The sequence below is a fragment of the Oncorhynchus nerka genome, linkage group LG15 (assembly GCF_034236695.1).
Source record: "Oncorhynchus nerka isolate Pitt River linkage group LG15, Oner_Uvic_2.0, whole genome shotgun sequence".
Taxonomy (NCBI): domain Eukaryota; kingdom Metazoa; phylum Chordata; class Actinopteri; order Salmoniformes; family Salmonidae; genus Oncorhynchus; species Oncorhynchus nerka.
This window is the reverse complement of record NC_088410.1, coordinates 54,451,044-54,684,785: the sequence shown is the minus strand read 5'-3', so window position 1 is coordinate 54,684,785 and position 233,742 is coordinate 54,451,044. Positions and strand designations below refer to the sequence as shown.

Sequence of the window (233,742 nt, the reverse complement as noted above, 5' to 3'; positions counted from 1 at the left end):
CACATAAAGCTCCAAACATTTTTTAAACAACTGAATATACTCTGTTCTGCAGTTCAACAGCAACGTACAGTAAAATACACAATAACAAAAAATATATCAGCTGAAGAACGTTCAAGTCAAAATATAAAAAATAATCTGTGTTCCTTTTGTGGAGACACAAATTGTAAAAACTCCCTGAATCAATTAAGCTTGGTTAAGCATTGAAATGTAGTGGTATAACCTCAGTCCAGTGAAAGTATAGATAGATCCTCTCTGTAAATTTGTGTTTGTAAGTGGTGAGGCACTTGTTGTTTTGAACAGGATCAGTGTTACATCTGAGCCTGCCACGCTCTCTAGTGCTCATCCTGTGTCTCCCTAACCTGCCGCCACTCCCCCAGTGCTCTCTCCCTCTTTCTCTCTCTCTCTCTCTCTCTCTCTCTCTGTGTGTGTGCGTGTGTGTGTGTGTGCGTGTGTGTGTGTGTGTGTGTGTGTGTGTGTGTGTGTGTGTGTGTGTGTGTGTGTGTGTGTGGGCGGAGACAGGTGTGCTGGAGGCAGAGCAGATCCCCACCAGCTGCAACCTGTTCCATTATCAAGACCTCTACATATACTCAGCCTTGCCACTTTGAGATCGTAACCTCTGCTCAGCCCGTCTGCATTTTTAGCCGTTTGGTCCTGCATAGATCATGTTTAAGTGCTGTGCCTGGTTTCCCTTGCCTGATGCTGTTTTCTTCTCTGCTACAGTTCTGTTCGCTTTGACTCTGGTCCCTGTGTCCAGTCCCACATCTCGTCAGCTTCGCTACCCTGTCCTGGACCCCCCTACCCCCCACTCTACTGCTTCCTTGGATTCCTCTCCGGACCTGCTTACCCAGCCCAAACTCCCCCCGTTCCAGCCTCCGTCTCAGCACCTGGTTCTCTGCAACCTGCCCGAGCTTTTCCTGGCCTGCACCCCATCTTCCCTGTTTTTCAATAAATTACCTTATCCCAGTCTCCTTGTCTCAGTCTGCTCTTGGGTTCACCTGCTCCGCTCCGAATAACACAGATAATGACACCTCCCCTTTGTCCATTTCCAGGCAAACTTTGATTCTCTGGAGGTTCTAAGTTATACAGAATGTATGGAACATTAGAATGAATCCCTATAGTCGAAAATCCAGCATCTGGGCCTCCTGCCAACAGACTCTCTAGCCTCCCATACCATCCACATGTAATTTCCCCCCTCCTAGACCTCCCAGCAGTGAGTTCCTGAAATGAACCCCTCTGAACCCAGGATGTCGTCTCTGCTAAACCTTTCTGGGTTGTCTGGGAGACTCTGTAGTATGTCACCTTTACATCACATGCTGGTCAGATCTTCAGACAAAGACTTGAGTGTGCAGTGTTTGGGTCTAGAACCACATGTGTATTCCTTCATATTCTTTACACCTTGAACCCAAGGTTGCCTAAGTGTTCTGTTTGTGTCCTTGTCTAATAACCAATTTCAATGTTCATGCAAGTTACTGATTGAATGCTGGGAGAAATCTTCACTGTAGCATTGCAATTTGGCAGTATGCCCAGACCCTTGTTTTGAAAATGATACCTCAGTTTCAAAGTCTCAGCTTGGAGAGAAGAAGCCTTATGAGGTATAGGTCACACGACATTGGTCGTTCACATGAATGAAGCAAACGTTGATGATAAATTATGATTAAGCTAAATCATGCAAATATTACTTTCTGTGTAAGTATATGAGAACTAACGGGACTGCCCCAGGAGAGCTTTTGACAGACATTCAAAGTACATGAAGTTTGTTGTAAACCTCTCCAGCGCCCTGGCAATAAACAATGATTCATTTAAGATTGACTTTGAGTGTCCCTGTGTAAGAATTTTCACTAAAATCATCTTACTCTTTCCCCCATCTTCCTCCCTCAGAGCAGATAGCCTTCTCCTCCACTCTTAGGAAGTGGTGCAGTTTCTTAAATTCCTCTTTTATACGTCTCTCCATTTGCTTGGCCTGAACCTCGATGTAAGGTGCCCTTTTGTCCGAGGTGACTTTGGTCTAATCCATTTTCTACTGCAGGGCCTTCAGTGTGGTTCTGAGCTGCTCTATCCACTGGGTTGCTGCCTTTGCCACAGAGCAGAAAATGTGGTCTGTGTGATCAGACACACACTCCGCACAAACCACACACTGTTCCTTGAGGCAGAATAAACAGGGCCTCAGGGAGTGGAGGCTACACACAGCCTGCGGGCACTTGTCTTCTACTTGCATAGCACCCTCTGCTACCCCTTCCATAGCCTCCTATGTGGGCCCCTGAGTATTCTGGCGATCCCTCTCCCTCAGCAGGGCATTACAGTTACTTCTTAGGGCCAGAGTGACTTGGGGATGGTCTCTGGAGGACCTGCATCAGCAGATAGGACAGTCTTGGACACCTGCCTGCCTCCAGCTGGCCTCCAGGCAGGGCCTACAGGAGCTGTGGCTGCAGGAGAAGATGACAGGCTCCCTCAAGGTCTTGCAGCAGATGGGACATGATAGATCCTCCTCTACCGAGGAGAGATAGGCTGAGGCTGCCATCCTCACAGAACTGTAATGGGGAGAGTGAGAGAGGGAGTGTGTGTGTGTCTGTGTGTGAGGGAGAGCTCCTGTGAGGGCGAAAAGACGTCCACTGTCACATTGCCCAAACTCTTCCCAACAACCAGAAATGACAAGGTCAGCAAAGGGTCAAAGCACACCTACATGATCCCAAGACTTGCAAAGTATGTGAGCTTGCCTAAATCAATCAAGTCAGAAACCAAGTACAGACTTATGACTCCCTCCTAAATGTATGGATTATTGAAATGCAGGCTATCACATAGGCAAGAAATGTGGCGATACATGGTTCTTCAAGTAAATTTGCATGGTTTTGCACGTGTGCCGGGTGATATTACATTTACATTTAAGTCATTTAACAGACGCTCTTATCCAGAGCGACTTACAAATTGGTGCTTTCACCTTATGACATCCAGTGGAACAGCCACTTTACAATAGTGCATCTAGGTCTTTTAAGGGGGGAAGGGGAGAAGGATTACTTTATCCTATCCTAGGTATTCCTTAAAGAGGTGGGGTTTCAGGTGTCTCCGGAAGGTGGTGATTGACTCCGCTGTCCTGGCGTCGTGAGGGAGTTTGTTCCACCATTGGGGGGCCAGAGCAGCGAACAGTTTTGACTGGGCTGAGCGGGAACTGTACTTCCTCAGTGGTAGGGAGGCGAGCAGGCCAGAGGTGGATGAACGCAGTGCCCTTGTTTGGGTGTAGGGCCTGATCAGAGCCTGGAGGTAGTGAGGTGCCGTTCCCTCACAGCTCCGTAGGCAAGCACCATGGTCTTGTAGCGGATGCGAGCTTCAACTGGAAGCCAGTGGAGAGAGCGGAGGAGCGGGGTGACGTGAGAGAACTTGGGAAGGTTGAACACCAGACGGGCTGCGGCGTTCTGGATGAGTTGTAGGGGTTTAATGGCACAGGCAGGGAGCCCAGCCAACAGCGAGTTGCAGTAATCCAGACGGGAGATGACAAGTGCCTGGATTAGGACCTGCGCCGCTTCCTGTGTGAGGCAGGGTCGTACTCTGCGGATGTTGTAGAGCATGAACCTACAGGAACGGGCCACCGCCTTGATGTTATTTGAGAACGACAGGGTGTTGTCCAGGATCACGCCAAGGTTCTTAGCGCTCTGGGACGAGGACACAATGGAGTTGTCAACCGTGATGGCGAGATCATGGAACGGGCAGTCCTTCCCCGGGAGGAAGAGCAGCTCCGTCTTGCCGAGGTTCAGCTTGAGGTGATGATCCGTCATCCACACTGATATGTCTGCCAGACATGCAGAGATGCGATTCGCCACCTGGTCGTCAGAAGGGGAAAGGAGAAGATTAATTGTGTGTCGTCTGCATAGCAATGATAGGAGAGACCATGTGAGGTTATGACAGAGCCAAGTGACTTGGTGTATAGCGAGAATAGGAGAGGGCCTAGAACAGAGCCCTGGGGGACACCAGTGGTGAGAGCACGTGGTGAGGAGACGGATTCTCGCCACGCCACCTGGTAGGAGCGACCTGTCAGGTAGGACGCAATCCAAGCGTGGGCCGCGCCGGAGATGCCCAACTCGGAGAGGGTGGAGAGGAGGATCTGATGGTTCACAGTATCGAAGGCAGCCGATAGGTCTAGAAGGATGAGAGCAGAGGAGAGAGAGTTAGCTTTAGCAGTGCGGAGCGCCTCCGTGATACAGAGAAGAGCAGTCTCAGTTGAATGACTAGTTGAAATTGATATCAATTTCAACGGCAGTACCAGCGCTCTAAAAGGTGGGTAAACAATACTTTCCTGTGGATATTTTATCTCAAATTACGAGCGGCTGAAGGACCAACCAGATAGAGAGCTGGCAGAGTAAGTTCAAATGTAGTTTTATTCAACATTCTGGCTTGTAAGGTAAACCTCTACGTTTCAGACTGCATATCAGTATTGGTATAAAAGTCTGATTTATTAGGCAAGCTACCACACAGCATTATTCATACACAGAGATAGCTGAATTTACAAAGGGCAATTCCATGGTAATCGAGAGATACTGAGACTCAGATTTTTCACTTTAAAATATATGTCAAACAAAAAACCAATGATTGCAAAGTTAAACAAATAATACAACTCTACGTACAATGACTACTTTTAACCATTTCCACTAAAGATTTTACAAAAACACATTTACTTGAAGAACTGTGCAGATGCAAAGTTTGGTAACAGAATATCAGTTTGTGCCTTCATTCTTATCAGGACTGGAAAATGGTCCAATTTACACACTTCTCAAGAGAACATCCCTGGTCATCCCTACTACCTCTGATCTGGCGGACTCACTAAACACACATGCTTCATTTGTAAATGATGTCTGGGTGTTGGAGTGTGCCCCTGGCTATCAGTAAATTACAAAAAAATAACAAGAAATTTGTGACACCTGGCTTGCTTAACATAGAAATTTGAAATGATTTATACTTTTAGCAATTACATTTACTTTCTTTAAGTATATTTAAAACCAAATACTTTCAGACTTTCACTCAAGTAGTATTTACTGGGTGACTTTCACCTTTACTTGAGTCATTTTCTATTATGGTGTCTTTACTTTTACTCAAGTATGAAAATTGGGTACTTTTTCCACCACTGACAACAGGCACAACAACTAAGTCGTTTTTCTCAACGTTGCCAGAATTCCCGCGGGGATCCACTTTTATCAGTACATTTGTAAAAGCTTAAACATTATGAAACTTCTAATCGACATTCTCTCATAGACCTCCGTACAAAAAAATGCTTATCTCAAGCGGACAGATTGGGCGGGGCCATCATGACAGCATGCCTTCATTTCCCAGCATCCCCAAGAAAATACGGCAAATGTCATTTTACTTCACGAAACGCGTATTTCAAGTTATTGCTTTATTGTGTTGAGGTCTCTTGCTTGACCAATTGAGTATCCGCGGGCAGCTAATGCTTGCAAGTCTATTTTGAATCAAGGACGTAAATAGCGAACTGCAAACTTCTTTAACTTCATCTCTTTGCTGATACACGGTTGGGCGTGGACAATGTCGGCTCCAACAGTAAGTTTTATTTCTTTATTAACCTTACCATAGCCAGCCTTGCCATTTATCAGTGCAATTTCGTGCATTTTATCAGTCATTCTGATATTCATTTTCATCCAGCTACACAGCCCTAAAAGTGAGTAGTGATGGACAGGCGGTTCAGGACGGTTCAGGACAATTCACGACAGTTGAAAATAAAATATTTTTGATTATGGAAAATGTCCGCGGTTTGGATGGTATAATGATTCTCTAAACTTGCTTGTTTCTTCACATAAACTGAAATTAGGCGAATTATTGGAACGTTAGCAACCAGGAAATGGCGGAGCGATTTCTGCATAGTGCATATTTAAAATGCTTTTGGGAAACCGGGCCCTGCATATTTCTTCTGTCCTTCTCACAGTTAGCGGCAGAACATGACCAGCACACGCGGACAACCAGCCGTTCCAAGCCCGGCTTCGTGGAGCGTCTGAGTGAAACCGCAGGCGGAACAGTTACTGGTGTTGTACTGTTCGCCCTCTCCTTTTACGTCCTCTTCACCAATGAGGCGAGTAGTTTCAAACAGTGTGTGTAGCAGCACAGTTTAAGTGTCTATGTCAGTGGACATTTCTATAATATTGCATAATTGAAACGAAAGATGTCTGGAATATGACAATTACATGGGGTGGCACATTTCAAATAAACCATTTATTTGAGTTGTGTGCAGTGTGTGTATAATAGGCTATTTGGCAGGTATAGGCCTCCAGTAGTCCAACAGTTGGTTTCCCACACAGGGAAGGGCCCTGAGAACGGCTACCTCCCTGGATGAGGGTCTCTCTCAGGTAGTGTCCCTGCACCTGTACTCCAGCCCACTGGACCATAACAACAACCATCTGGTTCACCTGACAGGCCCACTGCGCACCTTACAGGTATAGGCCTACAATACTTACCACTATGCATTACTATTCCCCTTACCAGTCTCATCACCAGGCCCAAATTCTATAAAAGGTGCTGTTTCAACTGAGCGCTGCTGTTACTCTTGGGTAATAATAAACCAATATAGGCCTACTACTTACTATTCAGTTCTCCTACTTCTCAAATGCTTTACAGAAGTGTTCCCTTAAGCCTCTTTCTGATCTGTCATGTCTTTAACTGGGCCTACATCCACAAAGCATTCCAGAGTATGTGCTGCTGATCTAGGATCTGTCCATATATTCTTATTTATTATGATCTAAAAGATCAGCACTCCAACTCTGAGTCACTGTGGATATGATCCCTGATCTTAATCTGTTATCACGTCCTCCTCCCCTCTCTAGCCTCTCCATGACCCAAACTACAGAGTGGTGGTGCAGGCGGTGAAGCTGAAGAGACAGGTGGAGATGTACCAGTGGGTGGAGTACAGCGAGAGCAGGTGAGTCAGGGTCTTATGATCTGGTAGGTACAGTGCATCCAGAAATGATTCATACCCCATTGACTTATTCCACATTAGGTTGTGTTACAGCCTGAATTCAAAATGGATTAAATAAATAAAAACATGCACGCATCTACACATCATACCCCATTGTGTAGGCAGGTAGCCTAGTGGTTAGAGCCTTGGGCCAGTAACCAAAAGGTTGCTGGATCGAATCCTCGAGCTGACAAGGTAAAAATCTGTCGTTCTGCCCCAGAGCAAGGCAGTTAACCCACTGTTCCCCGGGCGCCAAAGATGTGGATGTTGATTATGGCAGCCCCCCGCACCTCTCTGATTGAGGGGGTTGGGTTAAATGCGGAAGACACATTTCAGTTGAAGGCATTCGGTTGTACAACTGACTAGACAACTTTCCCTAATGACAAAGTGAAAACATAATTTTAGAAATGTTGGCAAATGTATTAAAAATGTAATATCTCATTTACATCCCTGAATTAATACATGTTAGAATCACCTTTGGCAGTGATTGTAGCGGTGAGTCTTTGAGTAAGTCTATAATAAGAGTTTTGACAACTGGATTGTACAATATTTGCACATTATGCTTTAAAAAAATTCAAGCTCTGTCAAGTTAGCCATTTTCAAGTCTCGCTATAGCGTTTGAAGGCAATTTTATTTGTATTGCTATATTTTTTGGGCAACTTTAACTAAGACATTCAGTAACATTCCATGTCGACTTGGTAAGCAACTCCAGTGTATATTTGGCTTGGTGTTTTAGGTTATTGTCCTGCTGAAAGGCGAATTTGTCTCTCAGTGTCTGTTGGAAAGCAGACTGAACCAGGTTTTCCTTTAGGATTTTGCCTGTGCTTAGCTCTGTTCCATTTTATGTTTATCCTAAAAAAATCCCTTTCCTATTACAAGCAGACCCATAACATGATGCAGCTAGCACCATGCTTGAAAATATGAAGAGTGGAACTCAGTGATGTTGGATTTGCTCCAAACATAACCCTTTGTATTCAGGATTTCAAGTTCATTTCTTTGCCACATTCTTTGCAGTTTTACTTTAGTGTCTTATTGCAAACAGGATGCATGTTTTGTAATACTTTTATACTGTACAGGCTTACTTTTCACTCTGTCATTAAGGTTAGTATTGTGGAGTAACTACAATGTTATTGATCCATCCACAGTTTTCCCCTATCACAGCCATTCAACTCTAACTGTTTTAAAGTCACCATTGGAGTTATGGTGAAATCCCTGAGTGGTTTCCTTCCTCTCCGGCAACTGAGTTAGGAAGGACACCTGTATCTTTGTAGTGACTGTTGATGGTGAATCAAAACACCCAATGTAGTTAATAACCTCCCCATGCTCAAAGGGATATTCAATGTCTGCTTTTTCATTTTTACCCATCAACCAATAGGTGCCCTTCTTTGCGAGGCATTGGAAAACCTCCCTGGTCTTTGATTGAATTTGTTAGAAATTCACTGCACGACTGAAGGACTTTACAGTTCATTTTATGTGTGGAGTACAGCGGTGAGGTAGTCATTCAAATATCATGTTAAACACTATTATTGCACACAGTGAGTCCATGCAACTTATTATGTGAGTTGTTAAGCATATTTTTACTCAACTTATTTAGGCTTGCCATAACAAAGGGGTTGAACACTTATTTACTCAAGACATTTCAGTTTCTTTAATTTGTGAAAATGTATAAAAACATAATTCCACTTTGACATTATGGGTTATTTTGTGTAGGTCTGTGACACAATCTCAATTTCCACAAAGTGTGGAAAAAGTCAAGGGGAATACTTTCTGAAGGCACTATGTAGGGTTGGACTAACTGGTGGACAGGACTATGATAATGTAACCTTGTGCACACAATCATAAATTATTTATTTTATTAATTTATTTCACCTTTATTTAACCAGGCAGGCCAGTTGAGAACAAGTTCTCATTTACAACTGTGACCTGGCCAAGATAAAGCAAAGCAGTGCAACACAAAACAACGTAGAGTTACACATGGAATAAACCAACGTACAGTCAATAACACAATAGAAAAGACTATATACAGTGTATGCAAATGAAGTAAGATTAGGGAGGTAAGGCAATAAATAGGCTGAGTGGCAAAATAATTACAATTTAGCAATTAAATACTGGAGTGATAGATGTGCAAGTAGAGATACTGGGGTGCAAAGGCGCAAATATAAATAAATAACAATATGGGGATGAGGTAGTTGTGTGGGCAATTTACAGATGGGCTATGTATAGGTACAATGATCTGTACGCTACTCTGACAGCTGATGCTTAAAGTTCGTGAGGGAGATATGAGTCTCCAGCTTCAGTGATTTTTGCAATTTGTTCCAGTCATTGGCAGCAGAGAACTGGAAGGAAATGTGGCCAAAGGAGGAATTGGCTTTGGGGGTGACTAGTGAAATATACCTGCTGGAGCACGTACTACGGGTGGGTGCTGCTATGGTGAGCTGAGATAAGGCGGTGCTTTACCTAGCAAAGACTTATAGATGACCTGGAGCCAGTGGGTTTGGCGACAAATATGAAGCGAGGGCGAGATCATACAGGTCGCAGTGGTGGGTAGTATATCGGGCTTTCGTGACTAAACGAATGGCACTGTGATAGACTGCATCCAATTTGACGAGTAGAGTGTTGGAGGATATTTTGTAAATGACATCGCCAAAGTCAAGGATCGGCAGGATGGTCAGTTTTACGAGGCTATGTTTGGCAGCATGAGTGAAGCAGGCTTTGTTGCGAAATGGGAAGCGGATTTCTTTTAGATTTAATTTTGGATTTGCGATGCTTAATGTGAGTACAAAAGGAGAGTTTACAGTCTAACCAGACACCTAGAATATGTGGACAACTACAAAGTCAGAACCGTCCAGATTAGTGATGCTAGTCTGGTGGGCAGGTGCGGGCAGCAATCGGTTGAAGAGCATGCATTTAGTTTTACTTGCATTTTAAGAGCAGTTGGAGGCCACGGAAGGAGAGTTATGGCATTGAAGCTCATCTGGAGGTTTGTTAACAGTGTCCAAAGAAGGGCCAGAGGTATACAGAATGGTGTCGTCTGCATAGAGGTGGATCAGAGAATCACCAGCAGCAAGAGCGACATCATTGATGTATACAGAGAAAAGAGTAGACCGAGAATTGAACCCTGTGGCACCCCCATAGATTGCCAGAGGTCCGGACAACAGGCCCTCTGATTTGACACACTGAACTCTGTCTGGGAAGTAGTTGGTGGACCAGGTGAGGCAGTCATTTGAGAAACCAAGGCTGTCGAGTCTGCCAATAAGAATGTGGTGATTGACAGAGTCGAAAGCATTGGCCAGGTCGACAAATATGGCTGTGCAGTATTGTATTTTATCGATGGCGGTTATGATATCGTTTAGGACCTTGAGCGTGGCTGAGGTGCACCCGTGACCAGCTCGGAAACCAGATTGCTTAGCGGAGATGGTACGGTGGAATTCGAAATGGTCGGTGATCTGTTTAACTTGGCTTTCGAAGACCTTAGAAAGGCAGGGTAGGATAGATATAGGCCTCTATCAGTTTGGGTCTAGAGTGTCTCCCCCTTTGATGAGGGGGATGACTGCGGCAGCTTTCCAATCTTTAGGGATCAGTCAGTCATTCAGTCACTCCTCATCAGTTACCTGTTACTGACTGATCTCTTTTTACCAACCTTCACTGGGTATGTTTACATGCACACAATAATTTGATTATTGTCAATATTCAGATTAAAGGTAATAATTTGATTTAAAACCTTTACATGCTTTGCAAGGAACAATTTCCCTAATAATCCTGTTAACATGGACACAGTTGAAATCAAGCTACCTGCTGGGACTTTGATAAATGCCGAAAATCGGCAATCACACAGCGACCATTATTATTGTGAAGCCTGTTAGATTCTGAGTTCGGACATATAGAGTTTGTATGTGAACTATTTTTGAAGATGCATATGTGTTCAGACCACTTATTATGTTACAGCCTTATTCTAAAATTGATTAAATAAAAAATGTTTGATCTACATACAATACCCCATAATGACAAAGTGAAAACAGGTTTTTAGAATTTTTTGCAAATGTTTAAAAATAAACATACCTTATTTATATGTTTTCAGACCCTTTACTACTTGAAATTGAGCTCCAGTGCATCCTTGTTTCCATTGATCGTCCTTGAGATGTTTCTACAACTTGATTGGAGACAACCTGGGGTAAATTCAATTGATTGGACATGATTTTGGAAAGGCACACACCTGCTTATGTAGGTCCCACAGTTGACAGTAAATGTCAGCAAAAATCAAGCCATGAGGTCAAAGGAATTGTCCGTAGCGCTCCGAGACGACAGGATTGTGTCAAGGCACAGATCTGGGGAAGGGTACCAAAAAATGTCTGCAGCATTGAAGGTCCCCAAGAACAGAGTGGCCTCCATAATTCTTAGTAGGAAGAAGTTTGGAACCATCAACACAATTCCTGGAACTGGCTGCCCAGCCAAACTGATCAATCAGGGGAGAAGGGCCTTAGTCAGGGAGGTGACCAAGAACACAATAAATGTGATATTTCAGTTTGACATTTTTAATACATTTGCTAAAAATTATGAACCTGTTTTTGTTTTGTCATTATGGGGTATTGTGTGTATATTTGAGAAGGGGGGGAAACAATTTAATATCTTGAATACTTGAATACTTCCCAACTGCACTGTACTTTCAGATTTTCCGAAACTCACTTCACTTGCGCAAAAGAGCGGGAGGCTCGTTAGTCTGGTGCACATGCACAGGTCAAATATACTCTTGGGGTTCACATTTCCTAATCATTTAAAAGATTACTTAGAAATCCAGGTGCTTTAATCAGCATATGCTTACTTCAGTTATGACCTGACGCAGAGTAAGGTGTTTACATGACTGCCATACTCTGCCTATTGCCGTAATCAGTTTAATATTGAATTATTAGTATGCCTGTAAACACTCATTTTGTCTTTGCTGAACTGGTTTTCAGGCACATCTTATTTTTTTTGTTCTTTTGTTCGTTCACTCACTACTTAACAGACGATTTTAAAATAAATAAATGTTTATATATATTTTTTAAAGGAATCCATAGCTCGTACTCATTCAGAATTAATACCGGGGTTGGGTTTTGGCAGCTACATGTGTTAGATGTGTATATTTGAATTTGTAACCTGCTAGTTGACCATTCCTCAGAGACTATGACGAGGATGGAGAGTCCAAGACTGAGACTACGTACAACTACAGTAAGTACAGACCAGTGAAAGATGGCTCATAATAATGGCTGGAACGGCGTGCATGAAATGGCATCAAACACATGGAAACCAGCCATTACCCATGAGCCCGTCCTCCAATTAAGGTACCACCAACCTCCTGTGTGTACCACACAGTGAAGTACTATAATAAGGGAAGTACTATAAACACGACACATGTTTCAAATTTATCCTAACTCTTTCTTCAGATTCAGAGTGGAAGGCAGAGCTTATCAACAGCAGGAACTTTGATAAAGAGATTGGTCACATCAACCCGAGGTACTCCAATTATTTTGTCCTCTGTCTCATTCTTTCTGTCTCACTCAGTCACAACTACAGCCGGTATTATGTTGATGAACTGGTACAGAGGTATTTGGTCATCTCTACCTGACATGCTGGTGAATTTTTTTAAATTAAATTGTTTATTTTTTTAACAGTGCCATGGCAGTGGAGAGTGTAACAGTGGTGGCTTCTGATGTTCAGGTTGGACCTTTCTCGCTCTCCAAAGGTATCTACAGAACACAGGCTAGCAGCTCCATTGCTTGTCTAACAACCTTTTTGAATTGTATCCCAGTGATATTCTTAATGATTGGGTAATTGATTAATTTGTTTTATTGTCGCCTGAGGATTGGTGGATCAGATTGAGAACTTCCAGACATTGAGTCTGAAGGGTCTCCCTGCCCCTGATTCTGACTCCTTTCTCACGGTTGATGAGGACTACTTCTACCACACCCAACACCCCCGCAGACCAGAGGTGAGTGTCACTCTCAACACAATGGCTGCGTTTAAACAGGCAGCCCAATTCGGATATTTCCCCCCCCCCCCCCCCCCACACTCATGACAAAATGCCAAATCAGATCTTTTCAGAGCTTTTTACAATGACTTGCATACACAAATGCATAGCTTTTTACAGACTCACCAACACAAACCTACAGTTTTTCACACAATAACTCACCTTCATAAACTTATAACTTTTCACATAAAGGCTGGTATGCACAGGCTCATGACACTCATATCCATTCTATTCACTTGTATCCATTCTATTCAAAACTTTGGTGATTTTGTTTGCTTGTTTAGGTGGGAGATGTGCGTGTGAGCTTCTCCTATGCAGGACTCAGTGGGGAGGGGACCTACCCTGGGCCAGCCCAGACAGTGAGTACATAGAGCTCAGGCGCTTTATACTGATCTCAGGTTGGTCAGCTTGTAGATTGCTGTTGTCAACTTGTGAAATTTCCATCTCACAATAGAGAAGTTATTTTCAACTCTCTGTTATCAGTCATTATTTAGCATCAATCACTGTGTACTAAATGCTGCCCCCATGTACCCCTTATGTCACTGTGTACTAAATGCTGCCCCCATGTACCCCTTATGTCATTGTATATACTATATAAGTCCATAATCCTCTTCAAATGAGCTGTCAGTGGAACAACTCTTGTCATCAACTGATTGCTAACTGGAGTACTGTAACTGATCTGAGAGCCTGGTGTCCCACAGGTCAGTGTTGTGGCCATGCAGAGTTATGACACCCTGAAGCCCTTTAGGACCAAATCAGGAGACACATTGGAGATCATTTATCTGGAGGAGCTCACTGCTGAGGTGAGATGGTGGTTTTTTTTGTTGAAGGATGTGACTTTTCCTGATTACTTCTGACAATATCCTCTATTCATCCATCACTGAAATGTACCTACTCTGAACCATGTCTTGATTTTTCTATGGTGCCTTGAACACATCCCTGTTGGTTTTGTTTGTAGGAAGTGTTTGAGAGGGAGCATAATAACAATGCTATGCTGACCTGGGCTCTCAGGGCTGGAGGCTGGTTACTCATGTTCCTTGGCATTAGTTTGATGATCCGCATCATCCATACACTGGGTAACACACAGTATTGGTTAACTCCAATACCTCATTTTACTTTTCCTAAGCATAGACCATGTGGTTACGTTCCACTCAAATTAACTGCTCTGCATGCATGTCAGTGTCTCTTAACTCGTGTATTTTGTTATTCAGTGGATTGGATCCCTATTCTTCGAGAGCTGATCAGCGTGGGGCTGAAGCTCTTCGCCCTGTGTATTTCCTGCTCCCTCTCCCTGCTCACCATCGCCTCTGGCTGGATCTTCTACCGCCCCCTAGTGGCTGTGGGGCTAATCGTCATGGCTGTGATTCCAGTCGTCATCGCCCGCTCTCGCGCCCCGGCCAAGAAACACCAATGATGTTTAACGCTTTGAACTGAACGAGCCTCGTCATCAGCTCTCCAATCCTTGCAGAACAATCATTTGAGATCCATTGTCTTGTCACCTCACCAAATAGTCCCTTAGCTCTTTGACAGACCCCTCAGGAATTTAGATAATGTGGTCAATCTAAGAAAAGTGCAGAACAATATGTTACATAAGACAAATACATTTGCACATTATTGAACAAGTTTAGCAATAATACCAAAGACTTTAGAAGGGATATTTAAGCATGTAAGGCATTTGATTGTATACTGCTTATGAATGAGTGTTACATAATGTTAAATAAAATGTGCGTTAAATTGTCCACCCTCTGTGCTTAACTTAGTATGGGCAGATAATGTAAGCAGAACTCATTGTTCTTGCGACACAATGATACTGTGGTGACCTTAAACCAATACATAGCCACCTTTTTCAAGATGCTCAGACATCATGGTGTTGCCTTGAGTCGCTGGATCCAGGCTACATTGGTGTCAGAAATAGGATGGTGCCCATGTAAGGTCAGTCTCCTGAGGTTCGAGTCCACCCCCCCCCACCACCCCCCCTGAATTCGCTACAATACAGTGTCTCAATTTAGCTTCTTACAAACATACATTTATTTCCACTGTCAAGGTATTTATTACAGACATTTCTGTGTGCGCATATGAATAGATGCACATAGGGCTTTATATGAAGCACATTTATTTAAAAAATGTTATGCCTGTATGTGCATAACACCAAAATATCAAGCCTTTGGATCAGTGTATGGGTACCCCACCCTGATTGGCTATGAGACATTCCTCAGTTCAGTGGGCGGGGCTCAAGCACTTAATTGGCAGGTATGACAACAATAGGTTGCATGGCAGTACAAGTTCAAAGGAAGTGTTGATGTGGCAGATTCACTCATGTACAAAAAAAAAGCTTTTCCATAACCCCATCATTGAATACTGACAAAAACATGACTCACTTTAAGACAAATTAAAAGCATTACACCTTTAGTAGAAAATGGGGAGCACAGTCTTGTGGGGCAGAGGGGGAATAGATCTAATCTCTTCTGCCTTGCCCCCAGTAGGAGGCAGAGTCCCTCATGCCTCTCTTTACAGTAGGAGGCATTTATTTCTTGGCTTCCCCCGCCGGGCCTGTAGCGCCGCCCTGGTGGCCATCTCAAACACTTCCCTCACGCCATCCTTGGTCTTTGCAGAGCACTCCATGTAACCGAAGGCACTGATCCGGTTCGCCATGTCACGTCCCTCCTCTGGCTTCACAGGCTCCTGTTGTGGGTGGGGGAGAATTAGGCGTGTGTGTGTTGTTTTCCTACATTATCAGGACCCCAATGTCCCCCCAAAAAAGGTAGTAAAATAATAAATTTTCTAAAATGTCCTTAATTTGTTAATTCTGACTTAAGTCCTATTTTAAACTTAAAGCTACATGTATCCTTTTGGGCGACCTGACCATATTCATATAGAAATGTGAGTCTAAGAAGTGATAGATCTGTTCTGTGTGTGCTACTTCTATGCTTCCTGATCAGAAGTTTTTTTTGCTTCTTACTTTCGGTTTTGTACACCAGCTTCAAACAGTCTGCTTTTCAAATTCATCCAAAAGGTGTTCGATGGGGTTGAGGACAGGGCTCTGTATGGACCTTGCTTTGTGCACGGGGCATTGTCATGCAAAACAGGAAAGGGCCTTCCCCAAACTTGCCACAAAGCTGGAAGCACAGAATAGTCTAAAATGTAATCGTATGTTGTAGCGTTACAATTTCCCTTCACTGGAACTAAGGGGCCTAGCCTGAGCCATGAAAAACAGCCCCAGACTATTATTCCTCCTCCACAAAAACTTTTTGTTGGCACAATGCATTCTGGCAGGTAGCGTTCACCTGGCATCCGCCAAATCTAGATTCGTCCGTCGGACTGCCAGATGGTGAAGCGTGATTCGTCACTTCAGAGAATCAGTTTCCACTGCTCCAGAGTTTAATGGCAGCAAACTTTGCATCACTCCAGCAGACGCTTGGAGATCTTAGGCTTGAAAACCCATTTCATGAAGCTCACAACAGTTATTTTGCGGACGATGCTTCCAGAGGCAGTTTAACTCGGTAGTTAGTGTTGCAACCGAGGACAGCAGACTTTTACGTGCTTCAGCACACGGTTTTGCCGTTCTGTGAGCTTGTGTGGCCTACCACTTCAGTTGAGCCGTTGTTGCTCTTAGACAATTCCACTTAACAATAACAGCACTTGTTGAACGGGGCAGCTCTAGCAGGGCAGAAATTTGACAAACTGACTTGTTGGAAAGGTGGCATCCCATGACAGTGCCATGTTGAAAGTCACTGATCTCTTCAGTAAGGTCATTATACTGCCAATGTTTATCTATGGAGATTGCATGCCTGTGTGCTCGATTTTATACACCTGTCAGCAATGGGTGTGACTGAAATGATCGAATCCACTAATTTAAATGGGTGTCCACATACTTTTGAATATATAGTGTATATGTGATTGTATACAAATGCAAGCAAGGTTTGAAATTATTATGCTTTAGTCATATTTTTGTTCAGTTAAGCAACAAATTATTTGAAATTATGTTCCGGCCCCCTGACCATCCGCTCAAGAAAAGATAGGCTAGCAGCTGAATCTATTTGATGATCCCAGCCCTACACAACTAAGGTGAGTTTGTCTTCTTTTCGTAGAATTGTTCTCAACAGTCAATATAACCTACAGGTGAAATTTGCTGTTATGCACAATGGCAACATGGTCTGGGTAAAGGCGCAACTGTTTTCTAGAAGTCTGGCTGTTTTTCAGACTCGGGATAGGTCAGACTGGATTTGAATTTTCAAGCCTGATGACAACTTTAGTGTGTGTGTAACTGACTGTACCTGCTTCATCTTGGCTAGCTCTCTGCGGGTGTGCTCGTCGTTACGCAGGTCCTTTTTGTTGCCCACTAGGATGATGGGAACGTTAGGGCAGAAGTGTTTGACCTCTGGAGTCCATTTCTCTGGGATGTTTTCTACACGGGAGAGAAGGGCAGAAATCAAGAGAATACTAATCAAGGCTGTCCAGGTACAATTCCTCTTATTGTGTGTGCAAGTGTGCCTTACAAGTCTGTCAAAGCTCTGTCACCAAAACAAGGGCCCGTGTCACAAAACAGAATCTGCATGCATGTGTATATACAGTTGAAGTCCGAAGTTAACATACACTTAGGTTGGAGTCATTAAAACTTGTTTTTCAACCACTCCACACATTTCTTGTTAACAAACTATAGTTTTGGCAAGTCGGTTAGGACATCTACTTTGTGCATGATAAGTAATTTTTTCCAACAATTGTTTAGACAGTGAAATAATCTCACAATTCCAGTGGGTCAGAAGTTTACATACACTTAGTTGACTGCCTTTAAACAGCTTGGAAAATTCCAGAAAATTGTCATGGCTTTAGAAGCTACTGATAGGCTAATTTACATAATTTGAGTCATTTGGAGGTGTACCTGTGGATGTATTTCAAGGCCTACCTTCAAACTCAGTGCCTCTTTGCTTAACATCATGGAAAAATCCAAAGAAAGCAGCCAAGATCTCAAAAACATTGTGGACCTCCACAAGTCTGGTTCATCCTTGGGAGCAATTTCCAAATGCCTGAAGGTACCACAGTCATCTGTACAAACAATAGTACGCAAGTATACACACCATGGGACCACGCAGCCGTCATACCGCTCAGGAAGGGCTCTGTCTCCTAGAGATGAACGTACTTTTGGAGTGAAAAGTGCAAATCAATCCCAGAACAACAGCAAAGGACCTTGTGAGGATGCTGGAGGAAGCAGGTACAAAAGTATCTATATCCACAGTAAAACGAGTCCTATATTGACATAAGCTGAAAGGCCGCTCAGCAAGGAAGAAGCCATTGCTCCAAAACCGCCATAAAAAAGCCAGACTACAGTTTGCAACTGCACATGGGGACAGAGATTGTACTTTTGAGCTATGTTCTCTGGTCTGATGAAACAAAAATAGAACTGTTTGGCCATCGTTATGTTTGGAGGAAAAAGGGGGAGGCTTGCAAGCCGAAGAACACCATCCCAACCGTGAAGCACAGGGGTGGAAGCATCATGTTGTGGGGGTGCTTTGCTGCAGGAGGGTCTGGTGCTCTTCACAAAATAGATGGCATTATGAGGGATATCGTGTGGATATATTGAAGCAACATCTCAAGACATCAGTCAGGAAGTTAAAGCTTGGTCGCAAATGGGTCTTCCAAATGGACAATGACCCCAAACATACTTCCACAGTTGTGGCAAAATGGCTTAAGGACAACAAAGTCAAGGTATTGGAGTGGCCATCAAAGCCCTGACCTCAATCCTATTGAAAATGTGTGGGCAGAACTGAAAAAGCATGTGCGAGCAAGGAGGCCTAGAAACCAGATTCAGTTACACCAGCTCTGTCAGGAGGAATGGGCCAAAATTCACCCAACTTATTGTGGGAAGCTTGTGGAAGGCTACTCGAAACATTTGACCCAAATTAAACAATTTAAAGGCAATGTTACCAAATACTAATTGAGTGTATGTAAACTTCTGACCCACTGGGAATGTGATGAAAGAAATAAAAGCTGAAAGAAATAATTCTCTACTATTATTCTGACATTTCACATTCTTAAAATAAAGTGGGGATCTTAACTGACGTAAGACAGGGAATTTTTACTAGGACTAAATGTCAGGAATTGTGAAAAACTGAGTTTAAATGCATTTGGCTAAGGTGTATGTAAACTTTCGAGTTCAACTGGATCGGTGTGTTGCGGCATTAAATACTCACCCAAACTGTCAGGGCTATCGATGGAGAAGCACATGAGGATGACATCTGTATCTGGGTAAGATAGGGGGCGGAGCCTATCATAGTCCTCCTGGCCTGCTGTATCCCATAGTGCCAACTCAACCTGCCATAGGATTTCAAGAGACATCAGCCAACTGTGCCCAACTTACCAGTTACAGCTGATACAGTGTGCGTGACCTACTTGAAAAGGCATGATGCCGAATGGCCAACCTAACATTTCATTATTGATGGAGTCAGCAACATCACATCATTACACTGCATTGAGAAATCAAATGACTATCTGCCAACACTGTCTGCCACTATTGGCAATGTATGCAAGCCTTGAGGGAGGATGCAAATTGGGAGGAGGCAATGGCAGTGTTGGCAGATGTGAATTCTGTTGATTGTCCTACAGGTTGAAAAAACAAAAGGGAGGGGACTTTTCACCTGTTTGCTGTCGACCTCAATGTCAGCGACATAGTTCTCGAAGACAGTGGGCACGTAGACCTCGGGGAACTGGTCTTTACTGAAGACGATGAGCAGACACGTCTTCCCACATGCGCCATCTCCCACTATGACCAGCTTCTTTCGGATGGCTGCCATGACTGGACAAATGATAGAGAACATTGAGAGACGGGCATAAATACATTGCAGGTCAAAGAGTTGGAGCATGGATGGTACTGACAACAGATGTCAAGTCCTGCATGGGCCACAGATTACGTAGTTCAGGTGTCTCCAACCCTGTTCCTGGAGAGCTAACCTCCCGTAGGTTTTCACCCCAACCCCAATTGTAAACTAACCTGATTCAGCTTATCAACCTGCTAATTATTAGAATCAGGTGCGCTAGATGAGGGTTGGAATGAACACCTACAGGACAGTAGATCTCCAGGAACAGGATCTGAGAGTCATGCAGTTGATAATTAGGATTTGTTGTTAGATGTAGCAAATGGTGGAACTGTCCTTCGAAAATAAATCCTTGTTAAAAGCCTAGCTCTCTCACTTCAAAATAAGATACTTTTTTTTTTTTAAATCATTGATTAATTCATATGATTGGGAAAACTCTCCTGCAAGATTTGTGAATCCTGAAACCAAGCCATAGTTGTGTCTTGTCATGAAACCACTTAGTTAACATTTCAGTCATAGAATATTATTTAAATTTAGCCAGAACATAACGTTCGTAGCTAGCTATCTACCCCCTGACTAGTAAACAACTTTGAAGAAGTTAACGTTAGTTTGATTAGCCACAATATGATGATGAATTCAGCTAGACAACCAACAAATGGTGTTATTGACTTGTTTATTGTTTACTCCATGTGTAACTCTGTGTTGTCTGTTCACACTGCTATGCTTTATCTTGGCCAGGTCGCAGTTGTAAATGAGAACTTGTTCTCAACTATCCTACCTGGTTAAATAAAGGTGAATTTTTTTTTTTTTAACAAAAAAACATACCCAGCTAGCTAACTTGGCTAGGATAGTTAGTTAGCAACTTAAATTTTGTATTGTGCTAGTTTAGCTAACGTTAACTAGGTATAGCTAGCTGGTCAACAAATGTGTGATGAATAATTCCTGCGGACCATATCTGATAGTACAGGGCACGAATACCACGTAAACAACAGAACTAACTATTTGAATCAGGTAATCAAAAATAACTGATTTGCTAACGTTAACCTAGCAAGCCATTAGAGGCGGAAGTGATGGGGTGGCTAACTTGCTAGCTGGCAATATTGCAGCTAGAGGAAAATACATGTATATAGCGATACCGGATTAACTAGCTAGCTTTTAATGCGGTTATATTACTGCAATATTGGTTAATGAGTTATGTTGGTTAGATAATTAGCCATACCTGACCAATATGTAGCTAGATTGTTGTTTTCTGGATAATGTCTCGGCCTCAGGCTTGACTTGCTAGCTCTGTCCCAACCTTATTTGAGGGGGTGCACTGAAACAGACACCTATGTGAACTAGCCACAATAAGGATTATCCACAATAGTGGAATTTGCAGGTTGCATTTAAAATAAAAGTCCCTCATTGAAAGTGATACAAATGGATACAAATATTGGAATCATGCCATATTTGGACTAGATCATGCTAAACAAGTTTGGAATGTTATATAAATTCAACAAAAGACAATAGTTAATTTGACAACAACAAATTAGTTGAAATCATGTTGCATTGCTTTTTCAAGCAGAAATTTGCATCCTGTAGCTCTAACTCCAAAACGTTTTGGGACACTGTAAAGTCCATGGAGAACAAGAGCACAAAAAAATACAGTTTTATATCATTATGTTTGAAGCCTGAAATGTGGCAAAAGGTCGCAAAGTTCAAGGGGGCCGAATACTTTCGCAAGGCACTGTACATTTTACTATACAGCCTTACCTATTCACGAAATTGGGTATCAGCCCACTCAATGACACCAACAAAAAACACAACTGTGAAGAGTTTTTTTTTTTACAAATATTAGCGTTGTAGCACTTATTGTGGGACTTTAGCTGTGGGAATTCACCTCACTATTCAGCACATGTACGTATTGAACATTCATATTGCAATGTGGGAAATCACCTCCCCAGTCAGCCACACTACGCTTACTAGTCAACCTACTATGCATATTAGACTTTCATATTGCACTGTACTGTCACTGAGTAGATTGATACCACATTTCAGTGATCCACAATCTATAGGTAAGGCTGTACAGTGCAATATGAATGTCCAATACACATAGTAGGTTGACTGGTAAGATTAACGTGGCTCATTTCACAGTGGTTTCAGAGTCCCGCAATTATGAGCTTCGACACTAATATTGGTTTGAACTCTTCACAGTTGTGTTCTGTGGTTGTCACTGAGTAGACTGATACAACATTGGTAAGTCTACAGTGAAATGTAACTATATCCCCAATTCTGAAGCGGAATACATCCACAGTGCGATTTCAACTGATATGTGTTTTTTTTGTCAAATTAACTAATTTCTGTTTTTTTGTTGAATTTATATAACATAATTCCAACTTTCTTTTGCCTTATCTGGCCCAAAGATGGCATGATTCCACAATTTGTATCCATTTGTATTACTTTCAATTAGAGATTTTTATTTTGAAGGCGAACCGCATATTCCACTATTGTGGCTCAGCCTTATTGTGGCTAGCTTTACATAGGGGAAACAGACCAACAAGGAAGAGGGAGGAGGGCTGGTGGTAGAAAAAGCTTTGATGGGAAAGAGTCGGACAGAAATGATTGGGTACAGTCAGGGTTTCCTCTCTCTCCGTAGAAACGGACTGAAACCACACAGTTCAGAACCTACGCCAGGGGTGCCCGTGCCCCATTGTCTAGACTGCAATATGTGTGTTTTTTGTTGTCACAAAATAGACTTATGCCGGATTCATGTGCTAGTAGTCGGAACTATGAAACTCAAATTTCCGACTTGATAACTGGATGAACGCGGCACGTAAAGTTGACAAAATAGTCAGCCTGTCTCTAATGCTTCACAATGCTTTGTGTGTGTGTGTGCCCGTGCAGGTTACTGTTCATGTGCGTCTGTGTGTGTGTTTGTATGCGCTTCTGTTTGTACGTGTGAGTGAGTACACACCATCCTCTGTTGGTGTATTAATAACCATGGCTCTGGCTCTAATCCTGATAAGAGATGTTCTAAGCATAGCTTAAATCCACTTAATGGAAACCACCTCAGGCATAATGTGTCCGTGGAAATGCTCCCAGCAATGCGCTCAATACTAATCATTTTGCCATGTAAGTGTTTTATGAAACCTGTTGTGTTTCATTTTCATCAGCATCCTTCCATCTGTGAAAGATAATAGGGCGTACCGCAGCAAGGTGTTGGTTTTATTATTACACTATAATTCCTGGTAGAGTAATTACTCCCCTTTTCAGTTTACTGCTACCTTCTATAAGTCTGTTAATGATGGTTTAGAATAGATTATGGGTTAGACAAGATGAACAAGAGACATCTTTTATTACAATTGTTACTATAAAATATATTTATTTGCATTAATTGACAAATAATCCATATAATGTAATTCTTATAAAATCCTTGACAAAATATTAACGTAAACAGTATAAATGTTTATAGAAATTTCATTTTAGGAGTCTGGTTCATGTGTGTCTGTATGAGAAGCCCAAGGGCCAGTGAGATGTGTATAGTTCTACTCTTCCCAGACAACACTGCACTTTGCTTCCCATGGTGCCACTGTCCGGCTGAGCTGAGGCCATTTCTGACCCTATAAGCAAAAGGTAATAACCTCTGGCCCTCAATGGGAGGATGCTAGAGCTGCTGTGTGCCCTTCCTTGGGCAGGGATTGTTGCCAGATGACCATCATACGTCATACCTGGAAGGGGTAGTCCTGAAGGTAGCGCACTAGTGGGCATGGCAGGGGCAGCTGGTACGGACAGTCAGTGTGGTGGTTGATGGTGAGGCGGGTAAGGTGCTGGAGGGAGGGGAAGGCCTGGGGTAGGGGACGCAGCAGCTTGAGCAGTACTGCATTGCCCTTCACTGCGGGCTTGGGCGACCTGGGTTTGGCTTTAGGTTGAGAAGGGTCCTCCACGTAATGCTGTACAAGGCTGCAGACATCAGGGAAGGACAGCAAGTGAGGGGGGCCTGGAGAGCTGGAGTCCAGCCGGAACCGACCCCCGATGTACTCAATGCGTACATTGGTGGGGCCAAAGGCCGTCTTCACTGACAGGGTCAGCATGTAGAGGGGGTGGCTGCTATCGCGTACCAGGAAGGTTCCCGCTGACATCTTCAGGAGAGCGTCTCGGGCCTCACTGGCTGAAATAGACCCCCAGTACCAACCTGGGGCCAGAAACAGACCCATGTGTTACTACACATGACTACTGTGTTGTAAATCATCTTACAGCATCTACACAGACTTTAACACTGACACACACACACACACACAAAGTAATGTCATACTTTCCAGGTCCATACCCAAACAGTTCGAACTACTAATTTAAAAAAATTAATCTCTCCAGAAATAAGTCTCTCACTGTTGCCGCCTGCTACCGACCCCCCTCAGCTCCCAGCTGTGCCCTGGACACCATTTGTGAATTGATCGCCTCCCCATCTAGCTTCAGAGTTTGTTCTGTTAGGTGACCTAACCTGGGATATGCTTAACACCCCGGCAGTCCTACAATCTAAGCTAGATGCCCTCAATCTCACACAAATCATCAAGGAACCCACCAGGTACAACCCTAAATCTGTAAACAAGGGCACCCTCATAGACGTTATCCTGACCAACTGGCCCTCCAAATACACCTCTGCTGTCTTCAATCATGATCTCAGCGATCACTGCCTCATTGCCTGTATCCGCTACGGGTCCGCAGTCAAACGACCACCCCAAATCACTGTCAAACGCTCCCTAAAACACTTCTGCGAGCAGGCCTTTCTAATCGACCAGTTCCCCAAGACATCCAACCAGAACCAGAACAAATAGCAGGCCAAACTATCCCTCTCAGCACTGCCTGGACTGCGCAAAAATGCAAATGCTTTCCGTTTGAGTTATATTAGGTTTTATTTTCATCTTATCCTGGAAAGATATTGACCTCATCCCGTCAGTTGAGGATGCCTGGTCATTCTTTAAATGTAACTTCCTCACCATCTTAGATAAGCATGCTCTGTTCAAAAAAATGTATAACTAAGAACAAATATAGCCCCTGGTTCACTCCAGACCTGACTGCCCTCGACCAGCATAAAAACATTATGTGGCGGAATGCAATAGCATCGAAAAGTCCCCGCGACATACAACTGTTCAGGGAAGTCAGGAACCAATACACGCAGTCAGGTAATAACCTCTGGCCCTCAATGGGAGGACGCTAGAGCTGCTGTGTGCCCTTCCTTGGGCAGGGATGGTTGCCAGATGACCATCATACATCATACCTGGAAGGGGTATGTCCTGAAGGTAGCGCACTAGAGGGCATGGCAGGGGGTACTTTTTCAAGCAGAAATTTGCATCCTGTAGCTCTAACTCCAAAAAGTTCTGGGACACTGTAAAGTCCATGGCGAACAAGAGCACCTCCTCCCAGAAACCCACTGCACTGAGGCTAGGTAACACAATCAAGCATTTCTCAACGGCTGGCCATGCCTTCCTCCTGGCTACTCCAACCTCGGCCAACAGCTCCACCCCCCCCCATACCCCCCGCAGCTACTCGCCCAAGCATCCCCAGCTTCTGCTTTACCCAAATCCAGATAGCAGATGTTCTGAAAGAGCTGCAAAACCTGGACCCGTACAAATCAGCTGGGCTTGACAATCTGGACCCTCTATTTCTGAAACTATCCGCCGCCATTGTCGCAACCCCTAATACCAGCCTGTTCAACCTCTCTTTCATATCGTCTGAGATCCCCAAGAACTGGAAAGCTGCCGCGGTCATCCCCCTATTAAAAGGGGGAGACACCCTGGACCCAAACTGTTACAGACCTATATCCATCCTGCCCTGCCTATCTAAGGTCTTCAAAAGCCAAGTCAACAAACAGATCACTGACCATCTCGAATCCCACCGTACCTTCTCCGCTGTGCAATCTGGTTTCCGAGCCGGTCACTGGTGCACCTCAGCCACGCTAAAGGTACTAAACGATATCATAACTGCCATCGATAAAAGACAGTACTGTGCAGCCGTCTTCATCGACCTGGCCAAGGTTTTAGACTCTGTCAATCACCATATTCTTATCGGCAGACTCAGTAGCCTCGGTTTTTCTAATGACTGCCTTGCCTGGCTCTCCAACTACTTTGCAGACAGAGTTCAGTGTGTCAAATCGGAGGGCATGTTGTCCGGTCCTCTGGCAGTCTCTATGGGGGTGCCACAGGGTTCAATTCTCGGGCCGACTCTTTTCTCTGTATATATCAATGATATTGCTCTTGCTGCGGGAGATTCCCTGATCCAACTCTACGCAGACAACACCATTCTGTATACTTCTGTCCCTTCCTTGGACACTGTGCTATCTAACCTCCAAACGAGCTTCAATGCCATACAACACTCCTTCCGTGGCCTCCAACTGCTCTTAAAACCAAATGCATGCTTTTCAACCGTTCGCTGCCTGCACCCGCACGCCCGACTAGCATCACCACCCTGGATGGTTCCGACCTAGAATATGTGGACATCTATAAGTACCTAGGTGTCTGGCTAGACTGTAAACTCTCCTTCCAGACTCATATCAAACATCTCCAATCCAAAATCAAATCTAGAATCGGCTTTCTATTTCACAACAAAGCCTCCTTCACTCATGCCGCCAAACTTACCCTCGTAAAACTGACTATCCTACCGATCCTCGACTTCGGCGACGTCATCTACAAAATGGCTTCCAATACTCTACTCGGCAAACTGGATGCAGTTTATCACAGTGCCATCCGCTTTGTTACTAAAGCACCTTATACCACCCACCACTGCGACCTGTATGCTCTAGTCGGCTGGCCCTCGATACATATTCGTCGCCAGACCCACTGGCTCCAGGTCATCTACAAGTCTATCCTAGGTAAAGCTCCGCCTTATCTCAGTTCACTGGTCACGATGGCAACACCCACCCGTAGCACGCGCTCCAGCAGGTGTATCTCACTGATCATCCCTAAAGCCAACAACTCATTTGGCCACCTTTCCTTCCAGTTCTCTGCTGCCTGTGACTGGAACGAATTGCAAAAATTGTTGAAGTTGGAGACTTTTATCTCCCTCACCAACTTTAAACATCTGCTATCTGAGCAGCTAACCGATCGCTGCAGCTGTACATAGTCCATCGGTAAATAACCCACCCAATTTACCCGGTGTGTTAAGAGACTGAAAAACAGCTTCTATCTCAAGGCCATCAGACTGTTAAATAGCCATCACTAGCACATAGAGGCTGCTGCCTATATATATAGACTTGAAATCACTGGCCACTTTAAGAAACGGAACACTACTAACTTTAATAATGTTTACATATCTTGCATTACTCATCTCATATGAATATACTGTATTCTATACTATTCTACTGTATCTTAGTCTATGCCGCTCTGACATTGCTCGTCCATATATTTATATATTCTTAATTACATTATTCTACATAGATGTGTGTATTGGGAATATGTTGTAACATTTTTAGATATTACTTGTTAGATATTACTGCACTGTCGGAGCTAGAAACACAAGCATTTTGCTACACCCGCAATAACATCTGCTAAACACGTGTATGTGACCAATAAAATTGGATTTGATTTGATTTAGCAGGCGTACCTGAGTTCTGTAGGTACTGGAAGGTGTTGGTTATGCAGCAGAGGTCCTCTGTAGAGTCGTAGAGAGGGGCCGCTGGATTCTGACATGACCCTCCTCTCTCACCATGATCCTGCTGCATGCTGCTCATCGTCCTGACAATCATATCCAAAGGTGGCCCTGGCAACAGAGCCCTGAGGTGAGGAAAGGATTGTCCATTTAGTGCATGGATAGGATAGGCTATAACACAATAGTTACTAATGGAGACAGAAACATATGTCATAGGCATGGCAAAATGGTTGTGAATTCCACCCCACAATGTTGGCAAATAAGATATGTGGTGGGAGGGGGAGAGATTGCTCATGTAGCTTGCTTTGTGTTTGATGTTTCTGGAAATAAAAAGCATGAGCTGGCGGACACCCAGAGAAAATCATGACTGATGAAAATCAGTGAATATCAGACTACAAAAACAGTATTTCAAGACTTGGCAAATGGGGATATATGAACCACAGGATATTGGTGGCACCTTAATTGGGGAGGACGGGCTCATGGTAATGTCTTGAGTGGAATCAGTGGAATTGTATCAAATACATCAAACATATGGTTTCTATGTGTTTGATTCCCTGCCATTCGCTCCGTTCCAGCCATTATTATGAGGCGTCCTCCCTCAGCAGCCTCCACTGATATGAACCCATAGGAGGCACTTTGTTAAACGGTCAGACAGGGTGCACGAAGGCACTGATGCTGCCATTACATAAAATGTGGCAAATGTTATGTATGTAAATGTGTCAGGAATCTGTAGCCTAATGAAGATTCTTTCCTACTTTTAGTATCAACCATCATAGCCGGGGGAAGTACGGGTGGTGAGGGTGCTGCAACACCCCATGATATATCTAAATAAAAATATTAGTGGACAAAATTAGTACACTAGGCCTTTAGTACTCCTGTGTGAGTGGAGAAAAATACTAGTCAGCAGAGCAGAGAAAAATACTTGTCAGCTATCCCCTCCCCTGGAGGTCTGGCCCCCCAGATAGCACATGGACACCTCATATGAAAGATATGTTTAGAATGACAGGAAATTAGCTTTAACACTAAACCATTTTCTCTCAGCCTCATGGCAAAATGCATAGAATAGCGGGAAATTCGCTCAGAGATTCTTGAAAGTTGGGACAATCCTTGTCTGGCAGGGAAAACTTATTTCTATTCTTGAGAACAAAATATTTTGTTGCATTATTTGAGCTTAAAATGTATATTTATGGGGAATTTTCCAAATACTTTCCATATTATTTATGTTGCCTCTATACCTGGAAATGCTCTACTCCGGAGCAAAGAATCCCATTTTCAAACTATCCAAAAAGTGTTTTTGAATTGTAAAAACTGCCTATAATGGATATTAATAATTGAAAAACGATCTTATGTAGTTTTTTTCAATGGTCCTCTTTGACTTTAAAGAATATTTCTCCCAAAACTGGGATTCCTAAAAGATGTCCAGAGATTTGGTCAACTTTGTCAGATTTGTCTAAAATCCTAAATCATGAATGAGCAGGGTCAGCCATACCATAAGGATCCCTTAGGTATGTCCTCATTACATGTCGTGCAATACATTTCCATCAGATTTTTGTTGAAAGAGCTGATAGAAAGGTTTTAATTGGGGATTTTCAAATGAATCATTTTCCATATTTTACAAATGTTTGTAGTGAACTTTTACATTTACATATGCAAAAATATGTCTGTATCTGTCAACTCCATCAGTGGCTTGTTACTCTGTTACTGATGGAGTCAATATTTCTTTATATATATTCTGAAATAAATATTTGTATCACTTTTCTGCAACATATGCTTAAAGAATTGAAGTATTTGCTGTGCTAAACCTGTGGGGTAATGTTTGCTTTATGCATTTTGTTTTATGTTCTAAATCTAGAAAAACAAACATGCCAAAATACTAACAAAATTTGCCCTGGAGCATTAAATAGTGTTATAAAACAAAACAAAACATGTTTGGAGATTAGTATTACATATTTTAATTAATCTAATGTTAGAATTAAACAATCAAAAAATTACATTGTCCTGTCTTTTAAAGAATCCCTGAGCTCTAAAACGGCAATATCTTCTCTCAGCCTCATGGCAAAATGTGTTTACTAGCATGAGATATATAAGGCTATGTAGGTCACAAGGTCAAATCCGAATTCTTGACCTGCAATCGCTTCCATTCTGGATAAAAGGTCCATTATAACATTCAAAGTTTCAGCTAAAAATACAGCCATAATGTGCCGACATTTTTCGATTAAAGGCCTAATTTCATCTTCGAATATAAAATCATATATATAATAAACCCTTTAATAATTATTCTGGCTTTGTTACACTCCGTCTGATACAACGAATACGATCTCTGCTAATACTGAATTTTGATGTCAAAACTGAAGCTACATTTTCTCAGCATAAATCAGTGTGAAATGAAAATGAGCATATAGGGAGAACGCATTATTACCTAGCCTAATAATTGTTCCAACAATACATTTGACTTACCTTTGAACACACAATCATAATGAAATTCAATCCAGTTGAAAAAATGTGATAGGCTATATAATTATTTAACAGATCCAGTGATTCTTAATTTGTAGGAACAGTCGCTGAGTTCATGCTGTCATGGCGCCAATAATCCGACAAAAAAAATGTTTCTCATTACTCAGACTATTCTGATATTTTGCCAAAAATAAAAAATCTTAACTTCTTTTGGTGATAAGGAAATATGTCAGTGTCAACCTTGGCAGAGATAGATAGGCTAGGTCCAACGCAGTGATCCACTCGCCAGACACAACTGTTCTATGTTTTATTCTACAGAAAGACGGTGAGAAAACGCCTCTCCTGTAAATTCAGTTTTGCGGGCTGACGGAAGTTCTAGGAATCTAATTCTAAGAATAGCTTTGTATTTCAGCGGCGGCGGTGGCAGGGGCCAATTTTGCCCACTCGGTTTCTCGGAACTGCGCTTATGACCTGCGCTGCGTTTCGATTGGCTCCATACGTGCTCCGTTTACTTCTCTGCCGCGCGACAGGGCTATGGAAGCGGCCCAGCTGGCTTCACAAGTAATGCGCAGCTGATGACTTCCAAGTAGAGGACTTTCCAGAAAAGCTGACTCAAATTGACTGGGCCGCCCCTTTATAATGCCCCGCCCCCCTAATGTTCTATAGCAGGGATCATCAACTCAGTGCCAGCAAAGCCACTACACGACACTAAACAATACATTAAATTCACTATAATGGTGACAGACGGTGTCCACAAACTGTTAGGGCCTACATAAAGCTGTCCCAACAGCAGAGCTTTCTTTTCAGCACCATGGAGTGAATCCTTACCACTGCTACACCTGGCTATCAGCGAAGCCTTGTCTGGCAGCAAAACAGTTAATTCAGCCTCATTTACTGCCTTAAAAAAAACACACCTGATATGGTTAAACAAATGTGGTTTCCACTGACAACTGAGATGTACAAACTATGGCATAAAAGGATGACGAGCGGATGAGGCAATCCGTAATTTCAATTAAGACATTAATGAGCGAGCTAGGATGGAGGTAGTCAATAACACTTTGTTCAGCACCTTTGAAATGTACAGTGACAGAATTCAGAACATGAGCCGTTCTTACAGTATTCACTCTGTAGTCAGAACCAAAGGATAAATAAAGGGGGCATATACAGTGCATTCAAAATGTATTCAGACCTATAGATTTTTTCCACATTTTCTTACGTTACAGCCTTATTCTAAAATGGATTAAATCGTTTTTTCCCCTCATCAATCTATACATAATACCCCATAATGACAAAGAAAAAACAGGTTTTTATAAATGTTTGCAAATGCATTAAAAAAGAACAACTAAAATATCACATTTACATAAGTATTCAGAGCCTTTACTCAGTACTTTGTTGAAGCACCTTTGGCAGCGATCAAGCTCTGTCAGGTTGGATGGGCAGCATCACTGCACAGCTATGTTCAGGTCTCTCTAGAGATGTTCGATCGGGCTCTGGCTGGGCCACTCAAGGACATTCAGGGACTTGTCCCGAAGCCACTCCAGAGTTGTCTTGGCTGTGTGGTTAGGGTCGTTGTCCTGTTGGAAGGTGAACCTTTGCCCCAGTCTGAGGTCTTGAGCGCACTGTAGCAGGTTTTCATCAAGGACCTCTCTTTACTTTGAACCGTTCATCTTTCTCTCTATCCTGACTTGTCTGCCCGTGCCTGCCACTGAAAAACATCTCCACAGCATGATACTGCCACCACCATGCTTCGCTGTAGGTTTACTTCAGACGTGATGCTTGGCATTCAGGCCAAAGACTTCAATCTTGGTTTCATCAGACCAGAGAATCTTGTTTCTCATGTTCTGAGTCTTTATGTGCCTTTTGGCAAACTCCAAGCGGGCTGTGCTATACCTTTTACTGAGGAGTGGCTTCCTTCTGGCCAATCTACCATAAAAGCCTGATTGGTGGAGTGCTGCAGAGATGGTTGTCCTTCTGAAAGTTTCTCCTATCTCCACATAGGAACTTTGGACCTCTGTCAGAGTTATCATCGGGTTCTTTGTCACCTCCCTTCTCCCCCGATTTCTCAGTTTGACCGTGTGGCCAGCTCTAGGAAGAGTCTTGGTGGTTCCAAACTTCTTCCATTTAAGAATGATGGAGGCCACTGTGTTCTTGGGGACCTTCAATGCTGCAGAAATGTTTTAGTACCCTTCCTCAGATCTTTGCCTTGACACAATCCTGTCTCGGGAACTCTATGGACCTCATGGCTTGGTTTTTGCTCTGACATGCACAGTCAAATGTTGGAACTTATATAAACAGGTGTGTGCCTTTCCAAATCATGTACAATCAATTTAATTTACCACAGGCAGACTCCAATTAAGTTGTAGAAACATCTGAAGGATGATCAATAGAAACAGGATGCCCCTGAGCTCAATTTCGAGTCTCATAGCAAAGGGTCTGAGTACTTATGTAAATAACATATTTATGTTTACATTTTTAATACATTTGCAAACATTAAAAAAACAGTTCACTTTGTCATTATGGGGTATTGTGTGTAGATTGAAGAGGATTTTTATTTATTTCATCCATTTTAGAATAAGGCTGTAATGTAACAAAATGTGGATAAAATCAATGGGTCTGAATACTTTCTGAATGGAATGTACATATATATATATATATATATATATATTTTTTTTTGTATTTTTTGTTTTTGAATTTGACCCCTTTTTCTCCCCAATTTCGTGGTATCCAATTGTTTTATTAGCTACTATCTTGTCTCATCGCTACAACTCCCGTACGGGCTCGGGAGAGATGAAGGTTGAAAGTCATGCGTCCTCCGATACACAACCCAACAAAGCCGCACTGCTTCTTAACACAGCGCGCATTCAACCCGGAAGCCAGCCGCACCAATGTGTAGGAGGAAACACCGTGCACCTGGCAACCTTGGTTAGCGCGCACTGCGCCCGGCCCGCCACAGGAGTCGCTGGTGCGCGATGAGACAAGGACATCCCTACTGGCCAAGCCCTCCCTAACCCGGACGACGCTAGGCCAATTGTGCGTCGCCCCACGGACCTCCCGGTCGTGGCCGGTTACGACAGAGCCTGGACGCTAACCCAGTCTCTGATGGCACAGCTGGTACATATATATTTTTGAGCTAAACAGGTGGGGCTGAATGACAGGTCTTGACTGCATCAACTAGATTTCAGGCTGATTTTTTTTTTTCTTGAGCAATCACCAGCGGGCCGGGAACTTAATTACAAATAATTTGTAGACTGCAAACTGACCCCAAGAAGCCCAAACATATACACTGCTCAAAAAAATAAAGGGAACACTAAAATAACACATCCTAGATCTGAATGAATGAAATATTATTATTAAACACTTTTTTCTTTACATAGTTGAATGTGCTGACAACAAAATCACACAAAAATGATCAATGGAAATCAAATTTATCAACCCATGGAGGTCTGGATTTGGAGTGACACTCAAAATTAAAGTGGAAAACCACACTACAGGCTGATCCAACTTTGATGTAATGTCCTTAAAACAAGTCAAAATGAGGCTCAGTAGTGTGTGTGGCCTCCACGTGCCTGTATGACCTCCCTACAATGCCTGGGCATGCTCCTGATGAGGTGGCGGATGGTCTCCTGAGGGATCTCCTCCCAGACCTGGTCTAAAGCATCCACCAACTCCTGGACAGTCTGTGGTGCAACATGGCTTTGGTGGATGGCGCGAGACATAATGTCCCAGATGTGCTCAATTGGATTCAGGTCTGGGGAACGGGCGGGCCAGTCCATAGCATCAATGCCTTCCTCTTGCAGGAACTGCTGACACACTCCAGCCACATGAGGTCTAGCATTGTCTTGCATTAGGAGGAACCCAGGGCCAACCGCACCTGCATATGGTCTCACAAGGGGTCTGAGGATCTCATCTTGGTACCTAATGGCAGTCAGGCTACCTCTGGCGAGCACATGGAGGGCTGTGCGGCCTCCCAAAGAAATGCCACCCCACACCATGACTGACCCACCGCCAAACCGGTCATGCTGGAGGATGTTGCAGGCAGCAGAACGTTCTCCAGACTCTGTCACATCTGTCACGTGCTCAGTGTGAACCTGCTTTCATTTGTGAAGAGTACAGGGCGCCAGTGGCGAATTTGCCAATCTTGGTGTTCTCTGGCAAATGCCAAACGTCCTGCACCGTGTTGGGCTGTAAGCACAACCCCCACCTGCGGATGTCAAGCCCTCATACCACCCTCATGGAGTCTGTTTCTGACTGTTTGAGCAGACACATGCACATTTGTGGCCTGCTGGAGGTCATTTTGCAGGGCTCTGGCAGTGCTCCTCCTTGCACAAAGGCGGAGGTAGCGTTCCTGCTGCTGGGTTGTTGCCCTCCTACGGCCTCCTCCACATCTCCTGATGTACTGGCCTGTCCCCTGGTAGCGCCTCCATGCTCTGGACACTACGCTGACAGACACAGCAAACCTTCTTGCCACAGATTGCATTGATGTGCCATCCTGGATGAGCTGCACTACCTGAGCCACTTGTGTGGGTTGTAGACTCCGTCTCATGCTACCACTAGAGTGAAAGCACCGCCAGCATTCAAAAGTGACCAAAACATCAGCCAGGAAGCATAGGAACTGAGAAGTGGTCTGTGGTTACCACCTGCAGAACCACTCCTTTATTGGGGGTGTCTTGCTAATTGCCTATAATTTCCACCTGTTGTCTATTCCATTTGCACAACAGCATGTGAAATTTATTGTCAGTCAGTGTTGCTTCCTAAGTGGACAGTTTGATTTCACAGAAGTATGATTGACTTGGAGTTACATTGTGTTGTTTAAGTGTTCCCTTTATTTTTTTGAGCAGTGTATATTATATTTGACTAAAACATAATCATTTCAAACCTTTCTGACATTTCTATACAACCACGAACAGTACACTGAGTGCACAAAACATTAGGGACACTTGATCTTTCCATGACAGATTTCACCTGGTTAGTCTATGATCGCGTAGTGATGTCACTTGTTAAATCCACTTCAGTGTAGATGAAGGGGAGGAGACAGGTTAAAGAAGGGTTCTTAAGCCTTGAGACAATTGAGACATGGATTGTGTATGTGTGCCATTGAGAGAATGAGTGTGCAAGAGAAAAGTTTTAACTACGGGCCTTTGAACAGGGTATGGTAGTAGGTGCCAGGCGCACCATTTTGAGTGTGTCAAGAACTGCAATGCTGCTGGGTTTTTCACGCTCAACAGTTTCCCTGTGTGTATCAAGAATGATCCACCAACCAAAGTAGGACATCCAGCCAACTTAACACAACTGTGGGAAGCATTGGAGTCAACACAGGAGTCTGTGGAACGCTTGACATGCTTTGAAGGTGTTCCTAATGTTTTGTACACTCAGTGTATACTGTATCTCTCTATGTATGGGAATACTTTGGAACAAATTAAAATCACTTGGAGCTGACTTGCTGGTGTTCTTATAGTCTTTTATGTCCAGAAAATTTTAGGGGACAAATAAAGTCCCCCATGGGCCAAATTCGTTCTGCGGGCCGCCAGTTGGGAAACCCTGTTGCTTCTTTAACTTTGTGAATACTGTTTGTTAGCATATAAGAGGTTTAGAAACAAACACATCTCCAATTTAGCTTTTTTAAGATATAGACCACTATCTTTTTTTTTTTTACAAGACAAACAAGCTGAGATATGCAAGCCTATCGGGTAGACTAAGCTACTTGAGTTCTTTTCCAGGTAGAGGCCTTTCAAACAAATATTTCTCGGACATCATTTAACCTCATTCAGATGATCACTGTGGCATGTACAAACACACATGCCGCACGCACTGTTGTATGTCCCACTTGATCATCGATTGTTGGATCCCTTACTACCAAACATTTTAGTAAAAACAGAATACAAATTAAATACTAAATATATTTTATTGTAAGACAATGTAAACATAATGAGCATTCTAAAATACTACAACCTGTTTTAGATCAAACCTTCATCTGACTGGCCTTTTGGGGATAGGCAATAAGGTGTGTCTATTTTAGAATGGGGGACAGGTCACAGGTGGTGAAACAATTGAGTGAGTGGTAAAAGGGAACATACACAAGTTATGTTGCATGACATAAAAAAAATAGGTCTTGAGACATTGTTTATCTTCAAACAAGCACTATCCATTGCCACAGGAAGGTAAGGTGCTGAGCCTAATTAATCCAATTTAGACGCTAGGCCAATTTAGCGCACAATGCCTTTATCACTCACTTTAGCAAAATACTCATCAGCAAAGCGGGGAAAAATTTCAGCACCGCCCCACCCCAAAACATCTTCTCGCCGCCATGGCACTATCAGGTTCACAAGGGAAGAAAAGGTTGAGTAAAAAGAGGCTTGGTTATACATAGAGGTTTGTGTGTGTTTGTTCCTGTCACTCTCTAGCACTATTCTCCGTTCTCTCCAGAACCCTTGATGAGGCGCTTGTTGCCCCACACTGAAATACACACGCACGGAAGGAGAGAGAAAGCACGAAAAATGGAAGGAGAAAGAGAACACTGTTGAAAAACAAGATTAGTATACATGCACACTCACTTTTAACTGGGATATTGTAATGTAAGATGGAGAGCGTGTAATTGTTGAACATTTTTGGCGATTTCTAGACACTATTCTCTTTCCACCTCATCCAGTGGCTGGTTCTTAGGCTGGAGTACAACATCCACTCTTTAATGCTACAGCTGTACCCTGTCATGGAGTAAATGAACACTGAGAGAGACAGAAGGATGACGAGAGATCCTACAACCTTTCAGTTGTGTGATATTTGGTGTGTGTGATGCATGACATCGATCCTCCTGTTGCCGGTGTTTGAAGATGAGGAAGTCATATCTGGGAGTGTTCCTAGGGATCCTGTAGGGGAGCTCACGGGTCTCTGTGGGCTTAGTGTGGACCAGCTAGATCTCCTCTTTCTCTGTGTCCACATACAATCACAATACTGATCAGGCTGTGTGAGTCAGTTGAGGCTCCTCAGAGTGAATTTCAGAAAGTAAAAATGGTGAAACATTTGATCCTTTTTATATAGGGGCGGCAGGGTAGCCTAGTGGTTAGAGCATTGGACTAGTAACCGAAAGGTTGCAAGTTCAAATCCCCGAGCTGACAAGGTACAAATCTGTCGTTCTGCCCACGAGGCCGTCATTGAAAATAAGAATTTGTTCTTAACTGACTTGCCTAGTAAAACTATACTAAACATATTCATGTCACAAAATAAGTGATTAAAACATGCTGTTTCGGAATTAAATATCATCTTGTCCATCCAATCAAATGATCAGAGAATAAGAGCACCTCCTCTCAGCTGCCCACTGCACTGAGGCTAGGAAACATTGTCACCACCGATAAATCAATGATAATCGAGATTTTCAATAAGCATTTTTCTACGGCTGACCATCCTTGCCACCTGGCTACCTCAATCCCGGCCAACAGCTCCACCCCCCCGCAGCTACTTGCCCAAGCCTTCCCAGCTTCTCCTTCACCCAAATCCAGATAGCAGATGTTCTGAAAGAGTTGCAAAATCTGGACCCGTACAAATCAGCCGGGCTAGACAATCTGGACCCTCTCTTCCTAAAATTATCCACCGCCATTGTTGCAACCCCTATTACTAGTCTGTTCAAACTCTCTTTCATATCGTCCGAGAATCATAAAGATTGGAAAGCTGCCGCGGTCATCCCCCTCTTCAAAGGGGGTGACACTCTAGACCCAAACTGTTAAATACCTATATCCATCCTGCCCTGCCTTTCTAAAATCTTTGATAGCCAAGTTAACAAACAGATCACCGACCATTTCGAATCCCACCGTACCTTCTCTGCTGTGCAATCCAGTTTCCGAGCTGGTCACGGGTGCACCTCAGCAACGCTCACGGTCCTAAACGATATCATAACCGCCATAGATAAAAGACAGTACTGTGCAGCCGTCTTAATCGACCTGGCCAAGGCTTTCGACTGTCAATCACCGCATTCTTATCGGCAGACTCAACAGCCTTGGTTTCTTAAATGACTGCCTCGCCTGGTTCACCAACTACTTCTCAGACAGAGTTCAGTGTGTCAAATCGGTGGGTCTGTTGTCTGGACCTCTGCTAGTCTCTATGGGGGTACCACAGGGTTCAATTCTCGGGCCGACTCTTTTCTCTGTATATATCAACGATGTCGCTCTTGCTGCGGGTGATTCCCTGATCCAGCTCTACGCAGACGGCACCATTCTGTATACATCTGGCCCTTCTTTGGTCACTGTGTTGACAAACCTCCAAACGAGCTTCAATGCCATACAACACTCCTTCCGTGGCCTCCAACTGCTCTTAAACGCTAGTAAAACTAAATGCATGCTCTTCAACCGATCGCTGCCCGCACCTGCCCGCCCGACTAGCATCACTATTCTGGACGGTTCTGACGTAGAATATGTGGACAACTACAAATACCTAGGTGTCTGGCTAGATTGTAAACTCTCCTTCCAGACTCATATTAAGCATCTCCAATCCAAAATTAAATCTAGATTTGGCTTCCTATTTCGCAACAAAGCATCCTTCACTCATGCTGCCAAACATAGCCTCATAAAACTGACTATCCTACCGATCCTCGACTTCGGCGATGTCATTTACAAAATAGCCTCCAACACTCTACTCAGCAAACTGGATGCAGTCTATCACAGTGCCATCCGTTTTGTCACCAAAGCCCCATATACCACCCACCACTGCGACCTGTATGCACTCGTCGGCTGGCCCTCGCTACATAGTCGTCGCCAGACCCACTGGCTCCAGGTCATCTATAAGTCTTTGCTAGGTAAAGCTCCGCCTTATCTCAGCTCACTGGTCACCATAACAACACCCATCTGTAGCATGCGCTCCAGCAGGTATATTTCACTGGTCATCCCCAAAGTCAACAGGCTAGTAATAGGGGTTGCAACAATTTCAGCAGATCATTTTAGAAAGAGAGGGTCCAGATTGTCTAGCCCGGCTGATTTGTAGGGGTCCAGATTTTGCAGCTCTTTCAGAACATCAGCTATCTGGATTTGGGTGAAGGAGAAACAGGGGAGGCTTGGGCGAGTTTCTGTGGGGGGTGCAGGGCAGTTGACCGGGGTAGGGGTAGCCAGGTGGAAAGCATGGCCAGCTGTAGAAAAAAAATGAAATTCTCAATTATCGTGGATTTATCGGTGGTGCCAGTGTTTCCTAGCCTCAGTGCAGTGGGCAGCTGGGAGGAGGTGCTCTTATTCTCCATGGACTTTACAGTGTTAGTTTGTGCTACAGGTTGCACATTTCTGTTTGAAAAAGCTAGCCTTAGCTTTCCTAACTGCCTGTGTATATTGGTTCCTAACTTCCCTGAAAAGTTGCATATCACTGGGGGTATTTGATGCTAGTGCAGTACGCCACAGGATGGGCAAGAGCAGTCAGGTCTGGAGTGAACTAAGGGCTATATCTGTTCCTGGTTCTACATTTTTTGAATGGGGCATGCTTATTTAAGATGGCGAGAAAGGCACTTTTAAAGAATAACCAGGCATCCTCTACTGACGGGATGAGGCCAATATCCTTCCAGGATACCCAGGCCAAGTCAATCAGAAAGGCCTTCTCGCTGAAGTGCTTTAGGGAGCATGTGAAAGTGATGAGGGGTGGTCATTTGACCGCAGACCCATTACGGATGCAGGCAATGAGGCAGTAATCGCTGAGATCTTGGTTGAAGACAGCAGAGGTGTATTTGGAGGGCAAGTTGGTTAGGATGATATCTATGAGGGTGCCCGTGTTTACTGATTTGGGGTTGTATCTGGTAGGTTCATCGATGATTTGTGTGAGATTGAGGGCATCAAGCTTAGATTAGTTTAGATCAAGCTTCGGGTGTTAAGCATGTCCTAGTTTAGGTCACCTAGCAGCACAAGCTCTGAAGGGGGGCAATCAGTTGACATACGGTGTCCAGGGCACAGCTGGGGGCAGAGGATGGTCTATAGCAAGCGGCAACGGGGAAAGACTTGTTTCTGGAAAGGTGGATTTTTAGAAGTAGAAGCTCGAATTGTTTAGGCACAGACCTGGATAGTATGACAGAACTCTGCAGGCTATCAGGACTAGAGGCTCTACAGTGAAACAAGACAATAATCACTAACCAGAACAGCAATGGACAAGGCATATTGACATTAGGGAGAGGCATGCATAGCCGAGTGATCATAGGGGTCCAGTGAGTAGCTAAGCTGGCTGGAGACACAACGATTCAGACAGCTAGCGGGCCAGGGCTAGCAAGCTAGCCGTCTAGTCTCCTTGTGCGGGGACATCCTTGTGCGGGTATAGGTATAGTGGCCCAAGAAAGACACATTTTATATGGTTTTCACCTGCATCTCTTTTTTTTTTATTGATTTGTTGTGTAGAACCACTTTTTCTTGTGCTGTAACTTGTTATTTGTAGTTAATGTCTAATTAAATCCATTATTGATGTGTGCTATATGGTTATATGTTGCCCCCTACAGGTGACAATGGAGTTTGGTTTGGACAAAAGGCACCAGACTCTTACGGGCCTGGCATTCCCTTTACAGGAGGAGGCCAAACGCTCTCTGAAGCAACTCAAACAGAAACGTATCAACTCCGTACAGCTGGTGAGCTGGCCTCACATAATAAACATACAAAACAAATATTTTCCCTTCGCTTGTGGACTTCAGTGAACAACAGAACAGCTTTCTGTGACCAGACGCTAAAACTTCTCCAAGTGAAACCTTCATCAAATCAAAGTTTATTTGTCCCGTGCCCCAAATACAACATGTGTAGTAGACCTTACAGTGAAATGCTTACTTACAGGCTCTAACCAACAGTGCAAAAAAGGTATTAGGTGAACAATAGGTAAGTAAAGAAATAAAAACAACCGTAAAAATAACAGTAGCGAGGCTACATACAGTAGTGAGGCTACATACAGGTACCGGATAGTTGTGCTGATTAAGGTAGTATGTACATGTACAGTCGTGGCCAAAAGTTTTGAGAATGACACAAATATTAATTTTCACAGTCTGCTGCCTCAGTTTGTATGATGGCAATTTGCATATACACCAGAATGTTAGGAAGAGTGATCAGATGAATTGCAATTAATTGCAAAGTCCCTCTTTGCCATGCAAATGAACTGAGTCACAAAAAACAAAAATCCACTGCATTTCAGCCCTGCCACAAAAGGACCAGCTGACATCATGTCAGTGATTAACAAAGGTGTGAGTTGACGAGGACAAGGCTGGAGATCACTCTGTCATGCTGATTGAGTTTGAATAACAGACTGGAATCATTGTTCTTCTTCTGTCAACCATGGTTACCTGAAAGGAAACATGTGCCGTCATCATTGCTTTGCACAAAAAGGGCTTCACAAGCAAAGATATTGCTGCCAGTAAGATTGCACCTAAATCAACCATTTATCGGATCATCAAGAACTTCAAGGAGAGCAGTTCAATTGTTGTGAAGAAGGCTTCAGGGCGCCCAAGAAAGTCCAGCAAGCGCCAGGACCGTCTCCTAAAGTTGATTCAGCTGCGGAATCGGGGCACCACCAGTACAGAGCTTTCTCAGGAATGGCAGTAGGCAGGTGTGAGTGCATCTGCATGCACAGTGAGGTGAAGATTTTTGGAGTATGGCCTGGTGTCAAGAAGGGCAGCAAAGAAGCCACTTCTCTCCAGGAAAAACATCAGGGACAGACTGATATTCTGCAAAAGGTACAGGGATTGGACTGCTGAGGACTGGGGTAAAGTCATTTTCTCTGATGAATCCACTTTCCGATTGTTTGGGGCATCTGGAAAAAAAGCTTGTCAGAAGAAGACAAGGTGTGCGCTACCATCAGTCCTGTGTCATGCCAACAGTAAAGCATCCTGAGACCATTCATGTGTGGGGTTGCTTCTCAGCCAAGGGAGTGGGCTGACTCACAATTTTGCCTAAGAACACAGCCATGAATAAAGAATGGTACCAACACATCCTCCGAGAACAACTTCTCCCAACCATCCAGGAACAGTTTGGTGACGACCAATGCCTTTTCCAGCATGATGAAGCACCTTGCCATAAGGCAAAAGTGATAACTAAGTGGCTCGGGGAACAAAACATCAATATTTTGGGTCCAAGGCCAGGAAACTCCCTAGACCTTAATCCCATTGAGAACTTGTGGTCAATCCTTAAGAGGCGGGTGGACAAACAAAAACCCACAAATACTGACAAACTCCAAGCATTGATTATGCAAGAATGGGCTGCTATCAGTCAGGATGTGGCCCAGAAGTTAATTGACAGCATGCCAGGGTGGATTGCAGAGGTCTTGAAAAAGAAGGGTCAACACTGCAAATACTCTTTTCATCAACTTCATGTAATTGTCAATAAAAGCCTTTGACACTTATGAAATGCTTGTAATTATACTTCAGTATTCCATAGTAACATCAAAAGTATCTGAAGACACTGAGGCAGCAGGCTTCGTGAAAATGTATATTTGTGTCATTCTCAAAACTTTTGGCCACAACTGTAGATATGGTTAAAGTGACTATGCATATATGATGAATAGAGAGTAGTGGTAGTGTAAAAGGGGGGTTGGTGGGTGGAGGGACAGATAGCCCGGTTAGCCAATGTGCAGGGGCACTGGTTGGTCGGGCCAATTGAGGTACTATGTACATGAACGCATAGTTAAAGTGACTATGCATATATGGTAAACAGAGAGTAGCAGCGGCGTAAAAGAGGGGTTTGGGGGGGGCACACAATGCAAATAGTCCGGGTAGCCATTTGATTACCTGTTCAGGAGTCAATCATCTCCTTAGTCTTGGTTACGTTGAGGGATAGGTTGTTGTTTCCTCCACCACCTGGCCAGGTCTCTGACCTCCTCCCTATAGGCTGTCTCGTCATTGTCGGTGATCAGGCCTACCACTGTTGTGTCTTCTGCAAACTTAATGATGGTGTTGGAGTCGTGCCTGGCCATGCAGTCGTGGGTGAACAGGGAGTACAGGAGGGGACTGAGCACGCACCCCTGGGGAGCTCCAGTGTTGAGGATCAGCGTGGCAGATGTGTTGCTACCTACCCTCACCACCTGGGGGCGGCCCGTCAGGAAGTCCAGGATCCAGTTGCAGAGGGAGGTGTTTAGTCCCAGGATCCTTAGCTTAGTGATGAGCTTGAAGGTACTATGGTGTAGTCAATGAATAGCATTCTCACAGCCTACATCGTCACCATATTAAACATTATAGTCAACAAACGAGAACTCACATGTTAGTAAACCCACAGACCATTTTTTGGAAAGTTGGAGCTAATTTACTGCATTTCTATGTAATCAGAGACCTTTAAAATGCTATTTGGAGAACAAGCAGATATGAGCCCAGCCATTATCACCTTGGCTGCTGTAGGTTCATTCACCTCAGTTGATCGACAAACACATAGCCTATTAGCTATACAATTGTAATGTTATACCCCCGAAAGGGGGGAAATATGAGAAATGACTCACACTGTCACGTAGCATCAGCAACTGTTCAATCAGTTGTAATGATGAAATGGATCATCAACTCTTTACGTAGCTAGTTATTCTCTCAAATTACAGTGTTCACATTTGTATTCCTAGGCATTAATAATCAAGCTCCACACAAACAGACATCAATGGAGCACACAGATGATCGTATTATCACATGAATTATTACAATATTTCTTATGTTTCTGTATTGCTATCAGTGATGTAGTGGTAAAAAGGTGGGTAATGGGTAAGCTATCAAGATAATTGTTTTTCTTTTTTATTTAACCGTTATTTAACTTGGCAAGTCAGTAAAGAAAAAAATCTTATTTACAATGACGGCCTACCCCGGCCAAAACCGAACGACGCTGGGCCAATTGTGCGTCGCCCAATCACGGACGGATACAGCCTGGATTCAAACCAGGGACTGTAGTGACACCTCTTGAACTGAGATGCAGTGCTTTAGACCGGTGCGCCACTCGGGAGCCCAATATTAAGACAACCAACCACAGATATAAACAAAAACGTATTTCATTTTTGGAACTGTATTGACTGCATTTTTATGCAGGTCTATAAGGGAAGATAGGCCATGTGGAGATGTTCATATTGAAACATGTCTTCTTTTCTTTAAGTTCCTAACTTGTTTGATAAGATTAGTGCCAATTTTCCCCTGCCCCACATTTGAGAACCACTGTACTAACCCCTCTCTCTGCTTGATTCCACTCTCTCTCTCTCTCTCGGTCTCCTCTACTTCCTCCTGAATGCATTGCAGCCTGCCTCAGCCTCACCACTGAGTGCCACATCACTCTGTCTCAGTAGCCGACTCTCTGTAAAGCAAAGTAATTATGAGAACTTAGTAGCCTATGTTTTTCTCCGTTTAACATAAACTTCTAACTTCATCATTCTAGCTGGCTAATTAATACTAGCCAAAGTCCTTCAACGTTTTTTAAAAATATATATTTTTTAATTTCACCTCTATTTAACCAGGTAGCCTAGTTTTGAACAAGTTATAATTTACAACTGCGACCTGGCCAAGATAAAGCAAAGCAGTTCGAGACATACAATAACAGAGTTACACATGGAACAAACAAACATACAGTCAATAATACAGTAGAAAAAGTCTATATACAGTGTGTGCAAATGAGGTAAGATAAGGGAGGTAAGGCAATAAATAGGCCATGGTGGAGAAGTAATTACAATATAGCAATTATAGAATGATAGACTGCATCCAATTCCCTGAGTAGAGTGTTGGAGGCTATTTTGTAAATGACATCGGCGAAATCGAGGATCGGTAGGATGGTCAGTTTTACGAGGGTATGTTTGGCAGCATGAGTGAAGGATGCTTTGTTGCGAAATAGGAAGACGATTCTAGATTTAATTTTGGATTGGAGACGCGTGTGGGTCTGGAAGGAGAGTTTACAGTCAAACTAGACACCTAGGTATTTGTACACATGTTCTAAGTCAGAACCGTCCAGAGTAGTGATGCTAGACGGGCGGGAAGGTGCGGGCAGCGATCGGTTGAAGAGCATGCATTTAGTTTTACTTGCATTTAAGAGCAGTTGGAGGCCACGTTACTGCAATAGAAGTCTCTGCCGGCAGCTAGCCACCTGGCTGATGGTTTTAAAATTGCCTTTGGTCCGGCCTCTCACAAACACACTGTCAGCAGCCTCTGTAGTTGCCTACTTGAGCTGACTCCAAGCTGGGGTAGTTTGTTTCGCGTCTCTAAAAAGGCAAATTCAGGAGGCAAATCCGGGGGACACAAGCGAACATAATGAACCACTGTTCATGATTCCACTTGTTTGCAAATAGGCATGCGCAATTAGAACTGTCAGATCAAGAATATAAGCGTTCTGAGCTTTGATCACCCCTGGGAGCAATATTAAATGTTGACTCGTAATTGACCTTCTTTATTGTGTACAAAATATACACTTACCGTTCAAAAATTTGGGGTCACTTAGAAATGTCCTTGTTTTTGGTTTGGTTGTTTTGTACTAACGCGTGTGTTCTAGGGATTTCTAGCTTGTTGACTGTAACGTTAATATGGTGACCACGATGTAGGTTGTGTAGCGGTTAGTGGTTATGGTATGAAGGTTTCACTTGGAGAAGTTTTAGCGGCTGGTCACAGAAAGCTGTTTTGTTGTTCACTGAAGTCCGAGGGTCCACAAGCGAAGAGGAAATATTTGTTTTGTATGTTTGTTATGTGAGGCCAGCTCACCAGCTGTATGGAGTTGATACGTTTCTGCTTGAGTTGCTGCAGAGAGAGCTTGACCTCCTCCTGTAAAGGGAATGCCAGGCCCATAAGAAAAAAAAGAGATGCAGGTGAAAACCTTTGTATAAAATGTGTCTTGTGGCTTAAAGATGAGGAGCAAGTAATGTTCTGTCAAAGTTTTACAGCACTGAGCAGATTTCAGGTCTGCTGAGCGCAAACTTGAACGTTGTGTGAACACTGAGGCTGTACAGTTTTAACAGTGGCCAAATGTGGCTATTTGATCATAATGTAGGCCTACTGGGGAGGCCTACCATCAAAAACAATAGAGAAACTGCATCCCATAACATATTAACATGGAAATAGCTGTTCTGTCATTCAGCCTAAAGTAGCAGCCAACGTGTGGTGTACAATGTAGGCCTACATTCCATGAGACTTTTGAAAAAAGAAAAACATGCAGGAATAAACATTAACCTGTTTATCCACTTGTCCTTCAGACAAGGAGGTGACTGAAAATGGTGTTGTGTTGTTTGATGCAAGAAACCACTTTACAAAATAAAATGCATTATTATTCCCACATGATTATTACAGAGAATAAGACTAATTATGCTACCCTCTGCCTCTTGGCTACTTAGCTTATTCAAATCTGTCTCAAAATACAACACTGCCCCTTTAAGACATAAAAAATGTATTTACTTAACTAGCTTTTCAAAGATGTCTAGAAATGTATGCGTTTTGTGCTCTTGTAGGAAGCAATCCCTCCCTCCTCTATAACTGGGCTAATAAGTCACTAACTTGCAAAGGATATGAACAAAATGTGCACACGTGGCTACATGCAGCTCTTGCTTTGATCTCAAAACAAGCACATCTACTCATGACCACAGCTGTAAACACAGTCCAGTTCAAAGTAAACAGTACAGATCCATATATGGCAAGGGTCTATTTGCATATAGGCCTAATGCAGCTCTGATTGGTTATGTCGCACTGGTCTGTGTAGAGAATGGGTTGAGTCTTGAGTGTCAATGCAATAGAATCCCACTCCGATGCCTTCTGCCTATAAACAAAATCTCTTGCATAGTTCATTTTTTTCGGGATGTTGCATTGAAAGTGTCTAATATTGCGTTGATTCGATCACAATTCCCCCAATAAAGGGAAATTTGATTGTGTTAACTAACAGGGAAAACTCTAGAAAGTTGAGTGAAATTCAATCGTGCTTCTATCAATGGGCTGATCCAGTATTTCTTCTGCACGCCAGTCCCCGGGAGCTGCGAGGAAGTCCTGGGGCTACTGCGCGCCCGCACGCAGTTTAGAGGAAACATTGGGGAGCAAGCCTCTCTTCAAAAGTCTTCAGTACCGAATTATAGATGAGAGGGAGGGACAAACCTTTGCTCGTCCGCTGGGAGTGTTGCTTAGCCTTCTATGCTCATCCTGTGGGCATATCTCGCTCTCGTACCTCCCCCTTCTCTCTCACACACATCCGCACATTGCAAACATACTTGCACACGTACAGACACACACACATACACCTGAAACAGTTAGCATGCATACCCACACAGACGCACGCAAAGACACAAAATACACACGTGTGAAAAGACAGAGAAGAACCATAGCTTACCCATACAACCTTGTCCTGGATGGCATATTACAGAGGCAACCCCATATGGCTGACAACATGTACTACACATCATACAAAAGGTATAACAAATATTTTACAGTACTGGCCTACATCATATATGGGTAATACATAATATACTGGTGGATATTTAGCACACACACTCCTCTTTGCTTTACCTCTGTGATTTTTATTCGCTGCAGCTCCTGCTCCGCTACTGTGAGAGGTGCAGGGGTGAAGCAGCAGGACACGTGACACAGGTACCCGTGGAAACACAGGTCTTCCTGTGGACACAGGAAACAGGAGTACACTGCCCAAGGTTCTATACATTATTCAACAGAGCCCCCCCTATTCTACCACAGGTACACTGTACAGTATGTGCACGCACACATATTGTTTTCACCAATGAAAAACACCAGTTTAAGTACATTAGACGTAAAACACTTTAATACTTTCTGAATAAACAGTACAAAATAAAACAAATATTGAATTCCCAATAAAACGTGTCTCCGCAGTTAAAATGCATACTTGATTGGAGTTGTCACTGTATTAAAAAGTTAAAAGGTCATAATTGTCTGCTAATTAATACATTGTAGCACCTTGCTCAGAATCACAGTTGAAAAAAACGAAATGTATAAAAACAAGTGTTTGTCAGTAGTACACCACAGGTATTCTCTACTCATAAAAACTTTTCAACAAGCACCTATCACAGTGGACAATAACTACTGTCTCCCACAGCTCTAGTGATTCCCTCATGTAACCTTCCCCATTTGGCAAATAAATCAGTTTACAGAGTGACAGTTCTCCTCGTGGTTAATCGTCAGTGGAATCCCTTTCACCAATGCCTTAATGTGCCTACAATTTCATATTAGAGTAGTGTTCGGTCTCTGTATACTCAGCAACATGAAAGGAGAAAGGCATCCTGGGTAATGATGAGGACAGTTTGTCTCTGTGGTCCCACACCTTTATCAGTCTCCTACACAGGGAAGCCAGAACGCCTGCAAAGAGAGAAAGAGAGAGCGTGTGGTAGATTATGGCAGGGTAAAATTAGAGACAATGAATGAGTATCTAAGCATGGTTGTGTGGGTGTGTTTAGGCTGATGAAAGTGTGTCTGTGTATCTCACCATATTGGAGCAGGCGCTGGCAAACGTCATGTATTTAGGGTTAAACTGCAGTGTGTTGATTGGTCCTGAATGCTTCCCGTCCAGAACAGCTATTTTCATCCCACTCTCTGTACTCCACACATGGACCCTCCCATCCTCTGAACCTGGGGCATAAAGGACAACATGAGGGTTAGGTGGTTATGGATTGGGGGAGAACATTTTGACAAACATATGGACTGATAGGCAGAGTAATAATATCAGTTCATGGGGTCAAATGGGTAATTGGTGACTCTGGAATTGGCTTGAGTGCTTCAGACTTGAAATTGTGTTGAGTTGTTCTGACAGACTTTGGTGGATCAGGGAGGGCTGGGTAAGACAGTTTGCTAAGTCCTAATGTTGGGAATTGGAGGTGTCGGGCTTACCAATCATGACAAAGTCTGAGTCTGGGGTGAAGCAGGCCTCCAATGAAATGCCTTTACTGTTGTTGTAGCCCTACAGAACACACAGGGGAGACACGTTTGATTCAGCCAGTCCGAAAACAACTATGTATTTACTAGACACAGCTATGTGCATCACAGGATGCTGCTGAGCGGAGAACGGCTAATAATGATGGCGGGAACACATGGAAACCAGGTGTTTAACGTATTTGATACCATTCCACTAATTCCGCTCCAGACATTACCACGAGCCCGTTCTCCCCAATTAAGGTGCTAACAACCTCCTGTGACGTGCATACTCGTAGATGTGTGTGTGAAGAATATGCACTTCCGGGTCTATCAGTGCAGTGTGGTAACGGTTCTCTCACTGAGAAAGTGTGCAGCACGGCTCCATTAAAGGCATCTAGGATCCGAATAGCACCCCCGTTGGTAGAAATGAGAATCTGCTTCCCGTCCCTGCTGAACTTCAGTCCAGTCCACTCACAGACACGGCTAAACAGAGTCTCAAAGGAGGCGAATGGGCCCTGAACACAAGTAAACAACAAATTGACATCACCAGAGCAACTCACAACTGAGGGCGATCATCATACACATTTTGCAATGGTAAAACCACACACACACACTACCAGTCAAAAGTTTGGACATTCCTACTCATTCCAGGGTTTTACTTTATTTTACTATTTTCTACATCAAAACTATGAAATAACACATGGAATCGTGTAATAACCAAAACCAGTCAGGATGCTCTCGATGGTGCAGCTGAAGAACTTTTTAAGGATCTGAGAATCCATGCCAAATCTTTTCAGTCTCCTAAGGGGGAATAGGTTTTGTCGTGCCCTCTTCACGACTGTCTTGGTGTGCTTGGACCATGTTAGTTTGTTGGTGATGTGGACACCAAGGAACTTAAAGCTCTCAACCTGCTCCACTGCAGCCCCATTGATGAGAATGGGGGCGTGCTCGGTCCTCCTTTTCCTGTAGTCCACAATCATCTCCTTTGTCTTGATCACGTTGAGGGAGAGGTTGTTATTCTGGCACCACTTGGCCAGGTCTCTGACCTCCTCCCTATAGGCTGTCTCGTCGTTGTCGGTGATCAGGCCTACCACTGTTGTGTCGTCTGCAAAGTTAATGATGGTGTTGGAGTCGTGCCTGGCCATGCAGTCATGGATGAACAGGGAGTACAGGAGGGGACTGAGCACACACCCCCGAGGGGCCCCCATGTTGAGGATCAGCGTGGCAGATGTGCTGTTACCTACCCTTACCACCTGGGGGTGGCCCGTCAGGAAGTCCAGGATCCAGTTGCAGAGGGAGGTGTTTAGTCCCAAGGTCCTTGATAGGTGAGGATTGTCTGTTAATTGAATGATTAGAATATTCCGCCCTGAAACATATAATTGTATGGAATTGATTAGAATGTATGAAATCATAATCAATAAATGTGTAGTCCGTCAGAATTAGGGTAAAACAATATGCCTTTATGGTATTTTAAACAGACTGTCTGAGCTTGGTGCCAACCTTGACTAGAGATTTGGGAGAGAACGGAGAGTACGTCTCAAGGAGCCGACAGAGATGGCCGCCTCGCTTCGCGTTCCTAGGAAACTATGCAGTTTTTTGTTTTTTTACGTGTTATTTCTTACATTAGTACCCCAGGTCATCTTAGGTTTCATTACATACAGTCGAGAAGAACTACTGAATATAAGATCAGCGTCAACTCACCATCAGTACGACCAAGAATATGTTTTCCGCGACGCGGATCCTGTGTTCTGCCTTACAAACAGGACAACGGAATGGATCGCATGCAGCGACCCAAGAAAACGACTCCGAAAAAGAGGGAAACGTAGCGGTCTTCTGGTCAGACTCCGGACAAGGGCACATCGCGCACCACTCCCCAGCATTCTTCTTGCCAATGTCCAGTCTCTTGACAACAAGGTTGATGAAATCCGAGCAAGGGTAGCATTCCAGAGGGACATCAGAGACTGCAATGTTCTCTGCTTCACGGAAACATGGCTTACTGGGAAGACGCTATCCGATGCGGTGCAGCCAACGGGTTTCTCCACGCATCGCGCCGACAGAAACAAACATCTTTCTGGTAAGAAGAGCGGCGGGGGCGTATGCCTCATGACTAACAAGACATGGTGTGATGAAGGAAACATACAGGAACTCAAATCCTTCTGTTCACCTGATTTAGAATTCCTCACAATCAAATGTAGACCGCATTATCTTCCAAGAGAATTCTCTTCGATTATAATCACAGCCGTATATATCCCCCAAGCAGACACATCGATGGCTCTGAACGAACTTTATTTAACTCTTTGCAAACTGGAAACCATTTATCCGGAGGCTGCATTCATTGTAGCTGGGGATTTTAACAAAGCTAATCTGAAAACAAGACTCCCTAAATTTTATCAGCATATCGATTGCGCAACCAGGGGTGGTAAAACCTTGGATCATTGTTACTCTAACTTCCGCGACGCATATAAGGCCCTGCCCCGCCCCCTTTCGGAAAAGCTGACCACGACTCCATTTTGTTGATCCCTGCCTACAGGCAGAAACTTAAACAAGAGGCTCCCACGCTGAGGTCTGTCCAACGCTGGTCAGACCAAGCTGACTCCACATTCCAAGACTGCTTCCATCACGTGGACTGGGACATGTTTCGTATTGCGTCAGATGAAAATATTGACGAATACGCTGATTCGGTGTGCGAGTTCATTAGAACGTGCGTCGAAGATGTCGTTCCCATAGCAACGATAAAAACATTCCCAAACCAGAAACCGTGGATTGATGGCAGCATTCGCGTGAAACTGAAAGCGCGAACCACTGCTTTTAATCAGGGCAAGGTGTCTGGTAACATGTCCGAATATAAACAATGCAGCTATTCCCTCCGCAAGGCTATTAAACAAGCTAAGCGTCAGTACAGGGACAAAGTGGAATCTCAATTCAATGGCTCAGACACAAGAGGCATGTGGCAGGGTCTACAGTCAATCACGGACTACAAGAAGAAACCCAGCCCAGTCACGGACCAGGATGTCTTGCTCCCAGGCAGACTAAATTACTTTTGCCCGCTTTGAGGACAATACAGTGCCACTGACACGGCCTGCAACGAAAACATGCGGTCTCTCCTTCACTGCAGCCGAGGTGAGTAAGACATTTAAACGTGTTAACCCTCGCAAGGCTGCAGGCCCAGACGGCATCCCCAGCCGCGCCCTCAGAGCATGCGCAGACCAGCTGGCCGGTGTGTTTACGGACATATTCAATCAATCCCTATACCAGTCTGCTGTTCCCACATGCTTCAAGAGGGCCACCATTGTTCCTGTTCCCAAGAAAGCTAAGGTAACTGAGCTAAACGACTACCGCCCCGTAGCACTCACTTCCGTCATCATGAAGTGCTTTGAGAGACTAGTCAAGGACCATATCACCTCCACCCTACCTGACACCCTAGACCCACTCCAATTTGCTTACCGCCCAAATAGGTCCACAGACGATGCAATCTCAACCACACTGCACACTGCCCTAACCCACCTGGACAAGAGGAATACCTATGTGAGAATGCTGTTCATCGACTACAGCTCGGCATTCAACACCATAGTACCCTCCAAGCTCGTCATCAAGCTCGAGACCCTGGGTCTCGACCCCGCCCTGTGCAACTGGGTACTGGACTTCCTGACGGGCCGCACCCAGGTGGTGAGGGTAGGCAACAACATCTCCTCCCCGCTGATCCTCAACACGGGGCCCCACAAGGGTGCGTTCTGAGCCCTCTCCTGTACTCCCTGTTCACCCACGACTGCGTGGCCACGCACGCCTCCAACTCAATCATCAAGTTTGCGGACGACACAACAGTGGTAGGCTTGATTACCAACAACGACGAGACGGCCTACAGGGAGGAGGTGAGGGCCCTCGGAGTGTGGTGTCAGGAAAATAACCTCACACTCAACGTCAACAAAACTAAGGAGATGATTGTGGACTTCAGGAAACAGCAGAGGGAACACCCCCTATCCACATCGATGGAACAGTAGTGGAGAGGGTAGCAAGTTTTAAGTTCCTCGGCATACACATCACAGACAAACTGAATTGGTCCACTCACACTGACAGCGTCGTGAAGAAGGCGCAGCAGCGCCTCTTCAACCTCAGGAGGCTGAAGAAATTCGGCTTGTCACCAAAAGCACTCACGAACTTCTACAGATGCACAATCGAGAGCATCCTGGCGGGCTGTATCACCGCCTGGTACGGCAACTGCTCCGCCCTCAACCGTAAGGCTCTCCAGAGGGTAGTGAGGTCTGCACAACGCATCACCGGGGCAAACTACCTGCCCTCCAGGACACCTACACCACCCGATGTTACAGGAAGGCCATAAAGATCATCAAGGACATCAACCACCCGAACCACTGCCTGTTCACCCCGCTATCATCCAGAAGGCGAGGTCAGTACAGGTGCATCAAAGCTGGGACTGAGAGACTGAAAAACAGCTTCTATCTCAAGGCTATCAGACTGTTAAACAGCCACCATTGAGTGGCTGCTGCCAACACACTGTCATTGACACTGACCCAACTCCAGCCACTTTAATAATGGGAATTGATGGGAAATGATGTAAATATATCACTAGCCACTTTAAACAATGCTACCTTATATAATGTTACTTACCCTACATTATTCATCTCATATGCATACGTATATACTGTACTCTACATCATCGACTGCATCCTTATGTAATACATGTATCACTAGCCACTTTAACTATGCCACTTTGTTTACATACTCATCTCATATGTATATACTGTACTCGATACCATCTACTGTATGCTGCTCTGTACCATCACTCACTCATATATCCTTATGTACATATTCTTTATCCCCTTACACTGTGTATAAGACAGTAGTTTTAGAATTGTTAGTTAGATTACTTGTTGGTTATCACTGCATTGTCGGAACTAGAAGCACAAGCATTTCGCTACACTCGCATTAACATCTGCTAACCATGTGTATGTGACAAATAAAAATTTGATTTGATTTGATTTGAAGGACAAAGTCACTATCTCTGTCGGCTGGGAAGTGAGACAGACAGTGTTTGTGTATGTTTGTGTGCATGTGTGGGCGTGAGAAGTCAGTATAAAATGAATTGATTTGTATTCTTGACTTCAGAACGTTCCGTGAATAAACCTTTGACTATTTAGCTGGGCCTCCGTCTGTTTCATTCGACCAGGATCTTACAAATTCTGGTTTGCAGACTGAGAGTAATATAATTAAATTGGGTGATGTACCTGGAGAACATAATTATCTTTTCAGTCCTTAGCTTAGTGATGAGCTTTGAGGGCACTATGGTGTTGAACGCTGAGCTGTAGTCAATGAATAGCATTCTCACATAGGTGTTCCTTTTGTCCAGCTGTGAAAGGGCAGTGTGGAGTGCAATAGATCTGTTGGGGTGGTATGCAAATTGGAGTGCGTCTAGAGTTTCTGGGATAATGGTGTTGATGTGAGCCATGACCAGCCTTTCAAAGCACTTCATGGCTACAGACATGAGTGCTACTGGTCGGTAGTCATTTGGGAAGGTTACCTTAGTGTTCTTGGGCACAGTTACTATGGTGGTCTGCTTGAAACATGTTGGTATTACAGACTCAGACAGGGAGAGGTTGAAAAATGTCAGTGAAGACACTTGCTAGTTGGTCAGCGCATGCTCGGAGTACACGTCCTGGTAATTCTTCTGGCCCTGCGGCCTTGTGAATGTTGAGCTGTTTGAAGGGCTTACATTGGCTACAGAGCATGTGATCACACAGTTGTCCGGAACAGCTGATGCTCTCATGCATGTTTCAGTGTTACTTGCCTCGAAGCGAGTATAGAAGTAATTTAGCTTGTCTGGTAGGCTCGTATCACTGGGCAGCTTGCAGCTGTGCTTCCCTTTGTAGCATGTAATAGTTTGCAAGCCCTGCCACATAAGACGAGTGTTGGAGCCGATGTAGTAAGAATTAGTCCTGTATTGACGCTTTGCCTGTTTGATGGTTGATCGGAGGGCATTGCGGGATTTCTTATAAGCTTCCGGGTTAGAGTCCCGCTCCTTGAAATCGGAAGCTCTACCCTTTAGCTCACTGAGGATGTTGCCTATAATCCATAGCTTCTGGTTGGGGTATGTACGTACAGTCACTGTGGGGACGATGTCATCGATGCACTTATTGATGAAGCCAGTGACTGATGTAGTGTACTCCTCAATGCCATCTGAAGAATCCCAGAAAATATTCCAGTCTGTGCTAGCAAAACAGTCCTGTAGTTTTGCATCTGCTTCATGTGACCACTTTTTTATTGACCCAGTCACTTGGGCTTCCTGCTTAAGTTTTTGCTTGTAAGTAGGAATCAGGAGGATAGAATTATGGTCAAATTTGCCAAATGGAGGGCGAGCTTTGTACATGTCTCTGTGTGCGGAGTAAAGGTGGTCTAGAGTTTTTTCCCCTCTGATTGCACATTTAACATGCTGGTAGAAATGAGGTCAAACGGATTTTAGTTCCCCTGCGTTAAAGTCCCAGGCCACTAGGAGCGCCACCTCTGGATGAGCGGTTTACTGTTTTCTTATGGTCATATACAGCTCAGTGCAGTCTTTGTGCCAGCATCGGTTTGTGGTGGTAAATAGACAGCTATGAAGAATATAGATTAAAACTCTTGGTAGATAGTGTGGTCTACAGCTTATCATGATCTACACTAGCCCAGGCGAGCAAAACCTTGAGACTTCCTTAGATATCGTGCACCAGCTGTTGTTTACGAATACACATAGAACGCCACCCCTTGTCTTACCAGAGGCTGCTGTTCTATCCTGCCGATAGTGTATAACCCGCCAGCTGTATGTTATTCATGTCGTTGTTCAGCCACGACTCTGTGAAACATAAGATATTACAGTTTTTAATGTCCTGTTGGTAGGATATACGTGCTTGTAGTTCGTCCACTTTATTATCCAAAGATTGTACATTGGCCAATAGCACCGATGGAAAAGGCAGATTAGCCACTCGTCGCTGGATCCTCACAAGGCACCCCGATCTCCTTCTGCAATATCGCCGTCTCTTTCTCCTGCGAATGATGCGGATGAGGACCTTGTCTGGTGTCTAGAGTAAATCCCTCTCATCCGACTCATTAAAGAAAGATTATTTGTCCAGTTCAAGGTGAGTAATCGCTGTTCTGATGTCCAGAAGGTCTTTTCGGTCATAAGAGACAGTAGCAGCAACATTATGTACAAAATAAGTTACAAACAATGCGAAAAAAATAAAAATAATTGCACGGTTGGTTAAGAGCCCATAAAACGGCAGCCATCCACTCCGGCATCCATCTCATCTTTGCACACTCTCGGCATTCTCTCAACAGGTGTGCCTTGTTAAAAGTTAATTTGTAGAATTTCTTTCCTTCTTAATGTGTTTGTAGAATTTCTTTCCTTCTTAATGTGTTTGAGCCAATCAGTTGTTTTGTGACAAGGTAGAGGTGGAATACAGAAGATATCCCTATTTGGTTAAAGACAAGGTCCGTATTATGGCAAGAACAGCTCAAATAAGCAAAAGAAACGACAGTCCATCATTACTTTAAGACATGAAGGTCAGTGAATTCTGAAAATTTCAAGAACTTTGAAAGTTTCTTCAAGTGCAGTCGCAAAAACCATCAAGCACTATGATGAAACTGCCTCTCATGAGGACTGCCACAGGAAAGGAAGACCCAGAGTTACCACTGCTGCAGAGGATAAGTTCATTCGAGTTACCAGCCTCAGAAATTGCAGCCCAAATAAATGCTTCACAGAGTTCAAGTAACAGACACATCTCAATATCAACTGTTCAGAGAAGACTGCGTGAATCAGGCATTCATGGTTGAAATGCTGCAAAGAAACCACTACTAAAGGACACCAATAAGAAGAGACTTGCTTTTAGGCCAAGAAACACGAGCAATGGACATTAGACCGGTGGAAATCTGTCCTTTGGTCTGATGAGTCCTAATTTCACATTTTTGGTTCCAACCACCGTGTCTTTGTGAGACGCAGAGTAGGTGTACGGATGATCTCCGCATGTGTGGTTCCCACCATGAAGCATGGAGGAGGAGGTGTGATGGTGCTTTGCTGGTGACACTGTCAGTGATTTATTTAGAATTCAAGGTACACTTAACCAGCATGGCTACCACAGTATTCTGCAGCGATAAGCCATACCATCTGGTTTGTGCTTAGTGGGACTATCATATGTTTTGCAACTGGACAATGACCCAAAACACACCTTCAGCCTGTGTGAGGGCTATTTGACCAAGAAGGAGAGTGATGGAGTGCTGCATCAGATGACCTGGCCTCCACAATCACCCAACCTCAACCCAATTGAGATTGTTTGGGATGAGTTGGACTGCAGAGTGAAGGAAAAGCAGCCAACAAGTGCTCTGCATATGTGGGTACTTCTTCAAGACTGTTGGAAAAGCATTCCAGGTGAAGCTGATTGAGAGAATGCCAAGAGTGTACAAAGCTGTCATCAAGGCAAAGGGTGGCTACTTTGAAGAATCTAAAATCTAAAATATATTTTGATTTGTTTAATAGTTTTTCAGTTACTACATGATTCCATATGTGTTATTTCATAGTTTTGATGTCTTCACTATTATTCTACACTGTAGAACATGAATGAGTAGGTGTCCAAACATTTCACTGGCACTGTACATACATAATAAACAAATAGTACATTACAAACACTAATACATTTCACACACATTTTCAATGTTACCTTGTCAAAGGAGCGGAGGTCGTACAGTTTAATCGCCTCAGAATCGACCCCAGCAGCGAATATCAGGCCCTCGGGGTCATAGGAGCAAACAGGCTTCCCCAAAGGATTAGTAAGACCCTAAGAAAAAGAAACACACATTTCAAGGCCTGTTACATGATATAAAATACATTGATATGTCTTTTCCCAAGCTCATCTAAAGAGCACAGTGAAAGAATTGTGGCTTCTAAAGGCTGCTCTTATTCACCTGACAGTTTGGAGAGCGCAGGTCCCAGAGTCGTATGGTCATATCCAAGGAACCAGAGATAAATGTGTCATCCACCGGTGACATGGAGAGAGCAACAACCCTGGCAACATCCACACAGTGTGTAATCAATGTTAGTGCCCAAACAACCATTAACTGTATATGAATCCCTCAAAAGTGTTGTCTCACCTATCAGTGTGCCCAGGGAAGTAGCGGATGTACTTGTTGTCAGTGAGAGACAGGTATCGGATGGTATCTGGATGAGTCACAGAGAAGACATGAGTGAGGTCATACTTTTGTAAAACTGACACAGACACGTGTTTGATTTAATTTAATGGAAGCAGCCCATCATGTTTTTAGCATCTTTGCGCCCCACTTTATAAAATACAGGGAAAACACTGCACACACTAACATACCATGTTGGCTTGACCACTTTGTTTATTAGGCTGTGTTTACACAGGCAGGCCAATTCTAATATTTTTTTCACTCGTTGGTATTCTGTCCAATCCGATCAGCCCTGAAAATGATTTGCTGTAAAAATATGCGATTGGTCAAAAGACCAATTGGTGGAAAAAATATCATAATTGGGCTGCATGTGTAAACGCAGCATTAGAGCTGTTCCAACTTCCAGAAATTCCTACCATCTAGTTTGTTGGAGCTGTAGACCACTGTGTTGGCATCCCCATGTGTATACCGGATAAGGTCTACTCCGTACTTCTTACTGTACAGGGTCCGTATTGGTCTGAAGTGGGGTGTGGGCAGAAGGGGACATGATGACACAAGACAATTTGACAATACGTTACATTAAAGCTTCGTTTGATTCTCTCTCATTCACAGTAACTTATGTCAAAGTTATATATGTTGTGGTTATGTAATGCAATGTGTTTCCGTTTTCTTCTAATAAAATAATCTCCATTCTATGCCAACTATTTGTATTTAAACTGTACAGTATTATTAACCATGCCTTGATGGGTGTATAATTTTCCAGCCTTGGATTATAATTGTAATACAACATGAATTATTATATTTTCGGACACCTTTTTTTGCCCACTTGAACAATCGACCTCCATGTGGGACTTGAGCTCGGGGAAGTTCCCAAACAACAGGCCCCACACAGAAAATGTGTCTTCTAGCCAGTTTTGTGCACGTATAGGTTACGGTATGCAAACTGCAGCCGATGAAACAAGATTAATTGTGCTCACTTTCCCTCCTGACAGTCATATAAAACAATGGAGTCGTCGTCGCTACTAGATATTGCACTCTCGCCGTTCGAGCTGTAGTCCACACAGTTGACTTTCTGCGAATTCTCCCGGAATGTCCTAGCAACCCTAAAACTTCGCAACACGCTATCCGTAATCTTCATCTCGGCAGCCGCAGAATTTGGACATCAATCAATGTTATTTTATTTTTAATCAATCTTTAGGCGAGGACAGAATGGTGGACTGACATCTCAGCAAGATGTATTGACAAATCGGAATTTGCAGGCTGGCCCATTGAATGTCGGGCCATGTGTGGTGTGTCGTGAACAATATTAGCTTGTGCATCAATAGTGGAATCGGCGGGTTGACTTCAAAATAAAAGTCCCCCATTACATCTGCTGCATACTCAAAAAGAATTGAATCATGCCACACTTGAACTAGAATATTAAACCAAATTGGAATGTTATTTAAATTCAACAAACATCAATAATGAGTTAATTTCACACATTTAAAGTCCTTCAATAAGCGCTACAATGCTAATGTTTGTGTAAACTCTTCACAGTTGTGTTCAAGACTCATAGGTATGGCGCCAATATTGATGAAAACTCAGTACATACATGTATAAATATGCCCCAATGCAATTCTGATGTCTGACACATCCACTGTGCAATTTCAACTGATTTGTTATTTTTTCAAATGAACAAATTATTGTATTTTGTTGAATATATATATATACTGTATATATAACATGCCATTGCCACCCTTGTTAAGCATGATCTAGTCTGTGTCATGATTCCACTATTTGTATCAGTTTACATGTTGCAATGAGGGACTTTTAATTTTAAAGCAAACCACCGATTCCACTATTTTTGTTCACGATAATGTGGTTCATGACACACGTGTGCCCACTGACTGAATATAATGTTCCCAAAACGATTAGCCTCAACTCCAAAATAACTATGCATTGTGAAAGTATTTGCGTATCCTATTCGCACATTGCATAGCTCAAACTGGATATCCATTCAGCTGCAGAATTTTTAACGTTGTAGATTCATTCCCGTCTTTGTGCGAATCTGAAAAAAGGGAAGTCAATATACAGAATTTCCGGTGTGAAGAAATCAACCACCACTATGGCGCCATCCAGTGTTTTTAGCTTCAGACACAAGCCGACATGTAGGCTAGTTGTCATAAACAACTACAGGACGGGAACGCTGACTTGTAATAATGATGTTATAAGCACATGTCAAACGGTAATTCGCTCAGGGAGAACGAGCAATATTTGCCACATATCGAGGGGAGCACCAGCACCAGGGTCTGACTGACAAGAGACCGAATCTGAGAACCATCGACCTTCACGCAAAATTCGCCTGGAAAAACAGAAAGGAAAGGCAACTGGTGGTGGGTCAGAAGAGACTCCCTTATCCTCGGTGTCATATGCTAGTCGACTAGTATTTATTTTTTTTCAATTTAAAGTTTTATTAAGTTTTCTTGTTTTTCAATCAACCAACAAAACACATTCCACATTCACAGATGTGACAGGCATAAAATACTATTTTTTAATGCATTTTTAAAAATTGAACTAGGCAAGCCAGTTAAGAGCAAATTCTTATTTCCAAAGACGGCCAAACCCGGACGACGCTGGGACCATTGTGCGCCGCCCTATGGGGACTCCCAATCACGGCCGGATGTGATACAGCCTGGATTCGGTCTAGGTACTGTAGTGACGCCTCTTGCACGATGCAAGACCGCTGCGCCACTCGGGAGCCTGGTATGTGATTGCGGCAAGTGTCCCCACTGCCAAAAGAGGTTCATCGAGCTGCGACAGTTCACTCAGCAGCTGAGTAATATTCACCCCAACGTTCTAGCCAAGCACCTTCAAAGAGGTCTGATTCTCCCACACCCAGAGCTCGCTGTCATCAATAAGCCATATGGAGCTTCTGCTCAAGGTATTGGGTGTTGAGGCAATGTATTTACACGCCTATTACATTATGGTACATAAGGCTTATATGGCTTATACACACAGTCAATGATTATATCATGAAAGAGATTGTTCATTTGAATGTCACTTGTAAAAAAAATACACCCTAATACCCTGAAGTGTTTTAAAAAATCACTGATTTAAATCCAATAATCTTCCCCCTAAATGAGTCAAAGGAATATCATGGACGTCTTCCAGTCCTTGCCAAGGTGATGGCTGGCATGAGGGCTGAGTCCCACTCCCAGCTGGAAGTCCGCCTTGGATTGGACAAGGAGACAACAGAGACACTCTTGCTGGCAAGGACTGATGAAGCACCGGACTATGTACAAAACCTCCACAAAAAACACCAAGTGGAGAGGAAATATTGGTGTGTGTGGATGTCTGTGTTTAGAGATTTAGTTTAAGATAAGGATCCAGGCAGCACATCATATGGCATAGAGTTTTTGTAATGACCCTGCCGTTGACATCTAGCTCCCTAGTTTTCTTGGAGCTGCGGTGATGTGTCTGTCTGGCTCTGGACCCAAGGGTTTTTGGGCTCAATTCACACCTCAAATCTATTTTTTGGGTTGCATACACATAGCAGACGTTATTGCGGGTGTAGTGAAATGCTCGTGTTCCGACAGTGCAGTGGTATCTAACAAGCAGTGACGTAGTCTCTGAACCTCCTGCTACTTCCTGGTTTCCATACACTTTCAGTCATCTTCCTTTTCCCCTATTCCCCCATGCAGCATTGCTGCGGTGGCCTGTTCCCTCTGTGGGGATGATTTGACAACCCTCATAGAGAGAGAATTCCCCTGGGCTCAGGCTCACTTCAAGGTAATGAACTGCTTTCAAACAATAAATCATAAGCTTCTTACCAAATGCTGGCAATGGCTGTAGTCTTCTAGTGACACATTGACAGTAGAGTGCACAACTCCTGTTATGTTTATATCGGTGGCTTTCAGCAGATACTGCAATGTCCTTCGGGTTTTGAAGTTAGCATCTGTTATAGATTCTATATTTGTACGTAATGTATTGTGTAATTATATACACCTAACGGCCCTAATCCCTCTCAGATAGGCCTGAGTCCTGTGTACAGGGTGAGTGTCGGCGGCGAGGGAGTGACTAACGTGCAGGCCAATCGGCAGGCCCAGGGGGCAGTGACCCAGTACGCGTCCTGGTCAGCAGCAATGGCTGCAGCCTTGTGGAGCTCCAGCCCATCACAGGTAGCGACACTTCTGAAGAATTGAATCTGGTGTGGTTCCAAGTCATCTGTTTCTGCAGTCACCCTGCACATCCTAACTGATTGCTATATAACATGATTGCAAAAAAGATGACACGGAACCTGTCTTCATTTAGTGGGGGGAAATTCGGGTGTTTTTACAGACTAATATTTTCGACTCATTCAGGCAAAAGAACAAATCTTTCGACTAATTTTGTTCATTTGAGTCAGTAATGCTCAGAGAACACAGGACGCTTACCGGCGAATGATGAACTGAAAATTCAAAATAGTAATGATTCTACAAGCCCTCTCGTTCACCATAAGGGGCTTATTGGAGCTTTCATTTGTGATTGTTTAAAGCACCCTTTTACAAGTCTCAATGTACATTTGTTGATTGCTAGACATGCAAATGCCATTATGTCTCTGTACATTTGAAACGAGTCGTGGCCGCAACTCGACTAGATTGCGAGCGTGTCTTGGGGGAACGCATTTCTCGATGCCTTGAGGGTAATAAGCATAATATTATTTGCGAACTGCAGCATCCCAAATGATTCATTCTCAAGTTCGAGTTTGTTGAGCAAAGGCTGTGTATGTTTTGGTTCTACAAAGCTGTGTAGAATTTGAGAGAATATATGATATATGCTGTCCGGAGCACGTTAACGGAGGAGTGCGTATTAATCCTGCTGTAGAATTAATTGCGGCTAGCAGTTCAAACGACTTAAAACGAACGAGTCAAATCAGAAGAATTGTATCATAACTCTCGAGTCAGTAAAAAGTCCTTCAAAAATAACAGATCGTTCTTTAGTCTTCGTGTTGTTGAGGGGTCTGCTACACACTAATAGCTCACATTAACCTAGGTCATAGAAGACACGATGCTCCTTTTAACAGTAGCACCATTTTTGAACAACCTTGTGAACCAGCGTAGTAACCTGTTCACTGTGTCTCTTGCCTCATCCATCCATCTCCTGCTCATAGGGGTGAGGATCCACACCCCAGCATACACTCTGGGGTGTCATATCCTTGGGGACCACAAAAACTTCCACCTTAGGTAAACACCACTTCACAATATAGATGCATTACAACAAAGTGTTGCCTAAGCTTTAGACCTCTTTGGTACCAGTCAAGTTAACTGTACTGGCATGCAATGATGGACTTTGTTTCTTTTTACTTCAGAAATTGCTGGATGGTTTGTTACCGAGCCTGGGATTGAAACAAAGCAAGGCACGTCGCCTTCTTCCCTAACCCTGTACGCACGTCAGCTGCCAGTGATACTGTGTCCTGCCCGCTGCTGAAGTACTTCACCACCAGCACCCTGCTATGACTGCAGATCCCCATTCCAGATAAGAGGATGAATGGTGGAGCGGCATCACTTCAAGTGACCTTTGACCTAATGGTTGTCCCAAGTTCCAAGAGCTAAGGCCTGACTGAAATTCTTAAAAAGCCACACACACTCATTCACAGTACAAAGACACGTTTGGGGGGAAAAAACAGACTTTCTTATTTAGCCTCCAACACCACTAGAATATCAATACATACAGGAGATCATAAATGCCAATAAAAATACATGTAAAAAAAAAAAAAAGTGAGCAGAGTTCCCATTAAATGTCTGTTGGTGTGTAATCCACTCTGCTCTTGGCTCCTGTCCTGTCTGGAACCTGAGAGCTTAGAGGACAAGAGGCACAGGAGGGTCCCTGTGAGGGCTAACATGTTAAATGTGGTACATTTCCATATACACTCCCCTACGTATTTATTTGGACAGTGAAGCTAAAATATGTACATTTGGCCCTATACTCTAGCATCTTGGATGACATCAAATGTTATGAGGCGACAGTACAGAATGCCACCTTTTATTTGAAGGTATTTTCATACGTGATTACAAACTTGTGGATGCATTTGCAGTTTGGTTGTGTTTCGGATTATATTTTGCCCAATAGGAATGGTGAATAATGTATTGTGTCATTTTGGAGTCACCTTTTATTGTAAGTAAGAATAAAATGTTTGTTAACACTACATTATTGTGGATGCTACCATGATTATGGACAATCATTAATTAATCCTGAATAGTGAGTGAATGATGCTCCTCAACAACAACAAAAATGCTAACCTCTTATTGGTCATGTTGAGAGGTTCAAATGTCTTGGGGGTATGAGAGCCAAATTAATCATTTTTGGTTTTTAGCATCATTATCCAACTAAATACTTAGGGTAGTCTACAGTGCCTTCAGAAAGTATTCACACCCCTTGACTTCTTCCACATTGTAACAATCGGAATTTAAAATTATTACATTGAGATTTGTCACTGGCCTACACACACACACACAATGTCAAAGTGTAATTATGTTTTTATAAACTTTTACAAATTTAAAAAGCAGAAATATCATGAGTCAATAAGTATTCAACCCATTTGTTATGGCTTACCAAGAAGACAGTGAATGTTCCCGAATGTCCGAGTTACAGTTTGGACTTAAATCTACGGCAAGACCTGAAAATGGCTGTCCAGCAATTTGATAGAGCTGGAATGATTTTGAAAAGTACGATGGACAAATGTTGCACAATCCAGGTGTGGAAAGCTCTTAAAGACTTAAAGCCAAATTACACTTGATCAGAGTGTTTGTATGGAGGGTGTGATGCTAAGGCGGAGTCTCCTGAAGCGCGCAGAGGCCAAATCAAGCTCCGTACCGCATCGCTATACCGCATCGCTATGCGCCTCTCAAAATGTTTTAACAATGCGGAGGGCTCCGCATTGACATGACTGATTTGAAGGTAGGTGGGGGCGAGAGGTCCTGTATAAACACAAACTCACTTCCTTGACAACAGCTCAGCGAAGCGCAAAAAGTATGTTTGCTCTGACTTCTGCGGAGGCCGCATCGCAGTAAATGCTGTATGGCTTGACCACGCAGCGCCTTTTACCCAGAAAGACCCTCGGCTGTAATCACTGCCAAAGGTGCCTAGAAAAAGTATTGACTCGGGTGTGAATACTTATGTAAATTCTGTATTTCATTTTCAATAAATGTGCAAACATTTCTAAAAACGTGTTTCCACTTTGTCATTATGGGGTATTGTGTGTAGAAGGGTGAGATTAAAAATAAACGTTTTAATTCAGGCTGTAACAAAATGTGGACTAAGTCAAGGGGTACGAATACTTTCTGAAGTCACTATGTGTATAATATATTTATATGACTGAATATATATCCAATATTTCACCATCCATTTCTGACCATGTCATCTTTATTGGGGGCTGCAACAGCCTACAGGAGTACATGATGAGCTCTGATTTAGTGACTTTGTCAAAATCCATCTCACTCGTCTCGTCAGTCCAGGAAACAATTCTATGGTGAAGTGAGGTGGGGGGTTAGGTGAAGTGGTGGCTTACGTACACGTGTGACCATCCCCAAAAAGATAACAGCATTGAGGGTGACATAACTGCCATTGAACTGCCATTAGATGAATAAACGCAGGAGTCTATTCCTTAAAAAAAGGCCCATAAGTCCACTCTGTAAACACTATCGATCGCTCCCCCACTCCTATGGTTGGCAGGTGTGATGGGTTGAGACTGAGGCCACTGGAGGTCCTTAGAGTTAGTTACTGAGTGAAGGAGGTACCACAAAGAGGAACGCTTGAGAGAGAGGAAGGCTGATTTCGGGGGTTAGTGTGTCCATTTCAGTTCCTCCTCCCCTCCCCTGCTCAGTGCATGCTGGCCGACGACATGGCGATGGCCTCCTGGATCTCCCGCACCATGATGATGCGCGTGAGCATGTGCTCCACCTGCTCACTCGTGATTGGCTGAGTGGAGTACCATATGGGACTGTTGGGCGCCACGACGGGCTCTGGTGTCAGGTAGTACGCGTCGTTACGCCCCTTAGCACTCTGGGGACTGAGCGAGACGGGAGGGTTAGACGTTGATTGGGTCATTAGAAATGCATCAAAGAGCTCCTGTAGAAGTTGATGTACTGGTGTGTATTTAACACCATGGAAAACGTCACCCTGTGCAAGGGCATCCTCTTAGCGACTAGATATGTCGGAGGGGGGGTTCATTACTCACCATTTGAAGAGGTAAAAATCATACAGCTTAATTGGGCATCGCAGAGGGTTCTCAGGATCCTCAGCCTGCTCCTCATACATGTCATCGGTCACTGCAAAGTTCAAACATCACAGAGGTCAGAGGTGATCATCAGCAAGTAGTGATGGGGATTATGGACCTCATAATGTTGACAAACTTGGGTCGGTCAGAGAGGCGCAAAGAATTTGCCCCAAAGGGAAAGTTTTGAATGTATGGAACACATAGCTGACCAATACCAGTTAGTCGGTGACTGGGAAAATGGAAATCCAGTCTAACTAAAATATATAAAGCTTAATTTGTATTTATTATGAACTCTAAAGATGACTTCACCTTTCTGCCCTGCATGGTGTGTTCCTAAGGGCCCATGGCCCTTCAGATAGCGGATACTGGTGCTCTTATCCTTAGGGTTGGACGGGTTCTTCTTTGTGTGCCTCAGCACTTTAGAGAAGGCCACCTTCATGTGCTGCTCTACCGTTGTTAGACGGAAATACCTACAGGAAAGAGAATGGTTTAACACAAAAAGACACACGCAACAGACAAAACCCGGCATTCACACACATCAGCTACCCTGCATCCATCAAAACAGCAGCCAATAGGCCTGATGACATGAATGCTACAAAGGATTACAATCATATTGTGACTTAGCAAGTACAAGGGTTGTTCCATTTAATTTCAATCGCACCACCTTGGATTTGAACGAAACGTTCTATGTGTATTTGCCCATGGTAGAAGTGGTCAGAAAGTAACTTTTTTTCAAAACATTTCGGAGATGGAGGAACTCAAAGTCGAGCCATTTTGCATACCACACCATGACACATCCATGTCTTCGTCACTGGAAAAGATAAACGGTTGAGTTTAATATAATTTTAAAGTTTACAAACAATTTACTATTTTATAATTTCTTGCATAAAATGTTGAATAAATATTTTGAAAATGAATATTAAAGTTTAAAAAAATATATTATTTAAAAAAACAATGCATCTGTAATTAACAGACATACACAAATCATGACAGCCACCCTGTATTCAAGAGCATGCCGTGTTTCAACAGTAGTCGGGCACAACAAACACTTCAGATTATGTAAAAAACAATCTAAAATTACAACATATGCATATACATTTTATTTAAATTTCAGAAACAAGAAAATATTTTGACAACCGTGTGTCTGTAAGCTTTTAAATGATATCAAAGTTAAGCGTTTATCTTTTCCAGGGATGAAGACATGGATGTCTCGTGGCAAGGTGGGGTATGCAAAATGGGTCAACGTCGAGCATTAATGATTTGGCATTCAGGTCCAAAAAGTCACTTTCTGAGCACTTGGGACAAATATGCATGGAAGGTTTCGTTCAAATCAAAAGGGGTGCGGTCAAAAAGCGATTTAAATCCAATGGAATGACCCACAAGTCTATTGGGTGAACAGGAGACATTAGTACAATGAGTATGAAATAAGAATCATGTGTCCAGTATGACTCACTTAGTGTTGAAGAACATGAGTGTTGTGAGCAGCGTGGCTGGTGAGTGGGCACCCAGCTGTTTACACTCCCACAGCATCTCCTCTGTCACGTGACTGGGAATGATGTACCCTGGGAGGAGAGAGCAGAGTGGCCAATCACCATACATTCTCCTCTCAAGAGACAGCAAGCAGCCCAAAACACAGAAATGTACTCAGGTATGGAAGTCACCCTTAGGTCTTTAGCGGTTTCTTCCCCATACTCTCTCTTGAATTTACACCCGGAAACAGAAACCGATTGTATCTTACCTAGTGGATGGATGACAGGCCTCCACTCGTCCAGGGCTTTGTGTAACCACTGGGAGAAGCGTGTGTAGTACTGGTCAGAGAAGATATCATCCACCCGTCCGTTTTCAAAGAGGTACTGACAGCAGAAAATAGAGAACGGCATTAACAACCTCAGTCAACTGTAATACACTTCAGTCAGTATCTTGTATTGTGTGTGCGCGCAGTGGTGTAAAGTACTTGAGTAAAAATACCTTAAGGTACTACATAAGTTGTTTTTTGGTGTATCTGTACTTTACTATTTATATTTTTGAAAACTTTTACTTTACTATATTACTGAAGAAAATAATGATACTTTTTACTCCATACATTCTCCCGACACCCAAAAGTACTCGTTACATTTTGAATGCTAAGCAGGACAGGAAAATCGTCCAATTCACTCACTTCAAGAGAACAACCCTGGTCATCCCTACTGCCTCTGATCATGTGGATTCACTCAACACAAATGCTTTGCTTGTGAATGATGCTTGAGCGTTGGAGTGTGCCCCTGGCTATCAGTAAATATTTATTAAAAAAATAAAAATACATAAATATTTTTTTAAAGGGGCCATCTGGTTTGCTTAATATAAGGAATGTGAAATGATTTATCTTCTTATGGCTGGGGGCAGTATTGAGTAGCTTGGATGAATAAGGTGCCCAGAGTAAACTGCCTGCTACTCAGGCCCAGTTGCTAATATATGCTTATTATTAGTATATTTTGATAGAAAACACTCTGAAGTTTCTAAAATGGTTTGAATTATGTCTGTGAGTATAACATAACTCATATGGCAGGCAATAACCTGGGAAAGAAATCCAACCAGGAAGTGGGAAATCTGAGGTTTGTAGTTTTTCAAGTCATTGCCTATCGAATATACAAAATCATGCAATCAATCAAAATCAATGCAAAATCACTGGATGTTTTGGAAGCAAAACATTACTGAAAGTAACGCGCCAATTTAAACTGAGATTTTTGGATATAAATATGAACTTTGTCGAACAAAACATACATGTATTGTGTAACATAAAGTCCTATGAGTGTCATCTGATGAAGATCATCAAAGGTTAGTGATTAATTTTCTCTATTTCTGCTTTTTGGGACTCCTCTCTTTGGCTGGAAAAATGGCTGTGTTTTTCTGTGACTAGGTACTGACCTAACATAATCGTATGGTGTACTTTCCTCGTAAAGCCTTTTTGAAATTGGACATGGTGGTGGGAATGGTGTAAAATACTTGTATGTTTGAGGAATTTTAATTATGAGATTTCTGTTGTTTTGAATTTGGCGCCCTGCACTTTCACTGGCTGTTGTCATATCGATCCCGTTAGCGGGATCTAAGCCATAAGAAGATTATACATACTTTTGATACTTAAGTACATTTAAAACCAAATACTAATTTGCCATTAAGGTATATTTACTTTACTCAAATATGACAATTGGGTACTTTTGCCCACAACTGTCTGTGTGTGTGTGTGTATTGAGGATGTCAGTGAAAATGCATCCTTTCTGTACGGATATGTGAAATCCATTGAGAGAGTGTGTGTAGTAGTGGTACGTGTACCTTCTGTATACACAGGAAGATGTAGTAGAGGGCATCAGGCTCAAACTGTTCTCCTTCCAACCCCCGGGCCTCTTGGGTCATAAGGGCCAGAGCCACGTTGAGCTCAGCCACCGCACTCGACACCAGGTCCTCCTGGAAGCGCAGTGCCTGACGACCTGCACAGAGAGACACAGGGAGAGAAAAAGGTCAGATGAATATGGTCATTTAGAGAACTGTCAATATTCAGAGTGGAATTTATTCAATATTCGGGAATCAAACCAACAAGACAGACAGGAAGGAGAGGATAAAAGAGATCAGTAAACATACTTGGAGAGGGCGGTTTAATGAATGAGTGGGAGTCTGTGTTGTGTTGACTCACGTCCGATGGGCGCCAGCTTGTTCTGCTCGTCCTTGTCCAGCTCTGTGTTCTTGCGCTGGACCCAGAGGCGCCACACGTCCATGCCCTCCTCAGGCTTCAGGGAGACAGGCAGCAGCAGCTCCTGGGGGGCCTCCACCTGTGACTCTGACTCCACATGACCCTGCAGGGGGACACACAGGAAGTTAAAATGTTAACACGCACACCACCATGCGTCTTCGATTTGTGGTTTACCCTGTGAGTTGACTTCATTGTAGAAAAGAAATTCCACACACAAAATTACTGAATATTTCTACACAAACACTTAAAAAAATGTTTAACTAGGCAAGTCAGTTAAGAACAAATTATTATTTACAATGACGGCCTAACCCGGCCAAACCCGGGCCAATTGTGCGCCGCACTATGGGACTCCCAATCACGGCCGGATGTGACGCAGACTGGATTTGAACCAGTGACTGCAGTGATGCCTCTATCACTGAGATGCAGTGCCTTAGACCGCTGCGCCACTCGGGACATTAAACTAGTGACATGGAAATTTGCTTCCAAAACACCACAATAGGCTGAAGTGTTATACTAGTCAAGCCAATCATCCCCTTCTTAACTGGGTGAGACTACAGCCTAAATTTATGTCATTGTTGTGGAAAACCTTGGAATCGGAGTCAAAGACAAAGTCAAGGTCTAACCCAGGTAATGTAGGTCCTGTTCTGACCTGTAGGTGGAGATGTTGCTCTTGGTGTTCCTGCTGCTGCTGGGGGTCCCAGATGTGGAGCTGCTGCGTGGCGTTGTAAGCCCCTCCCACCGTCTGCACCACCACAGGGCCGTGGATGTTCCCGTTCATGAACTGCGCCGGGAAAAGCGTCTGCACCACTTCGTCGTTTGTCGTCGTCTCGGAGACTGACACCGTGGTGCCCGACTGGACGGACCCAGTCCCCGACGACGAGGAGTGGGCCACCCTATTGTCCTTGTTGTCGTGGTGACCAGAGGAGGACACCTGCATTGTGTTGTAAGCCTCCTGGGGGATGGCGATGTGATGCACGCCCCCCTGCTGCCCCCCGGAGTACACAGGGATGGTCCAGGTCTCCCCGGCAGGGCCTGTGATGGTACCTGTGGTGCTGTACAGGTGGGTGCTGTCCACAGTAAGCAGGTCGGGCCGGAGGGACAGGAACTGCTGTTGCTGCCCCTGCCCCTGGGGGAGGGCCAGGACCACCTGCTGGCCCTGCTGGCCCTGAGGGAGGGAGTACGACACCTGGATGGGGACGTCCACCTTGCGCTTCTTGGCAGGTTGGAGGACGCTGGTACCCGCCCTCCTCTCTGCCTCCCGGGGAGAGCCCTGCTGTTGCTGAGGAGACATGGCCTCTACTGTCTGGAACTGGATCTGCTGCCCACCCTGTAGTTGAATATGTTGACCACCTGGTAGCTGAATGTGCTGGATTTGTTGCCCGCCTTGTAGCTGGATTTGTTGCCCCCCTTGAAGTTGGATGTGTTGACCCCCTTGAAGTTGGATGTGTTGACCCCCTTGAAGTTGGATCTGCTGACCCCCTTGAAGTTGGATCTGCTGACCCCCTTGAAGTTGGATCTGCTGACCCCCTTGAAGTTGGATCTGCTGACCCCCCTGAAGTTGGATCTGCTGACCCCCCTGAAGTTGGATCTGCTGACCCCCTTGAAGTTGGATCTGTTGGCCACCCTGTAAGTCCCCTTGAAGCTGGATGTGTTGGCCTCCTTGGAGCTGAATTTGCTGACCCCCTTGTAGTTGAATATGCTGGATTTGTTGACCGCTTTGTAGTCTAATCTGTTGACCTCCTGACACTGCTGCCACCAACTGGGCCTGGATCTGAAAGCCACAGAACAAATACCTGAGCCTGGTGTATACAAAACCAACATATTTACCTGGTTAGTGAAGGACATGGCGGTGAGTGTGTGTACTCAATAATGCAGAGTGCTACGTGTGTACCTGCTGGTGCTGCTCCTCTGTGAGCTCTCCTTGCTGGACCAGCTGTGCTGCTGTGGGGATGCCCTGGAGGTCCACCGTCTGACCCTGCTGTCCCTGGATCTGCACCTGACCACAGATGTAAGGAGAAAACACAGTGCATCATACACTTCTGTCACATCCACCATGCGTTACATGCCACATGGCTGAGGGTGTGTTTCCGACTACTGCATGACTACTGCATTTTCAACTGATCCTTTTGGTTATAGGCCCTGGATGTCGATAAGAAGGCCATTCAGTCCAGTCTGGAAAATAATTGAGTGGGAATACAAGTACAGGCCTCACCTGTACTTGTATCTGCTGCTCAGACCCCTGGTGCACACCAGCAGCCATCTGGGGTGAGATCTGTGCAGAGTTCACCTGCACCTGTTCATCCACAGGAGAAAATCAATCAATCACAGAGCAAAAGTCACAATGATAGCAGCAATAAGATAGGTAGTACCAATGTTGAAGTATGAGTTGGGCTTTACTCTCAATTTAGTAAAGTGATCTGTTCTTCAAAGTATATAGACTAGATGAGGGTAATGGGCACAAATGCAGCCTGAGGTGTATTCAAAAGAACTGAACTACTGGAGAAACCACATAAGGTCTCTCCTCTTACCGGACAGGCCAGCTCCAGCAGCGAGCCAGCCACCTCAGTGCTGTCTGTGTAGACACAGTTGCCCCCCTGCTGGTACACCATGGTGGTGGTGTCACCGTCCTCCTGGCTGAACTCCTGCAGTGCCTCGGGGCCCTTGTTGGCCAGAGACTCCAGGAACTCCTTCATACGGTGCTGGGGCACACTGCGGGCCTTCTGACGCACATACTCGTCAAACGAGACTACACCGCTCTCTACGGGCTCGTTCATGACAAGTCACTATGCCCTCCACGGCACCTTCTGAGGAAGGAGGGGACATAAGATGCGTTCAAGACAACTGGGAACTAAGAAAAAAACTAGGTAAAATCATGAGGTCTGTGATCTTCAGGTTGGAAAGAGTTCCCGACTTGGAATTCCAAGTTGGATGACCCTTCAAAAGATTTTCCCAGTTGGAGCTTGTTTTTCTCTGAGTGCCCAGTTGTTTTGAATGCAGCAATTGTTCACACACCTATACAGCATCACAGCTCAGGACTGCATGTCATTTAACTCTGGTATCAATTAACACTACAGCCCCTGTCATCAGTACAGCCTAACATCTCAAAGTCTAGTATACATTTAATGGCCAAGCTACAACTCTGGTATCAATTAAGACTACAGCCCCTGTCATCAGTACAGCCTAACATCTCAAAGTATAGTATACATTTAATGGCCAAGCTACCTAACTGTTTGCATTAGAGGGGAAGGTGAAGCGAGATGGGGCCAAAGCGCACTAGCAAACCCCTTTCCTTGACGAACTTTGAACCAATTATTACGCGATCTGATCGCCTGGCACTATGTTCTGAACACTGTCCCAAAAAAGCAATATGCTGTTGTGGTCAATGACATGTACATCATTGGTTGTGGTATACAGTATCTGTCTATGAAACAAATATGATCGTTATTATTACTATGATGTAATGATTAGCTAGCTAGTTACATGTACTACTGGGGCAGTGTAAAGAGCCATCAGCCTCTATCATTTGCCATATATCACATGATTACTTTTGCTTATGTTTTTTGTCTATTTCTAGCTGCAAAGTTCAGCTAGCTACAATTATCCCACAATCTGAATAAAGTTAACATTTCAACAACGAATACATTGTCTTTGAGTGATAGATATACGTGCAACTTGTGGTATGTATTCTATAATAGCTAGCTAGCAAGTTGCTAACGTTAGCTGGCTAACTAGCTACCAGTGCATCTTCCCATGCTACCTTAAATAAAACCAAAACCCCTCCGTTCCGCCAAGACACGGCGTTCAAAAATAAATCGCGATAAACTCCAAGTAAATTGCGTTCCAAATGACATTTGTAAAGTCTTCATTTAATAGCGATGGAATAAATTTCAAGAATTATGAATTTAAACAGCTAGCTAGCCAACTAAACAATATCATAACGTTAGCTTGCTAGCTTGCTACGTCGTGTGAGTATTTAAGCGATATTTACCCTGCTTTCGATGAGAACAATATGGGGGTAATCCACACAAATTTGTCTCGCTCACAGTTTCTCCAGCAGAATTCTGAGCGTTTGGCGATAATATTTGTCTAACTATTCAGAGGAAAGTATTTCATCAATGCAGAGAGAATTATGGAAGTAGGCCCGATGGAACAACGTGAATCCCCGGACTTCTGTGACACTCAACCGCCGCATCAGACAGCGCGAGTAGGTCGCGACGCTCATTCGGCTACACCGCAAATTCTCCACTTGCAAAGGCTAGGTAACTACACATTTCATATTTACGGGAACGAGCATCGCGTGCCCCCGAGACAGTACATTGGTGACACAGCAGGCAACTATTTTCTTATTGCACGACATACATTATTTGATAGTAATTATGAATAGGGTGTAAAATTAGATAAATAAGATCATGTCAACATACACTTACATACACTTACAGAGGAAACTGTGTGTGTGTGTGTGTGGTAATGCATCCAGTGATACATAATTGACTGTAGTAGTGCCGCTGTACCCATGCTGTGTAATGTTAGCCGAGCAATAGCCAAGTACAATTACATAGGAAAAAAACCTACACGTCCCTTGTCCATCACGAATATTAAATACAATTATATTTGAATCGGTCTACTCCGCTGATTATTTGTGGGGTTGGTAAAATATCCACAGCCAACTTTAAAACTCGGGTCTCTGAAAAGTAGGATAAATAAAACAAAAAATGTCGACCCAGTGAAGGACCAACCACAAAGACAACCAGCAAAGTAAGTTCAAATGTAATTTGCTTCAGAATGTATAGCAATAATTGGTATCACAGTCTGATTTATTAGGCAACATTGAATACATCCCATTAATGTCCTTGTCTTCTCCCTTCTGTTCTTTCTATCATTCTGCTCTAAAGTCTCTTATCTCTATTATTTATTCCCTCTGTACAGTCAGAGTTGTGTTGAGACCTTGTGACAATGCACTTTAAATCAAGTTTGACATTACTTGTAACTATTGAAGCGAATTTATTTATCTGCACTTCTGTACGTTTGAACACATCATCAGCACCTGTATTGGAGTCCTGCTCGCCCCCGCGACATATAGATCGCGCGTATGTACGCGAACAGCTCTCGCAATGTTATAGTACAGAACCCAAACAAATATCCTCCTTATTGTAGTGGGTTTACCTGTTACAATGGCCAACCGAACATCTCCTTTAAATTAGGATGTGACTTGTAAATCCTCCCAGGCCCAGCCTTCTTTTATTTGACTAATAATTTGCACTTTTCTTTTAACATTTAATTTATCAATTTCCTACACATTTGTTGGAAGGTAGGCAACATTTTACATTCAGATTGAATGGGTATGCACATATTCTCATGATTACTCGCTAGGAAAGGGTCCCGAGTAGGGCATGGATGCAAGCAGATAAGATGTGCTGCAGTTTTGATGCTCAGTATGAGGATATGTAAGGCCTATTATATTCAAAGAATCAAGAAGTTGTAGAGGATCAATGAGTAGAAACATAGAGGCACAATATGCTGTCCTCATATTGAATCCCCTCCATCCTTATTTTTTTCAGTGAAAAATGAACTCTGAAGGTTTGCATACAACCCTGGTTCTTAAAGTAGAAGTCTATTCCCCCAAAATATATTTGAGTATTTTTTTAAAATCAGTCCACTGTTGTTACAGTCCCCAAACGTTTTCCATGTCAGCAGTCAAATTTTCAAGATATTGGACTTTCAAGAAGCAAATTGTCACTGGCCACATGATTGGCCACATGATGATGCAAAATGCAATATCTTGAAAACTTTACTGCTGACATGCAAAATATTTTGGTGCTGTATGAACAGTGGACTAATTTTAAAAAATGTGGCACAACAAATGTACATTGCAATAGCTAAATTAGTTGCACATGTAATACCGTGTTTGTCATTCAGAAAAAAATCCTCATGAAAATACGTAGGCTGTTTTGTAATAATTCCTCAATTGCGGAGGGGAAAAAATCCATTTGTTTAAAAAGCCTATGTTTTAATGTCGAAATGAGTGTTAAACTTACTGTTAAGGCAAAGAACTTCATTTGGATGCTTACACACTATTTTCTGCATAAAGGTTAATTTAGATTAGAGGTTAATATTCAAGGTTCATTTGGACGTATAACTTTTTGTGTGCATGTGCCTTTAAACAGGAATACAACTGCCCCAGTCTGCCTTAAAGAGCCAGGCATGTGCCAGTGAGGGCCTACCCCTGCTCTACCCACAACAGGCTGCCTCTCCGCTCTCTTAAGGTGGACCAGAAGAGATGTGCTGCATGTGTATAGTACCTTGCTGGGACAGTGGACAGGAAAGAGTTAATTCCCACGGTCTCTCCTCTAGCCTCTCTATGATCCCATGGAGGGCTGTCAAGTGGATATGTTCATGGCTCCATTCTCCAGAACACTTGTAATAGACCTCATCACACCTAATAATATGGTACACATACCACAGGAGGCTGCTGAGGGGAGGGCGGCTCATAATAATGGCCAGAACAGAGCGAATGGAATGGCATCAAACACATGGAAACTATGTGTTTGATGTATTTGATACCATTCCACCTATTCCGCTCCAGCTATTACCACAAGCCGACATGTCCTCCCCAATTAAGGTGCCACCAACCTCCTGTGACACACACATCGCACCACTCATACTCAAGTTAATTCACGAGGTGTGTATGATGAGAGGTGTGATGTTTCTTTTATCACAAGTTGTACACAATTACACAATGTCAACCTGTTTTGAACTGTTCACAGCATACAGAACAAAGGGCACTATGTTACGATTGTGGAATGAGAGGCCTTCTCATGGAATATTGCTGCTTAGTTTGTATAAGTTTGTAGTATATAATAATTTTAGTGTGTACAGTTTATTGAACGTGGGAGTGTAAAAGAGTGTGTCTTCTTTTCTGTAAGCTAGTCTGTGTTTGTTGGCTGACAGTGTCACCAGAGCTTCGAGTGAAGCTGGATCTACAGGGGTGTCTAGAGATAGTCATCTTCAGTTAGCTTCCCATTCTATCTCAGGCTTCATCCATACTACAACGGTGGATATTGCTTGTCAGCATGCCGCTTACTCTGGCAGGTTTGTAACTGCGTGTGCATGTCGCACGTGGCTAGTCGAACGCCAAACTCTTCTTTTTGACAATGCTGAAACTCAAACCTGGGCAAGTCACTGCCACATATTTTGGTCCAAGCAAGTCTCTTCTTCTTAGTGGTGTCCTTTAGTATTGTTTTTTTTCTTCCAGCAATTTGACCATGAAGGCCTGATTCACACAGTCTCCTCTGAACAGTTGATGTTGAGATGTGTCTGTTACTTGAACTCTGTGAAGCATTTATTTGAGCTGCAATCTGAGGTGCAGTGCAGTTAACTTTAATGAACTTATCCTTTGCAGCAGAGAAAATATATGATTTGGATCACTCCAATATATTGGTATCACTCCGCGGCGGAGGGATACATCCGATACATCCGAGCTGAGGATTTACAGATTTACTCCCATGTACACCTGTGTCACGGCTGGGGTCCGGCCCCTATATATAGACCGTCCGTACGGTTTGAGTTACAAACTTTCTGAAGTTCGCTTGGTAAGTCACTGGTAAGTGTAATATCTTGCGTGGAAGTATACTCACTGGCTGTTTGCAGTGTAGCAGCTGGCCACTTGGCCAGCCCCTCCTCTTGGGTGCTCCACTCGCTGCTCACGGTTGATCTGTATCTTCCGACCGTGGTTTGTCGTGCTTGTGTTTTGTTAGTGGTACACTACGACTCAATGTGCATCCTTTATATATTGGTGGCTCTTGCTGCCACAAACTGTATTTACCTTACACAACTTGCCGACTGGCTTGTTCTGTGTGTGTTGTGAATTGCTTAACATGCTGTGGCGCGGGTTCTCTGCTAATTACCCTACAAGTTTTGTTTCTTATTCTTTCCCCTGCAGAATGTAAGAGTATCGTGGTGGGCTCCACTACATTGAGACATTAACTTTGGGTTCCTTCACGGAGTTACTCCATCATATGGTGCAGTATTTACTGCTTGGATATTAAACCAGCAAGGTAATATTGCAAAAAAACACAATCAAATCCATTACCTGGTTGCTGTTTGTCTGCCTGTTTTTCCCACACGGGTCTTCCCTGTATTTGCAGAGGAACTGGGTAATTGATCCCTCACCGGGTTCCTATTCCTCCAAGCGGGTCATGACAAGCTCTCCCAGGGCGTCGGACCCTTGCTCCGTGGCCTTGCTGGCTTGGCTGAGTTTATGGCTTCCCTTTGTGACAGGTGTGATGGTGGCGTCCCCCCTGGAGATCCGCATACCTTGTGTATGCACTGCCTGGGTTTGAGCCATGCGGGGAGGGCAGTGGAGCGCCCTACTGGATGCCAGTTTTGTGTGGTGTTCTCAGAAAGCCTGCGCCTGGCGCGATTGGGGGCCATGCGCGAGTGGGTCGGCCAGGCTCGGGCTCAGGCTGGGGACGAACTCCCTCCCTCAGGTGTGGTGTGCCTGCGAGCTGTTAGTCCCTCTACTGGGCCCACTACCCCTCCCAGGAAGCATGCCGGAGCAGAGCCCATCTGCTGCCAGTCCTGGACGGGGCAGAAGTCGGACCGCTGGGACCACCTGACGCATGCCCTGCGTCAGGAGGTTGATAGCTTCGATGGTGATGACAGCTGTTCCCTCTTGGCCAGTGATAGGCTGTTTCTGGGGGACGATACTGGCACTGTTCACCACCGTGAGCAGGGCTACCAGGCAGACAGGCCATCAGAAGCCGGCGGTGGGGCTTCATCGCCCCCAGCAGCTTGAGGGGCTATGAGGGGCCTACTCACTCGGGTAGCCACTGCACTGGACATCTGGACAACTGGTGAACAGTGATGACTCTCCATCTGTCCCCATCTCTGCTGAGTTCCGCGAGGCCTTGCAGGAGAGCTGGGCCTCTGCCAGGAGGCGCTTCTGACTCACAGCAGGGACTGGACCATGGAGTTTTGTGGCGGGTGCAGAGTCACTTATCTTCCGGGAGTACCCGACCGTGGATACCATGATAGCTGCCATGGTCCTCCCGGACCGGGCGATTATAGGGCGGAACCCGCAACTGAAGCCGGGACCCCCCCAGAGTCTTTGATGCGGACTTGAAAGCCACATGTGGGTCCCTCTGCTCTCTTGGCCGCCTTACCTACCTGCAGACTCTGTTGCCTCAGAATCAGGGGGGCACAGAGGAGCTCCTCCAGGAAGCAATGGAGGTGTCTCGCCTGCTTTCCCTGCTCCAGAGGGATGTGGCCCACTCCAAAGGACGGGCCATGGCGCAGGTGGTTACCTCCCGGCGCCATCTCTGGCTGGCCCAATCCCGTCTGCCACTCTCGCCATCACCCCAGGGCTGACCTTTGGCATAGGGGTTAATGACATTCTGGAGCAGACCGATAAGGTTCGCAGGGACCGGGAGACCCTGAGACAGTCCACCCACCAGCATCCGAACGACGGTGGGGTCCCTCTCCTGCCCCATGCCTCATGCTGAGGAACGACAGCGATGGAACAGTGTGCGGTGGAACAACAACCTGTCAACCATCAACCGTCCCCAAAGGGACGTGCCTGGGGGACCCAGGGGGGACTCTGGGCGCCAGAGGAAAGGCGAGCCCCAGCAGGACCCCTGACATACCCTTCCCCGGCCTCGGCCGCTTCTCCTGGTCACAAAGGGCAAAGTGGGAGGAGTGTGTAGAGTCCCCATGGGTGTTGTCCACAATGCTCGAGGGGTACCAACTCCAATTCCGATGCCGGACCCGGTCCTTCAGGGTTCTTCGTGTCACCACGGTGGTCGACCCCCTGAAGAAAGCCCTCCGGCTGGAGATCTCCTCACTCATGGACAAGGGTACCATCCACAGGATCGAGAGTTCAGAACATCTAGGTGAGTTCTCCTCCACTTATTTTGTGGTGCCAAAAAGAGATGGAGGGTTTTGACCGATTCTGGACCTCCGCAACCTCAATGGGTACTTAAAGGTACTGAGGTTCCACATGCTGTCCCCAGCCCGCGTGTTGCAGGCCATGTCCAGGGACCAGTGATTTGTGATGCTGAGGGATGCGTATTTCCATGTTCCTGTTCACCCAGCTCATTGGCAGTACCTGCGATTCGCTTTCGAAGAGAGGGCTTACGAATTCATGATTCTTCCTTCGGCCTCTCCTTGGCATCCCGCACTTTCACAAAGTGGCACCTCTCACGTCCCGAGGGTTGTTGATCCTCAATTACCTGGACGATTGGCTGATTAGTGCCCCAACCAGGACCCAGGTCCTGTCAGACAGAGACATGCTCCTGACCCACGTCGGCGGGCTGGCATTACTGTAAACGACAAGAAGAGTCATCTGACGCCAACCCAGAGGGTGGCCTTCATTGGCATGGAACTGGACTAAGTTCTCATGAGAGCACGACTGCCCACCAGAAGGGTTCAGGCGATCTTATCTTGCCTCAACCTGCCAACACCTGTTGATTCCCCTGGGCCTGCTCCATCTCTGGCCTCTTCAACGGTGGTTCAACTTCCACACACTGCACCCAAAGCACCATCGTCTCCGCCAGCTGCGGGTGACTGCACAGTGCCTCCTGGCATTGTTGAGGTGGCGCTGACACTCCTTTCTCTCAGGTGGGGTGGAGACGCTGAGGATGTGCCAACGGGAGCTGGTCAGCACAGACGCCTCCCAGTTCGGCTGTGGTGGGGGGGGTGACCAAGGGCAGGTCGGTCAGCGGCTGTTGGCTACCCACTTGGAGCGGAAGGCACATCAATACATTAGAGCTCTGAGCTATACTGCTGGCCCTGCAGTCTTTCCTTCCACATCTGAAGGGAAGACATGTCCTGGTGAGAACGGACAACACCACAGTGGTGGCTTACATCAACCATCAGGGTGGACTGCGGTCGCACCACCTCCATGTTATGTTATTGGAGCTCCTTCTCTGGGCTCAGGGATGTCTAGTGTCTCTACGTGTAGCACACATACCTGGCATCCTGAATGTGGCAGCGGATATACTATCAAAGGAGGGCCCGCCACCTTCGGACTGGAGCCTACATCCCCAGGTGGTGCAGCACCTGTGGGACAAGTTTGGGAGGGCGCAGGTGGACCTGTTTGCCTCCCTGGACAATGTGCACTGCCTCCTGTGGTACTCCATGTCGGAGCCACCAGAGCCTCTGGGCTTGGATGCTCTGGTTCACGATTGGCCAGGGCTGGATCTTTACGCATTCCCCCCTTTTCCCCTGATCCAGGCCATGCTGGACAGGACCAGGTTGGCAGAGCATCGTCTGTTTCTGGTGGCCTCATACTGGCCCAGACAACCCTGGTTCAGCCTTCTCCTGTCGCTGTTGTCTGGGGCGCCTTGGCAACTTCCCCTGAGAACGGACCTGCTGTCTCAGGCCGGGGGAACTCTGTGGCATCCGAGGCCGCACCGCCTCAGTCTGTGGGCTTGGCCACTGAACGGCACCAATGGTCCATGTTAGGACTACAGGAGGGTGTAATGAACACCATGCAGAGCGCAAGGGCGCCGGCTACAACCGTGGTATAACAGTTGCGCTGGCGGTTGTTCTGCTCTTGGTGCACTGGTATTTGGTTGTGCCCGAGTCATGTGGGGTGCAATATGTCCTCTAATACCTGCAGTCTCGCTTGGAAGAGGACTTGACAGCCTCTACACTGAGAGAGTATTTGGCCACTATATCTGCCTGCCATGTGGGGTGGATGGACAGGCCAGTGGGGCGCCATCCCTTGGTCTCCAGGAAGGGGGTTCGTCGCCTAGTGACACCAATATATTGGAGTGATCCAAATAGCTCACATAACCATGGTTACATACGTAACCTCTTTCCTGTGGCTGTGCTCATGAGAGCCAGTTTCATCATAGCGCTTGATAGTTTTTGCGACCACTTAAAGAAACTTGAAAAGTTCTTGAAATTTTCCAGATTGACTGACCTTCATGTCTTAAAGTAATGATGGACTGTCGTTTTTCTTTACTTATTTATGGACTTGGTCTTTTACCAAATAGGGCTATCTTTTGTATACCACCCATTCCTTGTCACAACACAACTGATTGGCTCAAAAGCATTAAGAAGAAAATAAATTCCACAACTTAACTTTCAACAAGGCACATCTGTTAATTGAAATGCATTCCAGGTGACTACCTCATAATGCTGGTTGAGAGAATGCCAAGAGTGTGCAAAGCTGTCATCAAAGCAAAGGGTGGCTACTTTGAACAATCTCAAATATAAAATATATTTTGATTTAACACTTTTTTAGTTACTACATGATTCCATATGTGTTATTTCATAGTTTTGATGTCTTCACCATTATTCTACAATGTCTAAAATAGTACAAATAAAGAAAAACCCTGGAATGAGTAGGCATGTCCAAACTTTTGTCTGGTACTATACATACAAACATTCTCAAACACACCTAGACATTAGTGGAAAACTCTACACTCTTATAACCACCCTAACTCGGTATTACACTCTTATGAGTATTTTCTCATATTTACATATACTGTGAAGTAAACTGTGTATACATCCGTCTTCTGCTTACATTATCCCAAACCCTCCCACTACACTGAAATACAGTAAATAATACACAAATCTAACTAACCTTATTTCTCTATACATTTATGCACCTGTGTCTGTGTGTGTTTTGTTCTCTACTGTCCTCGTGCACTGCTGGTAGCTTTGTGTCAATCTAATGATCTTAATGTAATCCTTGACTAATGAGATTACAGAACACAGCTGTGATATTGTATAGGAGCAAGAGACTCTGAGCATCACTCTAACAAATCCAAACAGGACAACTACAAATGGCTACACTTGACCCATGAGACCAACAGGAGAAAAGGGAAAGCCAGTATGCTACCCAACAACACAACAAATGTGAAGCAGAGGTCTAAAGAATCACAGGTAGGCTTTAAAAGGATTGTCTTTTTTTTATTGCTTTTGAGGGAAATTCAATTGGCACATTAAAGCATCTGTTACTGTGCCTCAAAGTTACTGAGAGGCCTAGATGTTCTCAGAGAACAGAACAGGCATACCATGCATTGAGGTAGAGATGCTGCAAGTGCAGAGAGGAAAAGAGTGTGCGAAGTACCATTAATCGTTACAACTGTGTTGATCCACGAAATGTGCGCCATTTGTGCGTCCCTTTGATATTTTAAGTAAAAATTGTGCACCATTGCATTTTAATTCAATGAACTTCCCTTTAATATAGACCACATGGACAATTCAATACATCTTAAATATGACTAAAGACTTGCTAAAGTGCCAAAATTCAGCATTTTGTCATGGCCCTCCATGCCCTCTGACTTCTAGGAAGATTTGAACATACTTAACCTGAAAATGTATTGAAGTTTTCACCATCATTGTAAAGCCCTAGTTATTTTGTTACTTTCACAAAGTTATTTCTTAAGATAATTATTTATTTCATGTGATTAGTGATTAATTTACGCCTGTCCCTCATTTCAAGGTCAACCCTGTTACGTGACATGAACTCTCATTTTAATACGGTGAAACTATTCCTTTTTATTTTTTTCAAAATTAACGTTGAACATCTAGTAGTCAAGTCATAATGTAATAGCAGGTCAGGTGGTTCTTGTCTCTCTGGCCATTTTCTGGTGTTTTGTGGTGTGTAACACTGAGTGGGAGCAGCATAAGACATCAACCCTGCTACCCATAGATAGGCTAGAAATGTTGTAACTGTTATTTGTATTTTTGTGAAGCTTGCATTCAATTGCCCCTCCCTGTTGCACACAACAAGCTTCCATTCCCCCTGTCACGAGGGGATTTATGGCTTATTTAAGAATTTGTCAACCCTGTTACGGTCAACCCTAATACGGTGTACCCTGTTACGGTCAACCCTATTATGGTCTACCCTGTTACGGTCAACCCTGTTACTTCATTTGGCACTTAATAGGCACTTACTATACTACTTTATTTGATTTAACCTTTTGAAACGGGAAAAACATTTTTTTAATGAGGTTGAACATGCGCTCTTTATGACAGAACGTTAGAATTAGGTGAAATCAATGTGTTTTTTTTATAGCAAGTTACACTTCTCAAAACATTTGTGAAATGACCCAACTGTGTAAGTTTAGCTACATTTTGTCAACTCAAAGGGCACGTTTTTCAACTTGAATTTGATGACCGCTGAACTAATAGTAAATTATGTGACGATATGTAAGACAGGAGGATATTAGTATTGTGTGTGTCTGTTGAGAGATGCACAGTCTGCATATGCCTCATATAAATCCCAGTGAAATTAGGCATCATATTTTTATGATGGTGTCAGATTGCACTAAGGAAACACTAATATTGTGCACCAAACACTTCCTCCCTGTGCAATAACTTGGGGAGAAGGTTAAGCAAAAAACAAATAAGGATGTGACAAAAAGGACACACCTGCAAACCTTCAGCAGATCAGACTACTTGCAGCTGTAGGCACATGTAACAGTATAGCTTCCGTCCCTCTCCTCACCCCTACCTGGGCTCAAACCAGGGACCATCTGCACACATCAACAACTGCGTCCCACGAAGCATCGTTATTCATCGCGCCGCAAAAGCAGCGGCCCTTGTAGAGCAAGGGGAATAACTACTTCAAGGTCTCAGAGCGAGTGATGCCACCGATTGAAACGCTATTAGTGCGCACCACCGCTAACTAGCTAGCCATTTCACATCGGTTACACACACACACACACACACAGGCACAGGATTACCGAGGGGATTTATTGGTTCTTAATGGATTGGAAGTGCAGATTAATAATCAGGAGGGAAGCTGTTTTACACTTTACCCTTAGCTTACCTTTACAAGCTGCTACTTAACAACCCTGCTGCTCACCCTGACAAACGTCATGCTACTAACCCCTTTACCTGCAAATTTCCCTGGAAAACCGCATTACCTAAGCATGAACAACAACTCCCAGACTCATAGTCAGTGTGTCACAGATAGTGAATGTTATCCATTATAGTTACTTTGTCCAAATGGAGTGCTATGCCTGTCTGCCTGCTGCTATGTCCTATAGCTTCTAGCCACCTCACTTACGTTTTCCTTTCTGTTGTTCTGCAGGTCTTCTATAAGGTATGATTGCTGCTTCAAGGTTACATTGAGCAATGGTGTGGCTCTTATCTCTCTCCTTGGTGCTGGCCACACTGTTTCACTGTTCACCTGGAAACATTATCAGGGCCACCTCACCCTCATCCATCAACTCTGACCATGTCCCACTCCCTTTATTCTCTAACTCCCTCAGCACCACCTCCAACATGGGTACAACAACCCCCAAGCTTACCACAACACAACAGACAGGGACAGACATCCTTCTGCCTGCCAGCGGTATGCAGGTGCCAGGAAACAGGATGACAAGTATGGAGGACTTAGATGGGGCATTGGTTGGCACATCATATGGCAGTGATGAGTCTATGGATGATAGTGGACTTGGGGACACAGATATAATAGAAAGTCAACAAGAGACAACTGCCAGCACACTTGTTATCAATTCTGCGGCTGGAAATGAGGAGAAGAAAGCGAAGGAACTTGAAGTGCATTCCTCCATCCCTACTTCTCTCTACCCCCCTCCCACGCCCCAAAAACAGACCCAAGACAGCGTCAGCACAGCAGGACCAGCTGGCTTACAAACGTCAGAGGATGTGCGTTCACCGGCCAAGAGCCCACTGACCAAGCTTACACCTAGAGCTACGTCTAAATTATCTTTGCCACCCATAGGGGACGATGACAGTGGACTCAATCTGGAACCTGCGTATTCTATTGTAGAGATCTCAAAACAATCGGAGCAAACTGTCAACTCGACATCAGAAATAAACAATTCTCCAAACCCATTAACTCATCACAGCTCCCACCAATCCCCTAAAGACACAATTACAGAGGCCACTCTCGAAGAAGAAGAAGGGCTTGGAGCACTGGAGGAGAATGAGGAAGAAGATGTGGTTGTGTTAAAATACATTTTTGTGATTGACTCAGCGGTTCCCATAAGCAGAGACACTCGGGGAAAACTGTCCCACTCCTCCACCCTGTTATCAGCCAATCCCAAACAAGCACCCATTGTGACAGGACAGTTTCAAAGAGGTAAGAGTGGCACAAGAGTTGACTATTTTTTAATTATGTTTATATTTCTAATTACTCACAAAATATCCAAGTGTTTCCTCTGCTAGAAGTTCTACGTGTATGATTATTTTGTTTTTCAGAAAAGGAACAAACTCAATCCTTTCCTGACATACAATCAACTGAGTTGCCGGCACAATCATCACCTAACGTGAAACACATAATCCATCAACATGAAGAAAACAGTAAATGGCCCTTTTTGTTGTTGTTCTAAGTCGGGCAATTTCTCTTTCTCTTAATATGCTTTCTCTATTACTTGATGAGATTATAAACTATTCTATTTTTCTCACACACCTTCCTCACTTTCTCAGCTAAGGGTCAACTCTGGCCTGTGCCCTCTGTCCGCTACGGTGTGTTTGGTCCTGTAACACATCAGAACCTGAATGGAGGCCCCTGTGTGCTGGGTCTTGGCAGCTGCGTGTTCCCTACTGGCACCAACGGCACCCTCCTTCTTTGGGAGGACCTGAGCCGCACACTGGCCTTCGCCTGGGAGCTCCACGTCTATGGCTCTGCTGGACTCTTCCTGCTGCTGTCCTGTGTGGCTGTGTTGGGAATGGTTGGACGGTCTAATATGCTTCACCCCCTCTGTGATGTACTAACCCTGGCCAATAGGCTGTTGCTGCTGACCGGGGCTCTGCGTGCTGTCCTCCTCCTCACTGACCCGTATGGCACATGCCGGATCCTGTCTCGGCCGGTCCTCACTGCCCTCTATAATCTGCCTCTGCTGCTGCTGCTGTGGGCACAGGTTGCCCTGGCGATGATTCTGCTGTCCCCAACGATGCAGCGCCCTCGTGTGGTGGGAAGTCTGGCAGTCTTACACTGTACCCTGCTGATGGCAGCCGACCTGCTCTCCCCAACACTGTCCCATGCCTTTCCTTTGGTTCTACAGAGCCTCTCTCTCTGCTGGGGCCTGACTCTCTGCCTGGGCATTCTCACTCAGTCACTCTCCCACCTGCAGCCCTTCTCCAAGACTCCCATACACCAGTGGGGGGCCCCTCAGAGGATTGAGGAGCGGGCAAGACGCGTAACGGCAGTGTGTGCCCTCCTGGGGGTGCTGTGCTCCGGCCTGCAGATCTACAGCCTGCTCTGGCTCTATGGGCTGCTGGGGGACTGGAGGCGCTTTGGCTGGGGCTGGTGGCTGGGGCAGTTCTGGGCACGGGTGCTGGAGCTGTTCTGGGGCTTCTCTATGCTGGTGCTGGGCTCCTGGGTGTTCTGGACCCCTCGGAGGAGCCGTGCCAGGAGCGACCATGGCCAAGGGATGCCAGAGAGATCATCGTTTTGGAAAATCCTGCGGATAGGGCCTTTCAGGAGTTTTGAGAAAAACTGGGCAGAGCTCATACCAAAAAACTGGGCGGGGCAGCATCACTCGGGAGCAGACAGTGACTCCATACGTGTCTATGACAATCCCCCCACCACACACATCTTGAGGGACACCATGTCACCATCTCATCACAAGGGTGGAGAACCCACTACCAGCAGCAGCGGTGATACCCACCTACTGTGGCAGCGGGTGGGTGAGCGCGAGTGCATCCTCTCCCTCATAGAGTTTGACATGCTCCCCCAGTCGCCGATCAACCTCAGCCGCAGCATTGACAATGCGCTCCACCATGACAATGGACACCTGCTAGGGGTAGGCAGCCTCTTCACAGCCCCACCTTCTTCCACCTGGACCCACCAAGCTGGTGCTGACACTGACACCTCACTGGCGGACAGTGAGATCACGCCACCCTCTCTCACCTCTCCCACCTCTCCCACCTCTAATGTTGGCTGTAGGTGGGAGGTGGAGGCTGGCTCCAGGCCTGCAACTTCTGATCATTTCAGAGCCAACGGGCAGGCACTGCCTGAGGCAGAGCCTAAGTTAGAGCCACAGCTACAGCCGGACCCACAGCCGCAGCTACAGCCGGACCCCCAGCCACAGCTACAGCCGGACCCCCAGCCACAGCTACAGCCGGACCCCCAGCCACAGCTACAGCCGGACCCCCAGCCACAGCCGGACCCCCAGCCACAGCTACAGCCGGACCCCCAGCCACAGCCACTGGAGGCTTCTGATAACCAGATCCTTCAGCCATCTCCAAACCCTGAAACACCAGGAGGATGTTCCAGACAATGATATATACATGTCTATTGTTCCAAACAAGGTGAAGAAGCCAGGGGTCCCTCAGGAGGATGACTAGTCCAGTGTGGGCTGCAGTGATGTTACAGAGCTATGAGCTGACCGTGACGTCATCATCACCTCATCCAAATGCCCATGTCACTTCATATCAGTACAAAGGGACTTGAGTGGTTCCACAGTGAACACTTGGCCAGGGAACAGCACCACTCATCAGAAGTTTAATAAAGTCATATATAAGATATAAACATATTCAGTGTTGTTTATCAGCTCTCTATGTTAAATTCACTTACTGTACTTTAACTCGATGTTCTCTTAATAAATATTTCAGTTAAAGAAGTCTACTTATTACTCTTTTTTTGTATTATAAAGTTATAATGTTCATTGTGATGTTTTTACCATCTCATTATGAATTTCAGTAAAAGAGCACGATTAAGATCCCTGTATTGGTCAATTGCACACAAAGGCCAACCCGAAATTTGATTTCTGCTTTTAACCCAACCCCTACGAAGGAAACACATACTATACAGGTTTTGGAGAGGTGCGGGGTCTGCCACACTGGGCTCCCGGGGAGCTGTTTTTGTGGGGGGTTAAGTGCTTGCTCAAGGGCACAACAACATCAATTAGGAAAGCGGTTTAAAGGTGGGGCAACTTCTAGCAGAGCCCTCAGTCTGTTCATACAAACTAGCTTAATTACACCGAATTTTGTGTGCGCCAGCATGTGAAAAACGATAACAAGTGGGATGTCGTGGAGACAACCTTTATTGTACTCTATGGTGACAGCGACACTGAGCTCTGTTCTAAGCCGGACCCACAAGACGCAAGCATTCCCGTGCCAAAAGATGCCAAAATTGAATGTCCATTCCGGGAGGCTTACAGTTGGTAATAAAGTCCAACTGAGAAGTGTAGGCCTTGGTAGCACCAACGATGAATCGGCCGAATCTAACAGCATTAAGACTCGGATCGCTGACATTTGCATTTGAGGCTGGTTATCAGGCCACATTTTTTTTCACAAAAATAATTGTGTTCCAAATGAAGGGGCAATCTGGAATTGATACATGAGCTTAGACCCCATCAGAACCAAAAATATATGCTTGTTTTACTCGATTTGTTTGTAAATCATGAAGCCTAATACTAAAATGCTGTAAAGCTTCAACACCTGGTTAGAACTATCATTTTGATCTCATGGATGGTCAGTCATTAGATGGATGGTCAGCCATATTATTCTTGTCACTAAGTATTTTTTTACTTAGATGTTTTAAATGTGGGACACTTGAAAAAGAGATGATGCATCTCAAGAGTTTCTCCTGCTAAATTTCAAATAAAAAACATTAGAAAAATGTATTTTCGAAGTGTCACCCACAACTGGTTACATTTTTTTTTTTACTTTGTAGGAATTAACTTCCTGCAATTCTACATACAGTATTTTGCCATGGGCGGTTTTATAGCTAATCTCATGGTATTATACACATTTTGCTATGAAGCAGAGAGAAAATTGTGCAGTTTAAAGCAAATTTCCTCCAATTCTACACATTTTGCCAGGGCTTAAGACCCAACATCCAGGGGGCCCTCAACAGATGTATTCATATGCTATCTGGGGATCTCTCAGAGGTCGGGAACCCAGGCCCAGGAGGCCCCACGGCACGTGCCCTATGTGCCTGTTTGGTAATCCAGCCCTGGTCCCTTGCCATACCTCAGCTGTTTACCAAGAAAGTGGCAAGGTGCCACACTTTGTTGTTTGAATCACAGATTGCCCCTTTAAAGAAGGAAAATGTTTGAGTCTTGACAGATCCTGTTTATTAGTTTTCTTTCCCAGAATGGCACCAGTTGGATGCTAAACTCCAGGGCATGAGGCCATCAGTAACAGCAGCGAAGAAATGACCTTTAAGGTCAAAGGGGGAGAGCTCCACATTATGTCCCAAATGAGTTGGGGGTGAGTCTGAGGTATTTCTGTCTTGTGCAGGTGATGGGTCTCCTGTTCTTCCCCTGTTCCGGATGCCAACTCACTGTGGCTTCTCTGTGAATAGGTCACGCAGAGATGTGATGTTTGTTATACCATACCAAGGCTGCCTTGTCACACAACAGGTGACATTTCCTCCATGGAAGCTCACTAACTTTTACTTATTTAAAAAATGAGCCTCTATTCACATTGGCCATTATACCACATTCACAGGACTGGCATAATGCCACTCAAATGCTTTATTCTATGTCCTGCCACTGCTTCTGTAGCCACCGTATACATATTATTTGCGGCAAAGTTGCTTCCTGATTAGTCATGTCTTTGGTCCCGTTCGCTTGGGTCAAACGAAAACATTAGAATGATTAGTTGTGCCAAACAATGCCTCCCACAATGCAGACGATGGCCACTTGTTGCAGCTGGTGAGGAGCAGCAAGTCGACTTTTATTTTACCTTTACTTTACTAGGCAAGTCAGTTAAGAACAGATTCTTATTTTCAATGAAGGCCTAGGAACACTGGGTTAACTGCCTGTTCAGGGGCAGAACGACAGATTTTGTACCTTGTCAGCTGGGGATTCGAACTTGCAACCTTTCGGTTACTAGTCCAAACGCTCTAACCACTAGGCTACTCTGCCGCCCCTGCAGTCAAAACATCACATGATTGTTGTAAAGTTCACGTAGGTTCACGTAGGCGCAAGTCAGACAATTTTTATCCCCATAGTCCAACAAACTCCGAAAGATGTTGGTCACCGACTTGACAAAAGGGATCCGCTTGAACGCTCCCATTCTCGGGAGTAAGTGATGATCACCAGTTTAGTGGTGGAAAAAGTACCCAATTGGCATACTTGAGTAAAATTAAAGATACCTTAATAGAAAATGACTCAAGTAAAAATTTAAGTCACCCATTACAATACTACTTGAGTAAAAATCTATACGTATTTGGTGGTAAATATGTCAAAAGTAATTGTATTTGATAAAATACACATAAGTAAATGCTATATATAATTTAAAGTTCCTTATATTAAGAAAGCCAGACAGAGAGATTGTATTTATTTTATTTTATTTCTGGATAGCTGGGGACATTAACACTCAGAAATAATTTACAAATTAATAATTTGTTTTTAGGGGCTTCCGAATGGCGCAGTGGTCTAAGGCACTGCATTTCAGTGCTAAAGGTGTCACTACAAATCAAATCAAATGTATTGATATAGCCCTTCGTACATCAGCTGATATCTCAAAGTGCTGTACAGAAACCCAGCCTAAAACCCCAAACAGCAAGCAATGCAGGTGTAGAAGCACGGTGGCTAGGAAAAACTCCCTAGAAAGGCCAAAACCTAGGAAGAAACCTAGAGAGGAACCAGGCAATGTGGGGTGGCCAGTCCTCTTCTGGCTGTGCCAGGTGGAGATTATAACAGAACATGGCCAAGATGTTCAAATGTTCATAAATGACCAGCATGGTCGAATAATAATAAGGCAGAACAGTTGAAACTGGAGCAGCAGCACGGTCAGGTGGATTGGGGACAGCAAGGAGTCATCATGTCAGGTAGTCCTGGGGCATGGTCCTAGGGCTCAGGTCAGTTGAAACTGGAGCAGCAGCACGGCCAGGTGGACTGGGGACAGCAAGGAGTCATCATGTCAGGTAGTCCTGGGGCATGGTCCTAGGGCTCAGGTCCTCCGAGAGAGAGAAAGAAAGAGAGAAGGAGAGAATTAGAGAACGCACACTTAGATTCACACAGGACACCGAATAGGACAGGAGAAGTACTCCAGATATAACAAACTGACCATAGCCCCCGACACATAAACTACTGCAGCATAAATACTGGAGGCTGAGACAGGAGGGGTCAGGAGACACTGTGGCCCCATCCGAGGACACCCCCGGACAGGACCAAACAGGAAGGATATAACTCCACCCACTTTTCCAAAGCACAGCCCCCACACCACTAGAGGGATATCTTCAACCACAAACTTACCAACCTGAGACAAGGCTGAGTATAGCCCACAAAGATCTCCGCCATGGCACAACCCAAGGGGGGGGCGCCAACCCAGACAGGATTACCACATCAGTGAATCAACCCACTCAGGTGACGCACCCCTACAGACCTTAGTTCAATTCCAGCCTGTATCACAACTGGTGTTAATCTCTTTTTTTATTTTATTTGTTTTATTTCTGGATAGCCGGTTGTGATACAGGCTGTGCAATTGTCCCAGCGTCGTCCGGGTTTGGCCAGGGTAGGCCGTCATTGTAAATAAGAATTTGTTCTTAACTGACTTGCCTAGTTAAATAAAGCGCCCGCCACAGTGCATTCTCTTGGTGAATTTGACTATTTTTTCCTAAGCATTCGAAATGTAACGAGTGCACATTTTCTTTAGGAATGTTGTAGAGTAAAAATATTAATATGAATAGGTTTAATACTCATCACTGCATCCTGTATCAGAATGTCGGCTACTAAAGTACCGTAGATCACTTCCTTATTCCCCTTTTGTTTACAAAGCTCCAAACAAAGCTCCCTCACTTCACTTTTAAAATGTACAAATATGAGACACCAAACCCGTTCACAGGGATGGTTAACTCTCCAGGTTCCACTGGTCCGTAGCCTAACGATCTAGGTAGATCGGCTTTCAGTGTTGATGCAAGCCATTCTTGGAATTGTCTGCAGAACTCCTTGCAACTTGATTACCTGTTGCCGCCAAGGTCGGCGATTACAGTTTTTTCCAACTGCTTACACACAAAATCTTTTCATGTCACATGATTTTTGAGACCTCTCACTCAAAGTGCAAAACTACACACCAAATATCCAAAACCATAAGCTATTTCTCAGCCTTTGACTCAGTTGTCAATTGCATAAAACACTTTTTTCAAAACACTACACACAATTCTCTACCTAAAACACAAAAATCTAACAGGAAGTGACTTTTCCAAACACAACCAATCAAAATGCTACACTTATTCACCAGGTCACACACACACACTCCTCACATGTGCAAACACTAATAGCTTAACTGATCACTAACTGATAGAGGAAATTATGGTTGAAATGACTAATTATGTATACATTCCAATCAGAACTGACTAGTCCAAATGCTGTAATGTACTGTACATGTGAATTTTCTCTCTTGCTCCCATTCCCAATTGTATATAATGTAGTCAGGAGTTTAGTAACAATGAAGGTCTGTTCCTTAGTTCATTCAGTTGTACAAATCTCCAGGTGGTGGGAACGGCCCATCTCCAGATTGTCTAGAATGTTGATTTATACTGACTGGCCTTGACTTCGTGCTGATAACGCGAAGGCTCAAGAGCTAGAGGGCCCCTCTACTTGTAAATAGAACGTTTGGAAGACGCTGACGTCATTTTCAGTTTATAACCTGTGGAAATGTGTGTATGCGTTTAGTACTCTCTTGAAATAAACGCTGTTACCTTTGGCTTTTAAGACTGGTCTCAATCTACTTCATGCATAATTAATGAACTTACAACTCATTAATGAATTAGAAATGAGTGAGAATTTGGTTTTGGCTATAAAACATACAGGAATTTAGAATTCCTCTATCACTAACCAATCACTGCTTTACTGTAGTATAGGCCTACACATATGTCAAAGGTCAGATGACCTGTTTTGAACAATGGATGCCAACAATGGACAGAGAGCAATTGGAGTAGGAGGGAGAGGAAGAAGAGGACGAGGGTAAAGAAGAGAAGGAAGGAGAGCCATCTCTGATGAGATTAGGGCAACACTTGTTGATCATGTGATCAACTACGGTTTGACCATGAGAGAGGCTGGACTGAGAGTCCAGCCCAACTTGAGTTGATTTACAGTGGCTTCCATAATTCGAACCTTCAGAAATGAGAACAGGTATGCAACTATCTAATTACTATTTTAGCATTTAACATTTAAGTCATTTAGCAGACGCTCTTATCCAGAGCGACTTACAAATTGGTGCGTTCACCTTAAGACATCCAGTGGAACAGCCACTTTACAATAGTGCATCTAAATCTTTTAAGGGGGGAGAAGGATTACTTTATCCCATCCTAGGTATTCCTGAAAGAGGTGGGGTTTCAGGTGTCTCCGGAAGGTGGTGATTGACTCCGCTGTCCTGGCGTCGTGAGGGAGTTTGTTCCACCATTGGGGGGCCAGAGCAGCGAACAGTTTTGACTGGGCTGCGCGGGAACTGTACTTCCTCAGTGGTAGGGAGGCGAGCAGGCCAGAGGTGGATGAACGCAGTGCCCTTGTTTGGGTGTAGGGCCTGATCAGAGCCTGGAGGTACTGAGGTGCCGATCCCCTCACAGCTCCGTAGGCAAGCACCATGGTCTTGTAGCGGATGCGAGCTTCAACTGGAAGCCAGTGGAGAGAGCGGAGGAGCGGGGTGACGTGAGAGAACTTGGGAAGGTTGAACACCAGACGGGCTGCGGCGTTCTGGATGAGTTGTAGGGGTTTAATGGCACAGGCAGGGAGCCCAGCCAACAGCGAGTTGCAGTAATCCAGACGGGAGATGACAAGTGCCTGGATTAGGACCTGCGCTGCTTCCTGTGTGAGGCAGGGTCGTACTCTGCGGATGTTGTAGAGCATGAACCTACAAGAACGGGCCACCGCCTTACATTAATTACAGTAATGTACTGTAAAATACATATGACTGCATAGTATTGCAAAAATATTTGCAACTCTAAGCCATCCATTTACTGCACTGCATTGAATGAATGAGGTTGGTTATCATGCTGTACTAAATTTTTTTGTACATTGTTTACAGTTCCTATGCTGAACACATACTGTGTTTGAATTCTGTACAGAGTGGAAAGGCAAAGACATCATGGAGGACGAGGACGCTTGTTTACAGATGTACAAGAGACTGCAATTATAAATATGGTTTTGGCCAACAATGAAATTAGGATTTGAGAGATAAGAGAGCATATCTTGAATAATGACACCATATTTAAAAACATCAATGCTGTAAGCCTGTCGACCATACAACGCATCCTCCAACGGCACCGAGTGACGATGAAACAACTTTACAAGGTGCCATTTGAGAGAAACTCTGACTGAGTCAAGAATATTACTTTGTAGAGGTATGTATGCAACACTACTTCCAGTACTTCAGACATACCATATTTACTCATCTGTATATCCTTTTGTCTGTTACAGAGAGTATTGGAGCTGGATGCCCATGTAATTCACCATGAATTTACTTATGTGGATGAGGTTGGCGTCAACCTCACCAAACCCAGGCACCGTGGAAGAAATGCAATAGGACAGAGGGCAATTACCAATATCCCTGGACAGCATGGGGGTAACATAACTATGTGTGCTGCCATCACTCAAAACGGGGTCCTCCATCACAATGCCACACTGGGTCCGTACAACACCGGCCATATGCTCACTTTTCTGGATGCAATTTACACAATGCTTGTCCCTGATCCAGATCAGGAACCTGCTAGATTTGTGGTTTTATGGGACAATGTTAGTTTTCACTGGGCTGTTCTGGTCCAAAACTGGTTTGCCACCCATCCACAATTTGTAGTTTTGTACCTACCCCCATATTCGCCTTTTCTAAATCCCACAGAGGAATTCTCAGCCTGGCGCTGGAAAGTGTATGATCTCCAACCCTATGCCCGCATGCCGCTTCTCCAGGCAATGGAGGACGCATGTGGGAACATAGAGGTTGCCTCTGTCCAAGGTTGTTTTGCAAGAGAAAACATATCTTGTGATGTGGACGAAGTATCGTGGCCAGACCCAGGCCGGAGAAGAGATGAAGCGTAGCTTAGCACTGGTGATTCTCCCCCCCACCACCAATTCCTGGACTGCCCCCCCGGGACCCCACACACACACAATTGTGTTCTTTACTGTATTCTAAAAATATACATTTGGTTTACATATGTTTATGGTTTTGTTGTATGCTACTGTATACAACAGTAATGTTTGGCCTAATAAATATTTTCTGTTTCTACATTGCATTGGTGTTTACAGTGTACTTGTTACCCCTCTCAGCAGATTACTTTAACTGTAGAACATTGTATTGAAATGTAGATATAAGCCTATGAAAGACCAATGAGCTTTAGAACAACAGTTTTTATATGGTATATCCAAAAATGTACTATTATGAAAGCAGTGTTTGCCATTTGATGCAAATGCTTAATTCTGACATGTGTTTATGGCATTTTGAATGCAGTGTTACATTTTGAAGGAGATGTGAGGCATTTTGCATTTTGTGTGTGCAGTTTTGGGAATTGTGTGTAGAGTTTTGAAAAAAGGAGACAGTTTTGAAAACGTGTGTAAGCAGTTGGAAAAAACTGTATTATAATAGTCGAATGTGTCAGCCAGACAGCCACTCAAAAAGTAAAGTACTGGTTGCTGTCCATGGCGCTGACATTCAATGTCAATGCTGCTGTTTGCCTATCGAATCGATGATAGGCTTTTTATGGTGCCGGGGCATAGATTTGCTTTAGCTAATGGAGAAATGTTTATTGGTAGGGCTATTTGGTAGTCATTTTCTCATGTTAAGCCTAACATTTTACGAAGCTATACACTGTCGCAATGCTGCACTTTTAGCCTGCTGACTGGTGGCATTAACGCAATTACTTTTTTTCAGTAGTTAAAGTTGAAAATGCAAACATTGCACATTGTCAAATATTAACCAGAATAATAACCAGCTACCAACTGATATTTTACAATATACAGCTGTCCTGTATAGGCTACCTGAACCTGCATGACATGAGCCATCCTCACACTCCCTCCCAGCTTGGATAGAAAGTTATTGTGCTTAAAACCAGTCTATTAATGCCAAATAATACAGTCAGCCCACCCTCAAAACACAAGCTCACTAGGGATTGTTTCATTGTACCACGTACTATCTATAGCTAAATACCATCTTTAGCTGCGATTTAGGTGCCATTTATAAACATTTAATAAAAAGTACATATCAAATAGCCTAACAATGAGGAAACAAGTAGCCTAGTTGGCTTGAGGATAAATTCAACCTCTTTATTGTTGAACTCAGCTGGCTTTGTCTATCTAATAGCCTACACAAATGGGCTGCAATATTCAAGGTAAATTAAATTATGCCTGAATCAAATTAAATCCAACTTGAGACTCCCCTGGTCTCCTGAAGTACTCTTTTTTTTGTGTGCAAATGTTTTCACCACAGTCTGTAGGTCCAGGTTGCATGCCCGACTGTTTTCTATACTGAGTATTGCCAACCCAGACAATCTTGCCTGAGACGTTGTCTTTAAACTTAGGCTTGAATGATGCATGCCAAGATATACCAGAGATAATGGACTGTTGATATTGTAACCACACAACTCAAACGCCGGTTTACCAGCATGAATGAAAATCGCAAACCGCCTTTTTTGTTCAAGCACTCAATAACTATTGTCCACTAAATATTATAATCTGTTTTGCATCTGCCAATTTATTGGCTGTCCAGTATCTAGACAACCTGTCCCCAGAGCTTCCTATACAGTTAAACTATTTCTGTAACGTGTTGAGCCTGGCAATTAAGGAGAACGAAAGGCTCAATTAAAGATGTTGCAGAACTGCTGTATTTGAAGCACTCCACCCTTCTGCACAGATTTCCTGATGTTGCATCGACAATCAAGCTGTTTATACCATCCTTGTAACTTTCGTTTCTGCGAAGAGATCGTTTTCTAAACTAAAACTCATAAAGAACTACATAAGAAGCATAAGGCTTCTGATGAGAGCTTTTTGAACACCCAAGTAAGCTCCACTCATTGTATTGGCGTCGTTTCAGCCTTGACCACGGCATTTGTAAGCCTATATCCCCCTTATAATTTGAATCAGTTAACTTTTTTTTTTTAAGACCTGGGGCGCTTTTTCAGTCACATTCCTGAAGCCGAAGAAACAAACACTTAGTTTCCTAGTAGATATGGAAATTAAAAAAGGTTTATGAATTAATTACTTTTGAGCGTAAAATTATTTATGACATAAACAAAAAAAGCAATGACCGATGCATGGGCCCCCAGAACTCGTCGGGGTGTCCGGTATGCCAGCGATGAAGAGATCGGTGTGGGTGTAATGTTGAAAGTTGTTGTACTGTTGTACTGCTGTGCTCAAGGCACCTTTGAAAATGAGACCCTGGTCTCAATGGGTTTCCCCTGACTGAATAAAAGTTTAAAAAATAACTACAAATAGTAAAGGAAAGTACAGATACCCACCAAAAACGATTGAACCTCTTGGGGCTAGGGGGCGGAATTTTCACTTTTGGATAAATAGCGTGCCCAATTTCAACTTCCTGCTACTCATGACAAGAATACAAGATATGCATATTATTCATAGATTTTATGAAAATTACAGCTCTCTCTCATCTTTTTAAGTGGGAGAACTTGCACAATTGGTGGCTGACTAAATACTTTTTTGCCCACTGTAATATGGATGGAATTAATCGAACAAAAGGACCAATTGTGATGTTTATGGGACATATTGGAGTGCCAACAAAAGAAGCTCGTCAAAGGTAATGCATGTTTCATATTTTATTTCAGTGTTTTGTGTAGCGCCTGCAGGGTTGAAATATGCTACCTCCTTTGTTCACTGCTGGTGCAGATGGTACAGGCTATCAGATAATAGCTTCTTATGCTTTCGGCGAAAAGCATTTAAAAATTCTGACATGTTGGCTGGATTCACAACGAGTGTAGCTTTAATTGAGTATCTTACATGTGTGATTTAATGAAAGTTTGAATTTTATAGCATTTTATTTGAATCTGGCGCTCTGCATTTTCCCTGGTAATTGGCCAGTTGAGACATTTGCATCCCGCCTATCCCTAAGAGGTTTTAAGTAGTACTTCAAAGTATTTTTACTTTACACCACTGTTTTTTCCCCCTCAGGATGATGAGTGTTTTGCTGGTCTATGCCTTCGGTTGATGGGGAGCTCAGTCTCCTGCCCTGCTGGCCACCCTCAAACCACCACTGCAGCTACTACACTCCCTCCCTCTCCATCCTCTCCTGCTGACAGCAAGGCTCCTCCCTCAGCAGCCCTGTTACCCCAAATACCATGTCTATTCTCATCACCCTGGCCAGAAAGCCGTGCCTGTGTCAACATCTCCTATTGAACCCACTCTTACTCCCCCTACCCCTAAACCCCATAATCTCTGAACTCACGACCCAGGCACCTGCACCTGTTAAAGACCACTAACACCTGGATACACATACGGCTACCAGGGATACCATTATGGCCTATTTCCCCAGTACCATTTCCCTCAGTGTCCCCTTCAACAACCCTCTGTCCCAACAACAACCCCAACCACTATTTCAACTGCAGTTCCAACCACAAGTACCACTCCTAAACACACTCATTCCCGTAACCCTGCTACCCAGGCCCTGCATATGCCACCTAAAGAATTTCTCCAGGTCCCACAAATGCCTGGATACGCACAGGTCCCACAAATGCCTGGATTCCCCCTTTCGACCAGTTTCCCTCTCAACAACCCTCAACATCTCATTTTGTGTAATTATCTAATGTACTATTTACACAAATAACTATTCAAGTTTCCTTCTAATCACATTTCTTTCAACAGGAGGAATTTACAATTGCCAAGCATGCTTTGTGAAACACTAAATAAACACACTTGGGTATACTGTTAGGCAGAGTGGTGTCCTCTGGATAATAATGAATGGTATATATTGTTCACAGGAGGCTGCTGAGGGGAGGAAGGCTCACAACAATGGCTGGAATGGAGTAATTGGAATGGTATCAAACCCATGGAAATCATGTGATTGATGAGTTCGATTACCATTCCATTTATTCCGTTCCGGCCGTTACTATGAGCCCGTCTTCCCCAATTAATGTGCCACCAACCTCCTGTGCAATCCAGGTATTTCCACAGTGCATTGCACACTACACTATAATTCCAAATAGTAGCACATAAGTGACTATTTCCACTTCGTCCCATGGAAGCACACTGGCTGATGGAGAATGATGATGTAGTATTTACAGCCATGTCTATATATTCTGAGTGTACAAAACATTAGGAACACCTGTTCTTTCCATGATTGATCAGGTGAATCCAGGTGAAAGCTATGATCCCTTATTGATGTCACCTGTTAAATCCACTTCAATGAGTGTAGATGAAGGGGAGGAGACAGGTTAAAGAAGGATTTTTAAGCCTTGAGACATGGATTGTGTATGTGTGCCATTCAGATACTTAGATTGAATATCTATCCAAATTGAAAGAGTGGTTTGGTGCCATGAACAAGTGACTTTGTGAATTTGTTTGTTGTACTCAGTCAATTGAAAATGAGCCGTTTTGATGCTCTGTTTAGGTTTTTGTGCTCATTTGTGAACAATCGCACCAGTTATTTAAAAATAAGTTTACATTTTGCAGTATGAACTCTTGAGATGCATCATCTGATTTTCAAGATAAACAAAACAATACTTAGTAGCAAGAATAGCATGGCAACTAGCTACTGTCTAATTCATTTAATAGACCTACAATCGAATTGACCAACTAATAAAACTACTGCTACAACTAATACAACGAAGTACCTATATGTAGGTAACTGCCAAAACAAAGGAAGCACCAACATAAAGTATCTTAATAGGGCGTTAGGTCACCACGCCGCCTCAACAGCTTCAAGGTGTCTTCCCATAGATTCTACAATTGTCTGGAAATCTACTGGAGGGATGCGACACCAAATTCCATAATTTGGTGTTTTTGGGTTCAGTTGGGTTGTGATCTGGTGACTGAGAGACACACACGCACACACACAATGAGGCAGCCTACAGGGAGGAGGTCAGAGACGTGGCAGTATGGTGCCAGGACAACAACCTCTCCCTCAATGTCAGCAAGACCAAGTAGCTGATCGTGGACTACAGGAAACATCGACGGGTCTGCAGTGGAGAGGGTCAAGAGCTTCAAGTCAAGAGCTGTTCATTAACACAGTACTTCATTTTGTTTATCTGTCGGCCCCAGCCTTCAACTCAGGCCCTGTGTGTAGCTAACTAACGCTCTCTGTCCATTCATCGCCATTTACCCATTGTTGTTGTCTTAGCTGTTTACCTGTTGTTGTCTTATCTGTTATCTTAACTCTCCCAATCAACACCTGGGATTTCTTTATGACTCTCTCTAATGTCAATATGCCTTGTACACTGTTTAGGGTAGCTCTCATTGTTTTATTTTACTGCGGAGCCCTAAGTCCCACTCAACATGACTCAGATAGCTCCTTTGCCCCACCCCCCACACACACGGAGACCAAACCCAGCTTAACTGGTGCCTCCAGAGATGCAACCTCTCTCATCGTCACTCAATGCCTAGGTTTTTCTCCACTGTACTCGCACCCTACCATACCCTTGTCTGTACATTATGCCCTAAATCTATCCTACCACGCGCATAAATCTGCTCCTTTATACTTTGTTCCCAATGCACTAGACAACCAGTTCTCATAACCTTTAGCCGTACCATCATCCTACTCCTCCTCTGGTGATGTAGAGGTTAACCCAGGCCTTGTGTGTCCCCAGGCGCTCTCATTTGTTGACTTCTGTAACCGTAAAAGTCTTGGGTTCATGCATGTTAACATAAGAAGCCTTCTCCCTAAGTTTGCTTTATTCACTGCTTTAGCACACTCCGCCAACCCTGATGTCCTAGCCATGTCTGAGTCCTGGCTTAGGAAGGCTACCAAAAATTCAGAAATTTCCATCCCCAATTACACATTTTTTCATCAAGATAGAACTGGCAAAGGCGGCGGAGTTACCCTGCAGAGTTCTGTCATACTATCCAGGTCTATGCCCAAACAGTTCGAGCTTCTACTTTAAAAAATTAATCTCCCCAGAAAAAAGTCCCTCACTGTCACCGATTATTATGGACCCCCCTCAGCTCCAAGCTGTGCCCTGGACACCATATGTGAATTGATTGGCCCCCCCCCCCCCCATCTATCGTCAGAGTTCGTACTGTTAGGTGACCTAAACTGGGATATGCTTAACACCCTGGCCGTCCTACAATTTAAGCTAGATGCCCTCAATCTCACACAAATGATCAAGGAACCTACCAGGTAAAACCCCAAATCCGTAACCATGGGCACCCTCATAGAGATATCATCCTGACCAACTTGCCCTCTAAATACACCTCTGCTGTTTTCAACCAGGATCTCAGCAATCACTGCCTCATTGCCTGCGTCCGTTATGGGTCCGCGGTCAAATGACCACCCTCATCACTGTCAAACTTTCCCAAAAACACTTCTGCGAGCAGGCCTTTCTAATTGACCTGGCCTGGGTATCCTGGAAGGATATTGACCTCATACCGTCAGTACAGGATGCCTGGTTGTTCTTTGAAAGTGCTTTCCTCACCATCTTAAAAGAGCATGCCCCTTTAAAAAAAATGTAAAACTAAGAAAAGATATAGCCCTTGGTTGACTCCAGACTTGACTGCCCTTGACCAGCACAAAAACATCCTGTGGCGTTCTGCACTAGCATTGAATAGTTCCCGCGATATGCAACTTTTCGGGGGAGTCAGGAACCAGTATACACTGTCAGTTAGGGAAGCAAAGGCTGCATCCTGCAGCACTAATTCCAAAACATTTTGGGACACTGTAAAGTCCATGGAGAATAAGAGAACCTCCTCCCAGCTGCCCACTGCACTGAGGCTAGGAAATACTGTCACCACCGATAAATCCATGATAATCGAGAATTTCAAAAAGCATCTCTCTACGGCTGGTCATGCTTTCCACCTGGCTACCCCAACCCCGGCCAACTTGACTTAGAATATGTGGACAACTATAAATACCTAGGTGTCTGGCTAGACTGTAAACTCTCCTTCCAGACTCATACTAAGCATCTCCAATTCAAAATTAAATCTAGAATTGGCTTCCTATTTCGCAACAAAGCTTCCTTCACTCATGCAGCCAAACATACCCTCGTAAAACTGACTATCCTACTGATCCTTGACGATGTAATTTACAAAATAGTCTACAACACTCTACTCAGCAAATTGGACGCAGACTATCACAGTGCCATCCGTTTTGTCACCAAAGCCCCATAAACTACTCACCACTGCGACCTGTATGCTCTTGTTGGCTAGCCCTCGCTACATATTTGTTGCCAAACCCACTGGTTCAAGGTAATTTATAAGTCTTTGCTAGGTAAAGCTCCGCCTTATCTCAGCTAACTGGTCACCATAGCAACACCCACCCATAGCACGCGCTCCAGCAGGTGTATCTCACTGATCATCCCTAAAGCCAAAATCTCATTTGGCCGCCTTTCCTTCCAGTTCTCTGCTGCCTGCGACTGGAACGAATTGAAAAAATCTCTGAAGTTGGAGACCTTTATCTCCCTCACCAATTTTAAACATCTGCTATCTGAGCAGCTAACCGATCGCTGCAGCTGTACATAGTCCATCGGTATATAGCCCACCCAATTTACCTACCTCATCCCCATACTGTTTTTATTTTATTTACTTTTCTGCTCTTTTGCACACCAGTATATCTACCTGCACATGTTCATGTGATCATTTATCACTCCAGTGTTAATCTGCTAAATTGAAATTATTCACTCCTCATGCCTATTTATTGCCTACCTCCTCATATGCCTTTTGCACACAGTGTATATAGATTTTTTTTTCTACTGTTATTGATTTGTTTATTGTTTACTCCATGTGTAACTCTGTGTTGTCTGTTCACACTTCTATGCTTTATCTTGGCCAGGTCGCAGTTGCAAATGAGAGCTTGTTCTCAACTAGCCTACCTGGTTAAATAAAGGTGAAATAAAAAAAATATATAAAAAAATACCATTAGTATATTACCATAGTATTTATATATTCCTGTTACCAGTCACTTTTCAGCCCTGTTTACACTGCTATATATTAATATTATTATTAATCCTACTACCAGTCACTTTCTCCTTATCCCTTCCTACATATTTTTTAAAATTTGATTTATTTAACGTTTATTTAACTAGGCAAGGCAGTTAAGAACTAATTCTTATTTGCAATGAAGGCGGCCTGCAGACAGCCTACCCTGGACAAACCCGGACGACGCTGGGCCAATTATGAGCTGTCCTATGAGACTCCCAATCAAGGCCGGATGTGATACAGCCTGGATTCGAACCAGGGACTGTAGTAGAGTGCCTTAGCCCGCTGTGCCGCTCCAGAGCCCATACATATATATATATAGATGTTAACCTTTTACATTATAATATTGAAGTATCTTACCAGACGGTTTGTCTTCTCCATATCAAAATAAATGTCAGATGAGTTGCCCTATCACCACCTACGTTGAAAACGCTCTATGACGTCATCGTGGGAGTGTTCCATCGGGAGAAATGAACGTTCATCAACACAATCCTCTCAGCGCCCATGTAAGTTGTAATATGTAAATACACAATATAGTTTGATTGGAGAACTGTAATATCAATGTCGAGTATAGAATTGCTCATTTTGTAGTTGTATATTTTCGAAAGAGGTGTATTGTTTATCAACTTGTGTTCAACCTGGTGTTAGCTAAGCTAGCTGTGTAGTAGCAGGCTGGCTAGCTTGATTTAGCTGGCTATCGCTAAACCTATCTAGCCACCCTTAGCTAACGTTACTCCCAACCAACCTGTTCTATCTTACTAGATATGCGTTAGCTAATTGTGTGAGTGCAAGTGATTTACTTGAATGTGTCGTTACTGTTTGGGCATGAGCTGACTACGGTTTGTGTTGGGGTGTGTCAGCATTCATATATGATCAACCATGCCCTATCACACATTTCCAATAAACATATGCGCGCTAGATACATTGTCATTGAATTAAACTACCTAACGTTTGCTATTAATATTGGCTAAGTTAGTAAATAGTTAAATAGGTGTAACTTGTTATTCAGTGTGGTGTCTAACTGGGAGGGAGTAGCATGGACGCCACTCAGCCTGTGTAACGTCGGGATGTGCTGCGGTGGAAATCCACGGTCACAAACCTGCTAGCTAACGTTAGCTAGCTATGTCGTTACATCCTACAAAACACCGGGTGGGTGGATGTTTTCAGGCTGTCTGTGAGATCATTAGCCATACGCAACAACAAAAGTGTGTCTGAAAACAAACCATATTTTTCATGTTTTGTCTATTGCCGGGTTAGCATTTTAATTAGGCCTGTCCACGATAGTGGATGTAACATTAGCTAGCCTCGATTTAAAAAAATCCACACCTATGCTAATAGCTAGCTAAATGCTCATAGCATGCTCATATTGATGATGCTGGCGGTAGTGTTTGGCCACTGACGGTGACGTTTGCGCGGCTGTCATTTTCTATTCTGAAATGGGATGGGATAATTGTTCTTTTCCACTTTATAATCTCGGTAGTTAAGGTATGTAGTCATTTGTTTAGCAATACCTTGCCGTTAGATTGAAGTGTGATTGTAATTAGCTAGGTGTTTTATCGCTAGCTAATTACACACAGTCCGGTTTTGGGCGTGAACACCTCCACATATCTTGCAGCAAACACATTTATCAACGGCTATCTGTCTGATTACGTTTATCGGATTAATTGCGCTAACAGCTCTGCGTTTCGCTCGGTAGTCAACTAGCTAATGTCTCCTATTGTAAAAACAACCCCCACACAACTATTATTTCATTGATTGGAAAATCGATCTCAGTCAGTTAGCTAAGAAATAGCAAGCTCACAGAAATAAGCTACTCAGTGGAGGCAAAGTTGGCTATCTAGGTAGCCGACTGATTGTGGCAGTTGAACTAATCTCACACGATTTAGCCAGATTTGTATTAGGCCTAGCTATTCTAGTGCTTTGCGTTGACAGGTAGGCCTGTCAACGCAAAGATGTTGGCATTGGTTTGCCTATCCCAGGCCAGTGTCTGTGCACCTGTTTTGTCTTAGTGTTTATGACAGCCCACTGGACTAGACAGAAGGATATGCAGTGCAATAGCAAATTGAATCTGGAGAATGTACTGTATTAAGTCCAGTGGTGTAAAAATACTTGAAAGTACTACTTAAGTCGTTTTTTTGGGGTTATCTGCACTTTACTTTATTATTTATATTTTTGACGACTTTTACTTCACTACATTCCTTCAGAAAATATTGTACTTTTCACTCCATACATTTTCCTTGACACCCATAAGTAGTCGTTACATTTTGAATGCTTAGCAGGACAGGAAAACAGTCAAATTCACACACTTGTCAACCGAACATCCCTGGTCATCCCTACTGCCTCTGATCTGGCGGACTCACTAAACTCACATGCTTCGTTTGTAAATTATGTCTGAATGTTGGAGTGTGCCCATGGCTTTCTGTAAATTAACAGTACAAGAAAATGGTGCCATCTGGTTTGCTTTAATATAAGGAACTTTAAATAATTTATACTTTTGATACTTGATACCACAGTTATGAGTGAGTCACAAATGTGTAATTGAACTCCAGGGAGTTTCTCAAAAGCATTATGATCATATTTAAGTAAATTTGTAGGCCATGGATGAACCATGATCTTAACCCTATCAGTCCTGAGATCCCAGCAAAAATCATATCTGACTTTCATTTGTCTGCATGTTCAGCCCTTACATTAGCTTCACAAATACAATTTTGTTTACAACCATTTTCTTTATAGGACAACCAGGATTACAAGTAGAACACAACAATTTGTCATACAACCGGTGCGTTCATGAGTTTTATCGACAAATGTCAATACAATAAGGTCCACCAAAGCAAAAACATGATGAATGCTGTAAGTACAGAATTAATTGTGTGGAGTTTGACAGAAACTGTGAGCTTATTATAGACTCTATGTCCTGGGATTTCCAATTATCTTCTATGTAGAAGAGCTCTTTGGACTCTACGCCCTTGTCTCACAAACACCGCTCTAGCTCAGCCCCCACTAAGCACACAGACTAATGGAATCTACGGATGCAGAAGAAATAGACCAATTGTACAAACCAGAAGCTCAAACACAATGTTTAAATTGGTTTAGAAGTCCAAAACGCACCAGCGATATGGTGGGACTCATTGGGTTAATGGTAAAGATGTTTGAAAACCTGCCCTGACATATTTCTACCCTCTTTCATTTTCAGCATGTGACATCCCGAAACATCAGTGGAAACTGTTGACCGAAGAGGAAAGAACATCCCAGCTCTTGTACTTTGAAATAGTGTTCAAAGGAAGTGGGTTTTGGACATTTCCTTGGAATACTTAGGCTTTTTCTATGCATTGAAATCCCAATAGGCCTGCTGATGACCGGAACTCAAGGTATGCTTCCCAGTAAAGCCAAACTAAAGTAGCTAGCCAAACTAAAGGGATCCTAGACTAATTGCCAATTGCACCTTTCCGAGAGCTATTTTTGTGAAAAAGAAGGCTGCTTTTGAGCTTTAAAAAATGGATGTTTGAAATAGTTGTGGCATTAATGTTACAGCCATGTTGGCTTTCATCAGAATGAAGAATAGGTTTTGGTAGATGAACAGTGGTAAAAATAGATGAGAAGATGGATGCAGGCAGACACAGCTCATTAAGACATTGTCCTCCTCCTGGACAAAGGGCCCTGCTTTAGATGCCATGTGAAAGTAGACCGTTACAGTGAATGGACACAAGTACAGATAGGGTTGCAAATGTGGTAGATACATTTGCATGAAGTATCTTCTCCATGTAGGCACATGCAGTATAGACTATAGAGAGAGAGACACACACATTACACACATGCTGGTGTGACCTTGGAAGGCTGCAGTGCATGAGGTGGCTGAGGGGAAGAGGGGGGTGATCTCAATTGCATACTCCTCGCGTCCTCTCCTCATCTCCTTCTCAAAACCCATTGGAGGAGAAGGTCAGAGGGAAGTGACCTCTGGCTTTCTCATCCAATGGGTTTTGAGGAGGGAGGATGCAATTGAGATCTTCCCAGTGATAGGAGAGTGTTGGCTGACTCACTTCAGACAGAGATAATGTAGCACCCTAAAGGAGGAAAAGAGACTGGGGGTGTCATGGTGTGCTTCACTGTGTGAATGTCTGTCAGTACACTTGTCCATGTACTTGTAGATCGGGGCGGCAGGTAGCCTAGTGGTTAGAGTGTTGGGCCAGTAACCGAAAGGTTTCCAGATCGAATCCCCGAGCCGACAAGGTCAGAATCTGCCCTTCTGCCCGTGAACAAGGCAATTAAACCACTGTTCCTAGGCCGTCATTGTAAATAAGAATTTGTCCTTAACTGACTTGCCTAGATAAGTAAAATGGATGTTTGAAACTGCAGCAATGGATGTGCATTTTGGACTAAATCTGTGGCAGTAGGTAGTCTGATATTACAGCATTAGGTATTGTGTTCCATTAGCTGATTGTGGCAGAGGGTGTTTTATCCATAAGATGGTTTGGGGTGCCTGCTTGTTGACAGTGACGTACAATAGCTGTGCCGAGTCTTGGAGTCACTCCTGTCTATTTAATAATGCATTCATAATGCCATTAGACTCCCTAATCACTCTGTGGAACATGTATGTCACTGTGTGTGCTTTTGTTTAGTTTGTGTGTAGCCTACCTGCTCACTTGTTAACCACTCAGTGAATTCAGGCCTGCAAATGGGCCTATATATAGCCAGACCTTTCAGTCTCGCATGCAATAAGTTAAACATGGGGTGAAATGAAGAGGGGAACGGGTAAGAGCGTTAGGGGATTTCCACTGATAGATGAGGAGTATGCAGATATATATGCCTGTTGTTGACATCTACTTTAGCCTATTTGGTGAGGTCAAGTGTTAGTTACGGCTAAGTGTGCAGCGCTTCTGGGCGAGATTAGCCATAGTGTTACCTCAGTGTTACCTCAGTGTTGGGTTAATGTTACAGGCTTAGTGTTCCAGCTATGAGGAAGGGACTTACTCAAATGAAACAATCTCTCAATCCTATCCATTTGGGATACTTTCACTCTGTCATTAGTAGTGTGTTTTTCTATGCTGTATTTGGGCGTTGCGTTTTGCAGGCAGTTTCTTTCTGCGTCCTCCAATCTGCTGATGTGAGGGGAAATTCTGGTGATGTATCATAATTTGCGAGTGGGTAGGGAGTTGTGTGGGAGGCATCGTGTCCTGCTGGTGCCAGTAAACTGGTGGTGACTGAATTCTTTCCCTTTTCCTCTTCCTTTAGTTTTGTGCGGATTGGGCGACTGGTGTGGTTGGTGGGTTCCACTGACAGCCACTTACTCTGTCCGAAGCGGCACCCTGTCCCATGTATAGTGCACTACTTTTTGACCAGAGCCCATCAAAAGTAGTGTACTATGTAGGGGGATTTGGTTCCATTTGGGATGAAGGCTTTGACTCAAAAGCAGGTTCTTTGCTCACTGCACAAAAGGAGCTCTGCTGGTCAGCGTTTCAAGCTTTGAGTCAAAGCTTTGAACACTTATTTTAACTTAATATAATACATCAATAAAATCAATTTAGCCTCAAGTAAATAATGAAACATGTTCAATTTGGTTTAAATAATGCAAAAACAAAGTGTTGGAGAAGAAAGTAAAAGTGCAATATGTGCTATGTAAGAAAGCTAATGTTTCAGTTCCTTGCTCAGAACATGAGAACATATGAAAGCTGGTGGTTCCTTTTAACATGAGTCTTCAATATTCCCAGGTAAGAAGTTTTAGGTTGTAGTTAGGAATTATAGGACTATTTCCCTCTATAATTAACCTTCGACTATTGGATGTTCTTATAGGCACTTTAGTATTTCCAGTGTAACAGTATAGTTTCGGTCCCTCTCCTCACTCCTCCCTGGGCTCGAACCAGGGACACAACGACAACAGCCACCATTGAAGCAGCGTTACCCATGCAGAGCAAGGGGAACAACTACTAAAAGGCTCCGAGCGAGTGACGTTTGAAATGCTATTAGCGCGCGCTAACTAGCTATTTCACTTCTGTTACATTTCACTTCTGTTACACCAGCCTCATCTCGGGAGTTGATAGGCTTGAAGTCATAAACAGCGCAATGCTTGACGCACACAAAAGTGCTGTTTGAATGAATGTTTACGCGCCTGCTTCTGCCTACCACCGCTCAGTCAGATACTTGTATGCTCAGTCAGTTTATATGCAACACAGGACACGCTAGATAATATCTAGTAATATCATCAACCATGTGTAGTTAACTAGTGATTATGATTGATTGTTTTTTTATAAGATAAGTTTAATGCTAGCTAACAACTTACCTTGGCTTACTGCATTCGCGTAACAGGCCGTCTCCTTGTAGAGTGCAACAAGAAAGAGGCAGGTCGTTATTGCGTTGGACTAGTTAACTGTAAGGTTGCAAGATTGGATCTCCCGGGCCGATAAGGTGAAAATCTGTCGTTCTGCCCCTGAACAAGGTAGTTAACCCACCGTTCCTAGGCCGTCATTGAAAATAAGAATGTGTTCTTAACTGACTTGCCTAGTTACATTTTTAAAAATCGGTGCCCAAAAATACAGATTTACGATTGTGATAACTTGAAATCGGCCCTAATTAATCGGCCATTCCGATTAATCGGTCGACCTCTACTCCTGAGTAATCTGTATGGAGTCATCACTGTCAGGTGTTCCACACACCTTCATGTCATGGTCTCATATTTTGAGTGTGCACAGGGCAGTGGAGATGTTTGCTGTTAAGATGAGGACTTCTCAAAATGTATTCTAGGAGGAGTCCCTGAAGCCCCTCAAAGTGTGAGTGTGTACAGGTCTGGTTGATTCTGTGCAGTTTGTACACGGCTGATTTGAGCACGGGTCCGTGTGCCGCCGTTGCCAGCGTCATTTATTTGTATCTCGTCATTGGTTCCATTTTGATAGTGATTTCCCTCTGATGTTGACTTCTTCCTCCACAGCCAACCCTGAGCAGTAAGCCGGAAAGAGGAGAAGCTGGACGGAGGGTAAGATCTATCTCCCTGGCTCTTTCTTTTTTTTCCCTCCTCTTTCTTGCCACCTGTTTCTTCTTGCTCTCTCCTTTCCCCTCGCGCTCTCTTCCTCCATATCTCTTCCCCCTTTCTATGCAGTGCTAAGTAAAATACAGTCTTTATATAAAAGTGCCTTCCTGGAGCTCAACTCTCAGACGATGTGGATTTAGCCTTAGCCATCTCCGCTCACGGCTCCATGCTTGATCTGGTCTCTGAGGTCCAGGCTCTCTACAGGGATATCATGGCGCAACTCTGGGTGCCTCAGCCAGATAAGAACCCACCAGAAGATTCCATTATATTCATTCATATTTTGTTTCATTATTACTCATCTTTTTCATATTATTTACTTTAAACTCATTCGAAATCCTCAAAGGATATGCTTTTTTCCAACCCATTTTAGTAAAGAAATAGTTTCTGAAATGCTGTGTATCTTATATTAGACTACAAACGTAAAAGTAAATAACAAATATAGGCAGTGTTTGTTAACCTCTGCCTGACAAGGAAACCACAGTCAGATTAGGCTAGTTAACCCAGGTCCTGTGTCATGCTTTCTTCCTCTAAAATTGCGTTTGCAATATGACACACTGAAGTGCCACTATCTATGTACAATAAAATAACCCCAGCATTTCAGAAATTGTTTTTGGAAAGTATTTTGTTTAGCACGACACCCGTCATTGCTGTAGAAGACTGCTTTCTATAGTAGAGTTGTTTTATAAGTGGGTTTGGACATCACAGACGTTGTGGTTTGGCTCATATGGATTTACCATACTGAACAAAAATATAAATTGAACAATTTCAAAGATTTTAGTTACAGTTCGTGTAAGGTAATCAGTCAATTTAAATCTATTCATTAGACCCGACTCTATGGATTTCACATGACTGGGAATACAGATGCTGGGCACCTCAGGATCTCGTCATGGTGTCTTTGTGCATTCAAATTGGCATTGATTTAAAATGCAATTGTGTTTGTTGTCCATAGCTTATTCCTGCCCATACCATAACCCCACAGCCACCATGGGGCAGTCTTTTCACAACGTTGACATCAGCAAACCGCTCGCCCACACGAGGCCATACACGTGGTCTGTGGTTGTGAGGCTGGTTGGACCTACAATGTAATTTGAGAGAATTTGGCAGGAGGCGGCTTATGGTAGAGAAATTAACATTGCCTTCTCTGGTGACTGCTCTGCTGGACATTCCTGTATTGTGACAACTGCACGGTTTTGAGTGGGCTTTTATTGTCCCAGCACAAGGTGCACCGGTGTAATGATCATCCTGTTTAATCAGCTTCTTGATATGCCAAATCTGTCAGGTGGATGGATTGTCTTGTCAAAGGAGAAATGCTCACTAACAGGGATGTAAACTAATTTGTGCACACAATTTGAGAGAAGCTTTTTGTGCGTATGGAACATTTCTGGGATCTTATATTTCAGCTCATGAAACATGGAACCAAAACTTTACATGCTGCGTTTTTATATTTTTGTTCAGTGTAATATTGTAATAAAAAAATAATATTTGAACATACAAATATATATAAATCGAGTCAACTAAACTCAAGCCTCAATGTCTCAAAGCTGACACGAGTTCAAACTCTGCTGCTTTTTGTAATCATTGTTTTAATTCTGGTGCTTTCTTTTGTCCCACTCACTGTTGCATGTCATAATCCATTTATTTTCCTTTTTGTGTTAGACGAGCATGTCTTTGAGCCAATCCGCATGCACGCGCACAGGGCCCGAGTGAGTAAGCGCCATACTCCTTGCTTCCCGACTTTTGAAGCTGCCTCTCAAAGGGGGTGTGGTGTTGGGGCATAGCTAGACCCCCGCACCCCCAGAGTTAACCCTGTGGCTGAGCATCAGCCTGGCGCCCCCTGATGGATCAGGCTAGTAGTGAGCAGAGTCCTGAGGAGCCGGATGTGGGAGGTCGGGCGGAGCAGGAGGTGGGCCGAAGGGCATCTGAGTCGGAGCACGGCCTGTCCAAAATCACCCACAATGCACTGGAGAACATGGGCGCGCTTGGCCACGGCCTGAAGCAGCTTTTCCAGCCGCAGCGCCGCCGCTCGTCCGTCTCCCCGCACGACGCCGCCGCCTCCTCCTCAGGTGGCCCCGCCCTTGAGCCCCCTGACGGTGGGGGGCCAGAGGTTGGGGACACCCACTTGGCACCTGGTCCGGACTCTGACCCCCACACTACTTCCTCCGCTCCCCCTGCAGCTCTGAGCCGCGTTCTGCAGCAAATCCGTGGCGCGCCCCCCATAATGAAGCGAGGGACCAGTTTGCAGAGCCGCCGCACTAAGGCGGGGGGGACCGGGGACCCCCCCCAGAAAGGCAGCCCCCAGATCCACAGGAGGAGTACCCAGGAGGTTATGCTGCTGCAGGCTGGCCGCCCGCGCTCCTCCTCCACCACGGACACGCCCACCAGCCCCGCCCTGGCCGACATGCTGCTCACTTCCGGGTACCACTCCACTGAGGAGCCTGACAGGGTGAGTTGAAACTTGGGCCCTGCAGGGGTTGATCCCCTGTAAAAACCTACCCACTGGTGCAGACTGGCCACTGCAAGCTTTTCACTTATATTTAAAACAAAACATGTAATAAACAAGCAGCTGCTGCTAGAGAAAACGCATATCTAAATGGAAGCGCAGTATTGGAAGGTCAGAAATTCATGATGATTTACTGTGAAATGAAATGGATCATATTGGGCTAACTGACTTACCTTCCTCTGGATGTTCTTGGATGAAGGAGTGAAAGGAACTGTCATTACTGGCAGGTCAGTGTGTGTGTGTGTGTGTTGGTCACTATGTGCTCTAAGCCTTTCTATATTTAGCTGTGGCTGTCTCCAAGAGTACTTCAGGTCAGCCAGCGAAGGCTTGACTTGCAGGCCAAAACAAGCTGAAAAGCGGATGGTTCCCTGACATCTCTGACACTCTCCTCCAACATTTTAGATGTTGCTCAAATCCATAGAAATTGAGTACACTGTACTAACAATATTTTGCCAATGAATGAATACTGACTGACTTAGTAGCAGGACAGTGCATTTCTAAATCCTTCACACTGTTGGGATTGTTGAACTCCTAGACAACTAGTACAACTAGCCCATCATTGTGTCTGAGGTATACCCATCATGCGCAGTGCATAACCCTAGCAGTCACCTCACAATGCTTGATGACACCACCAAGCCTTTTGAGCAGGAAGGGTATGAATCGGGCAGTAGGATAACCAACCTGAGCAGTCTGTTCCACCAACAGCAGACCGTGGCCACCCTACTGTGTGAACTGTAATTAACTCGTGTTACATGAGCAGCTAACAGGCTCGTGGCTAGCTACAGTAGCATCTGGATGTGTCTGTAGTTGAGCGACACAGTCTGTCGGTCTTTGAGAAAGCAAAAGTCCTGTCCACCCCCACTGGCTGTCTGTTACATAAGCTGTCTGAACTGACAGTGATGGAAGGTGGGATGGGAGTGCAACTCCACTGTAGTTAGTGGCCTTCGCCTGGCCCAACCCCCCAGAACAGGCCAGAATGAATGATTTATGGTCCGATCTCCAGCACCGACATTCTAGAATCCCACCTCTCTGTGTAGAAAATAGATTTGAGAACATAACATTTAATTTTTTTTGTTTGAGAATAAAGCTTTAGCTTATTCAGTTAAGCCACCTCATTTACTTAGCCACCTCAAAATAATGTTAACTCCTTATCGGTCATAACACTTTAAAAACGCAGCGCGTAAGGCACCTAATGTGGTGCATAACTTGACTACACACACACACACACACACTGTGTATGGCATCCCTGTCTGATGGATTACTGCTCAGTATATAGAAATGGATTCCTCTGGAGATTATTTATGGAAGGTACGACTTGGCTGTTTTTTTTACAAATTATTAACATGCTCCTTTGTGGTAAGTCAGTCTGCGGTAACATTATGTAGGGTGTCCAGCCACCTCCCATAGGGGGGGGGGGGGATGTCACTTCTGTATGTTATAATAGGCAGAATCTACCACAAACCCTAAGCTTCCTTATGTTATAAAACACATTTTGCCAAGACATCTGATTATTCGTGTTCTGAATCGTTCAGTGGGGTCTTTCTCTAATGTGTCATTAACGTTATGTCCAAAAAGGTCAGTTTTTGTATCTTAATATATCCGATAATAAGCACAGAGCTCTGTTGATATGAGGATTTACAATTTTGTCGTTGTCCTCAGTTGTTTCCGCGGGTCACAAAAGGAGCATTTCACAAATGTCATTAAATGTAAAAGGCTTTGACGATAAAAAGCTTGGAACATGCTCAGTAATCCATTGCCATTTCACCGAGCAACGCTTGTTTTTATGAGAAATCTTCGAAAGAGGAATTTCAACTTAGTGTGAAAAGCGTATATTTCATGTCTCAATCGATATCCATCTGACCTCTATTGTTTTATGTCCTGCGGATTCGAGAATGACGACTAGTTCAATGGGAAAGTGAGCCTGTCAGAATTAAGGCTACGAGCTTCCTTTCACCGAATCCAGCCTAGCTGACGCGATAGAGATATACCCTACGGTTTAAAAGTTCGGGGTCACGCAGAAATGTCCTTGTTTTTTATTTTGTCCATTTTAAAATAACATCAAATTGATCAGAAATGCAGTGTAGACATTGTTAATGTTGTAAATGACTATTGTAGCTGGAAACTGATTTTTAAATTTATTTTATGGAATATATACAGAGGTCCATTACCAGCAACCATCACTCCTGTGTTCCAATGGCACGTTGTGTTAGCTAATCCAAGTTTATAATTTTAAAAGGCTAATTGATCATTAGAAAACCATTTTGCCTAGAAAGCCAGCATCCCGCAGCAGCCTCTTCACTGTTGACGTTGAGACGGGTGTTTTTGTGGGTACTATTTAATGATGCTCCCAGTTGAGGACTTGGGAGGCGGCTGTTTCTCGAACTAGGCACACTAATGTACTTGTCCTCTTGCTCAGTTGTGCACCAGGTCCTCCGACTCTTTATATTCTGGTTAGAGCCAGTTTTCGCTGTTCTGTGAAGGGAGTAGTACACAGCATTGTACGAGATCTTCAGTTTCTTGGCGATTTCTCACATGGAATAGCCTTCATTTCTCAGAACAAGAATAGACTGATGAGTTTCGGAAGAAAGTTCTTTGTTTCTGGCAATTTTGAGCCTGTAATCAAACTCACAAAGCGGACGCTCCAGATACTCATCTAGTCTAAAGAAGGCCAGTTTTATTGCTTATTTAAGCAGAACAACAGTTTTCAGCTGTGCTAACATAATTGAATAAGGGTTTTCTAATGATTTAAATAGCCTTTTAAAATGATAAACTTGGATTAGCTAACACAACGTGCTATTGGAACACAGGAGTGATGGTTGCAGATAATGGGCCTCTGTATGCCTATTTAGATATTCCATTAAAAATCCGCTGTTTCCAGCTACAATTGTCATTCACAACATTAACAATGTCTACACTGTATTTCTGATCAATTTGATGTTATTTTGATGGACAAAAGCAAAAATGTTTCTTTCAAAAACAAGGACATTTCTAAGTGACCCCGAACTTTTGAACGGTTGTGTGTGATATAAAAAATGGGTTGTCATTTAGTCACCCCTGTCTTATGATGATATGGTGTTGGCTGATTTGATCATGTTTGCCTTATAGTTACTTTCCACTCCATTTAGGCTACTTTTAATGCTCTTCCTCAATCTTACACGACAGTCTCTGATCTATCCTTCTCTCCTCCTATATTCTCTTCCTCCTCGTTACTCTGTCTTACCTGAGTCAGCTGGATTGTCTGGACGGTTCCGGCCCGGCCGTCTCGCCCAACGCCCTCTCCTGCGGAGCCGACGGTTACGGGCTGGACTCGGTCGACACCACCCCCGACCCCCAGCGCACAAAACAGGCCATCGCCCAGCTGCAGCAGAAGATCCTCAAGCTCACAGAGCAGATAAAGATTGAGCAGACGGCCAGAGACGACAACGTGGCCGAGTACCTGAAGCTGGCCAACAACGCGGACAAGCAGCAGAGTGCCCGCATCAAACAGGTGTTTGAGAAGAAGAACCAGAAGTCGGCCCAGACCATCCAGCAGCTGCAGAGGAAGCTGGAGCACTACCACCGCAAACTGAGAGAGGTGGAGCACAACGGTATCCCCCGTCAGCCCAAAGACGTGCTCCGAGACATGCACCAAGGCCTCAAGGGCGTGGGCGCTAAGGTTAGCGTTATGAACATTTTAACATCACATGTACTTTCCTCATGAGGTCATCCCACTTATTTTTCACCAGTGTTATTTCTACCACTAGTGTGCCACTGCAACTGTTAATGTGAGTACTACCACCGCCACCATCAAAATCTAGTTTGTCTGGTTTTAGCCACCTGTCCTTTTCAGAGTAATTAGCAGCACACAGTTTCGAACAGAATTCAATAGATTGTGTGTAGAATATGTATGTCTCAGACCTGGGTTCCTAAATACTATTCGAAATAATTTCATACTTTAGCTGGGCTTGACTGGTGCAATAACTTATAGAAGAGTCGCAAACCGTACCCATCAGTCACTCCAGGCAGACTAAATCAAACGCTAAAAGTATTTGAAAGATTAAGTGGTATTTGAACTAGGGGTGTGAAACGTTTTAAACTAAATCGGGATCCCTAACGTTAAGAATAATCCCAAATGGAAAAAGTATTTCCTCCCCCACACACTATGAAAATCAAAGTGCAGGTGGCTCGCCTGCTCTTTCTCTTCGCTAATGATGCATGTGTGTGTTCAGTCTTTGGTCTGTTGCATGTAGAATTTCCTAGCCTGTTCATTGGTTTACTGAAGTTGAGAGACATTATAAGTTAAGAAATTGCGAAGTACATTGCGTGGTACAGCTTCTGATTGCCGACAGATAGGCCTAGTGCACAGTTCTGCCTGGTGGCCGACCTGCTTATACTCTGCCCCTCCCATCTCTCTCTGTCGCTCGCTAAGAAAGATGCAAGTGTTTGCGAAGCACGGCAACTAATCGGTCTCCGTTTTTTAACTTTTATTTTTTTAAATTTTACCAGTCGATTCCTATCGAAGACATTTGTTCTACTAAATGTTTTGTTAAGGTATTTGACAAATTTTAGACCTAAAGTTGCACGCAGTCAGTTCTTGATTATTTGAGTGACACTTCTGTTAGTTAGTACCGCTTAAGTGGCATTCCTTTCCAGACAAGTAAAATGCCCGTTCAGTCGCGCTTCGAAACTATGTCCAGAGTTTTTGTGTCGACATTTTCAAAAGCTTAAACGTACCCTTACAGACAAACATGCCGTGGCTGGGGCGCCTTTAAGGGTATATGACTGCAGAAGTATTAATTTCATTGCCCGGCCCAGCGGTCATGCATTAGGACCATTGCATTAGGACCAGATTTATTCTGATAAACCGTAAAAAGAAAATGGCAGTTGAAACGTTTATCAAAATTGTCCATTTGTCACATCCCTAAGTTGAACCCAGGTCTGGTATCTCTGTCCCACGTGTTTTCACTACCACCGTAGTCCCCCCTCCCTCCCTAGTTAGTAACTGACCCATCTCTCCAACAGGTCACCGGTGGCCTCTCCAGCTTCTCCCACGCCACTCACTCGGCGGCCGGGGCCGTGGTGTCCAAGCCTCGAGAGATCGCCTCCCTCATCCGCAACAAGTTTGGCAGCGCAGACAACATATCTGCCCTAAAGGACTCCCTGGACGAGCCCCAGGAAGATGGTCACGTTTTGGGGACTGGGGGGTCCAGGACCCTGGGGGGGGCTTCTAGCCCCAAGTACGGCAGCGAGGACGACTGCTCCAGTGCCACCTCCGGCTCGGCTGGGGCCAACAGCATCACAGGGGCCCCCGGGGGCCCGCCCAGCTCTAAGGGCTTGAACACACTGGAGCACGGCCAGAGCTTGGGCTTGGACACGCTGCTCCACGAGGTCCAGGAGCTCCGGGACAGCCAAGGTCGGCTGGATGAGTCGTTTGACAGCCTGAAAAGCCATTACCAGAGAGACTACACCATGATCATGCAGGCCCTGCAGGAGGAGAGATACAGGTAGCCACTGCATGCCACACACAACCGACAACGCAACCGGTATTAAATAGACTAGACCAGTGGTTACCAACGGGTCGATCGACTGTGTGACCTTCAAGGCAATTTTAGTTGATCAAACATTTCTGTAGAAAAAGCTACCTGGGTGGCAGGTAGCCTAGTGGTTAAAAGTGTAAGGCCAGTAACTGAAAGGTCACGGGTTCGCATCCCAGAGCTGACTTGTTGAAACATCTGTCGATGTGCCCTTGAGCAAGACACTTAATCCTAATTGCTGCTGTTAGCTGCTCTGTATAAGAACGTCTGCTAAATGACTCAAATGTAAAAATGATAAAGCCTTGTGCTTATATATATATATATATATATATATATATATAACTGTTATGTTTGGTGCAAATCCAATACAACACATTAGATTAGACTTCTTATCTCCATATTTTAATGCAGTTGGTGGCTGAATTGTTATGGGTATTCATGTAATCAGTAAGGACTGGGAGAGTTTTTCAGGATAAAAAATAAACAGAATGGAGCTAAGAACATGTAAAATCCTAGAGGAAAACCTGGTTCAGTCCGCTTTCCACCAGACACTGGGAGATGAATTCACCTTTCAGCAGGATAATAACATAAAACATAAGGCCACATATACACTGGAGTTGCTTACCAAGAACACAGTGAATGTTCTTTACAGTTTGAATTTAGATCTGCTTGAAAATCTATGGCAAAACCTGAAAATGGTTGTCTAGCAATGATCAATAACCAATTTGACAGAGCTTGAAGAATTTTGAAAAGAATAATGGGGAAAAATGGTACAATCCAAGTGTGCAAAGCTCTTAGACGTACCCAGAAAGACTCGCAGCTGTAATCGCGGGCAAAGGTGCTTCTAACATGTATTGACTTCGGGGTGTGAATACGTATGTAAATTGAGATATTTAATTTTCAATATATTTGCAAAAAACTAAACATGCTTTCACTTTGCTATTATGGGGTATTGTGTATAGCTAGATGCATGAGAACAATCTATTTAATACATTTTGAATTTAGGCTGTAACACAAAATGTGGAATAAGTCAAGGGGTATGAATACTTTCTGAGAGTACATACTCACTGAACTCGGCAGTTACTCAAGTTGCTAAGAGATGCAAAATCCCCTTGTTACTAAATTTAGAATACCGGTATACTTTCTCAGTTCAAAAGAACTCTTATCACTCAGCACCAGCAAACATTTCCACTAACACTTCCTTTCATGACACATTTTATAATAAATAAAAATAATACATGTATATGTAGCAAAAGCAGGAAAAAAAATATTCAAATATATTTTTTGTCCTCAGAGGGTGGGGAGGGGTTAATGAAAGGAAGTGTTTGATTGGTACCGTGTGTGTTCAGGTGTGAGCGTTTAGAGGAGCAGCTGAATGACTTAACAGAGCTGCACCAGAATGAGATCCTGAACCTGAAGCAGGAGCTGGCCAGCATGGAGGAGAAGATCGCCTATCAGTCTTACGAGAGAGCTAGAGACATTCAGGTGGGTTTTTGTCAACAATTGAAATAAGGATAATTTTTTACCTCGTAATTTTTAGCTCCTTTGAACTCCATTTGTTCTTCCTCCCCCCTTGATATGTTTTACGATAGGGTGTGTTTGTGGTGAAGCGAGTTGGTGACATTCCAACCTGTTTAACCATGCCCCCCCCCCATATGTAGGAGGCTCTGGAGGTGTGCCAGACGCGTATCTCCAAGATGGAGCTGCAGCAACAACAGCAGCAGGTGGTCCAGCTAGAGGGCCTAGAGAACGCCACGGCCCGGACCTTGCTGGGCAAGCTCATCAACGTACTGCTAGCCGTCATGGCCGTGCTCCTGGTATTCGTCTCCACCGTGGCCAACTGCGTGGTGCCCCTGATGAAGACGCGCAGCCGCACCTTCTCCACGCTGCTCTTTGTCGTCCTCCTCGCCTTCCTGTGGAGGAACTGGGAGGTCATCTCGCAGTACCTGGATCGCTTCCTGCTGTCCCCTAGTTGACCTACAGGGGTGGGGCTCTCTTAATGAGTGACGAAGGGAGGCGACGGTGGGGCGGGGCTCCCTGAACAATGAGGGACAGGCCTGGTGGGGGGTGACTAACTAACAAACCCCGTACTCTGCCTCTGATGCATGTGGTGGAACCAGGCCAGCACAAAGGGCAGGTTTAGCGGAAAGGAGGAGGAGGATGAGGAGCCAGGAGATCTGCACACTTACTTCTCTCGCTCTCTCCAAGCAGTGAAATTGTTTACACGTGGAAGATGTTTTCTTGCTTTTAGAATTGATTCAAGTGGTATTGAATTTTTCTTCTTGTTATTGCAGTCATTCATGCATATGCTTGAGGGCTTTCTCTTGTGGCAGGATTGGGAAGGTAAACAGCTGGCATGTTGATGATCCACATGGCTAGTGACTTTACCCTTTTTCCGTTCTCATTTTCTCTACATCCAAAATCTCTCTTCCTTTTCTCTCTTTAACCCTAAAATCTCTCCTTTCTCCCTTTTCTTACTCCCAATATGTTCTCTTCTGTGTTTGTCTTCCTCTGCCCCTCTTCTCAATCACCCCAGTCTTTGCCCATTTCACCAAATCGCTCTTCATTTTGGGAGGTTTGATGTGACTAGCTACAGTGCACTGCTGTGGTCAAAATCAAATTTATCACTGGATCAAGCAAGTGATGGGTTCTTGACTTGTTTCTATTGGATGAGCTAAACGCGACGTTGGGCCTGAATGGATCAGGACTGAGTCGGAATATGCTCAGCTTGAAGCCCCGCACTCTTGGCCTGGCCTGTTGGATCTGCCCCTGCTGAGACTATAAACTAATCTATAAACTGAATGAACATACTTGAAGAGCTGTGAAGCTTCTCAGTCTTTCAGTGCTTCCGTACTGTTTCTATTAGTGACAATGAAATGTAAACTTTTTATTTTTTAAAACAAATAAAACATGCGGTTTTAAAAATGAATTGAGTCAACACATCCCTTTCAACCTCAAGTTTTTGACGTGTTGCAAATGTTGCCTATATTGACAAGCTAGTCGAGCTCTAACAATGTCCTCAAAGATGGAAGGCAGGCTAGACCTTTCAAGCCAATGAGGGCAGATAAGTGTGACTGGGTCATAGGCCACATCAGTGACAGCTTCAATGGCGTTGTTTATACACTCCATTTTAAAGTATTCAATTTCCTTCAATGGCAGATGTCTCCTGACTCTTAAGAATTCCCACCCAGTTGACTATGTTAAAATAGTGTAAGCCCTCCATGGCAATGTCTATGCTAAAATGGGTTATCCTTAAGTATCACAACAGGCACAACTCCAATATAAAGTCGTTTTTTCAGTTGCAGAAATGCCACATGCGTCCACAACCTAACAATTATAAAACTTGGATTCCATCAAATAACCCCCACATGGATAATTGGCAAATATTTGTTGACCAAATTCAACTCATTGAACTCTATACGAATTGCTCAAGTCGTGGACAGATTCTGGGCAGAGTAAAACCTTGCTTTGCTTCTTCCCGTGTATCCTTTTTCAAATCCAGGCCTTGAGGTCTGGTTAATTATTTATTTATTTTCTCCTTGGGGGTGGTTAAACTTCCAGGGAATAAAGAACCAGGAGCACCAGCGGACAGCAATGCTTCGGGTACCTTTTGAATATCAAACTGAAGACCCAATTAGTTATTGCTCCCCCTTGTGGACAAACTGAAGTGGTACAACATGTTGCATTGCACCATTGTGTGCACGGACCCATAACAGACTAGTTTTGAATAACTTCCCATAGATGAATAGTTATGGGAAATGTTTGTTTTGAGATGGTTAGTTCTAACTGCACAGAAAGACTGCTACCACAAACCAGCAGCATCAAAAATTCCATGGTGGAGAGAACCGTGAAAGACCAGTATCAGGGTCGTCCCTCAGGAGACTGGTACCAAGACGTCATGTCCAGTGTGCCGAAGTGTTCCAGGCTCAGATTGGTCTCAACCATCTGCACACTCACTGCCATGGTCAGCAACCTATGATGGATGAACAAAGTCCTGACTGTATAGAAAACACCTTTGCCATCAATATTTTCCAGGAACCGGGATGTCACTGTACTAGTGATACAATTAGAGGGTACTGATTAAGCAGGTGTAAGAAACAAGAACTTAATATATAAACTTGCATCAGTGAATCATTAAACATCTTTACAAACACCTAGCTACCACCAACTCTTCTCTACAGGAAAGGTGGAGATTACATTTTACAGCAGCTAGGTCTACACTTAAATGCCACAAACAAGAACTACAAAAAACTGCTTTATTTAAAAACATACAATGTGGATAAAAGGAGTGCAGTCACTCTGCTGCTGCCCTCTTGCCTCATTTCCCTGTGGTTTTAGCTTCAGGAGCAGCAGTGTCCCCTTCATCACCCCCTGCAGGCTTCTGGAAAGCTTTGGCCTTTGCACCCTTCTTGGCTGCCCCTTCACCCTTGCTAGTCTTCTGTGCTTTGGGTTGATCCTCAGCTGTCCCCTCTGCCCCTTTGTCCTCTTTGACTTGGGCTTCTTAGCAGGGGCCACCTTGGAAGCAGATGCTTTTGCGGCCTTCCTAAGTTTTTCATCCTGAAAGATGAAAATGACAGGTTTACAATACAATCACCATTTAAAATGAGAGATTCAATTTAACCATGATCAAATCAAATTTATTTATATAGCCCTTCGTACATCAGCTGATATCTCAAAGTGCTGTACAGAAACCCAGCCTAAAACCCCAAACAGCAAGCAATGCAGATGTAGAAGCACGGTGGCTAGGAAAAACTCCCTAGAAAGGCCAAAACCAAGGAAGAAACCTAGAGGAACCAGGCTATGAGGTGTGGCCAGTCCTCTTCTGATGTTCAAATGTTCATAAATGACCAGCATGGTCAAATAATAATAATCACAGGCAGAACAGTTGAAACTGGAGCAGCAGCACGGGGAGCTAGTTTCTTATGAGAAATGGTTTTAGTTTTTAGGGGTGCAACTGCATCTAGGGTATTGCGCAAGGTTAAATTGAGTTCCTCAGTTAGGTGGTTAACTGATTTTTGTCCTCTGATGTCCTTGGGTAGACAGAGGGAGTCTGGAAGGACATAAAGGAATCTTTGTGTTGTCTGAATTTATAGCACGACTTTTGATGTTCCTTGGTTGGGGTCTGAGCAGATTATTTGTTGCAATTGCAAACGTAATAAAATGGTGGTCCGATAGTCCAGGATAAGATCCACAACATTTATTCCATAGGACAAATCTAGGTCCAGAGTATGACTGTGAGAGTGAGTAGGTCCAGAGACATGTTGGACAAAACCCACTGAGTCGATGATAGCTCCGAAAGCCTTTTGGAGTGGGTCTGTGGACTTTTCCATGTGAATATTAAAGTCACCAAAGATTAGAATATTATCTGCTATGACTGCAAGGTCCGATAGGAATTCAGGGAACTCAATGAGGAATGCTGTATATGGCCCAGGAGGCCTGTAAACAGTAGCTATAAAAAGTGATTGAGTAGGCTGCATAGATTTCATGACTAGAAGCTTAAAAGACGAAAACATATATTTTTTTGTAAATTGAAATTTGCTATCGTAAATGTTAGCAACACCTCCGCCTTTGCGGGATGCACGGGAGATATAGTCACTAGTGTAGCCAGGAGGTGAGGCCTCATTTAACACAGTAAATTCATCAGGCTTCAGCCATGTTTGTCAGGCCAATCCCATCAAGATTATGATCAGTGATTAGTTCATTGACTATAATTGCCTTTGAAGTAAGGGATTTAACATTAAGTAGCCCTATTTTGAGATGTGAGGTATCATGATCTCTTTCAATAATGACAGGAACGGAGGAGATTTTTATCCTAGTGAGATTGCTAAGGCGATCACCGCCATGTTTAGTTTTGCCCAACCCCGGTCGAGGCACAGACACGGTCTCAATGGGGATAGCTGAGCTGACTATACTGACTGTGCTAGTGGCAGACTCCACTAAGCTGGCAGGCTGGCTAACAGCCTGCTGCCTGGCCTGCACCCTATCTCATTGTGGAGCTAGAGGAGTTAGAGCCCTCAAGCTAGGATGGAGTCCGTCACTCCTCAGCAGGTCAGGCTTGGTCCTGTTTGTGGGTGAGTCTCACAAATTATCTACAAATTCTATCTTTTGTGAGGGGCAAAAAACAGAAAACATGATAAAGCCCAAATAGGGAACAGTACCCATGACAAAAGTATGTGTATACAGTGGGCTCCAAAATTACTGGCACCCCTGACTGGCAATGCACAAACAATACTTAAAAAAAATATAAACAATATAATTATAGAGAGACTCAAAATACCAACATGTGAGAAATACTGTACTTTATTAATGTTTCAATGGAACCAACCAAATTATTCAATTATTTAATACAAAATCAATTTAACTAAAATCAAGGTTTCATAATTATTGGCACTCCTCATTTAGTACTTTGTGCAACCACCTCTGGCAAGGATAACAGCATGGAGTCTTTTCCTGTAATGTTTGACAAGATTAAGGAACACATTTGGAGGGATTTTGGACCATTCCTCTATGCAGATCCTTTCAAGATCCTTCACATTCTTGGGTTTGCGCTTATCAACTGCCCTCTTCCACTCAGCTCACAGGTTTTCGATTGGATTGAGGTCCGGCAACTGAGATGGCCATGGCAGAACATTGATTTTGTTGTCACATTACCATTTCTGTGTGGATCTTGAGGTATGTTTCGGGTCATTGTCTTGCTGGAAAGTCCACCTACGGCCAAGTCCCAGCCTTCTGGCAGAGGCAACCAGATTGTCAGCCACAATTGCCTGATACTTGGTAGAATTCATTATGCCACCAATCTTAACCAGTGCCCATGGACCTCTGGAATTAAAACAGCCCCCCCCCCCCCCTCCATATTTCACCGTGGGTATGAGGTGCCTCTCCTTGTATGCATCTCTGTTTTGATGCCAGACATGCTGATGCTGTATCTGACCAGAGCACCTTCTTTCAGTCATAAATAAATGACGTTTGGCAAACTCCAAGCGCTTGCATCTGTGTCTTGGTGTCAGAAAGGGCTTTCTTCTGGCAACCCTTCCAAAGAGCCTGTGGATGTGGCGTCTGATGGTGCTTTTTGAAACCTGGTGACCCCAAAACGCCACCAAGGCCTGGAATTCTTTCACAGTGATTCTTGGGGATTTTGTTGCTTCTCTCACCATCCTCCTCCCTATCCTGGGGGCAAAATGTATTTGCGTCCTCTACCCGTGAGGTTTTCAACTGTTCCATATCTTTTGAATTTTCTAATAATTGCCCTGAGAGTGCTCTGGCATATTCAATCGTTTGTGGATCTTCTTGTAGCCATTACCAGATTTATGAAGGTCTATGACCATCTGTTTCTTTTGAACTGCTAGTTCTTTTGTTTTCTTCATGGTGTTGGATGACAGCGGGAAATTGCATGTGTCTTACCTCATTTTTATACCCTAGTGAAACAGGAAGTGATGTAATGGCTCAATATAGTTCTTTAAGACTTAAATAAGTGGAATTTAATTTGTGGTTTAATTTTGGTAGATGTTATTTACAATAATCTTTAAGGGTGCCATTAATTGTGAAACCTTGATTTGGAGGACATTGATTTTTAATTAAATCAAATTATTTTGGTTGCTTCCATTGAAACATTAATAAAGCACAGTATTTATCATGTTGGTATTTTGAATTTATCTCTATAATTGTATTATTTCTATTTGTTTAAGCATTGTTTGTGCATTGCCAGCAATTTTGGAGCCCACTGTATATATAAAAAAGGCCCCGATACACCAAAACCACTTGAACAATGCCAATAGTCAGAACATAACTGAAACCACACTTGCCTCAATGTTTCACCTTCTGCTTTCTGCATAATAACTAAATGTGACTGGTCAATTATGTGAGTCAGGGGCTGGGCCCATGAGGCAAAAAAACAAATGACTTATTCTATAACCAACCAAGATAACCTGTTCTCAACGTTCAAAATACACCAGAGAACATATTTAGCTACAGAGGATCAATAGTTTCTAAAAAATAACTGGATTAAATGTAATAACCAGCATATGCAGGAAACGGACAAAATAAAGAAAATGCTAACAAAGTGTCTTAAAAAGGGTGTTTGTCCTCCACCAGCTGCAAGAACAGCTTCAATGCGCCTTGGCATAAATTCTACAAATTTACCTAAACAGTGGCAGGAAAACACACCCCATACACACCATAAACTTTGTCCCTCATTTACTCAATTGTTTCCTTTATTTTGGTAGTTACTGGTTGCCTACAGTCTGGAAGGCTGCAATTTGGGCAGCATGCATGCCAAATGTACAGCTTGTTGTGTTGTGGCCATAGACATAATACATAGATTTTTTTGGAACTTCTTATCCTGGCATTTTGAGTGATGTCACTTGCTCTTGAAGTAGTAGTTCCCCTTGCTCTGCAAGGGCCGCGGCTTTTGTGGAGCGATGGGTAACGATGCTTCGTGGGTGACTGTTGTTGATGTGTGCAGAGGGTCCCTGGTTCACGCCCGGCGAGGGGACGGTCTAAAGTTATACTGTTAAACTAGCAGCACTATTTTTTCAAAGTAGCTCATCCTGAGATAGGCTATTGCCAAGAGGAGCGCATTGGCCATCACCGTGAGTAGTAGCATATGGTGACTTCATCATTACGTGAGTCAGTGTGCCACTGGAAATTGTATTTAATTGCCCAATGTAGTAATATATAAATAAAAAACACAATTCAAACAGGAAAGCTTTTTTAACCTTTTGAATCTAGGGGGCACTATTTTCATTTTTGGAAAAATAACGTACCCAAAGTAAACGGGCTATTTTGTCAGGACAAGATGCTAGAATATGCATATAATTGACAAATGTGAGTATAACAGAACTGATATTGCAGGCGAAAGCCTGAAAAAATCAAATCAGGAAGTGACTCTTATTTCGAAACCTCTGCGTTCCTATGCGTCCTTATTGAGCAGTGAATGAGATATCAACCAGATTCCTTTTTCTATGGCTTCCCTAATGTGTCTAGTGTCACAATACATCGTTTCAGGCTTTTATTTTTAAAAATTAGCCTGAACGTCAACATTGCGTCAGTGGTCAGCTGGAGTCTCTCAGAGTGTTTTGTGCGTGAGGGACAAATGCGGCCATTGTTTCTCTCTTTCCTACTAAGAAGCCATCTGTCTCGGTTGCTATATTATCGAATAGATATTTGAAAAACACCTTGAGGATTGATTATAAACAACATTTGACATGTTTCTGTCGATATTATGGAGCTAATTTTGAATATTTTTCGGCTTTGTCGTGACCGCAATTTCCGGTCGAATTCTCAGCCAAAGTGAAGAACTAACGGAGTTATTTCGGCTACAAAAATAATATTTTTGGAAAAAAGGAACATTTGCTATCTAACTGGGAGTCTTGTGAGTGAAAACATCTGAAGCTCATCAAAGGTAAACAATTTAATTTGATTGCTTTCCTGATTTTCGTGACCACGTTGCCTGCTGCTAGCTAGTCATAATGTTATGCTAGGCTATCGATAAACTTACACAAATGCTTGTCTTGCTTTGGCTGTAAAGCATATTTTCAAAATCTGAGATGACAGGGTGATTAACAAAAGGCTAAGCTGTGTTTCAATATATTTCACTTGTGATTTCATGAATATGAATATTTTCTAGTAATATTTATGTCCGTTGCGTTATGCTAATTACTGATTACGCTCCCGGATCCGGGATGGGTAGTTACAACATTAACATACTCAATTACAATTTTTGGGAAGGAAAACCATTTCACTCATATTGTAAATTATAGGTCATATTTCATAGAAATCTGGGAACATTGGGCATTTACTTTAAGAAGATTTAGCCGTTTGCTATCGAGTTGATGTCCTCACCAATACCCCGCCCTCGATTCCTTTTTTCAGGGTCTTGCATGTCATGTACTTCAACCTCACCAGGTCCACGGATGATTATTTCTCTGTTGCGTAGCTGCGAATGGCCTGTGAGGAGACCCCTTTTCGAGAGTCCAACTCCTTCAACGCTTCTTTAACCAACACCATCGTAGGTGGATGAAGAGTTTTTCGTGCCACAGCAGGTGCTTTGCTGGTTTCTAACAATGAAATTGACAAATGTATCGACCGTAATCTAACCTAATAACCGTAAAATTAGGCTACTCAAACTGGCCTAAACCGCACATGGTTTTACAAACCTGAATGAGCTTTTCCTGACAATTTTTCATATTTTTTGGGCACGTCAGAAAGTGAAGTTACTTCTTCGGCGCCTGCTGCTTTTTCTTTAGGTGGCATGATCAAATGGTTCATCTCAAAGTTAGGCTACATAAAAACGTTAGTTTAAAAACAGTAACTGCATTCTCAGCCTACACAGGTTCAATGTTATGCACTTCAAGCAACACTGCAGCAAAGCACGCGGTTTATCTGAACAGGCGCTGACATTTAGGTACCAGTCAGAGCATTCAAGGTCAACTGATCAGTCCGAGTAGTGTGAAATCGCTTTTTCGTCTCTCCTCCGTTCCTTCCTTCCACCCTACGTTTCCTTTACTGCGTTTATCAGTTTACCTTCACTGCTCTGGCATATTATTAAACATGACTCACCAAACATAAATGAAATATGAAAACCCTTCTACATTTTAGAGATTCTAAAACTCTCAACCACAAATGTAGGGTTTTGTAGTTAAACTTTGTGCAGCTGTTAAAAACTTAAAACAAAAAGTCGAAGATAAATATTTTTCTCAGAAAGACAAGTTAGTTTGTTGGTTTAAAAAATCAAATTATCGGCAATAATGATACAAAATAACATCTGTTAAAGACAGACAGCTTTAGAACCTAAAAATAATTACTGAATCATGATTCTGAATGTTCAGCCTCCTTGTCCTCTGCAACATGACATTATCCCACAGTTGTCATATGAGACATCTGTGGTTTTCCTGTGAACAAGCTCCACATCTGCATTTCTATTGAAACAACAGTTAACAGTGAGTTATTTTTCCTCCCATCTGTTTGTGCTTCAGGATATTCCATTATTCTTTCCCCTCTTTTAGTCGTTTACTTTAGGAACTCTTAATATTTCAACATGTTATGGTTATAATAAGTGTGTCTTATTCCATTGATCATCCTATTGGTTTATATTTCTCTGTCATTATTTTACATTTTGTACAGATAAGAATGACCACTGCTTGATAACATGGCTGTGAATACATTACAGACTGTTCTGCTTTGCCAGCTTGTGTAAAGTCTTCCCATCTCATGTTTTCTTATTTTTCATAATGGTAAAAAGAGCATGATAATGACCCATTTTGTTATGTTATTATACCTTCCAGTACCTCAAAGCCAAAGGTCAGTATCATTATTATGAATTTAAAGCTGCAATATGTAACTTTTTGGGCTACCAGACAAAACAACGGGTTACCAAAATATTCAAATAATGATTGACATATTTTCAATAATAACGTTATTTTGATTAATTTATTCATACGATTTCATCCTTCCACGAGATGCTGTATACACTGGCTATACAAAACATTTACACGACATAGACTGACCAGGAGAATCCAGGTGCAAGTTATGATCCCTTATTAATGTCACTTGTTAAAGCCACATAAATCAGTGAATAGATGAAGGGGAGGAGACAGGTTAAAGACATGGATTGTGTATGTGTGCCATTCAGAGGGGGAAAGGGCAAGACACAATATTTAAGTGCCTTTGACCGGGTATGCTACTAGGTGCCAGAACTGTATCAGTGCTGTTTTTTTCACGCTCAACAGTTTCCTGTGTGTATCAAGAATGGTCCACCACCCTAAGGACATCCTGCCAACCTGACACAACTGTGGGAAGGTTGAAGTCACAATTGGTCATCACCCCTGTGGAATGCTTTCGACACATTGTTAAATCCATGCCCAGACTGTTTGGTATATTCAGTGTAATCCTGACACAAATCTAGGGTTGGTACCCAAGGCAGCTGGTCGATCCATGATGGCTGTCAACGTTCTTATTCCTTGCTTGCTAGCTAACACTGTCAACACTGTCACGTCAAACAGTGCAACCAGAATAACAGCAAAGAAGCTGTATTTGCATTTGTTTAAGCTGTTTTCTATATATTTTTGGAGGATACATCCATAACAATGAGCTAATGACTCCATGCGAGATTACGCCTGGCATAGAAAATGTGCTCTCTCTCCAGGACATTATTCAGTGGAGCTAGCCCACTACAGTACACAGTTAACATAATCACTTCAAACTGAAGCTGGAATGAGTAAACTAGCTGCATTTTGTGTTTTTCTATTGGCATTTCTTTGAATATATCCATAAAAATTATACTGATTCATGATTTTGACTGGCTAAGAAAAGCTGCCAGACTGTCTCATCTCGACACATTCGTTCATTACTATGTGACAGCTGGAGATCAAAATTCAATATTGAAACAATGTTGCAAATGTCGGAGACAGACAGCAAGGTGAATACAAATCTACACTGTTGAAAAACAAATGCCAGTCTAAAATAAATGGGATATAATATCTAAATGCTTTTTACAGTAGAGATCAAGTTTATAAATTGCCTGGTGATCTGATGGGATCGTGGATTGAGCAGTCAAATGGAATAGTGAATAGACTATTCTTTTGTGTTTGCAAACGTTGTGTGCATCGCCCTCCTGCGGCAACGTTTGCAAAGACAAAAAATAGTCTATTCACTATTCCATTTGACTGCTCAATCCACTATGGTGACAGAACATGGGGGAGTTTTTCTAGAATGCCAACAAAAAAAAGCCTCTATTTACATGTTGCATAAGAGTGCATCTCACACTACTTTTGGATTAAAATTGGAGTTTAAGGCTCGTATGAATGACCTGCTTAATATAATGTTTGTGTCATCATCGTGATTCAACTGCATTATACTTAAAAATAACATACTTCAACCAGTAAAATGTCTCTTTGGCTATCTTTTGCTATGGCTATGTCAGTGAGTGTTTAGCATTCTAGCTAACAACTTGCTGCATCCAAAATAGTTATTTTACAAATATCACAACAGAATATAATTTTAGTGACTGTTCAAGCAAGAATCAACACAAGCGTTAGGAGAGCCCCCCAAAAGTTATTTTGTTTAGAACTAATAAAAACGTAAATCTAGGCTATGTTGAATGGGCGCAGATGGAGTGGCTTTCTTACTGAAGCCAAGAGGCACGCGCATCTGTACGTGCATCAGTGTGTCGTTCACTGGAAAGTATGGAACGTAATTTTGGTCTTTGCATTTCAAAAAAGATACATGTGAAATAACACTGTTTGATGCATCAAATAACAATATTTGAAAGGTCAAATCAGCTTGTTGACCAATCAGGACCTGGATATGACTGTACGTCACATCATTTAACACATTCGTTACTTTTTTACATAGTTATTACAGATTGATTACACTATCACTTGTATTTCATATGTCACAGTGATTCACCGATATGTGTGATGCTGGTAAAGTTTTGTCTTGTGCACCTGCCGCTGCAGCACAAGCGCAGACACACCTCCCCAAGCTCTGGGACAGTTCTGGTCAGAAAGAAATCCATCACTTCCGTTGTTTGGCTGTGCCCATTTAGCAACGTTCCAAAATGAGCATATGTCCTGGTGGAAGGATGAAAATAAAACACATTTACTCAGAACAATAATACATCTTTAATGAAAGACATGTCCTTCATCTTTTGTTTAAATGTTGGCAACCGTTTTACAAAAGCCAAATGTCCATCGAAGCCGAGAATTATTGTGTGATAACTCCCTCCTAAGGGCTGTTCCTGGCACAGGCTCTCATTGTTTATTTATTACAGTGTCTGAATTGTTTTTCTCTTTCAAACTCATAATATTACGTGGTACATTATCTGTATGAGTCGTTAAACATTGAAAATTAATTTATAATTCAATTAAAAAAGACACTCCATCATCTCTCTGCTCTCACAGATCTTCCTCAGCCCAGTCTAACAGTGATTCCTGCAGTCATCAAAGAGAGAGACTCAGTTCAGCTGAACTGTCAGACTCCTCCATCTGTCTTTGAGTGTTACTTCAAAATAGAGGGGAAAGTAGAATTCACCCTTCCATCACCCTGTCAACAGACACTCACAGGAACACTACTGGTGAGGTGGACAGGTCAGAGTTCACCAGCTGAGGTCAAAATACAATGTCAGTACAGTGCTAAAGGTTCACAGTTTAGATCCATATACAGTGAGCCGTCAACAGTCACAATTACGGGTAAGAAGACTATTTGAATGGTTGTAAACAATGTACTGATGTGCCATCATTACCATGTTCCTCTTGGGATATGTTATCATACGGTGTGTTGTCATAATCTATTACGTGAAGCAATCAAGCAATATATTATATCTCCTTAATTTCCCATACTGTCGCTGCATAAAGTAATTGACTCAAGATCCTTAAGTCTGAAATAACAAGGAGGGATTAGTCTGTCAGTAAATTTCTCAAAACCACAAAATGCTAAATGCTAAATTCCCCTATTCTCACAGATCTTCCTCAGCTGACAGTGAGTTCTACAGTCATCAGAGAGACAGAATCAGTTCAGCTGAGTTGTGAGACTCCTCCATCTCTCCCTGTGTCTCACTGTTACTTCAACATAGAGGGGGAGAAGAATCTTCCAGACTCATTGTGTACTCAGACAATAACAGGAACTGAGCTGCTCAAGAGGTCTGGTCCAACATTTCCAGCTGTGGTCAAAGTGACGTGTTACTACACTGTATGGAAGTCTCACACATCTCCTTTTAGTGACCCTGTCTCAGTCATTGTTCAGGGTAAGTAGGTGGTTTAAACAATGATACACTTCACTGTTATACCGTATTAATTATGCTCGTTCTGAAAATGAGATCTTCTGTCGTATTTCTAAAACGTCTTCATTTCACATAATGATATTATTTACTGTACTTTATACAAACATAAATGCTGACATAGTTGAACATTTTATTAATGGATTTTCCATACTGTTAGTATGTATGGATTATCTGTAATGTTTTTTTAAATGCAACGTTCAAAGAGACCCACCTCCTCCCAGGCTGACAGTCAGTTCTACAGTCATCAGAGAGAGACTCAGTTCAGCTGAGCTGTCAGACTCCTCCATCTGGTTCTGTGTCTCAGTGTTACCTAAACCCTCACCCTGTACGAGGTCACTCACGGGGACTGAGCTGCTCTCGTGGGCAGGTCAAAGTTCATCTGTTGAGATCAAACTGAGATGTTTTTACACAGTAGAATCTCACTATCCTTCGACGCACAGTGGTTCTGTCTCTCTTACTATTCTTGGTAAGAAATTATTATTCAGATTGTCTTAAATGATTCTGTTTAAATCACAATCTCATCCAATGTCATTTCAAAATGTTTGTTGTGAAGACAATAAATCCATAGAATGTTTGAAATGTTTATGTCAAAAGTAGAGTTCTTAGATCCCACGCAAACAACCACAGAGAGGCCAAAGTACAATCAAAGGTTCTTTATAAACTCAGCTTTACACAGTATCACTACGGTCCTATTAGAAACATGTAAATAGTCTGGGATTTAGGGTTGTAGACTAACTAACACAGCGGTTGACTCCCGATTGGTGGCCAATGTTCATTCTGGTCCTTCCGAGCAGGGTTTGTTCGTTCGGTTTTCCCCGAGCAGGATTAGATCGGCTCTCCCCGAACAGGGTTCGGCTCTTCCTCCTGAGCAGGGATCGTTAGTTGATGGCTGGTCTGGTAGTCAATTGCTGGTTTGGTGTTCAGCGGTAGGTCGCCTTCTGTCCCTCACTCTGCACCGGCCTGGCTGTGTATTAGAGTTGGGTGTAGCCTCTCAGCGGCGTCAAGCGTGTCCCCCGTGTCTGTAGTTGTGGGGGACAGAAAACATACAATTAGAGCATGTACTGGCCAACAATTGGGGTCACACACACGTTCGAAACAAGCACTTTCCTTTAGTAGTGTTTATAAAGAGCTTTGTGATTTGTGTCCTTCCCACAGCAGGCGACCAGCGGAAACGAGAAGCAAGTCGGTCGAGATGTCCCTGGTTCAGTTCCTTTTTAACTCTAGTTCTGGGGCGTGTTTAGCAATTTGTTTAGGGAGGGAGAAGGTGATAGAGAATCATCTCAATGTCAGTTTAGTCTGTGTTCATTTTTGGAATCACAGCATGTCAGTTTAGTCTGTGTTCATTTTTGGAATCACAGCACACCATACAAGCAAGCAAAATCGTCCATGCGAATCAATTTGATTCACACGTGAAAATGTAAGGAATTAAGTGAAAGGCAATCGTTGTAAATACACAGCACACAAGATTAAATGGCACTCATAAATAGGAATGATATCAAATAAGACATGCTGATACGTAATATAAAGAGAATGGCAGGGTCTAGTTTAGTAAGAGTGTCACTTGTGACATATACATTACGTTCAAATAGAGTGATGCAAAAAGGAGTCTCTGTCCTTTCCTAACAGATCCAAAACCAGACATTACAGTCAATATTGATGAGGACTTCAACATCATCTGTTTGATTCCTGGATCCGTCAGTCCTGACACCACCTGTAACCTGTATGTTGGAGAGGAGAGTCAGCCATCCTTCACAGCACCGATCAAGAAGAGAAAAGCCATCTCAGCATCCGGACAGCAGTTCTGTCAATTCCCTACAAAACATAGTGATCTGATCAGTTGTCTACAGTCAGTGAGGCGTAAGGAGGTGAGCTGTGACTACAGAGTGAGCTCAGGACCAAACTCTCTCTCTCCACTCAGTGATGGGCACAGCTTTGCAGGCGAGTCATTATCTAAACAAATCTATCAGTGCTGCAGGTCTTCATGATCTGACTCACTTTTATTTCAGCATCTTCTTAGTATGACTATATTCATTCTGACCAACAAACTAAATACCACATTTCAATCCCAAATGATTTCAGATCTGGTGGGAGTTCACATCAGCGATCCAACAACTATACAGACACCTTCTATAGCAGGTAGACTACACATTTGTGCTTTTATAGTGGCACTGCTTTTATTTTTTTTATAGCAAAGCAAGTTTCAGCAATAAGAATAGTTGTGTTAATGTGAAAATGAAGCTGTTCTGTTAGATAATTAAGCTGTTCTATAGATATGACACCAGCCTCAACACCAACGCCTGGGATCATCAGCACAAGTATTATAATGTCTGTGTTCATCTAGTCGAGTGTTGAGATCGTATCTATACGCTGTTAGGCTTCTGCTGTTAGATAACATGGTGACTTTATTCTAGGAAGCTGTCAACAACAATCAAGCAATCTGTCCGTAGTGATTTTATAGTCCTACTTTTCCCACTTTGAAAAGATCGTATTTCAAAAGGCCAAAAACACCATGATGATCATTAATATGATCATTCATAAAATGCTAATTTCATTATTATGTGTTTTCTCAGTGAGTTTGACTCCAGGTCCTAGATCTACTTTGCCGCTCAGCACGAGAGCGAGTCCTACAGAAGGTGTGTTGGGCCTCTAAATGACCATCTCTGCAAATAGTAATTATACAATCAAGAGTTTAGATTACGGGCCTGTAAAATTAAGTGACCCAAATGTGAATGTAAAACCTTATTTTTGTGTAGTCATATTGCTTCCCACTAGTTTCAACTGTTACTTGTACTTTTACCCCAGACACCACAGTGACACCAACTACCAGTAAGTAGATCCACCGATTTTAACTTAGTTTGCAAATACAATATCTTTGTTCACATTCATTCACTAAAGCTCTGACCGCTTAACTAATAAATATATTCATAGCTGCTTGTATTTTCAGTCCAGATTTTCACCCACTTTTAGTCCATCTGATTTGTAGGTAATGTGTAGTGTACTTCTCTCTTCATGCTTATTGAAAGACCTTAGATATTACATTAACTTTCATTTGTTCTTGTGTAATATGAGTAATATCTTCTCCCCAGGTTTGACCTCCCCTTTGACTCCTAGCAGGGCAGTGAATCCTTCATCAGGTCTCTTAGTCATCTTTATCTAGTTAGACAATATAAGTAAAACAAATAGAGTAGCTTTATCTTCTCCATGTTTTGTTTTTCCACATCACAAATTTGCCTCATTACAAAAAGAGGTTGATATTTGATTGATTAAAATCAACACATTAAGATGTATTTTTTTATAATCAGATCCAATGATTTCCTTTGCATCAGCGTCGACTGTTTGCTGTACTTTGACCACTGACACCCCAGCGAGTCCAACTGAAAGTAAGTTTAGCCAATAGGTTTAATTTAGTTTGCTAAATATTTTTGTATATTAAAGCATAAACCAATTTTTCAAATATAGCCACATGTAAATTCAGTCAATGCATTAGGATTAATCAAACAATTTGTCTCTTCTTAGAAATATTTACCAAACTCTGGTATTAAGTTGTCCTTCTCTCTTGCATGTGACCAGGAGGTCAAAGCTCCACAGAAAGTGAAGTGGAATCAAACAGTCAAGAAAGCATTCTGTGTAAGTATCCTTTTCTTAGCTGTCTTTTCTCACACATGAAAACAGAGCTGTGCACATTTTCTTAGAAGAACAAGAGCTGATGACCTCTCCCTATGTCATCATGTCACCAAATAGTGGGGCAATTATGGCAGGCAGCAGTGGGTGTGGCTTCTGGAGTGGGTGTACTCCTGGTAGGATTGACAGCTGTCTGTCTCTGCAGGAGGTCCAGTGAGTACATTTGATTCTGCAAAACAAATCATTTGAAAATGTACCATGCTAACATTAATGTAAGTGCCTTTGGCATGGGTTAATTTATCAACTCATTTTGATCATATTGTATAGGTTAGACTATATTCAATTTAATTAATTTAGCCTCATTTGTTTTTCAGAGAAAACCAATTCTCAGAGGTAAGAATTCCGCTTGTGAATTTGATGCAGATTGTATCAACCTTTAGTTCTGTATTGTCCATGATGAGATGTTCTTACCACAACCTTCTTATACTTTTATGTTGTACAGACCTACATCCAGACAGGATGATCACAGACAATGTATGTTCCAAACAAAATACATCAAACATACACACACATACGACGAACTATATACTCGCATGTACAAGAACTGTAATTCAATTTTCAATGTGTTTCTGTTGTAGATGATTTGGTGTCTATGGGAGCGGTGAGCAGCGGAGTCATGGTGATTATTCTACATTACAGTGGAATCTGTACACATGTACCCCTCTGACAGAGGAGGCTGGTGGGATGAGTTATAGGAGGACAGGCTCATTGTAATGGCTGGAATGGAATTAATGGGACGGAGTCAAACACATTGAAACTACATGTTTGACTCCATTCCATTAATTCCATTTCAAAAATTACATTACATTTACATTTACATTTAAGTCATTTAGCAGACGCTCTTATCCAGAGCGACTTACAAATTGGTGCGTTCACCTTAAGACATCCAGTGGAACAGCCACTTTACAATAGTGCATCTAAATATTTTAAGGGGGGTGAGAAGGATTACTTTATCCTATCCTAGGTATTCCTGAAAGAGGTGGGGTTTCAGGTGTCTCCGGAAGGTGGTGATTGACTCCGCTGTCCTGGCGTCGTGAGGGAGTTTGTTCCACCATTGGGGGCCAGAGCAGCGAACAGTTTTGACTGGGCTGCGCAGGAACTGTACTTCCTCAGTGGTAAGGAGGCGAGCAGGCCAGAGGTGGATGAACGCAGTGCCCTTGTTTGGGTGTAGGGCCTGATCAGAGCCTGGAGGTACTGAGGTGCCGTTCCCCTCACAGCTCCGTAGGCAAGCACCATGGTCTTGTAGCGGATGCGAGCTTCAACTGGAAGCCAGTGGAGAGAGCGGAGGAGCGGGGTGACGTGAGAGAACTTGGGAAGGTTGAACACCAGACGGGCTGCGGCGTTCTGGATGAGTTGTAGGGGTTTAATGGCACAGGCAGGGAGCCCAGCCAACAGCGAGTTGCAGTAATCCAGACGGGAGATGACAAGTGCCTGGATTAGGACCTGCGCTGCTTCCTGTGTGAGGCAGGGTCGTACTCTGCGGATGTTGTAGAGCATGAACCTACAAGAACGGGCCACCGCCTTGATGTTAGTTGAGAACGACAGGGTGTTGTCCAGGATCACGCCAAGGTTCTTAGCGCTCTGGGAGGAGGACACAATGGAGTTGTCAACCGTGATGGCGAGATCATGGAATGGGCAGTCCTTCCCGGGAGGAAGAGCAGCTCCGTCTTGCCGAGGTTCAGCTTGAGGTGGTGATCCGTCATCCACACTGATATGTCTGCCAGACATGCAGAGATGCGATTCGCCACCTGGTCATCAGAAGGGGGAAAGGAGAAGATTAATTGTGTGTCGTCTGCATAGCAATGATAGGAGAGACCATGTGAGGTTATGACAGAGCCAAGTGACTTGGTGTATAGCGAGAATAGGAGAGGGCCTAGAACAGAGCCCTGGGGGACGCCAGTGGTGAGAGCGCGTGGTGAGGAGACAGATTCTCGCCACGCCACCTGGTAGGAGCGACCTGTCAGGTAGGATGCAATCCAAGCGTGGGCCGCGCCGGAGATGCCCAATTCGGAGAGGGTGGAGAGGAGGATCTGATGGTTCACAGTATCGAAGGCAGCCGATAGGTCTAGAAGGATGAGAGCAGAGGAGAGAGAGTTAGCTTTAGCAGTTACAATTACAAATTAACAATTAACAATTACAATGAGCCCTTCCTCCTATAACTCCTCTCACCAGCATCCTCTGCCCTCTGACTATCTGATCTGAGTATCAAGACCTTAATGTTACATTAGTAGTGCTTCAGCATATGAATGTTCAAAGTATCAAACTAACAGCTGTATTTATATGGTAATATTTATAATTACCATATAAAGATGTATTTATTATTTATATTTGTATTTGTATTTATTATTACCAGAAATAATTTCTTAATACATTAATTCATGTTAAACCTTGTAAATGTGTTCCTAAGTAGGTACAGAGTTTTGTCGTATAAACTATTTTTGATTGCATTGGACATGTGTAGACACAAATCCGACCTACACTTCCTGTGATACAAAGGAGGGTGCCGTTCATGTCACGAGTTAGAGAATAGCATAGACAGACAGTTTGTTACGACTGGAGGATAAAAAGTCTCTATTTTCTCTCATCTTCTCCCTCTCTCTCTACTACAGGTGGATTCAGGAGATGCTGGAATCGATTCTCAGATCACTTCTGTACTGTCCATGTTCAAGCCCTCAGGTTTGTCCCTCAGATCTCGGGACCATCTGCAAGTGCACAGCTGCTGTACATGCTTAAACTTTGGGCCTAACCATATTAACCATATCAAAACGCATATATAACACTTAAAACAGAAATGAATGTGTCAGAGCATCAGCAGCGTGAGAATAGATCTGTAGATCTGCAGGGTGGTTTGAGACATGAGGAGAAGTGTGAAATGACATCAAGCCTTGTTACTTGCACTACTTCTGTTTGCCCTATTGCATTACTAACAGCCAAACTCGACTAAGTAACACACATGCAATGTAGACATAATATACACATGATCCCCCTCAAACACACATACATACATGCAACCTCTTACTCATGGAATTGTCTCTCTCTGTGATGTGCAGGTCCCGTTGATGTGGATTCACAGGCATTTGCAAATGAACATGTAAGTACAGCACAAATGTCCTATTCATTGTATTATATTATATTGCTATATTATTATAATTATATATAGCATTGTTTTCACAGGCAGACTGACTCGAGTATAAAAGTATCTCTCTTTCTCTCACTGTGTTTTGACTTTCAGTTTAAGATTGGTGTTACATCCTCATAAAATACCTTATGAATTACAATTACTGTACTGTAGATTCAAAGCCCTAAACTGAATCTGTTTCTTTTCTCTAGTCTGATACGTACCACGTATACAGCTCAATCCCCCGACAGACCAGCATCCTCAGCCCAGCCGGATGGGTTGTACAGTCTTCTGCAGACACACTGAAACTTCACCTCTGGCTTTCTGTATCTGTCTCACACATCTCACACAAATACATTCTTTCTCACACGACATCCTTGGTTTATCACACATCCAGTTACTGTAAATAAGTTGATTAACTGGTTTCTGTTACATGTCTATCCATAATATCAGTTACTTTTTAAATATTTTTTATTTGGAGGGGTCCGGTGCATATTCCCCTTTGAGCATTTGACTTATTTCTTCCCCCTAGTAAATGTTAAATCTACTGTAATTATGTACATTATGTTGACTGTGAGATACCTCCTTCCATAGCGGTTGGATAGAATTAATTTCCTATTGGGCAAAACATAATCTAAAGCACAACCAAAACAAACTGCAAATGCATCCAACAAGTTTGTTGAGTCACAAGCTTGATGTATTTATTGGGTGCAAAGAATATAGGACCAAAATAGAAAAATGTTTGACTACCTTAATACACCATAAATGAGTTTGTCCAAATATTTAACACCCCATTTGCAACCTTCCGGTTACTAGTCCAACACTCTAACCACTAGGCTACCCTGCCAAATGTGGGGTCTATATAGATAAAGTGCTTTTATATCTAAATGATAAAACATACAATGCCTTCAGAAGGTCTTCACACCCCTTGACGTTTTCCACATTTTGTTGTGTTACAGCCTGAATCTAAAATGTATGAAATTGAGATTTTTTTGTCACTGACCTACACACAATACCCCATATCGGGGTGGCAGGTAATCCAATGGTTAGAGCGTTGGACTAGTAATCGAAAGGTTGCAAGATGGAATTCCCGAGCTGACAAGGTAAAAATCGGTTGTTCTGCCCCTGAACAAGGCAGTTAACCCACTGTTCCTAGACAGTCGTTGAAAATAAGAATTTGTTCTTAACTGACTTGCCTAGTTAAATAAAGTTAAAATTAAAATAAATGTAAAAGTGGAATTACGAAAAAAACAAAAAACAAGTGTGAATGAGTATTCAACACCTTTGTTATGGAAATCCAAAATAAGTTCAGAAGTAAAATTCTGCTTAACAAGGTGCATAATATGTTGCATGGACTCACTCTGTGTGCAATAATAGTGTTTAACATGATTTTTTAATAACCTCATCTCTGTACCCCACACATACAATTATCTGTAAAGTCATATGCAGGTAACTGCCAAAAATTTAAAAAACGCCAACAAAGTGTGTTAAAAAGGGTGTTTGGCCTCCACCAGCTGCAAGAACAGCTTCAATGCGCATAAATTCTAGAAATCGATCTAAACCATAACAGGAAAACGCACCCCACACACACTATAAACTTTGTCCCAAATGTATTCAAATGTTTCCTTTATTTTGGTAGTTACATGTTGCCTACAGTCTGGAAGGCTGCAATTTGGGCAGCATGCATGCCAAATGTACAGCTTGTTGTGTTGTGGCCATAGACATATTACATCGATTTTGGGATCCTCTTATCCTGGCAATTTGAGTGGAAACTCATGGGTACACTAGCAATGGCTGCCAGTCCTGATTTGAACTGGAACTGCCTTCCATGGATGATATGTAGTTGGTTGCTGAAAATAGAAGACTGTCTCTAGAACCAATATACTTCTCAACTCCCAAAATGTAGTGACCAGCAGCACTGTTTTTCAAAGTAGCTGATCTTGAGATAGGCTATTGCCAAGAGGAGCGCATTGGCCATCACCGTGAGTAGTAGCATATGGTGGCTTCATCATTACGTGAGTCAGAGTGCCACTGGAAATTGTATTTAATTGCCCAATGTAGTAATATATAAATAAAAAACACTATTCAAACAGGAATGCTGCTTTAACATACTCAATTACAATTTTTGGGAAGGAAAACCATTTCACTCATGTTGTAAATTATAGGTCATATTTCATAGAAATCTGGAAACACTGGGCATGTACTTTAATAAGATTTAGACATGCATGGGTCACTTACCCGAAACCTCCCCTGTGCGCCGTTTGCAATCGAGTTGATGCCCTCACCAATACCCCGCCCTCGATTCCTATTTTCACGGTCTTGCGTGTCATGTACTTCAACCTCATCAGGTCCACAGATGGATATTTCTCTGTTTTGTAGCCGCGAATGGCCGGCGATGAGACGATTCGAGTTCAACTCCTTCAGCGCTTCTTTAACCAACACCATCGTGGGTGGATGAAGAGGAGTTTTTCGTGCCACAGCAGGCGCTTTACTGGATTCTAACAATGAAATTGACAAATGTATCAACCGTAATCTGACCAAAGCTGCTGCTTTTTTAGGTGGTATGATCAAACGGTTAATATCAAAGTTAGGCTATATAAAAACGTTCATTTAAAAACAGCAATTGCATTCTCAGCCTACACACGTTCAATGTTATGCACTTCAAGCAAAGCACGCGGTTTATCTGAACTGGCGCTGAAATGTAGGTACCAGTCAGAGCATTAAAGGTAAACTGATCAGTCCGAGTAGTGTGAACTCGCTTTTTTTTCTCTCCTCCGTTCCTTCCTTTCATCCTTTCCTTTCCTTTACTGCGTTTATCAGTTTACCGTCACTGCTCTGGCATATTATTAAACGTGACTCACCAAACAAATGAAATATGAAAACCCTTGCAGGGTTTTTGTAGTTAAACATTGTGCAGCTGTTAAAAACTTTAAACAAAAAGTCGAAGATAAATATTTTTCTCCGAAAGACAAGTTAGTTTGTTGGTTTTGAAATGGAATTGCCTGCAATAGTGATACAAAATACAATTGGTTGAAGACAGGTAGCTTTAGAACCTAAAAATAATTACCGATAAATTATTCTGAGTGTTCAGCCTCCTTGTCCTCTGCAACATGACATTAGCCCACAGTTGCCATATGAGACGTCTGTGGTTTTCCTGTGTATGAGACGTCTGTGGTTTTCCTCTGAACAAGCTCCACATCTGCTTTTCTATTGAAACATTTCATCTTTGTCCCAGTCACTGACACCATCTTCTGTGAAGTCAGACTAACAGTATGTATGTAGCTGTCTAAAAAATGACATTATTCATCCCTTATATGGCTGGTCGTCTGTTTTTACTCATCCTCCTTTTCGGTGAGTTATTTCTCCGTTCCATCATGTTTGTGCTTCAGGATATTCCATTATTCTTTCCCCTCTTTTAGTCTTTTACTTCAGGAACTCTTAATATTTCAGCATGTTATGGTTATAATAAGTGTCTTATTCCATTGATCATCCTATTGGTTTATATTTCTCTGTCATTATTTTACATTTTGTACAGATAAGAATGACCACTGCTTGATAACATGGCTGTGAATGCATTACAGACTGTTCTGCTTCGCCAGCTTGTGTAAAGTGATTCCATCTCATGTTTTCTTATTTTTCATAATGGCAAAAAGACCATGATAATGACCCATTTTGTTATGTCTAGATACCTTCCAGTACCTCAAAGCCAAAGGTCAGTATCATTATTATGAATTTAAAGCTGCAATATGTAACTCTTTGGACTACCAGACAAAACAACGGATTACCAAAATATTCAAATAATGGTTGACATATTTTCAATAAAAACGTTATTTTGATTAATTTATTCATACGATTTCATCCTTCCATGAGCTGCTGTATAAAAAACATAACATGGCATAGACTGATCAGGCAAATCCAGATGAAAGCTATGATCCCTTATTGATGTCACTTAAATCAGTAAATAGATGAAGGGGAGGAGACAGTTTAAAGACATGGATTGTGTATGTGTGCCATTCAGAGGGGGAAAGGGCAAGACACAATATTTAAGTGCCTTTGAACCGGGTATGGTAGAAGGTGCCAGAACTGCATCAGTGCTGGGTTTTTCACGCTCAACAGTTTCCTGTGTGTATCAAGAATGGTCCACCACCCTAAGGACATCCTGCCAACTTGACACAACTGTGGGAAGGATTGGAGTCAACATGGGTCAGCATCCCTGTGGAATGAGACAGACAGCAAGATTAATACAAATCTCCACGGTTGAAAACCAAATGCTAGTCTAAAATAAATGGGATATAATATCTAAATGTTTTTTACAGTGGAGATCAAGATAATAAATTGCCTGGCTGGGCTGATGAGATAGTAGATTGAGCAGTCAAATGGAATAGTGAATAGACCCTTTTTTGTGTTTGCAAACATTGCGCGCATCGCCCTCGTGTGGCAACGTTTACAAACACAAAAAAATGGTCTATTCACCATTCCATTTGACTGCTCAATCCACTATGGTGACAGAACAGAACGCCAACAAAAATAGCCTCTAATTTACATGTTGCATGTGAGTGCATTTCACACTACTTTTGGATTATAATTGGAGTTTAAGGGTCGTACGAAAGTCCTGCTTAATATAACGTTTGTGTCATCATTGTAAATCAAATGCATTATACTTAAAAATAACTTCAACTTCAACCAGTAAAATGTCTCTTTGGCTATCTTTTGCTGCAGCCTATGGCCATGTCAGTGAGTGTTTAGCATTCTAGCTAACAACTTGATGCATCCAAAATAGTTCATTTACAAAGATCAGCACCAAATTATATTCTTAGTGACTGTTTAAGCAAGAATCAACACATCATTGTAAGCGTTATGAGAGCCCCCCCAAAAGTTATTTTGTTTAGAACTAATAAAAACATAAATCTAGGCTATGTTGAATGTGAGCAGATGGCGTGGCTTTCTTACTGCAGCCAAGAGTCATGCGCATCTGTACGTGATGTCAGTGTGTCATGCACTGGAAGGTATCAAATCAAATCAAATTGTATTTGTCACATACACATGGTTAGCAGATGTTAATGCGAGTGTAGCGAAATGCATGTGCTTCTAGTTCCGACAATGCAGTAATAACCAACGTGTAATCTGACCTAACAATTCCACAACAACTACTGTATACACACAAGTGTAAAGGGATAAAGAATATGTACATAAAGATATATGAATGAGTGATGGTACAGAACGGCATAGGCAAGATGCAGTAGATGGTATAGAGTACAGTATATACATATGAGATGAGTAATGTAGGGTATGTAAACATTATATTAAGTGGCATTGTTTAAAGTGTCTAGTGATACAATTTTCTATTATTAAATTGGCTGGAGTTGAGTCAGTATGTTGGCAGCAGCCACTCAATGTTAGTGGTGGCTGTTTAACAGTCTGATGGCCTTGAGACAGAAGCTGTTTTCAGTCTCTCGGCCCCTGCTTTGATGCACCTGTACTGACCTCACCTTCTGGATGATAGCGGGTGAACAGGCAGTGGCTCGGGTGGTTGTTGTCCTTGATGATCTTTATGGCCTTCCTGTGACATCGGGTGGTGTAGGTGTCCTGGAGGGCAGTTAAGTTTGCCCCCGGTGATGCGTTGTGCAGACCTCACTACCCTCTCGAGAACCTTACGGTTGGGGGCAGAGCAGTTGCCGTGCTCTCGATTGTGCATCTGTAAAAGTATGGAACTCCATTTGGGTCGTTGCATTTCAAAAAAGATACACGTGAAATAACACTGTTTGATGCGTCAAATAAGCTTGTTGACCAATCAGGACCTAGATATGACTGTACATCACATAATTTAACACGTTTGTTACTTCTTTACGTAGTTATTACAGATTGATTACACTATCACTTGTATTTCATATGTCACAGTGATTCACCGATATGTGTGATGCTGGTAAAGTTTTGTCTTGTGCACCTGCCGCTGCAGCACAAGCGCAGACACACCTCACCAAGCTCTGGGACAGTTCTGGTCAGAAAGAAATCCATCACTTCCGTTGTTTGGCTGTGCCCATTTAGCAACGTTCCAAAATGAGCATATGTCTTGGTGGAAGGATGTAATTAAAATGTACACATTTACTCAGAACAATAATATGTCTTGAATGAAAGACAGGTCCTTAATCATTAGTTTAGTTTAAATGTTGGCAACCGTTTTACAAAAGCAAAATGTCCATCGAAACCGAGGATTATTGTGTGATAACTCCCTGTTAAGGGCTGTTCCTGGCACAGGCTCTCATTGTTTATTGCTTAAATAGACAACAGTGTCTGAATTGTTTTCTCTGTCAAACTCATATAATATTAAGTTGTACATTATCTGTATGAGTAGTTAAACATTGAAAATGAATTTATAATTCAATTAAAAAAGACATCATCCCACTGATCTCACAGATCCTCCTCAGCCCAGTCTAACAGTGATTCCTGCAGTCATCAAAGAGAGAGACTCAGTTCAGCTGAACTGTCAGACTCCTCCATCTGTCTCTGAGTGTTACTTCAAAATGACTGGGCAAGTGGAACTCACCCTTCCATCACCCTGTCAACAGACACTCACAGGAACACTACTGGTGAGGTGGACAGGTCAGAGTTCACCAGCTGAGGTCAAAATACAATGTCAGTACAATGCTAAAGGTTCACAGTTTAGATCCATATACAGTGAACCTTCAACAGTCACAATTCAGGGTAAGAAGACTATTTGAATGGTTGTAAACAATGTACTGTTGTGCCATCATTACCATGTTCCTCTTGGGATATGTTATCATACTGTGTGTTGTCATAATCTATTACGTGAAACAAGCAATATATTATATCTCCTTAATTTCCCATACTGTCGCTGCATAAAGTAATTGACTCAAGATCCTAAATTTCTCAAAACCACAAAATGCTAAATGCTTAATTCCCCAATTCTCACAGACCTTCCCCAGCTGACAGTGAGTTCTACAGTCATCAGAGAGACAGAATCAGTTCAGCTGAGTTGTGAGACTCCTCCATCTCTCCATGTGTCTCACTGTTACTTCTACATAGAGGGGAGGAAGAATCTTCCAGACTCATCCTGTACTCAGACACTCACAGGAACAGAGCTGCTCAAGAGGGCAGATCAAACGTTTCCAGATGTGGTCAAAGTGACGTGTTACTATCCTGTAGGGAGGTCTCACACATCTCCTTTAAGTAACCCTGTCTCAGTCACTGTTCAGGGTAAGTAGGTGGTTTATAAAATTATACACATCACTGTTATACCGTATTAATTATGCTCGTTCTGAAAATGAGATCTTCTGTCGTATTTCCAAAACGTCTAAATTTCACATAATGATAGGATTTACTGTACTTTGTACAAACATAAATGCTGACATAGTTGAACATTTGATTAATGGATTTTCCATAGTGTTAGTATGTATGGGTTACCTGTGATGTTTTGAAATACAACTTTCAAAGTGACACTATTCTCCTGATCTCACAGATCCACCTCCTCCCAGGCTGACGGTCAGTTATACAGTCATCAGAGAGAGAGACTCAGTTCAGCTGAGCTGTCAGACTCCTCCATCTGTCTCTGTGTCTCAGTGTTACTTCTACACAGAGGGGAGAGATCCTAAACCCTCACCCTGTACGCAATCACTCACCGGGACTGAGCTGCTCTCGTGGGCAGGTCAAAGTTCATCAGCTGAGATCAAACTGAGATGTTTTTACACTGTAGAATCTCACTATCCATCGATGCACAGTAGTTCAGTCTCTGTTACTATTCTTGGTAAGAAATTATATATTCAGATTGTCTTGGATGATTCTGTTTAAATCACAATCTCATCCAATGTAATTTCAAATAGTTGTTGTGAAGACAATAAACATTTTAAATGTATATGTCAAAAGTAGAGTTCTAAGATCCCACGCAAACAACCACAGAGAGGCCAATGTACAATCAAAGGTTCTTTATAAACTCAGCGTTACACAGTAATACACAGTATCACTACAGTCCTATTAGAAAAGTATAAATAGGCTGGGATTTAGGGCTGTAGGCTAACTAGAAGCAACGGGCCAAACTAACACAGCAGGTGATTCCCGGGTCCTTCCGAGCAGGGTTTGTTCATTCGTTTCTACCCGAGCAGGATTAGTTTGGCTCTACCCGAACAGGGTTCGGCTCTTCCTCCCGAGCAGGGAGAGGAAGATCTGTGGAATCACTACACACCATACAAACAAGCAAAATTGTCTGTGCGATTCAATTTCATTCAATTTCATTTCACACGTGAGAATGTAAGGAATTAAGTGAAAGGCAATCGTTGTAAACACACAGCACACATGATTATTTGGCACTCATAAATAGGCATGATATCAAATAAGACATGCTGATACGTAATATAAAGAGAATGGCAGGGTCTAGTTTAGTAAGAGTCAGTGTCACTTGTGACATATACATTACGTTCAAATACAGTGATGCAAAAAGGAGTCTCTGTCCTTTCCTAACAGATCCAAAACCAGACATTACAGTCAATATTGATGAGGACTTCAACATCATCTGTTTGATTCCTGGATCTGTCAGTCCTGACACCACCTGTAACCTGTATGTTGGAGAGGAGAGTCAGCCATCCTTCACAGCAAAGATCATGAAGAGAAAAGCCACCTCAGCATCCAGACAGCAGTTCTGTCAATTCACTCCAAAACATAGTGATCTGATCAGTCGCCTACAGTCAGTGAGGCGTAAGGAGGTGACCTGTGACTACAGATTGAGCTCAGGACCAAACTCTCTCTCTCCACGCAGTGATGGGCACAGCTTTGCACGTGAGTCATTATCTAAACAAATCTATCAGGGCTGCAGGTCTTCATGATCTGACTCACTTTGATTTCAGCATCTTCTTAGTATGACTATATTCATTCTGACCAACGAACTAAATACCACATTTCAATCCCAAATGATTTCAGATCTGGTGGGAGTTCACATCAGCGATCCAACAACTATACAGACACGTTCTATAGCAGGTAGACTACACATTTGTGCTTTTAAGGTGTCACTGCAGTTATTTTAAAGCAACACAAGTTTCAGCAATACGAATAGTTGTGTAAATGTGTAAATGACGCTGTTCTGTTAGATAATTAAGCTGTTCTATAGATATGACACCAGCCTCAACACCAACGTCTGGGATCATCAGCAGAAGTATTATAATGTCTGTGTTCATCTAGTCGAGTGTTGAGATCGTATCTATACGCTGTTAGGCTTCTGCTGTTAGATAACATGGTGACTTTATTCTAGGAAGCTGTCAACAACAATCAACACCTTATCTGTCCTGAAAGACTTGATCACCTTATGAATTGGTCTTATCATCTCTATAATGAGGAGAAATATAATCTACCAGGGCAGGAAGCAATCTGTCCGTAGTGATTTTATAGTCCTACTTTCCCCACTTTGAAAAGACAAGTCATGAAGGTATTTCAAAAGGACAACAACACCATGATGATCATTAATATGATCATGAACAAAATGCTAATTTCATTAATATGTGTTTTCTCAGTGAGTTTGACTCCAGGTCCTAGATCTACTTTGCCTCCCAGCACGACAGTGAGTCCTACAGAAGGTGTGTTGGACCTCTAAATGACCATCTCTGCAAATACCAATTGTAGTCAAGGGTTTAGATTAATTGTAATGCTATATCTTATTCTTGTGTCATCATATTGCTTCCCACTAGTTTCAACTGTTACTTCTACTTTGACCCCAGACACCACAGCGAGACCATTTACCAGTAAGTAGATCCACTCATTTTAACTTACATGTATATTTTTGTTTACATTAATTCACTGAATATCCATCTGATTTATGAATTGACCCATTCATAGCTGCTGTAATTTCGTATAGATTTGTGTACTTTCAGTCTATCTGATTTGTAGGTAATGTGTAGTGTACTTCTCTATTTCTGCTTATTAAATGACCTAATAAATTAAATGAATTTACATTTGTTCTTGTGTAATCTCCTCTCACCAGGTTTGACCTCTCCTTTGACCCCCAGCACAGCTGTGAATCCTACATCAGGTGTGTTGGTCATATTTCTCTAGTTAGCAGATAGGACCTAAACAAATAGACTAGCTTTATTGAACCCAGGTTTTTACTCACACATTTTCCCTGATTAAAAAAATATGTTGATATTTAATTAATTAAATCAACCCATTTAGATACCTTTATTTTTGTATAATCAGATCCAGTGACTTTGCTTTGCACCGGGTTCGACTTCTAGTTCTACTTTGACAACTGACACCCCCAAGAGTCCACATGATTTTAGTTTAGTGGCGTAATAAGTTGTGTTGTGTGTTAACTGTTATTAAACAGTCTCTCTCTTGCATGTGCCCAGGAGGTCAAACCTCCACAGAAAGCGTTCTGGGTAAGCATCCATCTCTAGCTGACTACTTGTCTTTTCTCAGACAAATGATACATTTACAGGAAGGAAGCAGAGTTTACAATGAAAAATATTCTATATTATTCTCAGAAAATAAAATGTCGTCCCCCAACTCCCTTACCATGTAGGTCCATTGCTTGTTCAAGAGGTGCTGATATGTGATAGAGTTTTGCATAACACATCCCATACCTCAATTGTATTTGCCCAAACTTTGTTTATCATGGCCGCTGATCGCTCGATACAAACAATATCTTGAAAATATGATAACCATATTTGAGGCAAGAGGATTGTAGGGGTAATCCACTAAGGATAACCTTTTTTGCTGCTGTTAACGCCCAGTTCAGGTTGTGCCACAATCTCTGCATTTCACAGTTCCATACTAGAGTGACACCCAATGTAGAGCATTTAACAGACAGCAGGCAATCATAAGTGGCAGAGACCATTCTAGAAGTTAATGAAGGGAATAACCATGTAAGCATTATTTGGGATGTTAACGGGGCATCCCATGGTACACCATACACTTTTAAGGTTCTGGGTTTTAACAATATTATGCCAGATTATGAAATTGTGAATCTTTCTACTGACTGAGTTGTGTTGTTCTCTAACAGAAACAACAAATACCTTTCTATTTGTGTAATCAGATACAGAATTCACTTGTATTATTTCCAGCAGTTTCGACTGTTACTTCTACTTTGACCCCTGACATCACAGTGAGACCAACTAGTAAGTATCCCTTACTTTGCAATTACATTTTTAGTTCACTCTAATTCACTAAAACTCCAACAGGTTTACTCATAGACTTATTCATAGCTGCTTGTACTTGTAACAGTATAACTTTAGACCGTCCCCTCGCCCATACCCAGGCGCGAACCAGGGACCCTCTGCACACATCAACAACAGTCACCCACGAAGCATCGTTACCCATCGCTCCACAAAAGCCGCGGCCCTTGCAGAGCAAGGAGAACCACTACTTCAAGGTCTCAGAGCAAGTGACGTCACCGATTGAAACGCTATTTAGCGTGCACCACCGCTAACTAGCTAGCCATTTCACATCCGTTACATACGTTCACTCTAATTTGTTGTACTTTTCTTAGATATGAATGGCGCCGGAGGGGATGTCTGCCGTGTTACGGGTTCCTAACCAATTGTGCTTTTCTGGGTGTTTTTTTTGTGTTTGTTGTGACTTGTTTTGTACATAATGTTTCTGCCACTGTCTCTTATGACTGAAAAGAGCTTTTGAACATCAGAACAGCGATTACTCGCAGGTCGAAGATTTTTTCTTAATGAATTGAAGGAGAAATATTTACGTCATTTCACGGACCAGGCCCAAAGCCCCGTCATTCGCATGAAGAGTAGACGACCGATACAGGGGCCACAGATCCTGATGCTTGGTGAGAATTTGTCTGCAAGTGGATAATCCTGCTTTACCATCCGTATTTTATGTTTCACCGAGTCATGGCTGAACGAGGACATGGATAATATAGAGTTGGCTGGGTTTCCCGTGTATCGGCAAGACAGAACAATAAACCTCCAGTAAGATGAGGGGTGGTGGTCCGTGTCTATTTGTCAATAACAACTGGTGCGCAATCTCTAATATTAAGGAAGTCTAGAGGTTTTGCTCACCTGAGGTAGATTATCTCAGGACAAGCTGTAGACCACACTATTTACCAAGAGAGTTCATCTATATTTTTCGTAGCTGTCTATTTACCACCACAAACCGATGCAGGCATTAAGACAGCACTCAACGAGCTGTATAAGGCCATAAGCAAACAAGAGAATGCTAATCCAGAAGCGGTGCTCCTAGTGGCTGGGGACTTTAATGCAGGAAAACATAAATCCATTTTACCTAATTTCTACCAGCATGTCAAATGTGCAACCAGAGGAAAAAAATCTCTAGACCACCTTTACTCCACACACAGAGATGTGTACAAATCACTCCCTCGCTCAATACTGAAGTGGTCAGATGAACCGCATGCTAAGCTACAGGACTGTTTTTCTAGCACAGACTGGAATATGTTTTGGGATTCATCTGATGGCATTGTGAAGTATACCACATTAATCCCAGACTTCATCTGAACGTACATATGCCAACCAGAAGCCATGGATTACAGGCAACATCTGCACTGAGCAAAAAGCTAGAGCTGCCTCTTTCAAGGAGCGGGACACTAATCCGGATGCTTATAAGAAATCCCGCTATGCCCTCCGACGAACCACCAAACAGGCAAAGCATTAATACAGGGCTAAGATCGAATCCAACTACACTGGCTCTGATGCTCGTCGGATAAAGCAGGCTTGCAAACAATTCTTCTATGGATTACAAAGGGAAATCCAACTGTGACCTGCCCAGTGACGAAAGCCTACCAAATGAGCTAAATCCCTTCTATGCTTGCTTCAAGGCAAGCAACACAGAACCATGCATGAGATCGCCAGCTGTTTCGGACGACTGTGAGATCACGCTCTCCGTAGCTGATGTGAGTAAGACCTTTAAACAGGTCAACATTCACAAGGCTGCAGGGCCACACGGATTTCCAGGACGCATATTGAGAACATGCACTGACCAACTGGCAAGTGTCTTCACTAACATTTTCAACCTCTCATTCAGTCTGTAATAACGACATGTTCAAGCAGACCACGATAGTCCCTGTGCCCAAGAATGCCAAGGTAATCTGCTTCATCAAATCAAATCAAATGTATTTATATAGCCCTTCGTACATCAGCTGATATCTCAAAGTGCTGTACAGAAATAACTACTGGCCATTAGCACTCACATCGGTAGCCATGACGTGCTTTGAAAAGCTAGTCATGGCTCACATCAACACCATTATCCCACCGTCTCCACACTGCATTTTCCCACATGGACAAAAGGAACACCTTCGTGAGAATGCTGTTTGTTGACTAAAGCTCAAAGCTCCCCTTAAAGCTCATCACTAAGCTAAGTACCCAGGGCCTAAAATCCTTCCTCTGCAACTGGATCCTGGACTTCCTGACGAGCCGCACCCAGGTTGTAAGGGTAGGCAACAAAAAAATCTGCCTCATTGATACTCAACACAGTGGGAAGTCAAATGTGTTAAGTTTCCCGATGACACAATGGTGGCAGGCCTGATCACCGACAATGATGAGACAGCCTATAGGGAGGAGGTCAGAGACCTGGCAGTGTGATGCCAAGACAACAAGCGCTTCCTCAGCATCCCAACCCCCCCCCCCCCCCCCATTCACATCGACGGGGCTGTAGTTCGAGAGCTTCAACTTCCTTGGTGTCCACATCACTAACAAACTATCATGGTCCAAACACAGCAAGACAGTCGTGAAGAAGGCATGACAATGCCTATCCCCTCTCAGGAGACCGAAAAGATTTGGCATGGGTCCTCAGAGCCTCAAAAAGTTATAGAGCTGCACCATAGAGAGCATCCTGACTGATTGCATCACCGCTTGGTTTGGCAACTTCTCGGCATCCGACCGTAGAGGTTAGTGCGTACGGCCCAGTACATCTCTTGGGACAAGAATCCTGCCATCCAGGACATCTATATCAGGCGGGGTCAGAGGAAGGCCCTTAAAATTGTCAAAGACTCCAGCCACCCAAGTCATGAACTGTTCTCTCTGCTACTGCATGGCAAGTGGTATTGGATTGCCAAGTCCAGGTCCAAAAGGCTCCTTAACAGCTTCTACCCCCAAGCTATAAGACTGCTGAAGAGTTCATGAAATGGCTAACCAGACTATTTGCATTGACCCCCTTTTTTATTCTGCTGCTACTCTTTGTTTATTACCTATAAATAGTCACTTTACACCTTCCTACGTCTACATACTACCTGAATTTCCTCCTTTATATTGCCTCGCTATTGTTATTTTATTGTGTTGCTTTTTAAAAAGTGTTTTTCTTTTTAATTATTTAATTATTGAAAAAATTAAACAAAGGTAGCAAATATTTTCTTACATTAAAAAAATGCATTGTTGATACAAAGTGTTTCATGGTAAGGTTGTATTGTAACACCTGTTGTATTCGACGCATGTGCATAACGATGGTCATTATGGACAAACAGTTCAATTTTTCTTTCATCAGACCAGGGGATATTTCTCCAAAAAGTATGATCTTTGTCCCCATGTGCAGTTGCAAACCATAGTCTGGCTTTTTTATGGCGTTATTGGAGCAATGGCTTCTTCCTTGCTGAGCGGCCTTTCAGGTTATGTTGATTTAGGACTCATTTTACTGTGGATAAATATACTTTTGTACCTGTTTTCTCCAGCATCTTCACAAGGTCCTTTGCTGTTGTTCTGGGATTGATTTGCACTTTTCGCACCAAAGTACGTTCATCTCCAGGAGACCGAATGTGTCTCCTTCCTGAGCGGTATGACGGCTGTGTGGTCCCATGGTGTTTATACTTGCGTACTATTATTTGTACAGATGAACGTGGTACCTTCAGGGGTTTGGAAATTGCTCCCAAGGATGAACCAGACTTGTGAAGGTCTCCAATTTTATTTGAGTTCTTGGCTGATTTCTTTTGATTTTCCCATGATGTCAAGCAAATAAGCACTGAGTTCGAAGGTAGCCTTGTAATACATCCACAGGTACACCTCCAATTGACCCAGATTGTCACGACTCCGACCGAAGGACACTCCCCTTCCCGTTCGGGTGGCGCTCAGCGGTCGTCGTCGCCGGCCTACTAGCTGCTACTGATTATTTCCTCCCCCTCCTTATGTGTTGATTGAGTGCACCTGTTTTGAATTAGGTAGTAGGCTTTATTAGTCAGCCGGCCCGCAGAGTTCCTTGATTAATTATTTGACCATCTGTTTTAGTGCATGTCTATAGGTTTTGTGTTTTTCCCATTTTGTGGGTTTTCCCTGGACCGTTTAAGTCCCGCTGTTTGGGGGCATTTGTTTGCTCATTACGCCCTGTGTGTTCGTGAGGGTTTGCTTATGTTCGCCGTTTGTTCGGTGCATTAAAATAGCACTCACCTGAACTCTCTGCTTCCTGCGCTTGACTCCTCACCCACTACACTCAGATCGTTACACAGATGATGTCAATTAGCGTATCAGAAGCTTCTAAAGCCATGGCATCATTTTCTGGAATTTTCCAAGCTGTTTAAAGGCACAGTCAACTTAGTGTATGTAAACTTCTGACCCACTTGAAATGTAATACAGTTAATTATAAGTGAAATAATCTGTCTGTGAACAATTGTTGGAAAAATTACTTGTGTCATGCACAAAGTAGATGCCCTTACCAACTTTCCAAAACTATAGTTTGTTAACAAGAAATTTGTGGAGTGGTTGAAAAACGAGTTTTAATGACTCCAACATACAGTTGAAGTCAGAAGTATGTAAACAGAAGTATGTAAACTTCTGACTCCAACTGTATGAATAGTCACATTACACCTTCCTACATACACATTTTACCTGAGTTACCTCCAGTATATAGCCTCGTTATTGTTATTTTATTGTTACTTATTTAAATGTTTTTTTATTTGATTTATTTAGAGTTTTTTAGCAAATATTTTCTAACTTTCAGCAATGCAGTGTTTTAAAGGTAAGTGTTTCATGGTAAGGTTGTATTGTAACACCTGTTGTATTCGGAGCATGTGACAAAAAACATTTTATTTTATTTGATATGAAACAAATGTACATTTCTCTTCTCATCTCTTCTCACCAGGTTTGACCTCTCCTTTGGCCCCCTGCACAGCAGTGAATCCTACATCAGGTGTGTTGGTCATCTTTAGTTAGAAAAACTGAAAATAATTTAATGATTTTATCTTACCCAGGTCTTTGTATACATTTTTTGAATCACAAATGTGCCTAATTACTAGAAATGAGGTTGATATTGGATTGATTAAATCATCCCATTAAGATACCTTATTGTATAACCAGATCCAATGACTTTGCTTTGCACCAGATTTGACTGTTAGTCCTACTTTGACAACTGATACACCAAAGAGTCCAACTGAAAGTGAGTATGGCCACACGATTTTTGTTTATTGGTGTTGACTAAGTTGTATGTGTGTTAACTGTTAACAAACTGTCTCTATCTTTTATGCGCACAGGAGGTCAAAGCTCCACAGACAGCATTGTGAATTCATACAGTCAAAAAAGAGTTTGGGGTAAGTGTCCTTATTTAGTAATTCCACAGCAAAAATGCACTTGTCTTTTTCTGCTAGCTCTGACTTTGCTGATAACTACATTGCTGAGGGAAAATGTACTTGTTGTGATTGTGATATGTTGTTGCCTCACCAAGCTATCTTCAGATTAATGCACGTAAGTCACTCTGGATAAGAGCCTCTGCTAAATTACTTGTCACGGAAATTATCATCAGGGACACCCGAAGTCAATATTAAATGAATAATTCTTTATTATCAACAAGCTGGAGAGGTTCCAACAAACTTAATGTACCATAGTACATGTTGGTCAGGAGCTCCACCGGGGATGTCCCATTAGTTGTGTTATATACTGCTTAAACAGACAAGTTATATTTGCAAGATTTAGCTTATTCATAATTCATAATTAATTCATCATTAACATTTGGTTCATGCATGTGACCAACCAATACCTCACGAGGCTTCTTCTCTTCAAGCTGAGACCTTGAAATTGAGACACCCCTTTTGGTTTTCAAAACAATGTTCTTGGCGCACTGATAGTGAGGATTCCTCCCAGTCACGATCAATCAGTCAGTTGCATGGACCCAGTCCAATTGGTTATTAAAAAAGCACAAACATAACATTTTCCTTCACAGACTTAAATGTAAAACGCTTAGCTGACTAGCTGTCTTTTCTCACATATATGAAAACAGAAACGTTTACCAAGACTAATAATAAAGTGGTATTCTAACACCTGTCTATAATTGAAGAATTTACATTTGGATTAAGAGCTAATGTCATCATGTCACTAAACAGCGGTGCAACTATGGCAGACAACAGTGTGTATGGCTTCTGGAGTGGGCGTGTTCTGGATGGGATTGACAGTTGTCTATCTCTGCAGGAGGACAAGTGAGTACTTCTGATTCTGCATAACAAATAATTTGCTTCTTTGACATGGGTTAATCTTTCAACTCCTTTTGGTGATATTGTGTAGTGTAGGCTATATTCAATATCATTCATTTAGCCTCATTTGTTTTTCAGAGAAAACCAATTCTCTGAGGTAAGAATTCCCTTGTGAATATGATGCAGATTGTATCAACCTTTAGTTCTGTATTGTCCATGATGAGATGTTCTTACCACATCCTTCTTATATACTTTTATGTTGTACAGACCTACAGCCAGACAGGATGATCACAGCCAATGTATGTTCCAAACAAAATACATCAAACACTGCACACACTACTAACACAACTACACACATGCATGTCCAAACACGTATCCTAATTTAATTTTCATTTTGTTTCTGTTGTAGGTGATTTGGTGATGGGAGCTATGAGCAGTGCAGGCATGTTGGATTCAAGGATGCTGGGATCTATTCTCTCATCACCTCTGTACCGTCCACGTTTTTGCACTCAGGTGAGTTTGTAACAGAATGTCTTCTGTCCCTGTCTTCCTGACCTTGGACGTGAATTTGGGACCCTCAGCACAATAACACTTAATCACTCAATGCCTACCATACAAACTTACATTTTTAGTAGGAGCATCTTGAAAGCGTGAGAACAGAGCTGTAAGTCTCCAGGGTGGTTTGAGTCAGGAGGAGAAGTATGAAGTGACATCAAGCCCTGTTATTTTCACTTCTTCTGAACCCCCCCCCCCCACAACCTCTTACTTGTGGCTTTGTCTCTCTCTGTGAGATGCAGGTCCTGTGCAGCAATCTGCAAATGAAGATGTAAGTACAGCAACAATAATAGCCTTGGATATAGATACAAACTTGTATCAGACAGTCTGACAGACAGTCTGAGGGATAATAAGGATCTTTCTCTCTCTCTTTCCTCCAGGCTGATTCAGAGAATGCAGGGGTCTACAGCCTGATCACTTCTGTACCACCCACATCTTTACCATTAGGTTTGTCTGTTTAACTCTGTCCCAATGTTTCATAACATGTAGGGCTTTTATAGGACTCAAAGTTGTTTAGGCTTGTTTGTTGGTCTGAGGTAGTCATATCAGTAAGCATGTATGTGTATAAGTTATACATAAGATAATGTGTTAGAGCATGAGAATAGAGCTGTACGTCTACAGGATGGTTTGAGTCAGGAGGAGAAGTGTGAAGGGACATTAAGTATAGCAAAGTGACGTGCAACCACACACTCACTCACTCACTCACTCAGGATCCCTCTGTGTTGTACAGGTCCTTTTGAAGAAAATGGAAAGTCATCTGAAAACGACAAAGTAAGTTCAGAATCACCCACTGTGTTTGGTGATTGTGAACGGCTCTCAGTTTCAGATTGATGTTACATCCTTTTAAATTACATTACATTTACAGTACTGTAGAATTAAAGGACTGATGCTAAACTGTCTGTTTCTTTTCTCTAGTCTGATATGTATCATGTATACAGCTCAATCCCTGACAGACCAGCAACCTCAGCCCAGCCGGATGGGTTTTACAGTCTTCTGCAGACACACTGAAACTACACCACTGGCTCTCTGTATGTCTCACAGAAAAGTGGTTTCTTTCAGGGTGTCCTTTATTTATCACACATCATGTTACTTTAAATAAGTAGCTAAAACATCTACCACAGTGCCGTTTCTGTTTATAAGCGATATACAGTAAGCAGCCGCTATAGGCCCCTCCCCCCTCCCAAAACAACCGTAGGATAGTAGAATACACAACGTGCAGTTTCGAAATGTGGTTCTTCGTCAGAAGTTTTTCTCTTGTTATGTCAGTCACTCAATAAATCCCATGACAGCTAAGATTTTATAGATTGCTAGGCCCAGTTAGTTTCGCCAGCTATCTAAACCTTGTAGTAATGGCCGAATTACTGCCCAGGGGCCCTGACCTCCAGGGGCCCCCAATAATTTTGTTAGTCACTCTCACTCAGATATCAAATTAACATGGCATAGGTCATGACAAATGTTTAGAATTGCAGTAAATTAGCTTTAAAACCGAATGTTATTATTTCAACGACAATGGCATACTGTGTTGAATTGTAGGACATTAAGTTCTCTCCGCCCCATGGCAAAATGAGTAGAATTGCAGGACATTAACTTTAAAGCTCCAAATGTTTCTCTTCGCCACCATGAGCGGGGCCACTAAAATGTTTTGTCGGTGAGGTGGGCAAATCTCGCTTAGGGCCCCCAAAATGCTTGGAACTGCCGTAATTTACTGTATCACACATGGAAACCTGCATTGTGTTACATGCCTATCCATAATATCTGTTAATATGTTAGTATTTTTATTTGGGGATTTTGGAGGTGTCCGGGGCATACTCCCCTTTAAATATTTTTAAGTCAATGTCCAAATAAATATACACTGTATTTATATATATTCTGTCATCTGTGTGATACCTCCTTCCATAACGGTTTGATAAAATTTACTAAATAAAATATATTTGTGATCAAAATCGATAGATACAGACAATTAAAAATCAATAAATATATAACATATTCATACAATGCAAAAAACAGGTAAATAGGAAATTAAGATAAATTCATCGAAATTAAGTCATTAAGATCCAGTGATATTGATAAGACATTTTTCTTGGTGAAATTAATCTTTTGTTTAAATATGGTTATAATATAAGCCCCCCCCCCAAAAAAGCTTTTAATTTAACAATTTTTGCGGCAAAAGTTATCAACCCCAAAAGCCCAATTGTATAGCAAAAGTATTGATATTGATATTTCCCACATACTTTGTTACAAGCAACAAAATATAACATTTTGGTTTTAAAAATGTTTACATTGTTGGCAAAACTGAAAAATATAGATTACCTAAATGCTATTCAAATCTCAAAATTTCTCCATGTTTACTTGTTATTTTCCAAGTTCCCAGTTTAATTTAAACTTACTCAGCACATCAGTCGCCCCTTCAATGTGCAGTGTTGTAGACACATTCTAGCCTTGAAGTACAATGACTGGTGGTTAAGATGTAAATGGTGTGAGAACACAACTTCATTACATTGTTTTCCAGTTACCATGAGCTTACATTCTGTTCCGATGCACACTTGAGCCCAGCGGTCAGGGTGGTCGATTATGCTATGGGGGATGGCTTTGTTTGTTGAAAAGGGTGGCTCCCCCTCCCTCCCATATACACTGTACACACTGTGCATAGATCTTTCTATTGTGTTATTGACTGTACGTTTGTTTATGTGTAACTGTGTTTTTGTTTTTGTTGCACTGCTTTGCTTTATCTTGGCCAGGTCGCAGTTGTAAATGAGAACTTGTTCTCAACTGGCCTACCTGGTTAAATAAAGGTGAAATAAAATAAAATAAAAAAGAAATCCCTCTTCAATGACACCTTTAAGTTAGTAAATACAAATCCTATGTTTTTTGCTCCATTTGAAATGCTCTCTTCTGTAAAACCAAAAAGTAAGAAGAATAAATTGAATACAACCATTCCCTCATCTTTGTTAGTATTTTACATGATTTGATTTTGATCTTGATTATTCAAGATAATGCAAAAATATGTACTGTTGTAAACGTCATATTTTCTGACCAGTGGTAAAGATCAAGGCGCTATTTTTCTTTCAGTCCATATACAGTGCATTTGGAAAGTATTCAGATCCCTTGACTTTTTCCACATTTTGTTACATTATAGCCTTATTCTAAAATGGATTAATTAGTCCCCCCCCATTAATCTACACATAATGACAAAGCAAAAACAGATTTTTAGACAAAGGCTTTTAGACAAACTGAACATTATTCAGACCCATTGTAATTCAGACCCATTACTCAGTACTTTTCTGAAGCACCTTTGGCAGCAATTACAGCCTCAAGTATTCTTGGGTATGATGCTACAAGCTTGGCACACCTGTATTTTGTGGAGTTTCTCCCATTCTTTCCAGAACATCTCATGCTCTGTTAGGCTGGATGGGGAGCGTCGCTGCACAGCTATTATCAGATCTCTCCAGAGATGTTTGATCGGGTTCAAGTCCGGGTTCTGGCTGGGCCGCTCAAGGACATTCAGAGACTTGTCCCAAAGCCACCCCTGCCTTGTCTTGGCTGTGTGCTTAAGGTCCTTATCCTAGTGGAAGGTAGTAAACCTTCGCCCCAGTCTGAGGTCCTGAGTACTCTGGAGCAGGTTTTCATCAATAATCTCTCTGTACTTTGCTCTGTTCATCTTTCCCTCGATCCTGACTAATGTCGCAGTCCCTGCTGCTGAAAAACATCCCCACAGCATGATGTTGCCACCACCATGCTTCACCATAGGTATTGTGCAAGGTTTCCTCCAGACGTGATGCTTGGCATTCAAGCCAAAGACTTCAATCTTGGGTTCATCAGACCAGAGAGTCTTGTTTCTTGTGGTCTGAGAGTCCTTAAGGTGCTGTTTGGAAAACTCTAAGCTGGCTGTCATGTGCCTTTTACTGAGCAGTGGCTTCTGTCTGGCTACTCTACCATAAAGGCCTGATTGGTGGAGTGCTGCAAAGATGGTTGTCTGTCTGGATGGTTCTCCCATCTCCACAGAGGAACTCTGGTGCTCTGTCAGAGTGACCATCAGGTTCTTGGTCACCTCTCGAACCAAGGCCCTTTCCCCCTGATTTTCCCAGAGACAGATAATGCTTAGTCCTGGACTAAAAATATTATTCAAAGGACAATTTATAGATGATCTGTACTGTGGTTTGGTTCTACTGCGAGGGAGGCAAAGTGGCCTGCATTCTCCTGCAGCAGTCACACAGTCTACAGATCACATACCAACCAGTAAGTGTATGCTGCCACGTATCCACACCTGCAAACAGGTGCACGAGTGCACACCTGCACACGCACCCACACACACACACCACAGTCGGGTGGAAAGTTAGACGAGACTCTTGCCACATCCTGTCCTTCTGAAACTTCAGCGTATCATATTTCAGAGACTGTGTTGAGGAGATTGACAGAAGTACTGTTGAACCAAACCTCAGATACATCTAACTGAAACTATTCAACCACTTTACCTGACAATTTTAGCAAGATATAAAAAACTAAACTAAATTCATACCCCAAAATCACCATTATGAGAAATGTATTCATGCTTCTGACCATTACAACAAGCAACACTTGTCATGTTATATTTCCATGGAAATATTCAGTGTTGTAGTTTACTGCTTATGTATCTGCACCTCTATCTTATTAAGCTAATAACTACAGTAGATAGGAAAAATATTGCCTCTAATGCACCATATGGAGAGTCATATGGAGACACAGCAAGACTGTTTCTTGTTTCTTACTTTTGGATGTTGGCAATATATACTGTAGTTGTACATGAAACCTGCTTTTTATTGTGCAGTGTAGTTAAAAAGAAATCCTGAATAAAATATAGTTATTTCCTCTGACAGATAAGCAAATGGTTGATGACAGCTTGATGACAGCTTTGCACACTCTTGGCATTATTTCAACCAGCTTCAACATGGAATGCTTTTCTAACAGTCTTGAAGGAGTTCCCACATATGCTGAGCACTTGTTGGCTGCTTTTCCTTCACTCTGTGGTCCGACTCATCATTGGTTAGAGCATTGGGCCAGTAATCGAAAGGTTGCTAGATCAAATCCCCGAGCTGACAAGGTAAACATCTGTCGTTCTGCCCCTGAACAAGGCAGTTAACCCACTGTTCCTAGGCTGTCATTGTAAATAAGAAATTGTTATTAACTGACTTGCCTAGTTAAATAAAGGTCAAATAAAACATTAAAATAAATAATGTCAAAGTGGAATAATGTCAACAACAAAAAAAGTGTGAATGAGTATTCAACACCTTTTGTTATGGAAATCCAAAATAAGTTCAGAAGTAAAATTTAGCTAAACAAGTCGCATAATACTTTGCATGGACTCACTCTGTGTGCATTAATAGTGTTTAACATGATTTTTAATGACTATCTGATCTCTGTACCCTTTACCTGACATGCAATTATCTGTAAAGTCGGTCAGTCCGTTGTGAATTTCAAACACATATTCAAACAACAATACCAGGGAGGTTGTCTAATGCCTCACAAAGAAGGACACTTATTGGTAAAATTACACAATTACACATTGGATGGGGTATCAATGTAAACAGTCACAACAAATATACTGGAATCATTCCTAACTTAGTTGCTGGAGAGAAAGAAACCCGCTCAGAGATTTTACCATGAGGCCAATGGTGACTTTAAAACAGAGTTTAATGACGCGCAGCCATGGACCTTTTCCATGCTGCTCTTCGTCGTCCTCCTCTATTAATAGCCTTCCTGTGGAGGAACTGGGAGGTCATCTTGCAGTAACTGGGTCGTTCCTGATGTCCCTCCTTTCCTGAGTTGACCTACAGGGGTGAAGCTCTCTCAATGAGTGACAAAGGGAGGCGACGGCGGTATATTCCTCTGATACGGGGCTCCCTGAACAATGAGGGACAGAGGCGAGGCCTGGTGTGAGGCGGGGACCCTGACTGACTAACAAACCCGTACTCTGCCTCTGATGCATGTGTTGGAGCCAGGCCAACACAGGGTCGGGCTTTTCATTTGGAAAGGAGGAGGATGATGAGGAGCCAGTGAAATTGTTTACACATGGAAGACATTTTCTTGTAAAAACATCCTGTGGCGGACTGCAATAGCATCGAATAGTCCCCGCGATATGCAACTGTTCAGGTCTTGTCAGGAACCAATACACACAGTCAGTCAGGAAAGCAAAGGCTAGCTTTTTCAAACAGAATTTTGCATCCTGTAGCTCTAACTCCAAAAAGTTTTGAGACACTGTGAAGTCCACGGACAACAAGCGCACCTCCTCCCAGCTGTCCACTGCGCTGAGGCTCAAAACAAGGTCACCACCGATAAATCCATGATAATCTAATTCATCGATAACATTTCAATAAGCATTTCTCTCTACGGCTGGCCATGCTATCCTCCTGGCTACCCCAACCCCGGCCAACAGCTCCACACCCCTCGCAACTACTTGCCCGATCCTCCCCAGCTTCTCCTTCACCCAAATCCAGATCGCAGATGTTCTGAAAGAGCTGCAAACCTGGACCCGTACAAATCAGCTGGGCTAGACAATCTGGACCCTCTCTTTCTAAAACTATCCACCGCCACTGTTGCAACCCCTATTACCAGTCTGTTCAACCTCTCTTTCGTTTCGTCCGAGATCCCTAAAGATTGGTAATGTCAAAGTGGTCATCCCCCTCTTCAAAGGCGATGACACTCTAGACCCAAACTGATACAGACCTATATCCATCCTGCCCTGCCTTTCTAAAGTCTTTGAAAGCCAAGTTAATAAACAGATCACTGACCATTTCGAATCCCACCGTACCTTCTCCGCTGTGCAATCCGGTTTCCGAGCTGGTCACGGGTGCACCTCAGCCACGCTCAAGGTACTAAACAATATCATAACCGCCATCGATAAAAGACAGTACCGTGTAGCCGTCTTCATCGACCTGGCCAAGGCTTTCGACTCTGTCAATCACTGTATTCTTATTGGTAGACTCAATAGCCTTGTTTTCTCAAATGACTGCCTCGCCTGGTTCACCAACTACTTCGCAGATAGAGTTCAGTGTGTAAAATGTTGTCCGGACCTCTGGCAGTGTCCATGGGGGTACCACAGCGTTCAATTCTCGGGCCGACTCTTTTCTCTGTATATATCAACGATGTTGCTCTTGCTGCGGGTGATTCCCTGATCCACCTCTACGCAGACGACACCATTCTGTATACATCTGGCCCTTCTTTGGACACTGTGTTAACTAACCTCCAAATGAGCTTCAATGCCATACAACACCCCAACTGCTCTTAAACGCTAGCAAAACCAAATGCATGCTTTTCAACCATTCGCTGCCCGCACTCGCCCGCCCGACTAGCATCACTACTCTGGACGGTTTTGACCTAGAATACGTGGACAACTACAAATACCTAGGTGTCTGGCTAGACTGTAAACCCTCCTTCCAGGCTCATATCAAACATCTCCCAATCCAAAATCAAATCTAGAATTGACTTTCTATTTCGCAACAAAGCCTCCTTCACTCACACCGCCAAACTTACCCTAGTAAAACTGACTATCCTACCAATCCTCGACTTTGGCGATGTCATCTACAAAATAGCTTCCAATACTCTACTCAGCAAATTGGATGCAGTCTATCACAGTTCCATCAGTTTTGTTACCAACTCGCCTTATACCACACACCACTGCGAACTGTATGCTCTGGTTGGCTAGCCCTCGCTACATATTCGTCGACAGACCCACTGGCTCCAGGTCATCTACAAGTCTATGTTAGGTAAAGCTCTGCCTTATCTAGGCTCACTGGTCACGATAACAACACCCACCCGTAGCACGTGCTCCAGCAGGTATATCTCATTGGTCATCCCCAAAGCCAACACCTCCTTTGGCCACCTTTCCTTCCAGTTCTCTGCTGCCAGTGACTGGAACGAATTGCAAAAATGGCTGAATCTGGAGACTTACATTTCCCTCACTAACTTTAAACATCAGCTATCTGAGCAGCTAACTGTTCACTGCAGCTGTACATAGACCATCTGTAAATAGCCCACCCAATCTACTTACCTCATCCCCATATTGTTTTTATTTACTTTTATGCTCTTTTGCACACCAATATCATTACTTACACACCATCATCTGCTCATTTATCACTCCAGTGTTAATTCGCTAAATTGTAATTACACTGCTACTATGGCCTATTTATTGCCATACCTCCTCATGCCATTTGCACACACTGTAAATATACTTAATTTTTTTCTATTGTGTTATTGACTGTAAGCTTGTTTATTCCATGTGTAACTCTGTGTTGTTGTTTCTGTTGCACTGCTTTGCTTTATCTTGGCCAGGTCGCAGTTGTAAATGAGAACTTGTTCTCAACTACCGTACCTGGTTAAATAAAGGTAAAATAAAAAATAAAAGATGTGACAGCTTCAATGGCGTTGCCTATGCTCTCTTCCCGTGTATCCTTTTTCAAATCCAGGCCTTGAGGTCAACAGCATTAATGATTTATTCTTCTCCTTAGGGGTGGTTGAGTAAAAGCTGGTTAAACTTCCAGGGAATAAAGAACAAGGAGCACCAGCGGACAGCAATGCTCTGGGTTGGGTACCTTTGAATACCAAACTGAAGACCCAATTAGTTATTGCACCCCCTTGTGGACAAACTGAAGTGGTACAACATGTTGCATTGCACCATTGTGGGCACTGACCCATAACAGAAAAGTGTTGAATAACTTCCCATAGCTTCATAGTTATGGGAAATGTTTGTTTTGAGATGGTTAGTTTTAACTGTATAGAAAGACTGCTACCACAAACCAGCAGCATCAAAAATTCCTTGGTGGAGAGAACAGTGAAAGACCAGTATCAGGGTCGTCCCTCAGGAGACTGGTACCAAGATATCATGTCCAGTGTGTTCCAGGCTCAGATGGATCTCAACCATCTGCACACTCACTGTACCAGATTTCCCCAACGAATCGTGCCATGGTCGTCAACCTATGATGGATGAACAACAAAGTCCTGACTGTGTAGAAAACAACCATCAACCATCAATATTTTCCAGGAACCGGGAAGTCACTGTACTAGTGATACAATTAATCTGGCAGAAGAGGGTACTGATTAAGCAGGTGCAAGAAACAAGAACTTAACATACTGTGTATATCTATATATATATTATATAAACTTGCATCAGTGAATCATTAAACATCTTTACAAACCCCTAGCTACCACCAACACTTCTCTACAGGAAAAGTGGAGATTACATTTTACAGCAGCTAGGTCTACACTTAAATGCCACTAACAAGTAGTACAAAAAAATGCTTTATTTAAAAACATACAATGTGGATAAAAGGAGTGCAGTCACTCTGCTGCTGCCCTCTTGCCTCATTTCCCTGTGGTTTTAGCTTCAGGAGCAGCAGTGTCCCCTTCATCACCCTCTGCAGGCTTCTGGAAAGCTTTGGCCTTTGCACCCTTCTTGGCTGCCCCTTCACCCTTGGTAGTCTTCTGTGCTTTGGGTTGATCCTCAGCTGTCCTCTCTGCCCCTTTGTCCTCTTTGACTTGGGCTTCTTAGCAGGGGCCACCTTGGAAGCAGATGCTTTTGCGGACTTCCTGAGTTTTCATCCTGAAAGATGAAAATGACAGGTTTGCAATGCTGCTAGTTTGTGGTAGCATCTAAGACATGAGATTCAATTTGAGAATCAATTCAACCATGGTAAAGCCCAAATAGGGAACAGTACCCATGACAAAAGTGTAAAAAAAAGTCCCTATAACCCAAAACCACTTGAACAATGCCAATAGTCATAACATAACTGAAACCACACTTGCCTCTGAAGGTTTCTCCTTCTGCTTTTTGGCTGTAGCCTTTTTCTTCTCAGCTTCTAGAGACAAGAGTTAGTGATGTGTGTGTATGCATGCAATCATAGACACAATGAGGAGAAGAGAGATCCCCATACAATTCATTGAATGAGCAATGTTAAATGTCCTCCATTGCAATGGGTGTAGCTCAATAACAATGATCCCATACAATTGGGCAGATTATAGGGTGATGTCTAAATCCTAGGAGTGATGAGCACAATCAATTCAGTGGATTCAGTTTACCGGCTTCCTTGTCCTTAGTCTTCTTGGCTCCAACGTTGGCAGCCTTCTCCACATTGGGATCAGTGTTCTCAGTGGCCTTTGGCTTGGGCTCCTTGACCCTACCCTTGACTGCCAGCTGGCAAGGAAGAGTGAACACATATTGAGCTACATTATATTGAACAGCAAACCCATGTTCAATATGTTTGTCATATAATGTTGACTTATCTAATAAACACACCACTTTAAATTCAAAACTGGTACCATGAACTTTGGCTCATTTGGCAGATAAGCTACAACCACATTCAGAAAATAAAGGCCTTGGATCACATTATTCTTGATTTAATTACTTGGGTTAACAAAGCCTAGTTGCCACAAGGAGCCTATTAAAGTAACTGTCCAGTGGAGATCTCACTTTAAAAAAAAAGTATATTCTGTTAATTTGTACCCAAATAATGTTGTGGACTCATCCGGTATAGTGATGTTATGTTTGATGCCTGAGCTCTGAGGTATGCGATGAAATCGTAGTGTGCCGATGCCCATATCACCTTATCACAAGCACGTGATCAATGACGTCCAAAGCATTGTTTCGTCGAACAATCACCTGATTGGTAGAAGACAAAAAAGCTACACTGCACACACACTCTATGGGGTGTGGGATATATTCTGTAATAATTTGGCTGCTCTAAATTCGTTGACCAGCAGGTGGCAGTACTGTGCACTTGATCAAAGCCTTGAGTAATTAACCTATTTCAGACAATTAGCTGGAAAATCTCAATGCTCCAGGAAGCTTTGTTTCCCCATCACTAATCCTATACTTGTATTTGTAGCCAAAGCATAACTTGAAAAACAAAACAAAAAAAAACACTTAAACTTGTAACACAAAACAGGGTGTTTCGATATCATTGAGCATGATATCATATTGGCTGAGCTGGCCAATCAACAGAATACTTGATTTAATATTTTTTGTAACAGGTATATGCCCACACCATTCTATTATTGGGGTACGCCCTGGGCAAGATTAACAAAGGTGCTTCCCTTGGCTGAAGCCCCTGGGCCCAGAAGGCAGAAAAAAGGTCACAAATTTATACATACATTTTACAGTACATATTAGATTTGTAGTATATATTTTTTACTGCAACCGCAAACCACAGAAGGATTCAGGAGCCCGCTCTCAATGAGTGTAGACAGCTTCCTACTGCCACTCTGCTAATCTTCAGATGGGGGGAGGAGAGGGTTGGGTAAATGGGGGGCCCTGCCTTGATTGGGTAACTGAAAAAATAAACTGCATAATAACTAAATGTGACTGGTCAATTATGTGAATCAGGGGTAGAGTCAGGGGCTGGGCCCAAGAGGCAAAACAACAAATGAATTATTTTTTAACCAACCAAGGGAACCTGTTCTAAGTGTTCAAAATACACCAGAGAACATATTTAGCCACAGAGGTTCAATAGCTTCTCAAAAATAATTGGATTAAATGTAATCACAAGAGCATGCAGTGTTTGTGTTTTGGCCTCCACCAGCAGCAAGAACAGCTTCAATGCGCCTTGGCATAGATTTTGGTAGTTACAGGTTGCCTACAGTCTGGAAGGCTGGCAAGTTGGGCAGCATACATGCCAAATGTACAGCTTGTTGTGTTGTGGCCATAGACATAATACATCGATTTTTGGATCCTCTTATCCTGGCCTTTTGAGTGGAAACTCGTGGGTACACTAGCAATGGCTGCCAGTTCTGATTTGAACTGGAACTGCCATCCATGGATGATATGTAGTTGGTTGCAGCTGTCTGTTTGCATATTTCAATATAAAAATTGTGGGAAAAACATAGTTTGGAAAGCAAATGTCTACTGCTAAAAATAGAAGACTGTCTCTAGAACCAATATAATTCTCAACTCCCAATTTTTTTGTGACCAGCAGCACTGTTTTTCAAAGTAGCTCATCTTGAGCTAGGCTATTGCCAAGAGGAGCGCATTGGCCATCACCGTGAGTCCATGGTGGCTTCATCATTATGTGAGTCGGTGTGCCACTGGAAATTGCATTTAATAGCCCAATGTAGTAATATATAAATAAAAAACACTATTCAAACAGGAATGCTGCATTAACATACTCAATTACAATTTTTGGGAAGGAAAACCATTTCACTCATGTTGTAAATTATAGGTAATATTTCATAGAAATCTGGAAACACTGGGCATTTACTTTAATAAGATTTAGACATGCATGGGTCACTTACCCGAAACCTCCCCTGTGCGCCGTTTGCTATCGAGTTGATGTCCTCACCAATACCCCGCCCTCGATTCCTATTTTCAGGGTCTTGCGTGTCATGTACTTCAACCTCATCAGGTCCACAGATGGATATTTCACTGTTTTGTCGCCGCGAATGGCCTGCGATGAAACGATTCGAGTTCAACTCCTTCAGCGCTTCTTTAACCAACACCATTGTGGGTGGATGAAGAGGAGTTTTTCGTGCCACAGCAGGTGCTTTGCTGGATTCTAACAATGAAATTGACAAATGTATCAACCGTAATCTAACCAAATAGCCGTTACTTATTTTGCGGCTGCTGCTTTCTTACGGTTAATATCAAAGTTAGGCTATATAAAAACGTTAGTTTAAAAACAGCAACTGCATTCTCAGCCTACACACGTTAATTTTTTTGCACTTCAAGCAAAGCACGCGGTTTATCTGAACGGTCGCTGAAATTTAGGTACCAGTCAGAGCATTAAAGGTTCACTGATCAGTCTGAGCAGTTGTTATGGGTGTAAAATGGCACAGTGATTCCATCTGTTGGTAAATGTTCATTACTGCAACTCTTGTGTTTTACCGGGGTGCTTGAGATACCTGGATGTGTTGTGATGTACCGAACAAGACTGGTTACTCGCATCAATGCCTCTGTCTCGTCATTTAACATTCAAACAGTAGTGTGAACTCGCTTTTTCTTCTCTCCTCCGTTCCTTCCTTCCACCCATCCTTTCCTTTACTGCGCTTATCAGTTTACCTTCACTGCTCTGGCATATTATTAAAGCTGACTCACCAAACATAAATGAAATATGAAAACCCTTCTACATTTTAGAGATTATAAAAGATAAATATTTTTCTCAGAAAGACAAGTTAGTTTGTTGGTTTTAGAAATTTAATTGCCTGCAATAATGATATAAAATTAGTTGAAGACAGGTAGCTTTAGAACCTAAAAGTAATTACAGATGAATGATTCTGAATGTTCAGCCTCCTTGTCCTCTGCAACATGACATTAGCCCACAGTTGTCATATGAGACGTCTGTGGTTTTCTTGTGAACAAGCTCCACATCTGCTTTTCTATTGAAACATTTCATCTTTGTCCCAGTCACTGCCACCATCTTCTGTGATGTCAGACTAACAGTATGTATGTAGCTGTCTAAAAAATGACATTGTTCATCCCTGATATGGCTGGTCGTCTGTTTTTGCTCATCCTCCTTTTCGGTGAGTTATTTTTCCTCCCATCATGTTTGTGCTTCAGGATATTCCATTATTCTTTCCCCTCTTTTAGTCTTTTACTTCAGGAACTCTTAATATTTCAACATGTTATGGTTATAATAAGTGTGTCTTATTCCATTGATCATCCTAGTGATTATTTTACATTTTGTACAGATAAGAATGACCACTGCTTGATAACATGGCTGTGAATGCATTACAGACTGTTCTGCTTTGCCAGCTTGTGTAAAGTGATTCCATCTCATGTTTTCTTATTTTTCATAATGGCAAAAAGACCATGATAATGATCCATTTTGTTATGTCTAGATACCTTCCAGTTCCTCAAAGCCAAAGGTCAGTATCATTATTATGAATTTAAAGCTGCAATATGTAACTTTTTGGGCTACCAGACAAAACAACGGGTTACCAAAATATTCAAATAATGATTGACATATTTTCAATAATAACGTTATTTTGATTAATTTATTCATACGATTTCATCCTTCCACGAGATGCTGTATACACTGGCTATACAAAACATTTACACGACATAGACTGACCAGGAGAATCCAGGTGCAAGTTATGATCCCTTATTAATGTCACTTGTTAAAGCCACATAAATCAGTAAATAGATGAAGGGGATGGACACATGGATTGTGTATGTGTGCCATTCAGAGGGGGAAAGGGCAAGACACAATATTTAAGTGCCTTTGAACGGGGTATGGTAGAAGGTGCCAGAACTGCATCAGTGCTGGGTTTTTCACGCTCAACAGTTTCCTGTGTGTATCAAGAATGGTCCACCACCCTAAGGACATCCTGCCAATTTGACACAACTGTGGGAAGGTTTGAAGTCACAATTGGTCATCACCCCTGTGGAATGCTTTCGACACATTGTTAAATCCATGCCCAGACTGTTTGGTATATTCAGTGTAATCCTGACACAAATCTAGGGTTGGTACCCAAGGCAGCTGGTCAATCCATGATGGCTGTCGACGTTCTTATCCCTTGCTTGCTAGCTAACACTGTTAACACTGTCACGTCAAACAGTGCAGCCAGAATAACAGCAAAGAAGCTGTATTTGCATTTGTTTAAGCTGTTTTCTATATATTTTTTGGAGGATACATCCATAACAATGAGCTAATGACTCGATGCGAGATTACGCCTGGCATAGAAAATGTGCTCTCTCTCCAGGACATTATTCAGTGGAGCTAGCCCATTACAGTACACAGTTAACATCATCACTTCAAACTGAAGCTGGAATGACAGTAAACTAGCTGCATTTCGTGTTTTTCTATTGGCATTTCTTAGAAAATATTCATAAAAATGATACTGATTCATGATTTTGACTGGCTAAGAAAAGCTGCCAGACTGTCTCATCTCGACACGTTCGTTGATAGAGGAATTCTAAATTCCTTTTATTCTTTAATTGCCAAAATCAATTAACACTCATTTCTAATTCATTAATGAATTATAAGTTCATTAATTATGCATGAAGTAGAATGAGACCAGTCTCAAAAGCCAAAGGTAACAGCGTTTATTACGAGAGAGTACTGACCCAAAATACAAAGAACATTACATTTTAAAGAAAGTGAACATAAAATGACGTCATCAGTTTCACACCCTCTCCCAGCCTTACTATGGCTTAGTATCCAGTCCTGGAGATAGTTTCACTCCCCTCATAAATCTACACTCCAACCTGTCTAAAGGATATACTTCTCTCCCCTAATGGAATCCAACCAAAACATTCTTATCTGTTTGAAAAACGATCTTATCCCTTTTTCTCAAACTTTCCCAGGAGACACAGACACAATTCATTTCTGCTTACATTTTCAGTAACAGTACAATTAAGAACCCATACTTTTCAAATCATAACATAAGTATTAGCATATAAGGGTTCTAATCATTAATGTATACATAATTGATCATCTAAACTATATTTTCCTCTATCATTCGTTCATTACTATGTGACAGCTGGAGATCAAAATTCAATATTGAAACAATGTTGCAAATGTCGGAGACAGACAGCAAGGTGAATACAAATCTACACTGTTGAAAAACAAATGCCAGTCTATAATAAATGGGCTTTAATATCTTAATGCTTTTTACAGTAGAGATCAAGTTTATAAATTGCCTGGCTGGGCCGATGAGATAGTGGATTGAGCAGTCAAATGGAATAGTGAATAGACAATTTTTTTGTGTTTGCAAAGACAAAAAATTGTCTATTCACTATTCCATTTGACTGCTCAATCCACTATGGTGACAGAACATGGGGGAGTTTTTCTAGAACCTCTATTTACATGTTGCATAAGAGTGCATCTCACACTACTTTTGGATTAAAATTGGAGTTTAAGGTTCGTATGAATGACCTGCTTAATATAATGTTTGTGTCATCATCGCGAATCAACTGCATTATACTTAAAAAGAACATACTTCAACCAGTAAAATGTCTCTTTGGCTATCTTTTGCTATGGCTATGTCAGTGAGTGTTTAGCATTCTAGCTAACAACTTGCTGCATCCAAAATAGTTATTTTACAAAGATCACAACAGAATATAATTTTAGTGACTGTTCAAGCAAGAATCAACACATCATTGTAAGCGTTAGGAGAGCCCCCCCAAAAGTTATTTTGTTTAGAACTGATAAAAACGTAAATCTAGGCTATGTTGAATGGGCGCAGATGGAGTGGCTTTCTTACTGAAGCCAAGAGGCACGCGCATCTGTACGTGCATCAGTGTGTCGTTCACTGGAAAGTATGGAACGTAATTTTGGTCTTTGCATTTCAAAAAAGATACATGTGAAATAACACTGTTTGATGCATCAAATAACAATATTTGAAAGGTCAAATCAGCTTGTTGACCAATCAGGACCTGGATATGACTGTACGTCACATAATCATTTAACACATTCGTTACTTTTTTACATAGTTATTACAGATTGATTACACTATCACTTGTATTTCATATGTCACAGTGATTCACCGATATGTGTGATGCTGGTAAAGTTTTGTCTTGTGCACCTGCCGCTGCAGCACAAGCGCAGACACACCTCTCCAAGCTCTGGGACAGTTCTGGTCAGAAAGAAATCCATCACTTCCGTTGTTTGGCTGTGCCCATTTAGCAACGTTCCAAAATGAGCATATGTCCTGGTGAAAGGATGTAAATAAAACACATTTAGTCAGAACAATAATACGTCTTTAATGAAAGACATGTCCTTCATCTTTCGTTTAAATGTTGGCAACCGTTTTACAAAAGCCAAATGGCCATCAAAGCTGAGGATTATTGTGTGATAACTCTCTCCTAAGGGCTGTTCCTGGCACGGGCTCTCATTGTTTATTTATTACAGTGTCTGAATTGTTTTTCTCTTTCAAACTCATAATATTACGTGGTACATTATCTGTATGAGTCGTTAAACATTGAAAATTAATTTATAATTCAATTAAAAAAGACACTCCATCATCTCTCTGCTCTCACAGATCTTCCTCAGCCCAGTCTAACATTGATTCCTGCAGTCATCAAAGAGAGAGACTCAGTTCAACTAAACTGTCAGACTCCTCCATCTGTCTCTGAGTGTTTCTTCAAAATAGAGGGGAAAGTAGAATTCACCCTTCCATCACCCTGTCAACAGACACTCACAGGAACACTACTGGTGAGGTGGACAGGTCAGAGTTCACCAGCTGAGGTCAAAATACAATGTCAGTACAGTGCTAAAGGTTCACAGTTTAGATCCATATACAGTGAGCTGTCAACAGTCACAATTCAGGGTAAGAATACTATTTGAATGGTTGTAAACAATGTACTGTTGTGCCATCATTACCACGTTCCTCTTGGGATATGTTATCATACGGTGTGTTGTCATAATCTATTACATGAAGCAATCAAGCAATATATTATATCTCCTTAATTTCCCATACTGTCGCTGCATAAAGTAATTGACTCAAGATCCTTAAGTCTGAAATAACAAGAAGGGATTAGTCTGTCAGTAAATTTCTCAAAACCACAAAATGCTAAATGCTAAATTCCCCTATTCTCACAGACCTTCCTCAGCTGACAGTGAGTTCTACAGTCATCACAGAGACAGAATCAGTTCAGCTGAGTTGTGAGACTCCTCCATCCCTGCCTGTGTCTCACTGTTACTTCAACATAGAGGGGGAGAAGAATCTTCCAGACTCATTGTGTACTCAGACAATAACAGGAACTGAGCTGCTCAAGAGGTCTGGTCCAACATTTCCAGCTGTGGTCAAAGTGACGTGTTACTACACTGTATGGAAGTCTCACACATCTCCTTTTAGTGACCCTGTCTCAGTCACTGTTCAGGGTAAGTAGGTGGTTTAAACAATGATACACTTCACTGTTATACCGTATTCATTATGCTTGTTCTGATAATGAGATCTTCTGTCGTATTTCCTAAACGTCTTCATTTCACATAATGATAGGATTTACTGTACTTTGTACAAACATAAATGCTGACATAGTTGAACATTTTATTAATGGATTTTCCATACTGTTAGTATGTATGGATTATCTGTAATGTTTTTTTTAAATGCAACGTTCAAAGAGACCCACCTCCTCCCAGGCTGACAGTCAGTTCTACAGTCATCAGAGAGAGACTCAGTTCAGCTGAGCTGTCAGACTCCTCCATCTGGTTCTGTGTCTCAGTGTTACCTAAACCCTCACCCTGTACTAGGTCACTCACGGGGACTGAGCTGCTCTCGTGGGCAGGTCAAAGTTCATCTGTTGAGATCAAACAGAGATGTTTTTACACAGTAGAAACTCGCTATACATCGACGCACAGTGGTTCTGTCTCTCTTACTATTCTTGGTAAGAAATTATTATTCAGATTGTCTTAAATGATTCTGTTTAAATCACAATCTCATCCAATGTCATTTCAAAATGTTTGTTGTGAAGACATTAAATCCCTAGAATATTTGAAATGTTTATGTCAAAAGTAGAGTTCTTAGATCCCACGCAAACAACCACAGAGAGGCCAAAGTACAATCAAAGGTTCTTTATAAACTCAGCTTTACACAGTATCACTACGGTCCTATTAGAAACATGTAAATAGTCTGGGATTTAGGGTTGTAGACTAACTAGAAGCAACGGGACAAACTAACACAGCGGTTGACTCCCGATTGGTGGCCAATGTTCATTCTGGTCCTTCCGAGCAGGGTTTGTTCGTTCGGTTTTCCCCGAGCAGGATTAGATCGGCTCTACCCGAACAGGGTTCGGCTCTTCCTCCTGAGCAGGGATCGTTAGTCGATGGCTGGTCTGGTAGTCAATTGCTGGTTTGGTGTTCAGTGGTAGGTCGCCTTCTGTCCCTCACTCTGCATCGGCCTGGCTGTGTATTAGAGTTGGGTGTAGCCTCTCAGCGGCGTCAAGCGTGTCCCCCGTGTCTGTAGTTGTGGGGGACAGAAAACATACAATTAGAGCATGTACTGGCCAACAATTGGGGGTCACACACACGTTTGAAACAAGCACTTTCCTTTAGTAGTGTTTATAAAGAGCTTTGTGATTTGTGTCCTTCCCACAGCAGGCGACCAGCGGAAACGAGAAGCAAGTCGGTCGAGATGTCCCTGGTTCAGTTCCTTTTTAACTCTAGTTCTGGGGCGTGTTTAGCAATTTGTTTAGGGAGGGAGAAGGTGATAGAGAATCATCTCAATGTCAGTTTAGTCTGTGTTCATTTTTGGAATCACAGCACACCATACAAGCAAGCGAAATAGTCCATGCGAATCAATTTGATTCACACGTGAGAATGTAAGGAATTAAGTGAAAGGCAATCGTTGTAAACACACAGCACACAAGATTAAATGGCACTCATAAATAGGAATGATATCAAATAAGACATGCTGATACGTATTATAAAGAGAATGGCAGGGTCTAGTTTAGTAAGAGTGTCACTTGTGACATATACATTACGTTCAAATAGAGTGATGCAAAAAGGAGTCTCTGTCCTTTCCTAACAGATCCAAAACCAGACATTACAGTCAATATTGATGAGGACTTCAACATCATCTGTTTGATTCCTGGATCTGTCAGTCCTGACACCACCTGTAACCTGTATGTTGGAGAGGAGAGTCAGCCATCCTTCACAGCACCGATCAAGAAGAGAAAAGCCATCTCAGCATCCGGACAGCAGTTCTGTCAATTCACTCCAAAACATAGTGATCTGATCAGTCGTCTAATGTCAGTGAGGCGTAAGGAGGTGAGCTGTGACTACAGAGTGAGCTCAGGACCAAACTCTCTCTCTCCACACAGTGATGGGCACAGCTTTGCAGGCGAGTCATTATCTAAACAAATCTATCAGTGCTGCAGGTCTTCATGATCTGAGTCACTTTTATTTCAGCATCTTCTTAGTATGACTATATTAATTCTGACCAACGAACTAAATACCACATTTCATTCCCAAATGATTTCAGATCTGGTGGGAGTTCACATCAGCGATCCAACAACTACACAGACACCTTCTATAGCAGGTAGACTACACATTTGTGCTTTTATAGTGGCACTGCTTTTATTTTTTATAGCAAAGCAAGTTTCAGCAATAAGAATAGTTGTGTAAATGTGAAAATGAAGCTGTTCTGTTAGATAATTAAGCTGTTCTATAGATATGACACCAGCCTCAACACCAACGCCTGGGATCATCAGCACAAGTATTATAATGTCTGTGTTCATCTAGTCGAGTGTTGAGATCGTATCTATGCTCTGTTAGGCTTCTGCTGTTAGATAACATGGTGACTTTATTCTAGGAAGCTGTCAACAACAATCAAGCAATCTGTCCGTAGTGATTTTATAGTCCTACTTTTCCCACTTTGAAAAGATCGTATTTCAAAAGGCCAAAAACACCATGATGATCATTAATATGATCATTCATAAAATGCTAATTTCATTATTATGTGTTTTCTCAGTGAGTTTGACTCCAGGTTCTAGATCTACTTTGCCGCTCAGCACGACAGTGAGTCCTACAGAAGGTGTGTTGGGCCTCTAAATGACCATCTCTGCAAATAGTAATTATACAGTCAAGAGTTTAGATTACGGGCCTGTAAATTAAGTGACCCAAATGTGAATGTAAAACCTTATTTTTGTGTAGTCATATTGCTTCCCACTAGTTTCAACTGTTACTTGTACTTTTACCCCAGACACCACAGTGACACCAACTACCAGTAAGTAGATCCACCGATTTTAACTTAGTTTGCAAATACAATATCTTTGTTCACATTCATTCACTAAAGCTCTGACCGCTTAACTAATAAATATATTCATAGCTGCTTGTATTTTCAGTCCAGATTTTCACCCACTTTTAGTCCATCTGATTTGTAGGTAATGTGTAGTGTACTTCTCTCTTCATGCTTATTGAAAGACCTTAGATATTACATTAACTTTCATTTGTTCTTGTGTAATATGAGTAATATCTTCTCCCCAGGTTTGACCTCCCCTTTGACTCCTAGCAGGGCAGTGAATCCTTCATCAGGTCTCTTAGTCATCTTTATCTAGTTAGACAATATAAGTAAAACAAATAGAGTTGCTTTATCTTCTCCATGTTTTGTTTTTCCAGATCACAAATTTGCCTCATTACAAAAAGAGGTTGATATTTGATTGATTAAAATCAACACATTTAGATGTATTTTTTTATAATCAGATCCAATCATTTCCTTTGCATCAGCGTCGACTGTTTGCTGTACTTTGACCACTGACACCCCAGCGAGTCCAACTGAAAGTAAGTTTAGCCAATAGGTTTAATTTAGTTTGCTAAATATTTTTGTATATTAAAGCATAAACCAATTTTTCAAATATAGCCACATGTAAATTCAGTCAAGGCATTAGGATTAATCAAACAATTTGTCTCTTCTTAGAAATATTTACCAAACTCTGGTATTAAGTTGTCCTTCTCTCTTGCATGTGACCAGGAGGTCAAAGCTCCACAGAAAGTGAAGTGGAATCAAACAGTCAAGAAAGCATTCTGTGTAAGTATCCTTTTCTAGCTGTCTTTTCTCACACATGAAAACAGAGCTGTGCACATTTTCTTAGAAGAACAAGAGCTGATGACCTCTCCCTATGTCATCATGTCACCAAATAGTGGGGCAATTATGGCAGGCAGCAGTGGGTGTGGCTTCTGGAGTGGGTGTACTCCTGGTAGGATTGACAGCTGTCTGTCTCTGCAGGAGGTCCAGTGAGTACATTTGATTCTGCAAAACAAATCATTTGAAAATGTACCATGCTAACATTAATGTAAGTGCCTTTGGCATGGGTTAATTTATCAACTCATTTTGATCATATTGTATAGGTTAGACTATATTCAATTTAATTAATTTAGCCTCATTTGTTTTTCAGAGAAAACCAATTCTCAGAGGTAAGAATTCCGCTTGTGAATTTGATGCAGATTGTATCAACCTTTAGTTCTGTATTGTCCATGATGAGATGTTCTTACCACAACCTTCTTATACTTTTATGTTGTACAGACCTACATCCAGACAGGATGATCACAGACAATGTATGTTCCAAACAAAATACATCAAACATACACACACATACGACGAACTATATACTCGCATGTACAAGAGCTGTAATTCAATTTTCAATGTGTTTCTGTTGTAGATGATTTGGTGTCTATGGGAGCGGTGAGCAGCGGAGTCATGGTGATTATTCTACATTACAGTGGAATCTGTACACATGTACCCCTCTGACAGAGGAGGCTGGTGGGATGAGTTATAGGAGGACAGGCTCATTGTAATGGCTGGAATGGAATTAATGGGACGGAGTCAAACACATTGAAACTACATGTTTGACTCCATTCCATTAATTCCATTTCAACAATTACAATGAGCCCTTCCTCCTATAACTCCTCTCACCAGCATCCTCTGCCCTCTGACTATCTGATCTGAGTATCAAGACCTTAATGTTACATTAGTAGTGCTTCAGCATATGAATGTTCAAAGTATCAAACTAACAGCTGTATTTATATGGTAATATTTATAATTACCATATAAAGATGTATTTATTATTTATATTTGTATTTGTATTTATTATTACCAGAAATAATTTCTTAATACATTAATTCATGTTAAACCTTGTAAATGTGTTCCTAAGTAGGTACAGAGTTTTGTCGTATAAACTATTTTTGATTGCATTGGACATGTGTAGACACAAATCCGACCTACACTTCCTGTGATACAAAGGAGGGTGCCGTTCATGTCACGAGTTAGAGAATAGCATAGACAGACAGTTTGTTACGACTGGAGGATAAAAAGTCTCTATTTTCTCTCATCTTCTCCCTCTCTCTCTACTACAGGTGGATTCAGGAGATGCTGGAATCGATTCTCAGATCACTTCTGTACTGTCCATGTTCATGCCCTCAGGTTTGTCCCTCAGATCTCGGGACCATCTGCAAGTGCACAGCTGCTGTACATGCTTAAACTTTGGGCCTAACCATATTAACCATATCAAAACGCATATATAACACTTAAAACAGAAATGAATGTGTCAGAGCATCAGCAGCGTGAGAATAGAGCTGTAGATCTGCAGGAGGGTTTGAGACATGAGGAGAAGTGTGAAATGACATCAAGCCTTGTTACTTGCACTACTTCTGTTTGCCCTATTGCATTACTAACAGCCAAACTCGACTAAGTAACACACATGCAATGTAGACATAATATACACATGATCCCCCTCAAACACACATACATACATGCAACCTCTTACTCATGGAATTGTCTCTCTCTGTGATGTGCAGGTCCCGTTGATGTGGATTCACAGGCATTTGCAAATGAACATGTAAGTACAGCACAAATGTCCTATTCATTGTATTATATTATATTGCTATATTATTATAATTATATATAGCATTGTTTTCACAGGCAGACTGACTCGAGTATAAAAGTATCTCTCTTTCTCTCACTGTGTTTTGACTTTCAGTTTAAGATTGGTGTTACATCCTCATAAAATACCTTATGAATTACAATTACTGTACTGTAGATTCAAAGCCCTAAACTGAATCTGTTTCTTTTCTCTAGTCTGATACGTACCACGTATACAGCTCAATCCCCGACAGACCAGCATCCTCAGCCCAGCCGGATGGGTTGTACAGTCTTCTGCAGACACACTGAAACTTCACCTCTGGCTTTCTGTATCTGTCTCACACATCTCACACAAATACATTCTTTCTCACACGACATCCTTGGTTTATCACACATCCAGTTACTGTAAATAAGTTGATTAACTGGTTTCTGTTACATGTCTATCCATAATATCAGTTACTTTTTAAATATTTTTTATTTGGAGGGGTCCGGTGCATATTCCCCTTTTTAGCATTTGACTTATTTCTTCCCCCTAGTAAATGTTAAATCTACTGTAATTATGTACATTATGTTGACTGTGAGATACCTCCTTCCATAGCGGTTGGATATAATTAATTTCCTATTGGGCAAAACATAATCTAAAGCACAACCAAAACAAACTGCAAATGCATCCAACAAGTTTGTTGAGTCACAAGCTTGATGTATTTATTGGGTGCAAAGAATATAGGACCAAAATAGAAAAATGTTTGACTACCTTAATACACCATAAATGAGTTTGTCCAAATATTTAACACCCCATTTGCAACCTTCCGGTTACTAGTCCAACACTCTAACCACTAGGCTACCCTGCCAAATGTGGGGTCTATATAGATAAAGTGCTTTTATATCTAAATGATAAAACATACAATGCCTTCAGAAGGTCTTCACACCCCTTGACGTTTTCCACATTTTGTTGTATTACAGCCTGAATCTAAAATGTATGAAATTGAGATTTTTTTGTCACTGACCTACACACAATACCCCATATCGGGGTGGCAGGTAATCCAATGGTTAGAGCGTTGGACTAGTAATCGAAAGGTTGCAAGATGGAATTCCCGAGCTGACAAGGTAAAAATCGGTTGTTCTGCCCCTGAACAAGGCAGTTAACCCACTGTTCCTAGACAGTCGTTGAAAATAAGAAATTGTTCTTAACTGACTTGCCTAGTTAAATAAAGTTAAAATTAAAATAAATGTAAAAGTGGAATTACGAAAAAAAACAAAAAACAAGTGTGAATGAGTATTCAACACCTTTGTTATGGAAATCCAAAATAAGTTCAGAAGTAAAATTCTGCTTAATAAGGTGCATAATATGTTGCATGGACTCACTCTGTGTGCAATAATAGTGTTTAACATGATTTTTTAATAACCTCATCTCTGTACCCCACACATACAATTATCTGTAAAGTCATATGCAGGTAACTGCCAAAAATTTAAAAAACGCCAACAAAGTGTGTTAAAAAGGGTGTTTGGCCTCCACCAGCTGCAAGAACAGCTTCAATGCGCATAAATTCTAGAAATCGATCTAAACCATAACAGGAAAACGCACCCCACACACACTATAAACTTTGTCCCAAATGTATTCAAATGTTTCCTTTATTTTGGTAGTTACATGTTGCCTACAGTCTGGAAGGCTGCAATTTGGGCAGCATGCATGCCAAATGTACAGCTTGTTGTGTTGTGGCCATAGACATAATACATCGATTTTGGGATCCTCTTATCCTGGCAATTTGAGTGGAAACTCATGGGTACACTAGCAATGGCTGCCAGTCCTGATTTGAACTGGAACTGCCTTCCATGGATGATATGTAGTTGGTTGCTGAAAATAGAAGACTGTCTCTAGAACCAATATACTTCTCAACTCCCAAAATGTAGTGACCAGCAGCACTGTTTTTCAAAGTAGCTGATCTTGAGATAGGCTATTGCCAAGAGGAGCGCATTGGCCATCACCGTGAGTAGTAGCATATGGTGGCTTCATCATTACGTGAGTCAGAGTGCCACTGGAAATTGTATTTAATTGCCCAATGTAGTAATATATAAATAAAAAACACTATTCAAACAGGAATGCTGCTTTAACATACTCAATTACAATTTTTGGGAAGGAAAATAATTTCACTCATGTTGTAAATTATAGGTCATATTTCATAGAAATCTGGAAACACTGGGCATGTACTTTAATAAGATTTAGACATGCATGGGTCACTTACCCGAAACCTCCCCTGTGCGCCGTTTGCAATCGAGTTGATGTCCTCACCAATACCCCGCCCTCGATTCCTATTTTCACGGTCTTGCGTGTCATGTACTTCAACCTCATCAGGTCCACAGATGGATATTTCTCTGTTTTGTAGCCGCGAATGGCCGGCGATGAGACGATTCGAGTTCAACTCCTTCAGCGCTTCTTTAACCAACACCATCGTGGGTGGATGAAGAGGAGTTTTTCGTGCCACAGCAGGCGCTTTACTGGATTCTAACAATGAAATTGACAAATGTATCAACCGTAATCTGACCAAAGCTGCTGCTTTCTTAAGGTGTCATGATCAAACGGTTAATATCAAAGTTAGGCTATATAAAAACGTTCATTTAAAAACAGCAATTGCATTCTCAGCCTACACACGTTCAATGTTATGCACTTCAAGCAAAGCACGCGGTTTATCTGAACTGGCGCTGAAATGTAGGTACCAGTCAGAGCATTAAAGGTAAACTGATCAGTCCGAGTAGTGTGAACTCGCTTTTTCTTCTCTCCTCCGTTCCTTCCTTTCATCCTTTCCTTTCCTTTACTGCGTTTATCAGTTTACCGTCACTGCTCTGGCATATTATTACATTTACATTTGACATTTAAGTCATTTAGCAGACGCTCTTATCCAGAGCGACTTACAAATTGGTGCATTCACCTTATGACATCCAGTGGAGCAGCCACTTCACAATAGTGCATTTAAATCTTTTAAGGGGGGGTGAGAAGGATTACTTTATCCTATCCTAGGTATTCCTTAAAGAGGTGGGGTTTCAGGTGTCTTTATTAAACGTGACTCACCAAACAAATGAAATATGAAAACCCTTGCAGGGTTTTTGTAGTTAAACATTGTGCAGCTGTTAAAAACTTTAAACAAAAAGTCGAAGATAAATATTTTTCTCCGAAAGACAAGTTAGTTTGTTGGTTTTGAAATGGAATTGCCTGCAATAGTGATACAAAATACAATTGGTTGAAGACAGGTAGCTTTAGAACCTAAAAATAATTACCGATAAATTATTCTGAGTGTTCAGCCTCCTTGTCCTCTGCAACATGACATTAGCCCACAGTTGCCATATGAGACGTCTGTGGTTTTCCTGTGTATGAGACGTTTTCCTCTGAACAAGCTCCACATCTGCTTTTCTATTGAAACATTTCATCTTTGTCCCAGTCACTGCCACCATCTTCTGTAAAGTCAGACTAACAGTATGTATGTAGCTGTCTAAAAAATGACATTGTTCATCCCTGATATGGCTGGTCGTCTGTTTTTGCTCATCCTCCTTTTCGGTGAGTTATTTCTCCGTTCCATCATGTTTGTGCTGCAGGATATTCCATTATTCTTTCCCCTCTTTTAGTCTTTTACTTCAGGAACTCTTAATATTTCAGCATGTTATGGTTATAATAAGTGTGTCTTATTCCATTGATCATCCTATTGGTTTATATTTCTCTGTCATTATTTTACATTTTGTACAGATAAGAATGACCACTGCTTGATAACATGGCTGTGAATGCATTACAGACTGTTCTGCTTCGCCAGCTTGTGTAAAGTGATTCCATCTCATGTTTTCTTATTTTTCATAATGGCAAAAAGACCATGATAATGACCCATTTTGTTATGTCTAGATACCTTCCAGTACCTCAAAGCCAAAGGTCAGTATCATTATTATGAATTTAAAGCTGCAATATGTAACTCTTTGGACTACCAGACAAAACAACGGGTTACCAAAATATTCAAATAATGATTGACATATTTTCAATAATAACGTTATTTTGATTAATTTATTCATATGATTTCATCCTTCCATGAGATGCTGTATACACTGGCTATACAAAACATAACATGGCATAGACTGATCAGGCAAATCCAGATGAAAGCTATGATCCCTTATTGATGTCACTTGTTAAAGCCACTTAAATCAGTAAATAGATGAAGGGGAGGAGACAGTTTAAAGACATGGATTGTGTATGTGTGCCATTCAGAGGGGGAAAGGGCAAGACACAATATTTAAGTGCCTTTGAACCGGGTATGGTAGAAGGTGCCAGAACTGCATCAGTGCTGGGTTTTTCACGCTCAACAGTTTCCTGTGTGTATCAAGAATGGTCCACCACCCTAAGGACATCCTGCCAACTTGACACAACTGTGGGAAGGATTGGAGTCAACATGGGTCAGCATCCCTGTGGAATGAGACAGACAGCAAGATTAATACAAATCTCCGCTGTTGAAAACCAAATGCCAGTCTAAAATATATGGGATATAATATCTAAATGCTTTTTACAGTGGAGATCAAGATAATAAATTGCCTGGCTGGGCTATTGAGATAGTAGATTGAGCAGTGAAATGGAATAGTAAATAGACCATCGCCCTCGTGCGGCAACTTTTACAAATACAAAAAAATGGTCTATTCGCCATTCCATTTGACTGCTCAATCCACTATGGTGACAGAACGGAACGCCAACAAAATAAAGCCTCTATTTACATGTTGCCCATGAGTGAATTTCACACTACTTTTGGAATATAATTGGAATTTAAGGGTCGTATGAAAGTCCTGCTTAATATAATGTTTGTGTCATCATTGTAAATCAAATGCATTATACTTAAAAATAACTTCAACTTCAACCAGTAAATGTCTCTTTGGCTATCTTTGGCTGCAGCCTATGGCCATGTCAGTGAGTGTTTAGCATTCTAGCTAACGACTTGATGCATCCAAAATAGTTATTTTACAAAAATCACAACCAAAATATAATCTTAGTGACTGTTCAAGCAAGAATCAACACATCATTGTAAGCGTAGGAGAGCCCCCAAAAGTTATTTTGTTTAGAATAATAAAAATGTAAATCTAGACTATGTTGAATGTGAGCAGATGGCGTGGCTTTCTTACTGCAGCCAAGAGTCACGCGCATCTGTACGTGACGTCAGTGTGTCGTACACTGGAAAGTATCACATTTTATTTGTCACATAGACATGGTTAGCAGATGTTAATGCGAGTGTAGCGAAATGCTTGTGCTTCTAGTTCCGACAATGCAGTAATAACCAACGAGTAATCTAACTAACAATTCCAAAACTACTCCCTTATACACACAAGTGTAAAGGGATAAAGAATATGTACATAAAGCTATATGAATGACTGATGGTACAGAACGGCATAGGCAAGATGCAGTAGATGGTATCGAGTACAGTACATACATATGAGATGAGTAATGTAGGGTTATAGAGTACAGTATATACATATGAGATGAGTAATGTAGGGTATGTAAACATTATATTAAGTGGCATTGTTTAAAGTGGCTAGTGATACATTTTTTACATCAATTTTCCATTATTTAAGTGGCTGGTGTTGAGTCAGTATGTTGGCAGCAGCCACTCAATGTTAGTGGTGGCTGTTTAACAGTCTGATGGCCTTGAGATAGAAGCTGTTTTCAGTCTCTCGGTCCCTGCTTTGATGCACCTGTACTGACCTCGCCTTCTGAATGATAGGGGGGTGAACAGGCAGTGGCTCGGGTGGTTGTTGTCCTTGATGATCTTTATGGCCTTCCTGTGACATCGGGTGGTATAGGTGTCCTGGAAGGCAGGTAGTTTGCCCCCGGTGATGCGTTGTGCAGACCTCACTACCCTCTGGAGAACTTTACAGTTGGGGGGCAGAGCAGTTGCCGTACCAGGCGGTGATACAGCCCGACAGAGAAACAGAATCAGTTCAGCTGAGTTGTGAGACTCCTCCATCTCTGCCTGTGTCTCACTGTTACTTCAACATAGAGGGGGGGACGAATCTTCCAGACTCATTGTGTACTCAGACAATAACAGGAACTGAGCTGCTCAAGAGGTCTGGTCCAACATTTCCAGCTGTGGTCAAAGTGACGTGTTACTACACTGTATGGAAGTCTCACACATCTCCTTTTAGTGACCCTGTCTCAGTCACTGTTCAGGGTAAGTAGGTGGTTTAAACAATGATACACTTCACTGTTATACCGTATTAATTATGCTCGTTCTGAAAATGAGATCTTCTGTCGTATTTCTAAAACGTCTTCATTTCACATAATGATATTATTTACTGTACTTTATACAAACATAAATGCTGACATAGTTGAACATTTTATTAATGGATTTTCCATACTGTTAGTATGTATGGATTACCTGTAATGTTTTTTAAATGCAACGTTCAACGAGACCCACCTCCTCCCAGGCTGACAGTCAGTTCTACAGCCATCAGAGAGAGAGACTCAGTTCAGCTGAGCTGTCAGACTCCTCCATCTGTCTCTGTGTCTCAGTGTTACTTCTACACAGAGGTGAAAAATCTTAAACACTCACCCTGTACAAAGTCACTCACGGGGACTGAGCTGCTCTCATTGGCAGGTCAAAGTTAATCTGCTGAGATCAAACTGAGATGTTTTTACACAGTAGAAACTTACTATCCATCGATGCACAGTGGTTCTGTCTTTCTTACTATTCTTTGTAAGAAATGTTATATTCAGATTGTCTTGAATGATTCTGTTTAAGTCACAATCTCATCCAATGTCATTTCAAAATAGTTGTTGTGAAGACAATTTAATATTTGAAATGTAAATGTCAAAAGTAGCGTTCTAAGATCCCACGGCAAACAACCACAGAGAGGCCAAAGTACAATCAAAGGTTCAGCTCAGTAATACACAGTATCACTACGGTCCTATTAGAAATGTATAAATAGGCTGGGATTTAGGGCTGTAGGCTAACTTGAAGCAACGGGCCAAACTAACACAGCAGTTCATTCCCGATCGGTGGCCAATGTTCATTCGCGTCCTTCCGAGCAGGGTTTGTTCATTCGTTTCTACCCGAGCAGGATTAGTTTGGCTCTACCCGAACAGGGTTCGGCTCTTCCTCCCGAGCAGGGACAGGGAGATCTGTGGAATGACTGCACACCATACAAGCAAGCAAAATTGTCCATGCGATTCAATTTGATTCAATTTGATTTCACATGTGAGAATGTTAAGGAATTAAGAGAAAGGCAATAGTTGAAAATCACACAGCACACAGCACCACTGCAGGGGCGGCAGGGTAGCCTTGTGGTTAGAGCGTTGGACTAGTAACCTAAAGGTTGCAAGTTCAAATCCCCCAGCTGACAAGGTACAAATCTGTCTGCCCCTGAACAGGCAGTTAAACCCACTGTTCCTAGGCCGTCATTGAAAATAAGAATTTCTTTCTTAACAGACTTGCCTAGTTAAATAAAGATAAATTAAAATGGCACTCATAAATAGGAATGATATCAAATAAGACATGCTGATACGTAATATAAAGAGAATGGCAGGCTATAGTTTAGTAAGAGTCAGTGTCACTTGTGACATATACATTACATTCAAATACAGTAATGCAAAAAATGAGTCTCTGTCCTTTCCTAACAGATCCAAAACCAGACATTACAGTCAATATTGATGAGGACTTCACCATCATCTGTTTGATTCATGGATCCTTAAGTCCTGACACCACCTGTAACCTGTATGTTGGAGAAGAGAGTCAGCCATCCTTCACAGCACCGATCAAGAAGAGAAAAGCCACCTCAGCATCCAGACAGCAGTTCTGTCAATTCACTCCAAAACATAGTGATCTGATCAGTCGTCTACAGTCAGTGAGGCGTAAGGAGGTGAGCTGTGACTACAGAGTGAGCTCAGGACCAAACTCTCTCTCTCCACGCAGTGATGGGTACAGCTTTACACGTGAGTCATTATCTAAACAAATCTATCAGTGCTGCAGGTCTTCATGATCTGACTCAGTTTGATTTTAGCATCTTCTTAGTATGACTATATTAATTCTGACCAACAAACTAAATACCACATTTCAATCCCAAATGATTTCAGATCTGGTGGGAGTTCACATCAGCGATCCAACAACTATACAGACACGTTCTATAGCAGGTAGACTACACATTTGTGCTTTTAAGGTGTCACTGCAGTTATTTTATAACACAAGTTTCAGCAATAAGAATAGTTGTGTTAATGTGTAAATGACGCTGTTCTGTTAGATAATTAAGCTGTTCTATAGATATGACACCAGCCTCAACACCAACGTCTGGGATCATCAGCAGAAGTATTATAATGTCTGTGTTCATCTAGTCGAGTGTTGAGATCGTATCTATACGCTGTTAGGCTTCTGCTGTTAGATAACATGGTGACTTTATTCTAGGAAGCTGTCAACAACAATCAACACCTTATCTGTCCTGAAAGACTTGATCACCTTATGAATTGGTCTCATCATCTCTATAATGAGGAGAAATATAATCTACCAGGGCAGGAAGCAATCTGTCTGTAGTGATTTTATAGTCCTACTTTTCCCACTTTGAATAGACAAGTCATGAAGGTATTTCAAAAGGCCAACAACACCATGATGATCATTAATACGATCATGAATAAAATGCTAATTTCATTAATATGTGTTTTCTCAGTGAGTTTAACTCCAGGTCCTAGATCTACTTTGCCGCCCAGCACGACAGTGAGTCCTACAGAAGGTGTGTTGGGCCTCTAAATGACCATCTCTGCAAATAGTAATTATACAGTCAAGAGTTTAGATTACGGGCCTGTAAAATTAAGTGACCCAAATGTGAATGTAAAACCTTATTCTTGTGTAATCATATTGCTTCCCACTAGTTTCAACTGTTACTTGCACTTTTACTCCAGACACCACACTGACACCAACTACCAGTAAGTAGATCCACCAATTTTAACTTAGTTTGCAAATACAATATCTTTGTTTACATTCATTCACTAAAGCTCTGACCGGTTAACTAATAAATATATTCATAGCTGCTTGTAATTTCAGTCCAGATTTTTAACCACTTTTAGTCCATCTGATTTGTAGGTAATGTGTAGTGTACTTCTCTCTTCATGCTTATTGAAAGACCTTAGATATTACATGAACTTTCATTTGTTCTTGTGTAATATGAGTAATATCTTCTTACCAGGTTTGACCTCCCCTTTGACTCCTAGCAGGGCAGTGAATCCTTCATCAGTTCTCCTAATCATCTTTATCTAGTTAGCAAATATAAGTAAAACAAATAGAGTAGCTTTATCTTCTCCATGTTTTGTTTTTCCACATCACAAATTTGCCTCATTACAAAAAGAGGTTGATATTTGATTGATTAAAATCAACCCATTTAGATGTATTTTCGTATAATCAGATCCAATGATTTGCTTTGCATCAGGGTCGACTGTTTGCTGTACTTTGACCACTGACACCCAGGCGAGTCCAACTGAAAGTACGTTTAACCAATAGGTTTAATTGAATTTGCTAAATATTTTTGTCTATTAAAGCATAGACCAATTTTGCAAATATAGCCAAATGTAAATTCAGTCAAAGCTTTAGAATTAATCAAACAATTTGTCTCCTTAGAAATATTTACATAACTTTGTTAACTGTCCTTCTCTTTGTTAACTGTCCTTCTCTCTTGCATGTGACCAGGAGGTCAAAGCTCCACAGAAAGTGAAGTGGAATCAAACAGTCAAGAAAGCATTCTGGGTAAGAATCTTTTTCTAGCTGTCTTTTCTCACACATGAAAACAGAGCTGTGCACATTTTCTTAGAAGAACAAGAGCTAATGACCTCTCAGCATTGGGTGTGGCTTCTGGAGTGGGCGTGTTCCTGGTAGGATTGACAGCTGTCTGTTTCTGCAGGAGGACCAGTGAGTACATTTGATTCTGCAAAACAAATCATTTCAACATTTACTCATTTTGATCATATTGTATAGGTTAGACTATATTCAATTTAATTCATTTAACCGCATTTGTTTTTCAGAGAAAACCAATTCTCTGAGGTAAGAATTCCCTTGTGAATATGATGCAGATTGTATCAACCTTTAGTTCTGTATTGTCCATGATGAGATGTTCTTACCACAACCTTCTTATATACTTTTATGTTGTACAGACCTACATCCAGACAGGATGATCACAGACAATGTATGTTCCAAAACAAAATACATCAAACATACACACACATACAACTTACAGAACTATATACACGCATGTACAAACACTGTAATCCCATTTTCATTGTGTTTCTGTTGTAGATGATTTGGTGTCTATGGGAGCGGTGAGCAGCGGAGTCATGGTGATTATTCTACATTACAGTGGAATCTGTACACATGTACCCCTCTGACAGAGGAGGCTGGTGGGATGAGTTATAGACGGACAGGCTCATTGTAAAGGCTGGAATGGAATTAATGGGACGGAGTCAAACACATTGAAACTACATGTTTGACTCCATTCCATTAATTCCATTTCAACAATTACAATGAGCCCGTCCTCCTATAACTCCTCTCACCAGCATCCTCTGCCCTCTGACTGTCTGATCTGAGGATCAAGACCTTAAAGTTACATTAGTAGTGCTTCAACATATGAATGTTCAAAGTATCAAACTAAAAGCTGTATTTATATGGTAATATTTATAATTACCATATAAAGATGGATTTATTATTGATTTGTATTTGTATTTATTACCAAATACGATGTTCTTCACCAAGAAATAATTTCTTAATACATTAATTCACGTTAAACCTTGTAAATGTGTTCCTAAGTAGGTACAGAGTTTAGTCGTATAAACTATTTTTGATTGCATTGGACATGTGTAGACCTCAGAATGACACAAATCCGACAAATACTTCCTGTGATACAAAGGAGGGTGCCGTTCATGTCACGAGTTAGAGAATAGAATAGACAGACAGTTTTTAGACTGGAGGATAAAAAGTCTCTATTTTCTCTCTCATCTTCTCCCTCTTTCTCCACTACAGGTGGATTCAGGAGATGCTGGAATCGATTCTCAGATCACTTCTGTACTGTCCACGTTCATGCCCTGAGGTTTGTCCCTCAGATCTCCGGACCATCTGCAAGTGCACAGCTGCTGTACATGCTTAAACTTTGGGCCTAACATTATCAACCTTATCAAAACGCATATATAACACTTAATACAGAAATGAATGTGTCAGAGCATCAGCAGCGTGAGAATAGAGCTGTAGATCTGCAGGGGGGTTTGAGACATGGGGAGAAGTGTGAAATTACATCAAGCCTTGTTACTTGCACTTCTGTTTGGCTGTTACTAATGGAATAGGGCAAACTCGACTAAGTAACACACATGACATGTAATATACACATGATCCCACCTCAAACACACACTCATACATACATACACAACCTCTTACTCATGGAATTGTCTCTCTCTGTGATGTGCAGGTCCTGTTGATGTGGATTCACAGGCATTTGCAAATAAACATGTAAGTACAGCACAAATGTCCTATTCATTGTATTATATTATATTGTTATATTATTATAATTATATATAGCATTGTTTTCACAGGCAGACTGACTCGAGGATAAAAGTATCTCTCTTTCTCTCACTGTGTTTTGACTTTCAGTTTAAGATTGGTCTTACATCCTCATAAAATACCCCTTATGAATTACATTTACTGTACTGTAGATTCAAAGCCCTAAACTGAATCTGTTTTTTTTTCTCTAGTCTGATACGTACCACGTATACAGCTCAATCCCCGACAGACCAGCAACCTCAGCCCAGCCGGATGGGTTGTACAGTCTGCATACACACTGAAACTACACCTCTGGCTTTCTGTATCTGTCTCACACATCTCACACAAATACATTCTTTCTCACACGACATCCTTTATTATCACTCATCCAGTTACTGTAAATAAGTTGGTTAACAGGTAATATTTCTACTGTATTACACATGGACAACTGATTTCTGTTACATGTCTATCCATAATATCTGTTACTGTGTTAATATTTCTATTTTGGGGATTTTGGAGGGGTCCGGGGCATACTCCCCTTTGAGCATTTTTCTTATTTCTTCTCCCTAGTAAAGGCTAAATCTACTGTATTTAAGTATATTATGTTGACTGTTTGATACCTTCTTCCATAACAGTTGGATACAATTAATTTCCTATTGGGCAAAACATAATCCAAAACACAACCAAAACAAACTGCAAATGTATACAAACTCAAGTTTGTTGAGTCACAAGCTTGATGCATTTATTGGGTGCAAAGAATATAGGACCAAAATACATCATGCTTGACTACTTTAATACACTATAAATTAATTTGTCCAAATACTTATGACTTCTTGAATTGGGGGGACTATATACATAAAGTGTTTTTTTTCTAAATTGTAAAACATACAATACCTTCAGAAAGTATTCACACCCCTTGACTTTTTCCAAATGTTGTTATGTTACAGCCTGAATTTAAAATGTATGAAATGTAGATGTTTTTATGTCCCTGGCCTACACACAATACCACATAATGTCAAAGTGGAATTATGTAAAAGAAAAAAGAAAAAAAAGTGTCAATAAGTATTCAAATACTTTGTTATGGAAATCCAAAATAAGTTGAATAATACATTGCATGGACTCACTCTGTGTGCAATAATAGTGTTTAACATGATTTTTAATGACTACCTCATCTCTGTACCCCACACATACAATTATCTGTAAAGTCGGTCAGTCGCGTAGTGAATTTCAAGCACAGATTCAACCAAAAAAAACAGGGAGGTTGTCTAATGTCTCACAAAGAAGGAAACTATTATAAAGTACTATAAAATACTTTTAAAAAAAGCAGACATTGAATATCCCTTTGAGCAAGGTGAAGTTATTAATTACACATTGGATGGTGTATCAATATACCCACTCACAACAAAGATACTGCCATCATTCCTAACTTAGTTGCCGGAGAGGAAAAAACCCACTCAGAGATTTCACTATGAGGCCAATGGTGACTTTAAAACAGTTACAGAGTTTAATGGCTGTGATAGGAGAAAAGTGAGGATGGATCAACAACATTGTAGTTAATCTACCAAACTAACCTAAATGACGGAGTGAAAAGAAGGAAACTTCTACCTGTTTACAGCAAAGGAACTAAAGTAAAACTGCAAAAACTGTGGCAAAGCAATTCACTTTTTGTCCTGAATACAAAATGTTATGTTTGGGGCAAATAGGATACAACACATTACTGAGTACCATTCTCCATATTTTCATGCACAGTGGTGGCTGCATCTTGTTATGGGTATACTTGTAATCATTAAGGGACTGGGGAGATTTTCAGGATAGAAAATACATATAATGGAGCTAAACACAGGCAAAGTACTAGAGGAAAACCTGGTCGAGTCTGCTTTCCACCAGACACTAGGAGATGAATTCACCTTTCAGCAGGATAATAACCTAAAACACAAGGCTAAATATACACTGGAGTTGCTTACCAAGAATACAGTGAATGTTCCTGAGTGGCAGAGTTACAGTTTTGACTGGAATCTACTTGAAAATCTATGGCAAGACCTGAAAATGGTTGTCTAGCAATGATCAACAACCAATTGGACAGAGCTTGAAGAAATTTGATAAGAATAATGGGCGAATGTTGCACAATCCAGGTGTTGAAAGCTCTTAGAGACTTAGAGACGCAGAAAGACTCACAGCTGTAATCGCTGCCAAAGGTGCTAATACAAAGTATTGACTCAGTGGTGTAAAGACTTATCTAAATGAAATATTTCTGTATTTCATTTTCAGAAATGTAGCAAAAAATTACAAAAAACAAGTTTTCACTTTGTCATAATGGGGTATTGTGTGTAGATTGGTGAGATTGTTTATTTATTTAGTACATTTTGAATTCAGGCTGTAACAAAACATAATGTGTGATAAGTCAAGGGGTTTGAGTACTTTATGAAAATACCCTCAAATAAAGGGGAAATTCTGTACTGTCGCCTTATATAAAACATTGTATCTTAAATCTAAAATACTGGAGTATAGAGCCATATATACATTTTTTTAGCTTCACTGTCCAAATGCATATGGAGGGGAGTGTATGACCGATAAATGATTCTGATTGTTCAGATACCCTTACCCCTGCAACATTAGCTCACACTTGCTGTATGAGACTTGTGTTAAGGTTTCTGCTCCTTGTGGTTTTGTAGTGAACAAGCTCCATATCTACTTCCCTATTTAAACAATCCTCTGACTCAGTCACACACCTTACTGTGAAGTCAGACTAACAGTATGTAGCTGTCTGACAAATGGCATTGTTCATCCCTGATATGGCTGGTCATCTGTTCTTGGTCATCCTCCTTTTTGGTGAGTTATTTCTACATTTCTACAGTTTCATCATCTGTTTGTTCTACAGGATATTCCTCTTCTTCTCTCCCCTCTTTTTGTCTTTTACTTTTTACTCTTTTACTTTAGGAACTCTTGATATTTCTGAATCTCATGGCTATGATGAGTGTCTTGTATCTTATTCCATTAATCATCTTATTTATTTATTTCTCTCTATCATTATTTTACAATTTGTTCAGATAAGAATGACTACTGCTTGATCCCCATTAATGCATTACAGTAGATTACGCTACTTTACCAACTTGTGTGAAGTGTTCAGGTGTCTCCTGTTAAAACATAATTTTTGAAAGACAGAGGATGATAATCTATTTGATCATTTCTAGATACGTTCCAATCCATCAAAGCCCAAGGTCAGTATCATTATTATGAGTTTTTAGTTACCCAGTAAAAATATTATAATAATCATGGTATGAGATGTTTTTTCACAATAGAGACTCACTATCCATCGATGCACAGTCATCCTGCGCCTATCACTATTCTTGGTAAAATAGTATTATTAATATGAATACACTGATCTGATTGGCTCACTGTAATGAGATTGGAATATGTAATGTCATGCTAACATATACAGACTATTTAGTTCTTACTCTTTTCGTTATCTGGTACAGAAAGAGGTGTGTATTCTCATTAACCTACAGTATGGACAGTTATTGATGTGTTCTCCTCACAGGTAAACTGCAGAAACCAGACATTAGTGTCAATGACGAATCTTCTCATGACATCACTATTGCCTGTGTACTTCCTGAGTCTGTCAGTGATGGTCATAGCTGTAACCTGTACACTGGAGACCAGCCTCAGGCCTACAAAGAGGCTTGGGTGAGGAGATTTAACGCAGCATCATCCAAACTATTCTGTACCTTCAGTGTTACTAAGAATGATCTGTTCAGGCATCTGCAGTTGGAGAGAGATGTGAGCTGTGACTATAGAGTGAACACAGGATCACACTCTCTGTCTCCCCGCAGTGATAAATACATAATTACAGGTAAGATACTTACATAAACAAATACAGAAATATGTATTATATGTACATTTTTTAAGTGCAGACTTATTAGTGTGGGCAAAAACTGGTTGAATAAACGTTGTTTATACGTCTTTTCAACAAAAAATAGTTTCCCCTTCTGATGACACTAAATCAACGTGGAAAATGTATTGGATTTGCCAAAATCATTTTGGGAATGTTGGTCTTTTTATCACCCAACTTGAACCTAAATCCAATGATATGGATGAAATGTTGTTGATTTCACTTTGAATTCACATAAGTTGACAACTCAATCAAAACTAGGTGTGGAACTGATGTCTGTGCTCATTGGGCAAATGCTTAATTTATTGCTAAGTTATTTTGAACAAATCATTTAATTTTAATTCATGTTTTTAAATCACAGCCCAAGTGAATTCAAAATAGTTATACAAATCATTAGTCCATGTCATGTTTATGACCATCATGATTTGAACTTGTATTGTTAAATACTAAAGGCTCTTTGGTACATTTTTATATGCTGAATAGTGTGCCTTGTACTTCATTAAGTTGTTGTCCTCTCCCAACAGGTCAGAAACCAAATATTACAGTCAGTCTGAATGAGAACTTCATCATCACCTGTTTAATTCCTGGCTCTGTCAGTAATGACACCACCTGTAACCTGTATGTTGGAGAGAAGAGTAAGTGTCTCATAAGAGCACACATCAGGGAGAAGAAACACAAAGATTCCAAATGCTGGTTCTGTCAATTCTCTGTGGATGAGAATGATCTGATCAATTGTCTACATAAGGCATAAGGAAGTAAGCTGTGACTACAGAGTGAGCTCAGGACCAAACTCTCTCTCACCACGCAGTGATGGGTACAGCTTTACAGGTGAGTCATTATCTATACAGTAAGAATCTATCAATGCAACAGGTCTTCATGATCTGACTACCCTTTGATTAGTTTAATATGACTATATTAATTCTGACCCCCCCCCACTAACTCAATCACTCACTCATTTTTGATCTCTCTTTTTTTTGTGTGTGTAATTTTTTTTTTTTAACCTTTAGGCAAGTCAGTTAAGAACAAACAAATTCTTATTGTCAATGACGGCCTAGGAACAGTGGGTTAACTGCCTGTTCAGGGGCATAACGACAGATTTGTACCTTGTCAGCTCGGGGATTTGAACCTGCAACATTCCGGTTACTAGTCCAACGCTCTAACCACTAGGCTATCCTGCCGCTCTTTGGAGCATAGCACTTTGACATATGGATCTCCACACTGTCTTAATCTGGGCCAGATCCCAGGCTGATCTGGTGTTGAGTCCCAGGATGAGAAGTTTAATTTCTTTGTTGAACTGGTTCAGCGTTTAGATTGTATCTATGCTCTGTTGTGCTTCAGCTGTTAGATACATGGTGACCTTATTCTAGGAAGCTGTCAACAACAATCAACATCTTATCTGTCCTGAAAGACTTGATCACTTTATGAACTGGTCTTATCATCTCTATAATGAGGAGAAATATAATCTACCAGGGCAGGAAGCAATCTGTCCGTAGTGATTTTATAGTCCTACTTTTCCCACTTTGAAAAGACAAGTCATGAAGGTATTTCAAAAGGACAACAACCACCTGAATAAAATACTAATTTCATTCATATGTGTTTTCTCAATGGGTTTGACTCCAGGTCCTAGATCTACTTTGCCTCCCAGCACGACAGTGAGTCCTACAGAAGGTGTGTTGGCCCTCTAAATTACCATCTCTGCAAATACCAATTATACAGTCAATGGTTTAGATTACAGGCCTGTAAAATTAAGTTAACAACATTTTAATGTAACACCTTATTCTTGTGTAATCATATTGCTTCCCTCTAGTTTCGACTGTTACTTCTACTTTGACCCGAGACACCACAGTGACACCAACTACCAGTAAGTAGATCCACTAATTTTAACTTACATGTATATTTTTGATTACAATAATTCACTAAAGCTCCATCCGATTTATGAATTGACCCATGCTTGTAATTTCAGATTTGTGTACTTTTAGTCCATCTGATTTGTAGAAAATGTGTAGTATCCTTCTCTCTTTCTGCTTATTGAATGACCTTAGATACTAAATTAATTTACATTTGTTCTTGTGTAATCTCCTCTCACCAGGTTTGACCTCTCCTTTGACCCCCAGCACGGCAGTGAATCCTTCATCAGGTGTGTTGGTCATCTTTCTCTAGTTAGCAGATAGGACCTAAACAAATAGACTAGCTTTATTTTAGCCAGGTTTTTACTCACTGATTAAAAAAATATGTTGATATTTCACTAATTAAATCAACCCATTTAGATACCTTTATTTTTGTATAATCAGATCCAATGACTTTGCTTTGCACTGGGTTCGACTTCTAGTTCTACTTTGACAACTGACACCCCAAAGAGTCCACATGATTTTAGTTTAGTAGTGTAATAAGTTGTGTTGTGTGTTAACTGTTATTAAACAGTATCTCTCTTGCATGTGCCCAGGAGGTCAACGCTCCACAGAAAGCGTTCTGGGTAAGCATCCATCTCTAGCTGACTACCTGTCTTTTCTCAGACAAATTTACAAGCTTACAATAAAACATATTCTATATTATTCTCAGAAAATGTTGTCCCCCAACTCCCTTACCATGTAGGTCCATTGCTTGTTCAAGAGGTGCTGATATCTGATAGTTTTGGTTAATACATCCCATACCTCAATTGTATTTACCCGAGCTTTGTTTATCATGGCCGCTGATCGCTCTATACGAACAATATCTTGAAAATATGATAACCATGTTTGAGGCAAGAGGATTGTAGGGGTAATCCACTAAGGATAACTTTTTTTGCTGCTGTTAACGCCCAGTTTAGGTTGTGCCCCAATCTCTGCATTTCACAGTTCCATACTAGAGTGACACCCAATGTAGAGCATTTAACAGACAGCAGGCAATCATAAGTGGCAGAGACCATTCTAGAAGTTAATGAAGGGAATAACCATGTAAGCATTATTTGGGATGTTAACGGGGCATCCCATGGTACACCATAAACTTTTAAGGTTCTGGGTTTTAACAATAATATGCCAGATTATGAAATTGTGAATCTTTCTACTGACTGAGTTGTGTTGTTCTCTAACAGAAATAACAAATACCTTTCTATTTGTGTAATCAGGGTTCCTAACCAATTGTGCTATTCTGGGTGTTTTTTGTGACCTGTTTTTTACATAATGTTTCTGCCACTGTCTCTTATGACCGAAATGAGCTTCTGGACATCAGATTTTTTCTTAATGAATTGAAGGAGAAAGATTTACGTCATTTCACGGACCAGGCCCAAAGCCCCGTCATTCACATGAAGAGTAGACGACCGATACAGGGGCCACAGATCCTGATGCTTGGTGAGAATTCGTCTGCAAGTGGATAATCCTGCTTTACCATCCGTATCTTATGTTTCACCGAGTCATGGCTGAACGAGGACATGGATCATATACAGTTGGCTGGGTTTTCTGTGCATCGGCAAGACAGAACAATAAACCTCCAGTAAGATGGTGGTCTGTGTCTATTTGTCAATAACAACTGGTGCGCAATCTCTAATATTAAGGAAGTCTAGAGGTTTTGCTCGCCTGAGGTAGATTATGTCATGACAAGCTGTAGACCACACTATTTACCAAGAGAGATCATCTATATTTTTCGTAGCTGTCTATTTACCACCACTAACCGATGCAGGCATTAAGCAAACAAGAGAATGCTAATCCAGAAACGGTGCTCCTAGTGGCTGGGGACTTTTCCCATTTCTACCAGCATGTCAAATGTGCAACCAGAGGAAAGAAATCTCTAGACCACCTTTATTCCACACACAGAGATGTGAACAAATCACTCCCTCGCCCTTCATTTGGCAAATCTGACCATTATTCTATCCTCCTGATTCCTGCTAACAAGCAAAAAAAAAAAACTCAATCAGGATTTACCAGTGACTCGCTCCATACGGAAGTGGTCAGATGACACGCATGCTAAGCTACAGGACTGTTTTTCTAGCACAGACTGGAATATGTTTTGGGATTCATCTGATGGCATTGTGAAGTATACCACATCAATCAATTCAATTCAATTCAATTCAAGGGCTTTATTGGCATGGGAAACATGTGTTAACATTGCCAAAGCAAGTGAGGTAGACAACATACAAAGTGAATATATATAAAGTGAAAAACAACAAAAATTAACAGTAAACATTACACATACAGAAGTTTCAAAACAGTAAAGACATTACAAATGTCATATTATATATATATACAATGTACAAATAGTTAAAGGACACAAGATAAAATGAATAAGCATAAATATGGGTTGTATTTACAATGGTGTTTGTTCTTCACTGGTTGCCCTTTTCTTGTGGCAACAGGTCACAACAGGTGACAGGTCAATCACCGACTTCAACTGATTGTACATATGCCAACCAGAAGCCATGGATTACAGGCAACATCCGCACTGAGCAAAAAGCTAGAGCTGCCGCTTTCAAGGAGCGGGACACTAATCCGGATGCTTATAAGAAATCCCGCTATGCCCTCCGACGAACCACCAAACAGGCAAAGCATTAATACAGGGCTAAGATTGAATCCAACTACACTGGCTCTGATGCTCGTCGGATAAAGCAGGCTTGCAAACAATTCTTCTACGGATTACAAAGGGAAATCCAACTGTGAGCTGCCCAGTGACGAAGGCCTACCAAACGAGCTAAATCCCTTCTATGCTTTCTTCAAGGCAAGCAACACTGAACCATGCATGAGATTGCCAGCTGTTTCGGACAACTGTGAGATCACGCTCTCCATAGCTGATGTGAGTAAGACCTTTAAACAGGTCAACATTCACAAGGCTGCAGGGCCAGACGGATTTCCAGGACGCATACTGAGAACATGCACTGACCAACTGGCAAGTGTCTTCACTGACATTTTCAACCTCTCCCTGACCGAGTCTGTAATAACAACATGTTCAAGCAGACCACCATAGTCCCTGTGCCCAAGAATGCCAAGGTAATCTGCGAAATCACAATGGTGACAATGATGAGACAGCCTATAGGGAGGAGGTCAGAGACCTGTCAGTGTGATGCCAAGACAACAAGCGCTTCCTCAGCACCCCCCCCTCCATTCACATCGACAGGGCTGTAGTGGAGCGGGTTCGAGAGCTTCAACTTTCTTGGTGTCCACATCACTAACAAACTATCATGGTCCAAACACAGCAAGACAGTCGTGAAGAAGGCATGTCAATGCCTGTCCCCTCTCAGGAGACCAAAAAGATTTGGCATGGGTCCTCAGATCCTCAAAAAGTTATACAGCTGCACCATAGAGAGCATCCTGACTGATTGATCACCGCTTGGTTTGGCAACTTCTCGGCATCCGACCGCAGAGGTTAGAGCGTACGGCCCAGTACATCACTTGGGACAAGATTCCTGCCATCCAGGACATCTATACCAGGCGGGGTCAGAGGAAGGCCCTTAAAATTGTCAAAGACTCCAGCCACCCAAATCATGAACTGTTCTCTCTGCTACTGCATGGCAAGTGGTACTGGATTGCCAAGTCCAGGTCCAAAAGGCTCCTTAACAGCTTCTACCCCCAAGCTATAAGACTGCTGAAGAGTTAATGAAATGGCTAACCAGACTATTTGCATTGACCTCCTTTTTTATTCTGCTGCTACTCTTTGTTTATTACCTATAAATAGTCACTTTACACCTTCCTACATATACATATTACCTGAATGTCCTCCTTTATATTGCCTCGCTATTGTTATTTTATTGTGTTGCTTTTTAAAACGTTTTGGGATTTTTAATTATTGAGTTATTTATTTAAAAATTTAACAAAGGTAGCACATATTTTCTTACATTAAAAAAAATGCATTGTTGATAGTAAGTGTTTCATGGTAAGGTTGTATTGTAACACCTGTTGTATTCGACGCATGTGCATAACGATGGTCATTATTGCCAAACAGTTCAATTTTTCTTTCATCAGACAAGAGGATATTTCTCCAAAAGTATGATCTTTGTCCCCATGTGCAGTTGCAAACCATAGTCTGGCTTTTTTATGACGTTATTGGAGCAATGGCTTCTTCCTTGCTGAGCTGATATGTCGATATAGGACTCATTTTACTGTGGATATAGATACAAATCATTTGCAAACATTTTCCTTCTCATATTAATGTAAGTGCCTTTGACATGGGTTAATCTTTCAACTCCTTTTGGTGATATTGTGTAGTGTAGGCTATATTCAATATCATTAATTTAGCCTAATTTGTTTTTCAGAGAAAACCAATTCTCTGAGGTAAGAATTCCCTTGTGAATATGATGCAGATTGTATCAACCTTTAGTTCTGTATTGTCCATGATGAGATGTTCTTACCACAACCTTCTTATATACTTTTATGTTGTACAGATCTACAGCCAGACAGGATGATCACAGACAATGTAATTTCCAAACAAAATACATCAAACACTGCACACACTACTAACACAACTACACACATGCATGTACAAACACGTATCCTAATTTAATTTTAATTTTGTTTCTGTTGTAGGTGATTTGGTGATGGGAGCTATGAGCAGTGCAGGCATGTTGGATTCAAGGGATGCTGGGATCTATTCTCTCATCACCTCTGTACCGTCCACGTTTTGCACTCAGGTGAGTTTGTAACAGAATGTCTTCTGTCCCTGTCTTCCTGACCTGGGATGTGAATTTGTGACCCTCAGCACAATAACACTTAATCATTCAATGCCTACCATACAAACTTACATTTTTAGTCAGAGCATCTTGAAAGCGTGAGAACAGAGCTGTAAGTCTGTGGTTTGAGTCAGGAGGAGAAGTGTGAAGTGACATCAAGCACCCCCCTCCCCACAACCTCTTACTTGTGGCTTTGTCTCTCTCTGTGAGATGCAGGTCCTGTGCAGCAATCTGCAAATGAAGATGTAAGTACAGCAACAATAATAGCTTTGGATATAGATACAAACTTCTATCAGACAGTCTGACAGACAGTCTGAGGGATAATAAGGATCTTTCTCTCTCTCTCTTTCGTCCAGGCTGATTCAGAGAATGCAGGGGTCTACAGCCTGATCACTTCTGTACCATCCACATCTGTACCATTAGGTTTGTCTATTTAACTCTGTCCCAATGTTTCATAACATGTCAGGCTTTTTATAGGACTCAAAGTTGTTTAGGCTTGTTTGTTGGTCTGAGGTAGGTATATCAGTAAGCATGTATGTGTATAAGTTATACATAAGATAATGTGTTAGAGCATGAGAATAGAGCTGTATGTCTACAGGATGGTTTGAGTCAGGAGGAGAAGTGTGAAAGGACATTAAGTATAGCAAAGTGACATGCAACCACACACTCACTCACTCACTCACTCACTTACTCACTCACTCACTCACTCACTCACTCACTCACTCACTCACTCACTCACTCACTCACTCACTCACTCACTCACTCACTCACTCACTCACTCACTCACTCACTCACTCACTCACTCACTCACTCACTCACTCACTCACTCACTCACTCAGGATCCCTCTGTGTTGTACAGGTCCTTTTGAAGAAAATGGAAAGTCATCTGAAAACGACAAAGTAAGTTCAGAATCACCCACTGTGTTTAGTGAATGTGAACGGCTCTCAGTTTCAGATTGATGTTACATCCTTTTAAATTACATTACATTTACATTACTGTAGAATTAAAGGACTGAATTTATACTGTTTGTTTATTTTCTCTAGTCTGATATGTACCATGTATACAGCTCAATCCCCGACAGACCAGCAACCTCAGCCCAGCCGGATGGGTTTTACAGTCTTCTACAGACACACTGAAACTACACCACTGGCTCTCTGTTTGTCTCACAGAAAAGTGGTTTCTTTCAGGGTGTCCTTTATTTATCACACATCATGTTACTTTAAATAAGTAGCTAAAACATCTACTACAGTGCCGTTTCTGTTTATAAGCGACATACAGTAAGTAGCCGCTAGAGCCCCCTCCCCCCTCCAAAAACAACCGTAGGATAGTAGAATACACAACGTGCAGTTTCGAAATGTGGTTCTACATCAGAAGTTTTTCTCTTGTTATGTCAGTCACTGACAGTCACTCAATAAATCCCATGACAGCTAAGATTTTGTAGATTGCTAGGCCCAGTTAGTCTCGCCAGCTATCTAAGCCTTGTGGTAATGGCCGAATTACTGCCCAGGGGCCCTGACCTCCAGGGGGCCCCCAATAATTTTGTTAGTCACTCTCACTCAGATATCAAATTAACATGGCATAAGTCATGGCAAATGTTTAGAATTGCAGTAAATTAGCTTTAAAACCGAATGTTATTATTTCAACGACAATGGCATACTGTGTTGAATTGCAGGACATTAAGTTCTCTCCGCCCCATGGCAAAATGAGTAGAATTGCAGGACATTAACTTTAAAGCTCCAAATGTTTCTCTTCGCCGCCATGAGCGGGGCCACTAAAATGTTTTATCGGTGAGGTGGGCAAATCTCGCTTAGGGCCCTCAAAATGCTTGGAACTGCCGTAATTTACTGTATCACACATGGAAACCTGGATTGTGTTACATGCCTATCCATAATATCTGTTAATATGTTAGTATTTTTATTTGGGGATTTTGGAGGTGTCCGGGGCATACTCCCCTTTAAATATTTTAAAATATTTTTAAGTAAATGCCCAAATAAATATACATGTATTTATATATATTCTGTCATCTGTGTGATACCTCCTTCCATAACGGTTTGATAAAATTTACTTAATAAAATATATTTGTGATCAAAATCGATAGATACAGACAATTAAAAATCAATAAATATATAACATATTCACACAATGCAAAAAACAGGTAAATAGGAAATTAAGATAAATTCATTGAAATTAAGTCATTAAGATCCAAAGTGGTATTGATAAGACATTTTTCTTGGTGAAATTAATCTTGTGTTTAAATATGATTATAATATAAGCCCCCCCCCCCGAAAAAAAACTGGGGAAAAAGTCTAATGTTAATTTAACAATTTTTGCGCCAAAATTTATCAACCCAAAAGCCCAATCTTATAGCAAAAGTATTGATATTGATATTTCCCACATACTTTGTTACAAGCTACAAAATATAACATTTTGGTTTTAAAAATGTTTACATTGTTGGTAAAACTGAAAAATATAGATGACCTAAATGCTATTCAAATCTCCAAATTTCTCCATGTTTACTTGTTATCTTCCAAGTTCCCAGATTAATTTAAATTTACTCAGCACATCAGTCGCTCCTACAATGTGCAGTGTTGTAGACACATTCTAGCCTTTTAGTCCAATGACTGCGGAGTGGTTAAGATGTAAATGGTGTGAGAACACAACTTCATTACATTACATCGATGCACACTTGAGCCCAGCGGTCAGGGTGGTCGATTATGCTATGGGGGATGGCTTTGTTTGTTGAAAAGGGGTGGCTCCCCCCTCCCCTCCCATATACACTGTACACACTGTGCATAGATCTTTCTATTGTGTTATTGACTGTACGTTTGTTTATGTGTAACTGTGTTTTTGTTTTTGTTGCACTGCTTTGCTTTATCTTGGCCAGGTCGCAGTTGTAAATGAGAACTTGTTCTCAACTGGCCTACCTAGTTAAATAAAGGTGAAATAAAATAAAATAAAAAAGAAATCCCTCTTCAATGACACCTTTAAGTTAGTAAATACAAATCCTATGTTTTTTGCTCCATTTTAAATGTTCTCTTCTATAAAACCAAAAAGTAAGAAGAATAAATTGAATACAACCATTCCCTCATCTTTGTTAGTATTTTACATGATTTGATTTTGATCTTGATTATTCAAGATAATGCAAAAAATATGTACTGTTGTAAACGTCACATTTTCTGGCCAGTGGTAAAGATCAAGGTGCTATTTTACTTATTTTACTTAGGTGCTTTTTTACTTATTAGTCCCCCCCCCCCGATTAATCTACACATAATGACAAACCAAAAACAGTTTTTTAGACAAACTGAACATTACATTTAAAAAAGTATTCAGCCCCATTACTCAGTACTTTTCTGAAGCACCTTTGGCAGCAATTACAGCCTCAAGTCTTCTTGGGTATGATGCTACAAGCTTGGCACACCTGTATTTGGGGAGTTTCTCCCATTCTTTCCAGAACGTCTCATGCTCTGTTAGGCTGGATGGGGAGCATCGCTGCACAGCTATTATCAGATCTCTCCAGAGATGTTTGATCGGGTTCAAGTCCGGGTTCTGGCTGGGCCGCTCAAGGACATTCAGAGACTTGTCCCAAAGCCACTCCTGCCCTGTCTTGGCTGTGTGCTTAAGGTCCTTATCCTAGTGGAAGGTAAACCTTCGCCCCAGTCTGAGGTCCTGAGTACTCTGTAGGAGGTTTTCGTCAATAATCTCTCTGTACTTTGCTCTGTTCATCTTTCCCTCGATCCTGACTAGTGTCCCAGTCCCTGCTGCTGAAAAACATCCCCACGGCATGATGTTGCCACCACCATGCTTCACCATAGGTATTGTGCAAGGTCTCCTCCAGACGTGATGCTTGGCATTCATGCCAAAGACTTCAATCTTGGGTTCATCAGACCAGAGAATCTTGTTTCTCAAATCAAATAAAATCAAATAAAATAAATTTTTATTTGTCACATACACATGGTTAGCAGATGTTAATGCGAGTGTAGCGAAATGCTTGTGCTTCTAGTTCCGACAATGCAGTAATAACCAACAAGTAATCTAACTAACAATTCCAAAACTACTGTCTTATACACAGTGTAAGGGGATAAAGAATATGTACATAAGGATATATGAATGAGTGATGTACAGGGCAGCATACAGTAGATGGTATCGAGTACAGTATATACATATGAGATGAGTATGTAAACAAAGTAAACAAAGTGGCATAGTTAAAGTGGCTAGTGATACATGTATTACATAAGGATGCAGTCGATGATATAGAGTACAGTATATACGTATGCATATGAGATGAATAATGTAGGGTAAGTAACATTATATAAGGTAGCATTGTTTAAAGTGGCTAGTGATATATTTACATCATTTCCCATCAATTCCCATTATTAAAGTGGCTGGAGTTGAGTCAGTGTCAATGTCAGTGTGTTGGCAGCAGCCACTCAATGTTAGTGGTGGCTGTTTAACAGTCTGATGGCCTTGAGATAAAAGCTGTTTTTCAGTCTCTCGGTCTCAGCTTTGACGCACCTGTACTGACCTCGCCTCCTCCACAGGTAGTATCACATTTTCATTTCATTTCATTACAGTACAACGGTTTGATTTGTTTGATCGTAGCTAGCTACATAGCTAGCTACATAGCCGTCTTTGTATCAAAGATAATTGTGTCGTCTAGAGCGATTTTCTAGGTTAGCTAGCCAGCTATTGTCGTTCTCTTAACGCAACGTAACGTAATCAAGACTGCTAGCTAGCCAGCTAGCCCCCGAATAGCAGCACTGTAGAAACTATCACACTCAACGGAACGACTTGATTAGTGTAGTGCCAACAACACAGCCACTGCCAGCTAGCCTACAAAGTCAACAACGCAGCCACTGCCAGCTAGCCTACTTCAGCAGTACTGTATCATTTTAATCATTTTAGTCAATAAGATTCTTGCTACGTAAGCTTAACTTTCTGAACATTAGAGACGTGTAGTCCACTTGTCATTCCAATCTCCTTTGCATTAGCGTAGCCTCTTCTGTAGCCTGTCAACTATGTGTCTGTCTATCCCTGTTCTCTCCTCTCTGCACAGACCATACAAACGCTCCACACCGCGTGGCCGCGGCCACCCTAATCTGGTGGTCCCAGCGCGCACGACCCACGTGGAGTTCCAGGTCTCCGGTAGCCTCTGGAACTGCCGATCTGCGGCCAACAAGGCAGAGCTCATCTCAGCCTATGCCTCCCTCCAGTCCCTCGACTTCTTGGCACTGACGGAAACATGGATCACCACAGATAACACTGCTACTCCTACTGCTCTCTCTTCGTCCGCCCACGTGTTCTCGCACACCCCGAGAGCTTCTGGTCAGCGGGGTGGTGGCACCGGATCCTCATCTCCCCAAGTGGTCATTCTCTCTTTCTCCCCTTACCCATCTGTCTATCGCCTCCTTTGAATTCCATGCTGTCACAGTTACCAGCCCTTTCAAGCTTAACATCCTTATCATTTATCGCCCTCCAGGTTCCCTCGGAGAGTTCATCAATGAGCTTGATGCCTTGATAAGCTCCTTTCCTGAGGACGGCTCACCTCTCACAGTTCTGGGCGACTTTAACCTCCCCACGTCTACCTTTGACTCATTCCTCTCTGCCTCCTTCTTTCCACTCCTCTCCTCTTTTGACCTCACCCTCTCACCTTCCCCCTACTCACAAGGCAGGCAATATGCTCGACCTCATCTTTACTAGATGCTGTTCTTCCACTAACCTCACTGCAACTCCCCTCCAAGTCTCCGACCACTACCTTGTATCCTTTTCCCTCTCGCTCTCATCCAACACTTCCCACACTGCCCCTACTCGGATGGTATCGCGCCGTCCCAACCTTCGCTCTCTCTCCCCCGCTACTCTCTCCTCTTCCATCCTATCATCTCTTCCCTCTGCTCAAACCTTCTCCAACCTATCTCCTGATTCTGCCTCCTCAACCCTCCTCTCCTCCCTTTCTGCATCCTTTGACTCTCTATGTCCCCTATCCTCCAGGCCGGCTCGGTCCTCCCCTCCCGCTCCGTGGCTCGACGACTCATTGCGAGCTCACAGAACAGGGCTCCGGGCAGCCGAGCGGAAATGGAGGAAAACTCGCCTCCCTGCGGACCTGGCATCCTTTCACTCTCTCCTCTCTACATTTTCCTCTTCTGTCTCTGCTGCTAAAGCCACTTTCTACCACTCTAAATTCCAAGCATCTGCCTCTAACCCTAGGAAGCTCTTTGCCACCTTCTCCTCCCTCCTGAATCCCCCTCCCCCCTCCTCCCTCTCTGCAGATGACTTCGTCAACCATTTTGAAAAGAAGGTTGACGACATCCGATCCTCGTTTGCTAAGTCAAACGACACCGCTGGTTCTGCTCACACTGCCCTACCCTGTGCTCTGACCTCTTTCTCCCCTCTCTCTCCAGATGAAATCTCGCGTCTTGTGACGGCCGGCCGCCCAACAACCTGCCCGCTTGACCCTATCCCCTCCTCTCTTCTCCAGACCATTTCCGGAGACCTTCTCCCTTACCTCACCTCGCTCATCAACTCATCCCTGACCGCTGGCTACGTCCCTTCCGTCTTCAAGAGAGCGAGAGTTGCACCCCTTCTGAAAAAAACTACACTCGATCCCTCCGATTTCAACAACTACAGACCAGTATCCCTTCTTTCTTTTCTCTCCAAAACTCTTGAACGTGCCGTCCTTGGCCAGCTCTCCCGCTATCTCTCTCAGAATGACCTTCTTGATCCAAATCAGTCAGGTTTCAAGACTAGTCATTCAACTGAGACTGCTCTTCTCTGTATCACGGAGGCGCTCCGCACTGCTAAAGCTAACTCTCTCTCCTCTGCTCTCATCCTTCTAGACCTATCGGCAGCATTCGATACTGTGAACCATCAGATCCTCCTCTCCACCCTCTCCGAGTTGGGCATCTCCGGCGCGGCCCACGCTTGGATTGCGTCCTACCTGACAGGTCGCTCCTACCAGGTGGCGTGGCGAGAATCTGTCTCCTCACGCGCTCTCACCACTGGCGTCCCCCAGGGCTCTGTTCTAGGCCCTCTCCTATTCTCGCTATACACCAAGTCACTTGGCTCTGTCATAACCTCACATGGTCTCTCCTATCATTGCTATGCAGACGACACACAATTAATCTTCTCCTTTCCCCCTTCTGATGACCAGGTGGCGAATCGCATCTCTGCATGTCTGGCAGACATATCAGTGTGGATGACGGATCACCACCTCAAGCTGAACCTCGGCAAGACGGAGCTGCTCTTCCTCCCGGGAAGGACTGCCCGTTCCATGATCTCGCCATCACGGTTGACAACTCCATTGTGTCCTCCTCCCAGAGCGCTAAGAACCTTGGCGTGATCCTGGACAACACCCTGTCGTTCTCAACTAACATCAAGGCGGTGGCCCGTTCCTGTAGGTTCATGCTCTACAACATCCGCAGAGTACGACCCTGCCTCACACAGGAAGCGGCGCAGGTCCTAATCCAGGCACTTGTCATCTCCCGTCTGGATTACTGCAACTCGCTGTTGGCTGGGCTCCCTGCCTGTGCCATTAAACCCCTACAACTCATCCAGAACGCCGCAGCCCGTCTGGTGTTCAACCTTCCCAAGTTCTCTCACGTCACCCCGCTCCTCCGCTCTCTCCACTGGCTTCCAGTTGAAGCTCGCATCCGCTACAAGACCATGGTGCTTGCCTACAGAGCTGTGAGGGGAACGGCACCTCAGTACCTCCAGGCTCTGATCAGGCCCTACACCCAAACAAGGGCACTGCGTTCATCCACCTCTGGCCTGCTCGCCTCCCTACCACTGAGGAAGTACAGTTCCCGCGCAGCCCAGTCAAAACTGTTCGCTGCTCTGGCCCCCCAATGGTGGAACAAACTCCCTCACGACGCCAGGACAGCGGAGTCAATCACCACCTTCCGGAGACACCTGAAACCCCACCTCTTTAAGGAATACCTAGGATAGGATAAAGTAATCCTTCTCACCCCCCTTAAAAGATTTAGATGCACTATTGTAAAGTGGCTGTTCCACTGGATGTCTTAAGGTGAACGCACCAATTTGTAAGTCGCTCTGGATAAGAGCGTCTGCTAAATGACTTAAATGTAAATGTAATGGATGATAGCGGGGTGAACAGGCAGTGGCTCGGGTGGTTGATGTCCTTGATGATCTTTATGGCCTTCCTGTAACATCGGGTGGTGTAGGTGTCCTGGAGGGCAGGTAGTTTTCCCCCGGTGATGCGTTGTGCAGACCTCACTACCCTCTGGAGAGCCTTACAGTTGAGGGCGGAGCAGTTGCCGTACCAGGCGGTGATACAGCCCGCCAGGATGCTCTCGATTGTGCATCTGTAGAAGTTTGTGAGTGCTTTTGGTGACAAGCCGAATTTCTTCAGCCTCCTGAGGTTGAAGAGGCGCTGCTGCACCTTCTTCACGATGCTGTCTGTATGAGTGGACCAATTCAGTTTGTCTGTGATGTGTATGCCGAGGAACTTAAAACTTGCTACCCTCTCCACTACTGTTCCATCGATTTGGATAGGGGGGTGTTCCCTCTGCTGTTTCCTGAAGTCCACAATCATCTCCTTAGTTTTGGTGACGTTGAGTGTGAGGTTATTTTCCTGACACCATACTCCGAGGGCCCTCACCTCCTCCCTGTAGGCCGTCTCGTCGTTGTTGGTAATCAAGCCTACCACTGTTGTGTCGTCCACAAACTTGATGATTGAGTTGGAGGCGTGCGTGGCCACGCAGTCGTGGGTGAACAGGGAGTACAGGAGAGGGCTCAGAACGCACCCTTGTGGGGCCCCCCGTGTTGAGGATCAGCGGGGAGGAGATGTTGTTGCCTACCCTCACCACCTGGGGGTGGCCCGTCAGGAAGTCCAGTACCCAGTTGCACAGGGCGGGGTCGAGACCCAGGGTCTCGAGCTTGATGACGAGCTTGGAGGGTACTATGGTGTTGAATGCCGAGCTGTAGTCGATGAACAGCATTCTCGCATAGGTATTCCTCTTGTCCAGATGGGTTAGGGCAGTGTGCAGTGCGGTTGAGATTGCATCGTCTGTGGACCTATTTGGGCGGTAAGCAAATTGGAGTGGGTCTAGGGTGTCAGGTAGGGTGGAGGTGATTATGGTCCTTGACTAGTCTCTCAAAGCACTTCATGATGACGGAAGTGAGTGCTACGGGGCGGTAGTCGTTTAGCTCAGTTACCTTAGCTTTCTTGGGAACAGGAACAATGGTGGCCCTCTTGAAGCATGTGGGAACAGCAGACTGGTATAGGGATTGATTGAATATGTCCGTAAACACACCGGCCAGCTGGTCTGCGCATGCTCTGAGGGCGCGGCTGGGGATGCCGTCTGGGCCTGCAGCCTTGCGAGGGTTAACACGTTTAAATGTCTTACTCATGTTCTGAGAGTCCTTAAGGTGCTGTTTGGCAAACTCTAAGCTGGCTGTCATGTGCCTTTTACTGAGCAGTGGCTTCTGTCTGGCTACTCTACCATAAAGGCCTGATTTGTGGAGTGCTGCAAAGATGGTTGTCTGTCTGGATGGTTCTCCCATCTCCACAGAGGAACTCGGGTGCTCTGTCAGAGTGACCATCAGGTTCTTGGTTACCTCTCGGACCAAGGCCCTTTTCCCCTGATTTTCCCAGAGACAGATAATGCTTAGTCCTGGACTAAAAATATTATTCAAATGACAATTTATAGATTATCTGTACTGTGGTTTGGTTCTAATGCGAGGGAGGCAAAGTGGCCTGCATTCTCCTGCAGCAGTCACACAGTCTACAGATCACATACCAACCAGTAAGTGTATGGTGCCACATATCCACACCTGCAAACAGGTGCACGAGTGCACACATGCACACACACCACAGTAGGGTGGAAAGTTAGACGAGACTCTTGCCACATCCTGTCCTTCTGAAACTTCAGCCTATCATATTTCAGAGACTAGTTGTGTTGAGGAGATTGACAGAAGTACTGTTGAACCAAAACTCAGATACATCTAACTGAAACTATTCAACCACTTTACCTGACAATTTTAGCAAGATATAAAAAACTAAACTAAATTCATACCCCAAAATCACCATTATGAGAAATGTATTCATGCTTCTGACCATTACAACAAGCACCACTTGTCATGTTATATTTCCATGGAAATGTTCAGTGTTGTAGTTTACTGCTTATGTATCTGCACCTCTATCTTATTAAGCTAATAACTACAGTAGATAGGAAAAATATTGCCTCTAATGCACAATGTGGAGAGTCATATGGAGACACAGCAAGACTCTTTCTTGTTTCTTACTTTTGGATGTTGGCAATATATACTGCTGTTGTACATGAAACCTGCTTTTTATTGTGCAGTGTAGTTAAAAAGAAAGCCTGAATAAAATGTAGTTATTTCCTCTGACAGATAAGCAAATGGTTTTGACTCATGTTAGGAGCAGGAGACATTTACCTCTAATCACACCAGTTGATGGACTTTCTTTGTGGTTTCCTGTGAGTAGGCTCCTTGTCTTCCTCTCTATTAAAAGCATTCTCTCAGTCACAGACACGGTACTTATTATGTAGTTTGTGATAGTCTGTTTCTCTGAAACATTGCGTTATTCACCCCTGATCTGGCTCGTTATCTGTTTTTGATCATCCTCCTTTGCTGTGAGTTATTCCTCTGATACAACTCTTGCACTAGTATATATACACTGTGTACAGATATATCGTTGGTATTGAGTCAAATGAATTCTGGGGAGATCATTTGAGATGTGGTGATCTGTTGCCTTACTATAAGTTAACATTATATTCATGTTGACCCTGACCTCTGACATGACCGTTGACCCTTAAACAGCAGTTACTGCCTTCTTCCTTGGCATGATATGTTGCAAATGGAAGGGTAAAACCAAAGCAAAGAGCAGTGTCTGCCATTTTCATTTGTTAGTTTACTATTCTTCTCATGTATATTATTAATTAAAGAGCAGTGTAATTCCTGACAGTGAAGCAGAGTTCAAACTGCATTCTTCGTGTGTCTTCCACTAAGATAACAGTTGCATTTACATGGAGATGTAGGTTCTGCGTCAGTCACACTACATACTGTGTTTTACAACTAGCCCATGTCTTGTTATAAGAATACATGTGAAAAGCAGCACTGCAATTGTTTGAATTACATTAAATGATTACCTATCTTGTAATATATAATGATGCATTGGAACATGGTAGAAGAATGCCATAGGGTAATACTAATTATAACAAATTACCATGAGATTGCAAAGTAAATGATTTGTATACACTACCGGTGTAGTGTAACACCTACTCATTTAAGGATTTAAGGATTTCATTTAAGGACATCAAAACTATGAAATAACACATATGGAATCATGTAGTAACCAAGAAAGTGTTAAACAAATCGAAATATATTTTATATTTGAGATTCTTCAAATAGCCACCCTTTGCCTTGATGACAGCCTTGCACACTCTTGGCATTATTTCAACCAGCTTCACCTGAAATGCTTTTCTAACAGTCTTGAAGGAGTTCCCACATATGCTGAGCACTTGTTGGCTGCTTTTCCTTCACTCTGTGGTCCGACTCATCATTGGTTAGAGCGTTGGGCCAGTAATCGAAAGGTTGTTAGATCAAATCCCCGAGCTGACAAGGTAAAAATCTGTCGGTCTGCCCCTGAACAAGGCAGTTAACCCACTGTTCCTAGGCTGTCATTGTAAATAAGAAATTGCTATTAACTGACTTGCCTAGTTAAATAAAGGTCAAATAAAACATTAAAATAAATGTCAAAGTGGAATAATGTCAAAAAAAAGTGTGAATGAGTATTCAACACCTTTGTTATGGAAATCCAAAATAAGTTCAGAAGTAAAATTTTGCTAAACAAGTCGCATAATACTTTGCATGTGCAATAATAGTGTTTAACATGATTTTTAATGACTATCTGATCTCTGTACCCCACACATGCAATTATCTGTAAAGTCGGTCAATCGCATTGTGAATTTCAAACACAGATTCAACCAACAATACCAGGGAGGTGGTCTAATGCCTAAAAAAGAAGGACATTATTGGTAAAATTACACAATTACACTTTGGATGGGGTATCAATATAAATAGTCACAACAAATATACTGGAATCATTCCTAACTTAGTTGCTGGAGAGAAAGAAACCCGCTCAGAGATTTTACCATGATGCCAATGGTGACTTTAAAACAGAGTTTAATGACGTGCAGTCACACCTTCTACATACTGCTCTTCGTCGTCATCCTCGCCTTCCTGTGGAGGAACTGGGAGGTCATCTCGCAGTAACTGGATAGCTTCCTGATGTCCCTGAGTTGACCTACAAGGGTGGGGCTCTCTCAATGAGTGACGAAGGGAGGCGACGGCGGGGCGGGGCTCCCTGAACAATGAGGGACAGAGGCGGGGCCTGGTGTGAGGGGCGGGGGACGACTGACTAACAAACCCGTACTCTGCCTCTGATGCATGTGGTGGAGCCAGTCCCAACACAGGGCAGGCTTAGCGGAAAGGAGGGGGATGATGAGGAGCCAGCGAAAACATCCTGTGGCGGACTGCAATAGCATTGAATAGTCCCCGCGATATGCAACTGTTCAGGGAAGTCAGGAACCAATACACACAGTCAGTCAGGAAAGCAAAGGCTAGCTTTTTCAAACAGAATTTAGCATCCTGTAGCTCTAACTCCCAAAAGTTTTGAGACACTGTGAAGTCCATGGAGAACAAGAGCAACTCCTCCCAGCTGTCCACTGCACTGAGGCTAGGCGACAAGGTCACCACCGATAAATCCATGATAATCTAATTAATCAATAAAATTTCTCTACGGCTGGCCATGCTATCCTCCTGGCTACCCCAACCCCGGCCAACAGCTCCACACCCCTCGCAACTACTTGCCCAATCCTCCCCAGCTTCTCCTTCACCCAAATCCAGATCGCAGATGTTCTGAAAGAGCTGCAAAACCTGGACCCGTACAAATCAGCTGGGCTAGACAATCTGGACCCTCTCTTTCTAAAAATATCCACCGCCATTGTTGCAATCCCTATTACCAGTCTGTTCAACCTCTCTTTCGTTTCGTCCGAGATCCCTAAAGATTGGTAAGCTGTCACGGTCATCCCCCTCTTCAAAGGCGATGACACTCTAGACCCAAACTGTTACAGACCTATATCCATCCTTCCCTTCCTTTCTAAAGTGTTTGAAAGCCAAGTTAACAAACAGATCACTGACCATTTCGAATTCCACCGTACCTTTTCCGCTGTGCAATCCGGTTTCCGAGCTGGTCACGGGTGCACCTCAGCCACGCTCAAGGTACTAAACAATATCATAACCGCCATCGATAAAAGACAGTACCGTGCAGCCGTCTACATTGACCTGACCAAGGCTTTCGACTCTGTCAATCACCGTATTCTTATTGGTAGACTCAATAGCCTTGGTTTCTCAAATGACTGCCCTGCCTGGTTCACCAACTACTTCGCAGATAGAGTTCAGTGTGTAAAATGTTGTCCGGACCTCTGACAGTGTCCGTGGGGGTACCACAGGGTTCAATTCTTGGGCCGACTCTTTTCTCTGTATATATCAAAGATGTCGCTCTTGCTGCGGGTGATTCCCTGATCCACCTCTACGCAGACGACACCATTCTGTATACATCTGGCCCTTCTTTGGACACTGTGTTAACTAACCTCCAAATGAGCTTCAATGCCATACAACACCCCTTCCGGGACCTACAACTGCTCTTAAACGCTAGCAAAACCAAATGCATGCTTTTCAACCATTCGCTGCCCACACTCGCCCGCCCGACTAGCATCACTACTCTGGACGGTTTTGACCTAGAATACGTGGACAACTACAAATACCTAGGTGTCTGGCTAGACTGTAAACTCTCCTTCCAGGCTCATATCAAACATCTCCCAATCCAAAACCAAAATCAAATCTAGAATTCTATTTCTCAACAAAGCCTACTTCACTCACGCCGCCAAACTTACCCTAGTAAAACTGACTATCCTACCAATCCTCGACTTTGGCGATGTCATCTACAAAATAGCTTCCAATACTCTACTCAGCAAATTGGATGCAGTCTATCACAGTGCCATCAGTTTTTTTACCAACTCTCCTTATACCACCCACCACTGCGAACTGTATGCTCTAGTTGGCTAGCCCTCGCTACATATTCGTCACCAGACCCACTGGCTCCAGGTCATCTACAAGATTATGCTAGGTAAAGCTCTGCCTTATGTCAGCTCACTGGTCACGATAACAACACCCACCCGTAGCACGTGCTCCAGCAGGTATATCTCATTGATCATCCCCAAAGCCAACACCTAATTTGGCCGCCTTTCCTTCCAGTTCTCTGCTGCCAGTGACTGGAACGAATTGCAAAAATGGCTGAATCTGGAGACTTACATTTCCCTCACTAACTTTAAACATCAGCTATCTGAGCAGCTAACTGTTCGCTGCAGCTGTACATAGACCATCTGTAAATAGCCCACCCAATCTACCTACCTCATCCCAATATTGTTTTTATTTACCTTTATGCTCTTTTGCACACCAATATCATTACTTACACACCATCATCTGCTCATCTATCACTCCAGTGTTAATCTGCTAAATTGTAATTACACTGCTACTATGGCCTATTTATTGCCATACCTCCTCATGCCATTTGCACACACTGTAAATAGACGTTCTTTTTTCTATTGTGTTATTGACTGTACGCTTGTTTATTCCATGTGTAACTCTGTGTTGTTGTTTCTGTTGCACTGCTTTGCTTTATCTTGGCCAGGTCGCAGTTGTAAATGAGAACTTGTTCTCAACTACCTTACCTGGTTAAATAAAGGTGAAAATAAAAGATAAAAGATAAAAGATAGGCCCCATGTGACAGCTTCAATGGCGTTGCCTATGCTCTCTTCCCGTGTATCCTTTTTCAAATCCAGGCCTTGAGGTCAACAGCATTAATGATCTTTTCTTCTCCTTAGGGGTGGTTGAGTAAAAGCTGGTTAGACTTCAAGGGAATAAAGAACAAGCGGACAGCAATGCTCTGGGTTGGGTACCTTTGAATACCAAACTGAAGACCCAATTAGTTATTGCACCCCCTTGTGGACAAACTGAAGTGGTACAACATGTTGCATTGCACAATTGTGGGCACTGACCCATAACAGAAAAGTTTTGAATAACTTCCCATAGCTTCATAGTTATGGGAAATGTTTGTTTTGAGATGGTTAGTTCTAACTGTATAGAAAGACTGCTACCACAAACCAGCAGCATCAAACAGAACAGTGAAAGACCAGTATCAGGGTCGTCCCTCAGGAGACTGGTACCAAGATATCATGTCCAGTGTGTTCCAGGCTCAGATGGATCTCAACCATCTGCACACTCACTGTACCAGATTTCCCCAACGAATCGTGCCATGGTCATCAACCTATGATGGATGAACAACAAAGTCCTGACTGTGTAGAAAACAATCATCAACCGTCAATATTTTCCAGGAACCGGGAAGTCACTGTACTAGTGATACAATTAATCTGGCAGAAGAGGGTACTGATTAAGCAGGTGCAAGAAACAAGAACTTAACAGCTTTATATATACATACATATAGTGGGGAGTACAAGTATTTGATATACTGCCGATTTCGCAGGTTTTCCTACTTATCAAGTATGCAGAGGTCTGTAATTTTTATCAAAGGTATACTTCAACTGTGAGAGACGGAATCTAAAACAAAAATCCAGTAAATCACATTTTATAATATTTAAGTAATTCATTTGCATTTTATTGCATGACATAAGTATTTGATACATCAGAAAAGCAAAATGTAATATTTGGTACAGAAACCTTTGTTTGCAATTACAGAGATCATACGTTTCCTGTAGTTCTTGACCAGGTTTTCACACACAGCAGCAGGGATTTTGGCCCACTCCTCCATACAGACCTTCTCCAGATCCTTCAGGTTTTGGGGCTGTCGCTGGGCAATACTGACTTTCAGCTCCCTCCAAAGATTTTCTATTGGGCTCAGGTCTGGAGACTGGCTAGGCCACTCCAGGACCTTGAGATGCTTCTTACGGAGCCACTCCTTAGTTTATTTGTTTTTTGTTTTACCTTTATTTAACTAGGCAAGTCAGTTAAGAACAAATTCTTATTTTCAATGACAGCTTAGGAACAGTGGGTTAACTGCCTGTTCGAAGGACAGATCGACAGATTTGTACCTTGTCAGCTCGGGCGTTACGCTCTAACCACTAGGCTACCCTGCCGCCCTGGCTGTGTGTTTCGGGTCATTGTCATGCTGGAAGACCCAGCCATGAACCATCTTCAATGCTCTTACTAAGGGAAAGGAGGTTGTTGGCCAAGATCTCACGATACATGGCCTCATCCATCCTCCCCTCAATACGGTGCAGTCGTCCTGTCCCCTTTGCAGAAAAGCATCCCCAAAGAATGATGTTTCCACTTCCATGCTTCACGGTTGGGATGGTGTTGTTGGGGTTGTACCCATCCTTCTTCTTCCTCCAAAGACGGCGAGTGGAGTTTAGACCAAAAAGCTCTATTTTTGTCTCGTCAGACCACATGACCTTCTCCCATTCCTCCTCTGGATCATCCAGATGGTCCGGACTTCAGACGGGCCTGGACATGCACTGGCTTGAGCAGGGGGACCTTGCGTGCGCTGCAGGATTTTATTCCATGACGGCGTAGTGTGTTACTAATGGTTTTCTTTGAGACTGTGGTCCCAGTTCTCTTCAGGTCATTGATCAGGTCCTGCCGTGTAGTTCTGGGCTGATCCCTCACCTTCCTCATGATCATTGATGCCCCACGAGGTGAGATCTTGCATGGAGCCCCAGACCGAGGGTGATTGACCGTCATCTTGAACTTCTTCCATTTTCTAATAATTGCGCCAAGAGTTGTTGCCTTCTCACCAAGCTGTTTGCCTATTGTCCTGTAGCCCATCCCAGCCTTGTGCAGGTCTACAATTTAACCCTGATGTCCTTACACAACTCCCTGGTCTTGGCTATTGTGGAGAGGTTGGAGTCTGTTTGATTGAGTGTGTGGGCAGGTGTCTTTTATACAGGTAACGAGTTCAAACAGGTGCAGTTAACATAGGTAATGACTGGAGAACAGGAAGGCATCTTAAAGAAAAACTAACAGGTCTGTGAGAGCCGGAAATCTTACTGGTTGGTAGGTGATGAAATACTTATGTCATGCAATAAAATGCAAATTAATTACTTAAATCATACAATGTGATTTTCTGGATTTTTGTTTTAGATTCCGTCTCTCACAGTTGAAGTGTACCTATGATAAAAATGACAGACATGCTTTGAAAGTAGGAAAACCTGCAAAATCGGCAGTGTATCAAATAATTGTTCTCCCCACTGTGTATATATATATATATATATATATATATAAACTTGCATCAGTGAATCATTAAACATCTTTACAAAGCCTTAGCTACCACCAACACTTCTCTACAGGAAAAGTGGAGATTGCATTTTACAGCAGCTAGGTCTACACTTAAATGCCACAAAAAACTGCTTTATTTAAAAACATACAAAGTGGATAAAAGGAGTGCAGTCACTCTGCTGCTGCCTTCTTGCCTCGTTTCCCTGTGGTTTTAGTTTCAGGAGCAGCAGTGTCCCCTTCATCAGCCTCTGCAGGCTTCTGGAAAGCTTTGGCCTTTGCACCACTTCTTGGCTGCCCCTTCACCCTTGGTTGTCTTCTGTGCTTTGGGTTGATCCTCAACTGTCCTCTCTGCCCCTTTGTCCTCTTTGACTTGAGCTTCTTAGCAGGGGCCACCTTGGAAGCAGATGCTTTTGCGGACTTCCTGAGTTTTCATCCTGAAAGATGAAAATGACAGGTTTGCAATGCTGCTGGTTTGTGGTAGCATTTAAAATTGAGATTCAATTTGAGATTCAATTTAACCTTGGTAAAGCCCAAATAGGGAACAGTACCCATGACAAAAGTGTAAAAAAAGTCCCTATAACCCAAAACCACTTGAACAATGCCAATAGTCAGAACATAACTGAAACCACACTTGCCTCTGAAGGTTTCTCCTTCTGCTTTTTGGCTGTAACCTTTTTCTTCTCAGCTTCTAGAGACAAGAGTTAGTGATGTGTGTGTATGCATGCAATCATGGACATCATGAGGAGAAGTGAGATACCCATACAAGTCATTGAATGAGCAATGTTAAATGTCCTCCATTGCAATGGGTGTAGCTCAATAACAATGATCCCATACAAGCACGTGATCAATGACGTCAAAAGCTTTGTTTCGCTGGGTCCAAGAGGCAAAAAAACAAATGGATTATTTTTTAACCAACCATGTTCTCAATGTTCAAAATACACCAGAGAACATATTTAGCCACAGACGATCAATAGGTTCTCAAAAATAACTGGATTAAATTTTATCACAAGAGCATGCTGCCAAAATAAAGAAAACGCCAACAAAGTGTCTTAAAAAGGGTGTTTGGCCTCCACCAGCTGCAAGAACAGCTTCAATACGCCTTGGCATAAATTCTACAAATTGATCTAAACCATGGCAGGAAAACGCACCCCACACACACTATAAACTTTGTCCATCAGTTATTCAAATGTTTCCTTTATTTTGGTAGTTACATTGTTGCCTACAGTCTCGAAGACTGCAATTTGGGCAGCATGCATGCCAAATGTACAGCTTTTTGTGTTGTGGCCATAGACATAATACATCGATTTTTGGATCCTCTTATCCTGGCATTTTGAGTGGAAACTCATGGGTACACTAGCAATGGCTGCCAGTTCTGATTTGAACTGGAACTGGCATCCATGGATGATATGTAGTTGGTTGCAGCTGTCTGTTTGCACATTTCAATATAAAAATTGTGGGAAAAACATAGTTTGGAAAGCAAATGTCTACTGCTAAAAATAGGAGACTGTCTCTAGAACCAATATAATTCTCAACTCCCAATTTTTAGTGACAAGCAGCACCGTTTTTCAAAGTAGCTCATCTTGAGGTAGGCTATTGCCAAGAGGAGCGCATTGGCCATCACCGTGAGTAGTAGCATATGGTGGCCTCATCATTGAGTCAGTGTGCCACTGGAAATTGTATTTAATTGCCCAATGTAGTAATATATAAATAAAAAACACTATTCAAACAGGAATGCTGCTTTAACATACTCAATTACAATTTTTGGGAAGGAAAACCATTTCAAATCTGGAAACACTGGTCATTTACTTTAATAAGATTTAGACATGCATGGGTCACTTACCCGAAACCTCCCCTGTGCGCCGTTTGCTATCGAGTTGATGTCCTCACCAATACCCCGCCCTCGATTCCTATTTTCAGGGTCTTGCGTGTCATGTACTTCAACTTCATCAGGTCCACAGATGGATATTTCTCTGTTATGAAGCCGCGAATGGCCTGCGATGAGACGATTCGAGAGTCCAACTCCTTCAGCGCTTCATTAACCAACACCATCGTGGGTGGATGAAGAGGAGTTTTTCATGCCACAGCAGGTGCTCTACTTGTTTCTAACAATGAAATTGACAAATCTATCAACCGTAATCTGACCAAATAGCCGTTACTTCTTCAGCGGCTGCTGCTTTTTTTTAGGTGGTATGATCTAACGGTTAATATCAAAGTTAGGCTATATAAAAACGTTAGTTTAAAATCAGCAACTGCATTCTCAGCCTACACTGGTTCAATGTTATGCACTTCAAGCAAAGCACGCGGTTTATCTGAACGGGCGTGGAAATGTAGGTACCAGTCAGAGCATTAAAGGTAAAATGATCAGTCCGAGTAGTGTGAACTCGCTTTTTCTTCTCTCCTCCGTTCCTTCCTTCCATCCATCCTTTCCTTTACTGCGCTTATCAGTTTACCGTCATTGCTCTGGCATGTTATTAAACGTGACTCACCAAACATAAATTAAATATGAAAACCCTTCTACATTTTAGAGATTCTAAAAACCTTCAACCACAAATGCAGGGTTTTTGTAGTTAAACATTGTGCAGCTGTTAAAAACTTAAAACAAAAGGTCGAAGATAAATATTTTATTCAGAAAGACAAGTTAGCTTGTTGGTTTTAGAAATTGAATTGCCTGCAATAATGATACAAAATAAAATTTCTTGAAGACAGGTAGCTTTAGAACCTAAAAATAATTACCGATGAATGATTCTGAATGTTCAGCCTCCTTGTCCTCTGCAACATGACATTAGCCCACAGTTGTCATATGAGACATCTGTGGTTTTCCTGTGAACAAGCTCCACATCTGCTTTTCTATTGAAACATTTCATCTTTGTCCCAGTCACTGCCACCATCTTCTGTAAAGTCAGACTAACAGTATGTATGTAGCTGTCTAAAAAATGACATTATTCATCCCTGATATGGCTGGTCGTCTGTTTTTACTCATCCTCCTTTTCGGTGAGTTATTTTTCTGTTCCATCACGTTTGTGCGACAGGATATTCCATTATTCTTTCCCCTCTTTTAGTCTTTTACTTTAGGAACTCTTAATATTTCAACATGTTATGGTTATAATAAGTGTGTCTTATTCCATTGATCATCCTATTGGTTTATATTTCTCTGTCATTATTTTACATTTTGTACAGATAAGAATGACCACTGCTTGATAACATGGCTGTGAATACATTACAGACTGTTCTGCTTTGCCAGCTTGTGTAAAGTCTTCCCATCTCATGTTTTCTTATTTTTCATAATGGTAAAAAGACCATGATAATGACCCATTTTGTTATGTCTAGATACCTTCCAGTACCTCAAAGCCAAAGGTCAGTATCATTATTATGGATTTTAAGCTGCATTATGTAACTTTTTGGGCTACCAGACAAAACAACGGGTTACCAAAATATTCAAATAATGATTGACATATTTTCAATAATAACGTTATTTTGATTAATTTATTCATACGATTTCATCCTTCCACGAGATGCTGTATACACTGGCTATACAAAACATTTACATGACATAGACTGACCAGGAAAATCCAGGTGCAAGTTATGATCCCTTATTAATGTCACTTGTTAAAGCCACTTAAATCAGTAAATAGATGAAGGGGAAGAGACAGGTTAAAGTGTGTATGTGTGCTATTCAGAGGGGGAATGGGCAAGACACAACATTTAAGTGTCTTTGAACGGGTATGGTAGAAGGTGCCAGAACTGCATCAGTGCTTGGTTTTTCACGCTCAACAGTTTCCTGTCTGTATCAAGAATGGTCCACCACCCTAAGGACATCCTGCCAACTTGACACAACTGTGGGAAGGATTGAAGTCACAATTGGTCATCACCCCTGTGGAATGCTTTCGACACATTGTTACAGTGCCTTGCGAAAGTATTCGGCCCCCTTGAACTTTGCGACCTTTTGCCACATTTCAGGCTTCAAACATAAATATATAAAACTGAAAAAAGATACAAGTGAAATATCGCTGTTTGATGCGTCAAATCAGCTTGTTGACCAATCAGGACCTAGATATGACTGTACGTCACATAATCATTTAACAAGTTTGTTACTTCTTTACGTAGTTATTACAGATTGATTACACTAGTATTTCATATGTCACAGTGATTCACCGATATGTATGATGCTGGTAAAGTTTTGTCTTGTGCACCTGCCGCTGCAGCACAAGCGCAGACACACCTCCCCAAGCTCTGGGACAGTTCTGGTCAGAAAGAAATCCATCACATCCGTTGTTTGGCTGTGCCCATTTAGCAACGTTCCAAAATGAGCATATGTCCTGGTGGAAGGATGAAAATAAAACACATTTACTCAGAACAATAATACGTCTTTAATGAAAGACATGTCCTTCATCTTTTGTATAAATGTTGGCAACCGTTTTACAAAAGCCAAATGGCCATCAAAGCCGAGGATTATTGTGTGATAACTCCCTCCTAAGGGCTGTTCCTGGCACAGGCTCTCATTGTTTATTTATTACAGTGTCTGAATTGTTTTTCTCTTTCAAACTCATAATATTACGTGGTACATTATCTGTATGAGTCATTAAACATTGAAAATGAATTTATAATTCAATTTAAAAAGAAACCCCATCATCCCTCTGATCTCACAGATCTTCCTCAGCCCAGTCTAACAGTGATTCCTGCAGTCATCAAAGAGAGAGACTCAGTTCAGCTGAACTGTCAGACTCCTCCATCTGTCTCTGAGTGTTACTTCAAAATGGAAGGGCAAGTAGAATTCACCCTTCCATCACCCTGTCAACAGACACTCACAGGAACACTACTGGTGAGGTGGACAGGTCAGAGTTCACCAGCTGAGGTCAAAATACAATGTCAGTACAATGCTACAGGTTCACAGTTTAGATCCATATACAGTGAGCCTTCAACAGTCACAATTCAGGGTAAGAAGACTATTTGAATGGTTGTAAACAATGTACTGTTGTGCCATCATTACCACGTTCCTCTTGTGATATGTTATCATACTGTGTGTTGTCATAATCTATTACGTGAAGCAATCAAGCAATATATTATATATCCTTAATTTCCCATACTGTCGCTGCATAAAGTAATTGACTCAATATCCTTAAGTCTGAAATAACAAGGAGGGATTAGACTATCAATACATTTCTCAAAACCACTAAATGCTAAATGCTTAATTCCCCTATTCTCACAGACATTCCTCAGCTGACAGTGAGTTCTACAGTCATCAGAGAGACAGAATCAGTTCAGCTGAGTTGTGAGACTCCTCCATCTCTCCCTGTGTCTCACTGTTACTTCAACATAGAGGGGGGGAAGAATCTTCCAGACTCATTGTGTACTCAGACAATAACAGGAACTGAGCTGCTCAAGAGGTCTGGTCCAACATTTCCAGCTGTGGTCAAAGTGACGTGTTACTACACTGTATGGAAGTCTCACACATCTCCTTTTAGTGACCCTGTCTCAGTCACTGTTCAGGGTAAGTAGGTGGTTTAAACAATGATACACTTCACTGTTATACCGTCTTAATTATGCTCGTTCAGAAAATGAGATTTTCTGTCGTATTTCCTAAACGTCTTCATTTCACATAATGATAGGATTTACTCTACTTTGTTAAAACATAAATGCTGACATAGTTGAACATTTTATTAATGGATTTTCCATACTGTTAGTATGGATGGATTACCTGTAATGTTTTTTTAAATGCAACGTTCAACGAGACCCACCTCCTCCCAGGCTGACAGTCAGTTCTACAGTCATCAGAGAGAGAGACTCAGTTCAGCTGAGCTGTCAGACTCCTCCATCTGTCTCTGTGTCTCAGTGTTACTTCTACACAGAGATGAGAGATCCTAAATGCTCACCCTGTACAAGTTCAGTCACAGGGACTGAGCTTTTCTCGTAGGCAGGTCAAAGTTCATCTGCTGAAATCAAACTGAACTTGTTCAGTTTACGTCTCAGTTGTTGAATCTTGTCATGTTCACACACGATTGATCGGCTATGAAAAGCCAAATGACATTTACTCCTGAGGTGCTGACTTGCTGCACCCTCGACAACTACTGTGATTATTATTATTTGACCATGCTGGTCATTTATGAACATTTTGCTGAAAATAAACACAGTTGACAGTGAGAGGACGTTTCTTTTTTTGCTGAGTTTACATTACATTAAAATATTGTGATGCAAAAAGGAGTCTCTGTCCTTCCCTCTCCCTTCCAAAACCAGACATTGCAGTCAATTTTGAAGGGTACTTCAACATCATCTGTTTGATTCCTGGATCCGTCAGTCCTTACACCACCTGTAACCTGTATGTTGGAGAGGAGAGCCAGCCATCCTTCACAGAAAAGATGTGGAAAGACAAAATCAAAGGTTCCAAACAGGGGTTCTGTAGATTCACTGTAAATGAGAGGGATCTTATCAGAACTCTACAGTCAGTCAGGAGTAAGGAGGTGAGCTGTGACTACAGAGTGAGCTCAGGACCAAACTCTCTTTCTCCACACAGTGATGGGAAAGCTTTCCACATGAGTTATTATCAAAAATATCTATCAGAGCTGCAGGTCTTCATGATCTGACTCACTTTTATTTCAGCATCTTCTTAGTATGACTAAATTAATTCTGACCAACAAACTAAATACCACATTTCAATCCCAAATTATTTTAGATCTGGTGGGAGTTCACATCAGTGATCCAACAACTATACAGACACCTTCTATAGCAGGTAGGCTACACATTTGTGCTTTTATAGTGACACTGCTGTTATTTTAAAGCAAAGCAAGTTTCAGCAATACGAATAGTTGTGTTAATGTGTAAATTAATCTGTTCTGTTAGATAATTAAGCTGTTGTATAGATATGACACAAGCCTCAACACCAACGCCTGGGATCATCAGCACAAGTATTATAATGTCTGTGTTCATCTAGTCGAGTGTTTAGATCGTATCTATACGCTGTTAGGCTTCTGCTGTTAGATAACATGGTGACTTTATTCTAGGAAGCTGTCAACAACAATCAACACCGTATCTGTCCTGAAAGACTTGATCACCTTATGAATTGGTCTCATCATCTCTATAATGAGGAGAAATATAATCTACCAGGGCAGGAAGCAATCTGTCCATAGTGATTTTATAGTCCTACTTTTCCCACTTTGAATAGACAAGTCATGAAGGTATTTCAAAAGGCCAACAACAACATGATGATCATTAATACAATCATTAATAAAATGCTAATTTCATTATTATGTGTTTTCTCAGTGGGTTTGACTCCAGGTCCTAGGTCTACTTTGCCGCCCAGCACGACAGTGAGTCCTACAGAAGGTGTGTTGGGCCTCTAAATGACCATCTCTGCAAATAGTAATTATACAGTCAAAGGTTTAGATTACGGGCCTGTAAAATTAAGTGACCCAAATGTGAATGTAAAACCTTATTCTTGTGTAATCATATTGCTTCCCACTAGTTTCAACTGTTACTTGTGCCTTTACCCCAGACACCACAGTGACACCAACTACCAGTAAGTAGATCAACCAATTATAACTTAGTTTGCAAATACAATATATTTGTTCAGATTCATTCACTAAAGCTCTGACCGGTTAACTAATAGATATATTCATAGCTGCTTGTAATTTCAGTCCAGATTTTCACCCACTTTTAGTCCATCTGATTTGTAGGTAATGTGTAGTGTACTTCTCTCTTTATGCTTATTGAAAGACCTTAGATATTACATTAACTTTCATTTGTTCTTGTGTAATATGAGTAATATCTTCTCACCAGGGTTGACCTCCCCTTTGACCCCTAGCAGGGCAGTGAATCCTTCATCAGGTCTCTTAGTCATCTTTATCTAGTTAGCAAATATAAGTAAAACAAATAGAGTAGCTTTATCTTCTCCATGTTTTGTTTTTCCACATCACAAATTTGCCTCATTACAAAAAGAGGTTGATATTTGATTGATTAAAATCAACCCATTAAGATGTATTTTTTTATAATCAGATCCAATGATTTCCTTTGCATCAGCGTCGACTGTTTGCTGTACTTTGACCACTGACACCCCAGCGAGTCCAACTGAAAGTAAGTTTAGCCAATAGGTTTAATTTAGTTTGCTAAATATTTTTGTCTATTAAAGCATAAACCAAGTTTTTCAAATATAGCCAAATGTAAATTCAGTCAAGGCATTAGGATTAATCAAACAATTTGTCTCTTCTTAGAAATATTTACCAAACTCTGTTATTAAGTTGTCCTTCTCTCTTGCATGTGCCCAGGAGGTCAAAGCTCCACAGAAAGTGAAGTGGAATCAAACAGTCAAGAAAGCATTCTGTGTAAGTATCCTTTTCTAGTTGTCTTTTCTCACACATTTGAAAACAGAGCTGTGCACATTTTCTTAGAAGAACATGAGCTGATGACCTCTCCTATGTCATCATGTCACCAAATAGTGGGGCAATTATGGCAGGCAGCAGTGGGTGTGGCTTCTGGAGTGGGCGTGTTCCTGGTAGGTTTGACAGCTGTCTGTCTCTGCAGGAGGACCAGTGAGTACATTTGATTCTGCAAAACAAATCATTTGAAAATTTACCTGCCTTTGGCATGGGTTAATTTATCAACTCATTTTGATCATATTGTATAGGTTAGACTATATTCAATTTAATTAATTTAGCCTCATTTGTTTTTCAGACAAAACCAATTCTCAGAGGTAAGAATTCCCTTGTGAATTTGATGCAGATTGTATCAACCTTTAGTTCTGTGTTGTCCATGATGAGATGTTCTTACCACAACCTTCTTATACTTTTATGTTGTACAGACCTACAGCCAGACAGGATGTTCACAGACAATGTATGTTCCAAACAAAATACATCAAACATACACATACATACAACATACAGAACTATATACACGCATGTACAAACACTGTAATTCAATTTTCAATGTGTTTCTGTTGTAGATGATTTGGTGTCTATGGGAGCGGTGAGCAGCGGAGTCATGGTGATTATTCTACATTACAGTGGAATCTGTACACATGTACCCCTCTGACAGAGGAGGCTGGTGGGATGAGTTATAGGAGGACAGGCTCATTGTAATGGCTGGAATGGAATTAATGGGACGGAGTCAAACAAATCGAACACATTGAAACTACATGTTTGACTCCATTCCATTAATTCCATTTCAACAATTACAATGAGCTCGTCCTCCTATAACTCCTCTCACCAGCATCCCCTGCCCTCTGACTGTCTGATCTGAGGATCAAGACCTTAATGTTACATTAGTAGTGCTTCAACATATGAATGTTCAAAGTATCAAACAGCTGTATTTATATGGTAATTTTAAATAAAGATGGATTTATTATTTATATTTTAATATTTAAAATTACCATATAAAGATGGATTTGTTATTTATATTTTAATATTTAAAATTACCATATAAAGATTGATTTATTATTTCTATTTTAATATTTATAATGACCATATAAAGATGGATTTATTATTTATATTTTTATTTTTATTTATGACCAAATACGATGTTCTTCACCAGAGATTATTTCTTAATACATTAATTCATGTTAAACCTTGTAAATGTGTTCCTAAGTAGGTACAGAGTTTAGTTGTATAAACTATTTTTGATCAAATAACCTACATTTTGCCTTGGACATGTAGACCTCAGAATGACACAAATCCGACTAACACTTCCTGTGATACAAAGGAGGGTGCCGTTCATGTCACGAGTTAGAGAATAGAATAGACAGACAGTTTTTAGACTGGAGGATAAAAAATCTCTATTTTCTCTCTCATCTTCTCCCTCTTTCTCCACTACAGGTGGATTCAGGAGATGCTGGAATCGATTCTCAGATCACTTCTGTACTGTCCATGTTCATGCCCTCAGGTTTGTCCCTCAGATCTCGGGACCATCTGCAAGTGCACAGCTGCTGTACATGCTTAAACTTTGGGCCTAACCATATTAACCATATCAAAACGCATATATAACACTTAAAACAGAAATGAATGTGTCAGAGCATCAGCAGTGTGAGAATAGATCTGTAGATCTGCAGGGTGGTTTGAGTCATGAGGAGAAGTGTGAAATTACATCAAACCTTGTTACTTGCACTTCGTCTGTGTGGTTGTTACTAATGGAATAGGGCAAACTCGACTAAGTAACACACATGCAATGTAGACATATAATATACACATGATCCCCCCTCAAACACACCCTCATACATACATACACAACCTCTTACTCATGGAATTGTCTCTCTGTGATGTGCAGGTCCCGTTGATGTGGATTCACAGGCATTTGCAAATAAACATGTAAGTACAGCACAAATGTCCTATTCATTGTATTATATTATATTGTTATATTATTATAATTATATATAGCATTGTTTTCACAGGCAGACTGACTCGAGGATAAAAGTGTCTCTCTTTCTCTCACTGTGTTTTGACTTTCAGTTTAAGATTGGTCTTACATCCTCATAAAATACCCCTTATGAATTACATTTACTGTACTGTAGATTCAAAGCCCTAAACTGAATCTGTTTCTTTTCTCTAGTCTGATACGTACCATGTATACAGCTTAATCCCCGACAGACCAGCAACCTCAGCCCAGCCGGATGGGTTGTACAGTCTGCAGACACACTGAAACTACACCTCTGGTTTTCTGTATCTGTCTCACACATCTCACACAAATACAAATACATACATTGATTAACAGGTAATATGTCTACTGTATTACACATGGACAACTGGTTTCTGTTACATGTCTATCCATAATATCTGTTACTGTGTTAATATTTATATTTTGGGGATTTTGGAGGGGTCCGGGGCATACTCCCCTTTGAGCATTTTTCTTATTTCTTCTCCCTAGTAAATGCTAAATCTACTGTATTTAAGTATTATGTTGACTGTTTGATACCTTCTTCCATAACAGTTGGATACAATTAATTTCCTATTGGGCAAAACATAATCCAAACACAACCAAAACAAACTGCAAATGCATACAAACTCAAGTTTGTTGAGTCACAAGCTTGATGCATTTATTGGGTGCAAAGAATATAGGACCAAAATACATCATGCTTGACTACTTTAATACACTATAAATTAATTTGCCCAAATACTTATGACTTCTTGAATTGGGGGGACTATATACATAAAGTGCTTTTTTATCTCATTTGTAAAACATACAATACCTTCAGAAAGTATTCACACCCCTTGACTTTTTCCACATGTTGTTATGTTACAGCCTGAATTTAAAATGTATGAAATGTAGATTTTTTTTTATGTCACTGGCCTACAAACAATACCATATAATGTCAAAGTGGAATTATGTAAAAAAAGAAGTGTCAATAAGTATTCAATTACTTTGTTATGGAAATCCAAAATAAGTTGAATAATACATTGCATGGACTCACTCTGTGTGCAATAACAGTGTTTAACATGATTTTTAATGACTACCTCATCTCTGTACCCCACACATACAATTATCTGTAAAGTCGGTCAGTAGTGAATTTCAAGCACAGATTCAACCAAAAAAAACAGGGAGGTTGTCTAATGCCTCACAAAGAAGGAAACTATTGGTAAAAACAAGCAGACATTGAATATCCCTTTGAGCAAGGTGAAGTTATTAATTACACATTGGATGGTGTATCAATATACCCACTCACAACAAAGATACTGCCATCATTCCTAACTTAGTTGCCGGAGAGGAAAAAACCCACTCAGAGATTTCACTATGAGGCCAATGGTGACTTTAAAACAGTTACAGAGTTTAATGGCTGTGATAGGAGAAAACTGAGGATGGATCAACAACATTGTAGTTAATCTACCAAACTAACCTAAATGACGGAGTGAAAAGAAGGAAGCTTGTACCTGTTTGCAGCAAGGCACTAAAGTAATACTGCAAAAACTGGCAAAGCAATTCACTTTTTGTCCTGAATACAAAATGTTATGTTTGGGGCAAATAGGATACAACACATTACTGAGTACCATTCTGCATATTTTCATGCACAGTGGTGGCTGCATCATGTTATGGGTATACTTGTAATCATTAAGGGACTGGGGAGATTTTCAGGATAGAAAATAAATGTAATGGAGCTAAACACAGGCAAAGTACTAGAGGAAAACCTGGTCGAGTCTGCTTTCCACCAGACACTAGGAGATGAATTCACATTTCAGCAGGATAATAACCTAAAACACAAGGCTAAATATACACTGGAGTTGCTTACCAAGAATACAGTGAATGTTTCTGAGTGGCAGAGTTACAGTTTTGACTTGAATCTACTTGAAAATCTATGGCAAGACCTGAAAATGGTTGTCTAGCAATGATCAACAACCAATTCGACAGAGCTTGAAGAAATTTGAAAAGAATAATGGGCGAATGTTGCACAATCCAGGTGTTGAAAGCTCTTAGAGACTTAGAGACGCAGAAAGACTCACAGCTGTAATCGCTGCCAAAGGTGGTAATACAAAGTATTGATGTGGTGTAAAGACTTATCTAAATGAAATATTTGAATTCAGGCAGTAACACAATAGTAATAATAATAATAAGTCAAGGGGAATGATTTTTTTTGGAAAATATCCTAATAAAAGGGGAAATTCTGTACTGTCACCTTATATGAAACATTCTATCTCAAATGTAAAATACTGGAGTATAGAGCCAAATATATTTTTTTAGCCTCACTGTCCAAATGCATATGGAGTAGAGCGTATGACCGATAAATTATTCTGATTGTTCAGATACCCTTACCTCTGCAACATTAGCTCACACTTGCTGTATGAGACTTTTGTTAAGGTTTCTGCTCCTTGTGGTTTTGTAGTGAACAAGCTCCATATCTACTTCCCTATTTAAACAATCCTCTGACTCAGTCACACACCTTACTGTGAAGTCAGACTAACAGTATGTAGCTGTCTGACAAATGGCATTGTTCATCCCTGATATGGCTGGTCATCTGTTCTT

General features: G+C 42.3%; 12 protein-coding genes, 5 long non-coding RNA genes and 2 pseudogenes across 46 annotated transcripts in view; 13 read left to right on the top strand and 6 right to left on the bottom strand.

The window, feature by feature from the left end:
- Positions 1 to 5,304: 5,304 nt before the first annotated feature.
- LOC115142894 (transmembrane protein 43) lies at positions 5,305 to 14,689 on the top strand. The gene is made up of 12 exons (XM_029682719.2): positions 5,305 to 5,541; positions 5,924 to 6,067; positions 6,294 to 6,428; positions 6,816 to 6,910; positions 12,102 to 12,151; positions 12,367 to 12,436; positions 12,595 to 12,665; positions 12,784 to 12,911; positions 13,235 to 13,309; positions 13,652 to 13,753; positions 13,909 to 14,026; positions 14,162 to 14,689. Exons 1-12 carry the CDS (start codon positions 5,527 to 5,529, stop codon positions 14,362 to 14,364), a joined length of 1,206 nt encoding a protein of 401 aa, XP_029538579.1. The 5' UTR covers positions 5,305 to 5,526; the 3' UTR covers positions 14,365 to 14,689.
- Positions 14,690 to 14,954: 265 nt separating this feature from the next.
- On the bottom strand, positions 14,955 to 21,087 carry LOC115142895 (transforming protein RhoA-like). Its single transcript, XM_029682720.2, has 5 exons — positions 20,979 to 21,087; positions 19,583 to 19,740; positions 19,139 to 19,259; positions 17,225 to 17,355; positions 14,955 to 15,632 (listed from the first exon to the last, which is right to left on the bottom strand). Exons 2-5 carry the CDS (start codon positions 19,736 to 19,738, stop codon positions 15,459 to 15,461), a joined length of 582 nt encoding a protein of 193 aa, XP_029538580.1. The 5' UTR covers positions 19,739 to 19,740; positions 20,979 to 21,087; the 3' UTR covers positions 14,955 to 15,458.
- A 1,989-nt stretch (positions 21,088 to 23,076) lies between these two features.
- Positions 23,077 to 30,392, bottom strand: LOC115143653 (cytokine-inducible SH2-containing protein-like). The gene is made up of 3 exons (XM_029684129.2): positions 29,837 to 30,392; positions 27,335 to 27,504; positions 23,077 to 23,930 (listed from the first exon to the last, which is right to left on the bottom strand). Exons 2-3 carry the CDS (start codon positions 27,474 to 27,476, stop codon positions 23,461 to 23,463), a joined length of 612 nt encoding a protein of 203 aa, XP_029539989.1. The 5' UTR covers positions 27,477 to 27,504; positions 29,837 to 30,392; the 3' UTR covers positions 23,077 to 23,460.
- Positions 30,393 to 47,489: 17,097 nt separating this feature from the next.
- On the bottom strand, positions 47,490 to 59,076 carry LOC115142893 (WD repeat-containing protein 82-like). Of its 3 annotated transcripts, none has more exons than XM_029682717.2 (9): positions 58,754 to 59,076; positions 58,193 to 58,293; positions 57,741 to 57,807; positions 57,555 to 57,654; positions 57,311 to 57,427; positions 48,887 to 49,129; positions 48,591 to 48,660; positions 48,190 to 48,332; positions 47,490 to 48,062 (listed from the first exon to the last, which is right to left on the bottom strand). In XM_029682717.2, exons 1-9 carry the CDS (start codon positions 58,912 to 58,914, stop codon positions 48,033 to 48,035), a joined length of 1,032 nt encoding a protein of 343 aa, XP_029538577.1. In that variant the 5' UTR covers positions 58,915 to 59,076; the 3' UTR covers positions 47,490 to 48,032. The 3 variants fall into 3 exon arrangements, with proteins under 3 accessions (XP_029538577.1, XP_064857787.1, XP_029538578.1); XM_065001715.1 differs by having other exon boundaries at positions 48,905 to 49,129; XM_029682718.2 differs by having other exon boundaries at positions 48,974 to 49,129.
- A 774-nt stretch (positions 59,077 to 59,850) lies between these two features.
- On the top strand, positions 59,851 to 63,939 carry LOC115142892 (pseudouridylate synthase RPUSD4, mitochondrial-like; annotated as a pseudogene).
- On the bottom strand, positions 63,403 to 73,987 carry LOC115142891 (transcriptional regulator QRICH1-like). Of its 2 annotated transcripts, none has more exons than XM_029682714.2 (12): positions 73,722 to 73,987; positions 72,262 to 72,537; positions 71,946 to 72,026; positions 71,625 to 71,723; positions 70,383 to 71,504; positions 69,677 to 69,836; positions 69,319 to 69,473; positions 67,748 to 67,862; positions 67,463 to 67,571; positions 66,319 to 66,479; positions 65,971 to 66,061; positions 63,403 to 65,802 (listed from the first exon to the last, which is right to left on the bottom strand). In XM_029682714.2, the coding sequence occupies exons 2-12, from the start codon at positions 72,505 to 72,507 to the stop codon at positions 65,613 to 65,615; spliced, it is 2,529 nt and encodes an 842-aa protein (XP_029538574.1). In that variant the 5' UTR covers positions 72,508 to 72,537; positions 73,722 to 73,987; the 3' UTR covers positions 63,403 to 65,612. The 2 variants fall into 2 exon arrangements, with proteins under 2 accessions (XP_029538574.1, XP_029538572.1); XM_029682712.2 differs by having other exon boundaries at positions 71,625 to 71,729; positions 73,722 to 73,986.
- Positions 73,988 to 74,032: 45 nt separating this feature from the next.
- Positions 74,033 to 82,081, top strand: LOC135559836 (uncharacterized; annotated as a pseudogene).
- A 97-nt stretch (positions 82,082 to 82,178) lies between these two features.
- LOC115142890 (proline-rich transmembrane protein 3-like) lies at positions 82,179 to 88,284 on the top strand. The gene is made up of 4 exons (XM_029682710.2): positions 82,179 to 82,624; positions 84,783 to 85,796; positions 85,916 to 86,017; positions 86,144 to 88,284. Exons 2-4 carry the CDS (start codon positions 84,827 to 84,829, stop codon positions 87,940 to 87,942), a joined length of 2,871 nt encoding a protein of 956 aa, XP_029538570.1. The 5' UTR covers positions 82,179 to 82,624; positions 84,783 to 84,826; the 3' UTR covers positions 87,943 to 88,284.
- A 15,820-nt stretch (positions 88,285 to 104,104) lies between these two features.
- Positions 104,105 to 121,637, top strand: tmcc1b (transmembrane and coiled-coil domain family 1b). 3 transcript variants are annotated; one of them, XM_029682709.1, is made up of 8 exons: positions 104,105 to 104,183; positions 106,871 to 107,045; positions 110,597 to 110,641; positions 112,870 to 113,138; positions 116,425 to 116,850; positions 118,197 to 118,678; positions 120,058 to 120,193; positions 120,370 to 121,637. In XM_029682709.1, exons 4-8 carry the CDS (start codon positions 112,914 to 112,916, stop codon positions 120,682 to 120,684), a joined length of 1,584 nt encoding a protein of 527 aa, XP_029538569.1. In that variant the 5' UTR covers positions 104,105 to 104,183; positions 106,871 to 107,045; positions 110,597 to 110,641; positions 112,870 to 112,913; the 3' UTR covers positions 120,685 to 121,637. The 3 variants fall into 3 exon arrangements, with proteins under 3 accessions (XP_029538569.1, XP_029538567.1, XP_029538568.1); XM_029682707.1 differs by having other exon boundaries at positions 112,352 to 113,138; XM_029682708.2 differs by lacking the exon at positions 104,105 to 104,183 and adding an exon at positions 105,071 to 105,162 and having other exon boundaries at positions 112,352 to 113,138.
- Positions 121,638 to 129,737: 8,100 nt separating this feature from the next.
- Positions 129,738 to 135,196, top strand: LOC135560214 (uncharacterized). Its single transcript, XR_010458798.1, has 4 exons — positions 129,738 to 130,006; positions 132,607 to 132,894; positions 133,167 to 133,448; positions 135,111 to 135,196. It is a non-coding gene; the product is annotated as an uncharacterized LOC135560214 (long non-coding RNA).
- LOC135560213 (uncharacterized) lies at positions 131,447 to 135,116 on the bottom strand. Its single transcript, XR_010458797.1, has 3 exons — positions 134,225 to 135,116; positions 133,696 to 133,863; positions 131,447 to 132,276 (listed from the first exon to the last, which is right to left on the bottom strand). It is a non-coding gene; the product is annotated as an uncharacterized LOC135560213 (long non-coding RNA).
- Positions 135,197 to 137,249: 2,053 nt separating the features above from the next.
- On the top strand, positions 137,250 to 137,901 carry LOC135560212 (uncharacterized). Its single transcript, XR_010458796.1, has 4 exons — positions 137,250 to 137,318; positions 137,480 to 137,498; positions 137,608 to 137,639; positions 137,744 to 137,901. It is a non-coding gene; the product is annotated as an uncharacterized LOC135560212 (long non-coding RNA).
- A 1,513-nt stretch (positions 137,902 to 139,414) lies between these two features.
- Positions 139,415 to 206,567, top strand: LOC115142707 (mucin-2-like). 3 transcript variants are annotated; one of them, XM_065001690.1, is made up of 25 exons: positions 139,761 to 139,841; positions 140,216 to 140,256; positions 140,496 to 143,634; positions 143,969 to 143,995; positions 146,698 to 146,985; positions 147,217 to 147,498; positions 147,761 to 148,045; positions 148,759 to 149,070; positions 149,212 to 149,268; positions 149,799 to 149,861; positions 149,973 to 150,026; positions 150,266 to 150,313; positions 150,630 to 150,659; positions 151,347 to 151,397; positions 156,316 to 156,363; positions 156,556 to 156,609; positions 156,704 to 156,760; positions 157,550 to 157,642; positions 157,775 to 157,793; positions 157,904 to 157,935; positions 158,046 to 158,149; positions 158,434 to 158,462; positions 158,572 to 158,638; positions 158,922 to 158,962; positions 159,107 to 160,330. In XM_065001690.1, the coding sequence occupies exons 3-23, from the start codon at positions 143,577 to 143,579 to the stop codon at positions 158,603 to 158,605; spliced, it is 2,025 nt and encodes a 674-aa protein (XP_064857762.1). In that variant the 5' UTR covers positions 139,761 to 139,841; positions 140,216 to 140,256; positions 140,496 to 143,576; the 3' UTR covers positions 158,606 to 158,638; positions 158,922 to 158,962; positions 159,107 to 160,330. The 3 variants fall into 3 exon arrangements, with proteins under 3 accessions (XP_064857763.1, XP_064857762.1, XP_064857761.1); XM_065001689.1 differs by lacking the exons at positions 157,775 to 157,793; positions 157,904 to 157,935; positions 158,046 to 158,149; ... (2 more) ...; positions 158,922 to 158,962; positions 159,107 to 160,330 and adding exons at positions 191,463 to 191,481; positions 203,199 to 203,230; positions 203,341 to 203,444; ... (2 more) ...; positions 204,343 to 204,383; positions 204,528 to 206,567 and having other exon boundaries at positions 139,768 to 139,841; XM_065001691.1 differs by lacking the exons at positions 156,316 to 156,363; positions 156,556 to 156,609; positions 156,704 to 156,760; ... (6 more) ...; positions 158,922 to 158,962; positions 159,107 to 160,330 and adding an exon at positions 151,538 to 152,216 and having other exon boundaries at positions 139,415 to 139,841.
- Positions 171,564 to 181,824, top strand: LOC115143793 (mucin-2-like). 4 transcript variants are annotated; one of them, XM_065001709.1, is made up of 18 exons: positions 171,564 to 171,670; positions 171,989 to 172,015; positions 175,133 to 175,420; positions 175,693 to 175,974; positions 177,620 to 177,931; positions 178,073 to 178,129; positions 178,562 to 178,624; positions 178,793 to 178,816; positions 179,077 to 179,124; positions 179,293 to 179,370; positions 179,561 to 179,617; positions 179,731 to 179,823; positions 179,985 to 180,003; positions 180,113 to 180,144; positions 180,249 to 180,289; positions 180,943 to 181,009; positions 181,384 to 181,424; positions 181,664 to 181,824. In XM_065001709.1, exons 1-18 carry the CDS (start codon positions 171,613 to 171,615, stop codon positions 181,754 to 181,756), a joined length of 1,680 nt encoding a protein of 559 aa, XP_064857781.1. In that variant the 5' UTR covers positions 171,564 to 171,612; the 3' UTR covers positions 181,757 to 181,824. The 4 variants fall into 4 exon arrangements, with proteins under 4 accessions (XP_064857781.1, XP_064857782.1, XP_064857784.1 ...); XM_065001710.1 differs by having other exon boundaries at positions 171,565 to 171,670; positions 179,317 to 179,370; XM_065001712.1 differs by lacking the exon at positions 177,620 to 177,931 and having other exon boundaries at positions 171,565 to 171,670.
- LOC135560211 (uncharacterized) lies at positions 176,650 to 183,780 on the bottom strand. Of its 4 annotated transcripts, none has more exons than XR_010458795.1 (3): positions 183,691 to 183,780; positions 181,676 to 181,741; positions 176,650 to 177,805 (listed from the first exon to the last, which is right to left on the bottom strand). It is a non-coding gene; the product is annotated as an uncharacterized LOC135560211 (long non-coding RNA). The 4 variants fall into 4 exon arrangements; XR_010458794.1 differs by having other exon boundaries at positions 176,650 to 177,049; XR_010458792.1 differs by lacking the exon at positions 183,691 to 183,780 and having other exon boundaries at positions 176,650 to 177,049; positions 181,676 to 181,765.
- Positions 184,444 to 191,349, top strand: LOC135560209 (uncharacterized). 2 transcript variants are annotated; one of them, XM_065001716.1, is made up of 9 exons: positions 184,444 to 184,997; positions 185,334 to 185,360; positions 189,081 to 189,392; positions 189,534 to 189,590; positions 190,118 to 190,180; positions 190,320 to 190,373; positions 190,874 to 190,927; positions 191,131 to 191,187; positions 191,252 to 191,349. In XM_065001716.1, the coding sequence occupies exons 1-9, from the start codon at positions 184,940 to 184,942 to the stop codon at positions 191,314 to 191,316; spliced, it is 747 nt and encodes a 248-aa protein (XP_064857788.1). In that variant the 5' UTR covers positions 184,444 to 184,939; the 3' UTR covers positions 191,317 to 191,349. The 2 variants fall into 2 exon arrangements, with proteins under 2 accessions (XP_064857788.1, XP_064857789.1); XM_065001717.1 differs by having other exon boundaries at positions 191,232 to 191,349.
- On the top strand, positions 192,887 to 197,682 carry LOC115119568 (uncharacterized). Of its 3 annotated transcripts, XM_065001720.1 has the most exons (7): positions 192,887 to 192,933; positions 193,176 to 195,792; positions 196,155 to 196,181; positions 196,263 to 196,313; positions 196,502 to 196,813; positions 197,377 to 197,487; positions 197,598 to 197,682. In XM_065001720.1, the coding sequence occupies exons 2-7, from the start codon at positions 195,735 to 195,737 to the stop codon at positions 197,609 to 197,611; spliced, it is 573 nt and encodes a 190-aa protein (XP_064857792.1). In that variant the 5' UTR covers positions 192,887 to 192,933; positions 193,176 to 195,734; the 3' UTR covers positions 197,612 to 197,682. The 3 variants fall into 3 exon arrangements, with proteins under 3 accessions (XP_064857792.1, XP_064857790.1, XP_064857791.1); XM_065001718.1 differs by having other exon boundaries at positions 197,377 to 197,674; XM_065001719.1 differs by lacking the exon at positions 196,263 to 196,313 and having other exon boundaries at positions 197,377 to 197,674.
- On the top strand, positions 198,703 to 203,061 carry LOC115123706 (uncharacterized). The gene is made up of 4 exons (XR_010458800.1): positions 198,703 to 198,713; positions 198,942 to 198,989; positions 199,296 to 199,325; positions 200,082 to 203,061. It is a non-coding gene; the product is annotated as an uncharacterized LOC115123706 (long non-coding RNA).
- A 14,357-nt stretch (positions 206,568 to 220,924) lies between the features above and the next one.
- The window catches only part of LOC115120308 (mucin-2-like), a 20,069-nt gene continuing 7,251 nt past the window's right edge, over positions 220,925 to 233,742 (top strand). For 2 of the 14 annotated variants that reach the window (XR_010458788.1, XM_065001698.1), the window contains exons 1-13: positions 220,977 to 223,803; positions 224,140 to 224,166; positions 225,459 to 225,746; positions 226,019 to 226,300; positions 227,044 to 227,187; positions 227,480 to 227,536; positions 228,067 to 228,129; positions 228,269 to 228,322; positions 228,583 to 228,630; positions 228,799 to 228,876; positions 229,068 to 229,124; positions 229,239 to 229,331; positions 229,474 to 229,492. Coding sequence is in view for 10 of the 14 variants with exons in the window: in XM_065001698.1 (XP_064857770.1) it covers positions 223,746 to 223,803; positions 224,140 to 224,166; positions 225,459 to 225,746; positions 226,019 to 226,300; positions 227,044 to 227,187; positions 227,480 to 227,536; positions 228,067 to 228,129; positions 228,269 to 228,322; positions 228,583 to 228,630; positions 228,799 to 228,876; positions 229,068 to 229,124; positions 229,239 to 229,331; positions 229,474 to 229,492 (1,268 nt within the window). In the remaining 4 variants the exon portion in view is untranslated. Of the gene's footprint in view, positions 223,804 to 224,139; positions 224,167 to 225,458; positions 225,747 to 226,018; positions 226,301 to 227,043; positions 227,188 to 227,479; positions 227,537 to 228,066; positions 228,130 to 228,268; positions 228,323 to 228,582; positions 228,631 to 228,798; positions 228,877 to 229,067; positions 229,125 to 229,238; positions 229,332 to 229,473; positions 229,493 to 229,600; positions 229,633 to 229,741; positions 229,783 to 230,609; positions 230,677 to 231,057; positions 231,099 to 231,339 lie in introns of all 14 variants that reach the window. The other 12 variants (XR_010458790.1, XR_010458791.1, XM_065001699.1 and 9 more) reach the window with 12 other exon arrangements.

Coding starts and splice junctions, on each gene's coding strand:
- LOC115143793 (XM_065001709.1), top strand. CDS start 171,613: ATGACATTGTTCATCCCTGATATGGCTGGTCGTCTGTTTTTGCTCATC. Junction 175,975..177,619: donor TGTCTCAGTCACTGTTCAGG/GTAAGTAGGTGG, acceptor CTTTCCTAACAG/ATCCAAAACCAGACATTACA. Junction 178,817..179,076: donor CACAGTGACACCAACTACCA/GTAAGTAGATCC, acceptor TCTTCTCCCCAG/GTTTGACCTCCCCTTTGACT.
- LOC115143653 (XM_029684129.2), bottom strand. CDS start 27,476: ATGATTGTCAGGACGATGAGCAGCATGCAGCAGGATCATGGTGAGAGA. Junction 23,931..27,334: donor CCAGTACCTACAGAACTCAG/GTACGCCTGCTA, acceptor TTCTGGCCCCAG/GTTGGTACTGGGGGTCTATT.
- LOC115142893 (XM_029682717.2), bottom strand. CDS start 58,914: ATGAAGATTACGGATAGCGTGTTGCGAAGTTTTAGGGTTGCTAGGACA. Junction 58,294..58,753: donor TATGACTGTCAGGAGGGAAA/GTGAGCACAATT, acceptor ACCCCACTTCAG/ACCAATACGGACCCTGTACA. Junction 57,655..57,740: donor TTCCCTGGGCACACTGATAG/GTGAGACAACAC, acceptor GGATGTTGCCAG/GGTTGTTGCTCTCTCCATGT.
- LOC135560209 (XM_065001716.1), top strand. CDS start 184,940: ATGACATTGTTCATCCCTGATATGGCTGGTCGTCTGTTTTTGCTCATC. Junction 190,181..190,319: donor GACAGTGAGTCCTACAGAAG/GTGTGTTGGGCC, acceptor GCTTCCCACTAG/TTTCAACTGTTACTTGCACT. Junction 190,928..191,130: donor CCAGGCGAGTCCAACTGAAA/GTACGTTTAACC, acceptor GCATGTGACCAG/GAGGTCAAAGCTCCACAGAA.
- LOC115142894 (XM_029682719.2), top strand. Junction 12,912..13,234: donor AACACCCCCGCAGACCAGAG/GTGAGTGTCACT, acceptor TTGCTTGTTTAG/GTGGGAGATGTGCGTGTGAG. Junction 14,027..14,161: donor CCGCATCATCCATACACTGG/GTAACACACAGT, acceptor TTTGTTATTCAG/TGGATTGGATCCCTATTCTT.
- LOC115142895 (XM_029682720.2), bottom strand. CDS start 19,738: ATGGCAGCCATCCGAAAGAAGCTGGTCATAGTGGGAGATGGCGCATGT. Junction 19,260..19,582: donor TTGAGGTCGACAGCAAACAG/GTGAAAAGTCCC, acceptor ATCCTATGGCAG/GTTGAGTTGGCACTATGGGA. Junction 15,633..17,224: donor AGCTAGCCAAGATGAAGCAG/GTACAGTCAGTT, acceptor CACCCACAACAG/GAGCCTGTGAAGCCAGAGGA.
- LOC115119568 (XM_065001718.1), top strand. CDS start 195,735: ATGGCATTGTTCATCCCTGATATGGCTGGTCATCTGTTCTTGGTCATC. Junction 196,182..196,262: donor CCAATCCATCAAAGCCCAAG/GTCAGTATCATT, acceptor TTTTCACAATAG/AGACTCACTATCCATCGATG. Junction 196,314..196,501: donor TGCGCCTATCACTATTCTTG/GTAAAATAGTAT, acceptor TTCTCCTCACAG/GTAAACTGCAGAAACCAGAC.
- LOC115142890 (XM_029682710.2), top strand. CDS start 84,827: ATGGTGTGGCTCTTATCTCTCTCCTTGGTGCTGGCCACACTGTTTCAC. Junction 85,797..85,915: donor GACAGGACAGTTTCAAAGAG/GTAAGAGTGGCA, acceptor TTTGTTTTTCAG/AAAAGGAACAAACTCAATCC. Junction 86,018..86,143: donor CCATCAACATGAAGAAAACA/GTAAATGGCCCT, acceptor TCACTTTCTCAG/CTAAGGGTCAACTCTGGCCT.
- LOC115142707 (XM_065001689.1), top strand. CDS start 143,577: ATGACATTATTCATCCCTTATATGGCTGGTCGTCTGTTTTTACTCATC. Junction 146,986..147,216: donor TTCAACAGTCACAATTCAGG/GTAAGAAGACTA, acceptor CAATTCTCACAG/ACCTTCCCCAGCTGACAGTG. Junction 156,761..157,549: donor CAGTCAAAAAAGAGTTTGGG/GTAAGTGTCCTT, acceptor GTCACTAAACAG/CGGTGCAACTATGGCAGACA.
- LOC115142891 (XM_029682712.2), bottom strand. CDS start 72,507: ATGAACGAGCCCGTAGAGAGCGGTGTAGTCTCGTTTGACGAGTATGTG. Junction 69,474..69,676: donor CAAGCTGGCGCCCATCGGAC/GTGAGTCAACAC, acceptor CTCTCTGTGCAG/GTCGTCAGGCACTGCGCTTC. Junction 65,803..65,970: donor GATTTTTACCTCTTCAAATG/GTGAGTAATGAA, acceptor CGTCTCGCTCAG/TCCCCAGAGTGCTAAGGGGC.
- tmcc1b (XM_029682707.1), top strand. CDS start 112,533: ATGGATCAGGCTAGTAGTGAGCAGAGTCCTGAGGAGCCGGATGTGGGA. Junction 116,851..118,196: donor TCAAGGGCGTGGGCGCTAAG/GTTAGCGTTATG, acceptor TCTCTCCAACAG/GTCACCGGTGGCCTCTCCAG. Junction 118,679..120,057: donor CTGCAGGAGGAGAGATACAG/GTAGCCACTGCA, acceptor GTGTGTGTTCAG/GTGTGAGCGTTTAGAGGAGC.